Here is a 267,376-nt window from a genome sequence, read left to right as displayed (position 1 = left end):
AACACAACACTAGAATAAGATAAATAAAATAAAATAAGACATATATACAGTATATACAGAAATGGTAAGAAATAGTGCAGGTCAATGCAGGAGTAATGTGATGTTCATGGGTCCGACTGGCTGCTGTTCATGGTGCTTAAGTGATAAGTCACTTGGTGTTCAGCAGCCTGATGGCAGAGGGGAAGAAGCTGTTCATGTAGCGGGAGGTTTTGGTCCGAATGGACCGTAGTCTCCTGCCTGAGGGGAGGGGGGAAAACAGTCCGTGACCAGGGTGGGAAGGGTCGGCCGTGATCCGACCTGCACGCCTCCGGGTCCTGGAGATATACAGGTCCTGGATGGATGGAAGCCTGCAGCCGATCACCTTCTCGGCAGCGCGCACGACGCGCTGCAGCCTTAGTCTTAGTCTATAGCCTTAGCCTTGCTGTGATTCTTCCGTTGTAGGTGTAAGAGACACTGCACCATCAGATGGGGGTGACCCCCACCTACCACGCCTGCCCAGCCCACCTCCTCCGAGGCCGACACAGCTGTGAGTAGACCAAGGAAAGAAACACCACTGCGGACATCAAGATCCATAACCATGTTTTAGCACTCTCTAGCGGTTGTCTGACCGAACTGCAACCTTTGAAACCATCAACAATCCCCTCTGTCCCAGGACGGACCCCTCATTTAACGAGCGCTGTCAGGGAGGCTTTGACGCTGTAGCAAACATCAGGGGAGAGGTCTTCTTCTTTAAAGGTAAGCGGAAACTACCACTGACTGAGGAGAGCTCTCACAGCTCGGAAAAGGCACTTTATGACTGTCATTGCATATGTACACCGACAACATAGTGGTGCCCGTTTCTTTGATAAAGGTGCTCAGTTTTGGAGAACCAAGAGAGACGGTTCATTGGTGTCCAATAGGCCAGCTCAGATCCAAAACTTCTGGATGGGCCTTCCACCTCAAACAAATAAAATTGATGCAGTTTATGAGAGGAAAAGTGACAGCCACATCATCTTTTTTATTGGTAAGTGACAAAATTCCAAAGTCATGTTAGCATGAACAGGCATGAACTTAAAAAGCTCAAAAGTAAAAATTTTATATAAGAAATCTATCCCAGGTGCAGGTAACCTGGCAAAAAAAATGAGATGTCCTGAAGAGCTTTGGAGTCATAACAGTGCATAAACATAAAACTTAATGCAATTTCTTTTCAAATGGAAACACAACTGTTCAATGAGCGGTATGACAGCACACAGATACAGATACAATCCAAAAATATTATCACTCCTTCTTCTCCCAAGAGTCTCAGTATTGGGTCTTCAAAGACACTGAGGCCATGTCCGGTTACCCCCGGCCCCTCTCTGACTGGGGCATGACGAGGAGAAATGGGCAGCCGGTGGACAAGGTGGAAGCTGCCTTTATCTGGGCCCACAATGGCAAAACCTACCTGTTCAGCGGTGGCGAGTTCTGGAGGTTTGATGAGAGTCAAAAGAGGCAAGGGGTGCACATTCAGCCGGAATCAGGTTACCCTCGGGATAACAGCCTGTGGGCCGGAGTGCCGTCCCACATGGATGACATCATCAGCTGGGGCGAAGGTAACTTTCAGAAGCACAAGTGTGTCGTGATTTTTCTGACATTAGTGCAGGATCCTGCCTCGTATCAGACCTCAACTAACTGTAGCTGTGATTTTTAGGAGATGCCTACTTCTTCAAGGACAACTTTTACTGGGTGCTGAAAAATGGAGGACTGAACCAAGAGGTTGTGACTCCTCAATCCACCGCTGTGGACTGGTTAAGATGTCCCGCTCCGCCTGCAGAGCCAACTCCAGTAGATCCTCGTTTCCCAAAGCAGTGTAACTGCGAATTAAACAGGGCGTCTTCATTCATAAATCTGAGCTGGCTCGTCCTGGCCTTGGTTGTATTGATAATATAAGGGGCAGAGTGGAACACAGACACTGGAATATCTTGTTTTTCTTTTGGTACCTTCCTCCTCTCTCCACTGGAGGGCAAAAAGGCTAGTTTAGTCACCAAACCCCATTAGCTGGCTGTAAATAGCATATTGGAATTTGTTTTTTTAAACTCTCAGCTTTGTATTTAATGTGAGGTTTATTTATTTAGAAATCAGAACAGTTACTGAACAGTTAAAATTCGATTTTTTACACCTCATCTTGCTCCATCCAACCTGCACATTTTTAACCTACACCGTCCCACTTTGTAATCTATAAGTGAAAGGAATTCTCCACCGAAACCCCGCTACTGATACTGGGAGGGACTTCGACAGAAACCTGGGTCTAATCCAAAGTCGGGCCTCTGGGGACGGTAATGTTTCAGACATGTTTTACAGATGCAATAGTTTGGCTTCACAGTTGATGAAATCAGGATTCAGCATCATTAAATTGAGTGTACAGAACAAAAGAAATAAATGTGGAATGAGTTGGAGAAACCGTAGCATAATCCAGATGGATTTCCATGCTCTGGCAGCAGAAGTGAATGGAGCCTTGAGCTTTTTACCTGTTGAAACACCAAGTGGCAAAAGACAACCAGTAATTTAAGAGCAGAAATGTCAAAGAATAAATTGATATTTTTGTCATTTGATTTTGGGCGCGTAAACTGTGTTCCATGTTGTTCCCATCAGTAACTAATTATACAGGACATGCCTGTCATTCTTCTCTCTCAGGTAGCACCCGAGATTCTGGGTCACTTACTCAACCAAGAGTGTCAAACCGTGAATGAGTGTCGCCTGGAGGGGGGGAACTTTTGACATCAAAGGATGAACAGAATGAATAATGCATTAGTAAATCATCAAGGGTTTCAAAATTTGCACAAAGTGTTAATTATGTTCCTTATGTTTGAAATGTTTCGAGCAGGCCGTGACAGACCAACTACATAGGAAGAGTTAAACATAGGAAACAAAGTCTGAGTCAAATGGGTGATAAATTGGAATACAGCACGGATCTAGGTGCAGCTACAAGCGTTATGTCATTTAACTCTAACTTTTTCAAAAGGCGAGTCAACTGTGGGATTAAGATGTATGCAAGTGAACAATGGCAGAGATTAGCTTTAATTCAATCTCACGATCTCGATAATTTAGGCTTAAGCGCCACTTTAAAAAGCGTCACCCGAAAAACACAGAACGCCAAAACATTGACAATTTTATTTTAGAGATATTTTAACATTTCACAGCACAGTTGCATAAAAGTTTGCACCGAAGTCAGGAGTCACAGATAACAGATAATAAGATAGTTTAAAGCAACAAATAATCCTTCACCAAGCAACAGGAGTGCTACTTTATCAAAGTGGCCAAAAGTCGTGTACTTCAAGTGTCTGTGGTAATATTAGAGGTAAAAGAGGAACACAGAAATTAGGAGCTTCAACAAACCCCTTTTCTACATCATAGAACAAAATGTGCACGTTAACTGAATATTATTCCTTACTGCTTTTCACCCCGTGACTAACTGCTACATTGAGCCTTTGTTGACTTTAGTTAATTGTAAACGGATGAAAAACATTCAACAGTTAAAGATAGGTGTAGACTTTACCACTCCTGCTAAAATCGTAGACTAAGATGCACATTAAGAGTTAGAGTGCTGGTTTTACCACCGTTGCCTTAAATGTTTGCATTTCGCTCCAGTGTTGTACTGAGGGAATCATTCATGCTGCCTTTCTATTGGGTGGTTCGTAAACCTGGGTCAGAGCAGCAGTCATATGAAACGCTTGGTTTGGTCACAGACCATCTTTGGAGACAAGACCACAATGATTTTGGCAAACGGTGGGGTCAGCTTTGTGGAGACATTCACAATCAGCGTTCCAGCTCAGTTCTGACTGAATATGAGGGAGATGAATCTCTGCAGAACCTCAACTGCTGGGGCTCTAAAACTTTAGCAGGACAAGGCTGAGAGCCGTCAGAGCCAGTGAGAAGGAGGCTGGGATTGAGACGCCTGCGGACGTTGCCTGCGTTGTGACTCGGAGCTCATTTCCCTGGACGCTTCTGTAGACGTCCGTCATGAATTCTGAATTTTTGCTGGTGTTGAAGTACACAGACGTGCTGAAGAGGTCAATCTAGCAGAAAAACCAAAACGATCAATGTTTTCTGCTGTTCTCCCTGAAAATTCATTTAAAAAAATCAAAACTCACCAAATCTTTGCTGACTTTAATCGAGTCCTTGAACACCGTCCAAACCACAGCCTCGTTGCAAGTGGGCGTGGTCAAGGAGCCAAGGTAGCGGTAATACTTTGTACGATCGACCCCTTCCAGGAGAGCGTCCAATGTAAGGCCAGATGTCATGTCGACAGAGGTACCTGAGGAAGGAATATGTTCAGGCTTTTCCCCCCAAACAGCACATGAGACTCAATGCTCAACTTCTTACCAGCGTTTGTGATGTTTTGCAGGTAAGAGGTCAGTGTCTTCCAGCTCGCAGGGCTGCCCGTAGCGTTACCGTCCATGACCTTCAACGCAAGCATGACCAGTTTAATCTTGCTCTGTTTTCTCGAGCTCCGACAACAAGGGCAATAAAGTCTTTTACTCACCTCGATGAAGAAACCGAGAGCAGCAAGTCCCTCAGAGTCCGCAATACCTAAGGTCGTGTTCCCATTATAAGAGGACTTCAGGTTCACGATGTGCAGCTTGACATGAAGCAGAGAAGAATACGTTTGAATGTGTCCTACTCTAACCTCTTGAGCTCTTAGCTGAAAGGTTAAACCACGTTACCTCCATAGGATACTGTTTTCCATCCACAGTGTGCTCAGAGCCGGGCACAGAGGATCCATTCCCCCAGTGCAGGTGGAACTGCAGACTGTCGTAGGTCTCAGACAAGTCTCCCCCCGACACCTTGACACCACTGTCAAAACTGACTTTCACTGGGACAGGAGGACAAAGAAGAAATCCTGGGTCAAAAGTGGGCAGATTTTTGACTTGTTAAATATTCTTGTTATTTGTATTTGTTTTTGGCACCGCACCACCCAGCGCCCTCACCGGTGTTGCCCGTGTTAGAAAAGCTCTTGAACGCGGTCGTGCTGTTGTAGTTGTAAAAGGTGAACGCTGTCAAATTTTCGTTGGCCTCGGCGTTTGCTGAGGTGATGTCGATGGGAGACTGTCGACTCCCATTGCAGTATTTGGGAGCGATGGTGTGCCAGAGTGTGTCATCTATAAGATGGGGGAGACTTTAGGAGGTGGGAGGAGAAGGAATTAAAAAGCACAAAGTACTGTAAAACTAAAGGGAAGTACTTACTGCAAGATGCTTGATGATAACACCATTCTGAAAAAGGAAGATCATTTCATCATCAAGGGGAATTTCATTTTAGGAGAAATTTCATTTTTGACTCATTAAAAGGATATAAATTAGGAAGCATTTCTCTATGAGTCCATTATAGCTACCTATGTCCGTTGAAGCACAATAGACAGGTGAGAGAACACACCCAAGAACCACAGCCAGGAACCACATCATCTGGAAGAAAGAAAAGGGTTGATTAAACCAAACAAAAGCAATCAATAGAAATGTTTAGAGCTGTTTGGGCTGCGTGCCTCCGGCCACTTTCCAGAGACAGAAGTGTGTGCGCACACCATGGATTTCAACCTACTAAGTGTTGTTATACTGGTTTCTAGTATTGTCTTACAGTATGTTTGTTCCCACATCTACTGTGCTGACCACAACCACCGCACAGCATGCACATCCAGGTAAAGATGAGGCTGCTTTGCATTTTCAGGCATTTTTTTTCCTTTATAAATTCATAAATTGAAATGGAAGTCAGTGGAGAATCCAATATATTTGTGGCAGCAGTCGGTCCATTTAGCAGCCGTGTTCAGAGCCACGTCAGTCAAATGTAGTTTTATCTGTCTGGAGGAATTATGGAAATGTTGTATTTCCAGGATTCAGGGATTGTTTGTTGTTATTTGTTTTCTTTTCCAAGCCTCTGAGGGAGGCTCTTCCTTTTGAGGAAATTTCCCAAATTTATTTTCTGATGGAAAATCTCAAAATATCAAACGTTTCACATTAATGAAGTCACAGCACATATCCTATGTCCATGAAATGGTTCTGCACTACATGCAAAGGCAAAAAGGGATGAATTCTGATTTAACAGTTGGTAAAATAAATAAATAAATAAATTGCAAAAAAAACAATTTTTAAACATTCTTTTGAATTTATAACAAGAAGCATCAACATAACACAAACTAAAGGAATAAAACCTTTCAGAGAACAAAGAATGGCCTCTCATCTTACCTTTGACACCTGTAGAATCTCCTCTGACTGGAGGAGAGCTTCGGCCTGCCTCTATTTATCCGTTCCAGGTCGACACCGCCCTCGATTCCAAAGCTCAGCAACTTCCCTTCAGAAATATTCTGACGTTTGCTGAGGAATTTTCTGAGGAATGGAGACAAGAAAATCTCAGCTGACGACTACTGACATTAAAAGAAGACGTTCACATGCGTTTCGGGCCTAGACACACGTGCCCCCCCCCCCCCCCAAAAGAAAAAATGGTTTCAATGCTTCTCGGAGTAATGGCCACGTATAAGCCACTACGGCCTTCCTCAGGCAAAGCTGCATTTGGGAACATAATTTTTACCATTGTATGTTAACACATACATGTTTTTAGGATTAGATTGCTATAAAACATTTGACATGATGTGAATCTGAGGTACGTGTTGCTTGTTTGTGGGAAAGTCCCACTGTACTAAATATAGGCCAAATATTCATCTGTCATGATTATGGCACTAATATTCAGGAAGAGGCCCATGTTTGTACAAACTAGGACGCAGGTTTCCGTTAATGAATCAGTTTGACTGCTTGGATTGTCGGTGAAAGTTGCTTCAGTATCAGTCCTGCTCATAATTGTTTGACTCTAACTTTAAGTGGTTGATTCAGTCTTACTACTTGAAAGATGTTAATCATTTAAAATGACACATAAAGTGCATCATGGTACAGTAATCATATGCTAATGTGCATGTATTTGGACCATGAGGACCTGAGAACAATAAAATACATAGAAAAGCCAAAACACAATCTTGAAAAAACAACTTGGTGCAAATTACAGTGACATTCAAGCCAAACAAGATTAGAGATTAGATTCAGAGAAATTCTCTCTCTCTTCAGAGAATAATCTAAAACAAATTGGTCACGTCAGTCACATGAGCTTGGTTCCGAAAAGCAGTTTTATAGGACGTAGCTCCATGGAGCTCACTTAGAATTTGGTGCTTTTCCCTGCTAAGAAAATAAAGAGGATACAGCGATCTTAATTGTGGAAACAGTAGCGGTGGTTCAGACACAACTCTCGGGTGTTTAGGGCCTCTCTTTGACCAGGCGATGCCGGGAGACGTGCGTTAAACTAATCCAAACATTTGAACGCTGATTTTACCATTGCAAACAACTATCGCGGAGTTCAAAGTCATTGTTTACATGAAAGTGCAGCCAGGAGAGCTTTCAGACAGCCCGTTTGTCCGCCACAGATGCAGCAAGCAGTTTCTCTGGAGATGAAAATGCGTCGCCAGTGCGCACATTATGCACACAATTAGAGAAATCATTAGCTGAGACACTTAGTGTGTTCTTAGTGGAATTACACCCAAGTTAACTGCACCGAAGGGGGAAGGGGGGGTGGAGTTTCGTCTTGTTTGTTGTGCCCGCGATTCTCATTATACTACTAGAGCTTGACAACCTCTGACAACCCCATCTTTGTTGGATAAGTCCAGAGACTTTTAAATGAAATTTCTGAGCTGAAAGCAAACTTTACTTCACTTCACTCTTGTGCCACAGATGGATGTGGACCCGCTGTTGGTGGTAAATCACTTTGCGTCAGTAATCAAATGTCTATATGGGCAAATATAATAAAGACAGCAACTACATAACCAAAAGTAAAGTGATTGACCAAGCGATTATCAAACCATAACATATGAGAAATAGTAAATTTTACTGGACGTGAGAGTGTTTATGTTAGGATTCAGTGGAATTTTTTGTTTCTCCCGGTTCTTTCTCCTCTCCCTAGCAGGCAGGTCTGAAACACCTCCTCCCTCACCTGCGGCTCATCTGGGGTGATCTGCTTGGCAGCTTTAGGGAGCGGCTTGTTCCTCCTCTTGTCGCCAGATCGTTGTAGATCCTCTGTGGTAACGCTTGGCCCTCCTTCTTGAGAATTTTTCAGCTTGAACTTTTGCTAGTCTGCATTCCTTGTGAGTCGTACCTGCTCACCTCTATCTTCTTTTCCTATTTTTTAGCAGTTCCCAGTTCACTGCCGCTCAGATCAGCCTCGCTCACCTACACAGTGGCCGGCTGTCGCAGCTTTAGCCATATATATGTGTGTGTGGGTCTGTATGTATATACTGTATATACACACACACACACATGTATGTATGTATAAAGAAACTTTGGCGTGCTCCTTTTTGTCACGTTGACTTCTGCTGCTACTTCATTTTATTATTATTTTACATTTTCTACAGATTCATTTATTTATATTTGTTTGTTTGTTTTATTGTTTATGCAGTTTTAGGAAACCTGAAAACTGTCAAACCTGTCCTGGTCAACCATTCGCTTGATCTCTTGTGACACTTGTGAAAAGACAAATTTTATTTAAGAAACATTTACTGGGATACAGTAAAGTATATTGGGGGTGTGCAACAGGTTAAATATGTGTGATAAATAACGGCGTTCATATGACTCAGTCAATCCTTCATTACACCAAAGAAAAGAAGCAGTGCAAAAGTGTGGCTACATATTGCATATATTGCTGTGGCTCTAAAGCTTTAGCAGGATAAAGCTGAGGGCGGTCAGTGCGAGGGAGGCTGCTGTTGCACCATTTCCAGACTTTGTGACATGTAGCTCATTTGCCTGGGTTCTTCGGAAGACATTTGTCATAAGAGGTGAATTTGTACTGGTTTTGAAGTACACGGTCGTACTGAAGAGGTCAATCTAGAAGAAAAACCAAGACAATGAACCAGTTACAGTCCTGCTGTGTTCTCTGAAAATCTATTTTTTTTAAAAACAAAACTCACCAAATCTTTGCTGACTTTAATCGAGTCCTTGAACACCGTCCAAACCACAGCCTCGTTGCAAGCGGGCGTGGTCAAGGAGCCAAGGTAGCGGTAATACTTTGTACGATCGACCCCTTCCAGGAGAGCGTCCAATGTAAGGCCAGATGCCATGTCGACAGAGGTACCTAAGGAAGGAATATGTTCAGGCTTTTCCCCCCAAACAGCACATGAGACTCAATGCTCAACTTCTTACCAGCGTTTGTGATGTTTTGCAGGTAAGAGGTCAGTGTCTTCCAGCTCGCAGGGCTGCCCGTAGCGTTACCGTCCATGACCTTCAACGCAAGCATGACCAGTTTCATCTTGCTCCGTTTTCTCGAGCTCCGACAACAAGGGCAATAAAAGTCTTTTACTCACCTCGATGAAGAAACCGAGAGCAGCAAGTCCCTCAGAGTCCGCAACACCTACGGTCGTGTTCCCATTATAAGAGGACTTCAGGTTCACGATGTGCAGCTTGACATGAAGCAGAGAAGAATACGTTTGAATGTGTCCTACTCTAACCTCTTGAGCTCTTAGCTGAAAGGTTAAACCACGTTACCTCCATAGGATACTGTTTTCCATCCACAGTGTGCTCAGAGCCGGGCACAGAGGATCCATTCCCCCAGTGCAGGTGGAACTGCAGACTGTCGTAGGTCTCAGACAAGTCTCCCCCCGACACCTTGACACCACTGTCAAAACTGACTTTCACTGGGACAAAATGGAAAATGTAGATCATGGTTGGTTTGGGGAGCAAATCAGATTTGTGACGTGTTGAACTCTGCGTGGACACCCAGCGCCCTCACCGGTCTTGCCCGTGTTCTGAATGGACTTCAACGCGGTGGTGCTGCTGTAGTTGTAAAAGGTGAACTCTGTCAGTTTGTCGTTGGTCTCGGCGTTTGCTGAGACAATGTTGATGGGAGACTGTCGGCTCCCATTGCAGTATTTGGGTACAATGGTGGGCCAGCGTGTGTCATCTATTAAATGGGTTAGATACTTTAAGTGGACACAGATAAAGAAAAACACAATTCATTTTCAGAGGGAAACTACTCACTGCAGTCTGCTAGATGATAACACCATTCTGAAAGCGCAAGATAATTCAGGTAATCACCTCACTTAACAACTTGTGGACGTCAATCTACCCATGTACTCACCTATGTCTGTTGAGGCACAGTAGATCCTGGGTAGGAGGGCGCACGTGGCAATTGCAGCTAAAAACCACTTCATTTGAAATGCTGAGAAAAAGCAACAGAATGCAAATTAAAAAAAAAAAAAGAAATCCTCAAGAAGGGTCAGAGACAGTGTAGAGTCCTGTGGGGTATCTACCTCCTCACTGCTCCAGAACTTCCTCCTCAACCTTTTTATTGGCTCAGGCCATGGTCATGCAAATGTGACAGCACTGTCACAACAGTGCAACACTCTCCACCCACCAGCTGTATCAGATGAGATTTTTATGATTGTTTGTTCATGTTCACGTCACATTATAAAATGTAAATGATTCTAGCAGCTGATGCTTCACCGCCACTTACGACCAATTGTTCTGAGCCTACAGTCTGCAGGTGGACCACAGGAGGCTGAAGATAGAAAAGATGTGCATGAATGTGACTCAGATTGAGAGGTTGATGATGATGAAGTAATGCAGTGCAGCTGGTAACCCAACCCTTGCACTTTGTAAATAGAGGTATTTTTTCAGTGTCATTGTTGTGTCCATTCCTTTGGCTTGAAACACTAAACACAGATGAATATCTGTCCCTTTCTCCTGTCTATATATGTTTAAAGGTGTGTATAAAGTCGATTGCAGTGGTTCCCAACCTGGGGTCAGAGCCCCCCTCTGGGGGTGCACAAGAGCTTGATCTCTTGTGGGGTTATCAAAATTTTCATTTGTCCATAGCAAACTTTAAAAATTCCAAAAAGTAGACCTCCTCTGGCTGTTCAAGGAAGAAAGCTGAGTTCAGGTTTGAAGTTGAAATGATCTTCAAAATGAGGGGGGCAGGACCAGAAATAAGAGATGGGTGGCATTATTACTGGAGGCTGGCGCTAGGTTGTCAAATATCAGGTTAGACCAGGTAATAAACTGTAAATTATTAATGCTTTTATATCTATCTGCTGATCAAGGAAGACCTCACAGAACTTCCCGACAGTCATAGTTTCCTGTTTGAACAGAAGTTGACCTTTAAAACCCTCAAGAACCGGCGTTAAAATAGTATTGACTTTTTTTGGCTGATGTGATAAGGACAGATTTATTGACTTGATCTTGCCCATCAAGGTGGTTGGTTTATTTTCATCTAGTTAGTCTTACCACATAACTTCTTGAAGTTTTTCAATTGGTGTAATTAAATATACAGCACCATGAGCAATGTAGGCATCTCCTGGGGGGGTGGGGGGGGCTTCTTCAGCAATAGGGCGTGTTTAATAATAAGACTTGTTGACTTCTTTTAATTCTGAACTCTGAACTAAGTATGTTGTTGGGGGTATATATCTGTCTGACCTTGCATAAAAATGGCACCAAAAAGAGACCTGAATGAGACACAATTTCCAAAGTAGAGTAGTCTTTCTAAATTGTCTTTTATTTTTTGTAGGTATTTCTAAAACAAATATTGAAATGATCATCACAACAGAACAAATAATTAGTGCAACATGACCCCAGACAGCGTAGATGCACGGCCTGTTTGGAGCCGTCTCATTGAAACTCTGATCAGCTAGATCTTAAAGATTGCATTTTTCTAGGAATACATCCATAATCACTCGTTTTTTAGCGAATGTGCAAACTTACAAGTCTTAACAAGTATTGATCTCACGGATTGTATAAAAGGGCAACAAGGCATGGCGACAGCAGGAGGACTATAATGGAAGTGGTGGCACCGGGCGCTGAACTGGAGCTGTAGATTTTCCTGCTGTGAAGTGGCTGCGTGGGCCGAAACACCTTCTGATACCCTGCCTGAGCTGGGAACATCATCATCTGATGGAGGAAAGGACAAGTTACAGATGAATCTGGTCAAGTCCAAATGTAGCATCAGCTCGGCTGCTTTTTTGTGTTATACCCTGCAGGCGGGAGGTGTTCTTCTCACGTTACAGTCAGTGACTCCGAAGCATTTAGTTGGGAACAGTTGGAATGCAACGCTCGTAAAAAATGTAGACTCAAGACTTACTAGCACTACTTTAAAAAAAAAAACTGGAGCCTACATAGTTTAATGCACATTGTTTCTGCAGGTGGAATAATTCTTGCAGTATTATATCCTGATTAGAAGCAACAGAAACTACATTTGGAACAACTTATACAGTGATCCATTATCAGGATCATGGTCATAAATTGTCTTTTGATCTGTTTTGTTTCCTTTTTTAATTTAAATTGTGCTGCACAGCAACACTTTTACATAATGCAATACTGACGTCAGCGTGTCAGACAACCTGTCAAATAAATCTTCAGTGTACAGATGAGGAGATTAGCATGTACCAGATTTTTGTCCACCTTGACAGACTCTTTGAATACCGTCCAAACCACCGCTTCATTGCACTGGGGCGTGGTCAGCGACCCATTATAGCGATAGAACGCGTTTCGATTCACGCTGCCTAGCAGATCATCGATGGAGATCTCCTCGGTGACCTCAGCCTTTGAGCCTGCACGGAAGCAAAGTGCTGTAGTCATGTGAAACTCCATTTACAGAGCTGCTGCAACAAAGAAAGAAGGACCTCACTGATGTTTGTAATGGACGAGAGGTAGTGTGTCAGTTTCTTCCAAGTGTCCATTTCAGATGAGCTACTTCCTGTGGTGCCTGTCTGTGCAAAAACAAACAACAACCTTGGCGATTCCCTAACTAGACATGTCCGTTTACTAATGATGCCAAAAACGATCCTGTGTTAACCAGTAATATCAGCCGCTACCAGTCCCTCTGATATTTATTGTTATTGTGAAATCCAAATGGACGCACAGGAATGTGTATGGACGTGGAGCTCACTTTAACGTTCATATGTTATCATGGTTTCATTGAAACTGGTCTAACATTTGCTGATGGTGTGGGTGACTCAGCCATAAAAAAAAAAAAAAAAAAATCAGAACTAAACTGCATTTCTTGTATTGATGTGCATATTTTTTTTAATTAACTGTTGTGTCACAGTTTGCAGGCGGTGGCCAATCAAGACCTTATACTAGTTACACAGTTACCTCGTGATGTTCTGATCCTCCACTACTTTTTGTCTCATCTGTAGGCTGTAAAAGAGGGAGAGGCCTTTAAGTGATGCACACATGAAGCGCGCTAGATAATCTTAAACTCAGATGTATTTGATGGCTCTACAGTTTGGAGGTTGTATCTGAATCTGCGTGAGGGGAATGTGCTTTAAGTGAACTCCAATTAGGACAAACAGTCTCCACAGTTCAGACTGTCCATCAGACAAGCAGAAGAATGTTATTGTTCTCTTCCTTCCAGGTCTGTTTACACATGAGTTCCTTCTGACAGAGACACTCTTATCTGTGATGAAATGTGGCCAGGCTTCATTAACCCGATAATCAACCAGGATGTCGCCCTGAGAAACTGCGCACGTGTTCAGTACACTGTCATGTGCATCTTGTTGTTTACAGTAAACCAAATGTAACCCAAGAGGAGATGAATTACTCCCATAATTATGATTAAACCAAATAAATAGCTGCCATGATTATTATTAAGCCAATTCCTTGTCTTTATTTTAAAATAGAAAGAGATTTTATAAAGATGTGGGAGAGTTTGGGCCCTCAGCTTTGTTGGAAAAAGCAATGTTTTATTAACATAGTTCAGCGTTTTTCTACCTATTGTTTCACAAAAATGCTGCCTTTATTGGCACAATTGTTCTGGTTTTGAATTTCGTAATTGAAACTGATCCCCACATTCTTATGACTGTTACCTCAATGAAGAATCCCAGCACCGCCAGGCCGTCGTGAGTCTTCACTGCCTCGTCCAGGGTCAGATCCTTCCGCTTGCTGACTATGTGCATCTGCGTGAGAATGCAGTTTAAATCGTCACATGTGTACGACGTTACCAGGAAACAACAATATAACCGTTGACGTGTCAATCACCTCCATGGGATATCTGTGTGAATCCACTGTGTGCTCTGAACCATCGGAGTCACCGGAACCCCAGTGGAAATGAAACTGTAAGGTGGAGTAGACGTGTTTCAGACCTCCACCTGAGATCTCCACAGCCGCGTCCTGCTTCAGAGTACATTTCACTGGACATCATGAGGGAGAGACGGCAAACTGTAAAAGCCTCTGCTTGTTTAAAATGGATTTTCATTGCTCTTAATTATATTGCAATGAAAATAAACATGAAATCGAATGAAATGTTCAGATAATCTTGATGGTGTTTACCCAACAATGTAGCCAAGAAATAATCATTTGTTCATTTATACCACAAAAAAGGAAATTCACAGTGTAGTCTGGAGTAGTTTACATGTGAGTTATTTTAGAAAGCACGTTGAAAACCAGTCTGGGGATGACAAATAAATGTCGCACCAGCATGGCCAGTGTTAATGATGTATTCGATGGCGTGTTTGTCATCAAACTTTGTGAAGGTGAAGGACTTGAGACGCTCGTCCACCACCACGCTTTTTTTCTCAATGTTGACGGGTGACTGGCGCTCGCCGCCGCATTTGGAATGAGGGAGAAGGTGCCAGTGAGATGGGGTGAAGTCTGAAGGTAAATGAGAAGAACCGGGGTTTTATGGTATCTCTTTTAAAATAAACACTTGTAAAACAAGCATCCGACTCCTCTGCTTTCACCGTACGTACCACAGTGACCGTGGTAGCACCACTCAGGGCCTAGAAAACAAAGCACATTTACAGTGTAGCCTCAGTTGTGCTTCACCAACGTGATCTGATGATACTGTGAGATTGTCTTACTCACTGGGGGGTAAAGAAGTTGCAGGAGAAGCAAAGACTTGACGGTTATTAAGGTTTTGTGTGGGCCGATAAACATTGCTGAGCTTTGTCTTTGTGGGAAACTGCTGGATCTGAAAAAGAAGGAGACACAACAGGATCCAGCAAGGTCCTTTGTGACGCACCACCAAAATTAAATCATCTTCTTCAGCTCAGAGGAGCCAGAGCTGTTGAGAATGTGACCGAAGACGCCACAAACTTTTTTCTTTTGGCTGAAGCACAGGAGGAGTGTGAAGTGACAGCGAGGAGAAGGGTTTAAGAGTAAACTTTTCTCCCCAGTAGAAGAGGAACCCAGGCAGCATCAGCAGGCATCTTATTGAGGTATGCTACTTGCTCCAGGCTGAATTCTAGCTGTGACGCGATGAAAATATGCAGAAACTTGGGGTCAAATCAATGTCAAATACCATGTATCGGCTCTCTTCCTGCAGTCCCACAGACATGATCAGAATAGAGGGGGGGGGGGGGGGGGGGGGGGGGGGATCTAAAAGATGGCTGGGTTTGTGATGTCAGTCTGGGCTGAATATATAAAATAAAAAAACAGATCTGAAATTTTCTCAAAGATCTCTGCCGAGAAGTCTGAAAAGGCTGTTTCATAAGCAGCCCGAACAATCCGCCAATCAGCGTTAAAACGCACATCTGAAGGCAAAAGTAAATGGTTTGATCTCTTACAGCACCAGTTAATTGCAGCCTCACCTTTTCTGGATTTTCCTGCTTCTAATTATGCCTCAAGGCCATGATGTCTGGTCACAGACAAATGTGCAGAAGCTCGTTCTCATCTGACACACCCAGAATTCCAGCCAAAGTATCACATCCCCCGCAGGCCAGGCGAGTGTTACGGATGTCTTTGGTTGTTCCTGCAAGTATTTCAAGCGTTTCAAGCCCCCAGCAGTGCTGCACCAACAGGTGCGACATCTGTCCCGATAATGCTGGGGCTCATCTGCCTTTTGACCAGACTCAGGCAGTGTATCTCCTTCTCCCTTTGTTCAGCACGTTGACATGCTGGCGATTGGAGAGTTATGCACCCTGTTCAACCTGCTCATGCCTCTGACATGCAGGGACAGAGATGTGAGTTCCATTATGAGCAGCACTGATGGCTTTGAGATAAAGTGAAAAACATCATGTCATGTTGCAGGTATGTCGCTCTGCAACTGCACAAAACTTTGTGGTCACTTCTTTTTTCTTTTTGTGCAATCTTTTTTTAGATCCTCAATATGATTCTTTATAACAAAAGTAAATGTCAGATTATTTATCTGGCCAATGAGCAACATAAGCTTATTTTGTCAGACCATACATCTACTACTACTACTACTACTACTACTACTACTACTACTACTACTACTACTACTAATAATAATAATAATAATAATAATAATAATAATAATGCAATCAATAGCCATATTCATGCCACTTTTTCATATAGAATTGAATTTGCAGTTGCAGCATCTGTATTTCCATCTCTAGTTCTTTGCCCTTTCCGATGAAAATGAAGGACAAGTTCACCATAATTCGGTGTGATTCTGTAGGAAGCAAAAAATCACCTGATATGACATAAAACATTTTCAGACACCTGAATCGTTTTGCTTTTAAGGTTAATTTTTCCATTTTTTAATCCCCCGCCCCCCAAGGAATGCTGAACAAGCGCGTGGCAGCACAGTTTACCAGAGTTTTGTGGATGTTGATCGGCTCCTGGAAGACTGTCCACACCACTGCTTCGTTGCAGTCGGGGGTGGTCAGGGATCCCATGTACCTGTAGAACTTTGTCAGATTTACATCTCCAATCAGGTCACCTATAGAAAATGTGTTGTTCACGGCGACTTCGGCGCCTGCAGTTGAGCAAAATCACAACACAGACTGATGTGAAATAAGATACAGAAATAACACCTTTTCTGGTGCCCTGCATGTACAAATTAAACCTTTGATGTCTGCTTTTATACTTATACTTATTGGTGCAACTGGCAGAGAACACAGCTCTGTCGTGTCTACAAATATCCAGGAAACTCCACATTAATGACTTCACCCCGTTGAGCTGGCGGATGTTAGCAGTTGGGAAAAACCCAGAGCAACATAGCAGTTAAATTAAAAAAAAAAAATCTCTTTATGTTGTAGTAAGACATGACAAGCAGCATTCTGTTTGTTGCACAAGAGGGGTGGTATATGACAGACCTGGCTGCATGAAAGTCCTACATTTGAACTATGTGGGCCATTTCCTAGTGTGGAATTTCACAGAAAGCCCTGAACTCTTGATGAACTCAGAAGGCCAATAAAATATATGACATATTTCATTAGAATAGAGCTTCACATGCGGAAAAGGAGCATGCAAACAGTGGGATGAATAAAAAAATATTCTTCACTTTTATCATTCTAAAGCATGTGTTAAAAGAGTGGATAAAATGTTTTGTCTGACATTTCACTAGTATGCACCGTTGTTTGAGTGAGGCATAGCTTTAACATCATTCCATGTAACACTTGTCAAAACATTCATGCCGGTAGCTGCCTACATCCAACCTGCTCCTCTGGAACTCAAACAATGCCACAAAGAATGTACCTGTAACGTTTGTCAGGTAAGATGTCAGCGCGCTCCATGGTTCTGATGCTGGCCCATCTTCTGTGGCCTTTAAGAGATGAGACATGGTGAAGGATATTTCCAGATAAAGTCAGCACTAATGAGAATTATATAACGACTAAAATATGGGACACACATTGAGGAAAAACCCCAGGACAGCGATTCCCTCTGAATCTGCAGTGGCCTCCTGCACAGTCAGACCCTTCTTCAGACTCACTATATGCATCTGTCAAGTTCATCATGAACTGATTAGACAAGGTGAGGCAAAACATGGTATTCACGTGAGGTTTAGCACATAGTGTGAGGTTCTATACCTCCATTGGATATCTTTTCCCATCAACCTCGTGCTCTGACCCCTCCAGGTGTTCTGCGTTGCCCCAGTGAAAGTGAAACTGAATTGTAGAATAAGTGCCATTGAGCCCACCGCCACTCACTTCCACTTCATCTGGTGCCAGCATGAATTTTACTATGGAAGATAGGGAGGTGTGTAATGACAGTAGCAAAAAGAAGTGAGGTGGAGGTCTCGGCTTGCGTACCCGTGTGTCCGTTGTTAATGACTGACTTAACGGCCTGCTGAGATCCAAAGTTGAGGAAGGTGAAGCTGCCCAGGCTGTGGTTGGTCTTGACCAGGCTGGAGACTATGTCAATAGGAGATTGTCTCTTCTCGGAGCAGAACGCACCGGCGATGTCTCCCCAGTGGGACGGGGTGTGGGCTGTGGAAAGGACAGCAGCTGATGCAGCCTCAGGAGTATTTAGGCTAAAATGTCCCACTTCTGTTCTTACTTACCACATCCAGTGTAGCACCAGTCTTCTCCAGATGCTGAAACCGGGAGAAAACGCACATTGAATATGACCCAGAGGCCGTTCAACAAGCCAAAACAAACAAACAAAGACATGTTTGTTTATATCTCACTGTGTAAAAGCACGCTGAAAGAGAATGAGAAAAACTAGAAAATATATTTTTATAGTACTGTCGCCAAGCTTGAACCTAATGTGATCCATCTGAGATATCCTTTATTTTTTACATATCACAGATTCATTTTAATTTAAGTTTAAATTTACAGGTTAAAAGAAATAATGTTATTTCATTTGAAATAAAATGTATAAAAAGCACAATTCCTTGGGCTCTTTGAGTGTGTTCAGTCATTCACCAAATAGCTGTTGATAGTCCCTTCTACATTTGTTTTCTATGGAAAATTAAGAGGATAATGTGTGTCATCAAACTATATGTCACGTTTTTATTTGATTTATTATTTTAATCAGGCTTACAAATGTAACATTTCCCTATCATGCCCTTTACATCCATTATATTTGGCTATAACTGAGAAAAACTTTTCATTTTACATCCTCCACATACAGAAAAGCAGAACAATGATGCTCATTCTGACAAATACGTCCATTATGTGGAAAGTGACTCGATTTGCTCACCGTATTTTACCAAAGCTGCCAAATTCAGGTAAAACAGAAAGGAGGCGAGATGCATCTTCAGGAATAAAGAGCAGGCAGGTTATACGGTTGCACGTTCTTTATGCCTATTTTAAACCAACATAAAATTCAGTTTATGACTGCCTTAATAATCCTTATGTACAAGAGAAATTATGATCATTTTAGTATTTTTTTTTTTTCAAAACTGATGTCAGAATAAAAACTTGGTCCTACCTTGTGGTCCAGGTCTGAAGTATGTGGGCCTTTAAAGTGTGATGAGAGGTCAGTTTTCACCAGAGTTTATTAGAGAAGTGCCCCAGAATGGGTTACTGTAGGTGATATAGGGCAGGAGGGTGTGTGTCTGTGAGCATGTGTGTCTCTGTGTGTGTGTGTAGAGGGTCTCTGTATACACATCACTGAATCAATATGGAGACTTCTTTCTCTCGGACACTGCTGTCAAAATATAGGTGTGTGTGTGGGGGTGTGTGTGGGTGTGTGTGTGTGTGTGTGTGTGTGTGTGCGTGCGTGCGTGCGTGCGTGCGTGCGTGCGTGCGTGCGTGCGTGCGTGTAGAAGTGTTTAATAAGGTGTTCCTTGCATGATACAGTAGTGGTTCAATACACAGGTAGAATATTTATAATTGTACTAGCCATCAATCACTGGTTTCACCTTCTGCTTCCTTGTACTGGAAAAAAAATCACACACACATTCACACACACATTCACACACACACACACACACACAGCGTAAACTTTAAATGAGCCAAGTGAATTTTGACAAAAGGCCTTATTTCATTGTCATCCTTTAGTGATAAGCAAGCCTGCACTGAACACACAAAAGGACAACCCAGATTAAAGGTATTCAGTGCCACTGAAATCGGATCTCAAGGCGCATTACACCTGTTTTTTTTTTTTAAATTCTAAACACAGAACACAGAAAGACTAAGTCTTTAATGCAGGTGACTCTGCAACCTGAGGCCAGTCTGTCTTAAGCAACCAGATCTGCCTTGAAGCTACAGTAGGACAGGTAACCAGTAATATGAGACCATTTGGACTGTAATTAGATGATGATATGAGAAAAGATATGATAAAAAGAAAAGTCTGCTTAAGGAACATGCCACCTCATCATATAAGGACTTCAAACGTGATGGTTGAGTGTGTAAAACTTTATGGGATTGTAATTTTGAGTCTTTCCAGGCAACTCTCAGGAACTTCCAGGGGTCTCCTCCAGCTTTGTTTACCAGACAAACATCTAGCAATGTCTTTCCTTCCAGACGGACACGTCTCCCTGTACCTGCATCTCCCTACATGTTGATGGTGACTGATTCTGTTTGGGTCAATACAGGATTGAGCTACGCAACCGGTTTGCCACCCTTCACCGTTCCCTCTTAAATTGTCCCACCACACCTCGGACTCCAAGCACTTATGCATGCAAGAACGAGGACCAAACAAAAAAAAAAGCCACCGTGCCTTTTCCAAAACAATGGCAGAGTGCGTCAGTCAAGTTGGTGCCAACAGTACAGTAATTTTGTCTTTGGCGTCACATTCCTGTGCATGAGGTGTCATGAAAGCATCGTAATTACATCGTAATTGTCATGAAAGCATCGTAATTACTGTTTCCAGTACATCTCACCTCACCTGTGGGTGAGGTGAGATGTACTGGAAACACCTGAGAGTCTTTGACTGGAGGAGCGATCTAATTATTAAGCTGCCGTGCGGAGCTCTTATTAACGCTTGGAGCTCTACGGTAGTTGGCTAAGTTCACCCGCTTCACTGGGAGAAAGTGTTGCGGACGGCGATGACAGTGTTTGGCTTGACCTACCCTTCCGAATTTAAAAACTATCCTTCTCAGTAAAACACATAAATCATCGGCGCACAGCTTATACCTGTTATCAAAAAAATGAGCCATTTTCTGTTAACAGATGTGAAGTTTTATTGTAAAAAAGAATCCATTAAAACATGTATTTCTAGTTACATGAATGGAAGTTTCCATCCATCCTGCTACTAAGACCAGGCCTGTTTGCTCAACTACAGCAGCTTCTGCTCCAAAAAAATCTATTTTAAACAGTGAAAGAAGCTTCTTTTTTTTTCCCCACGCAGAAAATTCATTGAAACAAAAACCTGGCTCTCACACGCTAGAGGCAAACACAATGATCATAATGCAATTTGAGCAACCTTGAGATAGACCTAAACTTGTTTGGACACAAAGCAACAGTCGCTTGTGTTGTCTGAAACACCGACGGCCTCAGCTCCACTCCTGAGTGCAGGAACCTTCTCAGAGTAGAGAAGCGACGACCCTGCAGGGAGACAAAAGCAACCGGCGTTAGTTCTGCTCTGCTCTGCCTGGACTCCAAGTGGGTTACCCTGTTGTTACGCCACTAAAACACCGGAAGGGCGTCGGGAATACCAGGCAAGGGGAAAGAATGCTTACTGGAAGAGCGACCCGCTTAGCTCATCGACCACACCACCTGGGGAGAAATGAGCACAAAAGTCGGGGGGATGTGGGAGAAAAAGGGCGATGCGAAGGGGATATTTGTGCAGCGTGAGTGTTTACCTGCCGTGCAAACGGTGTCACACAGGATGGGGCAAAGGTAGCAGGAGGAACATTCCTGAAAGGGGCGGAGAGAAGGTGGCGGTCAGGAGGCTGAGCCTTCACAGAGAACTTACGCGGGGCTTTCAGCCAGGCTTACGTCGCAGCGCTCGCAGTGGTCCGACTGGTCTCCATCCTCACACGGGCACTGAGCACAGGTACTGGAGCAGTGCTAGGATGGGGGGAGGGGGGGGGGGGGGGGGGGGTTACATGTAAGGCGGATGCACTCTATAACAGGTAACCAGCATTATGTCAGGACATTTACCTCACAGATGGTGCAGATGCTGCACAAAGAGCCAGGGCGGAAGGCGTGCTTGTCAGAGGCAGATTCGTCTTCGCCTGGAAACACTTTACACTTCAGACAGTAGCACTGAATGGAACATGAACTGATGTCCTTTCGGTTAATATTACAGTGGTTTTCAGAGTTCAAAGAACAGTTTGGCTGCTGTCTTTCTCTGATCAGTTTCTTTTTAGTATCTAATACATACTTTTTTTTCCTAAATGAGCCTCCTAAAGCTGGAAAACTGCCAATGATTGGTAGAAACCACATTCTTCATATTCTAAACTCATCTTGTCCTTACAGTATTTAATAGCCTGGTTGCCACAGCAACAGTTGCCTCCTAAGTGCAGAAGCTTTTCTCAACAGTACCTCATGACACAGTCGTCAGTTCCACCTGAAGATCTGTTTTGGTCAGATTGAGCAGACCACAGTGTTCTATCGCTCATAACTTTGTGTTTAAAGATGATTCTAGGGTTTTTCCTGGCTCTCCAAATAGCTGCACTCCAATAAAAGGACTGAGTGTTTGGTTGGCCCTGGTGTCAGAGTGAACAGATAAGCCCGGCTATTTCAGGACTGATATGTGACACACTGCTCTGTTTCCACTGGTTAACACAGTCAGAAGGCAGGTTTGCAGTTAACAGACACTCAACAACTTAGGAACCACTCCACCAGTTAACAGACACTCCACCAGGTAACAGACACTCCCCCAGTTAGCAACCACTCCCCCAGTTAACAGACACCCCACCAGTTAACAACCACTCCACCAGTTAGCAACCACTCCACCAGTTAACAGACACTCCACCAGGTAACAGACACTCCCCCAGTTAGCAACCACTCCAACAGTTAACAGACACTCCAGCAGTTAGCAACCACTCCACCAGTTAACAGACACTCCACCAGTTAACAGACACTTCCCCAGTTAACAGACACCCCACCAGTTAATAACCACTCCACCAGTTAACAACCACTCCACCAGTTAGCAACCACTCCAGCAGTTAACAGACACTCCACCAGTTAACAGACACTTCCCCAGTTAACAGACACCCCACCAGTTAATAACCACTCCACCAGTTAACAACCACTCCACCAGTTAGCAACCACTCCAGCAGTTAACAGACACTCCACCAGTTAACAGACACTCCCCCAGTTAACAGACACCCCACCAGTTAACAACCACTCCACCAGTTAACAACCACTCCACCAGTTAACAGACAATCCAGCAGTTAGCAACCACTCCACCAGTTAACAGACACTCCAGCAGTTAACAGACACTCAACAAGTTAGGAACCGCTCCACCAGTTAACAGACACTCCAGCAGTTAGGAACCACTCCACCAGTTAACAGACACTCCAGCAGTTAGCAACCACTCCACCAGTTAACAGACACTCCCGCAGTTAGGAACCACTTCCCCAGTTAACAGACACTCCACCAGTTAGCAACCACTCCACCAGTTAACAGACAGTCCCGCAGTTAACAGACACTCCCCCAGTTAACAGACACTCCACCAGTTAACAGACACCCCCCCAGTTAACAGACACCCCACCAGTTAACAACCACTCCACCAGTTAACAACCACTCCACCAGTTAGCAACCACTCCACCAGTTAACAGACACTCCAGCAGTTAGCAACCACTCCACCAGTTAACAGACACTCCACCAGTTAACAGACACTCAACAAGTTAGGAACCACTCCCCCAGTTAACAGACACTCCAGCAGTTAGGAACCACTCCACCAGTTAACAGACACTCCAGCAGTTAGCAACCACTCCACCAGTTAACAGACACTCCAGCAGTTAGCAACCACTCCCCCAGTTAACAGACACTCCACCAGTTAGCAACCACTCCACCAGTTAACAGACACTCCAGCACTTAGGAACCACTCCACCAGTTAACAGACACTCCACCAGTTAACAACCACTCCACCAGTTAGCAACCACTCCACCAGTTAACAGACACTCCACCAGTTAGCAACCACTCCACCAGTTAACAGACACTCCCCCAGTTAACAGACACTCCACCAGTTAACAACCACTCCACCAGTTAGCAACCACTCCACCAGTTAACAGACACTCCACCAGTTAGCAACCACTCCACCAGTTAACAGACACTCCCCCAGTTAACAACCACTCCACCAGTTAACAACCACTCCACCAGTTAACAGACACTCCCCCAGTTAACAACCACTCCACCAGTTAGCAACCACTCCACCAGTTAACAGACACTCCCCCAGTTAACAACCACTCCACCAGTTAGCAACCACTCCACCAGTTAACAGACACTCCACCAGTTAGCAACCACTCCACCAGTTAACAGACACTCCCCCAGTTAACAACCACTCCACCAGTTAACAGACACTCCCCCAGTTAACAACCACTCCACCAGTTAACAACCACTCCACCAGTTAACAGACACTCCCCCAGTTAACAACCACTCCACCAGTTAGCAACCACTCCCCCAGTTAACAACCACTCCACCAGTTAACAGACACTCCACCAGTTAACAACCACTCCACCAGTTAGCAACCACTCCACCAGTTAACAGACACTCCCCCAGTTAACAGACACTCCACCAGTTAACAACCACTCCACCAGTTAGCAACCACTCCACCAGTTAACAGACACTCCACCAGTTAGGAACCACTCCACCAGTTAACAGACACTCCCCCAGTTAATAACCACTCCACCAGTTAACAACCACTCCACCAGTTAACAGACACTCCCCCAGTTAACAACCACTCCACCAGTTAGCAACCACTCCACCAGTTAACAGACACTCCCCCAGTTAACAACCACTCCACCAGTTAACAACCACTCCACCAGTTAGCAACCACTCCACCAGTTAACAGACACTCCAGCAGTTAACAGACACTCAACAAGTTAGGAACCGCTCCACCAGTTAACAGACACTCCAGCAGTTAGGAACCACTCCACCAGTTAACAGACACTCCCGCAGTTAGGAACCACTTCCCCAGTTAACAGACACTCCACCAGTTAGCAACCACTCCACCAGTTAACAGACAGTCCCGCAGTTAACAGACACTCCCCCAGTTAACAGACACTCCACCAGTTAACAGACACCCCCCCAGTTAACAGACACCCCACCAGTTAACAACCACTCCACCAGTTAACAACCACTCCACCAGTTAGCAACCACTCCACCAGTTAACAGACACTCCAGCAGTTAGCAACCACTCCACCAGTTAACAGACACTCCACCAGTTAACAGACACTCAACAAGTTAGGAACCACTCCCCCAGTTAACAGACACTCCAGCAGTTAGGAACCACTCCACCAGTTAGCAACCACTCCACCAGTTAACAGACACTCCCCCAGTTAACAACCACTCCACCAGTTAACAACCACTCCACCAGTTAACAGACACTCCCCCAGTTAACAACCACTCCACCAGTTAGCAACCACTCCACCAGTTAACAGACACTCCCCCAGTTAACAACCACTCCACCAGTTAGCAACCACTCCACCAGTTAACAGACACTCCACCAGTTAGCAACCACTCCACCAGTTAACAGACACTCCCCCAGTTAACAACCACTCCACCAGTTAACAGACACTCCCCCAGTTAACAACCACTCCACCAGTTAACAACCACTCCACCAGTTAACAGACACTCCCCAGTTAACAACCACTCCACCAGTTAGCAACCACTCCCCCAGTTAACAACCACTCCACCAGTTAACAGACACTCCACCAGTTAACAACCACTCCACCAGTTAGCAACCACTCCACCAGTTAACAGACACTCCCCCAGTTAACAGACACTCCACCAGTTAACAACCACTCCACCAGTTAGCAACCACTCCACCAGTTAACAGACACTCCACCAGTTAGGAACCACTCCACCAGTTAACAGACACTCCCCCAGTTAATAACCACTCCACCAGTTAACAACCACTCCACCAGTTAACAGACACTCCCCCAGTTAACAACCACTCCACCAGTTAGCAACCACTCCACCAGTTAACAGACACTCCCCCAGTTAACAACCACTCCACCAGTTAACAACCACTCCACCAGTTAGCAACCACTCCACCAGTTAACAGACACTCCAGCAGTTAACAGACACTCAACAAGTTAGGAACCGCTCCACCAGTTAACAGACACTCCAGCAGTTAGGAACCACTCCACCAGTTAACAGACACTCCCGCAGTTAGGAACCACTTCCCCAGTTAACAGACACTCCACCAGTTAGCAACCACTCCACCAGTTAACAGACAGTCCCGCAGTTAACAGACACTCCCCCAGTTAACAGACACTCCACCAGTTAACAGACACCCCCCCAGTTAACAGACACCCCACCAGTTAACAACCACTCCACCAGTTAACAACCACTCCACCAGTTAGCAACCACTCCACCAGTTAACAGACACTCCAGCAGTTAGCAACCACTCCACCAGTTAACAGACACTCCACCAGTTAACAGACACTCAACAAGTTAGGAACCACTCCCCCAGTTAACAGACACTCCAGCAGTTAGGAACCACTCCACCAGTTAACAGACACTCCAGCAGTTAGCAACCACTCCACCAGTTAACAGACACTCCAGCAGTTAGCAACCACTCCCCCAGTTAACAGACACTCCACCAGTTAGCAACCACTCCACCAGTTAACAGACACTCCAGCACTTAGGAACCACTCCACCAGTTAACAGACACTCCACCAGTTAACAACCACTCCACCAGTTAGCAACCACTCCACCAGTTAACAGACACTCCACCAGTTAGCAACCACTCCACCAGTTAACAGACACTCCCCCAGTTAACAGACACTCCACCAGTTAACAACCACTCCACCAGTTAGCAACCACTCCACCAGTTAACAGACACTCCACCAGTTAGCAACCACTCCACCAGTTAACAGACACTCCCCCAGTTAACAGACACTCCACCAGTTAACAACCACTCCACCAGTTAGCAACCACTCCACCAGTTAACAGACACTCCACCAGTTAGCAACCACTCCACCAGTTAACAGACACTCCCCCAGTTAACAACCACTCCACCAGTTAACAACCACTCCACCAGTTAACAGACACTCCCCCAGTTAACAACCACTCCACCAGTTAGCAACCACTCCACCAGTTAACAGACACTCCCCCAGTTAACAACCACTCCACCAGTTAGCAACCACTCCACCAGTTAACAGACACTCCACCAGTTAGCAACCACTCCACCAGTTAACAGACACTCCCCCAGTTAACAACCACTCCACCAGTTAACAGACACTCCCCCAGTTAACAACCACTCCACCAGTTAGCAACCACTCCCCCAGTTAACAACCACTCCACCAGTTAACAACCACTCCACCAGTTAACAGACACTCCACCAGTTAACAACCACTCCACCAGTTAGCAACCACTCCACCAGTTAACAGACACTCCCCCAGTTAACAGACACTCCACCAGTTAACAACCACTCCACCAGTTAGCAACCACTCCACCAGTTAACAGACACTCCACCAGTTAGCAACCACTCCACCAGTTAACAGACACTCCCCCAGTTAACAACCACTCCACCAGTTAATAACCACTCCACCAGTTAACAGACACTCCCCCAGTTAACAACCACTCCACCAGTTAGCAACCACTCCACCAGTTAACAGACACTCCCCCAGTTAACAACCACTCCACCAGTTAACAACCACTCCACCAGTTAACAGACACTCCACCAGTTAACAGACTCCCCTAGTTAGCAACAGCTAGCAACCACTTCCCCAAAACCCACTCTGTGCAGATCACGGAGATGAACTGTGGTCAAATATCTGTTTCTTTTTAAAAGCACATTAAATGTGTAAAAGTATCTTCATCTTCACCATCATCATCTTCTTTTTCATCATCATCATCGTCGTCATCCTCATCATCGTTGTCATCCTCATCATCATCTTCCTTTGCAGCCTTGTTGTTCTCATCATCCTCTTCTTCATCATCATCGTCATCATCATTATCTTCTGCTGCTTCTTCATCATCGTTGTCGTCATCATCATCATCATCATCGTCGTTGTCATCATCATCATCATCATGGTCGTCGTCGTCATCATCATCATCGTCGTCATCCTTATCATCATCATCATCGTCATCATCGTCCTCATCATCACCATCATCGTCCTCATCATCCTCATCATCCTCATCATTATCGTCATCCTCATGATCGTCGTCATCATCGTCGTCATCATCGTCGTCATCATCATCGTCCTCATCATCATCATCATCGTCATCATCCTCATCATTATCGTCATCGTCATCATCGTCGTTGTCATCATCATCATCGTCATCATCCTCATCATTATCGTCATCGTCATCATCGTCGTTGTCATCATCATCATCGTCATCATCCTCATCATTATCGTCATCGTCATCGTCGTTGTCATCATCATCATCGTCGTCATCATTGTCGTCATCATCATCGTCTTCATCATCATCGTCTTCATCATTGTCATCATCATCGTCATCATCATCATCATCGTTATCATCATCATTGTCGTCATCATCGTTGTCGTCATCATCATCATCATCGTCGTTGCCTTCATCATCACTATCATTGTCATCATCATCATCATCGTCGTCATCATCTCCCTCCTCCTCCTCCTCACCTGTGTCCTGCTCATCAGCCCCCTCACCTCCCTCGCCATCACCATCATCATCATCATCATCTCCAGCGGTCTCTGCATGGAGCTTTTCCGTGTGCCCCTCCTCCGCTCCCAGTGCCCCAGAGATGAGCGGCTGTGCTGGACACAGGAGAACCAGCAAGAGTCCCACCAGCCAACTTTTGACAGGTGCCATTTTGGGGAGAGTAAAGCAAATCCACAGTGGACGTCCTGATCCTGATCCCTGACTCCTGCGCCTGCACAGGCCAAACTTCAAACCAGTAAATCCACAGAAATATCCCACAGGTCTGTGCTCAGAGCTCCAGCAGAACTGGGACAGTTCAGTCTGAGCCTCGTGCTGGGAACCAGAGGACAGTCAGTCTGCCTGACTGACAGAAGCACATGTGGGGGGGTGGAGGGGGGAGGGGGGGGGGGGGTGCTGCTTGGGTTGCCCTTAACATAGGGTGTTGGTGAGGTCACGTATGAGAGCGGTTTTTGGACTGAAGGGTGGAGACAGCAGATTCAGGAGGGAGAGATTTCACGGCTAATTCAGCCATTACGGAGTTGGCCGTTGGTCGGGCAGCCCGTTGAGGACGCGCAACCACTTTGTCTTTGCGGAGCGATGAAGCCGAAATGTTTGAGATACAGGATCTGCCATCTTGTACTGGTGATATTTTCAGCCCCACTTTGGACAGTGGCGAATGCTCCTGCAGCCTCCCCACCCGCCAGGATCAGAGTTCAGCTCTCAGTCACGACGGCGGCAGTGAATATTTAATCAAACACCACGATAAACATGTTTTAATGCATCAGGAGTCCTTTTTTAAGGACGCGACGCTTATTCCCTTACTGGAACCTACCACCAAAGATCTAAAGCAGCTTTATTTTCATGTTTTATAATCCCGCAACATTCATCAAATTAGATAAGAGGAATCAATATACATTCTCTTTCCAACTTTAGATCTCCAACTATGAGAGCTAATTGCTGGCTTTGCTATGAGAACTAATTAATTTATCCAGTTTCAGCTTCTCATTGAACAACTTTATAAATAAAGGCTTCACTGTAGACTAAAAAAAATAAACAGATAATAAAATTTAAGTCTAAAATTACATCTAATCCCAAATTGAACACAGAAATGTCTTGAGAATGTGCTTCCTAATGCTAATACCAAGGCAGAGGACATGGCTGAATGAACAGAACGGACAGAAATAGAAGCAGGTGAAGATTACGGCTGCATTCCTGAGGCGACTCTTAAGATTTGACTTCTCGGATTAGCAATAAAAATGCAGATCCGTTCATGGCAATTAAATAAGTGGCAGCTTTTTATTATTTTGAACACACGCCACCGTGGTGCATTTAGGGAGCAGTGGGACAGGAAAGTGATGACACTGCCTCTCAGTGTAAGCCAGCGGTACGGCTGACAGGTGGTGGCCTGGGCTATTTCCAGTAAAGGCTCCTTCAATAGCACAGCTCCACTATGTGACCTTCAATGGTGCTGCGGCGCACTGAAATCCAGCACTGCTGATGCACCCTTCACGCTATCATTTTCTACACACAGTATATCCTGTGACAACACGCTGGTGCTTTACACTCTGCACGTTTAACTGCTGTTTAACCTTTGGTGTCTTCTTTGAACGGGGGAAGAAATGGCTCCATTGTGCAAGTGGGATTAAACACAAGTGCCTGCCTATAAAAAGTAATTGTTAAAGAACTAAGGGCTTAACATTTAAACCTAAGGTGCATTTTCTTGTCGAGAAATTAAAATGTAAACTTTCAGTGTACAAAACACACTTTTGTGTACCTTTTAATATAATTTATTATGGGGAGAAGAAGGATTTTTAAAAAAGGCATCTGGTTTACATTTAGAATTTTAAGCAAATACTGAGGAAAAGGAGTTTTACTATGTAGCGAGGAAGCCATGTAAACTACGGTTTAATAACCTTACGGTTTAGTAACCTTAAAAAATAAAAATATTCTTTAAAAAAAAGTATAAATGCACTTTATGGGAGAACATTGTGACTTGTTATAAATACACATATTCCTTTGGTATTTGAAGATAAATATATAGCTGGCACAGTAGATGCACTTGTAAGTAATAATGAAAGAATTGTCGTTTAGAAAAGACAATATTTTCTAACAGTCCAGTTGAGACCAGCAGGTTGATTGAAGGCTCGCACGTCCCTGAGCAAGTAAAGGCATCACTGACGCTTGTTCAAGCACAGGAGGAAGACGGGAAAGCATCTGTGTAGAAGAAGAGGCAAATAATTCAAGTAAAGGCAGCTTTGGTCAAATAAAGCTGTTAAAAACGCATGCGTTGGGTACTGAGACACACCTCTTAATGTGGGTGGAGGACGAGGAGGTTTGAACGTGCTGCCCTGTGCCAAAGTATCTACAATCCAGCTCAGAGCATTTGAGCAGTACTCCATCTGAGGAGAGACAAGGCTCTCAGTAACCACACTTTTCAGTCCTTAAAGCCGGACAATTATTATCCTTACAGACTATATTTTTTTGCATTAGCAACAACAGAAATGCTGCAACAGAGATTTTACCTCATTCTCCAGCGCTCTCAGCCTGTGTTCGAGGTCCCTGCTTTCTGACAGATGTTTTACTACACCATCCATTCTGAAAAAATAAAAGCATTTGCTTTCAAATGACTGGACGGTAAAAGAAGTAAAAATACTGCTTTTGTGTTGGCGCGGGAGCGATCGCTCACTTAACAGACATCCGCTTCAGCCTCTCTGAATCGCTGCTTTTCTGGATCTTGTTCTGCGTGGTCAGGAAGTCCTCCTTCTGAATGGTTTCCCATGTCATCAACCTGTTCGCTGCTTTCCCTCTCAACTCCAACACTAAGAGAGAAAAGCATCGACAAATCTGAAAAAGGAAAGCGTCTTAGGACAGTGATGGGATTCTACTGTTGGAAAAAACGCATGAACGGGTAAATGGAGTGTTCAGATACTGACCAAAATGGTGGATCTTGATGGAAGGAACCTTGCGGATGTTTCGCTTGATAAAAAGATTTATGTGAGAGAGGATGATAAAAGGAGGAGCCAGAGATGGACGGGAGTGGTACTGAACAATTAGGTTGTAGCGCTGGAACTTCCAGTAGATGTCGCTGTTTGCCTGCACTTCAGTGAAGGTGTGACTGGACAGACAGAATCAGAGCTGAGTGTCCACATGTCAATGACGGACGGACGAACTGACTGATGGGTCCCTTACCTGAACATGGCAATGAGCAGGTTGATGAGGAGGATGTTGGTGACCAGGAGATAAACCACCAGCAGAATGACCACCAGCCAGTTACTGTAATAGACCCTGCAGGGCTCCGAACCATTCTGAATCATTGTCACGTTTTCTGTGCACTCCATGTCCCACGCCTTCCCCACTGGGACACAAAAATGTTATTAAAATTAGACTGGGACAAACAGTTCTCCAGTATGATGAACATACCATCCATCTCCTCCACAGGAATCTGCCCAAAGATGTGCAGGTACGGCCGGTAGAAAACCCGCCGGAAGATGCGATCGAGGCGAGGGTCGTAGGAATAAAGCAGAGCCTGGTTGGCTACGCCATACGCCATGAGCCACACCCCAAGGAAGAAGAGGAAGAAGAAGACATCCTTCATCTGGACAGTAAAAAGGAATTGCTTGGTGTTAAAGTTCAAACGGGATCGAAAACATTCCGGACGTGTCATCCCGTGCCACCGTGGTTCTCACCATTTTCCCAACAATGATGATTTTTGGCCCCAGTTGTTTGTGAATGGCAAAGATGTGGATTAGACGGAGGGTGAACACCATGTAATCCACGCAGAGGATGTTGCGGCCAAATTCGTATGACCATGTAAACATCCTGAGCACAGAGTGACAAAACACACATGACGTAACAGCGCCACCCACTGGACAAACCCCAGCACAAGGAAACGGAATGGGAAAAAGAAACTCTCAGGAACTTCCATTACGTAATAACTGTCAGTCATGTTTACCTGCAGCTTAGTCCTATGATGAACAGTGCAATGGCAATGAGGTCACACTTGTTCCACACGTCCTGAATGTAAACTCTAAACCTCTGGCGCCAAGTCATCATCCCCACAAAGAGGGTCTTAGACAGGAAAAAGAAGAGACTCATATTGCCATTTTACTATAACTGGGTATTTGCTTTTCTGAGGCATTAAGAGGCCTGGCTGAACCCACCTCCCGGATCTCCTCGCACACGATGGTGAACACCCAGAAATACAGCACATACTCGGAGACGGCCGGACCGGAGGGTGGGGGAGGCTTGAAGTCCACCAGCAGCACGTAGGCAAACAGCAGGAGGAAGAGGAAATACATCAGGACGTTGCCCAAAAATGAGGTCACAGGTGCAAACCAAAACTGGCGCCATCGTGACACTATGAATGGACGCTTTGGCGGTCTCTGTGACATCCCTGCGGTGGAGAAGGAAGACATATCGTTACTATAACGACAGCTGCACCACCAGGTTTTCTCTCAACACTATTTTTCCCAGAGGAGTCACCTTTAATGGATCCCAGCTTGGGAGAGTGTGGATGTGCTTCAGCCTCACTGGTGAAACACAAAACACGCTATCAGTGCATCAACGCACCTTTGGAATTCACTCAACATTAGAGACTCTGGAGTTTTACATGTGCTTGATGTCTGAGAAGGAAAAGACAGTAGCGCCATAAAGGCTGTCCGTGTCCCGGCCCACTCCGTCTTCGTTGGACTTTTCCTGCTTCTGTTGTGCCTCTTCTTTCCTGTGCAACAATTGGAAATTCAAATGAACTTTATACGTATGAGGAAGAAATGATCTACCCTGAAAAGGGATTCACCTGAAAGAGATGAGGTTGGTGTAGCAGAGGACTGGGCAGAAGAAGGTGAGCAGGTGCTTCCACACCTCTGTGTTTCTTTTCATGTCCCCCCACCAGATCTGTGACAGCAGACCCTGGAGGAGGGAAGAAAACGTCCTCATCATCGCTGAGGTCATGAAATCTTTTCTTCAGTGCAAATTAACTACCAAAAGCAGAACTTGCATCCGATGAAATGAGCTAAACACTGGAGGACATTCAGAAATGCTGCTCTTTACACTGCGTGATAACGTACCTGCACCCCATCGTGGCTGAAGAAAAGCCGTGCATCGGCGCTCATGCCCATCTGGAGGCAGGTGGTGCCGCCCCAAACGGGAGACTTCCGGATCAGCAGGGTGAAGGAGCGGCTCTCGTCGCTCCGGTAACACGTACTGAAGACGTCTGATGGGGAGGACGGGCAGGTGCAGACACTTAAATGCGTGAGCACCTCATGCAGGGTAATCGGTTAATTCTCAAACAATGATCGCTTGACTGAAGGGAGCAATCGAACCCCTTTCTTTCTCCTGCTAAAGTAGCAACGTTTGTTTTAAACGATGGTTTATATAAAACTATAGGGAGAAATGATGTCAAATATCTACAGTATGTTAGTCGTCTCTGGACTTTTTACTGGCCCAGTATTAAGAGGGGATCCGGGTTTTATGGTCTCACCGTGTGCCAGGTTCTCAAACTTTTGGGCCAGTTCTTTCATGGACAATTTGGTTTCAGTCTCCAACTCCAGCTTTGAAATTTCCCTCAGCATTTTGCAGCCACACAGGGCGCTCAGCACCGGCTCTCCTGCCTGGCAGAGACAACAAGTCGCACAAACCAAACGCTGAATATTCAAAATACCATTTTTCATTACTTTTATTTTCCTTAACCACTAATTTCCTGATTTCCAGTAAGCCTGATTATCTAAAGCGGTCAGCACTGAGTTTTCTAGTGCAAAAAGAGGAAACAGGTTTTTACCATTTCCCAGAAAAATGAGGCCATCTCGCTCCTGTTCTGCAGGACAGCCCAAATGAAGAGTGAAGCCCAGGGAAATAAGCAGCGCGTTTCTCGATATAAGCAGTCACTGCGAAGCAGCTTACTGGCATTCTGAGGTGGACAAAAAGAAGAGAACAGAACAGAAATTATATTTGGGCAGTACCATCTAAAAGTTTGATGAAAGGCATGACAGGCACACAGATTTGTTGGTAGATCTTTAACTGATTCGGGTTACCACCAGTTTAAAAAGAACTTTGAAACTTCCTGAAAGGGAGGACACCTTATGCCTCATAAATCAACTACACATTTTTTTTCCAATTAAAAAGTTTTTAGGGCTTCAGTTTTGGAACAAAAAATGAGTGACCAATGAAGTTATTTTGTCGTTTCTGCAAAAGAAATCCAAAGTTCTGTGGCTATAATTTACATCCAACCACATATTGTAAGGCTGAAGAATACCCTGAGAGCTCTTCTCTTGGATGCTACCCGCTCTAAGCCCAAAGCATCGTAGTAGAATAGCTGACAAACATCACCCATCAACAGCTCCAGGACCCCTGCAACCTGAGGAGAAAGCACAGATATAATTAGAAACAAGCAAATGTGTCTTTGTTGCAGCAGCAATGATGCCTGTCAGAGAAAAAGCAAACCTCAAACAGGGTTATAGCTGCCCCTGGGCCACTCTGCATATCCTCTGCCGTCACTTTGGAGGCAGAGTCCTGCGCAGCTGAAGGTGTGCGCACGAAGGCGGTAGTTCCCATGCGCTCCACTAGGCGGCGCTGGAGTAGATGGTAGAGCAAAGTGCCATCAGGCACTGATTGGTAGAGGGTTTCCAACCTGCCATATGTCAGGTAGTCCAGGATGTTGAGGCCATTTTCGGCAAAAAGGCGCACGAACTGCGGCTTGTCGTTAATCAGGGCGTCTGTCATAGAATCTTCCAGGTCTTCGTACTGTTTGATAGGATGAAGGTGACAGATCTGATCAGACAAGGTTCACAGCAGCGGAGATTCACTAGATCAGGTGTAATGTGTGTTACCCTCCACTGGATGTCTCCATTGAATAGTTCACTCTTGGCAATGTCCACTCTGTTCCATGTGACCGCAAGCTTCAGCTCTTCGTTGTAAGGGCTGGCCTCAATGGAGACGCGCTGCTTACTGGCTGTAAGAATCAAAATATCTAAGTAAAGGTGCAGGCCCACCTCAGGTATGGCGCACTTTCAGCACATTTCCAGCTACTTTTACCTCCCACTAATGCTTTAAGCAGGACTGTATCAAAGTCATTGGGGCCTTCTTGCTCCGCATGGTAGATGGTAATAAAGTCCCTGTTTTGATAGATGCTCAAGGCCTGGAAAGGAGAGAAGATAAGACAATGGTGTTGATTTAGTAAAAATAAGGACCACTGACAATGTGACAAGATTAAAGAAATTTACAATGAGCTACCATCTAATCATGGCGTTGCTTATTAGAACATTGTCAACCTCTGCAATGACCTGATGACCTGCATGTTCAGAGTGCATAGACATAATTTACAATAGACATCCTGACTGGAGATGACAGAGGTGTTTTGCTGCTTGGTCTTTTTTTGCATCTTTGCAGCAGATCTGCTATGTTATTCGTGAAGACAATACCTCATTTATTTAGTAAAACCTCAATAAATCAGATTCTACGTTACATGTTATGTAGATATCAAAGAATTCACAATGATGAATTTGACATGACTGCAGCAAATTAAAATGGAACAGCATCAGCAAAACCTGAACATAACACAGTATTAACGCTGATGGATAAAAACTGCTATTCTTATCATAAAATACCAGGTGTGAGGTTCATCTGGAATCTTTAGAGTGTTGGTAAAGTGTTACTTATGCCCGTTGAGCTTCTCAAATCTTACTAACCTGTTCAACAAGTTTGTCCGTCTCTGATTCAGAGGGGAAGTGTTTTTTAACCCGCTCTGCCAGTCTGTCTTTTAGATCCACAATGGGACCCGCCTCACCGTCTCCTTCGCTAGAGGACTGGACCACTGGGGCGGAGGACATGTTCTCTAGAACGTCACAGAGGAAGTCCGCCAAGCCTCCTGAGCCAGCCAGCACCAGCCAGGGCATGGAGGTTTTCAGGGAAAGATCCACTCTCTGACAGCAAAGGGAGTGAAAGGTTTTTCTTTATGAATGAAAAGGGTTCAGCTGCCTTTTTAAAAAAATAAAAATAAATCAAGGCTTAATTGACAATCAGTCAACAACGGCTGTACCTCCAGCATGGTGGCGTCTCCTGATACCAGCATGCAAAGGACGGGGATGTTGATGCTGCCACTGCCTACACAGACGGATGGTAGATTTAGTGTTTGTGGAGTTCTAATGAGAGTTCTAATGCAGCGGTGACTTGCTCAGATCCCTGCTTGTCTCGACATGTTGGTGAGCCTCTCCTGAAATTCTTGCAGCTATATGCTGAACCACTAGATGCCACATGTTTCAGGAGGCCTTCCAAAGAGTTCTGACTGTGGGAGAACATGGCCGCCTTTTCCACTGTTGGAGTTCCTCCCACTTGCCCTCTCGATGGTTGTGTCACCACCGCGCAGCGGGACCCCCTCAAGTTTCGATCGCCACGTAATTGTTGGGTTTTAAGTGAGGTCACCCGGGCGAGCCGCCAAAAGCAAAAATCATAACAGAAAACAACAATGAGGAAGGAAGTAAAGATAAAGGGAGCAGAGGCAGCATAATGTTCCAAGAGAATGGGGTTTTCTACAGCGCTGAAGTGTGCAGTTTTCCCATGTGACTGTTCCGATCCACCGCTGCAAGCTATATCCGTGTGCACATCAGTGTGTTACTACATATTAAGTAAACAGAACATGCTGCGTTGCAATACAACTAAGTCAGGTGGTTGCCACCTTTCTGGTCTGTGTGTTTCTGTACGTGCTGGAGGATCTGTCTGCCCGTCTTATACGCCTCGCCTGCTGTTGGGCCTGGGTTCCTCATCACATTGTGCTCTAGGTTTAGTAAATAGGCAGAGAGTAAAGCACAAGCCCCACCCAGGAGTTTTTCAGAGCTGCTCTAAACACCTACTCTGGGGCAGGGACTCTGTTAAGCCCCGTAAAAGGGGAGGTTCCTGCAGCGGAGATGAGTATCAACGTCTCAGCCCTGTGAAATTATCCAAAGTTCCTGCAGTGGAAACGCAGCCGTTGATCGTGGCTGGAAGTTTCCCTGAGAAGCAGTGGACACATTTGCCCACTAGAGAACACAGGGCCTCCATTTCTGCTGACCAATGAAAGAAAATGAGGTCTCATGTCTCACCCCAGATGCCCGTGCGCTGATGGGAGATGTAGTCCTCCAGTTTGGCCCTGAAGCCCGTTTCTCCTCCTCTGCGGCCGACGCTCCCATCATCCACCAGCAGGAAGGCCTGGTAGTTGTTATCCAAGCAGCAGGAATCTCGCGACGTGTTCTGGACGTAGTATTTAGCAGGAAAGCTGCCCTGTACATTAAGTATTTTGATTGCAATGAGGTAAAACTATGCAACTGTACATTCATTCCAATACGGTGAATTGATCAGGCGAGCGCCGGTCTGACCTGAGGGTTGACCAGCTGCTGCCGGTTTGGGACCATCCCCCAAGGAGCGATGCCCAGCGCCACCACCTTGTTTAGAGAGACGGATGAGGCCGCGGTGGCGTGATCCCTCACCGCCTCTCCCACACACCTGCCAACGCCTTCACGCAAACCCGGTGTGATAATCCATGCTCCTGGAAGGGAGAGTTGCAGAATACATGTGTAAGGAGAAAGAGTCTCACTGATTTGTGTCAAACACAGCTGCTTGCACAACGCTAGCCTCCACTCATCAGTTTAACAAACAAGTTTGTTCCCTGAAAATGAAATTTTCCGTTTGGACCACCTACGTTGGCACCTGCCTCATGACTCTTTCTGTAATCACAGGCCTCCGACAAAATAGCTGGTTAGCGTGACCTTAGATCACGGAAGATCAGTATCACGATGTGCCACCTGCACTTGGCACCCAAGTCAGAAGGAAATGGCCATTGTGGCACCAAAATAGAATCAGACCCCAGAGAGACATGTGGCTGATTTAGAAACAGCTGCAGCTCCAAAAAAAAAAAAAAAACAACTCTCTGTTTCTGCAGTCACTTTTTACAAAATCTCCAACCGTATTGTCACGTTCTATCGACTTGGTCAATGTAGATTTATTGACAAATAAATACTATTTTAAACTCAGCTTTGTCGTTTGATGGAGAAACATTCTACCTTTGTGTCAGTAAGTTAAAAAAAAGCTGCTGTATGTTCACCTGTGCTCTGGGAGGCTTTCACTAGTCCCTGTCTGATGACCTCCCGTACCCACGTCTTCAGCTTCGTCCTGCCTTCTCCGCCCACCACTGAAACCACCAGGTTAGGAGCAGGAAGCCCCCAGTGGGCTGTCATCAAGATGTAAACCATAGATGGAGGCGTGTCCCAGGACAGCCGCAGGAACTGCAACGGATATTTTGTTGAGTAAAAGATGTTTCACAAGTTTTGGAAAGAAACGGCAAATAAATGATCCTAAATATTGCGTTAATGATTGGGGCTTCAGCAGGAGGTTAAAGGTTAGGAAATTAACATTTTCCAACCAACACTGATCAAGGATTCCAAGGCAACAAAGAGGACACCTACATAGCTGTGTCTCTTGCTGGAGCCAGCAAATTGCAGCTCTCCAAAAGCATCCGTCGGGGATTCCGAGGAGTGCTGGGCGCTGTCCCAGTGGTTAATGATGGCGGCGCCGAAATAGTCTCCCAGAGCCACCGAAGCGTGGGCATCTCTTGCACCCCCACACTGGCACAGGCCGCCATTGCTGTGAGAGGTGACACAGAGAAGAAGACCATGACGATCTTTTGTTGCATCAACAGTGAAAGCTGTGAAAGAGCGGAACATGTTCAGAGTACCTGAAAGAGTCTTCCACAAAAGTGGTGCAAATCCTTTTCTTGATGATTTTGGGGATCCAGCTCTGTAAATATTTCAACAGGTTGTGAGATCCAACGTAAATACTTGCAGGTTTAGCTGTATTTTTCAGCCTAATGTGAGGAGATCTTGCAGGTGCCGGGTGAAGGGAAGCAGGACCGTTGGCTCAGAACTACCTGCTAATGTGACATGTCTGAACACCCGACTGTGACTTCTGACAAGCGGCTGAAGTTTCAACTCAGGTTTGCAAGCGTGTAAGACAGAGAATGTGCACATAGGATGTGACCAGGGGAAGGTATATTTAGTGCATACCACACATTCTGCAGTACAACAAAACGACTTGACATTGAGAGGGGTCACCCCCTCCGTACAGTTGATACTACGCACAGTGCAGATGGAAGATCTTTAGAAACCCTTACTTTATTCCGTTTGGTCAAGTTCTGCTTTAATTAAATTATTAAGAATAAAAACACCCAATTATTTTTTTGCAAAGTGATCACAGATGCACCAATGAGCAGCAGGATATTTGCCTCCACTGTACGTGATACCTCGTATTGCATATCTATATTTAATAACTCACAGTGTAATTTAAGTACATTATTAAAGCACTTTAAAATATTCTGTGGCTTCTGTGGCCAGGCTTTTCTGCTGTGACCAACAAGGCCCCTAGACACCAAACTCCTTCATATCTGGAGAATCTGATAGAACCACATCATCCCAGTAGGCTGCTTTGCTCTCAGTGTTGGTTCACTGCCAAAATCTTTAGGAACCAGCTCATGTCTAAGCTGAAAAGTGGCTCATTTTTCTTTAGACTGTGTACAAAATTCGGGAAATAATAAAAGACCAATAAATATTTTAGATATTTTTAATAATAAAGGTGAAAAATATCTACAAATGTCATGACAATTGTCACTATAATAATAAATCATTAACATAAAAGCGTGACAAATAAAAATGTGTTAATCAGCGCTGCGAGTCTCAAATGATGACGAATAAGAGGTTTCTGCTTCACAAAAACTTAAAACTGTTAAAAGAAAAATCATTCACATTATGATTTTTAGGTTTTAAAAATAATGTATAACTAAAAGTTAAATGGTAAAATAGGATGCTTAGACTATATTTTATGGTCGCGTTCCATCCATTTTTACGCGCAAGCCCCCTTCCAGTCAACTACGGCTGAAACAAGAGCCAGCAGAAAGGTACATCGATATGGGACGCAGCCCTTCCTCCTCTCGTTACGCACCTTCTTGTGGAAGAGAAATATTTGCTGTGAGAAGAGAGACTTTTACCCTTTTTATATGTTGGCCATTAATTTTGCGCTATTAACCTTCGATTTCAGACCTCGCCTGGGCCAACATTAAAGAATAATACTGATAGCCAGAACGATGCTAAATGAGATGCTACATTTAGCCATCACGCAGGGAGTAGATGCTTCATCCAATAGTAGGCGTGTCTTCGTCTGTTTTAGAGTTATACAATTGTATATGGATTGAGGTTATTTCGGTAACAACTAATAGGAGATTGTGTTGTGTGATCACTGACGCATAGGGGTTCGAGTTTAGCACCGCTTAGATTTAAGGAAGTTTCGTTTCCCTCAACCGAGCTAGCTTAACTTCCACCGGGCTTGTAAACAACACCGAGGATCGGAACATAGCCTATGTTAGCTACAGATGGGGCTGATTTGCACACTTAATACAACGCAGACCCCAAAAATGATTCGTGGATTTGGCGCACGGTTGCCCGTGCACGCAACGAATCGTGACTCGGAGCCCCAGGGAATAACTTCCCGACGCAACTTTCCTTACGTCTTTTTCGTTAGTAATTAACGAACCCTTCGGTGATTGACGACTGCTGGACCTACACTAATGACATCAATAAAAAATCATTTTATTTGATTTCAGAAAGCCTACGCACCTGGTCCTTCTCAGATTTTTGGATCTGGTCCCCGCCGCCCCCTCCACTTTCTTGTCCCGTCTCTCTCATGTTTAGTTGGTTTTTTCCCCCCAGTTTTCTGTGTTGAGTGAGAGATAGGACAGGAAGGGCCAGTCCTTCAGTATCGCTGTCTACCCATTAGTTAAATTAAGTGGGCGTATTTAAGTCCAGAAATTAAGGATCTTTGCATGTGCACTCAGAGGAAAGTGCAGACATTCCACCCAGGTGAGGGTGCGGTTCCTGCAGGAGTCTGCAAGCAAACACCGTCCTCCAAGCCCAGAGCTCATAGGAGGAGCCAAGTTGCTCCAAACGTGACACACCTCTCCTGTGATCAATACTGATGAGAAGCTTGACCCTCAATCATCCTATCACATGTTGAGACTGAGGACAAACTCAGAATCGAAACCGCCGGTGTTCAGAAATCAGGATCACTGAGGGTCCGCCAGCGTGTGCACCCTCCCACAGTTGCCTTAAATATCACAGACCTTGATTAACACCCCAGCAGATGCATCATAATTTGTGAAAGCTAATTGGTAGTAGATACAGTCAGGAATGTGAAAATGAAAGTACTATTTAATGAAAGTAACACGTAATCCCACTTCAGTTGTTTTTTAATCTCCTAGCTGCACATGACGTAATCGACCTGTAAGAATTATTTTGGGCGTCTTGTCTCAAGACCCAAAGCAAAAACAATAACCCCCATACACTTTTTATGTTAAATATTTATTGTAAAATACATTTAAATATAAGTATTTCTATTTTATGAAGATAAAGGATTAAATATTTGATTTAGCATTGAAATATCCACATTCAGTGTGTATACAGAGCACAAGGCTGCAAAGTACCGGTCAGTCATACTCAGAATTAATACAGATACTTGGTTATAAATAGATAAGTGACTTTGCTGAGAACTGTCCACCTGTTAGTCTGTGATCATTTCCCCTTTTCCCCCCTATCTGCCATATCCTTGCGGGTCGTTGACCTTTGTGGACTCATCTTTACCCTGTCTCTGGCCTATTTGGTACAACTTGTTGGCCAGATTGTGGACCTGGCACGTCCCAACTTGACAACCGCGCTGAGGAGCACGCCGTGGACGGAGCCTGGCTGCCATTCTGTCAAGAGTGGAGAAATAAAGTTAAGTCAAGGCTTCCTTAATATCGCACACATTTTCCATTCAAAGCAAAAACTGCCAGTTGTTTAGATCAAAATGCCTTTCCTGAAATAAAAGTGCATGATTCATTCGATCCCCTTTGACCGGAGTCGCGGGGAACGCCTTTCGTACCTGTGTTTCAGGATTTCCAGGTTCAGATTTTTGATTTCTGAGATAAAAGGAACAATCCTCAGTGCCTGAGCATGTTGCGCCTGTGTCTCCGTTTTCAGCCCTGAACCCTGGACAGTGCCCGCAGGGAGGACAGCGTCTGGCCTGTGAGTGCATCAAAGAAACACTTTAAGATCTCACACCGTGTTTCTCTTCCCACCTGTACTCTTACTGGTGTCCTTTCTCCTACCTGGGAGTCGGTCTGAGCGGTGTGGCGACAGTCAAAGTCACAATCAGCAGCAGCACGATGCCAATCTCCATACCTCAGTGGCCTGCGTGAGACAATCGGCAGTGAGGGAGAGGACAGCAGTGTCCAGATTTAGTGTTTAAAATGTGGATAAATGGAAACAAAAGCCACAATAGAGACTCATCCGAATGCAGATACATGAATCCAAGATGACGCTTACCGCCAAGATAATCCCAAATTCCTGTTGCGTCTCTTGGAATAAACCAGTATTGACTTGCTCGCTGGCAAAGTTTGGAAACTCCTGTCCACTTGTGCTCCTTTATAGTGTTGTGGCGGGACGTAGGGGGAGTGTCTGGATTCTGGGACGTGGCGTTATTGACAGTCTTATTTCCCACGCTAATTTATCACCTATGCTGGCAGATTTCGTTTCTGTTTACAGATGTGTCGCTGGCATGAACTATTCTTTTTTTTCTTCGCAGAAGTGTCGTAGCACGGTATTGTACTTAAACTTTAAGTGACCCTGAGTCTGCAATGTTTACATCGTTTCTATGCTTACTTTATGCTCCGCGCACCCTCCCCCATCCATATCCTCCTCTAATCCCAGCCTTCCCTCGCGTCTGAGCAATTGTTCCAGAAATCATTCTTTCATCTGCATCACCTGCAGGAAGCCCGCAGAGCCCAAAATAACACCGATTCCCCTCCAGGCTTTTCTTTATCGCCCCATTTTTCCTGTGCCGTTTTCCCTTGAGTCAGTCTTGCCGTCACTGTTTATTCCTCCGCCGGCCTTCGCTCACATCCACCCCTCCACACGTATTTCAAAAACAAGTTCTCCATCTTTCCAGAGAGTAAATCCTGAGGGATAATGGGGGCAAAGAGGAGCTGTTGTCAGTGCAACAGATGGTTGAGGAAATATTTGGACACATGAAAAATTTATTTCTGGGTAAATGATGCCAGCATTTTTAATCTTTTAGCCCTTCAGTAAATCCATTAGGAGCGAGCGTGGGGGGTTGATGGTTTACACCACAGCGCTCTCATCTCTTGCTCTTTCTCAATCACAGCTTCCCCTCTCGAGTCCATTGTCTGACTTTCCTGTGACTAGCGTGTGAGCAGTGTGTGTCTGAAGAGGAGCTGACTGAGTCACTTCAGGTACACGTGCAGACGAGAGCATCAGCAGCCAGATTACAAATCTCTGTTGTTGTTTGGATTCATGAGCTGTTTCACTGGGCGCCAAAACCTGTCTCAGTCTGCACGACTGGATAGGTTTTATGTCCGACGGGGCCACCGGCTCGAATCTTTGGGCTGTGAGAGGAAGCCCGTGTGCCCAGAGAGAACTCACGCAGACACTGGGAGGCGTTGGAACCCGGGATCTTGTTGCTGTGAGGCAACAGTGCTAACCACAGCAGCACCATGCCCCCCGTAGGTGAAATAATGAGATAGTTCATTGGTTCAGTAATATACTGAATAATAGACCTCACATACAAAAAACCTAAATTATTCTCTCTCTTATTACAAATATTCATACAATTGATTCTTGACCGATATTCTTAACTAATTATGTCAAGCCTGTTGCTGGGCATCAAACCTATGACGGCACGTGGGGGATGACCCAGGAGTAGGCAGGTGGAGTGACCATATCAGCGCTCTCTGGGCATCGTTGGGATGCAGATGGTTGTTGGATCTGCCCCCGTATTGGCGTGTTGGTAACATCCAGCTCTCTCCTTCGATCCGCCTGAGGACCCTGATGTTGAAGCCATCCAGCCTGGCTGCCAGTTGTTCAGGGGCCGACACGACAGAGGCCGGACTGAAGACCTGAAGCTTAGTCCTTCTGGAGACACCACAGAGGTCTCCACAGGGCCTCATGAAGGCGCCTGCAGGGGCTCCGTGTCGGTCTGGTTTTACGCTCCTGCTTGGAAAACTGTGGAGTAAAGGTGTTGTAATGTAGGCAACATGAACCAGGATCTTGTTGAACAGAAAGATTGGTGGATCAGGACAGTCTCACCTGCAGGACTTCGGTCTTGGGCCAGTTTATGTTCAAGAGCTTATTGGCCCCAGAGGCGAGTGCGGTACAGGCTTCCCAGGAATGGTTGGGTGCCTCATAGTATGTCTGAAATATTTGATGTATCAGCATATTGGAAAATCCACCGTAATGTGTGTGTGAGTAGTAACAACAGTGGTGTCATAGACCACCTCGGGGCTCGTGTGTGAGGAGCGTTGCTGGGTGAACACACACTGAGACCTTGAATATGCTTGATTCTCATCATTGTCTTATCATATTACTATACAGAAGAGCTATAACTTTTACTCATTCATGTACTAACATTTATTGGATTGGATATTTAAAATGGAGCAAAAATAAAACTCTTTTTGGAATTCTTATTAATGCCGTAAAAAGCGCGTGAAACTCTCATGGGTTTCTTTACTCATCTAGAATAAAATGTGAACCTATTGTCATCTAAATCGAGAGCAACGACAAACAGAATCTGTCCAAAACAATATAATAATATTAAAAAGGGGCTTTAAAAGGGTCAAATTCAGAAATCCACAAGTCCAAATCCATGCAGTAGAGTAAGCTCCTGATGTTGCCGAGGTTTTGGTGAGGTTCGCCTACATGCCGAGTGTCACATCTGCACATGATGTCAGTCTGTGTCAGCATGAATCAAACAATCCTGTGTTGCAACTGGAAGTTTTCCCCCCATTGGGTTCATATAGTTGTTTTTTTAAATTTATTTATTTTCAGAGCCGCGATGACTTGCGTCCTGCTATCGCTGACGCATTGTGCTTCCTGTTGTTGCCCCAACGCACCCGATCCCAGGCCGCGTTTCCTTTACCCACTTGTCACAAGAGCCAGCATCCTGTCAGGAAGGCCTGTCCCTCACTCACATATCATCTTCTCGCGGATCAAGTCTTCGAGGACACGTGTAACAGCTAAGATGAGAAGGAAGATAACCATTGCTTCAAAAAGTTCTAATAGATCGTAATTTTCGATTTAGAAACTAGACGTTAGATTCACTTTTACGGGATACGAAGGATCGTTTGTAATTTCCTCATGCTAGTATTGTGTGACACTCCGCTTTATGGCTAAATTAGGTGAGCCACAAAATAGCTCCATGTTCTGGTACTGCCGACAGATTTATAATACTGTCTGGGCAAATTGCTGCAGCTTTTCAATTACATGATTGAAAGCTTTGATCACATTTGAAGGCTGTATGACCTGTCATTGATGTTATCTAATACCCAAGCCTTTTTGTCAGGCGTGTGGAGTTACGCAACAACCACAGAAGCATAACAGATTCCTGAATATTTCTGTGCCATTAAGAGATTTGGTGGAAGAGTGTGTTAAAGATGGACGCAGAGAGATGTGCGCTAGATGCCCCGAAGGTCAACGCAGAGATATAAGCTGAGAGTCCATTAGTGGATTATGACCATAACCACTCCACTGCTCCTGTGTCTCCTGGATTACAGGGAGAGGGAGAGACGGACAGAGAGAGGCTGATACACAGGTGTAACAGGACAACCCAGGAGTTTATTGGACATACGGCTGATATAGCCACATCGCTTTGGTTCGGCAGATTTTAGGTGATTTTGCGAGTTTGACGGAATAACTTAACTGTCAAAGGTAAGGGCCACGATAGGCGTTGCCAGCTACAGATTTAGCTGAGCAGATCATGTGTGTCTGGCTTCTATGTAACTAATAAATAACCTTTATGCTGTGAAACTGCCTGAAACGTTCTTGATGTCTCTCTGAGTTTGCAGGAAGTATGGACCTGGACTTGGATGGAATCATCCGGTGCATCAAGCAGGGAGACGAGAACGGTGTTGACGCGCAGCTGCAACAGTTCAACAAAGAGGTAACACACGCACACGTCTGACACGTTCCTGAAGACATGCCAGCGCTGCTGCTGCTGCTGCTGCCGCTGCTGCTGCCGAGAACACAAGTGAAGCGTCATGTCTGTCCTGCAGTTTGCACAGTGCTTCTTCTTTGACGCAGAGGAGAGAGACAGAAGGAAAGTAAGTAGTGTCTTATTGTTGCTGTCATGTCAAGTCCGTCCTTCCTGTGTTTCTACACACGTCACTATCCCTCCCAGGCTGTGTGTGATTAGTGATTGTGCTGCATCAGTTGCCCCTGATCCTCTCTCCCTGCACACTCAGGCAGATTGAGAGCTGCCAACTACCCATCTTAATCTACTCAAGTCTTCCACTTCATTTGTGGACATTAAATAATGGATAATTCAAATGACTGAAATAACAAATGAACAATGCTAAAAAAAAAAAAAGAATGCTACAGATTTTTTTAAAATAATTTTAAAAATCTGTAGCGTTCTTTTTTTTTTTGATTACTAAAGCTATTAAGCCAAAAAAGTCATCAAAACCCTGTGATGCATCATATATTAATACCAGCTATTTAGTTTTTCCCCTCTTTTGTGGCTCTTAACAAATACAAACTATCAGATTCTGCTAATTCATTCTGAATTGACAAAATCAAACAGCAGCATCCTGAGGCCAGAAACAAGCTCTTATTAGCTCCTTTTCTCACACCTGTAATCGCGTACAGTATTTGCACGTATAGTTAGCAATCTGTACCATCTTTGAAAGCATCTTTTTCAAGAAAAACAGAAGATTTCCTTCCTTTCAGCTTAGTTTAGCATGATCCTGAACAGCTCTGTAGTGCAGCCTCTTTGCATGACTCTTTGTCTAATAGCTAATCTCTTCTGCTGAACTGCTTTCTGTCAATGGAATACTTCATAAAGCAAAGAAAACTGGAAGAGGTACGGTGTAAACAACTAAAGCATGAATGTTTATTTTCTATAATGATTAAACTTGGTTCTTTGTCCTCCTGTGTCAGTTTAAGAAGAATAAAGTGAGAGACTACGCTGATTCTGACTCGGACTGTGATGAGTATGACCAGGAGAATCGAGGTCTCATCCTCAGACAGGTACCGGTAACTGACGGTTTTCACAGTTCTTCTTTAAAGGGACGGCACTAAAATATATCTGCGCTTGTCTCCAGAATTTAGCTGGTGTCCTGTTGAGGTTCATAGGAACTGGAGTCAAAGGTCATCTCTTGAGAGTGTGTCTTCGCACCTTGAGGATCCTCTCCAGGGACAAAAAGGTCCTGGGACCCTTTGTGACAGACACTGCCCTCCTGGCCTTGGCCAGACATGCCGGACTGACCACCTGTGACAGGAGTGAGGACGCGGGCGACTCCGACACTGAGTTCTATGACAGCATTATTGCGTCTCTTGCTGAGGCCAAAGTGTCACAGAGTCGCGTCGAAGATGAAGACGACCACAACGAAGAGTGCTCTGCTTTTGACGAGGACGCCAAGAGTGACGTCAGCAATGCCAACAGCGGGGACCTAGACAGCATCAGCTGGGCAGGCAGCCACAGGACCAGCATCAATGAGATGCACAGAGGCAGCATCCATCAGAAGTTGCTAGAGCGAGGAAGGAGGGACCGCAGGGAGAGCAAGATGGATGCGGAGGAAGAGGAGCAGGATTCTGGAGAGGAGGCACAGAGGAAGGAGGCAATGAAGGTGTTGTGCAATGTGGTCTACAACAGCATCTGGGCCCAGGAGAGGTTCAGCAGTCTCAGGTAGGCCCACACTGAGGCAACAGCCCTGCTGTGTAACCATCCGCCAGCGTTATTGGGTACATCTCAACAAATGATCATTGTTGTGGAAACGTGGGTACACTGATAGAAAAGTGGCTTTGGCTTATCTTGCTGACTCGTCATGAGCTTGACTTCCTTTTCCAAACAGTTGAACTCTGGTTATTATTTCCATCAGACTCATGTGTGGCCTCATCGAGCGCCTCTCCTCCAGTATCAGCTGCTCGCCTCCCTCCAGTGTCCAGTTCTACGAACTACGCCTCGTCTTCCTCATCACTGCACTCCGACCAGAGCTCAGGACTCAGCTTAAGCAGGTTCCTGGTCTCAGTTTCTACACTAATTACTGTGACGTTTACTGTTAATTTAACAGTGCTTACACTGGGCAGTTTCGACTGTGTGACACTTTTCATATTCTTTCCCTTTTTTCATGCACATCATGTGGCTCTGCTAGGAGGGAGGGGTGTCTATTCTTACTGCAGCACTGGAAAACTGCCTGGAGGTTCAGTGGAAGGACCAGTATGAGTGTGTGCTGAGCCCAGCTGCACCCCCCATCTCACTGGAAGCCTCACAGCGCATCATAGAGATCCTCAAAATCCTCTTCAACATCACCTACAGCACACACAGGCAGGAACCGAGCGAGGTCAGTGACACTGAATGCATATTTGACCTGTCAAGCTTCAGATGGCATCTGAAATCAGAGCCTTTCCTCCTCTGGAATTCTCTTCATTCTCCCTCCCCTCCAGGATGATGCGGCTCTTTACCGACACCTAGTGGCGCTTCTACGTGTTTGCCTGATGAAGCATTGTTTGCTTCCAGATGAAACTGATGAACTGCAGGGGTAAGAATGAACTCATGTCAGGCTGCATTCAGCAGGAAAATGTGCTCTCATTATTCAGTTTAAATGATCCTTCAGGGCTCTTATCGGCTCCCACTGTTGTTGTTGTCAGTCACACGGTGAACCTGCTGTCGGCGCTGCCTCTGCAGTGCCTCGACGTGCTGCTGATGGTGCCTGTGGGACCAGGCTCGGAGCAATGCCTCGGGGTCAACATGGACTGTGTCCACACCCTGGTGCTGTTCATGGAGAGACGTCTGGAGTCGGTAAAGCAGAGAGCAGAGGCTTAATGTTTAACAGAAAAGAAAACTGTAGAAGCTGCACGTAACACTCAACATACTCTATGTTTTCAGGGTGAAAAGATGAAGGAGAAGCTGACGCCAATCCTCAATCTGCTAACAGAGAGCTGCAGAGCCCACAGAGAAACACGCCGATACATTAAGAAACATGTAAGGCTCCTCCATACTAGTGAACCTTTTGAGGATATGATGCGCTGAAGTTCTAACCCTGGCTTTAGATTCTCCCTCCTCTGAGAGACGTAACCCACCGGCCAGAGGAGGGCACAACCGTGAAGAGTCGCCTCATCCGTCTCATGACACATTTGGATACGGATCTCAAACACTGCGCTGCTGACCTCATCTTTGTCCTCTGTAAAGAAAACGGTAAGGGCAAACAGGGTAAATCCTAGGAGTTTGTCTGGGAGGCCACCCCAGTCCCCTCTCTACATTTCCTCTAAAATAACAAATAACTGAGTGACACAATATAGATCATTTATCATTAAAAAAAAATTAAAGCAGCAGTTTTTCTTCCAGTGAGTCGTTTTGTCAAGCACACTGGTTATGGCAACGCAGCGGGCCTGCTGGCCTCCAGAGGGCTGCTGGGTGGTCACGGTCTCAGGACCTCGAGCCCAGAGGGCCAGTACTCCAGCGACTCTGACTCCGACACAGAGGAATACCGGAAGGTCAAAGATCGCATCAATCCGGTGACGGGACGGGTGGAGTCACCGCAGCCAGACCCCATGGAGGGTATGACAGAGGAGGAGAAGGAAGAGGAGGCCAGGAGGCTGCTCATGCTCTTCAACAAGGCTGCCAAGTCAGTGGAAAGGCTCGTCACATTATTTTCCTCGGCTTTATCCACTTGAAACTAGCCGACCTCGGTCATGTCAGAGTTTCACTTACATTTTACGTCTGTTTTGCAGAGACAATCTAATCCAGGCGATAGGAGTGGATGCAGAGGGAAAGCTGGTGTCAATGTCAGGACTGATGGAGAAATCCATCCCCGAGCAGAGGGAGTCCGGCTCCGACAATGACGAAGGAGAGAACTAAAATCCCTCGCCCTTCGCTGAAATTCTTTTTCTTTTGTAAATATTCTATCTAAAAATAGGTGTCAGCAAATCAGGATGCTTTTTTTCTCTGTGGTACGCAGCAGTGAGGTCACGCTAAATACAAATCTCAGCTGATAGGAGAACAAACTGAATCATGGTAATAACAGAACGCCATCCATGTAACATGTGCTCCAGTTTTATTTAGAGGCTTCAGACAGATTCAAGAATATTTTAAAATAGCAGAAGGATTTGCACAATAACATAAAGTTAATAATTAAATAAATTCACCTCTAAAGATCAGATGTATCCCCACAAACTCGTTGTAATAATCCCCACAGTCTTTGTTTTCCTGTGCTTGCACTCATGTTAAGGTAAATCTTAGTCATGTGTTTCCATGTCCGAGCGTGGCAACTGTTGTACCACGTGACCACAAAGCTGTTCTCCACAAAGCTCTATCTCCATGACAACAAACGTCAGTCTGAAGTTCTATGACTGGATCAGGGGGTTTTCTGCCCCTGGGTTCGCGATCACGACAGACAAACGCCGGGGAAAAAAGGAAACGTTTTGGGAAAGACTGGAAATCAGTAGTCATGATAGGCAGTGCGGCCTCCACGTGTGATGTTTGCTTTCTTCGGTCACGTCTCTGGAGTGTTGTGCTTGGTAACCATCTCAGATTAGGCTGTAGTGTGAACTGCCTTCAGGTGGTTTCGGGCTGCAGGTATTCTCATTTTTGGTGGAGGAATATTTAAATAAAGTTGTGCATCTGCTCCATGTGGTAACTGCTGTGGTTTCTTGTGTGTTTCTTCCTGCCTATTTCATACACTCACAGTCAGTTATAAGATTTTAATTCCAAAAAAATCCAAATGAAAAGGTGAATGTCGGCGTACATTAGTATTGTCACGTAAAAAGACACGTAAAAGATAAAGAGGGTAGAGTAAAAGCAGCAGCAGCTTGAGAAGGCCCAGCAACAGTTGTCAGCACATTTCCATCATCTCCTCGAGTGAAATCTGCAGCTCCACCGACTGCAGAGAGGAGGCGCCGCCTGCAATGGCCATGTTCTTCAGTAGCTCCATGGAGGTCAGGACCACCTGAGAGGAGAGGAGAACCTGTTTAAACCCGAGCGGAAGGTGTGACGCCTGGAATGAGACGGTGCTTTTCTATAAATACTGAAACCTTTCACACCTGCTGCACCATCTGGGTTTAGGGTTTCTTCCATTTAGTGAGGCAGATTTGCAGAAGTGGGCAGCCTTTGACAGGTTTGTGCAACAAACTATACTTCAGCTGCCAAACTAGAATTCAGCTAGGACGTCTCTGCATGCTGTCTGTGAGTTTTCGTCATTCACGAGGCTCTCTCACCTCCACGGTGATGAGTTTCTTCTCCCAAGGTCTGCTGTCTGGATCTGGCCATTTCTCCCCCAGGCACAGGAAGAGGGAATAGGGAGGGCTGTCTCTGCCATTAACAAAATCCAGAATTCCTAATGATAAAAAGACGCTACATTCCATGAGGGTGAAGATCGAATTTCATGTAATTATCTGTGATGTTTGTTTCATCCACCTTGTATAAAATCCTTGAACAGGTAAAGGGGTTGAGGCTCCAGTTTAGAAACCTCTTGAGGCGTTCTGCTCTGGTCGAACCTGGAGATGCTCCAAAACGCCTTGACTTCACCTCGACGCAGACCATAAACCACGTGGCCCAAAACTCCCACGTCCAAACCGTTGCCCAGATTGTCCAGGATGCGCTGAGTTAGTTCGGCTTGCTTCTGATCGAGGATGAAGCCAGGACTCGGCAAAGAGACCATGTGGAGGCCGGACTTGGGATCCAGGACCGGACCCAAGAGATCAGGCCTGAAGGGAAGAAAGGACAATCTCAGGCCATAGTCTGACATAAACATTAGCCAGGAAGCTGTAATAAAATGTGGCAAGTATGTCCCAGAGAATCACTTAGCTTACTACTGTAATGAGCCGTATGCTAATTTTATACATACATCACTATCAATCTCATAGATCTGAAATAAACAACAGGATATTTGTCAGACATGCTGGATGTCACGAGAGGCTCATTGCAATGTTACCTATAGACTAAGCGGACTCCAGCCTCATTCTCGACCAGCTGCTCCAACACCTTCACCCCTCTGTAGTACACCGACACCCTGAACTGAGTCTCTGAGGAGTCATGGAGACAGAAGGCGTGTAAGAGCTGCACATTCGAAACTCTGCTACAATAGCATGTTGGGGGAGGGGGGGCAGCGGTCTCCAACTCACTGAAATGATCTCCATCACTCGTCATGTTCATTGTATGTATGAACTGCTCAGCCAGCTGCCCACCACAGGCTCCTCCCTCAGCCTCCTCCTTTGGATGTGCTGGTTGCTCAGGCAACTGGTCTTCGCCGGCTGCACCCTCAAACGTTACTGGATACTGCTGTTGCCCAGGCAACACGCACCCACCAATCACAGCCTGCGGTTGGAGACGCTGTTGCTCAGGGGAAGGCTCAAAGCCTGCAGTGCCCTCTGTGGGAAAAGTTGGAAAAAGCGAAAAACTATTTTCCAGGGAGAAAAAAATAAAATAAATTCTACCTTCAGCGGCTGAACGTGTGAGGAGGAGAGGAGCTGAGCTGATAGGTGTACCTGTTTCTGGGCCAATATTCAGTCCTTGTAGACAATCCTGTAGAATATCATTGTTGGCGGTGGAGTCAACTAGTGAGAAACATGATAAGAACTGCTCTTTAAATCTGTCTATCGGTCTACTGAAGTACAAAAGGAAGTGAAGTCAATAAATAAACATCACTTCCATTCCTTACTTAAAAAGACAGATTCTTCTGGAAGATAGAGGCAATGTTGAAAGGGCTGCGCCTGGCTCTAAAATAGCACAGACACACATGAATAAAATCACCTGGAATCTGATTTTATCCATCATTTGCATTTGACTTTCTCACTTCTTGTGTAGGAAGGCCCAGATCCTCGTGCAGGTCGGGCTCACCTTGTCTCTGGTTTCTGCCAGAGGAATTTTCTTGGAGAGTAAAAGAAAAGAGCTCAGGCGGCTTTTCAGGATTGATTCTGCTCAAAAACAGCCCTTTCATCTTCTAATCTCCTCTACAAATGGCTTTGTACTCGCGTTCCCGAATTTGCATAGCAGCTTGACAAAATCTCAGCCACAAACCACAAACCCAATCATAAGTGAATGCGAGATGAATGGTAATTAGGAGGCCATTAAGGCGTACTGTAGGACGGCCCTCACACACTCGTGCGTGAGCATAAATGAGCAGCATGTGTTTACGGTATTAGCAGGTTCTTATGCTATTTCAAACTGCGGCGCATGTGCAAGACCAAAATTTCCCACAGTTTAGAGTCGAGTTGACTCTTAAGACCCCGCGTCCACATGTGTGGACATCACATTTTGGGCTAGATTACCACAGTAATTAATTCTGCTTAACTGGGGCCTATAGCAAAGAGAAATAAAAATTGCATATCAAACAAGAGCTCGGGTCTTAAGAGGATTTATATATATAACTTGCTGTTTCTAAAGCAGCCTGAACAGTACATGTAGGTCCAGTAGCAGGAAGTAGGTTTAATATTGGTCAGGTTCACTAATATACTTCACAGGATGCAGCGAAACAGGTCCTCACTTGCGGAAGGGGACTCCTCTGGCCAGCGAAAGACTTTGTGGGGGTTTGCGTTGTCGTTCTTGTTGTCGGAAACCAGCTTGAAGCCCTTCGCTCGGAGGGCGCTGCGGAAGTTCCTCTTCCAGACAGATGTGTCCCCATGCGGGCGTCCGTTTCCACTCACCTCTGCCCAGGCCTGCAGGGAGGATACATGCTTTAGCCTTTTTGTGTGGGCAACATCCGCGTTCCCCTTCATCAGAAACGTGCAGTCAGTCACCTTAAAGATGAGAATGTCGGCGTCAGAGGAGTCCTGCCTTAGAGCGTGTTTCCAGGGGATGGAGAACTCCGTTCTCTCCGGGTTGGTCCACTGGACTCCTGGATATTTGTTGCTGTTGACGTGTTCTCGCAGCCACGGGATGAGCAGCGGTTTACAGTGAGACATTTCTGCAGAAGAGGAAGAGGAAACAGCCTTGATGTCCCAGTTTTAGTATCAAGACAATGGAAATAAATTAATATTGTGCTCATTTAAAAACAAAACCGTTAATGTGACCTTTTCGAACAATAGGCTGATGTTGCTTTTATTATTGGATTATTTATCCAAAGCAAATTTCATTAAAAACCTGATCATCGGTAAAAAGCACGATCATGTCACCTAACATTGTTTAGTGTTTAATGCAATAATTTAGACATGAGAGGACTCTGCTCTAAGATCTAAAATCAAGATTTCGGCTAAAATAATCTTTCAACTGAGTTGTAAGAAGGAGGAGATAGAGTCGAACGAAACTACACTTTTACAGAACTCCCGAATTCTTTTGGGGGGGGGGGTAAACCGATTTTAGAGCTTGATCAAGAGGACAGAAAACCTAAAAAGCATAACTCATTTGCAGTCTGGGAGGAATCTACTAAATGAGGAAGTGGATGAAATGAAGCTGTGTCAACCTTCCAAAAACACTATAATAATAATAATAATTATAATAATTATAATAATAATATGGGCACATTAGTCCTGTCTACTGACACGTTACCATGTAGCACCAGCAGTCTTGATTTGGCCAAAAACAACGTCCCCTCTGAATAAACCACATACCTGACCGGTATCGATGGACGACACGATGCGAGACGGCGGCTTCGTTGTGAGTCTTTCACTCACCTTGTGAACCTTTGACAGGTCTCACTTGCAGATTCCCGAAGAATCGAATGTTTCTGGTTTTCTCGGGAAACTCCGACAGCAAAGTTTCGTTTTCCAACTGACGTCACAGAAACGTCACAGACCATACCTGCAGAGACCGCTAGGGGGAGTTAATACCCACCATTGCGCGCAGCACTGATAACCCCTATGTGTGAAGACATAATTACACTCTAATTACCGTATTAGCCTTTTAAATTAATTTCATGACCGACAGAATCACACCCTCACAACAAATAATAACAATCTAAATTCAATTTAGATTATATATTAGCAAACATGTATGTGCGGCGACCTGTACAGGAAGGTCTAATTCTGACCTCATATTTATTTTGATTTCTGGATGTAACCCGATGTACATAATCCCATATGGACCAGGCAGCTCAAACCCCCTCTCAAAAACGGTCTTAAGGAAAAGACGCAGGGAAAGACATGCTGCAGGGAAATAAAACGCCGTTTGTTCTTTGCAGGTTTTATTTGTTTCTCAAATACAGGAGAGTTAATGTACAGAAGGACAAAGAATTTCATCAAGAACTGTACAATATTTACAACACTTTTTTTTTCCTTTTTATGGAAAATTAGATTGTTTTCAAAATAAGTCATAGTATGCACAAACATCAAAATGATAAAAATGAAATGACTTTCTTTAAATATTACTTATTTATACTCCTTCCCATGTGGGAAACGGATAGTTTACTTTTTTCTTGCACCTGCATGAATGATGATGAACAGAAGCACAACAATGTTAAGTTTCAAATAGAATTTCCCATCTTTTTTTTTCTTCCTTTTCTTTCTTTTTTTGTTATTTTACACCCACCTTATTACACCCCATATATCTGTCTCAGCATCTGTTCTTTTCTGCAGAGGGGAAGACGGCTAGGATAAGTGGGTAACAACTGTATACTGAACCTGTGGCAAATTAAAAATAATAAGAACAATAAAATGCTAGGGCAGCCACCCAGTGCTTGTGAGAGTTTAAGTTAAAAACCTCCTCATATAAATAATAAAAATGTGTTTATATATTATCACACAGCAGGCTGGAGCTGCCCTTCACAGAATACTGGATGAGGGACAGAGAGGAGAAAGAGTGTGTTTATCATCACATTTCATGTCAATCTGAGGACGAGTCCATGTTCACACTCTGCACACAGTTTTAAAAAGCATTCTCACCTTCTTCCACTCTTTTCAAAAGCCAACAGCTGACGTTAGTCTTCAAAAAATAATTTATGTAAAAACTAAGTGGTAATAGTTTCTCTTTGAGCTATTGTCTTTATGACACACAGTTAACAAGATGTCAGTGACTCCTCCGGTGACTTGGCGTTTGAAGCTCCTCCTCTGTTGTCCATCCAATTCCTTTTTTTTTTTTCTTTTTAAACCAATGGGCCAGTTCCATCTTGACATGCCTGTGGCCCCTGGAGGGGTGGTGGTGGGGGGTCCATTCCTTCACACAAAGTAAGTAAGACATTTCTTTAGTCTTTTGATCATCAAGAAGAAAAAGAAGAGGCCAGTGTCTGAGGTCACATGAACAGACCCCCTTGTGTTCGGCACTGGCCTTGCAAATCAATCCTCAGATCTTAGAGATGTGAGGAGAGTCGATGGGGGGGGGCTGTACAGTAGGATCCATCTTTGTTTTTTTGTATTTCTTTTCGTAAATCTTCATTCTCTCCTTTTTGCAGTCACCTCAGGCTTTGGTGCTGAGCGTGAGCAGCTCAATGAAGGAGCTGAAGAGGGTGTCCAGCCAGCTCTGGTTGGCCATGCACTGCTGCACCACTTCCTCCTGACCGGGGTCTTCAGCTGCCTGTTCAATGGTGTGGGTCTGGGGGGGGGGGGGGGGGGGGGGGGGTAAACAGACTTTCAGAATCATGGTTGAATTGATGCAACAGAACTGGTGTATGCCGACGTTTGCTTACCTCCTTCTTGCACTGTAAGAAGGTGTGGTATTTATAGTGATGTAGAGAGTGGTAGAGACTGTAGATCCGGTATGAATCCGCTGACAGTTTAATGTCCTAAAATTGAGATTAGAATAAAAGGCAAAGCTTTAATAAAAAAGAAGCACTAATTCAATCTCACAAAAGTGAAGCAGCCTCACAAACCCAGAGGGTTTTATTCCACCTGTCACACACCCCACATGCTTTCACTCTCCAACTTCTTTTTACAGTGATTAGCAATTCCGTATCCATGACAACCAGGATCAATCAGCTGGTTAGACAGTACAATTTTGCCATGGTAACCAACAAACCCATGCAATACCTGACAGCTCAAGTTAAATTGAAAAGCACCAAATCCCCCTTCGTGAAGGATGTTTTAAACTTGAAATCGATGCAGCTCCCACTGACCCTCTGAACACCGCCCCCCCCCCCCCCCCACACACACACACACACACTCACCTGTGGTTTAGGCAGAGACTTCTTAACTCTGTTGAGAGTCTTGCGGTTGTAAGCATCCCCGCTGAGTCGCACCCTCACCACACCTGAATCCAGGGGGTCCACGATGATCTGGGGGTATGCATGCAGAACCTCCTACCAGGCAGAACACGGATGACGCAGGTCAAAAATGATACAGAAGAAAAATGAAATGATAAATATATACCCATTACCAATATCTTTGTATAATTTCTATTATTAATTTGATTTTAAATGGTCGTCAAATTATTTTACTTTAAATCCAAACCTATAGACCATCCTCACACCCTGGAGGCAGGAGATTTATCATTTTTAATCTTTGTCATTATTGCTGTGTATTTCCTGCTCAAAATAGGCCTCTACCAGTTTAAATCATGGGCGCAAGAAAAATGGAGGAGAAAATCCAGGATTATGAGAGAGGGGAAAGGCCAGCAGGACAGGCAGGACAGATTACCTGGTGCTGAGAGCTCATGCTGACTCTTCTCAACAACCTCCTCTTCTGTTCGCTGAGGATGCTGTCAATCTTCCTCATCGGGGGGAGGTAAAGCTCATCTGGGGGCCAATCAAGAAACAGCGAGTTATTATTCAGGCATCTGCCAATCATTCTAACACTAAAGGCAGACTCAAAGCTGATCTTTTCAGAACACCATGCCAAGCTTGATGTAAATGGATCCTCAAACTGATCAATTTAAAATTTTCAGCTGTCATTTTCGAGACTAATCCTGAAACGCTACTGTGCAAAACTGACTCACATGAGGGCTCACGGTGCTGCTGCTGCTGTACTTGTCAGTAGCATTTAAAAAGAGGCTTTAATTGTCAGTAAAGAGTCACCAAGTGGGCTTACTCACCGGCTGTATCTTCCAGGGCTTGGATCATGTCAGGGTCTAAAGCAGTGCTGACCAGCATCTCCACATAACTCCTGAACATCTCCCTCATTGCCCGATTGTTCACTCCACCTTTTACTGGCACTGTGAGGAAGAGAGCCAGAGCTTCAATCCAGAACCAACCTTCTGACAAATACCAGGAGACACTACCCAAACATCTCAACAGCATCTTACTTTCATTCTCGCTCTCGGAGGAGTCCGAGTCAGAGGATGAGGGTATTTCTTTCAGCCACTTCTTCCTCTTCTTGGGTGGTGGCTCTGCCTTCACTTTGGCTAGCTTGGACTTAGGCAGGCGCTCAGCCCTTTCCTTCTCCTTCCTCTCCAATGCTTTCTTCTCTTCCTTTCCTCTCCCTCGTTCTGCCGTGGCAGCACGTTTCTCGACTTTCTCCTGCTGGAGATGCACTCGCTTCTCCTTCTCCCTCTCCTTTGTTTTGAGTACAGAAGCTGACGCTTCCTTACTCTCCCGTGGTTCTTTTGTCATTATGGCTGCTGTAGATGATTTCTCCTTTTGGTCCCTCTGGACTGGCGGGGTCACTCTTTCCTCTTTCTCAACTTTTAGCGGCACCTGCGTGGCAGGAGGGGAAGCCATTTTGGGGAGGGGCTGGCGCCTGTGACACAGGAAGAAAGTGCAAAAGCACCCCAATTAAATTCCAATGGATGGCAATTTCACCACGTGCTACTTAGGTCTAGTACCAAACTGAGGAAGAGGAATTCTGATCTCAGTTCATCTTAATAAAGCAGAATTCCCTACCCACAGATTTTTATGCGTCAAATACCTGACAGCAGGTGTGGCTCTGCGCCAAGGTCTTCGAGAGCAGACTCTCACATAGTCCTTCTTGTTGACATTCTCCAGAAATTTGACATAGATTCGCTGGTATCGCTTCTTGGCATCTCCAAAATAGCCCAGATACTGATTCAGAAACAGGTCAAAAAATGTGTTAATATCGTATAAACACACACACACACACACACGCGCGCGCACACGCCTACGTTGCAGTATAAAATACAGGACTTATGAACCAGAATTTGAACCATGGTGCATCAATGTGAATGTTTGCAGGTTTGAATCCCAACTGCTTGGTGGGAACTCACATTGCTTGTGGCGCAGAACTGCCTCTGTCCGTCTTTGATCTCTGGGCTAAACTTCTGCAACAGCGCCTTCTGCACCCTCCAAATAGGTGGAGGCTCCCGGCCCGTCTGCAGGGCCACCTGTGACCAAATGTGCACATATGAGTCTTTAAATCCAGACCAGTCATTAGAATAGTCTAAACAAGGCTACAGGGCAGGCCTGCAGAAGTCCATTTTTCTTGAGCGGTTTTGAAGGTGTAACACAAACGTTTCACAACAAGAGTCACTACCTTTAGAGTACGGATGTCTTCCACTCGCACCACAAACTCGTCCCTTTCTCTGAAGATGCCCTCGCCGCCACTCTCACTCTCATCCTCCTCACTCTCTCCAGCAATGGCAGCATCCTCCTGCTTCTGTGCCAGATGCAGTGAGGTGATTTTTGGTGGTAGAGGTTCTTCGGGTGAGGCGGGGGACTCTGGTGATGGAGACGGCATGGGAGAGTCTTTCTGAGGTGGGGGAGGAGTGGAAACAGGGGGAGGTTGGGGTGAGGCTGGGGGAGGGATGGCAGCGGGTGATGCAGGGGGCGAAGAGGGTGATGTGGGAGCGGCGGGGCTCGGAGGCTGAGAAGCCCCCTGTTGTTCTTCTGGTGGAGGTAAGGGTGAGGGGATTGAGAGGGGAGGAAGGGGGGAATGAGAGGGGGAGGAGGATGAGGCAGGTGATGGAGGAACAGAAGGAGGTTGAGGAGTTGCTGGAGCAGAGGGAACCTCAAGGAGGGGAGCTAGAGAAGCAAAATCGAGAGAATAAAGTTAAGGGCAGTCCTAAATTTAGAATCTTCGTACATTTGCCTAAAAAATGACCTGGAGAAATAAGACATGGATGAAATCTTACCCTCGATATTAGGTGCACCCAAGGTTTCTAGCTGTGGTTCTCTTTCCTCCATCATATCACTTTCTCCATCCCCACCGGTGCTCCTCTCCTCTTCCTCCTCCTCTTCTTCCTCCTCCTCTTGCTCTTTACTGTCTTCCATGTGTCCATCTTCTGGCTGGAGCACATCCGGCTCGCTGGACTGGTTCATATCTTGAGGCGTGTGCATGGTAGGCTGAGGGCTAAGTGCAGGGGGCTGCAGTGGGGGGGTGAGTGGAGACTGAGAGGGCTGAGGCTGAGGCTGGGGGGGTGATGGAGAAAGTTGGGGCTGGATGTTAGCTGTTAGCTGAGGGGTATCATACAGAGCAGAGATGGCTGATGAGATGCTCTTCTGGAGGTCCTGGTTTTTCCCTACCGAGTCTTCCTCATCAGATGAGAAAGATGGCAATGTTTCCAGGTTTCTCTTCAGCTCATCTTCCAAGCGTTTAGGACTGGAACAGTTGCCCAAAGCTAAACCGCCATTCCCCTCACTGTCACCAAAGGGCGGTGGTGGGGGTGGAGGAGGTGGGGCGGGAGAGAGTGGGCGCAGGCCTCCTGACTTACAAGGTGAGGTTTCACCATTGTCATGGTCCATTCCTGGAGAAATGTCCAAGCCGGGTGGTCTCTTCCCTGACTTAAGAAAATCCAAAAACGAAGCAACAAACCCAGCTTTGGATTCAGAATCCTTTTCATCACCCTACAAGGAACAAAATAAAATAATCATACCATCATATCAAACACCACAATTACAGTCAAGTCAATGAAAATGTCCGGATCAGATATCAATGTTATAATGTCATAATTCTCACCCTGTCGTCCAGGCCCTCCTCATCAACACCTTCACTCATCATTTGGCTTTTCTGCTTGTTCTTCTCCTGACTTCTGGTGCTGTCAGTGCTGCAGGGTGGTCCCGGACTCAAACCCAGAGAGGGAGCAGAGCCCACAGAGCCATCTGACAGAGCAGGGTCTGTGCCAGATAAAGAATCTGTCCTCAGCAAGGCATCAGAGGAGGACAACGTACCGATGGGTAATTTGATCTGAAAGAAATTTTGGAAAACAAAAATTTCAAACTATTTTCACAGATAATGTGTATGTACAGTATGTATGTATATATATAAACTATCCTCACTATCAGTAATTATACACATTAGGAGATCCTTTCTTCTTCGACTATGAACCACCAATCACTCCTTTGCAACTGCCACCATTTTTTTTTTCCGTACTTACTTCCTTTGTTTAATTATAAAGTGTTTTTCCCTAGCCTGGATAACACTGACCTTCAGAGGTGGAATAGGCTCATGTAGCTGCTGTGGGGGCTGCGGAGGGGGATGAAGCTGCTGTGGCTGCTGCTGATGAAGGTGATGGTGGTGCATCTGATCCTGGTCCTTCCCGCTCATTTCTATGTACATGTCCTCCCTCCTTCCTCCTCGGCCTCGGCTTCCGCGACCTCTGCCTCTACCTCGTCCTTCTACAGTGAAGCCTCCACCTACTCCAGTGCCTCCCATTTCTCCCATCATCCCTCGTGGCGCGTAAGGCTCAGGCATTGGGCGGATGCGTGGCCTGCCTCTGGGCCTGGGAGGACCCTCTCTCTTGGGTCTTGTGGGCTTTCTGCCCCTCTTCTTGGGCCCATCCTGAGGCAAAATAGCATGTGAACCCATAGAGGAGTAGCCAGACGAGTGGTAGAAGTCAATATCACTCATTAGAGGGCTCAAAGAGCCACTTCCTCCCTTTCTACAGCTGGACACCAAGTCAGGCAACAGGTCCGGAAGCCTTCGGCTATTTAACCGGATGTCGGCTGGTTGGTCAGCTTTATCTTCATCATCTTCAAACTCATATTCCTGGGCATAACTTTTCTTCGGCAATGTGTTGGGGTCCCTGCGCTCCTTTAATAGATGGAAAGAACTGGACTTAAGAAGTTTCTTGGGACGAGACGAGCAAAAAATCGGAGACTGGAGACCTCCGGGACCAGCGCCTGTGCTAGTTCCTCCTGGCCCAGCAGACATCTTAGCTCCAGAGTTGTTAGGGCCAGCAGCATTGGAGCCCATACCCATAGCAGGAGCCTGAGACTGTATTAATCCAAGCTGTTCTGTGTTAACAGTAGAAGGGAGTTCGTGGGTTTTGAGGGAATCAAGATCTAAAGTCATGGTGTTGTTGCTGGGCTCTTCCAGACCATGACAGTAGGGTTCATAACCCTGATCTCCACCATGGTGACCCATGATGTCATAGCCAGCCCCGCCGCTACCACCTGAGCCGCCTCCACTCTGTCTAGCTTTCATGGAATCCATTCCCTCTTGTCCAGTGTGGCTTTCATTCATCTCGTCCTGCCCAGGTCCTGCACCTCCAGCACAGCTCGACTTGTAGTCCTCAGTGCAAAACATGTCTTCCATTCCTGGAAAAAAGGAGCGGTCCTCATCCTGAAGAAGGGAATCTGGGAAGCAGATAGACGTTAGGGGTACAAAGCGGTTATTTTGTTGATTCTGTTCTGCTTTCTCCACTGGGCTAACGGTATCAAACTGGTGCTGTTCTGAGCGTTGCTGGTCCAGGGTGCTCTGTTGAGGGGGTAGTTGAGATGACAGTGCCTGCTGTGGGTCGGGCTGAGGTTGGGAGTGGGCTGAGGCTGACGGCGGGGGTATATGGTGAGGGTGGCTGTGAGGGTGATGAGAGTGAACTTGTGGGTGTTGAGAGCCGGGGTGCTGTTGCTGCTGCTGCTGCTGCGAGTGATGCTGTGAAAGATGGTGCATGTGTGACGGGGTGGATAAGCCAATATCGGGCTCCGAGAGGAAAGAGTGGAGCTCGGAGGCTGGGTGTGGCTGCGAGTGGTGGTGGGATGGGTGCTGCCTCTGTTGGTCTTGCTGTCTGTGGCGGTCACCGCCCGCGCCGCTCCTTCCACCGCTGCCAGGTCCACCTCGTCTGTCTTCCACAACGGCTACATCCGTGCTGGAGGTCTGAGAGAGGGAGCGCTCCAACATATCTAACGAAGACACCACGGAGCTTTGCTTGACCTGGCCCGGCTCATGCTGATGTGGAGGGGGCCCGTGATTGTAGTGAGCTGCTGCAACCTCCAAAGCCTGGGACTGGAGCTGAAGCTGGAGCTGAGTGGTCTGGGACTGAGACTGATGCTTACTTGTGCCAAGTGCTCCACCAGCGCTCTCCATCACAGCTTGCTGTTGGCCCATTGAGTGCTGCTGTTGGGGATGAGAGTCCATTTTATGATGCTGTTGATGTTGTGGATGAGAATCGATCTTGTGGTGCTGTGGATGCTGAGCGTGGGCATCCATTTTTGGGTGTTGCTGATGCGCTTGGTGGGAGTCCATTTTGTGATGCTGTTGGTGTGGCCGATGGGAGTCCATCTTGTGGTGCTGCTGATGGGGCTCGAGCTTGTTCCGGGTGGTGTGGGACAACACGGACTGGAGTAGGTGAGGAGGCTGGCGAGACTGATCAGTCGGAGAGTCCATGAGGGACACGGCAGTTTGAGCCTGGGAATGCTGTTGCTGGACTTCTGGGGTTTTCCGAGGGAAAGGGATTTCAGCGCGATCTTGTGGTTTCTTCTGAAGCTCCATTTGAGTGTGGGGGGGTATCTGACTGTGTGAGGAAACATGCTGGTTGTGTGAGGAGTGTTGGGGAGCAAGAGAGTGTTGGCTGTATGGATCTCCCCTCCCATAGTGGACTACTGAGCCTAAGTTGTCATGGTGATGGAGATGGGAGTGTACTTGCTCGGCGCTGCCTCTCCCTCCACTGCTCCTGCTGCTTCCAACAGCTCTGTCGTTCCTCTGCTGCTGTGGCTGCTGTTGGTGATGGTGTTGATGCTGTTTCTTTAGCGACATCTCCAGCTGATTATCCAGTCCTGAGATGGATCCCCCTGCCCCTGCATTACCTACGCCAGCTGTGGCTGTAGCGCTGTGCGTGCGTATGACACTCTGGGGGTGGTAGCGCTCCTCAGACGTTTTACTCATGTCATAACTCAGCCCTTTGCCTGAATCAGTGGCCGGGGGCACTGACTGGGGCTGAGGCTGCGTTTGCTGTGACGTCTGCTGGGGTTGTTGCTGAGGGTGGTGATGCGAAGCCTGAGGAGCAGGACTTGCTTGTGCTTGCAGCAGGTGTTGGATCAAGAACTCATCGTCATCGTCTACTTCCTCTTGGGATCTCTGGGCGCCGACTCCTAACATGGAAGCGTCGGCTTTTGTTTTGGAGGAGGTGGAATGATAGGACTGAGGCTGCGAGCTTGGGCCTCTGGTATCAGGGTATCCCTGTGGAGAGGATAGGAAGGTGGGGGAAAGAACTGAAGAAATATATTTATTAGATCCTGCACCCCCTGGAGATTGTGTTGGACATGTTGGCACTGGAGAGTGCAACCCCGGACGAATGATGGCCGAATTGCCGGATGGAGAGGGACTAGAATCAGGAATGTGGTAGGACCCTCCACCACTACCGCTTCCACCTCTCTCATTGGTCATACTATTTCCTGCTCCTCCTGCTGACCCAGAGTTACCACTTCCAGTGCCACTATTATTCCCTCCAGCTGACGCTCCACTACCCTGAAGAGCCACTGGATCTCAACAGTGCCGGGGAATGACCTGGGGCTCCGTAACCCAGTGACGGGCTCCCAGCTCCAGCCAGAGATGAGGGAAGCGATCCGTATGCAGAGTCAGTCCCGTATATGTCAGTGGAGTATGACTGGCTGCGTCCTCCTAAACTCCCGTAGCCTTTTCCTGTCGTGCCTGAGCTCAGGTCTTGGGCCTGTGGTGAACTGAAGCCCCCGTAGGACTGAGCAAGGTGAGAAGTGGGGGGCTGATTGGGGGAATATGACTGTGTCTGTTGTTGGGGAGGGGTCTGGCCAGTAAGAGCGGAGGTTGGGGTCTTCACTGGAGGAACGGGAGAACCGTAGCCTGAGAGACAGGACTTAGGGAGTGACTGAGGGGCTGAGGTTGAGGTCACAGGGGGTTGCTGCTGCTGGGGGGCAGGGGGAGGAGGAGCCTGGGGTGGTGGCTGCTGTCTTGATGGCGCAGCACTGGAACTAGAGGTGGGAATTGAGTTAGAGGGATGAGCCCCAGAGGTGGCAGAGGAAGAAGAGGAGGAAGAGGACGTTGAGGATGCAGAAGGGGGTGTGAGGGGCGTTCTTGAGGATGACGCTGAGCTCGCAGAAGAGTAGCCACTACTGGAGCTGCTTTTGGTACCTTTGCCAGCTGAGGAAGAGGAGGAGGATGACGACGAAGAGGAATAGGGAGGCTGACTTATTGGTCGATATTGTTCAGTGCGAGTGGCAGGCTTGTGATCGGATGAGGGACTCTGGTCGCCCAGTGGACTGCACGAAAGCCCAGCATGCCTGTGGTGAGTGGCAATCTGCTGGTACCCAGCGCCTCCACAGCTGAGATAGTGCTGAAGGGAGTGGGCAGCAGAGGACGAGAGCTGCGACTGGGATGGCGTCGGTCGCTGGTAGTGCTTGATGACGCTGTCCTGTCGAGGTACGGCCCGTTCCTGGGCAGAGTTGGACTGGGACTGGCTCTGAGACTGCGGCTGGGCAGAGGAAAATACTGATGCATTGTACAGCTGGGACGACTGGTCCTGTAGCTGTGACGACAGCAGGTTGAACTGGTGCGACTGCAGGTGCCTAGCAGATGACGCCTGGGCTGATGTGGCACTCGTGGGATCCTGGCTGCCCCTATACGCAGCTGCGGCAGCACCCTGCGAGGACAGGAGTCTATCAAAACCCAGGCTAGACTGGGAGGGAGCCTTGATGTGTAGTAGTGGGTCATGAGGGGACAGGAGGCCATTAGACGTGGGACTAAATGTGGGCGTATCCTGGAGGGAAAGGGAGGCGGCAGGGAAAGAGCGGCTGGAGAAGGATGCTGGATGCTGATAGGCTGAGAGAGCTGAGGAGGAAGGGAAAGAGCCAGAGCCAGGAAGGGCTCCGGAGATGAAGAGTTCAGGAGGAGCAGGCGTGTGCATCGCTGTTAGGAAAAGGAAAACATTTTGGAAAAATTACTATCATCAAATTTTCATGTCACGGACTCAAAAGTGAAAACATAAATTTACGTTCAACTTGCATCTATTTAAAATACAGCTAAATGCTTAAATTGCGTAGGAAAATGTAAGCGGCACGAGAACAATTCTACTACATCTTTAACTACGATACCAGCTATGGGGACCGCTGACAATCAACACATGGATGAGATTTCACGTGGTCCCACCTGTCTGCCAGGATGGTGTGCGGAACTGGGAAAGTAAGGAGGAGGCAGAAGGTGGAGGTTGAGGACCCCGGGACTCCAGGGCTGAGATCAGATTCATGACGGAGGCGTCAGGGGCGGAGGGGCTGGCATGGTGGAGACCAGTGTCGAACAGCCCGGACAGACCTGTCGGAAGGAAATTTAAAAATATATATAGAAATGAATAATCTGATTGCGATTGTTAATCTCTCCTCTGTCAGATAAAGATTGAATATGAACACAAACCTGAATAAGAATGATTATTAATACAGTCTAGACCTGAACTGTGAAATGCCAAGCGTACGTTCAACTAAAACAATTAACTATATTGCTGAAATCCCCAAAAACCAAGTTCAAAAGCAGAATACAGGCACTCCTAAGAACAATGTGGAGTCTTGGACGCACTGTGCGGGAATGAGCACATTATTCATTATCCCTAATTTAAGACAGCACATAAAAGGAGTGAAGCAATAATTCACTGCAAGGGCCCCTTACGGTCGTGACAGAGAAGGTATGACATTTATCTCACCCAAACTCCGTCCAGCTGCTCCCCAAGCCCCGCCTTGGCCAGAGCTCCCTGGGTGGTGATTGGTGGCATAGCCCTGCAGAGGGTGTGGGGTGGCGTAGGCTTGCCGGTGAAGGAGCTCAGACTCCGGGTGGGATGATCTGGAACTCCCATATACAAGGCTATGAAGGAGTGGAGGGTTATTAAGCATCATTAAATCTCACAATATATTTACATGAGCAGGAATTAGAGTTGTGGCCAGGCATGGATCTTTTCTCCTTTTTTTTTTAACATTATACCAAAGTATGACATGCAAATAAATTGATTTCTAAATTTAAGAAAAATAAAATCTGCCCCTTACCTGTCACGTCAAAGATATAAATATTTCTCCTCTAACTCTAACTTCGCAGCAGTATTCTTCCAAGTAAAAACCCAGAATGGGTCATTTTCTTGTTGTAGTAGAAATGTGTGAAATCAGTGTTAAAATACAATTAATGCAGGAATGGCTCCCACACCGTCAATGTGGAGTTACAGAAAATGCAAACCAGTTACACTAGTAATTTAAGGTAGATGCAAAAATAAAGCAGCACTTCATTTGCAATTATAATGACAAGCCCACATGATCAAACCAGGACGCAGTTTGGAAATCTATCCAGCTAAGCTCTTGATTCACCACTGGGAATTTGCCATTTCCAGAACTCGGCTTCATAAGGGATGGATGAAATGCGTGGCTGGTTGTGCTGGCCAGAAAACAAGCTAGCTTTTTTTTCTTTCTTTCTTTCTTTTTGCTGTTAGTAGCACCACCTATCAGCGATGCACAGCAGCTTTGGTACCAATGAAGAGACAAGGCCCAGACTACGAGGCCAGTGTGCAACGTTTAAATAAAAACCATTGGTAGCCGCAATTCAGACTCGGCTTAAATGAAAAATAGCTCCAGTCCCTCCGTAGCAAAGAACGATACTTGATTTGTATGCAAATATTTAATGTGTTGATGTGCTCAACAGCTGGATGGTGCAAGTCGACGCTTATGAATGCTAAGATGCATGCAAACATTAGCAACTAGCCAGGTTTATTTATCCAAATACCGCTTCGTACGGAAAGGGAGGAAGGCGTGTTCCTCTAATTTAGGTCAGCAAATACTACCGTACCGAACAGCCCTAAATATGTGTGATGAACGATCAGAAAGATGTAATGATGCTTTCATGCACAGGCCTCAAATTGTGTGCAACCTAGCGCTAGCTTGCAGGCTAACGGGCAGCTAATAGGGCTACTGTACCCTCCTCAGTCCAGATCGTTTTTGACATCTTGCACAATTTACGATCGCGGCTTCGCTTTGAATTTTAGATAACACTTGATGGAACGCTTAATGCCAACAGAATAGTGTGCTCGCAAGTGAATTATGCAATTTAAAAATCAACCACAAATTATATTGATCACGCGTAAGCAAAAGGTCTCAGAAACCAGAACATGGAGCAGCCTGCAGTAATAGAATTGTAATTAGGATTTTTTTTTTTTTTTTTTTACATTTTTTTATTTTATACAACGCTTGCAAAATAGCTTAATTGAATGCATCTTTCTGGCTAAGATTCAGCAGCTCATTTTGTGGCTGTCTGTCAGGGGGGGCTGCAGCGTCTGCACCCGGGCAGCTTCATCAATTCGCCGAATCTGTCTCCCAGCGTCTGTGTCCAGGCCTGCACGCAGGGAACAATAATTCCTATGGATGCTCCAGACATACCCCCACCTCCAACCCGCCAGGTCCACCTAAAACCCCCGTCTGTCAATCACACAATTCGAGTCCCCAACCTTTCCTTTCTCCACCCCGCCCACCCCCACGACACGCACACGGCTGCGATCGTGTTTAAATAATATCACTATGCAACTGTTTGGATGACAATGCACAACACATAATGGAAAGGCATGGCTCCATAAATGAAGCCAGCGGCGACAATTCTGTTTACACGGGTCACGCCGTGCCCCGCAAAGTACCAGTGATGCGTGCACATTGTCTGAATCCGATGCATACCTTGCTTTTGCCGATCGCTCGTAACTCCATCCTGCTCCTGCGCCCAAATCGCCAAATCCAGTTCCCGGGTAATTTCTATCCATTTAGGTGGTTCTAATGTGTGCGATGAGGACGAAAGCGACAAGATCGTCGCAGAGCAGATTACGGGAGGAAAATCCAGTCTTTCTCGTTCTCGGTTTCAGGCTATTTTCCCCGGTTTCATAAGCAAGTCCTCAGGAGTGGAAAACAGCATATTGAAAGAGAAATGGTGGGGAGGAGGAGAAAGCTGGATGAAAAAAGAGGGGGGTCTACGGGGTTATAATCCAACCACCTCAAAAAAAGCCAGCCTTTCTCCTTTTCCTGCGTCTTTCGCGTTTCTCATTTCTTCCACGATCGCCGATGAAGTCCGAAATCAGCGTGGCTCATGATGAAGATGCCGCGGTTTCGGCCGCCGATGAGCCAAATGCTGCTAAACATTTGATTTGAATGCGTCCCTTTTCACCGTCTCTCCTCCCCTTTCTTTAGGCTAGGCTGAGGCTCTGCTACGCTGCTAGCAACAGGGGGAAAAAAAGATCGCGTTCGACGGGCCACGTTGGTACCAATCATTCCTCGCAGACGAGCAAAGAAATGTCCCCTTTTTCACAATCTCTTCTTTTTTTTTTTTTTTTCCGTCGCATGCAAAAATCGTTCCCACCCCCTCCGGAGCCGAGCTAGCAGCAGATGCTAGCTGTCATTAACGACGCATCAAAATAAAACGGGGCTGCTTTTATTGAACAAAATGCCCGCTCCCCGCGCTTCTGCCTCCTTCGGGAGCTCCAAAAAAAGCGACCCGACGACGCGTTCGGTCGGCGGCACACGGGCAGCCGGGGTGCGGGGGGGTCGAAACGAGCGCAAGCGGAGGAGGACGCGTAAAGAAAGCAGGCCGCGTTTTAATATTTTTCACTCATTTTCCTCTGGAGACGCCATTTTTGAAGGCGGCTGTCCGTCCTCGCTCTCTCCGCCTCTCTCCCCGTCTCACCGCGGAGCCTCGCTCACTTCCACACTGTTGGCGATGACCTCCAGTCACCGACCCACAGCCCCGCGAATGCCTTCATATAATTCGCTATTTCGGACTACATTTTTTTTCCACGGGCACGGTTTTAAAAAAAAATAAAAAATAAAATAAAAAGCAGCTGTTCTCGGCGCGTCTGTCTGAGACACATCGGAGAGAAAAGCAGATTCATGCAGACATCCTGCAGTTACACGTCTTCGGATGGAGACGGGGTGCACGGCGTTGTCTGACGCCTCGTTACATCGACAAAGATTGTCCATATTATATGCACATATGCGAGGATGCCCCCCCCCCCCCCACCCCCCTCAAATATTAGAGTCTGCATATTGTTCTGTCTGCTCGCCCATATGGATCTGATATGCGTTCATTTGCTTGCCAGCAGATGGCACGGTGGTTTTAATAGTGGTTGCCACAGAGAAGCTGATAACTGAGGCTCACGTTTCGATTTTATTGCCATTAAACAAGGTGTGTTATGGGTATGACTGGCACATGAAGCTCGGTGTGTGTGTGTGTGTGCCAGGCCGCTGAATAAATGTTGCAAGATTCGACTTTAGTTCATGTCTTTGGGATCCCTTTGTTGATAGGTGATATCGACGCAGACACTCGGTGTACCTGTTCACGCCATTAACTGAGCACAGCGCACATTTACGCACAAATTCATCATAGCGCCTGTTCATCGCGTCGCCCCCTGGTGGTGGAACTCAATTATGCGACTACAGCCTCTTAGATATTTAGTAACCATCAGTTTCTTCGGGAATTATGGGTTTTTTTTAAAAATCATATTACCTACAGGTAATACAATTAATATTCTTATTCTTATTATTTTCAAACTGTTTGGACCACAAACCCTATGAATGAAATCCCACATCACGTATGTTATTCTGTCATTTACAGTGAATTGTGCATTCCGTCGTCTTTTTATTCTACAATTTGAATTTACCTGGAATTCGCCCTTCCCTCCTTGGAAGGGCGAATTCCATGACTGTCCTGTCCGTGGCTGAAAGGGCAGCATGAAGACATGGAGTGAGAAAAGGAAGTGCAGAGAATATTAAAAGCAGAGCAAATATTTATGAACATGGATGTGGAAGTTTAAGATTTTAGTATTATGAAACGTAGTCAGTTCTATTTATAGTTCAGTGATAAACGCCAGTTTGCCCCTCAGATATTATTTTAAATTAAACCCTGTGAGTTTAAATTGTTGGAAATAGGAAACAAAGTTGTTGTTTTTTAAAATAATCAATTAAGAAGGGTCCTACAATTAAATATTGATGGATTACTTCCCAGCTAGTTAGTGGCATAGTTTTGAACAGCATGGTCAATGCTAATTTGACATTTTATCTGTTAAAGAAATGCTACAGCTCTCAGCTCATCCTGATCATCAGTCAATTCTCTTTTCAGGAAAAAAGGCCTCCCCCCGTGAGGGTTTTAGATGCATTATGAGGTCTTTGTGATGCAAAATGCTTGACTCAAAAGGGCACTTCTATGCATATTCATTGAGAGGACTGTAAAACAAAAAGAGGAATGAAGGAATCTGAAAGGACCGGGGGAATGAAGTGAAGAGGAGCGGTGAAATAAAACAAACATAACAGGTGGGGAGAGAAGTTTGGCGTTTTAGGAGCTTCCATCGCCACTCAGGCTCACCGTGCTCCGTCGGTGTGGTTCCTCCTTCCTTCCTCCCTCCCTCCGTCCATCTCTGTGACTAATCTGTAACCACTGTTGACAGCAGCACCACACCTTCACCAACTCCAGCTCCCTTCTGTCAAAATGCCAGACTCTAATGAAGCTGTGCCAGCATCCTGCCAGGTCATCAAAGGGGACATCGACAAATGGTGAGTCTTGACCCCGCCACACCTTTTGTACAGCTCGATACGGGGCTGTTTTATACACAGCTTCTCCAGTAATTCACTTGTTTTGGTGCCGAGCTGCATCCTTAACTCCTTCAGGGTGTCACATCTGGGGTCTCCTTGCTGCTGGAGTGCATCATCTGATGAACCAGCCATAATAGCAAACACAGAATATTTGCTCACTATTCTGAGGGAATAACGCCAGGTGCAGATGACCGTCACATGTACCATGCCTTGAGATGCATAAATAGACCCAAGGGTTAAAATGGTCCGTCCGCGTGTACCGTATGACCTACAGCTCAGAGAGGGCCCTCACATTCCTGCTGCTTCATGTTACATGTTATAAGTATCAGACATTTGGCGCCTGTCCACGTGGGGCCGTGATGAGTGGAGCCTGCTGTGCAGATTGTTGTCATATCGCAGATAAGGACGAACAACTACGACATTGCTGCATAATCCATTTGATGCAGCGTGCAGTTTGAAATGCTTGTTGGAGAATAATCCCGCTGCGCGTGCACTTTCACTGACTCTGTCTTTGTGTTCCAGCGTTCAGAAGGGAGCAGAAGACTGTAACGATCTGCTAGACGCTTTCCAGGCTTGTGTAAAAACACTGTCGGAGGGATCATAATTCATTCAATGTAACTGTAAGTTCACGCAAATCCCTATTAGTCCACGTTATAATGCCAAAATAACCCTCAAATATATATTTTTTTATGTTTTTATGCCATCTTTGACAATGGGGCATTAGTGGGTTCAATAGACAGTGAAAGATAAAGAATTTCATGCACTATTTTACAAAAATGAAAAGAAAATCAAGTTCTTTTTGAATTATATAATGATTTTTTTTTATGTCATATTCGAATAAACCATTCAGTCCCTCAATCAATTCTTCAACCTTTTTTCATTGCAGCTTTGAAATGTGAAAATCCTTGACTTGTCCAGCATTTGGTTTACTTCACTGAACCATGTGAAAGGCTGAAGAGCGCCGCTGCACACCTCAATCTGATGTTTCTCTCAAGGTTACATTTCTTTCATTAAAACAGAAATCCTGTTAATATAACACCATGATGCAATTCTATTTATTAAAAGTCCCATAACACATATTTTGTAGTTGTCGTATTTAATGTGGCTGTAGTCACCTTCGCAAGGGGTGTAAAGTTTTAAAATAACGAGATGGTTGTTGAAACCTCTTTAGCAGCCAACAGTACAGTTGTTCTTAATGGAATTAGGAGGATCCTGTTAATCTCTGCTTAATCCTTGGTGGTTGCTGCAGCGAACAGTGTAATGTCACTTCCAGAGTCTCAGCTGTGTCAGTGGGGGGGCCAGTCTGGAAGAAAACCCACAAAGACGAGTTATTTCAGCATTACTCTGCAGATGTGGTGGTTTCAGGTTAGAGAAACCCCTGTATCTCTAGTAGGCAGGTCATCTAAGGGGAATGTTCACACTCATGGTTTGCACAGTGGCAAAGAATCTCCATATTGTTCCAGGTTTTAGTGCAACGAGATTTAGATTTTTTAATCTGATAAAAAAAACAAAAAAAAAACAACAGTGCGAGTCCCATCGGTACGAGCAAGAAAACGACGGGGGCAAATGTCTTTTCTGTCCTATTTCTGCCCGAGGTTTGGAAGCAGCCCTTTCTGGCTGCATACAAATCGAGCAGCAAGTCACAGATAAAGACGGGCTTTGGGGAATTATCCGCCTACATGCCACATTTCAAATTGAGATTTTAGAGATTTTTCAAGGCACTTTTTAGATGATATGTACAAATGTCCCACTTCCAACCTCGTCACCCCCCCACCACCCCCAAACCCACCACTCTGCTGCATTTAAATCAGCCCCCAACATTTGTTTTTTGGGGAAAAGTTCAATAGTTTAGTGAGGGAGGGGTTACTCTTGTGTTGGTTTTCCATCTTGTCTGACATAACTTTTTCATTACGCAATCAAAAAGCTATGTTTGAAGGCTAACGGGCAGCTGTGTGAAAACACACACACACACACACACACACACGCAGAACAGATCTAGATCACAGAGCGCTGTGTGAAAAATGTATTTTGAATGAAACGTGGTGGATGTGGGTCTGATCCAAGGATGGGGGGTGGTTGAATTTTGTCCAAATCTGATTTATTTCCAAATCCAAACAAGAGTTTGCTTTGCTGTATCTAGAGAAAAGGGGGCAGAAACCACCGTCAGCAGAGCATCAGTGACATGGAAGCATCTTTTTGTGGACGATGATGGGGAGGAGAAGCAGGAGGGGAGGGGAGGGGAGGAGAAGCAGGAGGGGAGGAGGGGAGGACGGCAGAGAGGATGGAGAGGCAGAGAGACCCGGATGCTGATGCGAGTGAGGCGAAGGAAGGAAGAGGGGAGAGAAAATATCGATTTACGGCAAGAAAAGCGAAGGGAGTGTGATACAGAAGGCCCTCGGACTGCACGAACTCTAATCAGAAGTGTGGAGGGGAATAAGACCGTGGTTGACGGTTCCGGCTGCCCGGCGGATATCTGCGGTTTTTCTACCTGTGTGTCCGCCGGTGAGGGAGGAGGAGGACACGCCAAAGGAGAGAGGAAAGATGCTGTGAGCCGCCACTTCCAGGGATGTAGAGGAGGGACGGACGGGAAGGGGGGCCGCTGCATCGAAGATGGTTTTTCTGGGAGGAGATATTCTGGGAATGCGGTGGCCGTCGGATAAATCTTAACGCCAGGGGACGAGTGTAAACTTCCGGGGCTTTCTGTGTGTTTGACAGGCGGCCGTGAAATCCAGGCGTTGAAGCTAAAGCTAGCCTCGGCTCCAGTAGCATGTTGTTCCGCCTGTAAATCAGGCCTGGCTCGCCACTAAACGGCGTCTATTTCCAGCACGAAAGGCCGCTTTTTGGCGTTTTTTCGGCGATGTCATGTCACCAATATGTGCTGCACACATGATTGTAGACAGTTATGTGCTAAATTCGTCATTCGTCGTCATATATACCTAGTGAATACCGTGCAAATTCAAGATAGACGCTAGTATACTCAAGTTGAATAATAATTTTCTATTATTTGTTATAAAGCTACTGGGGGCTGTTTTGTTAAATATCAACCTTGTACGTGTTGATTGTAGCAAAACACTGCTTGTTTGCATCCACCAGGCTTAGGTGAAGGATGCTTTCCATCCAGATGTAGTAGCTGACCTTTCCATTACCTTACAGTCACATCTGTATACGTTAATATTTGATTTTAATTGCAATAAACACAGTGCAGCCGTTGTAATAGTGTATTATAATTGCCTCTATCATAGCAGTATGAGTAAGGAACTGTCTCTAAGTCAGTCAGCTCAGTATGTTGGGCCCTACCGACTGGAGAAAACTCTGGGGAAGGGACAGACTGGTGAGTACACCTGTCCCCTTTTTGTATTATGACACCTATCCATTGCTGTTTTGGGGGGTATTTTCTGCCTGTAGAGCTTCCCAGTCTCATTTTTGCATGCCTTTGTTCTTTAGGACTGGTCAAGCTTGGGGTGCATTGCATTACAGGTCAGAAGGTAGCGATCAAAATAGTCAACAGAGAGAAGCTGTCGGAGTCGGTCCTGATGAAGGTACAGCATGATCTGGCTCTCTATAGCTACAGAAACATATCTAGATGTCTTCTGTCATACGCTAGCGCTACATTTTATACTGTTTCCACAAGTGTTTGCACTGTTCTAACTCCCTCGTCTGCTGAGGTATCTTTACGCCTTTCTATCCCTTTTTGCTTCCTTCCTTTCTTGTCTCGAACCAGGTTGAGAGGGAGATTGCCATTCTGAAACTGATCGAGCATCCGCATGTATTGAAGCTGCATGACGTTTACGAGAATAATAAATACCTGTGAGTTCCCCTTGAACTGGAAAGAGCCACAGTGGGGCTCTGCAAACATTTGTCTACTGAACTTGCTAAAAATGAAAACTAACCCTTGATGTAGGAGGGATCTGAATATATTTCTGTTGTCTAGCATGTTCCTATGGCCTTAATCCTCACTTTTTCTTGATTCCCATTGTTAATTCTCATTTTCTTTATAGTTGTTTTGAGGAAATTCATAGCTGAGCTCTCTAGGCTTTTTGTCATTGTTTTAAAGCCAAAATCATATATTGGTGATATGTAAAAGTTTTTAGTTGGATGAAAGTTTTAAATCGGACTGTTGCACCTGTATGCTGACAGGTACCTGGTGTTGGAGCATGTGTCAGGAGGAGAGCTGTTTGACTACCTGGTTAAGAAGGGCCGGCTGACTCCCAAAGAGGCCAGGAAGTTCTTTAGGCAGATCATCTCCGCTCTGGACTTCTGCCACAGTCATTCCATCTGGTTGGTTCTGGCATGGAGCTGCTAAACTTGTGGTTCATGGCTCATGTGGGGGGAAAAATGTAACTTGTAAGCTCTTTGGAAGCCAACGTTCTTAAATTTCTGCCAACGTGTCTTGAAGAATGTAGTGATGAAATTCTAATTTAAAACATCTCAGTTTAAAGAAAACTATTTTTCACCTTTTCGTATCAAACTACGCAGATGACCAGCCTTTTTAATCAGGAGAATAATTGCACTCCTTATTGCATTTCTGCAGCCACAGAGACCTGAAGCCAGAGAACCTGCTCCTGGATGAGAAGAACAACATTCGTATCGCTGACTTTGGTATGGCCTCTCTACAGGTGGGAGACAGTCTCCTAGAGACCAGCTGTGGGTGAGTATCTTCGCCGGGAGGTTCTGGAACTTGCCGTCTAAATCTTTGTATAGCCAACAAAGTGCAATTCATCACAGTAAATAGCACAGACTTGCTAGGAAAACTTGAAATATTACAGTTACAGATGTATCTATATGCAAAGTACATGTCGTTTTTACAGGATTCTGCACTTATATGACATTTTCTGTTTCTTTTTAGATCGCCACATTATGCTTGCCCTGAAGTTATACGAGTAAGTGTTCTGTCTTTGCACAGCGATTTCCTTTAATGCTAGCATGGGTGCCGTAATATAAATGAGCAAATGCTGTTCAGAAAGAAGTCACTTTGAATTGCATTGAGAGTGAGACGGACCTGTATAGGAATGGTTTAGATGCACAGGTGCATTTTAAAATAGGTTGGATATTCTTTAATCTCTTTTTGTGCATATTTGTGTAATTAGAGGAGAATTTATCAGATTTGTTTGGGTTTCTTTCTTTCATAAGGGAGAGAAATATGATGGCCGGAGAGCAGACGTGTGGAGTTGTGGAGTCATCCTCTTTGCTCTCCTGGTGGTGAGTCTTTTAGTCCCGTGCCTTCAATATAGTTTGATCATTTTAAATAAAACCTCAGGTGTCGCAGTTCTTCCATCCTCTTGTCTTTTTCTCAAGTTTTTGTCATCAGGGTCTGTCTTTCTCCCCCGATTTGTTGCTCCCGCAGGGCGCTCTTCCTTTTGACCATGACAATTTGCGTCAGCTCCTGGAGAAGGTGAAGAGCGGGGTGTTTCACATGCCCCATTTTATCCCTCCGGACTGCCAGTCTCTGCTCAAGGGCATGATCGAGGTCAACCCCGAAAAGAGGCTCACGGTAAGCGCCTGTGATCACAGCAGACTTAAACCACCAGTGCTCTCTTAACTCCATTCAAAACCATTCATTTACATGAGGCAGACACTGTCCAACAATAGTTTTCTGAGGGTTTCTTCACTGTGTGTGTTTGTGCTTCCTAGCATTTCATTCATAATAGTTCCTTGGGTTGCTGTATGATCATTCTTAAAGTCTGGGCAGAAAGTCTCTGCTCACTACATCAAGCAGTCTTCTGTATATTAAATGCACAATATTGTAGCCACCAGGCTTTTAATACATCCGGATCTCCTCTTACAGCTAGAGGCCATCCAGAAACACGCCTGGTATCAGTAAGTAAATGTTTTCCTCTTCACACGAGGGATCCATTGATGGGCTCAGTAACATTGATGATAGTTCAAATGTTTATCACTCTTGTGATTTCTTGCATGTGTGTGTCCCAGGGGTGGTCGTAATGAGCCGTGTCCTGAGCAGCCCCCTCCCAGGAGAGTGTGTGTGAGACGAATCTTGTCTCTGACTGAACTGGATCCAGATGTGTTGGACAGCATGTACTCACTGGGTTGTTTCAGAGACAGAGTCAAGCTCACGCGTGACTTGCAATGCGAAGAGTAAGTCTTTTTCAGCCGCGAACACACTGTCCTTCTGAGCATAATACAATAAATCCACCATTCCCACATTTAACTGGACCACTGTGCAATTATAGAGTAGCATAAGTTAAAAAAGTGTGGCTATACTGTATAAAGATGTTTCATTTACTCTGAATCAGGGTTAAAATACACACATATCTTCATTATGAGATCTGCATTTAAACACAGGCACTAGATCACCCAAATAATTTAATGCTTTCTTGTCTTTCCCCAAAATATGACCTAGCTTCACAGATATCAAGACATTACTTTTCTCCTTCAAAATTATTTCAAAGTCAGTCATGGACAAAGTTTCATTTAAGGATTGATTCTGGTTTGTGGTGAAAAGTACAAGAAAACTGTAGAAGCTTCATCTCCTGATCACAATCACAGAGCAGTATTTTGGAAAAACTATAAGACACAAAGCAGGAAAACAAACAACTGTTTGGTGGTTTTAGCATTTTAACATCTTGACAGTTCTTTTTATTACTTTCTTGTCATTTGTCTCAGAGAAAATCAGGAGAAAATGATTTATTACCTACTGCTGGACAGGAAGGAGCGATACCCCAGCTATGAGGATGAGGACTTGCCTCCACGCAATGACGTAGGTCAGTCATTAGGGGGCAGGAGGAACCCACTGATGGAAGGTGATGATGCGGCTTTACAAATTTTGCGTCTCATGCTACACTCAGACACTCCTCAACCTGAATAAATAGGTTCATATCAGTCACTGTTGTGGTAATTAAGCAGTATCAAGGACAAAACAAACTTAATATTGTATTAAAAGGTAGAACATTGATCATTACATCTAACCCTAACCCTAACCCCATTCAAGGTTTCTCTAGACTCTGAGTTTCCTGGCACAGGAGGAAATTATAGTTTTGTAACCACAAAGAAATACAGAAGGACAGGAACAAAAGAGAGACAGGAACATATCAGCAACAAACATTGTTGTGTTAATATGTTCTGTGAAGCTCCTGTGATGACTTTGTAATGATGTTCCTCAGCAGACCCTCCCCGAAAGCGTGTCGACTCTCCTATGCTGACACGCCACGGTCGCTGTCGTCCGGAGAGAAAAAGCCTCGAAGTTCTGAGTGTTACTGAACAGGGGTCTCCTACTCCACCCCGCAGGGCCCTGGACACGGCTGCACACAGCCAGAGGTACAGAAGACCCACTTTTCCCTAATATAGAATAGAATAGAACATGGTTGCTGTCACTGCACAAATCCAAAAAAGTCCCTTGTTCAGTACAGTGGCGCGCTCCGAACAAATACATCCATGTTGGACATACTTATAACCCTCTACTGAAGATATTTCCACCCCTTTATTGTGTGTCAGGTCTCGCTCAGTCAGTGGAGCATCAACTGGCCTCTCCTCCAGCCCCCTCAGCAGTCCCAGGGTAAGTGTGGTAAAACTGCTTCACCTGTAACACGTCATGCAGGAACACAAGTCATTCTTCTGTTTTTACATGAGGTAATTAGCTTCAAGGTGGGGGGGGGGGGGGGGGGGGGGGGGTACAGGTGAGGGTTAAGGAAGGGACAGCATAAGTCTAGTATGAACACGAGCTGGGATAAATTGAGCACTGAACCTTTTTTTCCTCATTAGTAAGATCACTCAACTGACTGGACAATAAAAAAGAAAACACACTAAAACCTTTTTTTTCTTAATCTGAGGAGGTCAAACAGAAGGAGAACATGCTTCCTCCCTGTCTGATCTCTTTTACACATTGTATGTGCTGACATCTTTCCAAACTGGCAACTTCTGTCCTCATCACTTGTCTTCACCAAGCATGACCTAATTTTCTGCTTAACTGGAAAATATTAAAAATCGATTTGCTGTGGATGGATGGCTGTTCTCAGATGATGGATAATCCTACTCGCTAGAACCGGTCTTCACTCCTGCTATGTTGCGTCACTGCTTTCTTAACCCCTCACTGCCACAACTGTCTCAAACGCTCATGAGGTAGAAAAGTGCTTTAACAGTCGGCACTGCGCTCGCATTGGTCACACTTCACGAGATGCATTCTTTCCAGTCACAAAAGCATGGTATTCATTTCCATCCTTTCTCCATGTTCCATCCCCTCTCTTTCTTGTTGTCCATCCCTCCTGTCCCACAAACCCACCCTCCAGTCCTATCAGAGCCCCGTGTTCACCTTCAGCCAATCAGATGTCACCTCTACCACCGCCACCACACTCACCAAGGAGCCCAAACAAGGGAGCACCACCACACCGCGCTCAACGCGGGCTCACGAGAAGCCCAAAGCTGCCCCCAACCCAAAGACCCAGACCCTTCCCACCAAAGGACCTGTTGAACGGCCCCATCTGCAGCCCATTAAATCCCTGCCTCTGCACAACCCATCCTCACGCTCACCCTCCCCTTCTCCGCTCCTCTCACCCATTCCCCGTTTCTTCTTCCCTTCGTCTTCTGTCCTAAAGTCCGTGACTAAGAGCTTGTACCCAAACTCTGCCCACTCTGTGCTGCAGGTCACTCCCCAAGGCTCTCCATTGCCCACTCCCCTGGGCACCCCTGTCCACCACCCTCACCACCTCTCCTCCACCCCTCCCTCCTCCTCCTCGTCCTCGTCCTCCTCGCGGGCAGAGGGAGGAGGAGGTGTAGGCTCTTTGTCACTGACCCCACCCTCCAGCCCAGGAGGGGGAAGCGGCATGGCGGCCAGCAGCTCTGCCCACTGGAGGACTCGGCTCAATTCTTTTAAGAATAATTTGCTAGGGTCGCCCCGGTTCCATCGCCGTAAACTGCAGGGTAAGTTTGGTTTTTTGATCGTGTATCACGTGCGTGAGTGTTCAGAGTTCCAGAAATGGGTAATGGTGTAATATTTCTGATTGAGCATAGTAGAAATTTGATTTCTAATGATGCCAGTATGAACCTCAGTGTCCTATCAGGTATCAGGTGTTGATATTGTCCATATTAAAGAGTTAAAACTCTCTTTCAGTTCCTACATCAGAAGATATGTCCAGTCTAACACCTGAGTCAAGTCCTGAGTATGTCCTGCCTCTTCAGTGAAATTAAAGTTGCTTGTTTCCACAATCTAAAGTTCTTTCTCCAGCCGTTCCTCACACCTGGTAATTTTCCTGTCTGGCTCCCAGATTGGCTAAAAAATCGTGGTTTGGGAACTTTATCAGCTTGGAGAAGGAGGAGCAGATCTTCATGGTCATCAGAGACAAACCTCTGAGTTCTGTCAAGGCCGACATTGTCCATGCCTTTCTGTCCGTGAGTATCCAATGTGGCGTTTCACACCTCTTTGACAAAGCATGGCTCTCACTCCGGAGGCTGTCGGGACTTCACACTCTCTTAATGTACACACTTCTTCCATTTTTTTTTCAGTTTCCTCTTTATGTTGATCTAGCTCACTCGTGTCCTGTTGACGTGTCACTGTTCACCAACAGCTCGCTCTTTCTCTCTTCTCACCCTCACCCTTTGTCTCCCTATACTCACGTCGTTGGTCCCCGTACCTCTCCCGCCTCGTAAGTCTGTCGGTCTTTCTGCTTCTTCTCTGTCTCCCCACCACACAGATCCCGTCGCTCAGTCACAGCGTCCTCTCGCAGACCAGCTTCCGGGCCGAGTACAAATCTTCCGGCGGTCCTTCCGTCTTCCAGAAGCCCGTCAAGTTCCAGGTGGACATTGCCTTCTCCGAGGGCGAGAGAGACAGGGAGAGGACCGAGAGGGAGGGCAGGATGGAGACAGGGATCTACAGCGTGACTTTCACCCTCATATCAGGCAAGTGAAGTGGCCACCAAGCCACCAATGTAGTCACACTTATACAGCTTTGGCCTGTGTTTGGAACAGTTGCACTGGCATCATGGCATTGTGCATTTTCAGGTCCGAGTCGCAGGTTCAGACGAGTGGTGGAAACGATTCAAGCTCAACTTCTCAGCTCTCATGATCAACCCATGGTGCAAACCTTATGTGGTGAGAACGCTCTTGCTCAGTTGTTACAATATGAAATATGAAGGTCTGCATTTTGTCAAGACGCATCTCCACTTTTTTCGCTTGTGCTTAAACTGTCAGTTATTTCAATAAAAGATGGATTTACTTAATGTCAGTACAATAGAGGAAGCAGTTGTATTCCCTTCTAGGGATGTCAGAATGTAATTACCATTTCAGTCCTGCCTGATTTCAGACCTGTAGAAACAGCTGACGTATATAATGTGGCTTTAAGAGTGGCTTTACCTTCTTGCTCTCCTGATCCCTTCCCAGATGAGACGAATGGACGGCCCCACGGCACCCCCACCCGCCAAAACTCGAGGCGGTCCGAGGGTGGGGGTGACAGGTGTGATTGGGGAGACCGAGCAGATGGCGGAGGCATCGGCGGCAGCGGGGTCCTTCAGCGCAGAGGCTCAGCAAAAGAGAGAACCCGACTGCTTTCCACCAACGGAACCCAATCGCAACCATAAAGTAGAAAATGAGGCTATGGCAGAAGGCCTGAAATACACCTAAAAGAAGATAATATAACTTCATCTCCAAGTATCCCTGCAAGCCATGAGCTTCTCCTTTTCTTCCTTGGCCATGTTCCTGAAGATGCTTGCAAGGATTGAGCAAGGATTTTCCCCATTTTTTTCTTTTTTGGTCATTTAGATTATCAGGATTCTTACCCTGAATTGACAAAGAAGTGTTACAGAATCACCCTCCAATTCACGAGAATGAGCAGTCTTTAGAGTTTGAAGTGCTATTGTGCATGCCAGTTAGCAAGTCAGCGTGTTAAAGGATGCTAACAGGACAGGCTGGACTACCAAAACCATTGTCTTATGATATTTGACACCAAACCAAAATAACATTCTTGAGATGCTTTTTCAAGTTACAATTGACAGTGACATCAAGCAACATGCAATTACCAGTTCGTACTTAGAGAAATATAGGTGTAATATCAGCAGAAAATCCCTAAGAGTTAGCAACTTGCTACCATTTCAGTGAGTGACAGAATGCTATCGACATAATCCTGATGGTCTCAGGAGAAACAACAGCCTGGAATTCATTCCAGCAGTCTCATGTGAGATAAACAAAACCCACAAGTAAGCTAAGTAATTGAATGTGAAAATGTATTTTTTAATTTTGCTGTTATTTCTGTTTATATATTTCATTTAAGGATGTGTCAGTAGCACAGTGTTAGCAACAGACCTAAGGGGAAGCTGACCAGTTGCTTTTTTTTTTTTAAGCAAATATGAGTTTAAACTTGTTTGGATTCTTTTATATTTTCTTTTTACTCAGAGACATTGTGAAACAATGCAGCAATTTTGCATTGGACCCCTGTTGCTCTGAAGAGAAGTATTTTTGATTTAAACAGATATATGAATATATGAAGAAAAAAAAAAACTATGCGCAAATAGTTCCATGAACTTCATCAGAGCTGTTTGTGTGGATTGAATGAGAAGAGCATTCCTGGCCTGTGGATCAAACAGAACTTTCTTGTCGAGCTTGTCTCCTATTGCCATAGTATTTACCTTGTGACTCCAACAAAACAAAACATACTCATACATGTGACATTTCCATTAGCATCCCAATGCCAGTTGTTGATTGACTTCAACATGCAAACCTAGAGTAAGCTAAACTCCATGGTCCTCACTCCAGTGTTCACCAACAAGCCAAGTAGTCCATCACTGCACCCACACTCCTCACTGAGTCGCACCCTCCTGTAAGCAGACGTAGCAACATGGATAGTTGTGTATTACTTCAACACTGCATAGCAGCGTCAGACTAGTCAACGTTCATCACCAGTCTTCCATACGGCACAATATGCAACAAATGTGCAGACGTTTTTTTTTTAAAAAAATGCCACAGTTCTTTTTGTTTTCATTTTGAAGCATTTGTCAACTTATCTGTTCTCTTGTGTATTCATCGCTTTGTGTTTCGATTCAATATTTATTTGCTCCTGAATTTGCGTTCTTGTGTATTTAAGGATTTCTCAACCCTATTCTTTTTTCTTTTTAAATGCAGGGGCTTTGAGATCAGCACTGCTGTCATCATAGTTGTCATGTTCTTTTGGTCTGAAATTCCGATTATCTCGCGTAAATCGGAATGTTTGAGTGAAACCAGTGGACGTTGGGTGGGTGAGAGTGAGCGGATGCTTTCTGAGCTGGCTGCTTATGGACATTTCCACTGACATGTAGGAATATTAACCTCTAACAGGCACACCATTTCTATCATGCACATTAAAGCTAAATTGCTTTAATGCTTTGTCCCTCTGACCTGTCTGTGTGCCTCTTCACCTGTCGTTTAGCCATCACAAGTGAACCTGTACAAAGTCATTCACTTTCCTCACACACTTTGTTTGCTCACAGTTTCATCTTTCTCCTCACCTTCATTTTCATTGACCCAACTCTGGCTAAGATTGTAAACTATTCTCCATTCATAAGGGTCAGTAGAATAAGGTGTTTAAAAAAAAGAAATGTCTGTATCATAATTTAAATATAAAAAGTGCACTATTATAATTATTGCCTGTGATTTAAAAGAACAATTATGGTTGAAGTGATGGTAAAATAAAGAGAGATCCACCATTGTTATGGTTAAAGAAACAAATCTTAAATGAATGTGTGTGTTTTCAGTGTGGGGGTTAGAATTGCGTCTTAATGTTACACATCTTGTGTAATTGAGTTTCCCTCAGTATTGCTCTGAGATGCACAAGACTAAATCTGCGGGTGTCCAAGTACAGTGACAACATCCAGACATCATCCAACATCCAGAGAGCATCCAGCATTTATCCAAAGTTTTAGAGGAGATTAAATGTGGTTTTAACAGCACATACTTGGAGAAAAAGTCTAGCTTTACTTCAGCTCATTTCCTCACTGATAGTGAAGTGATCTGAGGCAGAATGCTAAATAGGAATGATAATATTAATTTCCAATAAAGTTAAGGGGGTAAATTATGACTAGATGTAATAATCCAATAGCAATTGATTGAATATGCACTGTGGGGTAAAGCAACACTTGTACCACACTGTTGGCGATATATTAAATTATGCTAAAGCACTTGAATTAATGTTGCACTGGGCGAAAATGGGAAGCTTTGTCCGTGAGACGGTGACGCTCACAAATATCAACACATCCATTTTCTCAAATGAGACATCAGAGAAATCAGCGTCTATCGCCCGATTGCGATGTTTCCGAGCAGACCGTGAAGGCAGCACCGGCTCCATCCCTCCAGCAGCATCTCTGTAGTTGTTCCCAGTCGAGAGGAGCGGAGAAGTTGTCCGCACGCTTGTGCTGCACTGGAGGGTCACAAGTTCGACTTTTACCGACAGCAGGTAGGACGACAGAGCACGGACAGTATTTCGATGCGTTGCAAAGACAACTGAATTCACTAGCATCTTTTCAGAAGCCTTTCCATCAGCAGTGCAGCGGTACCGTAGTACATAATGGGCAGGGCGCTCTGTTAGCCAGCATTAGCAGCAGCGGCTAATGTTACATTTCTCTCCCAGTGTCCTGGTTCGAATTTTATAACCTTCTTATATGAATATTTATTTTGTGATGCCATTAGCAATAGCCAATACAATATGCCCGAGATGCAACCTTAATTTTCTGATTTTTTTTTTTTTTGACGCTGCTCAATTAGATTTTACTTTGCGTTTCCGGCGGTTTGGCGTTTGTTTTGTTGTTGTTCTTTAATGCGATTTGTTGCTTTTAATTAAGCCTGCGGCTAATTATCAGGACTTGTCTGCTAAATGATGCTGACCTGGCTAAAGTGGCTTAACTGTCATCGCTTTGTTGCTGGGCCCTCTCAGGGAGGCATCACACGCATTTACTGATCTAAATATTCCATATGATATTCCAACTACTACTACTTGTAAAGTTTACACTTTATTAGTAGCCTGCTGCCAGGGCGGCAGTGTAAAGTAAAAATGTCTTCTCTGAAGAAGACATCTATTTACAGTGTTTTGAATTTTGGTATGTGCACCGTTTTTTAGCTTCTCGTAGATTGGATTCGGGTTTAAAGGGCTTAATTGCTTAAAATATAAATGAATTCAATATACTTCAATAATCTTATAATCTGCTGGTGTACCCCAGTAAATTCTTGCACTGCCAACGGTCTCAGTCAAACCAGGGAAATTAAGACTAAGATTACATTGTTAAAGTGTGTCAGCATTGTAGACCATTTTGAAAAGGAGTTATTAAGCTTAAAAGAAATTAAAACTGGAGAAATATCTCCCTGGTTAATTACAGCCTGCGCTGTTTACAGCTGCTGATCAGATTTGGTCCGAGTGTTTGCTGAGCAGGAATGATTCTAGCCTCTCGTGCAGGCATCAGATCTGCCCAAAAGGGCAGAAACTCAGCAGCGCTCCATGATGATGATAATGATGATGATGATGATGATGATGCATGTGGGTTTGCGTTTGCAGACAGAGTAGACACGGCTCTCCACAGGGGTGTCACCCAGTGTCAAACAGACCAAACCTGAGGGCATTATCTATAGCCCATTTGTGGAGAAAAATCAATTCTCTTTGTGAAGAGATGCCAATCCAAAACAGTAATAGTCAGTATTGTGCTCATCAACTCTCCATTGAAATCTCCATTACTGAAATAGTTATGATGTGTTTAATATGACCACATAATGGATCTAAGGTTGTTTTCCTGCCCTCTTTTTCTGCCTGGTCTTTCTGTACTCAGTAATTATGGCAGAAGCTCACCAAGCAGTGGGCTTTGAGTTCACTGTCATCCCAGAAGGCGCAGATGCACAACTGTCACATCAGGCCCTCACTGAAATCTACCTCTCAGCTGTAAACTCCTGGAAGAAGTGTATCATCAGAATCAAGGTAACTTCAGGAGGGTTTGTATGTTCACGTTTCCACCATGTTAATATCAGAATAATCCCGTTCGTGACCTGGATCGGCTTTTTCTCGCTGTTTTCTAGTGAACATCAACAATTAATAATGGATGCTACAGGCAGGGCTTTGAGCTTTACCGCCATTACATTATCCAGCAAAGTGGAAAGAAAAGGCTCTAAAATAATTGGAATTGTTGGCATCAAGCTTAACTTGATCCCTATTCAAATGATTTTAGTTAGTTATTTCATTTAAATTCAAACTATTATCAGGTGCCCTGTTTTTTCTTCCATTAATAGAACAGTGTGATAAGGGGAGTGTATCCTGCTAGCCCGTTCTCCTGGCTATTTGTGGTCATAGCAATCCTGGCTACCATGTACACACGCTCAGACCCTTCCATGGGACTGATTGCCAAGATACAGGAGAACCTGCCCGTCAGGTAAAGCCTTTCATCCCTGTTGAAGTTGAATACAAGATTAGCGTTTAGGATGCAGAAATATTCACGATGTGTGTTAAACTAGCTTTTTGTACTGTAGACACAGTTTTTTTTTTACTGTTTCTCTCTTAACTCTGAGTCCATCTAACTGTCCTCACCCATCATTTCCAGCCAGTCCTTGAGTACCCAGTGCAAGGTGTTGTTGTCAGCAGTGATCTTCAGCACCATGCTGTGGCTTTTGCTCATCTTCACCATGCGCCTGTGCCTCAAGCAACTCCTCTCATACCACCGCTGGATGTTTGAGCCACATGGGAAAATGTCCACCACCACGAAAGTCTGGGTGGTCAGTGCGATTTTAAACTTTTTTCTTCCATAATATCACAATATTGTTTTGGTTTTTTTTAAATATGTAGCTTAATGTGTCAGAAAAGCCTGATACTTTGATTGTGAAGCAAAATATACAATGTATGTCCATCATTGGAATGTTTTTCCTCACTATTTTTAAATTTTATGCTACTGTGGTGAAAACTCTCTTCTCTGTATCTGGAATTTGTCTCTGCCAGGCTCTGGTGCGTATTTTTTCTGGCAGAAAGCCTCGTCTCTACAGCTACCAGGCTTCACTGCCAAATCTGCCTGTGCCCGCTGTCAAGGACACAGTCAAGAGGGTGAGCCGTCACATTAAACACAGGAAATGATGCCACACTGATCGCTGCCTGTAGAAGCCACAGATCATTTTGCCACTCTCCATTTTCTACCTTTGGTGCTCCAAACTTTCTTCTTATTTATATTTCTTACCATGCTACATGCTGTTGGAGGAAAACTTAGATTTATTGTATTTGTTAGTGGCAGGCTTATCAAAGACGATGCCCGTTTATGCTAATTTCCTGTCATCTTATTTTGTCAGTATTTGGAGTCAGTGCGCCCGCTGATGGATGATGCTCAGTATGAACACGTGACTAAGCTGGCAGCAGAGTTTGAGAGCAGTCTTGGTAACCGACTGCAGTGGTACCTTAAACTCAAAGCTCTCTGGGTCACCAACTATGTAAGTGCTCCGCCCCAGTATTTACATTTGTGATTAAAAAAATCCAATAACCATGTAAGTCATTGTCAGGGTCCGTGAGCCATGTTAGGAATCTGTCTGAATATGGAAACGATGTGCGTTGGCTGCAGTAATAACTGTGCTGTGATTCCTCAGGTCAGTGACTGGTGGGAGGAATATGTCTATCTCCGTGGACGCAACCCAATAATGGTCAACAGTAACTATTACGTCATGGTACAGAACTGTCAGCAATTCTTTGATGAGAAAATACTTATGAATGTAATGTTTGGATTTGTGATGAACTAAATTCCTTAGTTAGAAACATATTTGATCAACTATTTATGATAGATATGTAAAAAATAATATTGTTATAATCTCCCACAATGGTAACAGGAGGGCCTGGATTCTTCACTCCTTATTTGCCTCCACTATGTCTGTTCCTCTCCAGGATTTCCTATATGTTACACCCACGCCAATCCAGGCAGCCAGAGCGGGTAACACCATCTATGCAATGCTCCTTTACCGATGCAAGCTGAACAAAGAGGAGATTAAACCGGTAGGTTCAGCGCTCGGTACCTGTTCCACAGGTTCACTCGTGTCCCATAGATGGACCCAGGTTTTAGACATTTAGATGTGTAGAGATGGAAGAATTATGACATCTACCCCTGTAAACTAACACAATAGAAGCACTACATCACCACTAGATGTTTGCATTGTGCTTTGACATCCATTCATCAGTGATTTATTTCTTATGTTAATGTGAAACCTCATGTTCTTGTGTCATGCTCATCCCTCCCAATTTCTTCTCAACCTTCCCTTTGCTTGCTTGCTTGATTTGCTTTGATTTACCAAATTCCTTTTTTACTCGACTCTTTATCTCCCCATTACGTTGTTCAGCACTTCTCCCTTTGGCCTTCAGCTTCTCCTCTCTTCTTCCCAGTCATAAAAAGACACTGTCTTTCCTCCATGTGCTTCTCAGTGTAGGAGGATGTTCACCATTGTGCATCCCCCTGGAGGGGAGACCAGTAAAGAGATGGACAGACCTGTATATTCAAATGGGAACATACCATGGTGACAATCTCACAGAGTGTATATGATAGATGATGCTTCACAGCAACAGTAGTGGTGAAGCATCGTGAAAATCATCTGTAGTTGGATGGATAGGTGTGTGCACGTGTGTGGATTCTCCAAACACCACGATTCACGAGTCAGAATGTGCTTGTCGCACAGCTCACCTGCGCTTCACTCATTTGTGTTGTCTGGCTTCATCTTGAGTGTTTCTGGGGTTTCAGTGGAAGGATGTGTGCTACGCTAACCTCTGTATTCTTTTGCATACTCATTTAGTTTCTCCCCCCCCCCCCCAACTGTGCTTCTTTATCTTCTTTATCCTGCTCAGTGGTTGTTGAGATCTGCAGTTCCTTGCTGTTCTTATCAGTTTGAGAGGATGTTTAACACTTGCCGAATCCCTGGAACATTAACAGGTATTTTTCGTGTTTTTTTTTTTTTTTACCCAGCAGACCTAGTTTCAATAACCTAACTATTATTTTTAAAATTGTTAGTATCATTACTAGCCTGTCAGTAGTGCATTCACATTTTTGGGCATTTCCAAGTACAACTCAGATTCAAAAGACCAACATACAGAACACATCATTCTGGTAAATTTGTGTTTTTAATGGATCTCTCCCTCTTTTCCAAAGACACCATTCAACATTGGAAAGACAGTGACTTTATTGTAGTGTACCACAAGGGTCGCTACTTTCAGCTTTATGTGTACCAAGATGGCAGACTCCTCTGTCCCAGGGAAATAGAATTCCAGATTCAGAGAATCCTGGATGATCCATCTCCTGCTTCCAAAGGAGAGGCCAGACTGGGTGCCCTGACTGCAGGAGACAGGTCAGTTTGGAGTTTAGTTTTATGCTAATCATATTTAGAGTTTAATTTGGAACGCAAATACGGTATTACGATTTGCCGCCACTACATTTCCCAGAATTCCTTGGGCTAAGGCCAGAGCAAAGCATTTCAATAGTGGAATCAATAAAAAGTCTCTGGACTGCATCGAGAAAGCCGCCTTTTTTGTGACCCTTGATGATGAGGAACAGAGCATCGTGGGAGATAACCTGGGAGAGAGTTTAGATTGCTACATTAAGTCCTTGTTGCATGGAAAATGCTACAACAGGTAATTCAGCACCCCAGTGACTGTTTTTTGTAATGTAATGTGGGCAGTCATGTCTAATCAAGTATCTTTGATAACTGTTTGTGGAACAGGTGGTTTGACAAGTCTTTCTCAGTTGTTTTCTACAAAAATGGAAAGAGTGGACTAAATGGAGAGCACTCATGGGGCGATGCACCAGTGCTGACACACTTATGGGAGGTCAGGAATCATGAGAAGGACAAATCGTTCTTATCTGAGCTGAGAGCCTCATGTGTATGTGTTTCTTGTTTCTGTTCAGTATACTTTGGCCACTGAATGTTTCCAGCTTGGTTACAATGCAGAGGGTCACTGCAAAGGAGAGGTGGACGCATCACTAGCAGAACCACAGAAATTAAACTGGGAAATCTCTTCAGAGGTTTGTTTTCATTCCCTCCTGTACGTAAATAATCAGAAAGTTCATCATCAAGAATATCACACTTCTGGAATTACGGTCACGTTTTGCAGATCTCTTAATAAGTTGAACTTTTATTCCCTCGTGCACAATACGTCTTTCCAGCATCGTTCCTTGTTTTAGAGTGAACAGCCCTGCTCAGTTATATCGCACATTCACAGTAGTGTTTTTCCCTCAGTGTGAGGAGCAGATCTCTCAGTCCTTGGAGGTGGCTCAGGCCCTCGCTAATGATGTGGACATGCACGTTGTTGTCTTCAGAGACTTTGGCAAAGCAAAGGTCAAGAAGTGTCGAGTCAACCCGGATGCCTTCATCCAGATTGCGCTGCAGTTGGCCTACTACAGGGTAATCTCTCCCCTGGAGCAGGGCAAACTGGGACTTTATATCGTTTGTGCCTGCGTGTTCAGAAAGGCATCCTGTTCTGAAGCTAAATCTTTTTTTTGGAATGTTGATCTCCTTCATATGCAGTTTTTTTTTTAATCTTTTGATTGCAGGACCAAAAAAGATTCAGTTTGACGTATGAATCCTCTATGACGCGGCTGTTCAGAGAGGGCAGGACTGAGACTGTTCGCTCCTGCACTAATGAGAGTTGTGCCTTCATTCGGGCTTTGGAGGGTGGAGAGGTGAGACGGTGAAAACTCTCCAGCGATGTTTCCGAATTTCTGTGCATATAAATAGTAACTTAAGAGAGAATGATTGATGTTGCCCTGATTAAAATAAACCCACTTTGCAGGTGATTACGTCTGCATTACATTTCTTTGCATAAATCATACAGTAGCTATTTTAATCAGTGCTCCTCCAACGAGTCATGCGGTGTATTTATTTATCTCCCCCAGACGACAGATGTGTGCAGGCGTTTGTTCCGCACGGCGTCCGAAAAGCACCAACGCCTGTGCCGCATGGCTAGCACTGGCGCCGGCATTGACAGACACCTCTTTTGCCTCTATGTGGTATCAAAATGTCTCGGAGTGGAGTCTCCTTTCCTGAAAGAGGTTTCTTTTTTTCTCTGTGATCTCTTCACTATTTACCTTTCAGTTACTTTCATAGTGGCGTCTCCTGCTGTTGTAGCTGGAGTCTGAAGCATGGCGGTTATCCAGCAGTCACATTCCATACCAGATGATAGATCTCTTTGACACCGTCAACCACCCAGAGTATCTCTGCTATGGAGGGGGCTTTGGACCTGTAAGTGCTTCACTCATCTAAAGATGATTATCATAAGGATCTGTGGAATGAAGACTATACTCTGACATGGACCTTGTTAAGTAGGCCTTTGCCTCAGCATTGTCTGTGTGTCTTTCAGGTGACTGATGATGGTTATGGTGTTTGTTATTTAATGTTGGGAGGGGACGTGCTTACCCTCCACATCTCCTGCAAGAACTCATGTCCAGACACTGTGAGTTCAGTCAAAGTTATAACCTGGAATAGTAATGAGATTCAACTGTTTCACAGACAAGAACACATTACATTCTTCAAGTTGAGAAGATCATTATTTATAAGCCTTTTCCCACAGAAACACTTCTACCTTAATGATTTATTCTCATTCCCAACCAGGATGCTCGCAAATTTGGCGCTCGGATCAGAGCCGCCCTCCACGACTTGATGCAGCTCTTGAGTCCAAACCCGAAAGAGCCCAGCAAGACAGAAGCCAACCGAGCGGAGGTGAAGAAAGACCGATAGGTGTTTTTCTCAGGGGAAGAGATATTCGTGCTGGTTTACTTAGATGTCTTAAATGACATTATCCATGACATTGGAGTATTTAACAGCAGGTCAGAGGAAACAGGAGTGATGATACTGGTTTACATCAGTATTTGTGTATGTATTAGCTTTGTGAGTTGGTTTGACTATCAAATCAAGAATTGTAAATGGAGTTCTCTAGTGTCAACATGTTTACCATCTGACTAACTGAAGTTATTATTGTCACATGCAGATTCTTATATAAAGGTCAGTATAGAATGCACAGTTGCACATTTGACACTGCTTTTGTGTTTTTGAATATATTTATTGTGTTATACATTCTGGGTGAATTGACAGAATATATGGTTGGAGGAATAAAAAGTAGTTTTCTATCACCTAAAAGCAGCATTTTATGACCTTGGAAGCCTGAGACTACCGTCTTTACCAATGTTTCTATAAAAAAGTGTGTTTTTCTCTGCTGGGAGTGCTTGGCTCTTTAAATACAATATATTATTACTCTGTTGAAACAAATAGATTCCAACTAACTTGAATTAATAGCTGTTATGTTAAGACATTTTAACCGTACACACTAAATCAGTTTTGGTTTCTGTTGTGTGCAGGAATTTAACAGTTTGAAGCTGCACTGTAATTGTCTGATCACTGCCCTGTACAAATTCTTTTTTTTTAATTGATCGCAGACACAGAGTGATATTTTAACAGACATCAGAGGTTAGTGTGGCACCAGATTTCTTCTGTTATTCTCAATGGATGATTGCCTGCTTCTGTTTTAACGCAAGATTAGTTGAACTGGTTGAATTGTATTGCCCTTTTAAATCCAGTGCCACAAAGGAACTATAAAGTCATACTGGAAAGATAGAGTTTGTTTTTTGCCTATAATGACAACTCAAGCAATAAATGGCTTAAATTTCCACACAAGTGTAACTTTACTGTATGCTAATGTCACCAATGCGTACACCTCCACTGCACTCCCTCCACGAGGCAAGTCTGACCATAATCTCGTGCTGCTCTCCCCATCATACACACCTGTGGTTCAGCAGCAATCGGTCACTGTGAGGACTGTTAGGAAATGGTCAGATGGTCACCACCAACTGGTCTGCTCTCTGTGAACCACATGGTGAGGACCTGGATGGACTGACAGACTGTGTTTCTGACTACATCAAGTTCTGCACTGAGAACTCCGTCCCCACCAAGAAGGTACGCTGTTACCCAAACATAAACCATGTGTGACAAGTGACCTAAAGGCCCTTTTGAACAAGAAGAAGAGGGCCTTCACTGCTGGAGACCCGGCTGAGCTCAGGAGTGTACAGAAGGAACTGAAACGCAGTCTGAAGGAGAGCAAGGAAGAAGAATATAGGAAGAAGCTATAGGAAGAAGCTGGAGGAGAGACTGGAGAGGAACCAGACCAGGGACGTTTGGAGTGGGATGAGAACAATCACTGGCTTCCTGAAGAAAGGAATACGCTCAGCTGATGGGAATGTGGACCAAGCTAATGAGTTGAACCAGTTTTTCAACAGGTTTGATTCTAGCTCCCCCTCCCCCAGCTGTCCCAATATTCCTCTGGATAACAATGGGTCCCCTTCACACCTCCCAGAGCCCCTAACACCTAGCTCAACGTGACCAAGATGAAGGAGATGGTGGTGGATTTCAGTAAAAGCAAGTCCCCACCCTCCCCAGTCTGCATCAGTGGGAAAGAAGTGGAACTAGTCCCATCTTACAGGTTCCTGGGTGTCCAGCTGAACAATAAACTGGAGTGGTCCACAAACACCGATGCTGTCTACAGGAAGGCCATGAGCAGACTCTACTTCCTCAGGAGACTCAGGTCCTTCAGTGATTGCAGCAGGATGCTCCACATGTTCTACCAGTCTGTCATGGCTAGCACCATCTTCTTTGCTGCAGTGTGCTGGGGTGCAGGCATTAAAGCAAAGGATGCCAACAGACTCAACAAACTCATCAAAAAGGCAGGGTCTGTTGTTGGCTGTAGACTTGATAACTTGGACGAGGTGGTGAGGGACAGGATGGTGTTGAAACTGCGGACAATCATGGACAATCCCTCCCACCCCCTCCATAACACAGTGGACAAACTGAGGAGCAGCTTCAGCAACAGACTCCTGCAGCCTCGCTGCTCTAAGGAACGGTACAGGAAGTCATTCCTGCCGTCCGCCATCAGACTATATAACTCATCCAAACCCAGTCAATAACAATAATTGTCTAATGTAATTTTATTTCTATTTTATTCTATATTTATGTATGTATGCTTCTAATGCTTATAATTGACTTTTCCAAGATTTAGTGCTGCTCTAGCTTGGTTTGGAAACGCTTTATAAATTCCCAGTGGTCCCGAGGCTAGACCTAATGTGCATGATTGTGGACAAAAATAGGAAACGGAAGACCTGCAGAAAACCCCCTATAACCACTAGGAGAACAAGCAACCGCCACACTGAAAACCCCTGAGCCTGAATCCAACAGAACCTTCTTGTCAGGCATCCTAAACCTGTTTTAAAAAATGATTCATCATTGCTCCCTGGTGTAGCAGAACCCATCTGAACTAAAGCGACAGATGGGAAGTGTTAAATATTACAGCTCTAAGGGAAACTCATTGAGTCGAACACGTTTAGGGACAAATTTGTATTGTAGGAGACAGAAATCTGGCAACCAACATTAAGAACATGCAGGTCCGGTAGCGTTGGCCTTCTGATATTGCTCTTTATGGAAAATCTTTCCATCGGGATGAACTCTCCATTGAAGTTTGACCCCCGTGCACTTACTCTGGATCTATGGGAGAAGCAGGACAGAAGACTGGCTTTAGAAAAACCTCCTGGTGCAGCAGAAGCTTGCAGCAGATTCAACACTTGCTTGGCTCAAAAGGGCATCGCTCATTTTGGAATCACTGAAGTTGAGGGAGGAGCTGGACTTTATTTTCACCGCCATCCGCCTGACGACCGTAATCGCTGTGGAATCCAAGCAAAGTAATTCCCATTTAAAAATCCCTTAAGTAGTGCATTTGATGTTGTTCTTAATTCAGACTGCCAAGCAGCTCACCGTTGTAGCAGAAAAAGTAATAATGGTCTTTACATGATCTGTCCCACCAGGTCATTTCGACGGCGTTGAACAGTGTGCAATGCCCATCATTGTTTGGCTGAGTAGATGCCCAGTATCTGAAAGACGCGTCACTCTGGTCGGACCATGTCCAGCCATCTCTGAACAAACCGATCCAAAAATACGACCCGTGTCCACTGAGGACTTCCTGGACAGCCTGGTTCTCGGTCCGGCTCCTCGCCCTGGCCAAGTCCTTACCACGCTTGTGACAGTAATTGTTGGCCTCCTTCCAGCTCAGTTTGGTAAGAATGACCTCGTAGGAGCCGTTATCTGTAGTGATATTTACGCATGACATTGATCTGGCTTTTTAACTTTTTTCACGGCAGTTTTGAGAATCAAAGAAATATGGTCACTCACCAGTCTGACAAACAAAGGGGAGAGTTTCAGTACACAATACACCGAGCCATTTGCCGTCACCGCTCAGGGCTCCACAGTTATTTGAAGAAGTGGGCAAAGTGGCCCAGTTAGTGTAACCGGTTAACCCGGGAGTGTCTCCTGAAGACCACATCCAGGACTTCAACTCATATTTCTTCAAACCAATCCAGATGAGGCCTGTGATGCTCCTGGCTGCAGCAATGCTTGCAAGCATCTTCATGTCCTTCAGGCTCTCAATGGTGGCGAGGTCAGTGTGGTTCTCTCTGCAGTACGCCCTGGCTGCGCCCCACATCATGTTCTTGGATACCAGGACGTACTCTTGATGAACGTGTGTGCACAAAGTGATGCTACCTGCAGAGGGGACCCGATCTGAACATTAGACAGAGCACGTTTGATCACGATTGCATTCATTTTGTGCGAAGATACCAACCTGCCAACAGCAGCAAGCCTGCCAAGTGGAGCATAATGTATATTCTATGATATTAAAAGATAAACAGATGAGTTACAACCTGTGATGTGATCTTATTATATTCCTAAATGACCCTTTTAAGCTGAACGGGACAGAGACCCCGGATAATTTCCTCAAAGATATTTAATAAATGTAGGAAACCCCCCACCCTTATTTAAGCTGAAATGCTATAACATCCAGTTAATCTGTTATTTAATTTTTAAAAATACAGTAAACATACTGCACCTTCCTTACAGACGGCTTCTCTTCAAGTTGTTACTCATATTTTCTGTCACTCTTCAGCCTTATGGAAATGTGCGGATATTTGCATATGACATTCACATGGACTGACTTGCATATTGTTGAGGGATCCTCATTCAACCCGTGACTCAGAACTACAGCAGTACTGCTTCCCATAATGAATTGTCAGGACAACCACACTGTTCTAAACCATTCATTTTTTAAAGCCAGAGACCATAAAGTGATGTTTCCACTGTCTGCCTCCAGTCTAGGTCCCTCTTTCCAGCTGTCTGACTTTCCCCTTTGTGTTTCGACTGAAGAGTCTTGGATTTGTCTTGTTATCCTCTGTCTTGGGTCACTTTTTATCCTCCACCACCTGTCTTTGTGTCCCGTTTCAGCTGTGAGGTCAGCGTCAGACACTTTGTTCATTATCCTGCCAGCCAGACTTTAGCTTATGTTTCCAAAGGCTGCCAGTGATCCTGTCCCTCTAAATCACCCCCTCCTCCCCTCTAGAGTCACTTCCCTGTCACCCCAGTGGACCCCATATAAAGCTCCATCGCTGGTTGCTCCTGTTGTTCTCATTACAGGTGAAGGTCCTTTTCTTGTCTTTGACTGTTGGGTATGTATGATTTTTATCTCTTTATCCCTTTTTTCAGTTTTGCTTCTAATATTTTACTCAGATTTACATTTCAAAACCACCAGTTGGGTTTTAATGATATTGACTATAAACATTTAACAAGTTATTTAAACAGTATTATTGAATAGGTAGCCACTGTGAAATCAAGCGTTTGACTAATGGTCTGTGCTTGTTATAGATTAATCTGTGTTAAACTTGTTCTTCTAAAACAAATGGCTGACGTTTAGATTGCCACACTGCCCTCTAGCTGTGAGACGTTTAACGGCGTCACAAATACCTCACATTGAATATTAATAACGCAGTCGAAAACAGAATTCTGCCACCCTCAATCGCATCAGCGACTGAGCTTTATTGTAAGAAAATGTTAACTATTTTTACAACATCTTTCCTTTACTACAGATACAAGAGGCACCCACAACTCCAAAGTTTTGCAACATTTATTTGCTGCAGCAAATGATAAAATAAGGACTGATAAACATCTTTTCAAAACAACCCCCTCCTCTTACTGCATTTAGGTTCAACCCCTGCATCCATGATCCATCAGCAAATATAAGTGCACATTTCATTTCTGAAATTAGGAACACCACCTCATCAGTTATTTTTGGCACCCTTTGTCACTGGAGACAGTGTTGTTGGGTTTATCCAGAAAACAGCGAAGCGATGCGATGAATTCACCCCACAATCCCTCGTCTGGCATTTGTCCGCGTGCCCGTGTTTGTTCAGATTCACGTGCTCATACTTGGAGATCTTGGCTAAAACGAGATGAGATGACTGCATCAGCACTTCATCTGTCAGCCTAACGCAGTCAAAGATGTGACATCCGGATAAATCTCCACTTGTTCTACTGAAAATACTGTTTTGAAATGGTTCTGCCATGACTACAATTGTAGTGTCACCTGTGAGAAGCCATACAGAAACACACAGACTGCTGCACTTTTGGTCGGGAATGCTAAACTATTTAGTCTACGCACGTTCAGACGGCCGTTCAGAGCAGCGAGACTAAATCAAATGATAATAGAAGGCTGGGCTGGTGTTAATAGCAGCTGGCTGACTGGCATAATCTCTTCATCCCACACTCTCCCATAAATCAAATTAATGAAGAAGGATTGGCCGGCTCATAGTGCACTTTTATCCAGGGTAAAAGGACACTTTAGTCCCTTTAGCCAAGCTATTCCTAGATCATTAGAATCAAATGGCTTTTCTTGTGCTCTGTGCTATTATTGGAATGAAAGCAGCATCCTGCAGTGAACAAAAATAGAAAACAATCAGGGAAGCTGAAGAGTAGCATGTTACATGCTAAAATGGTATGTTTTTGGAACTCTAGAGATAAAAAAAGAAGGATACCAAATTGACCCTGAGCTTTTGTACACTGGTTATAACTGGTTTGTCTCCACAGACGTTCCCTGTAGTGTGATCATGGCAGACTGTGATGATCATGGGTGAGTTAGTAAATCTTTGTTTGACTCATCAGCTTTTTCCGGTACATTCATTATTGCATTTGTATTCTTTTCTTTAATACAGGCGTCACCAGGAAGGTAATTTATTTGATAAAGTTTGCTGTTATCGCTCATTCCAACCACACTGATGCTGTTTTTCTGCTCCAGAGGAGGAAGAGGAGCAGGGGGAAGGAGGTGAGGCTGCGTCACTAAACTAAGATCCTAGCGATGGCAGCAGTCAGTGAACGCATCTCAAGATTACCTCAAAAACAAATATTGATTGATGTTGATTAGTAGCAGCGCCCTAAATGTCACATTTTAAAACCTAATCAGTTTCATCAGCTTTTACTGCATGTAACCATATTTCTGATTTTACATTTTAATACCGATACTGACATGATGAAGAAGAACGCCCCAAATACAGGTACGCCCATAAGAAACGACCACACTGACATACAGATTATATGATTAAAATAGCATGAGCGAACCTAATGAGACTAATAACTTGATGAGTGGGAACACAAGGTAACGATGCTGACTGGTTATTTTACAGGCCGATGGTCTCACAGCTCTCTGCTCCAAAGATCCCCGAGGGGGAGAGAGTTGACTTTGACGCAAGTCTCTTTTAAATAATTATTAACGTACATTTGCTGGTTTATAGCTGCAAAATGAGCATGCCTGCCAGTTTTCTGTTCCTTCTGATTAGGACATCCACCGGAAGAGGATGGAGAAAGACCTGCTGGAGCTGCAGACCCTGATTGATGTCCACTTTGAGCAGAGAAAGAAAGAGGAAGAGGAGCTGATTGGACTCAAAGACAGGATTGTAAAATGACTCATCAATCCTAATTATGTTATTAATTTGATTAAATGATATGACTCTTCAGATTAATGAATAAAGTGTTTCATGCCAGCTGGTGTGTGTGTGTGTGTGTGTGTGTGTGTGTGTGTGTGTGTGTGTGTGTTTGTTACAGGAGAGACGTCGGTCAGAGAGAGCAGAGCAGCAGCGTGTTAGAGCTGAAAAAGAGCGTGACAGACAGACACGTATTGCGGTGATTAATGTTGATAACATGCAGCACATATGTTGTTTAATCCGAGCATGTCCATAATCTCCTCAGATTACAACGTTGCTTTCTGCCGTCCGGGAAAAGCAAAATTAAAAGGAGCACGCTTGACTTTAACAGGAGGAGAGACAGAGAAAGGAGGACGAGGAGGCCAAAAAGAGGGCCGATGATGAGGCCAAGAAGAAGAAAGTGCTGTCCAACATGGGGGCTCACTTTGGAGGCTTCCTGGCCAAGGTCAGAACGTGGAGCACATGTTTTCTTACAGCAGGGGTCTTACAGCAGGTCCTCTTGTGCCTCGTGCAGGTGGAGCAGAGACGAGGCAAAAGACAAACTGCAAGAGAAATCAAGAAGACGACTCTGACAGAGAGACGCAAACCACTGGCTATTGAGAACCTGAGGGAGGACGGCCTGAGGTCAGTAGGGTCTGCAGGATTCCATCTGCAGCAGTGACTCATACCTTAGAAACTCAATCATGTTCTTGAGATTGAGGCTTGGATATAATACTGAAGATGACAATCTGCTCTGCCTCCCATATGCATCTGGAGCTTTACCTCCTTTGTAGGGTCACATATTAGTATTACAGCAGACTAAACAGAACAACCTGTGAATAGATGCATCACAATGGTCACTTTTCCTTCCAGCATGAAGCCTCCGGCCTCTTAGTAGCCAGATTTGGTTTCTAGGGTAACAGGATGTGGTCCCCCCCACCACTCCATTTTGCGTGGGAGATTGGTGGATTAAAGAAAAAAAGGCAGCAATCCTCAGCCACAACACAGCATATTTCAATCATATAAAGGCCGCATAGACACGCTTAGGAATTATGTATTGATTCAGTTTAAGTGTGCCCAGAAAATAACATTTTAATTGAGGTTTTTGGTAAAACATTACGTTTCTATGGTTTTAACTCAGACGTCGAGCCAATGAGCTGTGGGAAAATATCTATGATTTGGAGTCAGAGAAATTTGACCTGACTGAGAAGATGAAGAGACAGAAGTATGAGGTGAGACATTCAGCTGACAGAAATCAACAAACTGACATGAGTATTTCACTATTTATGTATTTAATTGTAGATTAAAGTCCTCCTCAACAGAATCCAGCACGCTCAGAAATTGTGAGTCAATCAGCACCAACACAAATGTGCACATAAAGAGATGGGAGAGAATGAGAAGATCCCTCTTTTGTCATGCCTCTGCCACTGTTTAGTGAATTAACAATTTGAATTGCTACTTGTGTTATTGCAGCAAAAAAGTCCACGGCAAGGGGAAAGTTGGAGGACGCTGGAAGTGAAGAATGGTGCAGAAGGTTCAGGGCTGATTGCAGCAACTTTTTACAGTGTTCATCCTTTAACTGATATACAGTACTTTGGGATGAAAAAGTTGCCCACTGGCTCTGTAATTGTTATAACATAACAATTTAAGCCTCTCTTTAGTCTGCAAGTCTGCCTTTTTGATGGTACAGCTTAATTTCCTTCTATTTGAGTCTCAAGTCTGGAGGAAATGTCCGTTTTGTGCGCTTTCTCACCTTATTTAATAAAGACTAAGGATCTTAAAGCACTACCGGTACTTGAAGATGATCTTTTATTCATGAAAATGTTAAACACAAAAATCTTCACCAAAAGATGCTAAAAAGGCTTAAAGAGTGAATACATATATTAGAATGTTGCTTAGTTTAATCCACATCTAGGTGAGAGACGAAAATGCCTTAAGAAAATAATCATTTTGACTCGTGACTGGGGAGGAGATCAAAGTGTCGATGGTGGAACTCGGACTTGCTGCTGGATTTTAGCAGCTTAACTTCTTTTGCTTTCTGAAAACAGCATGAGCAGTACTGGTCCTTCCCTCGAGCCACGGCTCAAACCCAGCCTCCAGAGCAATGCTTGCTACTTGCCTTTCAAAGCCTGCTTCCTGCTCTCTGTTCAGGTCCAAAATGTACCTGGGACACACAAAGACACACACACACGCACACACACACGCACACACACACACGCACACACACGCACACACATGCACACACACACACACACACACACACACACACACACACACACACACACACGCACACACACATCAGAAATGCCACAGCATCTACTATCAAGTTTGACACAAATACAGGGACCAAATATTCCGCAATTGCACTGTAGGCTGACTGTCCTGTTGCCATGGCAACAAGGCATGCACCTATAAAACCTTACTTGGCCAACTCCACAACAAGCACGGCGTCTGGTGCTGCAATCTGTCTCAGCATCGGGCCCAACTGGTGCGCACAGCTTTACAGCATCGATGGAGAGGGAAACAAATGTACAGGCGAGCTTCATTTAGCCAAAACTGCAGTCAGTTTTTTTTTTTTTTTAAAAGATGCTTAAAGAGACCTGGCAGAAAAGTAAATGGCTTTGAAGAAGTTGGAGTGTTTCTGTTTTTCTGGCAGTTTTCTCAGCGCATCCGTGGACAGGAATGTCACCGCAGCACCATTTAGTTGCATCAGATCTGTAAAATCAAGGTTATTTCTAGATTTCAGCCTCTGACTGAACCAGGTACCCAGCCCTCGCAGATCATCTTGTGACACATTTACCACGTATGCCGACAGATTTCCGGTCGGTAGGCTCTGCTGCTGCGGTGTCTGAGCAGCAGGACTGTTGACTGGACAGAGCCTGGAACAGCATCTGCACATTTGCAAAGGAGACATCCTGGGCTGTCTGCAGACGGGAGGAAAAGATGGCCAGAGCTTCAGGAGAAAAAACCTTGTTTGTTTTTAGTCTTAGAGTTTAAAAAGGAAAATTGTTGACTGTTTGTTAGAGGTGCCATTAGAAATCCATAGTTGACCTTGATGTGTTGCCCATTCTGTTTCTTCAGCAAACTCTGGTCATTGGTTTCGATGCCGAATGCGAGGAAGGGACTGGAAACAATGTCTCCCCAGTAACCTCTCAGAGCCACTTTGTTCCCTTGCTGTCCAGACAAAACCAAAAAAAATGATATCAAATTAATGATGTCGGAAGGATCAGCAGATATAGAATTACCTGATTGAACACTCTCGATGAGATCAAGGTGGGATTGGTTATTTGGTAGGTACCCTCCCGCATTTCGAATGCCAAACCCCGCTCCCTCCATCGCACATACTCATGCTTGCTGATAACACCACACTGCAGATAACAAGTATCATTCTGGCAAAAAAGAAAAACCACAGACAACAAAAATGCTCTAAAATTGATACGCACGCCCTTTTCGTGCAGTTTCATAATAAGATCCCAGTCGAAGGATCCGCTCTTGCAGTTGTAGCGTCTTCCCAGGTGCTCTCTGACCCGATAATCCCAGGCTTTGGGCATCAGGACCGATGATGAAGGCTGAGGCTGGAGCCATGCCTTGAAAATCCTGGCCAGCTCATCTCGCTCCCTGAACTATAGAAACATACGTTCACTAAACTCATAGAACTCAAATGTTCGTTCAACAGGCCTCAAAATATGATTCCCGAAAGTTATGGCAGAAAAAGTCTAATAACAGGCTTATTTTCCACTTAATGGGACCTTGAGTTGTGTTGTGTTGAGACAGGAGTGTGTGGGTGTTTCCTGCAATTCAGTAACAGACAGGAGGAGTTGCGACGCAGCACATTTCAAAGTCTCTGCTGTCTGGCTGCGGATCTCGCTGTTCCCAAACAGCTCCAGGAAAACCTCCGTTTTCTCTGAAAATGGGGAATATTGAAACTTTTTATTAAATATGTACACGTTAATATTCCCCAACTCCCAGCGCACCTTTATTTCCCATGCTTTCCTGGGGCATCAGTGCCAGGTAGAGCAAAAGAAGCTGCCTGGCTATCACCTCCATGCTGCTTTCTACCACCCACACCTGCAGTAACACAACACAAGCATGTTTGCTCTCAGCTGAGAGCAATAATAATAATAATAATCCCAATGACACACAACTGTTTTGGGGACTTACATGAAGCCTTTCACTGTCCTGCAAACCAGCCATTGTCTTCAAAATGTGTCGCAGATCTGCACTGCCGACCAGCAAGACATTAACCTCGCCTTTACATCTCTCCTCACCTGAGATTAGACAGTTTGGAGATGAAATAAATGTAAGATCAGATCAATCGGAACTGATCTCATAGTGTGGAGAACATACACACTTGAGAAAACATTAACAGATAAATGTGTGGTTGCAAAAACATGTAAATGCTAATACATAAAGTATATAACATGTTTCTGTTTTGGGGAACACACAGAGAATGATCAGAACAGTCTTCCTGGTTTGTAATTTGAACTTTGACATTTTCCATGTGTACTGGTGCTAGGCCAGATAGGCTAATGTCTTAATAATTCATTCTTATGATATAGATTTTTAAGCAAGTCTTTATATGTGGCATATTTGTGTTTATTTTTAGTTCTATAATTGTAGGCTCCTTCCCATGGCTGACTCACCCATGTCCATCAGGTCACATGCTGGACTGAAGCCCCACCAGGTGATGCACCCCGGACCCTCACTTATCTGCCCAGCACTCATCCTGCAAAGCAGCTGAGACAGAGGCCCAAAAAGTTGAAGTATTGCAGAAACGCCCTAGTTTAGTATTAATTAATGTGATTTCTTTATCCGACAAATTATCTCAAAATGGTGTTTCAAAACTTCCCAAACTGGAAAAACCTATGAAACCAAAATGAAGACAAACAAAATGTCAGATAAAGTCGCCCCACAGCCTGTTAGGCGATTAACAAAGTCCCTATTCTGCTACACGGCGTTTAGTTTCTGTTGCTAGGCAACTGTTTCTAAACAGAGAGGATGTGCGCCATCTACCGGTCGGAATTGACAGTAGAAATAAAGGGGTTGGGAATTACGTCATGCTAGTCCTAAACATACAGTATTTCCCTTAAATAAATATTTAAACAATCCTCAAAACTGGTAAACGCATGTCATAAAGATATAACGTCGCTCTACTTAACGCGATGATACATTACTTATCAACTAGAGCAGGAACTCAAATATCAGATTCGCAGAACACACGTAAAAAGAATTCAATCGGCTTTAAACTGGTAAACGTGACATTTCCCCCGCGACACTCCAAGAGTGAACAGCAGTCTCGCCCCTTGATGATACAAATGTATAGATGGGTCTTGTATGTTGCTGTAACTTAAAGCTCCTTTATCCTATTAAATCAAGTTTTAAAGACACCTTTCTCCTTTAATCGCGGACCTGTCCTTTGATTTTCTCCCCGCGTGATATGGTCGAGATGAATAAACATGCCTCATATACTTTAATGTTCAGAATAATCAGGATTTCTACTGTAATTTCTAACACGTGACGTCATGGCTCCCTAATCTAAACTAAATCTAAAACAAAAGTATCAATTCTCATGGCAGGACAAATAATAATGGGATTTGGGAATTACACAAGTACATTTTTAGTGTTCCTATTATTTAAGATAATAGAAAAGAAATCTTAACTGGGGGACTGTTTCTCTGTTTTAGTTACAAGACTACAAAACAAAGCAGACATCAGAACGCTTTACATGAAATTTCCTTGGCGTTTTAAATATTTTTATTTCAACCTTGGCCAAAGACCAAAGGATTAAAAATTGTAGTTTTATGATTCCCAAAATTTTAATATTGAGTACCCGTATTAGAATCTTTCAATATAATTACTTGAAATCACACCGCAGCAAACATCCGGTGTGGATTATGTTACCTTGAAATGGAGTATTTCATTACATTTGACATCTAAAGTATAGTTTCAAAGGGTATTTGTAGGCCTCCGACGTGGGTTCCACATTGAGCACAGTGACATGCTGGGACTCAGAGCAGTTCTTAAAATCTATTTTACTATTTCTTTGAGCACAAACTGAAACACACAAAAAAGTCTACATTTACAGTTTTTCAAATATATAAGAACATGTTGATAAATAAGGAGAGCAAACTCTTAATGAAAGCTATCAAAAATACCCCCCCCCCCCCCCCCCCCCCCCACCCAGACACACACACACACACACACACACACACACAGATGTCCACTAATGCATATGATAAAACATCACAAACCAAACACTGAGGCTGAGAAACACCGGGATCAACACTATGTAACATCCAGCATCATCTGTATTTGCTCAACAAACAAGGTGCAAATCTAGCGAGGCTTTGCTTTGAGCGCCGCGTCCACCTCCTCCTCCGGCAGCAGGGTGTGCCACTGGGCTACCGGGCGCCTGGGGTTAGCCAGCATATCCGACCAGTGGCGCAGCCCAACTCCTGTGGCTCCATAACCCATGAAGGTCTTTCCTATGGGGTCGTTGCTGCCCAGCTTGTCGTAGTCGAACACCGTGATGACAACCTGCACTTTCTGTGTGTAAATAAAAAGAGGCATCAGGGTCACATCAACTCTTCCGTTATTTCAGATTGAGAGTCCACGTGAATGTGCCAACGCTACCTGTATCTGCGCAAAGGGAACCTCAAAGCTGAAACTCTCATTAAAGTAAGGATTGAGGGTGTTTTTCTTGACGGTCGTCTTCTTCTTTTTAATCCGTTTCCCATTTTGCTGTAGAACGATCTTCACGTAGGGATCTTATGGAGGAAAAAGAGGAGTTAAGATTCAAGGATTAAAGGCAGTATCTTCAGAAAGTGGTGGATTCATTACCTGATAAGCCTCCAACGTCCATTTTCTTCAGGTTCTTTGCCTCCATGATGTTCACAGTCAGTTTTCCGGCAGTGGGTACGTATCGCAGTGAAATGCAAATGTCCCCCAGTTTTTCCTGCTAAAATTAAAGAAAAGCATTAAAAGGGGATTAACACTTTGCTTCCTGTTGCACTGTTTCTATAAACGAGAACAACATGCTTGATCTTCCCTTTGACCCGGACTTGCAGTAAGTTGAATCAAATCAAGTACGATGAAGTACCTCTTCCTTCTCTCCGCTCTCCAGGTCCCTCCACTGCTGCATCGGTTGGCCCAGGTCCACGCTGTTCATGGGGATCTTTATCTCGCCGATCATGTCGTGTTTGGAGAAACGGTCAAAGTCAAAAACCTGCAGCACCAACGTCTTTCCACCCAGCTCTGCATACGGGATCTGGAGAGACACGTTAGATCTGCGTTTCAGGCTGGAAAGGTGGCGCGGCAACAACCGTGGTACCAGCTCGTGGTACCTTGAAGATGAAAGTCTCGTTGAACACGGGACATAGATTCTTGCGTTGTACTTTCGTCTCATACTTCTTCTTTTTGTCTGGCAACAGAAAGACCTTGACGTAGGGGTCAGAGGTCCCCCCCATGTCCATAGCAGCCAGGTCCTGAGCCTGGAGGATCCCCACGATGAGCTTCAGGAGACAGAACCTTTCATTATTTTCATGGCTGTGGATGTGTTGTTGTTAAAATGATCTGCGCCCTCACCTGAGCTTCTGTGAAGTTATAGTCCAGCGAGTACTCCAGTTTACCCAGCTTCTCCTGTTCTTTCTCCTCTTCAGCACCTTCCTTCTTCACCTCCCCATCCTGGAACATGAAACACCATGATGCCATAAAGAGGACCCGGACTAAATGAGGACCACCGCTTAAACGGGTCAAAAATGGAGTCACACACCTTCTCTCCGCTCTCTCCCTCGCCTTCCTTTTCCTTCCTGCGACGGCCGACCTTCCGCTCCCTCACTGTCTTGGGCTTCTTCTTCTTCCCAAAGCATTTTTTGAAAGCGCAGAAAATCAAGCACGCCACCAGAACCAGAACGACCACAACGATGGCCCCGACCGCCCACATGGGGACTGCAGAATAAAAGCAGGTGAATCGAGCCGTCCGTCTTAGCGTTCAGCATCTTTATGCATCCACGGGAGCTTTTCAACATCTTCTCTCTTGTTGATCCTTCAGCTCAAGTTCAACTTTCACATTTTGAGATAACAAAGAAAACTGAGTTCCCGCGATATTCAAAAACTTCAGCTGCTGTTTTGTGTTGCTACAGAAACTGATGCTGATAATGCGCCTCACATGACACGACACTTCTGCTTTGCTGTTGTTTGGATCATGTCTTTAGGGAGGGTTTTGTTGAGCACTTACGCACCGTGATCTGATAACACCCTCCCAGAAGGGAGTGCCTCGTGTAAACATGCTTCATTATAGCATTTCTCACTCAAAGCACCCCAGCAGTTCTTAGCTGATGATTCTCCACCGTCCTTCACCAGAAACTGAGCTTGTATTCCACTAAAATCCAACTTTTACCTGAGAAACATATCTGAAAAGCACAAAGAACAGCAGTGATGGTGTCCGAAAGGTCTTACTGTGCAGATGATCGAGTTCATTCATGAATTTCTCCTTCATGTTGTTGTAGTCGTGGTGGCTGGGGTGATGTTCTGAATGGGAGTGCTCGTTGAGCTCCGTGTGGGGGTGCTCATGATGCACGGGCTCTGTGTCCTCCTCTGGTTCAGGTTTGGACGGCTCTGCGGCCCTCCGGCCCCGGACCCCAGCGCTGGGCAGCCTCATGTCAGCTGTTGAAAGACGAGGAGCGCCGTGGTTATGCGCCGTCTCCAGCAGCGACGCTGGTAATCTCTGTTTCTGCAGCACAATTGGCGAGCACAGGACATCCCTAAGCCAGATGCTCAACATGGCTGACCCTAATCCCTCTGTTACTCTTGTTCTCTCTGTCATCTCCCCGCCCCGCTACCAACGCCGTCTATCTATTCCGCCCATCCTTTCTCCCCTCCTGTCACTGCCTGTGTGTAACTGGATTAAACTCTTGTGCTTCAATATTAATCCAAAATCCCAGACAGGCGAAGCTTTAAAACGTTGAGTTCATCTCCGCCGTCATATTTTACACCCAGAGGGTCAGCAAAGGCTGGAATGGTGACTGTTTAAGGTATTTTTCTGCCACAATATTTTTTACCAGGGCTGAATAAATGTGATGGGCATTAAAAATCACATTTGTACAAATACACGTTTTTCACGCGAGGAGCAGAGGATAAATTCACTTTTAAACTGTGACAGTTGAGCGTTCCTCTTATGTTAGTGGCACATCGCTGCTTGACTGAAATCCATGCAAAGCTAAAATTGATGATTAGAATTTAAGTAATACGACCTACCTTTGGAGACCTTCCTCTAAATGCCAGGTGCTTTGGCAGAAACCTGCTGTTCCTGCAGTGGTCCCTCTGGTGTCCTCTTGGGTCTCGTGGAGCCCTCACAAACCCATCCTTCCCCGTGTGCACTGATGCCTCCGACTGGCATCCTCCCCACAACCCTCTCCACCAAATGTGAAGTGCTGGCAAATCACTAGAGCAGTGTTGTCATTTAATCCCCCCCGACACACACACACACACACACACACACACACAACTGTCACTAGAGTGCAGAAAACACATCTGTTGCGTCACATCTTTGACTTAAGATGCATAAAAAGCAGCACCCGCCTGTTGTTAGCGTACCGGTACATGTCAAGCTGTCAAATGGGGGTTTTCAGCTAATGAACCCTGTCGGGGTGGGTAAACAGGTTCATTAGTGCGATGACCGTGGTGGCGGTTGTTTATCCATGATAGAGATTGTGGTGCTCCCTCCCCTCAGTAATCTCCATCATTACAGTCAATCTGCCAACTTTCACTGAGTACCGTAGATATCCTGCGGCTTTGCTTTTGACCAAACCAAACACAGCCGTATTTAGCCCTGCATTGCGTAATCCTCGGGCATCTACTACATGTCGGCACGGCTGCATCTGGAGAGCTCGGAGGCTCCAAGCTTACTTCAGTCTAGGCTAATTGTGAGCAAATGGCGACAAAGGATCACGCCTCTAGTTCTAACCGCAACATCTGGCTGGACTGTGAGGGACTGTCACATGCACCTTCACCTCAAAGAGTAGCCTGCATTGTCACAAAGGTTTCAAGATCGGATGTCACTAAGAGCAAAGCATGCAAGTCCACATGACAGGTGTCTGGCAAAAATAAATACACACACACAAAAAAATAAAATTCTTAACATCCTTTATTCATAGATAATTGAAATTGTGATCTCTTGACACAAATCATTTTGTCCAAAAATATTAAGCAAAGTGTCAAATCCTCAGACGACTGGAATGCGTGTCATCATGTCAAAGTGGTTTATTGTAACATGGTAGGAAATGAGTATTCAGCACCATTGTTTTGACCATTTGTCTCTTATATAAACTGAGGTGTTTTGTCATTCTGCCTGCTAGAAAAATAGCAATTTCTTAACGGAATAAATGCACTGTGAGGGACCTTTGCCCTCAGGAGTTTACGTTTCTTTTGAGATTTGGAGCTTATGAACTGCTGTGACCTTTTACAAAGTGTGTTTATCAAAGAGGTACTCTCCCATAGCACCGTGTGGCTCCGATGCAATCATGCGGGTTAAGCTTCCCTGATAATCTCCCAGCTTTTTGATGGTGTCATGGCTGTCGGCGATAAAGTGCTGCTCGAGGAAGTCACAGAACTAGAAGAGAAATGAAGACAGCTTTGTTAATCCCGGAGAGAAATGGACCTGTATACAGGCTGGGGGGGAGGGGGGCAGAGGTCAAGTGCAGACTTACATGTGGATCGGTGTGGCCGTTAGCCCTGCGGTGCACATCAAGGATGCACGTGTTTAGGGTCTTCTGGTAGTCCAGAGAAAAGGTCATTGCATCCAGACCACCTCTCCAATCCTCTCGACTTGGTTTCTAGTAAAGTGTATGTACATGGGTGGAAATTTCACCTTTAATTGCATAGAGATGCTTCCACGCCTGCTTCTCAAATAAATTTAAGACAAACTGCACATTTACCGCGATAGTCTGGAGCAAAACTCTCCCTCCTCTCATGTTCTGATATTCCAGCAGCTTCTCGGCCTGGTCTCTCTCTTTAACTGATCGCTCCAAGAAAAACCTGGAGAAGTTTGGCAAGGCGACGTCGTCCCTGTCAAAATACATCCCCTGGAGAAACCAAAGAAATGCAAAATTATTCAGTTCGTTTTAGGAAAATCGAGGAAGCTGGCCAGTCTTACCAGAGCAAGGTAGGTGTAAGAGGCATTGAGAAAGATGTTGGAGAGTTTGTTGATGTCAGCCTCTGTCTCTGCATGGAGGTTTTGTTTTACGCCGCCCTGCATTTCTACAGTGCAGATATATGTTGTTAGTTTCATACAAATTAAAAAAAAGCATTCAGTCACTCAAAACATTCCACCACGCAAGCTAACAAGGCCAACAAACGCGTCTGTCCCTTTAAAGTTACTCAATCACCAGCTCACACTCGTTTGCAAGTCATTTTTTGTGTGTTAAACGACCTCAGTGAGATTAGCCAATAGCTGTTGTCACCAAAAGTTCCGAAATAAACCGAGATAAAAGTGGATTGGAGCCTTTTGACGTTACAGGCGTACAGTGATCCACAGTTGGCAGCTTTTTTCTGCGGTTACAGTCTAAATAAGACATGCTTTCGATTTAGGTTGGTAGAATTTACAAATGAACCATGTTGTGGTCAGTTTGCTAAAGTATGACAAACCAGACGTGGCCGACTATCTCACCACAACAACAGATGCTTCCCAATTTGAATCTTCGTATCATCTAATACAAGCGTGCGCGCAGGAAACAAGCATTTTTACATTAAACCATTTTCGTTTGTTACTTACTTGGTCTGTGAATGCAACGTCGCACCACTTTATCAGCGCTGCAGAAAGCTTTATCTTTGTTAGCAGACCAAACAAACTCCTCCTCCAGCTAATGTTAGCCAGCTAGCTGCCGAGTGCTCTCTGAATGGGAGACTGCCACCTAGTGTGTGGAGGGCGGGGGGCACTTCAGTAAATGTCGGCGTACAACCCACCGAATATCACCTGAGTATACTATGCAAACTTTAGGGCAACTGTCTCATGATGCATGTTGTCTTATCTGTTTCATATATATATATATATAACATATATATCAGAAATGGCCCATTTCCTTAAGGCTTTATACACAGATGTACACAGGTGTACCCCTCAGTATATCAGTATTCACTAATAAAGGTTTTTGCCTGCAGGGTGAGGTTTTCTGTAATTGTACAGGTGTGTTACGGCAAATGGGATTGTGAATCAATTTTTCTTATGCATGCATCTATGCACACTTACTACGCTAAAGTTTTCTGGCTCAAAAAGATAAAGTTATGTTCAGTATTGGGAGGGTTTTGATAACATGTCATAAAAGTTAATGATATGGGGAAAAGGAAAGTCGAGCAATGTCACTTCTCTTTCATATTTCTTATCTGATTCTCGGCAAGACCGCATAATGTTTTCTTTTAAAGCAGCATCTTTACTGGATAGCTGGGGAGAGGGAAGTCTGGGCTTCTCTCCTTAGGCTGCTGCCCCCGCGACCCGACCCCGGATAAGCGGTAGAGGATGGATGGATGGATGGATCTTTACTGGATGTTGCCATGTATTTAAAAAGTGTGCCTCCATTTGAGGAATCTGGAGGAACCTCTGCAGGCAATATCATTTCAATAAATGCATTTTGAACAAAGCCAATGTGCCGACTATAAACCAACTAGTAACTCATGTTGTATTTGCTCTCACATACATGTAATTACCAGTGACAGACAATGGTGATAAGTGTCCAGATCACCAATACAACGCAGTGCAAAAGAGCCACAGTGACGATAATAAGGAAGTAACAGGCGGAGCATAGGTCACTGTGGTTGTATAAACCTTTGTAGGAGAAGCAGCTGTTCACTTACCGATATTAGAGGGCACCAGAGGTTAGAGGAGGAGGACACAGTTAAGGATTAAAAGTCAACAACTTGGGTATAGCGAGGATATTGAATATTGGGCTGTTTCAGCCTTTGCAAGACTCTTTTTTTGCCAGATTAAGTGAAGTTGGTAACTGTAGCACCTTCATGTTGGTAAATGTTTGGACTTGAGCAAATTCAAATGAAGCTACTCTGTTTCGAAACCCGATCAAATTGCTTGATGCTGCTCGTCTTGATTATGCTGAAGTGGGTAAGTTTTGCTTTTCTACTTTTACCAAAAATGTTTAGTATTAACCTAAAGCCACAGTTATGACTGAAAGCCTGTCGGTGTTTCACTAACAGGTATGTTCTGAAACCATAAGAACTTGTGCAACCCCCTGCACCAAAGAAAATGGAGTTTTGAAAAGGATAGACATTTACTTTTGACAGAATCTGTCTCTTCTCACTTCCTCTTTTTCTCTCTAAAGGGAAAATTAAGTAACAACGAAAACCACCAAGAGAGCTGTACCTTGAGCATTTGTTACACGTTGCATTCTTTGTACATTGCACATTAACATCAAGGGACACAAGCAAAAATAACTTAGGATTCTGACTTGTAAATTGTTGATAAGAGATAAATTACATCTTAGATGTCCCGCACAGATGACAGCGTGCGCGCCGTGTTGCTTTCTGCTACATTACAGTCGTAGCTTTTGCAGTTATTTTAAATGGCTTAGAATTTTGCACTGTCAGATGGAACTTTACAGGATGAGATAATCTCTTTGGCAATCATTTTTATATGGTTTTAGGATTTCAGTGATTGTAGCAGTGAAACATCACCAACCGCAGTGTCGCCAACCACGCAGCTGACAACCTATTTGACCACGAAATTAAGTGAGTATGGATGCCTAATGCTACCACAGTTCACATACTTTACATTTAATTTAGGCGTATCTATTCTGACTATTTCTTGCTCATCAAAGTGTACTTTGAATTTTCATTGGTCGAGTCTTCCTCTCAGAACTGGGTGGCAACCCCGTCATTTTGTCTACTCAGGTCTTGAAAATGTTAAGAACGTGCAGATTTCGGCTCAAACGGATGTCAGCATAACTCTGATGTGGGAAAAGGTTCAGAACATCTCCACATACATCGTGCGCTACTTCCACAACAGTAGTAAAGAAGTCAATGTCAACTGCACTGAGGGGGCATCGATCACTCATGAGATATCTGGCCTTACTCCTGGCACAAAATACAATTTCACCATCATCACCGTGCGTGAAGAGTCCAAAAGCACTGGATACACAGTTAAAGCTGTCACAAGTAAGCAGGACTGGATCACTTTCAAGATTTCCTCTTTGTCACCACAAAGCTCTGATCTGTTGGTTATTGTTTTGAATTGTAGGGCCCCTTAATCCAGAGGAGCTGAAGGCAGTTACACAGAATGAGACCAGCATCACTCTGCAGTGGAGGAAAGTGAGCAACATCTGCAGCTACATCCTCGTCTACAATGAAACAAACGTCACTGTTTCTGCGTCAGACGAGGAGAAAGTGATAAAAGAAATCGATGGTCTGACCAGTGCGACCAGATACAGCTTCAGACTCTTTGCTGTGTTTGAAAATGTCACGAGCAGTGGGATCAGCTTCTCTGCAGCCACGGGTGAGATGTGTTGTTCCTGCTATAAATGTACAAGAAAAAAAAAGCTGTGCGATAACCAGAGAAACCAAAGTGTTCAACCCAATGTTCGAACACAAAAGTGCAACACTCCTGAAATAGATGGATCACACTCTGTTAAGATGGTGAAACGCATCTTTCCTATGTTTTTACTGCTCCCATGCGTGTGTATGCACACACCTGAGAGAGTGTGGGTTTAGTTGAAGTGTGTGTGTGTGTATTGTTGGTGAGCCAAACCAATGCTGACATTATAATTGTGTTTTCTTTTTTGAAACGGTTGTCCCAGAAGTTCATTAGGAAAACAACTTTTAGATTTTCTTGCAATTGTTTTATACCGATTTCTTCGCTCTTAGTGACATCTGATCTTAAATCAAAACGGTCTTTTCTCACAACTGTCCAACCTGCTGCAGCTCCGCCAAATGTTGAAGACGTCCAGCACATCAACCAGAATGAGACCAGCATCACTCTGCAGTGGAGGAAAGTGAACGACCTCTGCAGCTACATCCTCGTCTACAATGAAACAAACGTCACTGTTTCTGCGTCAGATGAGGAGAAAGTGATAACAGACATCAATGGTCTGACCAGTGCGACCAGATACAGCTTCAGACTCTTCACTGTGTTTGAAAATGTCAGGAGCAGTGGGATCAGCTTCTCCGCAGCCACAGGTAATTTCATAATTGTCTTTTAAAGAGCACCAGGGTGCAGCTCTTTCGCAACATCGGCCAAAATAAACAGATTTTCATGTTGTTTTAGCGCCCCGTAACTCCAACTGGTTCAAATCAATTTCCCAAAATGAGAGTAGTATAACTCTGCAGTGGGAAAAGGTGGATGGCGTCCTGGACTACAGACTGGTGTTCAGCAGAGAGCAGATCAATGTTTCTGCTTCTGTGAGCCAGGAACAAGTGACACACGTGGTCTCCAGACTCACAAACGGAACCAAATACAGTTTCAGCGTCTTTGCTGTGTTCGAAAATATCCAGAGCAGTGGAACTGAGCTCACTGCAGCCACAGGTGAGTTATCGTCCACCTTATGTTGACCTATCAGACAAAGAGCTTAAGCAGTTACAGATAAAGAGATTCTCTTCCTTCATCAGTTCCTTTAACGTTGGCTGCAGTCAGGGTGACTGAGCGCACAGTGAGCAGTGTCACCCTGGAGTGGAACGTGGATGTGGGGAAAAAATGGATCTACATCCTCCACTTTAATGGGAAAAATATCATATTAAAACCTACTACGAACAATGTTTTGAGTTGCACGCTGTCATCTCTCCAGCCTGGAACAGAATACACGTTCAGTGTGGTCACAAAGTTCTTTGAGCTCCACAGCAAAGCCTACGAAGACTTCACTGTAACAGGTAAGGAAGCACTCCTCCCTGTTTAAATCTGCTCTGGTAACACACCCAGACCAGTAAAATAAAACCTTGGCTGCTGTTATTTCCTCACTTTCTGCAGCCATCGACTGTTCCGTGGTGAACTGGCATGTTACCGACTCCTCCATCCAGGGAGAGGTTGGAGGCTTGTTTTCAAATGCAACAGCGGCTAATAAATCAGAAACTCATGTCAGCCCTGGAGGAAGTAACGTGTCATTTACTGGCCTTTACCCTGGTGCCACCTACAGAATCACTCTGATGTATGAGAAAAACTCTTACTTCTTTCACCAGTGTACCCATAACCTGACAATCAGTGAGTAAAAATCTTTCCCCATTTTCACATTTAAAAAATAAATGATTGATGATGATTACTGTCTGTGACTGGGCTGTAAATGGTCTCGTGGTTTGAAGTTCCTCCAGTTTTAAGCGGGCACTGTGAACACTGGGGAGGTGGCTACTCTGTCCAGATTGTGTGGAATAAGCCTCCCGGCGTGTGGACCGCCGTGGAGGTGAACGTGTCGGGGCGGACCCTCTGGACGGGTGAACAGGGGGAGCAGCATGTCACGGTATCTGGCTTCCAACCTGCCACAGCATACCAGGTGTCTTTAGCTGCTCTTTCTGGCGCCGTGAGACGTCCGGAACCATTCGTGTTCCTATGTCACACCGATCCACGAGGCGAGTCACGCTATAGCTTAGTCTGCTTCACGCAGTCAGACAGTGTTCGTCTGGACTGACTGAAAGGCAGGTGTGATGTGAAGACTGACGCTTGTTGTGTATTTGATTCCATCTGGCAGGGGTCATCGCAGGCTCGGTGATCGCTGTGCTCATCGTTGGTGTCCTGCTCTGCATCGCTGCCTTTGTGTATTACAAGAGACCCGATATTATCAGGTTGGTTCTGCCTCTGTGGCTGACGTACCCTCCACAAGTGTGCTCATGTGGTTTGTTCTTTTCCACAGCAGGAGAAGGTTCTACAGCGGTGCCGCCGAACAGTTGAATAAAAAGCCGAAGTGAGTCCATTCTTATGTATCTTGTTAACAACGCAGTGTCACATCCTCTCTGATGCATCACGAGTTGAGCCCTTTTGTGTGTTTCAGGGCTATTTCTGCTGTGAAGTTCGCCACCCACTTCCACAGACTGAGTGAGAACGAGTACATGGGTTTCAGCGAGGAATATGAGGTGCAGAGGAACAAAGTTGCTGTTTGTTTTCCCTCTCTAACTGCCCTAAAAGTCCTGTTTTCATCACCTTGTTCTTCAACCTGTCCTGCAGAATCTCAGCCCAGTCGGCAGAGATCAGACGCAAAAGGTCGCTCTTTTACCTGAGAACAAATCCAAGAACCGTTTCGTCAATATACTGCCATGTAAGCCCCCGGCCTCTGCCAGGAGTTCCACAGACCCAGACAATGATGCACAGATCGAGTGATGGTTCCAGCCTACGGCTGCCCTGGTCCACTTCTTTTCATCCCGTGTTTTTTCCCCCCTCCTCTTAGACGATTGGTGTCGGGTAAAGCTGTCAAAATCAAGTCCCACTGCCTCAGACTACATCAATGCAAGTTACATGCCAGTAGGTATTAATAATCAAGAAACTTGAATGTAAAACCATAAAAAAGGAAGGCTGGAATCCCTCACTATCTGAGGTGCTGAGCCCTAAGTGCTTTGTACATAGACGTCAATCTGCCTTCGAAATGTCAAATTCCTGTGTAAATTCCATTCCAAATAACCATTTTGTGACATACTTTAGGTGATTTACTCACCAAATTAATACCTATCCATTCTTTCACCTGCTTCCAGGGCTACAACAGCAAAAGAGAGTACATTGCTACTCAGGGTCCTCTGTCATCTACTCTCAATGATTTCTGGCAAATGGTGTGGGAACAAAGAGTGAATGGCATCGTCATGGTAACCAACTGCACTGAAAAAGGGCGGGTGAGTCCACCTGCAATATTCACGATTGCACAATGCAGTTTCCTCATCAGCTATCATTAATCTATATTGCAGCCACAGTTGTTAAGTTGTTAAAATGCCAATAAAGCCAGGGCAGGAACAGGAGTGCCGGGCCATCTAATCTATCATGTTCTCTTTTTCTAGGCTAAATGTGAAGAATACTGGCCTCCGTTCAGTAAGCCATGCCTGTATGGAGAGCTGCTGGTCACCACAACATCTGAGCAGGAGGAGTCCAACTGGACTCTGAGAGAATTCACAGTGAAACATGTAGGACGGCTCGTTTTAATGCCCTAAGACACAGACAAAACATGATAGCAAAACAAGTTTAATGACTGTGTGTTCACAGAGAGACACCTGTGAGGAGTGCAGAGTCAAGCATTTTCACTTCACAGTCTGGCCTGACCACGGAGTCCCCCTGAACACAGAGATTCTGATCCAGTTCAGAGGACTGGTGAGACAGCACATAGAGAGACAAGCGTCATCAGCGCCAACTGTGGTTCACTGCAGGTAGACCATCAGCTGGATCCAGACTCCACGCTTACCTTTAGACACAGCTGATGATGACCTGCACACTAACCAGACTTTTGCCTTGTCCTGCATCCCAGCGCCGGAGTAGGGAGGACCGGCACTATCATCGCCCTGGATGTGCTTCTTCAACAGCTCCAGAACCAAAAAGCAGTAGGAATTAATGACTTTGTGCACAGGATGAGACTGCATCGATCAAACATGGTTCAGACGGAGGTAAACCTAATTACCTAGAGTTTTCACTTTCACACATCTGCCTAAATAGCACAAAGCCCAAGGTGTAAATACTAACAGTTAATCCTTAAAAGCTCATTTTTGAAGCATGGTTTCGTGTCACTTACAAATTTATTTAAGTTCATAATACTAACACTTAATTTGCATTATACCTCAGACCTGTGGACATTTAAATGGTGTAATTTAATGTTTCGTAAACTTTAACCTGGCGGCCCCACTTAGAGAGAGGAAACCTCACTAAACTTTCTTTTTCTTTTTAGTCCCAGTATATTTTTCTGCACCAGTGCATCATGGACTGTCTGCCGAGCGATAAGAAGACTGAAGAAAGCATGTATGCTAATGCAGATATTATATATGTCAATGCCACTGCTCTGAAAGAGCTTCATTCAAATGCATAATGCCAAGAATTTCAGTCCTGTAATGACTTGCACCTGATGGAAAATGAACTCTAAAATTGATGTAAATGCACTGTTATTTTGTATTGTATAGAATATATGAACAGCTGATTATTTGCGTGCATTTTGTGTTTTAATGTCTGCTATCATCTTTTTGGTAATAGGAAAATAAGATCTCCATGTACAAGAAATAAAATGTTATTTATTTTTAAAAAGAATGGGTAAACAAAAACGTAAAAGCCGACAGGTCAGCAACGTCCTAATTTAATCAGTGTGCATGTGTCACAAGTCTTTAGGCGTGTCTTTAGTCTGTGCGTCCTCCACACTGGAGACAGGGATGTCTTTAGTCTGTGGGTCCTCCATGCTGGAGACAGGGATGTCTTTAGTCTGTGCGTCCTCCATCCTGGAGACAGGGACGTCTTTAGTCTGTGCGTCCTCCATCCTGGAGACAGGGATGTCTTTATTCTGTGGGTCCTCCATGCTGGAGACAGGGATGTCTTTATTCTGTGGGTCCTCCATGCTGGAGACAGGGATGTCTTTTGTCTGTGCGTCCTCCATGCTGGAGACAGGGATGTCTTTATTCTGTGCGTCCTCCATCCTGGAGACAGGGATGTCTTTATTCTGTGGGTCCTCCATGCTGGAGACAGGGATGTCTTTTGTCTGTGCGTCCTCCATGCTGGAGACAGGGATGTCTTTAGTCTGTGCGTCCTCCACACTGGAGACAGGGATGTCTTTAGTCTGTGTGTCCTCCACACTGGAGACAGGGATGTCTTTAGTCTGTGTGTCCTCCACACTGGAGACAGGGATGTCTTTAGTCTGTGTGTCCTCCACACTGGAGACAGGGATGTCTTTAGTCTGTGCGTCATCCAAGCTGGACACTGGACTGTTTCTACTCTGTGGGTGCTCGATGCCAAACCCAACAGAAAATTTCCTGTTAATCAGTTCCTCTCTGGCTTTTAATGCCTCAGGGTTGATCTTCGTGGGCACTGTATACTCCATGTCTGGCTGCCCGTGCTCAGTTTTCACAACTGAAGGAGGCAGAGGGACCGAGAACTTCTTAGCAATGTTGTGGAGGACACAGCAAGCCTTGATAATGTTAGACTTTTTGTCCAAAGACCCTTTTTGTGCAAAACCAAGGTTGACCAGACACCTAAAACGTGTCTTTATATGGCCGAGTGTTGTTTGCATGACACTGTAGAGTTTCGCATGAGCCTCATTGTAACGTATGTCCTTTTCATTTGAAGGGTCTTGTACGGGAGTCAAAACATGTTTGCTCAAGTGGTACCCATTTCCACCTACAAGGAAGACAAAAATCACAAAAATACATAGCATCTTAGTATATATTTAATTTAATCTATTTATTCATTGTGAACTGCCACCTAATCCGAGTCACAGAGCCTGATTCAATCCATCCCAGCACTCAGGGCGAGACAGACTTACCAATAACCCAGTATGGTCCGTGCAGCTCCTTCTCCAGTTCTCGTCCTTTGAAAGATGACTCCCACATCTCCTGCTCCGATGTGCTCCCAACACAACATTTTTCCACACTCAGTAGGTTGCCATCCAAGTCACATATGAGCTGACTCACGACCGATGGGAACCCCGAAGCGCTGACGAACGACTTGAACGCATCCTTTTCCTTTAGAGAGACCTGGACCTCAAAGTGGGCTGGGGCGAGAACGCCCAACACGTTAGGGATCCCGCAGATTTTCTCTGTCTTTGAGGCCACGCTGGCTCTGGCGCCTTGTAATAACGGGAACGAGATGAACTGATCCGACATCCCGGCGATGACTCCGGACACGGCGCTTATGATTGCAGGGCAGTCGGTCTCGAATCGCCTTGTTCTCTGCAGGGTGTCTCCGGAGATGCTGCCGTGCGCGTAATAGTTCAGCGCCAGCGGGAGCATAACGTCCAACGACAGCGCGAATTTCTTGAGGGTGCATTTCTTCATGCGGACGAGGACGGCGTCTCTGATGAAATGCAGACATGGTTTGGTCAGGTGGAAAGTCTCCTGCAAAGCTTCATCGTCAAACTCGTCAAAACAACTCAGAGCTCCGCCGCCCTCTTCATCGGATTCGAGCAGCTCTTCCTGGACTGCGAGCCACACCGGCAGAGCGAACGCCATTATTTTATAACTGCGATACGGCTGAATTATAATAAAAAGCAATCCAAATCACTCATCTCACAAACTATGCATTATTTTTGAGTCGTCTTCTTCTTACGGTTTCTCAGGTGGGCAGAGGGCTCGTTATCGCCACCCAGCGGTCAAAGTCAGAGATTACAACTGGATTAAGTCTTGATGCTAGAAGTAAAATGCCAGTTTGTGTAGAACTTTTGTGAATTTATATACTTTTTGACATCCATTTAACTGCATCTGAAACAGATATCTATATTCACATATGGTAAAATGTAATAGCATTGTCTTTTTCAAATGCATCATGATTTTATTAAATAGTTTTATTTAAAATTTTAAGGATTAGAAAACCATAATAATCTAGTGCATCTTCAACCTCATAGTCCTTTGTCCATGAAAAAATAAAACATTACTCTATTTGGTAGGCCAAATGTAAAAAAAAATGACCCCACAATTATTATTTGTTTTTCCACTTTGGCTGCAGCTACAGTCACTTTGTCATTGTTTGGGAGACATAAAGAACAATTTGTTGGTCTCACTGATGGAGACGTCTTTCAGTCTTGGTATTCCCCCTGTTTCACAAGTACTTGTCCTTTGACCTCGAGCATATGTATCTGTAAGAAAGAGGAGCCATTTAATACCTTGTAAAATCTGGAAATCTCCTTTATATTTGACTTATAAGCTGTTATGACAAAGGCAGATCAATCAAGGCAGATTTCTTAGCAACAGACCCACCCGTGATGTTGTCCACAGAGTCAAGTGGGGCTGTATTGCTCATGTTCACTCCAAATAGCATCAAAAGAGAAATAGTGAGACCAACCAGCAGATAGACTGGCACTGCTAGTGCCCAATATCTACACAAAGAGATCAAACAACTTTATATGCAGTACCTGTTCATTTCCTGAGATGCACTGTTTCATGAACAATTCACAAAAACAACTTATTTAGCAATTTTAATAACAATGTGTACTGACTTTTGCGGCCAATAAGTGAGTCCAACTGAATAAAGCCACTCCTCTGGTGTGAATGCCCATAGACAATATAAAACTGCAAAAAAAAAAAAAAGGGAAAATCTTACATCAGTGTAAACATGCAAGAATAAATCAAAAAGATTTCATTCATGTTTTTTCATACCGACGCACGATTCTATGCATAATTTGTTTTAAACCTATATGACGGTCTATGTAGCTTCAAAATGTAACAGCTGATAAACAATATTATACTTACAGAAGCCAAACTGTGATCCAAGATAAAGAACAAAGCCATAAATCGCCCTTTCGGGCAGAGGAGAGGGGCTAGTTTCCACCATGATCTGACAACCCAAACTACAATATTTGAACCTATGTTAGAGCAGTTAGCAACAGGATAGTTAACGTTCAGATCGTCCCCTTTTATATATGGATATGTGATTAGATTACTTTATTTCTCAAGAACGGACATATTTGTCCAGTATATAACTCCTAAAAATGTACAATACCCCCTGCTTTAAACCACAGCTGCTTGTAGTTGTCGCACTACTAAACATCGTAATGGATTAGCTGCGCAACATTGTGTCCGGTATGATAATAGCTCCGATGTTAAACTAGCTGTAGTCCCTTGTTTGGAATTACGGGAGAGAAAAGTGACATTGAAAATGTCTATTCACCATGGTTATACCAACTTATTTTGTTGGACTAAATCGCGTAAATTAATTTAATTATGTTTGTACAATGATACAAGAGAAGTGTACACTTATTTTTTATGTTGCTTCCGGAAATATTTAACGGGTGCACACGCCGGAAATACATTATCCAGCGTGGTCTCGAACCCCCCTGAAGTGTATTAGAGTTTCTGAGACTTTATTATGTCAAATTCTTTTTGTCGCTTTGTTACATGCTTGGAGTCTGGAGGAATATCTTTTTCCCTTGGCGAAATCCACATTTGACCTACGTAAGCTTATCCAAATTGATCCAACCAATGACGAAGTCCTGAGTGACCAGCGTGGCTTAAGACAGGGGTAACAGATGCACATATTCAAATAATCATTAGTGTTCATAATGTCGAAGATAAATACCAAGAGCAATTACGCCGTGAATGCACAACAACCGAACTCTCCGAAGAAGGTCAGCACCGCGAAGATGAAAAAGAAAGAGTGGATGACAAATAAGTATAGGAAGAAAAAAATCCTTCCCAAGGAAAAAGAAAAGCCCAAACCATTAAAAACTCTACTACCAACAGATTCTCAACAGTTTTCTGCCAATTGGAAGGCATTGCAAGAGGTATGTCAGTACAATACCAATGAAGTATCTTGCTTTGAGCTGCAATAGTACTGTGCTACAAATGTAATGTGCGACATTAATATGTTCTTTCCCAAATTTCCCCAGATGTTAAAGGTCCATCAGGTCGAGAAGAAGCAAACTGTTTTACCAAAGCATCATAATGGCTCTGTTCCAGTTGTAAAGGTTAAAGAAGATGCGTCTAAAAGTCTTTCAAAGAAAATAAAGACAGGTCTTACGCAGAAAGGTGCTGGGACTCAAGTGAAGGGTAAAACGGTGTCCCCCACTGGTGGTCCTCGGGACTCTCACTCGAAGGTTCCTAATGCATCAGATAAAAGACATTCTACTGTCCCAAAAAAGAGATGGCACAGTGGAGAGTCGAACTATGAGCCAAAATTCAAGATGAAAAAGACGGTGGTTGAAAAAGAAAAACTTACAGAGTAAGTGAATGGTCATAATGACAACCTGTGCTAAGGTTTAGGTTAACAGCAGATGTTTGCTGAATGTATCCTTCACCCTAGATATCCTTAATCCTGTGCTTTTTCCAGAGATGACCTTTGGTTTGATGATGTCGACCCTGATGACATTGAGGCAGCAATTGGTGCAGAGGCAGCAGAGATGATGAGGAAGAAGCAGGGTATTAAGAAGGACGACAAGAACCCAGAGACTGCCTTGGTCAAGGAGAAAGCATTTGATGGGTGAGTGACTGCGATGACACTGCATCCAGTCGGTGCTCCTTAGTCCTGCATCAGGAGAGTACCTGAAATGAAAGGCGCATTGTTTCAAAACCCCCCCAATTATTAATAATTAATATGAACCCTATCTTTGACCAGTTTGATGCAGATTCACTTTGACATTTGGACTTTCTGTCTTCACGGGCAGTAGATAATCATCCTGACATTCTAGTATAGCAGGGAGAGTTGTTTGCCCTTATATTTCTTCCACTTGTCATGGCAGGCTGTTCTGTCAGTGCATATTTATAGATTGAAGCTTAGAAGAAAAAACTGTCATTTTTCAACACCTCCATAGCCTCACCAGAGTGGTGGCCATAGACTGTGAGATGGTGGGAGTGGGACCCGATGGAGAGGACAGCATTTTGGCTCGAGTGTCTCTTGTGAACCAGTTTGGCAAATGCATCTATGATAAACATGTGAAACCCACTGAGAAGGTGACAGACTACAGAACTGCCGTCAGTGGCATTCGACCAAAGGACATAAAAAATGGTGAGTTATGATGACCATATAAAGGAGAAACCAAAACAATGTTGTAATTATTTCCATTTAATAGATGAGACACACTGTTAAAAACTTCTCATTCACAGGAGAGGAGGTGAAGATTGTGCAGAGGGAGGTCGCTGAGATACTCAAAGGCCGAATAGTGGTTGGACACGCCATACACAACGACTTAAAGGTAATGTGAATGAAGCAAAGAGAGACATTTTTGAAAATAAGTATGAACACATCATGTCCTCTTTCAGATTTTACTGCTGGATCATCCTAAAAAGAAAATCAGGGACACTCAGAAGTATAAACCCTTTAGGAAAACAGTAAAGGTACTTTATAAGCATGTTTAATATGAAAAATGACAGACATTATATAATGGTTTTTCTTTGCTTTATTCTCATTTAGTCTAGTCGTCCCTCGCTGAAACTCCTCTGTAGAGAAATACTCAACGTAAAAGTCCAACAGGGCGAACATTCGTCTGTGAGTCTTCTATGCACCAGATCATCTATCACGCCATCACTGCTTGTTCTGTGATGGTGGTAAACAAATCTCCCCTCTGTCTCTGTCAGGTCCAAGATGCGCAGGCTACCATGAGGCTGTACACGATGGTGAAAAAACAGTGGGAAGCAGAGATTAAAGCAAAAAAGAGCAAAGGCTCAGAAGAGACTAATGAAAGAAGACCCCGGTGTCCTGTGAGCAAGGGCAGGAAGTCCACGGGAAAATGAAATGAAAGCTTCTGGAGTGAAAAGGTCGTTATGGATCAGAGCAGCACCAATTGAAACAAAGATTGCGGTGTTTGATTTTGCACGACAACATTTTTTTAAAAAGAAGGGGCCATTAGACGAACCTGTCGATGCTCACAGGTGCAGCCAGGTTTGATCTGCACAAATACTTTTGGTGATATCGCTAAAGTTGGCCTACAAAGACGGGTATCTTAAAATGTAAAAAAATAATCTGTTTATATCGAACCCTTTAACCATTTTCTCTCTCAGCAGTTATCAGTGTGTCAGCACGCTGCTCTTAACTATTGTGAACATGAGATGCCTGATTTCTTTTATATGGAGTGTTTAATGTGACCCCAGGTTGTGTTGCTCAGAATCGGATTTCAGTAAATGATGCGTTCATGTCTTTGTTCTCTTTAAACTTGTAATCTTTTCATTCGAATTTAATTTTTTGAAAATTAAATATATATATATTCCTATTTTGTTAATCTAATGGCCATGTCACGTTTTTGTGACCTAAATAACAGGGGTGTCCTCCAGCAGTTGATTGTCCCCACTCAGGTTTTCCTCACACATTTGGGTTGTAGTGGCTCATTTTCTTAAGAGTACCCCAGTGTGCTGTATCGCCCCGCCTGATGGATGGGCTGTGGCAATGATGAAACCTTGCTCAGGAGAATACGGAGGTCTAAGCGGATGTCTTAAGTTATGGAGTACATCCAAACTGGAGCTACTGAATCCCTACCTGTTTCGCAGAAAGGACAAAAAAGACATTGGCACTTCATTGTACAATACTTCAGGCCTGTTTTTGGTAACTCGTGTAGGTAAAGAAATGCATTTTTCACCCGACGTACCAACTATTTGCCATTATGACGCCTAGAAGCTGTTGCACAGTTTGTCTTGTCTTTCTAAAATGACACTGGCCTCATTTAAGACTCACAGTATGTGAAGGCCTCCATCGCTATAAATGTAAATGCAGGAGTAGCTTCATTTACTGAATGGTTACAACAGCTTTATGAAGGTTTGGACACTCATTTGATTATGTAATAGAGCACCATGTCTCCCTGCATTCATGTAAAATATATAAAGGATTTTTATCTTCTCTGTTAAGAGTAAAAAAGCTCCTGAAAATTTAAAAAGGTCCATCCATCCCTCCTCTTATATTTAAATGTATGTACCTGCCTTTAACTGGATCTCATACAGGAAGAATCTTGTTGGCGCCTCTAACATAAATGAATAATAGATGCTAAAGAAACCATTTAAGGGTTGACTCATGCAGCTAAAGCGTGGTTTATGAGGAGGAAGTCTAGTTTCAAACATGCTGAATTTGCAGCTATTTAGGACTGCTTAATTCATTCAATTGTTACAGGACGTGAACACCACTGGGCACAGATTAGCCTCAGACAATTTGGAATTTTTTTTCTTTAGAAATGCATGAACCCTAAGCAGAAGTGTTGCATATGTAAGCTGTACATCAGTCTTCTCTAGTTTTTCTTTATTTCACTGGAGACAGTCCCGCCTCCTGTTGCCTGTATGATTTTTTTTAAAAAGTTCTGAAGAGATTTTATCTAGGTTTTCAGAAAATGTTCATAATCTGAATGACAGAAAAGATAGTTACATTTTGGTGATGTTCTGGATGCTGGAGGGACCTTTGATCAAAGATCAAAGCCAAAAGGTTTTCATTGTAATAAAGGAACCTATTATGTTTGTATGTAACCTACTCTGTGTGCTTTTTTCTAGTATGTTGATGCAACAAAACATCCTTCAGTGTCTTTCTAAATGATTTTGAGGTCTGCATTATTATTTGTGTAAATAAATTTTTGATTACAGAAATTAATTTTTAACAACACAAATGATGAAACACAGCTGAAACACAAAGCTGGTAACGTTCCAGCAGGACTGCACCAACAATCACATCTCAGGATGGCTTTGGAAGCATTAGCGTTGTTGCCAGCGTGGCACTTTCATAATTCAATAAGTTGGAGCTTGCAGTCCTCTATACTCTGCTTTGAAAGTGATTAGAGTCAATGTTGACGTTTGTTGTCTTAAAGCTACACTGTCACGACACTGTGCCTCTCTGCACCCTCTGTGGTGTTTAGGTTGCAAAGCAAAGGCAATTTTCTGTCCTGGGCCAGCTGTCTTCCTGAATGTACAGTTCAGTACATGCAACAAATCTGAAGTTTCATCATCGGTTTAGCGTTTTTCATCCCAGTCTGCAGACACTGTTTTCAATTAGAGACAGATTCCATCAATACAGATTATTGATCAACCAGCTTCTCATTGTCAGTCTTGCTCAAGGCCAGTAGATCAAGCTTTGTGTTCAGTCAGTCAAGCTCCAACACAGGGAAAACGGATATATTTGTGGTGTATGCATTATTAAAATTCTAACCCTAAACTGCCCCCAAGTAATAACATTCACTGGAGAGGTCAAGTCAATAAAATAAAGACATTGTTGTTGTGCATTTTCCTGTGTCAAGCGTTTGAGAACGCCCTTGTTACCGGGTGGTGTGTGTTCGGGTCTTGCTGCTTCCTTCTGCTTGAGCTACCGTGGGCTGCAGCCTGTGCAGGCTGATGCTCACCCTCAGAATGAACCACGTTTGATTGGGAAGACACCCAATCCACTTGTTTTTGATGACTCATCTGTGCTGTTGAAGCCGACTGTGAGTCACCTGAAGTTAATGAATCCTAACCTCGACGAGAGCTCAACGACGAGCTTTTTGGGTGTTGTTAGACTAATATATAGTTTGTCTCTCAAGGGAAGCTCTGATACACCAGACAGATGTTCAGTGAAGTCATCAGATCCTCTGGTTACTCGTTACCTCGGTTCCATCCAAGCACAAGGATCTAGAGGGGAATGTTTCAGGATAGTAAAAATTATCATATCTTTTCTATTGAAGTGAGATATTTAGATCTGGCCCTGTCCGGATAGATTCATTACACATTTCTTTTTAGGTTTTATACATGCTTGCATGGAGCCATGTCAATCACTCTTGATTGCAGACCATAACATTTTAACAGCAATGGGATGAATGAACAGGGAAATTTGGACAGACATGAAGATTCTCAGGGGATGAATCATCACTTTGGTGATTCACTGACTTCCAATGACAAAAGCTGCAACAAAGCTGTTAAATGTCCTGACAATTATTGAAAGAACTTCAGTATCTTGCTGGTAATCCAGGGAGAGGGGCCCATGGTTGTAGTGGAACATTAAAAGAAATAACAACATTTAGTGATAAAGTGAAGTTGTTTTTTTTCCATCAACAAGGTACAAGTGGGGGGGGGGCACATGATTAAAGAGTTAGAAATCTTGACATGTGTTTTCAGCCTCAATTCTAACAGGATATCATCGGGATATCAAGACTTTTAGACACCCGATGGACATACAGATAATACCGTAATATACTTGATTATTGCTCAGAGTCACCCTGAATAATAACTGTGGTGTCATTTTTAAGAAAAGCTTTTTTAGTCATCTTTTTGCATTTAACTTGGCTACACCTTGCTTATATTTTCCGAGTCTTATTTATCAATATCTGCTGGCACTTTGCTGTACAAGATGCAGGAGAACATCTTGTGGTCAAAGAAAAATGCTGAAGGCATGCATATGATGTAAGCAACGGCCTTTTGCCCTTTTACCACTGTTGTAATTTTTATGAGGTGTCTTTTATTGAGTCTCCTGTCCATAAGTGCATCAGCAGAATTACACATTAATGTGGAAGTAACAAATAAGAGGTCACTCTTTAGCTTTAAGATGCATGGGTGTGTCTGTGTGTGTGTGTGTGTGTGTGTGTGTGTGTGGGGGGGGGGGGGGGGGGGGGGGGGGGTAATAATGAACGCCATCACCATTATTTTAAGCACTTATAAACTCGTTCCAACATCAGTTATTAAAATTATAACAATGGCATTCTTCATTCTTATTTGCTCACGCCATATAACCCACCTGCTCGGCCATGTGACTGATGCTAGCCAATGGAGTCTAGGATGGGAACCTGTAGACAAAATGGTGTTTGTGCGTCTACCCAGCACCAGCACCGCGGTCTTGTGTTGGCAGCCTGGACTGTAAGTGGGAAAGAGAGAAGGAAATAACCAGACAAAAAAAATCTCCATTGAACGTATACTTGTATTTATTTATTTTACTATTTACCAAGTTCAGCAGCTGCAGAAGCAATAAATTAGCCTGTGTATTCACAGGGGTCCTCCCACTCCTCTGTCTTGTTCTCTAATCCGCCCACATGTATCGTCTGAGGGAAAAAAATAGTGCAGAAGGTGACGCTCCTCCAAAGGAACAGAGAGGCTCAGAGAGGGAAAAGGTGTCTCCGTCAGGCTGCATCTTCATTGAAACATTTGGAGGGGGGAGGCAGAGGAGCTGAATGGTAGCTGCACCCTGGAAACGTAGAGACACTGTTACAAGACTGGCAATTCTTTTTTGGCAATAACAAAGAGGTGGGAGAGGGGCTCTGAAATCGAGGGGAAATAGAAAAAAAAAAAAGCCAGTTTTCAGAAGGACTTCTCTTCATTTCATCCGAAAGACTCATTCCTCCTCATCATCAGCATGACCATAAAGCTTTAAGTAACACTCGGCAATAACGGTGCCAAAACGTGATTTTCGCCAACAGTCGCGCGCAATCCTGTTTTCATTTATTAGAGTCGGTGGGAGAAATTAAAGATCAACCGATGCCTCCGAGAAACTGGATATTATTTGAGATCATAAGAAAGAGCGATCTAGCAGAGAAAACTACATTTTGATTGATCTTTTAAGCTTGATGTGCGTGTTTCTGCGCGCACACGAAACGAACCCGAACCAAAAGCAAGTGAGTATTAACCGTGTCTGTGTACATGTCTGTATATTGGTGGCTTTATTCTGCGTTTATCCGTCTCTTAAGAGAGCATTTGCTGGCAAAACAATACCGAAAAGGGAAGAGCTGACAGCGTCTAGCGACCTACATTCAACAAGTATCGTTTTATCATCATTTACTACCACTATTGTCCTCTAGTCAGGTATTTGATCAATATCTGGACGAACAGAAATGTCTGAAAATTGAAATCGTGAATCTCTATAATACATTCTTATGTATATTTAACTGCTACAACGCAGGAAACTGTACTTTGTTAGAATCAGAAATTATTTATCCTTAGAGGTGACGCCTTAAAGAAATGTATTTTGTATTATTACTAACATCTCCCATCACACAAATGGAGGGTGTTTCCCCATCTACACCTAGATCACAGCAGTTTCATGCCTCAGAGGGGAATGTGCGTGTGTATTCATTCCTCTTGGCATCATTTTCTGTCTGTCTGCATGTGGAACTGGCTCATGGATGTCGTGCATTTATCTGCATGCATTTGTTTTACTGGCATGTGCGTCCAGTGTGTGTGTGTGTCTCTGTGTGTGTACGTGTATGTGTGTGTTTCTACGGCAGTGTGGCGACATCGGGTAAGTGTCAAGGCCTGAAATGGAGGTTTGATAAAGGGACGGGGACAGGGACATGGCAGGAGGGTGAGAGGGCTTGCACACAAACGTAGGGAAGAAGGAGGAGGTGTGCGCTCGAAGGTGTAGAGGACGCAGAGCGGGCGGCATGTGGACGCACCGCCAGCCGATCCACAAAGTCTATTGGGGCAGTTTAATGTCTAGACACAGTCTTCCCCCCTCCAGCCCCCTCACCACCCCAACACCAAGTTGCTCCATCTGCATTCCGCTGCATTACACACAAAGTCTCTAGTTTTCTAACGCCCCTTCCTTCACTCTCAGGCTCATGCCTCGCTTTCTCTGCCAACTGGCTCCAACGTGTTCTTCTCCCAGTGGGAACTCTGTCTCTCTCTACCTCCATTTGCTCTCTCTCTCCCCCCCCCCCCCCCCAGTCCTGCATTATAAATCTACAGCCGATGCTATTTATAGAGTGAGGGTAACCCAGAAAAGACCCCTTTGATTTTGAACACCACCCCCTCCCACACACACTCACACAAAAGGGGAAAACGCACCAAAGACGGTGGAAGCTGTCGGCTAATGTGACTGCTTGTGAAGGTGCTCCAGAAACGAGGGTGCTGCTCTTAAAGCCACAACATGGGGGAATAAATCTATTTTGAGGCTGTGATTGAATCACACATCTGTCGCGTCGCTTTGTGTGTGTTCTTGCCTCTGACCCTCTCTTCCTGTCTCCCTTTGGCCCCGATGCTGTCCCTCTCTCGTCCCATCGTCGCACCAGATTCTGTCAGGTTACAGTTGCTGCTTTCCATCGAGCTGATCTTCTCTTTCTTTTTGCGTCCTCGTGTGCTGTGAATGCTTGACCTTGAGACTCACTCCCACCTCCTTTCATTTTAATCACCTCTTTTCTTCTATTCTCACAACTCATCATACTTTTCCCACACTGAAATCCGATCATCCTTCCTTCCCAGCTCTTTAGGGTCTAATCTGTAAATCTGTACGCTCTCTTTTTTCCGTCTAATCTTTTGCTAGTTCACAGGTCATGAATCAGTGCCTTCATCACTCCTTTGCTGGATCATAGGTCCTAATCCATACCGGAAGGGCAGCATTATTAATTAGGGAAAGAAGATTTAAAAGACCTGAGGGATCATCTGTAACAGCCAGATATTAAAGTGGAATACTGTGGAATATTAGCTCAGATTTATCCAAGTCCAAAAATCCCCTAACCTCTTCTTCCACCGCTCCCTTCACCATATAATATCAACCAAAAACATGGATCCTCTGAGAGCAGAGAGGAATTTAAGGTGAAACCTGAATTCTCGAAACTCTGTAACTTCTTTCTGCTCTTCTGCTATGCTGAAAATGGCCTTATGTTTTAATCATCCCCACTCAGCTGAAAGGAGAAAACCTGGAGTATATGCATATTTTATCCCTCCACCTCTCCTCTAAAAAAAAACTAACCAAAAACGAATGTAGGCTGAAAGTGTCATGTTAAGAGAGCAGCAGTAGCAGCAGTAGCTTCTAGCATCATGCTGGTGTGGTCGTAGGGGGTGTGATTGACCAATATGCACAAAGGCTCAAGAGCCCCGTGGGGGTGTTGCTGCTGCAGTATGTGTGGATTGGTCAGGCCCCGAGGATCTCTGCGCTGGTGTTGCTGAGTAGAGGAGCTGCCTTTTACACTTATTCTCTGTTTTCTTAATTGATTGGCTGCTGAATTCATATTTTGGATATGACCTGCTGTTGAGGTTTGTGGTGAAAAGATCCCCCACCCCCCCCCCCACCCCTCCCCTCCTTGAGCAGGTTTGGCACCGCGGATAATTTGGGGCAATTGTGTATCCTCATTATGCTTCCTTGCATAAGCGTCTTGGTTTTTTCCCTTCTCCATCCATTCATGGTATTTATATCATGTTCATTCACATTCATACGTCACCTGCTTCGAATGCTTCATCTCCCACACAGCTGATCAGGGATCTTCTGCCCCGGCAGGGTTGCATTTTAAGGCACAATGACATTTTGTGACAGGAGGGGACACTGTGTGCTGTGACACCGCACTAAAAGGGGAGGCGACCGCAGTGCTGCCACCGTGCTGCAGTACCTCACTTTCTCCTGCTGGTGTCTCCTCAGCACTGGGGAGTGTGCGATGGAGGATAAGAGAGAGATTAGGGAGAAGAGGAGGGAGGGAGGCGATATGGGTGGAACAGCATGAAGCCTTGTGGTTATATCCTTTGATGAGGTGCAGGGTGGGGAAAAAAATGACTGCATACCAATTACACATACGTAATTCGTACTGTCTCCCTCCTTCTATCTCTCTCACACGTGTGCAAACACGCATCGTGCACGTTCCTGCAAAACCCACCTTCTCCCCAAAGGTACAAATTCCACTCAGCTCAACCATATGTTTGCTTTACATCACCATATTTGTTTTTTTCCCGACACTCTCTCCTCCATCCTGACTGATTCGATCAACACACTTGCACACGCAGCTGTCCAGATGGTCTCTTTCTTCTTCCCCATCTTTCAATTTTCCTCTTTCCCCCCCAACTACCTTCCTCCTCTCACCCCCTTTTTTTTCGTTCTCCCCTGCGATTGGTAAAGGTTTTTGCTTTTTAAAAAAAAAATTTTTTTTTTTTAGCCAACAGCTCAGTCTGTTCCGCATAGTCAGCAGTCCAAATTCCTCCTTCGTTTTTTCCCTTCTCTAGTGTTCGTGCTCCTCCCCTCCCCCTGGTTACCGCTGCTGGTACCTCACATTCAATGCATCCCATAATCCCGCGTTCCCTCCCCCTCTTGCTGCAGTGTTTCTGCTAATATATATTAGCGTCAGTGCAGCCTTCGTGCACTAGCTGTGTGCACGCCATCTCTCTCTTGTCAGCCCACTGCAGAAATGAATAAACCCCATTTCTGCTCATTTCTTTGTTTGTTTGTTGCAGCCAGGTGTGTGTGCGTGTGTCTCGCATCACACTCCTCTTCTTGTTTTTTTCCCCTCCACTTGTGTGCAGTGTTGAGGCAGTGGTAGCAGGGTGGCGCAGGACATGGTGGCCATGGCAGGAAATGCTAGAGCAGAGAGACCGATGGGTGGTGACGCTGTAAGGGACATTTGTTCCCCCTATTGCCTGCCCTGCTCCTGTTCAGCACTATTTTTCAGACTCCACTCCATGAACACCCCCATTTTCCACTACCACTGAATCTTCCTCCATTTTACACCTGATCCTCACCGGCTGGAGCCTCTATTTCTCTTGTGGTGACTACAATTGTGCGCCTTTTGGTTGCTTTAGATTTGTTCAAACTTCTGTTTATATGGAAAAAAAAGAAACTACCCAACACAACCTGAGTCATTTAGATTCCATATCTGGTCTTTTCTTTAGTGTGTTTGTCTTAACACTTTGGTGTGGTGGACTTAATCTTAATGATTAAAACTTTGAATACTTCTTAAGTTTGTTTTTTGAATCAATATCCTCGCCACACGAGAAAGGGAACAAAAAGGCATTTAACCGCTGTTACAGACATGTGGCTGTCTGCACATGAAATATTCAGCACATTGCCAGTGAGACACAGCTAGTAGAGAAGTATAGAAAGAGGAAATGCTGGGTTAGAAAGTGAGGATGTATCCTAAGTTTGGAGAATGACAGAGCGTCATAGAGAGTCACAGAGAGAGAGAGCGAGAGAGAGAGAGAGAGAGAGAGAGAGAGCTGTCCATGGTGCTGAAGCACGCTCAACAAAAGTCAAGCAGACTGGCTTATCACGCTTCTGTTACATGTTGGATGGTGCAGAGCAATCTTACTTTATTTTTAGTTTTTATTTGCAGAGATTCAGTCTTTTCTGGAATTCACTGCTATAAAGCACACAAATGTTTCCTCTTCATGCTATAGTTAGGTGTAATGTGTTTTAAACTCTGGCAGCATACCCATGCATTTGGTCTAAATTGATCTTACCTGAGTGGTGTGTTTTTCCAGCATCAGCATCGTGGAAAACAAATGGAAAGATCTGTTTGGGAAAAGTGAGAATACGTTTCACTATACAATGGCTTTCTTTATAAAAAGTGCATATGGCAAAACAAAGATGTGTGGAAAAAGCAAGAATACAGTGTCCTACATGACTGTAAACTAAAGTATGAGGAGGAGGAGGCAAGAGAGTTCACCTAAAGAGAGATGGAAAGAGAGGGAAGATGAGTAAACGAGTGGAGAAACTCGTTGATGTAAAATGCAGTGGGGAGGAAGAGGGGAGGTGCTGGGGGGGGGGGGGGGGGGGGGGGGGGCAGGGGGGGGGGGTGATGAGTTACTGGATAGGAATAAGACCAGTTTGGGAAAAGAGGAAGAAGAGGAAGAAATAAAACCCCGATTCTACCTTTTCAATGAAATCTGACTCCTTTATGCGCAGTGTGAGAGAAAGTGAGTAAAAGAGAACGGGAGAGAGAGAGAGAGAAAGAGAAAGAGAGAGAGAGAGAAAGAGAGGGAGCTGACGGGAGAGGAGGGGGAGGATAGTGGTGCATTTCTTTGAATAGGGGAGAAGGTTAACAACATAGATACGGCGCCTCTATAGGATCGGCTGTGGGCGCGTGCCTCAACGCAGCTCGCGGGCGAATTATTTGACCTCGCATGGGGGGGGGGGTTTCTTGATTCTTACTGCAGCAGAATCCATTCACATTTGTAGTGCACGCTTGTTTCCGACCCCCTGTTTCTCCGTATCGCGCGAGCCGCTGCATCCGCTTCCCTCTGCTCCCCCCCCCCCCCCCCACACACCCCTCCCCCCCCCTTTCGCCCCATTTGGTTTTCTCATTGTTCTGTCCTTTTTGATCTCGGAGGGAAAAAAAGCGATTTACGACAGCCCCTCGCCATTGGCAGATGATGCACTGACATACAACTGTGCATGTCGCACAGCGAGAGTTTGATGTTCGTGTGTGTGTGTGCGTGTGTGTTTGTGTGTGTGAGTGATAGGGGTTGGGTGGGGGGCACCTAGCCTGATTGAAGAGATCTAGTACGGGCGCTGCATTCTCGAGAGACAATTAACACACTCGGGGCTGCGACACCTTACGTCAGAAAGAAAGGTGTGTGCGTGTGCGCGCGGGCGTGTGCGTCCGTAAGCAGAGAAATGGAACCCCGGGTTCGCCCCGTCTTACAGGCATTTCATCCGCCCGTTGGAGAGACGCGCGCACGCGCGTGGTTGGGGTGGGGAGACACTCAAGTGTCAGTGTGGTCTAATTAGGGAGAGGATTTGACTGATCACTGGCTTGAGCGTCATCCGGATCAATTTGGAGGTTGTCAACCTGAACGGTAGTTGGAACAGTAGTTCCGCAGAGGGAATAAAGAGATCCGGGACCTCCAGAGACTGTGGCTATTTCCTCATCACCGACTCCTACATGTGACCGCTGTTTCTGTGTATGTGGCAGCCAAGTTAAACACAACTTTGCCATCGCTCATGTTCACGCCAGACCCTCCTCCTCCTCCTTCTCCCTCTCCCCACTCACTCACCCATGCAGCGCAAGGTCATTTTACCGTCCTCCCATTAACCGAGTCTCCAATAAATAATTGCAATGGCAACTGCCATCAGCGTGTGTTTCTTATTGTGTAATGCAACGTTGATATTCTCTGTCTAGTTCTCCCTTCTGCTAAATTTTCTGCCCTTTTTTCTCTCCCCGCAGACTCCTCAGACTCCTCCCTCCTCCTCCCTTCGGTTTTCTCTCATCCTCTCCCTCCCCCCGGTCCTCTATGCTCAGTTCGGTGTGTGTATCCTCTTTTAAAGGGCGCAAGGGTGGGAACAAGTCGTCCACCAAAGCATGTTACAGCGCAGACATGACTTGTCCGTCGGAAAGCGACAAAATTGTTATAAACTGCGGGGGGGTGCGGCATGAGACCTACCGGAGCACCCTGAAAACGTTGCCTGGTACCCGTTTATCGTGGCTCACCGAGCCGGATGCGTTCAGCAACTTCGACTACGACCCCAAATTAGACGAGTTCTTCTTCGACCGTCACCCGTCAGTGTTTTCCTTCATCCTCAACTATTACCGCACCGGGAAGTTGCATTGTCCCAACGATGTGTGCGGCCCCCTATTCGAAGAGGAGCTGGCCTTCTGGGGCATCGATGAGACGGACGTGGAGGCGTGTTGCTGGATGAATTACCGGCAGCACCGAGATGCGGAGGAGGCGCTGGACAGCTTTGAGACTCCAGAACCGGACGCACCGGACGACGACCCGGCGCTCGGCGGTGCGGATGGGGACTTGAAAAGACTGTGCATGCAGGAGGACGCCAGGAAAGCAGGCTGGTGGAAAACCTGGCAGCCGAGAATATGGGCACTCTTTGAAGACCCTTATTCCTCCAAATATGCCCGGGTGAGTCTCTCGTCTCTCCTCGAGGGACCAACCTATTTTTGTACTGTTGCATGGGTCTGAATAGACTGCCGGAGTTATAATAAGTTGTCAAAACTTTGTTTTAATGTCGTGTTCATATTCCTGATCACGGTCCGTGCCGATGCACCTGTCCCGCATAATATACCTGCAGGCCGGTGAGTGTCGGTATGTCACTGACGGCGGGATATATTGACTTGATGACATTGAGTTTTTAATGCTGGTAGCACAAGTAAGCAGAAAAATGCAATGGATCCAAGCGCCTCTATTAGGTCGCATTTGTCCGTTTACGATGCCTGTCCTGCGCCGTATTTCACGTTAGCGTAGCGCGGTCCCGAGGACGCTCATATGTCCCCGAATCTTAGTTAGAGGACGCGCATGTCTTTTCCCACATTTGCTTTTCGTGGTGCCCAGCTGTGTTGTTTCAGGGCTACATGGATTTTACGCACGGATTGCTGCTGTTACGCGCATCTTGCTCCATTGGAAGACCCGTTACTGTTTTCATGTAAATAGTTAATGACAGATCTCTTTGAAGTTAACAATGAATGGCATTTGATGGCACAGACATGGTGTAGCAACTAACCACGACTGTTTCAGATGCGCAGGCATGAAAACATTTACAGTAGGATTGTTGTCCTGTGTTTTCGTCAGACTGGTGCATCTATCTACTTGATCACACATTTCTGTTGTTTTAGAAAGTCATTGATCCAGTCTGCTGATCAGTGCTCTCTACCAATTGGTGTATCAGTACTACTTTTCTGTGTGAGCATCCAGATATGCTGTAGATAAATAGATATCATTGGTGCACTTGTTATTCAAAACAATCATCAGATAGCTTCGGTAACCAGTTCATTCCTTCATGTGAGAATCTGCTGTAACCCCCCCCCCCCCCCCCCCCCCCCCACACACACACACACGAACACACACACACGAACACAAAGAGTCTTCTCTGGCACCAGAAATCAGGTTTTGATGGACAGGGGACATGATCCACCTCTCTGGATTTTTAAAAAAAAGACAGAAAGGATTTTTCTTCCTATTCCTCCATTTGAAATGATTAACCCCTAAACACACACGCACATGCACACACAAGCCTTTCTACGTGCAACAAAGCAGCTCATAGCACGGTACAGTAACCCCTCGGGGGAATGTCCAAAACGAGAGGTGAACAGCTCCAACATTTCTCACAAAGCTGAAGGAGACAACATTTGGAGCATTCCTTTAGCCACACTCAGGCTACTGCAGCTGCTGCATCGCTGCTCCAATGCTGTGCATTATGTAATTTACAGTTACACACCACAGTGAAAATCTCACGAATTCTACAACATCCAGAATTCATCAGGTTTAATGACCGCTTTTTGCGGGTTTTGGGATAGCAGGGTGAGATTACAGATGGTTAGACGGCGGCATTCATTTCAGTGGCTCGTTGTGCACGAATGCGGTCCCATTTAGATCTAACACATGCAAGCGCTGAACGTCAAACAGGGATGTGACCCAAATCACTGTTTCTCATCCCACCCTTGCTCTTCCTGAAAGTGTCCTGTCTGATGGGGAAGAACGTCTTGGTCATCGGTCCAAAGAGATGCAAATTATATGAGGAGAGGAAAGACAGAGAGAATGGAGAGAAGCTAGGATGGAAAAATGAGATGCTGATGTGGAAATACAAAGAGATGAGAGGGAGACGAGAGGAAATAAAGGGAGACGTGAAGAGAGGCATTACGCTAATGTTTTAAGGGGGTATATTTGCATGGCTGTAATGTAACCTTCAGCAATCAGTGTTGATCAGAGCGTTTGACCACCATTCAGGGTTTTTTTTTTTTTTATTCTTTATTTGCTCAAGACCATATGAGCTTTGCCTGCAGATCCGTCTTATACGCACAAACACACATGCTGGTGTCTGTGCTGGATTTTCTGCTGCAGTAGACATGGGAGAGAGGAGGGGGAGCAATGGTAGAAGAGAAAAGAGGTGGGGGAGGCGAGAGACAGAGAGAGGGAAATAGAGAAGGGGCAAGATGGAACGAAAATGCACCGAAAGGGAGCAGGAGTGGGACAAAAAGAATGAGAGGCAGAACAGGTTTGAGGTAAACAGAGATAAGTGACAACCATATAGAAAGGTGCTGCACAATGGAGGGGCGGGGAACCCATTCTTTTCATCTTCGATTATGCGAGGAGGCTTGAGCCATTCCAACCCAGCTCTCCTGCTTGCCTATTGATTGATGATCAATTGATTATCTTCTCCTTTTTGTTTATTTTATGGGCATTCTGTATTCGTCCATCACATTAAAACTGACACGTCTCCCTGAGAGTTGGAGTAAAACATGACTGTCAACCCACTGCCAAAATTTATACGTGTATTTGCTTGTATATGATGGGGTGTCATACAAACCACTTTGCATTTGATTTCTTTATTGATCCACTCGTGGTTGACTTATAATGCAGCAGTGATGTCACTGAGATCCTGTGGAGGGTTTAATCTTGACCGATCCAGTTCCTATATTTTTAACTTTAACTGTTATAAGTTCTAATGTGTAAAACATTCTGATATGGAAGAAGAAGGAGCCCCCAGTACTGAACAGGGGCTAATGTAATACAGTGTCACGAGGTGTCACTCATTTATGTGATTATCTGGCTGATTATCTCTCCTCCAGCACGAAGGAGTTACTGTGATCCTGTTGAAATAATACTTAGGATAATAATTGTATTCAGTCACTTACCTTTTTAATAAACAGGTACAATCACACATGAGTATGGGCAGACCAGTGAGCAGAGTTGGAATCTAATCAGCCACATTTGGCATTGCCACCACATGGGCTGCGTGAATATGACCATGCACTATACCAATTTATGGACGTGTTTATTACTTACTTGACTTAAATAAAAATGAATCGCATGGCAGTGGTGCAATACAGTGAAATATAATTTGATTTTGTGTCTCTCACTGTGGGCTACCTGAAAATAGCAAAGATGTAAAGGACCTGCAAAATATGTGCCTTTGTCAATGTCAAGAGCCCATTCAGTATTAAGTGTCTCATGACGAAATTTGAATATTTTGGAGAAAACAGGAACCTTTTGCCAAGGCAATCTTTGTCGAACACAGCAGCCAAAAATGAGACATGACCTTCTTTGGAAAAGATAGGTTCCGGATATAACGGAACTTACTGGCTATAAAGGGTAATTGTGAAAAACACAAGGGGCATCTCATACAGTCAATACTGTCTATACTCTGCTACTGTTGGAAAATTGTGATGCACAACTTCTCAGTGTCTAACTGACTTGAGATGAGGCTCAAGATGGTGGTGGAGGTGGGGTAAGTGTGTGTGTGGTAGGTGCTGTTCAAGAAAGGTGCTTATAAGGTGCCCGTTCCCTGTGGGTGAAACGTCCATACGACAAAAGACTTTGACATGTACCCCTAATCCTGGCTCCACGGGGACAGGGCCTCAGTCTGGTTTCAAAGGTCGCACCAAGATTTTTCACAGATGAACAGAAGTTTGAGGTTAGATGGCCAAGAACATCTGTCATGTGAAAGATTTTTTAAGTAAAAGTAGATCTGGACACCGTCAGCATAGCAGTGGAAAGAAAGATTTTATTTTTTAAGTACATAACCAAGTGGCAGCATATAAAGCAGAAATAAAACTGGACCTAAAATGGAGCTTTGTGAGACTTTGGAGGTAGGAGGGGCTGAGGTGGAGCTATATTCTCCAAGCTGTACAGAGAAATGCCAGTTTTAAAGATAGGACATATTCATCTGAACTATGAGGCAGAGATTTGCGTTGTAAAGAGACCCAGATTATATTGGCTAATGCTGTCTAATTATGGTTAATATGGGTCTTAAAAACTTCATGAATCCGTATCAGAAAAGCTGAGGTCAGGCCCAGAGAAGCTGGGCACGATGCTGAGTCCTGGTCAGCTGCCAGTTGTCCTCCGGAAGTTTCCAGCTATTATTTTCAACAATCTCCAGACAATGTGGCATCGAAATAGATCTCCTTACACTCTTTTGATTCATTTAGTAGAAAGTGGTTCAATGTTCAGAGACCCTCTTTCCACTAGAGGTCATGTCTCACTTGTTTGTTGCTGTTTTCATCAAAAATGTGCCTTCTGTAGAATTTCAGCAACACTTTTTGCCCCTGTTTTTGTGGAGACAAGTGTATCTTATTTGCCCCAGAGCCACATACCTCAAAACTCATAACCTCTGACCTCATGTCTGTGAAGGAACCATTGTAAAAGGCCTAGTCTCTAATCTGATTTCCTCTTCTGCCTCCTCTTCTTCTTACAATTCTAATTAATTTAGGGGGACGGTACTGACAGAAAAAGCAGAATGTAAGTTGTATTGTATTTACAATGTAAATCTAGTGAAGCAGTGAAACAATCAGAAAAAGGAGATTTTACATATATCTAGTATATGTAACTCTCCAAACAGATGTTTAACATATTATTAAATTAAGCCAATTTAATAGGAGTGCTGTTATGTTGAATTCCAGCTCAGCTCTGTGATTATTGTCACACGGCTGCAATATAAATCATTTATTTGTTTATTTGCAACGTTATATAAGTAATCTTTAGGCATTATCAGCAGCTCATTGACACCAACAGTCCTGCAGGACGCACATGAAATCTTAACCTATTATTTTGAAAAGCAGCACAAACAGCTTCCTGTCAGAGAACTAGCTGTTAACAATTGCACATAACTCAGATCATGAACATAAATTCACATGAATGAGCACCCTCAAGTCAAAGGTTGGCAATGGCGTGAAATCAACATGTTATGGCATTTTTTAAAGGCACTTAGTGAATTGATATACTTTCCTCTGTGCTTCTGGTCCTTCTGTTGGAACCCCTGACCCTGCTACATTATGAGCCCCCCCCCCCCCGACTCCCCGGGCTCTAACTGAAAATAGCAAAGATGAGAAGGAGGTCTTTGTATCATTGACTGGCAGCACATACAGCACATTGCTCTGTTAATGACAAAACAGGAACATTGAATATTTACGAGAAACTACAGGAGTTGCCAAAAACAGACATGACCTTCAGTAATGAGGGGCTTTGGATACAATGGCACTTCCAACATACTGAATCAAAGGAGTGTACAAAGGCCAGTTTGGAAGAAGACAAGGAGGAACTCAGTCCTTACTGTGCTACAAATGCTGCTTTGTGTAGAGATTGGTAAATAACAGTTGGAAACATCCGGTGCACAACTTGTAAGTGACTAACGGACGAGATGAGGCTCAAGATCGTAAACCATCACGTGTGAAGGTCTGGATCACATCAGAGGGAGAGTTTCTCTACAGTAATTTAAACCTCTTTAAATTTCTAGCAATAGAAGTACCGTTTATGATTGAAAATGATAATATCACATAAGCTCAGCTCTTACAAGACCAGTCACACTCACTATAACCTTCAATGCCATTTTAGCTGGAAAATGTAGCGGTATGTTCCTTTACTCAGTGAATGTTAGTTGAATTGTAGCTCCATACAAATAAAATAAAATAATAAAAAATCAGCAGCAGCTTAATAATTAGACAAATTCTTAAAGATCCTTTTGAAGAGAGGAATTGGTGTGTGGTGATGGACTTTGCTTTATTATAGCATTCCTCTGGTTGTCTTGCAGTTTCCAAGAGGCAAGAACTAGTTCAGCACGCAACTCTTCATCATAATATATATATATATATTAGATTTTTGGGGGGATGCTGATGGTTATTCACAATCCATTGTATAGATTTAAAGCAATAGCCTTAAAGTGGGGATTCTGCTGAAAATGCGACATCCCCACACTCATGCAGGGGGCTTGTGGGGGTCCATTGATGGCATACTCTTACACTCAGGGATCACAGTGATTCTGGGTCCTGGCATGGTTTTTAAGCCCGGATGGTGCCAGAGCCGATTACAATGGTGGGAGTCTGAATTCTCTAAATGGGGAAAGTCTTGTCAAATCAGTGTATTGTCTCCAACCGCGCTCATCAACCATGTGGATACACCCTGTGTGCTCACTTGTTTACATGTAATACTGTACTTTATGAAAATTCCTTTGCCAAGATAGTCAATTATTCATGTGCAATATCTGGCATGCATATATATGGTATAGAAACACATTTACCCCCTTCCATCACAACATGCATCTTACGGTTGACCCCTCAAACCCTGAGATGACCATCAATCACCCTCAGTACATTCACCTTTGCACAGTGGCCCATATTCTGTAAGTGTAGCTGCCCATAAACCATTCTGCTGAGCATCGACTCTCACATCTCATTGATAAATCACTTCATGTGTCACGCCTCTGCGCATAACCCGGCAGGGATCTCTTTAGCACACGTGAATGTCCCAAATAAAGGGGTTAAAGACCTGATGTGGTTTTGGGTTAACATGTTGTCAGGTGGCGTTGCGAACACATTTTTTTTCCAGTCAGATCATTAAAGATTGCCTGTAAATCTTAGATTTAAATCACCATTTTTTGTGCTTATGTTAAATTTCTTACAAATAGGTTGCAAAATACGTGTTTCCTCTTGTTGACCAGTCTCTGTTTATGTTATTTTTGCTAAAAGACCTGTTTTAACAGTTTCTGTGCACGGCCGACCAGGTGTTTTTAGCTCGTGGCACTTAAACAGTCATCTGTATCCCTGCTCATTCCTCTGGAAAATGACATTGGAAGGTGTCGTTACTGTGTGGCCATCTGTTTCCTTGTGATTGTCCCTCCTGTCCAAGTGGCAGCAGCGTGGAAGCAGAGCAAAACAAGACCTGTATAAAATTAGAAGGAGTTAAAGGACTCAAAAAGGGGATATTCTCTTTAAAAAAAAATCTGCCAATAATTGTGGCACAATTGTGGCTCTGGGAAAACGTCTTCTAGTGATTGATTTGGGAATTTTAATAACATTTAACTTTCTCTTTTATGTTATGAGATTGATTATGGGACCCCTACAGACGAAGAGAGGATGAAAAAGAGGCAGGTGGGGCAGAAGGCAGTCAGCCATCAGCGCAATTACCAAACTTGCTTTTATGCGTCCTTAGCCGCAGGATGGGAGAGGATGGTTGTGGGAAGGGGTGAGTAAGGGAGGAAAATAAGAGGATCGGCAGAAAGGAAAAAGGGGGCGTGGGCTGCGTCACAAGGACATGGCATGCTGCAGTAATCTGGAGCGAATACAAAACAGAGGAGAGGGAACGAACACGTTTAGTTCAGTTCAGTCACCTCCACACGGCGTCGTCTGCAGAAATGTTTGACCGTGTGAATTAGACTGGGAACCTGAGCACTGCAGTGCCAATACAACACCATGACGTGTCCGCCAGAGTTAGCCCGCGCGTGTATGTGTGTGGTTCTGTGTGCGTGGGTGGGTGGGGGAGCTAAAGGATTCCACTGTAGCATGTGAAGGTGTTGAGTCAAAGAGGGAATGTCTAAAGCAGATGTCTTTTTTGTGATTGAAATTTGGCCGGGATCACTTGTTTTTCAGAAAGTAAAGTATCACCAAGGATTACACAGAGCAACGGCTAATTATAGCCTTCAGTTCAGCCCTTTTCTGTCATCAGTGTCCCTTAGTGGGTTTGCACCCTTAAAGTCATCACAATATTCCATTCAGAAGGTCTTCCACCTGCGTCAACCAGATTTCCTCTTGGTCTGTCATGGCTGCAGTGCTTTCGATTATCAAGATCAGAATCTGAACTTTTTCTGTTTTTTTTTTGTGCGTGATGTTATGGATGTGTTGCTATCAATTATTGTTGGGGGATTGATCACTTGTCATTAAAGCTAGTTCAATCTCCCGGTGGTCAGGAACAGTTTTAGCAGACCATCTTTTAATGAGATGAGCTGCTCCTGCGTCCGTCTGAAATGCTGAGCTATTATAATATGAGAGAAAAGACAATGAAATGGTTCTTAACCGCCAGACCCCTCCCCAGGAACAGGACCATGTGATCCCGATAACAATGTGGAGATAACAATAACAAAAGAGTGTATTTCTGAAGTTCTGATGAATATGATGGAACAGGTAAAACCACTGTGATTGAGGTTTTTTTTATCTTTAATGAAAACATCTTGCACATCTTTGTCTGGAAGAGTGAGCCACTTTGTACTGTGTTTTGAATGATTTATAATAGAATACCGAATCACATTAAAAGCCACTGCTTTTATGGGCCAGTCAAACCAATTTATGCATAACTGGGTTAAATTTAAAATCAGTTCTCTGATGTGATGTTAAAAAAAACCACACATATCCTCTTCTGTCATTTTACAGGTTCTCTTTGTTTTCCTTGCGAGTGTTTGTCATTTTTGTAGTCCAAAGGAGCAAAATCTTCATTTGCCCTGCAGTGTTTATTTCAGAACAGTGATGACAACAGTGATGATGATGAAGATGCTGATGGCGATGGTACAAGTGCAGGTTATTCCTGTAAGCCACCCAAGGTTAGACACAGACTGCACACTAAGTGGCTACTTTGGAAGACTTTGAGTGATGGCCTCAGTCGTTTCACCCAACATAATAGGCTGCTGAAGTTGTCCTTCAGGAGAACATTCTGTACATCACGTAGTTTAAATGTTCATTTTTTTCATGTCTCATTCATGTATAGATTTCAGATCATCCTTCAATGTCTTCTTATCAGTGCTGACTCTGCAGCAGTGTTCACCCATTTGCTTTGCCCTCTGGAAAAGACTCCACACCCTTCCATCTTTGTGCGCTGCCGTTTGTCATACTAATGCTGATCAAATATCGCCATCAGTACGCATGGCAGGAAAAAAAGGAAGCTGTGCAGCACAGAAGCAAAACCTTTTATTTGTCTTCCTATATCTGTCAAGGTCGCTTGGCGTAGCTTTCATTCAGCCATCAAACCAACATTCAGATCATCAGCTGTATAGGAGCAGTATTTGGCTTAGTCCTGTCCTTGGTGCCTGAAAGCAGAGGCTAACGCAGTGGTTGTCATGGTGACAGAGAGTCAGTCAGGGCTGTGGTAATACTGTAATGATAAAGCTCTTGTGGATGGTGCAGCAGTCAACACAGCGCCACTCGGGCCCCGTTAAGGAAGAGCGCGGCGCACTGCTGTGCATGCAAAACCGCCTGTAGGGCTAATATCAGCGCCGACCATCTCTCCTTGGTTTTATATCACTTACGTTCGTGCTCTCCCAGCACCTCCTCCTTTGTTCTGAACCGTCTCTGCACTGCACTGTCGGTTGCACTGCTCCCTCCCCGAGCTCGACTCTCCTCTCACGTTTTTCACCTCCGTTCCTTCACGCTCTCATCGCCATTCGTCCATTAAAACACAATCAACGTTCTCTATTGTTAACCTCATTTCTCTCTTCCCTTTCCTCTCTGCACTGTTAAATTTATGTTGATGATCTTTTTTTAAATCGAATTTCGGAGTCCATAGACTGAGGGAGACTTTATTGGGTCCTGAAGGTCATTGGGCTGCAGGTGTCACACACACACACTCACACACACACACACACACACACACACACACACACGCAGTAGTTTTACTCGAGGGGACTCAGCCCCCCACCAATATTACAGTGAGCCTCTGGTTCATTTATTCAAGCCATTAACACGCTGGTGCACAGATGTAGCTCCGTGCTGCAGCGGTGAGAAGGAAGGAGCACAAGAATGCCCGATGAGATAAATCAGTATGAAGTGACAAATTACCATTCCTCCTTTTATCCTCTCCCTCCGACTCTTCCTTTCTCATCTTCCCTCTGCTCATCCCTCTCCATCACATTGGGGCCTGTGTAGCTGCAATTCACTCTCACATCTCTGTGCTGGGCGAGCGTGCGCGCACGGTGTGCAGAGACATGCACTCTTACGCGCGCACACAAGCCCTCTACATGAGTGAGCTGCATTGATAAATAGCTTCAAATTAACGTTCACACAGATTGACTGCTGTCCTTTCACTTCTCTCAAAAGGACTGGCCGTTATGATGGGCTGATCAATATTGATTTGATGGTCAGATCCACAGTCTAATCTACTGTGTGAAATAGTGTGTAATTCAATTACTGAAACCATGAAGCAGTTTGTGTCATCACCATCAATAAGGTATTGGGGCTTTTGACTGCAACATTATTAATTGAATTACAGCAGAGTGGAAGAGGGTAAATCTACTTCTGCATGCTAATAATAATGGAAGCTCAATGTCATGACGCCTTTTCACACCTACTTGAGAGCCAATTACATTTTTGTGTTGTTGGTTCCAGTACTGGTTCCCAGCACAAGGGCAGGATGTATGTAGAAGCAAAGGGGTTTCCGTGTAGAAGTCGTTGGTCCTGAGCTCAACACTAAAAAGTGTTGCTGGGTTTTAATGTTTAATGATGTCACCTGGGAACCTGCTGTCACACAGAAAAGTGCTGAAGCACTTTTTGTTTTCGCTCCAAACTTCCTGGCAGCTTGAAGGTAGGAAAGTGTGTAAATTTTCCAAAATACTCATTCACACCTTTCTGAGAAGAGGTTGCACACACAAAACCATTTTTCCTCTGTGTGTAATGCCAGTGTTGATGGAGAGAATGCAAATCGGCCAAATCAGTGGAGGTTTTGCAGTTGAATCACAAACCTCTGCTGTATTCAAACTGTACCAGAGAGACCTGACAGATATATAGAAATGTGGGAGTGTGTTAATTTAAGAATGTCTGAGTGAAAGGAAGAGATATTGTCTGGATGAAACAATGCTGCCAGCTGATCTGTGCTCCTGTTTTAAATTTTAACCACTTTTCTTTGCCACCTAGAGCTTTCCCTCTAAAACAGTCTGAGATATGTCTTTCACTTGCTGATAAACCACTTTTTAAATCCAGATTTAGACATACTGTTCTCTGCTCAGAGCTTAATTCTCCGTGAACGATGCTTATAAACGCAAGATATCATACTTGATTTGGGTCACACTTCAGAAAGATATTTTGACTTATTTTAACTTTCAACTTTTTTATATATTTGGAACACAATTTATTATTTTAAATAATAGTCATTATGCTTCATTTTGCTGGTTTTCCCTTGGGGGTCAAAGGGAGGGTGGTTGCATCTTGCTGAAGGGTACCTTGGCAGTGCTCTGAAGGGGTTCCGCCACCTCCCTTTGCTACCAGCACACCATCCAATATTTTCCGCCCCTGGGTCTTGAACTGAGAAGCCTCTCAGCCCTACAGTTACCTCCGTCTCTAATAACATTAATATTCCTTATATGATACTCATATTTTTCTGTTGTTTATTTTTCGCTTGTCTTGTATCTTGTCCTGCCTCTCCGTTTTAGCCTCCTGCCTATTCATGCCCCGCGTTCTCTCTTTTGTCGTCTTAAATGTGCAGCTTGACATAGACATCATTCTAGTCTGGTTTCAGAACGAGCCACCTCAGCATAGCCTTGCAATGCTCAGGTTACGCTGCTCGGTCAGCATTTGAATGTTCCTCCCTTTTTCTGTCCTTTGTTTCTCTTACTTTTTCATTCTTTGACCTCTCTTCGACTTTACCTCCTGTGTTAGCACAAATCCTCATTGTCTAGTCTCAATTTTTTTGTTTGAGAGTGTATCAAAATTCTCACCAGTCTTTATTATTACTTTCTCCACTATCTTAATGATATAGATGAATGTATACCACTACTTCCTGGTACTCCGAGGGAGCTCCTAAATCAGGTCCCAATGGTGATTCTTTTCCTCCCTGTGGTGTTGACAGAAACAGTGGTGGGATAGTGGCGATGGCGGGCTGGTATGGCGGTAGAGGTATAAAACTGATTGAGAAGCTCAGCATGAGCGAGTGTGTGTTTTCACGATACAGGAAGGAAGGGAGAGCACTGCAGCAATCTGAGAAAGTAGGTCAGACATCGACTAGCGTGAACCATAGCAGAAAAGAGAAAAGAGGTAGGGAGAAGAGATAGAATGGAGGAGGAGGCGGGAAAAGGGTGAAGACATCGTGCTGAGGGGTTGGTTTCAATCGGTCCAGGGTGGCGGGATTGGAGAAAACAAACCCTCTTCGAACTAACACAACTGCTTTGTTTTTTCTAATTCAACTTTACATTTTCAGGTAAAAACCGTCATTGGTTTTCCTGGAAGGTCACATCTGTAGATTAACGCTTGTCCGCCAGTCTCCCCCATAAATACACCCGGGGACGCTGGGTCTTAAATCTTCTGCTCAGTGTGCTTCTGTCATGAAGGCACTTAAGAGAAAATATCTGTAGCTCCTCCTCCAATATCCAGTTCAAAGAAAAGCTGGCAGAGAGGAGAGAGACCTTTCAAGAAAAATAAGCCAAAGCTGCTGCCTCTTTGGCTTATTAGTAAGTATGTTGCTGCTGCTGTTACATAAGTGTACATGTCTGAAAATGCATGGTGACACACACACACACACACACACACACACACACACTCACACACACATACATGTGGGCATGCACACACACAATAGATGCACGGTACTCAGGCTCCTTATATATATGGACCCCACTCAAGTATGAATTACCTCTTCCTTTTGCTCTTCAGGCCATGTCTGTGTTTTATTATTTATTTGATAGGGCACAAAGTATACAGCATCTATAAATACACTGCAGGGCTCATAGGAATGGATGGGAAAGTGGTGCAGTAGCCACACACGCACACTCACACATTCACACACGCACGCTGGTGCTGTCACGCCACTGGCTTTTGGAGGTTGCAGTTAAATACGACTTGTGGACGTAAGCATGCACAGATAGCCAGTGTCAGGAATATTGCATTGAGTGGGGAGGAAGCAAAAACAAACACACTGAGATCTCTGTGGCGCTCTGTGAATCACGCTTAACACTTGGCTTATTGTTTGCTCCCTGTTCAGGGTGTTATCTCCAAGGAAATAAGGCATGCACAAACAAACGTGGAGACACTGCAGTAAAGATGAGGCGACACATCGAGAAGCAACGATCTTTGACCGCTGCATTTTTCATGACGTCTCAGCATCTTGTCCACTGCAGCACATTTAGCCACTAAAACTTTAGGCCAAGAATTTGTTGCATGGTTTTTGTTTTCTTCAGCTGCTAACGCTAACACATGACAGGGCTTCAATTTTCATCACAATCATTCACGACTGTCACGTACAATTGTGTCCAATTTGACAGTAGTACAGACTGTGCCATGGTCTGCTGGACAGCTGCACATAAAAGAGCTAGATCATAAAGTGTCTCTAAAGCATTCAGTGTCATTGGTTTCTACAGCACTGAATTTTAATTTTCCTTTCACTTTGCTGTTACAGTGCTGTGAAATTAATGTTTTCTTTCTTTGTTTTTTCTTTTCTTCCAGTACGTGGCATTTGCTTCCCTATTCTTCATCCTCCTCTCCATCTCCACCTTCTGCATGGAGACGCATGAGGCTTTCAACACCATCCTCAACAAGACGGAGAACGTCACACAAGGCAACACTACCCATGAAGAGATTGTGTACGAAGTGGTGACAGACAGCTGGTTGACGTACGTGGAGGGCGTGTGTGTGATCTGGTTCACCATTGAGGTCCTGCTTCGGGTCACCTTCTGTCCAGACAAGTTAGAATTCTTCAAAAGCGCCCTCAACATCATCGATTTTGTTGCCATTCTGCCCTTCTATCTGGAGGTAGGCCTCAGCGGTCTCTCCTCCAAAGCTGCCAAGGATGTCCTGGGGTTCCTACGTGTCGTCCGCTTTGTCCGTATCCTCCGAATCTTCAAGCTGACCCGTCACTTTGTGGGTCTCCGCGTCCTCGGTCACACCCTGCGTGCCAGCACCAATGAATTCCTCCTGCTCATCATCTTCCTGGCCCTTGGCGTCCTCATCTTTGCCACTATGATCTACTATGCCGAACGAATTGGAGCCGATCCGGACGACCCAACAGCCAGTGCTCACACCAACTTCAAGAACATTCCGATTGGATTTTGGTGGGCCGTTGTGACCATGACAACTCTGGGCTATGGAGACATGTACCCAGAGACGTGGTCCGGGATGCTGGTGGGTGCGCTGTGTGCCTTGGCCGGTGTGCTGACCATTGCCATGCCTGTACCTGTAATTGTCAACAACTTCGGCATGTATTATTCGCTAGCCATGGCCAAGCAGAAGCTACCCAAAAAGAAGAACAAACATATCCCCCGAGCACCCCAACCAGGATCCCCTAACTACTGCAAGCCCGATGCCCTGGCTATGGCCACTGCATCACCGCAAAGGCTCTTGGGAAATGTCTTGGGAGGAGTGATGGGTTCTGGTGGGATAGGAGGCGACTGTCCTCTCGCCCAAGAAGAAATTATTGAGATTAACAGAGGTGAGAGATTTAATGGTAAGGCATTTTTGGTCTCATATCCATTTGGTATTATTCATAATGTTGTAATTGACAGTTTGATTAATGATTAATGATTTTAATGGTCAGCGGTGGATTAGGAGTTGTTCTTAACCCACACTGGAGAACTTACTAGGACAGCAGAACCCACATGTACTTTATCTGTTAACTCCATAGTTGTCTTCAAGTTTCCATCTGTTAGTATGCAAGAGCATGGAAGAAAAGTCAATTACCTGTTAAAACTGCTAATGTATCTCAAATAGGGCTGACTGCACAATAATTTGTCTCTGACATTAGTGGCAGAGCAGACGTGATTTGGCTCTTTGTCTGCTTTTTACATGCTGTAGCATCAGGGCATCTGTAGCGTGTAACAATAATGCACCTTTAATGCCTTCCTTAACTGCCCGAGTCATCAGTGAGCCAGAGATTATTCCTCACGTCTGCCTGGCTTTCCTCCAGTCTGAAGAGGTTTCTTGCAGGTTTTGCATTGTGTAACAGGAAGTTGTAGGCCTGTTCTCACTAATTGGCCTGTAACCCTTCAGACAGTCGGCTCCATGAATTCTCTGCAGTATTATCACTACATACTCCGCACAGAGCGCTACATAATCAGTGTGGGTGGGCACGGCTCTCCATTGACTAAATATTGATGCCGCTTGAAATGTTTGACAGTTTTTATGGTGCAGATTTCATGTTGCCGTTAGTCAGCCTGTCTGTATAGTAAGTAAATAGGTATCACTGTAGCGTCCTTGTTCGATCCAAGGATATGACCTAAGCACAACATATTAATTTTGTTCTAAAGGTATTTTTAATAAGAAAAAATTAAATGAATCTTGGAAATTGTAATGCTCCTGCATACGTTTTCCCTCCTCACTTTCTCTGCAGATTCCAAGCAGAATGGTGACGCAGCCTCAGCCGCCTTGGCTAACGAGGACTGCCCCACCATAGACCAGGTGCTCAGCCCCGATGAACGGAGCCCCATTGGGCGGGGATCCACCCGAGAACGCTATCAGCAGGACCACGCCTGCTTCCTGCTCAACACCAGGGAATTTCGTGCCACAGATGGGAATGTGCGGAAAGGTACGTTTCACACCAGGAGACGGATGCATAAATATTCCTGTTTATGTACACAGAAACACACAGTAAGATGCTGGGGGTAACATGCTGTGAACACATAATAAATATGTATAGCTTGCAGCAGAAGGTACTCATATATGTCCTGTATGTAGGATCCGATCCAATCACCGAGCAAAGCTGGGTTGAATGATACACACATTTAGCTGAGGTCTGAGCCTGTGACTGAAGACTCCTATCACAGCTAGAAGCAAAACACACACACACACACACGCACACACACACACACACACACACACACACACACACACACACACACACACACACACACTTCTTCTCTGTCTTCACCTATTCATAATCAAGTTTTCTGTGTGTCTGTATCATATTTTTATTTTATCTGTCAGACAGTGTTTTTTGTCCCTCTGTCAGGTCTCCCCATCTTCTTTCTCTTCATCCGTCAGCATTATCTCTGTAGTTTTGTTCTGTGTCCCTTGATGTGTCTTTCATGCTCATAAATGATCTTTCTTTGTCTTCAGGTCTCAGACAGTTGACCACGTATTAATTTGCTTCTCGTCACTTCTGCTCTCTCCCCCCTCTCTCTCCCCCCCACCTCCCATTTCTAAACTGACTTTTTATTTTGGTGTATCCTCCCTCCCTCCCTAACCTGCCTCACATGTTCCTCCTAACTCCCTCTCTCCTTTGATTCATCTTTGCCCTTATCCCTCCTTTGTTGACCCTTTTCTATACCACCAAACCCCCCCAACAACCCTCCCGCCCCATTTCTTTCCTCACCCTGTGCATTATTTTTGTGCTCATGACCGACCTGGCACCTTAATTCATTTACTACTGCAATCTAACCACCACCACTGCCACCAACCTGCACCAAACACTCCCCCACACTCCCTCCAAACTTTTAATACCCCCCTGTTGACAACAAACTAGAGGCCGCAGCCCTGGCACCCAGCCCAGCCTCCCCTCTGACTGAGGATTGGTATAAGATGGAAGGGTCTCTGTTACAGCAGGACCTCAATGCAAACTCCACCTCCTCCTGGATCAAACCCTAGGCCAGAGGTAATACTGATCTAATGTAACAGAGCCCATGTCCAATTCTTAACTGAATACACACAGAAAAGAGATCTGATCTCATTCTCCATGACACACAAATGACACATGTATTTTTTCTAGGTGCACAACCCACACAGCGCACACTCCAGCAGCTGAGCACACACGATGCATGACTTTAGCCAGCTATTCCCACAGTGTTGTGTCTATAGTGTGAGGGGTCTTCTCTGTGAAAGTCTGCTGTCAGTTCTCAAAATCATGTCAAGGGATTTGTGCAAACAGAAGAGTTAGTCATTTACTCCAGTTATCAAGGTTTGGGTGGAGCCAAGACATTTTGGTTATCAATCTGTTCTATTGTGAGGTATTTTATTGCATTAAACCTATTCTCAGCCAGGCATTCTTCACCTTAAAAGTGTGAATCCTTGACAACGTGGATCATAAAACCAAATATTTGCAATATATGTTTAGTGTGTAATCTTCATGAGTGCAAGAGTGCATGTTTGTGGGCGTGCTCGTGTAGCTACCTTCATGGGCTCCGCTGAGAACAGCCCAGTTGTTGTGTCCACAGTCAACAGCTAATAAACAGTAGACTGTAGAAGACTGAACAGGAACAGTGAGTCATGTTGTTGTCTGATGTGCCTCTGTGTTGTTGTTGTCTCTCCCTTCAGGTTGTGTCATATCACGCGTGTGTATGTGGGCTTTTCATTCTTATCTGTTATATACACTGTGTCTCTGTCCTCTCAAAGCCGTCTGAGTGTTGTGTTTGTGCCGTTTTGTAGGCTTATTATTATTATTTTCTTACCCTTCTACAGTGTTTTTTTAAAATTTCTCCACCCCCTGCAGACCTCTGCCTTGGCAAACAACAGCACGCGCTGCAAAGATTATGTCTCGAGAAACAAACCTTTTCTGCAGATGTGCAATGAGCTTGCACTCAGACACAGGGTAAAGACCTGCTCGTCAAGCCTTAATCAAACCAAAATGACTTATCGAGACAGATCGCGGTGTGAAATGTTGATCTTTCCAAGGCCCAAGGTCTCCGGGGTCAGTGGAGCCATCTGGGTCAAGGGATAGTACCCCTGGAAACATGCCACGCTGAAACAAGCCAATATTTGGACCAGTTAACGTGTCACATCTCGCAGTTTCCAGCTGAAAAAAAGTGGGCTTCAAACAATGTTGTTGGCGTGTGATGGATCTGAAATACTACTCCCTGGCCTAGAACACAACTCAGTGTATTCAGTGCCCAGTGTAGTCCAAAGTTCAGGGCTTTTTGTCATTTCACTGTGGAGACCAGCAATCCAAAGCTGCACTCGGTAACTGAAACACACACAGTATCAAACAGAGAAATCACTGACAATCTTTAATTAAACAGTGGATTCGCACAATTGAAGGTAAGCGAGCTTTAGCTGCCAGAGCCATAGAGGTCACTGACATTGCTTCAGTTCTAATGGTTCTCATGTATAAATGGCAAATTTACTGCACCAAAAATCCCTCTTTAAAGCAGATCAGGAGTCCATGAATGATAATGATAATGTGGATGATTTTCTTCTCATCTTAAAGTGAAATTAGAAGCTGTTTTTATACAGTTCACCTAAATCTGTCATTTAAAAAAAAATCAATTCAACATGAGCTTTGCTCCACAGAGGAAGAAACTGTATTTGGTGCTTTAATATGTAATATCCTTGATTCATCAATTGATTGATGAAAGATGAACAATTAGTTAAAAAGGTGTCAGTGTTTAATGAGGGCACCGACCAAAGGATCGATGTTTCTTCAATGCTGGTGAAACATCTCCTCCTCGTATTTAAAGAGGGATTTTCATGCTGTGTAAAACTCATTCCTGTGTGCTTACGTTTTGTTGTGTGTTGTAGAAAAAAAAACTGTCTTGGCCAACTTTTAAAGAGCTTTTATAAGTTCCTAGTTTTGACTGTTGGCCATTTAATATCTTACAATTCCTGCGATATGCATGTCTCCTCAAGGTCAAATGGTCAAATGCCCCTGTGATTACAGCCTCAATCACTTCTCTGGACCTTCAAGGGTCTTGTTACCCTCTCTTCCTGCCCCCCCTCTCTCACTCTCTTTTTCCCTCTCTCTGTCTCTCACCCTCTCTCTCTCACCTTCTTGCTCTCTGTCTTTTTCTCCTCACTTTTTTTTAAGTGTTTTGGTGACTATTTATGTTTATTCTGCAAATATCTTTCATTGGTGTTTTTGTGCAGTATTACACATTGATTTTATGTATTGATTATTGTTTTTCAGTATCTTTAAGTTGTGTATTTGTGGTATCTTTGTGACTGTTCATTTAATCCTATTTGTTTATCTTTTGTTCCTTTGGATTTTTAATACTTTCTCACCTTCTGCTGTACATGTATCCTCTACTAACACAAATTAGGTCTAAATTTGCAGCCCAACAGAGATAATTATAAGCTTTAAAATGGCAAAAAATCTCACAGGATCAGGAAATTCCCCATGACAGATTTGGCATTATCTAATTTTTCTTCACTAAATAAAATAAAAAAAGACTATGATTGCATTTATATTGAATTCACTGCAGAACTCCAGTATGCCAAAGCCAAAAGTGCATTACAGCTCATTACAGTTTAATAAGTAAGACAGATTAGATTGTCTTTAAATTCATTTATGTAGGAATTTCTACAATAGAAAGCTCCATTAGGTTATGATAATAAGAATAAAGTTGCATTTTCTGCAATGTTATTAAAATCTTTGACTAACCGGGCCAATAGGTGGATAAAACCCTTGTATAGTGTTTATGTAGTGACACGTCCTGTTTTTCATTGTTTTTTTGTGTTCCCAAATTGTTCCACATGCCTGCTTCAATGTGGGATTCTGGGATTATTGTCCACCGCAGTTCTGCAAATATTCTTTCATGTGAGCCAAATTTGTAGCTGTCTGAAGGGCAAAAACAGCACCTACAATAAAATGTCATGCACATACATGAGAAGCATGTACGTGCTGAGTGAATATTTATGAAAATGCAGCAATTAATGACAGCGGTGAGTGAACCCAGGCGTGTGTGACATACATCCGGACCAGAGGAGCAGGATACAGTTTCATACCGGGCTGGTTTTCCCAAAAGGCATCTCAGTTACTGTATGCATTGTATAGATCCACAGTGACTTCAGTAATGGTCACAAGTCTATCAATACATCTAATCATCATAGTAACGTGAGATCACAGCATCTTTAACAAGCGATTGATATCATATAGGTTAGAAACTGTATGCGGCCTCACCGAAAATAGGACTTGAACCGTCAGCAAAATCTCGTCCCAACAGCTGGCATCATGAAATGATGACGTATTTATGAATTACATCATCCAGGCCGTGACTGAGACTGTACACATATTTATTTTTTACAGTCTGGTAAGAATATTTGCAGGTTGTTTTTCCCCGTTCTTCTGTGTCTTCCATCTTCTTCACCTTCTCCTCCTCCTCCTGTGATTAACACTCATTCTTCATCCCATCCCCAGGCCGCCACTGCAGTGCAAGTGTAACTAAAGTCTGATTGTAGGTAGGTACTTACTCCCTCCCTGCTGTAAATTAAGTGTGACTTTGGATAGAAAATTATGTCATCAGTGAATATAGAGACAGCCAGACACAGCTTTTCCCCTGATGGACAATCCCAGAGCACAAAGCCCCCCTGTTGCTGTTGTAAATACTGTACTTAGCACGGTGAGGTAGCCAGTCGACCGTGCCAGACTGCAGTGGCTGACACATGATCATTTGAATACTAATTTCTGAAGCCATTCTTTGTCTTCCTCTGGACCTTTTATGCAAACTAACATGTCCCATTTGTTGTTTGCACAACAGACCGTCAAACGGATCGCTCATACATCTTTAAAATCCACCGCAAACACATCATCGCTTATCAGTTCCACCTTCATCGATTCAATTACTGCAGTTTATTTTTGTCCTCATGTCGTTACTCTACTCATATTACACTCGACAAGTGTTTAAAATCCGGATTTGAGCCGATGGCGATGCATTCAGACTGACACAGCTATGAAACGCTGCAAACTTCATCGCCTACGTGCGTCAGATGAAGCACTCACGGGCGCTTTCTATTGTGAGAAAGTCTTTTGTGACTTTTTCTTCCTCTCTTCTCTGTCCTGTCTGCATGATGCATGCTGAGCTTTGCTCAGGAGTCCAAAAGAATTCCTCTGAAGAACCTTCTGTCGTTGTGTCGCACGCCAGCTTAGCTCCTGTGAGCTCTCGTGATGCGTACGTCAGATCTGCAGCTCATCAAAAATAGCCCTCAAATAAAGCAGACAATTGAAGTAACATGCGGCCTCAAGAACAGAATTCAGAATTCTGCAGTTTAGCTCGGCCCGCTCACCAATGTGGCTGCTGCTGTTGCAACCAGACAGTATTTAAGTGTAAAGGTTCTCTGGGAGAAAGTCGTTTCTCAGAAGAATCTGTGTGTGAGATGTAGCCTACAATAGATCCATCATCATCAATATTTTACTGAGTCGCCATTCTAAAAATGGGCCTGTGTGAGTTAGTATTAAAAAATGACTTTTATTTACAGCCTGCTCAAACGGTGTGTCAGTCAGAGTGCTGGAGTGTCTTAGCAGGAAGACACGAAAGCCACCACATGATACCAGCGGCTGTTGTTTCCTGTGACCCGGTGAGGGTTGGAGTTTCGCGAAGATGCACATTTTCTTCCTATTGATAACTTTAAACAAATTTCCCACGGCGTCGTGCACAAAAACGGGGAAACTCCAGCAGTCATAGGTCAAGTGGCCATTGTTAGGGCAGATCAGCTCCCTACCAATGGTGTACCTCACCTTCGCCCGATGCAGCAGCACAGCAGGGAATTCAACGTCTGCATGCTGTGTGACACCACATCTGCAGAGGGAAAGGACACAAAAGCCTCTCAGAAATCTGCACTTGTGCTTCAGGTCCCACTGTAAACACACTGTGAACTGAGCTCTGTTACAGGAAACCTGAAACAGTTGAGAAAGTTGCAGGAAGGACATTTTTGGGTTGGCCATTAGAAGTTTACAGCAACTGAAAGCCAACCCTGTTTTTGGGGTTTTAATCTAAGTGAACTCAGGGAAACACGTGATTCTAATTTATGGCAAGTCGAAAACTTCTCGAGGTCAACTCCTGTCACATCTGAATATTGATATATTTGTGTAAACCTGTGGGCCTAATTGTTGTCTAAAGCACCTGGTCATTATTTCATGACGGGTGCTTTATTCATCGGGCCAAAATTTGAATAATACTGAACATGTTTGCTTTTTTTGTTTAAAAAAAACAACACATCATAACTGGCATTTTCTTGTCTTGTCTGTCCTGTCTGTGTCTGTCTGTGTTTGTCCTTTTAAATGTCTTTATTTAACAACTTTGTTTCTCTTTTTTTCCCTGTTTTCATCTCGATTTCCTCTCATTCTCATGTTTGGATCCTTACGATATTCACCTGCATATGGAAAATATTGCCATGACCTGCTGGAACTCTTTTTTTTGTTTGCTTTTGTTATTTGCTTACAAAATCAAATAAAAATATGATGCAGCAACGAGCAGCGAGAAATCTCGCAGTCTCAGTAACATATCAGGAATGGCAGGGTCATCTCTGCGGCTTGCTCCTATTAGCAGCCCACCGTATGAAAGCTATGAGGCCCCAGGACCACTGCACCGCTGTCGCTCCCCCATCCCCTCCATTCTGTAGCGGAAACAATGAACGTTTAATGTCTGCAGAGACGTGGATTCACGATGGACTCACGTTCACCTGTGTAAACAACAGCAATAACATACGGAAGGCTTGCATAGAGAAGAAAGACGTCCCGTTTCATGACTCTCGCGGGCGGAGGTGCATGCGTCAGCGCGGCTGATGGGCTCAAATTTAAGTTTTAGCTTGAAAGACTCACTCTTATTTCAAACTTTTCAGAAGAAGCGTGTGCTCAGAGTGGTCGTTAATAAAACTGCAAGGTTGAATTTTTTTGTTTTTTTACAAAATGTAGATCCACGTAGAGATCCCATTTTTAAGTGTTGGTAAGATCGAACAGAAAAGGAATTTCAGAGCAATCCGTTTAAACAAAACATCTTTTAAAAACCTAAATAGGTTTCTATTCCTTGTCTTTTTGTCAGTGTACGTGGTTAAATTTAGACCTCAGCTTGCTGATGTCATCAGAAATGAGGCTCGGTTAGTGTTGCCAGTTTATTATCCAATCATAGTGATGTCATTAGAAACCCTACGGTCAGGCTAATGTGTCTTAGAAACAGTTTAGAATCTTAGCACAGGCTTGGTGCAATATTAAATAAATGAAACGCAATAACGTGTCGTAATGTGGTCACAAAAAAATGAAAAACACTTTGTTGTTACCACCCTGGTTAACCCATTTTTACACGACGCTGTACATCGAAAGGTCTTTTCAACCACTTCTTCTGATGGTACAAGCACGCCCTTCGATGCCTTTATATGCAGTTAAAGCACCCGTAATGGGAACAACGAGGTTAGTCGGAGGCCGTGTAATGGAGGGGCCATTACATACATCTTCTGTGTAAGGTCAGAAGATGTATAGATGCCCGAGATTGTGCAAGCTCATTGCGTAATACCAGCCTTTGCGAGCACTCAGACCAGGGTGTGGGTCCAGCTGGGGTTCTAGAAAACATCCATATCTTCAACCTCAACTCTGAATATTGATCATAATGGCCACTGAATCATAATAATTGATCTGAATGTACCTATAAAAGGCAAACAAAAGCTGTATCATGATGATAAAATAAGCCAAAATTAATATACAGTAGATCTGCAAGGAAAAGGTAAAAATAGAAAATATCACATCAGTTATGCATCAATAAATGTACCTAAAAATCAACATAACAAATAAATGCACTTTAGTAACAGATGTTGATTTACTAAGGTATAATAATTGGCCATATAAAGAGTATTTAAACACAATCAAAAAGATGGATTTGCTTTATTTAAATGTCTTTTCTAACCTTTTTCTTCTTGTGACGTTATCAGGTTGTCATCTTCACATTAAAATTTCACCTCAAGAGCTCTGCTAAAAAAAAAGGACCCCCAAAAATTGAAAGTAATGCAATAAACATGCAATATTCATTTGATGCTGGAAACCACGCACTGTGCACGTGCACAGGCAGAAATATGCAGAGCTATTTTTAACCTTTAAAGCGCACAGGCCTGGAGCCATTCTGCCTGTGTTCCACAAGCATATGTTGTAGTAATGATTAGAAGGACATCAGCCATTTGTCTCCTTTTAGTTGAAATAATTAACCTTATTTTCATGTGGTTGCTGCCAGATTGGATTTTCATATTTTATTTTCATTTTAGTTTCACCGTTTATATTTTTATCACTTGTAAGCTGTCTTCCATTGTAAAGTTTATGTACCACAAAAAAAACACACAAAAAAATACTATGTGCTATTGAAATATCCTGAATTTATTGGAGCGACAGAACTTTAGTGTGGGGGGAAAAAAGTCTTTGTTGTGCATTTGGTTTCAAACTTGTTACTGTTCTGAATGTTATATGATGTTTTGAGATGATTCTCCTGTTTGTTGTTGTCTCACATGATGTGCTTCCAGAAATTTGCTCAATTGGAATTTTGATATGCAATATTATGACAAAGAAAAGAAGCTGTGACTTCTCCTGAATGTTCTGCAAACTGGAGACTCAGAAGGCGGGTTTAGACACGAAGTGTCCAAATTACTGTCCTCGAATTCACCATGTAAAAATCATCATAATGCAATAATTTAATGTTGTCTGAAAATATGGGAAACAGCATGCGGAGCCTTGTTTCTCCAGTGACGTCAAGCATTTTTCATAACATAATGAAGCTCTGAAAGTAGGAATTTGTGTACGTCAGGAATCAGCTTCCTGTTAATCATGTGAATGAACGCGGAGACGGAATCTAAAGAATTCTGGGGAGAATGAATGTGTGGACGTCTTCACTCATATTGCAGTTGGGTTTATCCATCCATCCATCCATCCATCCATCCATCCATCCATCCATCCATCCATCCATCCATCCATCCATCCATCCATCCATCCATCCATCCATCCATCCATCCATCCATCCATCCATCCATCCATCCATCCATCCATCCATCCATCCATCCATCCAATGCTGTGATTAATCCGAAGGATGTCATAATTAGTGCCACGCTGGTGGCCAGTAACACTGACTAACACTGATGCAAATATTGTATAAGCAAATAAAAGAGACAGATGTTGTAAATGCCTCTATGAGGCCCCTGTAGTAGTAGTTCATGCATCCTAGCATGATTCTGCAACTGTAGCTAAACCTTTGAAGCATTGGTCACTGGTTGTTGTTGCATATGTACATATATGTATCTAGCTATGTGAATACATTGAAGTTACAATACAACATTAAAGAATGATCCCAGCTATGTATAAGTCAGGGGCACAACTTTCAAAAGGTCTCATTTCAAGAGAGTCGGAGGTGTTAACTAACTGTATCACGCTGACTGAATTTCCCATTATATCCATCCACATATGTTGTTTTGATTCATTTTCTGTAACACTTTCACCCAATTTGGGTCTAATAGCAAAGGAGAAACCCTGACAAGTTCTCTTTCTACATGAGGTAACTGTGTTCTGCTTTTCACTGTAAATTCAATGTAGAAAATAAATGCTGCTAATGTATCACAGAAGCTCTTCCACTGTACATCTAGTAATCGTATTTGATTCCATTTGATCGTTTGACACCAGTCATATGCTAACGCAGATATACGCTACATCGTTGTCAGCAGTGCTGTCCTCTTCCATGTTTCATGTTGAACATACCTACATACATACATATGTAGGTAGATTTAGCTGTGTATGTATCTCACGGTGATGTGGGGCTGAAGTCGGATCCTTATCATCATGGGAGGTTTTTTAACCTTGCAGCGTCACTCTGACGTGTTGATCATCTTAAGACTTACCAAGAGTTCCACAGCTGAAGCATCAGGCGTCGTTCATCTGTCACGATGGATCCTTTTCAGCACCTTCTGCTGGGTTTTTCATTTGTTTGTGATAAACTTGAGGTTTGAGTCTATCCTGTACAAGTATCACACACACACACACACACACACACACACACACACACACACACGAGAATAATAAGAATAACGTCAGGCCTTCCTACAGTATCACCCACTCTTTTCGAACCGTTCTCTGTTGATCTTTTCTGCTTTTCTGCAGATTTGGCAGACTGGGGTGGTGAGGGTGGTTGTCTCGCAGTATTGTTTCTAATTTCTACTTTTGTCGATTGCCGGCTGTTTTTTTTCTTTGTTTGTTTGTTTGTTTACACAAGAAGTGCTGTACCAACCGTGTGTGTTATGCGTAGACTGTGTTTGCAGAACAACTGTCAGTTTAAATGTTTGCGCTTCATTCTGACATGCACAGTTAAGCTGCAATTTAAAGGTAACAGTCGTTCCTGTTTACTTCTTTACATTTATTGGGAGGAAAAAACATGATTTAAGAAACCAAAAAAACCCCCAAACCTGTCTTATATCCTTTCAGCAGTTGTTAGTTCATACATGCTTTAGTAGTTTGGTCATTCTCTGTTAACTTAATGGCTTTCTGTTCTTGTCTTCACAGTGTTAAGTTTCTAGCATTCGCCTTCTCTCTAAATGGGGAATCAGTAAGCGGTAAACACAAATTTGCAACAGGAGCCACTTAAGCAACAGGTGTGACCCGGATGGACAGTTTAATGGAGATCTGTGGGGTGACAAGAGGGAGACCAGAGGTCAATCATGAATTCAGAAAATATTAGGGTCTGCTCCTCACGTTGTTACCAAAGCAGCCTCTCGGAACTCCAGCACATTTATGGCAACTCACCTTTTCCCCTCACCCACCATTTTTCTCAGACTGAGCATTGCACTGGGAGAGAAAAGGACTCCTGATTACACATTCCAAATGACATATCTCATCGTAGGATTACAGACTCAGTACCCTCTACAGTGCTGAAGAGCTGAGCAGCTTCACAAGTTTCCAGAAGGAAAACAAGAACGCTTTGTCTCTGCAAAGGACCGGATGAACAATGTAGCATCTCTGCTAACATATCGTAGCATTTGTTAGCTGGGGAATAACTTGACTTACTCCATGAAAATTCTGAAAAGAGAAGAATTTATGCATTCAAAGGATCTTCTAGATGTCATTTTTCTCTTGGGTACCCTTCAAATGAAGAAGAGACAGTACATGAGAGGAAAAGCACAGGCGTTTTTTTTCCACAAGCTGTCGCTATTGATCGTATATGTACAGGATTCTGTAACATCCATACTGTCGTCACCCATTTAAGTATAGCACTTGCGTAACTTGTTGGCCACTGAACTTATGTCTTCCATTCAATCGTATCAGACTGAAACACTGCCCTTGGACCGCATCACTCAAAAACGGCGCCAATTATTGAATCAAAGAGATGAAGCACACCAGTTACAGGAATTCCTTGTCAGAAAGTGATGGGAAAAGTGCATTGAATTTATCTCTCATGTACTGTCGGAGAAGCCTGTCCCAGAGTTCCAGAAGGGGTACCAAAGGTCCTGTAGCATGCACGTGCTGAACGACCTTCTGTAATGTTAAGTAAGTCAGGAAAGGGTCATGAATGGGGGGGATGCTTGCCTCTTTATGGTACATTTCACTTAAAGTACTCCTTTAACTGCCACAATGCCATCCTTATGTGCACATTTGAATATTTCAAGTATTTTTTATCATGCCTGATTGATAAAGCACTCAAAAGCGAGGAACAAAATGACTGAAGGAGGCAAACAAAGACTAAGAGATTATTCTGCAGTATTAGATGATTTGGGCCTGAATATGATCTGTAACATATGCTTACAAAAAAAAAACAGAAGAAAACATTCCTGCCACAAGAACACTATTGGGTGGAAAGTCTGAGGTTTTTATTTTGAAAGGGACCACTCAGATTAATGTTTGCCCCTCTATACAAAGGCCAACACTGCCAATTAGGCACAAGAAATCCCAGAAAAATACTGCCTTGTCTCTCTATTGTCCCTCTTGCCGCCAACGAGCGCTTCGCTGGCAAGTCGACGACAAGACAACGACGGCCCGTCAGGGGAGCCCCGGGCGAAGGGGAGAACGAGAGGAAAACGGACCAAGCAGGTGGAGCAACGGAGGAAGTGTACAAAGAGAACAAATCTATATTTTGATAAACAAAACAACTATCTGCATGACTTTGGAGGAGGTTTCTGCACAAAGAGGATCCAGAATGGACACATCGGGGTGGGGGTGGGGGTGGGGGGGCTTTAATCCAATGTGAATGGCAGAAAAGTAACAATGGCGTCGTGAGACCAGTTCAAAGACACAAGTGGGTGTTTTGTCATCGTGTCGGGGGGGAGTCCCTCTGAAGCACCGGGAAGACGTTTTATTTTTTTTGTTTTTTTTCCTGAGAGACGAACGTAAAGACGCAGGGAGGACCAAGGATGGACGCTGAGATGAGAAAAAAAAAAAGATAATGCATTTTTGTACCTTTGTTTACCAGCATGACTACTTTGCATGACTGTCTTTTCTGCAAGCCCTTAGTTAAAGACAAGGGCGCTAGAGATACAAAAAAAAGTATATATAAAATTAATTAAAAAATGTTATATGCAATTCATGTTTTAAAAAAAGATTCTAATGGAAGAGAAGAGCTATATTTTGTTTTGACAAGTTAAAAAAAATGTGAATATTGAAACATGTATGTTTGCAAGGTACACTGAACCATGTTTTGTTTGATGAAATCTCTCTGCTACTACTGCCCTGGATTTTCCTCATAACCGGAGTTTTCGGCCATAGTTTTACTTTGTTCGGCTTCCAACAGTTCGTTTTACTGCCATCCGGTCAACTGCTGCAGCTGGAAGCTTCGCAACAGCGTAACAGGGTGTTTGTTCAAGTCTGCGTTTTCTTTCTGGAATCATTTGCACAATGACCGTAGCAGCGGCGGCGGCAGCAGCAGCAGCAGCTCTAAGACAACAGCTCACAAAAACACAACTCTGATTGCTTGATAAATGCTCATAGTGTGCTTTTTTTTGGCAATAATACAAGAGTTGTCCCGCGATTGTAGCAGGGGACGAGGAGAACCTCCACAGTATCTTCAATGCCTCAGCGTTAAAGATCCACGAGGGCGTTGGAGGCCCCGTGGCAGGATTGTATTGGGATGATCCCATACACTCCAGGGATAATAATGGGTGAAGAAATATTCTATATCGGTGAACAATCAAGAGAGATTTCAGGTTTGCATGGAACCAACTGCCATTCCAAAGTTTGTGTGTGGTCTGAAGGACTCAGGTGTGTCGCCAGTGTGTGGATGTAGGTGTCTCATTTTGTTGCTAACATAATAAATCCTAGTATATAGATGATGATGATGTGAACACCTCGCAGTGATGTGTTAAAATGATAAATAAACGCATGCATTATGACTTGATAATCTCCGTAGGAGCAGCAGAGTCTTGGCGTATCCCCTAATCCCCCCTGACATTGTTGGTCATAAATCCAGTCTTTGAACCTCTGAACACTGTGCCATGTTGTAGAGCAGAAACGTCTTCCTCGGAGAGGCCACCTAAATCTTTTCACACTCGCAGCATCAGTACGAGTGTGCAGAGGTAGCTTGTCGCCATCCCTCCCCCCTCCCCCCGCGCCCCCCTTCAGTTTCTTTTCAGAATGGTCAGGTACTTGCATTGCCCTCATCACCTCCGTGCAGCTGGTTAGTTGGCAACTCATTCCGACACGGGAGCAGCAGCGAGAGAGACCCAGAGCTTCCCAAATGATGTCAGCAATGTGCATTAAGTTGTTGGAAAGACAGGATGAGGGATATCGGTGTCCGCCGAGGGGTAATCGATGCTGAGTGCTCTCCAGGCTTCACAGCCCCTGTGTTGGTTATGGGCCCTGCTGGTTCAGGGCTCCGCTCAGGCAGCTGGACGCTCCTGTGTCCGTTCCTCTGTAGTGCAGTTGGACTTCCTACAACTCAGCTTTTGGTGTGTTGCAAACTGTTCACGGTGTAACAGGTTCTATTAGTCGTATTTGTTGAAAATAAAAAGGAAGGTCTCTCGGTTTTATTTCGGTCCCTTTTTGAAAACTCCCGAGTCCCACTTTGGAAAGTATTAAGCAGTCCTCTGGTTGTCACGAAGGTCCGTATGAATATTTCAGAGGTAAACTAGCAAAAACTTTGCGCTCCACCCGGCCGTAGTCACGGCCAAAGTAGTGTCTGTTTCAGTCCCTCCGTTTCTCTCTAATTAGGTTTGTCTTCATTCTCTCCCAGCTCTGCCCAGCACAGCCTGAGGGAAAAAAAGAAAACTTTCCTTATTCTATTGCATAAAACTGCCATTTGATTTAGTCCCGCCGAGGAGAGTGAGCTACAATGTCGAGAGCGCTAAGTCTGTTTTATTTTCTTAAGTTGGAAGTCTCTGAGAAGACGTTTCCTGTGGAGGGAAGGGGGGTGGGGGGGCAACCACACACCAAAACAACCAATGTGAATCAATGCTAGAGCGGAGCTTAACTATCAGCTACTATGGTGACACTGACTGGCTACCTTAAAGGTACATCCATGGTGATATATATGTTAGGAGTATTCCATTTATTCCTTGTATGTTTTTAATCAACCTCATTTTTTCCCTAACTTTTGAAGACATTGTATGCAATCTGCACCACGTATGCCACTGTTGACACTAACTGTATGCTCCCTGATGATTCAGACGGTTGCAGCCACGTGCGTGGTGGCTTTATGGTTTTCCATAGAGTGACTTAGCAATCACACTAATCTAAGAATATTTTGTTTAACAAAGTGATGATACCAGAGTCGTTTTAAGAGAAATCATACTTATCATACTAATTAGATTTTTATAATATATTTAATATCTTATTTTGATTAGAAATAATATGACTAACATCTCAAAGAGTCATATACATAGTTGTAATAACACAGACTAATGCCATGCATTCATGGAAACATTCCAAAGATACAGTAAATGATGTTCATGCCATTAAGTTGTGTAAAACAGACTTAGGTACTAGTCCATTGTACTTTGGTCTTAGTAGGAGAGTGAATGGTGGGGGGAGGTGGTCACTGATTTTATTTTTGAAATGTCAGAAGACAAAGAGCAACTCATCAACTGTATAAAGTATATTTCAATGGAATGTTCATGAACTTTTTATATTTTGAAGGGGGAAAAAATAGAAACATATCAATAAAGTGTCACAATTGAACATATTTCTACTAATGAGACTTAAAAGGTATGAATGTCAATGCGACCTAATGTGAACTAATCTCCATAGCAGCTTGAATGAACAACTGATTAACAGTCATGAGATGCTTTTTTTTTTCCAGTCATTGAAATTGCTTATCATCATTGAACTGAACTTAAAATAAATGGAAAAGTGACACTGAGGCTCTGTCCATTTGTCTGTAGACTTGCACCACTGTGCACGTCACTCTGCACAAGCCGACACATTCTGAAGCACGGCCACAGTTAGCACGTGCATTGCTCTGTCAGAAACCAGGAAGTGATTGATATAATGTGCTCTGAAGCGAAGACACTTTTGCCTGAGGAATGACAAAGTCGATTTATCATTGAAAGTTTAAGGGTCGGGTCTATTTTGATTTCCAGGAACGCCGACTGTCAGGAATCATTTTTAGCAAGCTGAATGTTACATGAGGCCGTCCAAGCTGTCATATAATTGTACCCTATAAGTTTGCGGTCATCTGCTGCATGACATCTGAGAAAGGCGAGGTAGAGGCTGTTTCCCTTTATGCTGCATGTTGCCATCAGGTAGCAGTGACTCTGCATGTGAGACTGGACATCGACATGAGGATCGTTCTGAGCTTCTCCCCTGTGAACCGAGAGCTGATTGTAGTTTATGGGCCTGTGTGGGCTAATGAGCCTACGGGATGGGGTGGGGAGGTAAAGGGGGGTTGTAGGGTCTCCTGAGGCACATTTCTAAACTGAGGTACATGATAAATTATGTGTCAAAAAGACCCCAAATGAAGGTCTAGTATGAGTCCAAAATATAGACCTGGTACCAAATCATGAAATCAGCAGGGAAGCCATGTCTTTTTGGCCATGTCGGCCACATATGAGTAACTAGACAGACGGGGAAAAACCAAAACGTTTCGTTAAGATATATTAAATCTGTGAATATATCTGCAAATGCTAAATAATCCAAGTCTTCTTCCGAATGGTGCTGAAGAGCTAACTGTTGTATTGGTTTAAGCTCACACAACGTATCATGGACAACCGACATCGGAGTATCATCTAAATTTGATGTTTCTACAAGTCTCTTCATTCTGCCTTTCAAAACCCAACATTAAAACTCAATAGTATAATATCTTCTACCTTTTGTTGCTGAAAAAAATCATGTGGGAACGTAACAAAGAGCCGAGAGTGCAGTATGTGTGCAGCAAAAGAACAGCGAGGCCAAGCCTGCAGAGACCGCAGCGTGTCCTCCTTTGTGCTAGAGTTGCCCTCTAGTGGTGAACTGCAGTACTCGCTGTATTTATGGATGATGCTTTTGTGACTCCTAAACGCAAATTAATGTATCCAAGTCGCAGTTGCATCTTTCTGGATTTTTATTTTAAACAAACAGTAAAAGGCTGGATTATCTCAAGAGCTGTAGATAATTTGATAATGAAAGGATCATTGTTTTAAGACTGATAGGTTAAAAGCTGTTTGTTTGCCTATAGATAAATAATAGTAATACTAACAAAATAATAAGAACATTATTATTGTTGTTGTTATTATTATTGTAGTGAAATATATAGCCTAATAATAATAAGTAAAGCTTCTTGGTCTTCAATCATGGCTCCAGCCAGAACACACATGGCATGATTTATTTATTTTTTATAGTTTTAATAGTCTGATGAGAAACTGAGTGAGTCAGTTTACACACATATTGGAATAATAATTAACGGAGGGTCGAGGTTTGCCATCTGTTAGGGAGGGTTTGGCAGTTTGCTTTAACATCATTGTCTCCCTCAGTCGCTTGACCATGTATTTGCTGCAGATTTGTTGCAGCTACCTCACATGTCCTTGATTTCACTCTATCCCTGGCGAGCAGAGTGTGTCAAATGCTTGCCCGTAACTGTCTGCCTCCCCTGTGTGCAGTGCAAGCTCTGCCAGGAAAAGTTTTTGGAGCATAATACATTTTAATACCTTTGAATTGCACCCAATTCTGAAAAGTAAGACCCCTCATGGAACGCCCGATATCCCCATGTGACCAATGGAGTTTCATCTCTGTTTAGTACAGGCCTGCTGCTCGGGGTCATACAGGCAGGAGTTGCTCGTGGTTGTGAGGGAGCCAACTGATCTGCGTGTTGATTGGTTCGGAGTGAGTCTGAGACTGGCACTTTTAGGTTACCATGAGTGGCGACACCCTCACGTCGGTAGAGTAATTAACCATTGCAGTGCTGAGGAGCATGAACACAAAGCTTACAGCGTAGTTCTGGAGTTTTTCTGCTATTTTTGCTGAAGTAACTATGAAGCCCAATAGCTGTTTTTGGTCCCTTTACCAAGGCAACCACACTGGTCAGTTTGGGGATCTTAATGAGCCCGATGCTGGTGGAACAAGTTGCACCAGCCCTGTAGATGCATTTGCATTCATCTGATTTTCTGGTTGACTGAAATATCTCTCCACTTCCTGCATTTACATTTGAAAAATGAATCAGTGAAAGTCTGTCTGTGAACTACAAAATTTCATTAAATGTAACAACAAATCAGAACTTCACAATTGAGTATTTGAAAAAAGTAGTTGACAAAACAGGTCTTGTTGCTACAGTCATACATACAGTCCTGCTTTTTAAAAAAAATTATTATTATTTATTTAAAATACAACACTCTGGAGATGTTAAAAGATCTCTTCTGGTCAGAGAGCAATGCTCATTAGAGAGGGTAACACCGAGCAGTGCCAGGCAGAGGTGATATTTGATAGGAGGTGGAAGGTTGTGTTGCTCCATAGCTGAAATGGAGGGAATGGACTGGGAGGGGTTATAGAGGTCCAGCAGAGATTGAATTTCAACAGGACAGCATTCGCCCCAAAAAATGTTAGGGCAGACAGTGTGAGGCAGCAAAGGACAGGACAACTGGAAGAGTCCACAACAGGACAGTCCATGCACTGACGGCGCTAAGGTGGAGGAGCTGGAAGGACACCGCGTGAGCTCCAGGACATCCTGTAAAAAATGTAAGGTGATTTATCATTTGGCCTTCGGTTGCTGTTAGCAGCTACTTTACACTTGTGAGTCAACAATTTTCCTTTTCATCAGGGTGAAACTATAACTTGGGATCGGCCATCTTGTCCCTTCAAAGCGGATGCATGTGAATGTTTACCAGTGATGAAGAACTACAAGTGCAGACACTGGTGCAGTGTCTCCCCTTAAATCCTTCTAAAGCACCTCACCTCAACCCCTCAGTGACTGAGATATCGCTCTGGTTCCAGAAGAGTTCGCTTTAAGTGCGTTGGTCATACAGTGTGCTGTGTTCTCCCACCTGGCATGGACTGCAGTGACCCCCATGAGGAAGAAACAAGCAACAGAAGGAAAGATGGAGAGGATCACAAACAGATGAAGAACCAACTCAACATTGAAGAGAAAGGAGAAAAGGAGCTCGAAGGAAATGAGAAAGAGAAGAGAAGGGAGAGTCGGCGGTCTGGGATGATCTGGAGGAGTGGATGGGCACTGAGCGAGAGGTTGGCCATCAATGTTTCAGGGATGCGTTACGAAACTCAGCTGCGCACTTTAGCACAGTTCCCCAACTCCCTGCTTGGCGACCCCAGACGAAGGTCCCGCTACTTTGACCCAATCAGAAACGAATTGTTCCTGGATCGCAACCGGGCCTGCTTTGATGCCATTCTGTATTTTTACCAGTCAGGTGGGAGGCTTCGGCGGCCCACCAACATACCTCTGGACATCTTCATGGATGAGCTCATCTTCTACGAGCTGGGAGAGGAGATCATGAACCGTTTCAAAGAGGACGAAGGCTTTCCCAAAGAGGAGGTGACCCCACTGCCCACCAATGAAATCCAGAGGAAACTGTGGATGCTGTTTGAACACCCCGAGTCCTCGTCAGGCGCCCGGATTATAGCGATCATCAGCGTCATGGTCATTGTGGTGTCCATCCTTATCTTCTGCTTGGAGACTCTGCCCGACTTCCAGGGTGAGAAAGGCACAAAAGAGGTGGGACGAGTTCCAAATTCTTTTAAAGGATCCATATATTGCTCCTTAAAAGTTACTTCATTCTGTCATAGCCTTGTGCTCATTAATGGAAGTGTGTGACTGAAACATGATATGGCAGGAAGCAGGTAAACACACACTTGTAGTGGTTACAGTGTGTGAAGAGGAAAACTACTGCCATGTGTAAAACTATTTGCCAGTATGTCTGGAAGCAGACCAGCGAGAGGGAGGGATACTACTGAAACCTGATGGTGCGATTATTTTTGTCAGCTGTTAAATTTGATACACTTAAATTCAGGAAGTGCTAAAGGGTAAAAAGAGTAACCTGTGGAGCTTCAAATACTGATATAAGCAGAGAAGAAGGGAAGTTTAACGTGGTAATGAAAGGTCAAACAAGTGACCCACCACACAGGCAAAGGTGAAACGAAACCTTCCAGCGGCTTAGATCTTGAGAGCGAATGGTCTGTATGGATGAGCAGCGTACGCTGGGTCGTGTTAACACGTTCTTCCCAGACAGCAGGACTGGGCCAGGTCAGCAGCAGACACAGCAAACAATTACTGGCCTGCAGCAGCCCGAGGAGACAGTGATAAAGGTGGAGATGGATGAGAGGCTCTCCTCTTTCTCCCTAGAGATCTCACAGGTTTATATTTAGACTCTGTATCAGACCGTGGAGCAGATCAACATGTAGATGTGCACCATTGGCAAATAAACACTCGGACCAACGTGCCACTCAAAGAAATGCAGATCTGTTCGATTTGCCGCGCAGATCTTTTTGTTGCACGACAAATATCCTTCCACATATACTCGTGTGCACTTTTATAAGGCCCATTTGAACAGCCGCCATCCTGAAGGTTTCAGTTCAAAGTGACAGGGAAGACGGGAAGACAGGTGTGCTGAAAACCCGATCAGTGCGGCCGGGATTGAAATTTAATGCTGTAGATGTCAGTCATTTTTATGATGTTGTCATGGGGGCTATCATAGAAAAGGTTTATGGTTTCTTCATATCAAAGTGAAAGCAAGTTGCATTAATATAGGAAATCGTGCATCTTTAAAGGGCAGTATGTGCATCAAATTTATAGGTTTCATTTTTTTTTAAGTCTTTTATTTATACTTGTAACATAGCAGGTTATATTTTAATTTAAGCAGGGGGCAAGCTTGTAAAGTACACAGTGAAGCTCAACTAAAATAGATGGAGTCACACCAAAAACTACTTTTAATGAAGGAATAGTTTGATCATGTAGCAGGTTTGTTACATGTAAAGAGCCATTATATTTTATTAACATGTAATATTTATGTCTGTCTTCGACAGGGGCAAATTTACAGACACCCCTCACAGCCAAAGAATGTGTCTGAGAACCTTCCTCCTCCACCAAGTGTTTTCCATGACCCCTTCTTCGTTGTGGAGACCATATGCATATGCTGGTTCTCTTTTGAGCTCATCATGCGCTTCAGTTGCTCACCAAGTAAGATGTCCTTCTTCAAGGACATCATGAACATCATTGATTTCAGCGCCATCTTGCCTTATTTTGTCACTCTGGGAACAGAACTAGCCAAGGACAATGATACCTCTCCAACCGCCTCTCTGGCCATCATCAGGGTCATCAGGTTGGTGAGGGTTTTCAGGATCTTCAAGCTGTCCCGTCACTCCAAGGGCCTCCAAATCCTCGGCCAGACGCTGAGGGCCAGCATGCGCGAGCTGGGCCTGCTTATATTTTTCCTTTTCATTGGCGTCATTCTCTTCTCCAGCGCCATCTATTTTGCCGAGGCTGACCACACCAACACAGCCTTTGTCAGTATCCCGCACGCCTTCTGGTGGGCGGTTGTGACCATGACCACGGTGGGCTATGGTGATATGCACCCAGAGACTGTGTGGGGTAAGCTGGTGGGCTCGATGTGCGCCATTGCTGGTGTGCTTACCATCTCCCTTCCAGTGCCCGTCATTGTGTCCAACTTCAGCTACTTTTACCATCGGGAGACGGAATGTGAGGATCGAACCGAGTACACCCACGTCAAAACCAGCCTATGGGACAATGAGGACTCTGAGAGAGAGGAACTCGAGCAAGAGAATAGGTGTCCAGAAGATTATTACCCCACTGATGGCATCTGCAGCCCTTTGAATGGCACCCTATTAGGTGGCCTCTGCACAGGGCAGAACAAGGAAGGAAACATGTACCTGAGGGAACCCCTGGTTACTCAAGTTTAGGTTGGATTAGACCAGTTGAGCAACATGAACACTGTTTTACACAACTGTAAGTGCCAAGGAATGAAATGGAGTAGAATTAACATCCATTTATGTAACTTTTTTTTTTCTTACAGCACTTGCAGCCAAATGTCTTCATAAGCTAGTGTTTTGTATCAATGTGCCGAAAATACTGCAGCTTTTATACTCTCAGGGTCATGAGACATTTATTTATTAACGCTTTTACCTGATGTTGAAAATATGAAGCGGTTCTCTCTATTGCTGTCTCAGCATTGTCACTTTAATGGCGCTTTAGCAGGAGCTGAGAGACCATTGCCAAAAAAGGCGTCATGCACCATCAAAATGCAACTGTGACCGTCTGCGAGACCTCATGGAAACCGAGACCGCATTCTCAACATTTTCCTGCTCATCGTTCACGTGTGTAGTTTTCCCTTATGTAACCTGAAGCAACGTACTTGTGCTTTCTTGTGTCTTAACAGTGTATCTAATAAAATGGAGAGTGTTTGCGTCGGCCAAATGTCTGTGATTGGCGATTAAAATACGCACGCTTTGTTTTTAATAAAGATTATATTTTATTAAGTTTGCTAAAATCAGCTGTGCTATCATTTTACCTATACGGTAAATCAAAGCTCAATTGTTGATACAGAGGAGAGACCTGTTGATAATAACAGTGTTATTTTAGGATCCGAACAATAGCAGGAATGTTCAAACCACTACATGGTCGACCGTACATTTAATCTCAGGCATCGGCCTGGCTGACTCTGAGATACTCTTGTGTTTGGCATTTGACCTTTCTCACTGCTACTAAGCTGTTAGAAGCAACAGCTTCCAACATCATTCATATAGCTCTCAATTTCACTGAAATACTTTCCACTGTGATGACCTATGGAAGGTATGCATTGCAGTGTAACACAGCAAGTGCAAAATGTTCCTGTTGAAATTTACCATTGCTGTCCTTTTCATGCTCAGACAAACAGAATATGTCTGAGGACTACAAGCACAGTGTTTTCCTGTAATTTTGCCTTAACCGCAATGCAAATATATGGTCTATCTATATATAGACTGGAACTGTGAACTAATTTAATGGCAGGATTACGTCTTCCCTTTGCTATGGTATCTATAACTGATGACATCATCACACTGCGGCTCAGATGTTTTATAGAGCCTGGCCTATTTCTATCATTAGTCGCTTGTCCACTAGAGGGAGATCTAGTTCTCTCAGCAAGGCTGACCCGAGACCATTCCCTGCCAATTAAAATAATCGGAGTCCTCCTACGTTTCCCACGGAAATAGTTGTTTTCCAACAGAAAAGACAAACATCATTAGAATTTACACTGTGTTTATTCTCCTTCTCTCTCTTTACACCCACATAATACAAACATGGACTTTAAATACATGAGAACCGCCCTGCAGCACGAGCCAATTTCTGCCGCTGAACAAGCATGACTTCAAATGATCAGCTTTAGGAAGCCAAATGAATCCATAGTTAAATAACAATTATTTACGCAATAAATAAATAACTTACAATACAATTTTTGGTCAATCTCAGCATAAAATCAAGTCTGCAGGTTCAACCTGGTCTTCTTCAAAACCAAAATACAAATATAGCACTCCTTGCTTCTTATTTTTGTCACTTGTCCCCTGAAAACTGAGGACTGACCATCGCATTTAAATCCATTCCAAGAAGATCATCAGAGTCAATGTTAAAATATCTCTGTTGGTTTGATGGTGGTTCAGACATGCTCTCCTCTGCCAGTGTATTCCTGAGCGGCAGGAAACGAGTGAAGGGGACTGTGTGCTGGTCTGGAGATTGTTTAGGTGCCAGAGACACAGGAGTTCCGTTGTGCAGGGACAGGAAGCGAGTGTATCCATCTGCCAGCAACACTTCCCTGAAAGTGCAGTCGGCCTCAGTGGGGTGCCTCTGAAATAGACAACGTATGAATACAGGGAAGGACATGAAAATCTACTAATATAAATGTGCGTGCATTGTGTAGTGCGTGTTTATCATGTACCTGCCCCCATAAACGGCCTCTGCTGTCCATACAGAGAAACAGAGAAGACGATTTTCCTCGGATGACGACATGGCCGTTTCTGACTGACTTCAGTTCCAGCACACCTGGAAGCACGCAGTGGTCAACAAGCTTTTTTCATTTTTGTGCACCGTTTGGCCCGAGCATAGTCACACCAGTTCCGAAATACTCACTGTTCGCCGTCTGGACATCACTCCCGGAAACGCTTCCATCTGTGCTCATCTGCAGATACATCCCTCGCCTTTGATTATCTGTACCAAAGAGGAAGAAACCATCATTACAGTGGACTCAGGTGAGTGCAGGACGGCTCAGCAAACCAGGCGTACCTGTGTAGAGGTGGATGCCTCTGCCATGACTGTCAAAGGATAAGAGCGGGTTGGAGTCAGGGAGATAAAACAATAGAGAGGAGGGAAGTGAGATGATGAAGAGGAGAGCAGAGAGGCCCAGGAAAGAGTCACGTTGAACCATTTGGAAGGGGAAAAAAGTGCAGTTTGAATAAATAAATAAATAAATTAATAAATAAATAAATAACAAAAGCTTAATACAAAAAAGTACAACAAACAGAAAAAAGGTATGGTCCTCCAGAAGTGATCTCTTCAATAAATTTCCAAACAGGAGAAACTTTTGAGCCCTTTTAAAGGGGTTTGGGGAAGGAGGTCCTCCTCTGGGTGAGAGCAATGCATGAGTCAGATCTTTCTACATAATTAAGGAATGATTTAAGCTGAGAGGAAGACCTGTGTTCAAACACTATGTATGGACTTCTTCCGCCTCCTTTACAGTCAGAGCATCTTCTTCCCTCAAGTCAAGTGGGGTAGAATTTTCCGATTCTGCTCCTCCTTTCTCCTTTTTTGTGCATATCAGTCATTTACTGCATTCTATCAAATTACCGTCAACTGCTTGGAATTTTAATTTTATTGTGTTTTAGTTTGACATTCAGTGTTATTTTCTTGTTTTTGACGGTATGAATGATGACTGGATTTCCACTTCAGAAATACACACATTTCACAACTGGACCAAATCACACAAATGCCTGCGTCATTTTGCAAAAGAAATTGTGATGAGACCTTTGCAAGAGCCTTTTTATAGTGTTTATGTTATTGTGAAAGGTGTGTGCTGGTGAGAGAGAAGCAGATTTCCAAGAAGACGGCGGGTGTTTATGCGTCTGCAGCTGTGCAGTTGTCTGAGGGGCTGCACGTCACGCCTGTGAAGTCAAGGGTTCTGTGGCAAACATGTAAAGTTCTTCAAAAGTGCCTCGACGCCTCGTTTCCTTTCATTGTGGCCTTTCACGTTTCACGTTTGACAAAATGATACTTACAAAAGGTGGAGGTTTCAACACATTCATGACATTCATTTTAGTTTTAAAAATATTTCCTTTAAACAGTCAATATGTAAACTCTTAAAAAAGAGAAAGCATGTATTAACATGCATTTTTAGTGTATAATGAGCCATTCCCCCTCATGATGATGCCAACTCGCCACACATTGAGGTGGTGCTCGTATTGCTATAAAAAGCTATAATATTAACCTCTTTTTTTTGCGTTTTGCTGACTTTTATAGTCATAAAAAAGGTCATATTCCTATGCTATTTATTTAAAGCAACAAGTATTATTTTACAGAGAATCTTTGCAGGCTTCCTTGTTGGTGACTTCCTGATTTCCTGTTCTGAATCCCATCAGGAGCATCCCTGTACCTACAATGTCCAGGTTGTCGAAAAAACATTTGACATTTTATTTATTTATTGACATTTACTCATCCATTTCCCAGTCCTGGAGCTCCAGGCCTCACATCAGCCACTGGCCGCCCTTTGGAACCCTCTCAAATTTGAATAGTGACATTTTCCAGGTCCAGGTCCCAATGACAACATTTAGGACTTGTTTGGGTATCTTGTCACCACTCTCTTCTCTTTTGGATTTGTGCCCTGACAATGACATAAACTGTCTGTAAAACTTTTTCAAATCAAGTTCCATGAAAGATTTCTCCTTTGAACATGAAAGTGAACGTTTGGTGTAAAATTTATTGAAACCCTTCACATAATCATGATGCCTGAAAGGAGGACAGCTGATAGCTGTCTTAGACGAGACCCTCACGCTGATGTTTGTGTTAAGCACAACGTACCTTCAGTAAAACCAGCTTTCACACACATGGAAAACGATGTTTACTGTGTGCATTCTATACTCGTGACTACCAGTTGTGCTTTACCTCATGCTCGCATTCCCAAAGACTCATCCAACTAGGACAAAAATGGCAGCCAGAGTAAAAGATGCAACCAGCACTCAGTCAGAGGAGGTTGCCAAAGGTCAAGGTCAAAGGTTTTTTCTTTTTATTTCATTGTTTTTAGACCTTTTGTGAGTAAACCCCTTTTGTATTGCTGAAACTCTTATGTCTACCCATGAATGCATTATTATTCAATAACAAAAATATGTCGATAAAGACATGAAAGTCGAGCTTGTACCTGCAAACGTTACTTATCTTACCTGTGAAGTCCTCTGCAATCTTCTGTGTCGCAGACAGAAACCTCAAATAACTTACAGAAACACTTTGCAGGTATGTTTTTTAATTACAGCTTTTACAATCATGATAGTTATCATCATATTATCTTTATTTGTCATCACTACTCTCCAATAGTATGAATTTAAATCATAAGACAACTTTTTCCCCAAAGAAATGTACACATACAAGTAGCATATCTTAAATGTCCATTATTTAAAACGTATCATTTTTCAACCTGAAATGATATTACAGTCAGTCTTAAAACTAAGTATGAAATGAACATACTGTTTAATACACACACATACATACTGTATATACATACAACAGCAGTTATCATAAAAAAATGATAAAAATAAAAAACACACGTTTTACAAAGTCCTGACTCGAGCTTCCACATCGGTGGATGGCTGATATCATGATGTTCACTCTAAACTGGCTGATTTCGGCATGCATATTAACACAAATGCTCTTTTTTGCCCTCCCCCCACCCGCCACCCCTTCAGTTTGAACAGGATTCTGTCTCTCCTTGTCTGTCCTTTTCATGTTTGTGCATCTCGCGTCTGTTATGGCTTAAGAACATACTGCCCCCCCCCCCCCCATCCTGTGTACATTTACCCTCCCCCGTTAAATCTCTGCAGCACTGTGTTTGTTATAGTATGTTCTGCTGTCATAACCTCATCACCCACCAGGATGTGTCAGTCACTGGGATTCTGTTTTGAATTTAAAAATCTATAAATCTGACATGTCAACATCGCCATCTCACACTCACAAACAGAAGATGGATTCACGACAGGCGGTGGCCACTTTCTACAAACAGCATCATGCCACAAATATGGAGTAAGATGGCTAGAGAGGAAAAGAGAGCAACAGATGGATAAACAAACACTCACTCACTATTCTTTTCATTCACTCATTGATGCTTCTTTAAGACAGCTCAAATGTTATTAGTCAGCTTCTGGAGTTCTTTTCCTTCCCCCCCATTTTGGATGATGTTTTTATGCTTGTTTTTCTTCAGAAACATGTCTTTTTTTTGTTTTGTTTTGTCTTCTCCCTCTCCCAGGTGAGGTTGGACGCAGGAATCTACAATATGTGACGGAACACAAACACATTTAAAAATCTGTGGCTCGGCGAAGCTCTCTGATTCTATGTTCAGACAAGTTATTTTTATCAGCGGTCACAAACATTAGAGCGGGGCACTTCTCTCACCCGGTGTGCTTTTTCTTTTAGCAGGAGTATGTTCTTACAGAGGCCGACTCTCCCCTCACACTGGAGTTTACTGTCAGAAAAAGAGGAATTTGTAAATGTAACACTGTTCAGGTTTGCAGATTCGATTCGTTAAAGAAGAATTACTAAAGCATCGTTTGTGGTAAACATAAAAGACACATGGAGATGTACAAATTAGGAAGTTTACATTGAAATGATATCACCCACACTGAGCGAACCAGCCTCGTCTTTAAAATGAACCTATGAAATCATAAATGAACTATTTCAAATCTTGTTTCCCATACTTGTCTGGCTGTGAACGTCAAGCTGGAAAAACTTTCCATAAAGTCACACTTTTTCAGGGTTACTAGAAAACATGGCTGAACAGATATGTCACCTAAATTCCACCAGAGTGTTGAGGCTGGAAAAAATGTGATCTTAAAACAAGCTGCCAGTGTGACAGTTCACTGAACCGTCTGCTAGCCCTCATGTAAAAAAAGAAAGCAGGGCGTTTAAATTTAACACGTAAGTTAGCAGACAGAAATAACGACCATATACTCTGATGAGCCATTTCCCCAGCAGTTATCTGAATACTGTAGGTTCAGTAGTGCAGCGATGTAACTAATAAATAGATGTGCAAATAGAATATAACAAAACTTATAGATGACGTCATTTTCTTTCTTAACGACGGCAAATCTGATGCTTTTTGGTGTTAATTCGTTTAAAGTAGCTATTATAACTCCATGTTTGAATGAAACTAATTAGTTATTGATGTGTGGAGAAACTGCTACAAATGTTACCACTTTAAATGTTTGACCTCTTTTAGGGTTAAGGGGACGATGCTGGAGCTTGTCCCAGCTGCCTACAGGTGAAGGTAGGTAGGCTAAAAGCCACCTGCTCATCTAGGGCTCTGTTTGAGCATTTGGGTGCTCAGTACCTTGCTCAAGGGTATCTTGGTGGTACTTCTGAGGGTGTCCTGGCACCTCCCCCTGCTACTAGAACAACTCACAAGTTTAGTCTTCACCAGGAGTTGAACCAGTCACCTACAGACTGAACTACCACCACCCATATTTCCCATATTATAAATAATTACAACAAAAACCTGAAACTGTATATTTTATCAAACCATGCTGAACCTTGACTATTTCAGGTCACTATTTGTGAGCACATGTATTTATTAAGATCACGGCGACGCTAATGAAGCAGCACAGAAATGTGCTTCCGCACCTTCACTTTGGACTTTTCTCAGCGTCACGGAGGGGGTCGCGATGGCTGAGGCACGGAAGTTGGCAGGTAACGTTTCTGCGGAGTCAGAGGTCACGCCGCGGAGGTCTTTCTCCCTGAACATCTTCCTCCAGGATGGGGAACGTGTAAATGTTTTTGTGCCATCCTGCAGCGAGGAGGCAAGAACACCAGTGATTAAACTCGGGGTCATATTCATTATGCATTAACACAGTCGTATCAGTCCAAGATGCTGTAACTAAACAATTACTGTGTGTAAACACAGCTGAACCACTTTGGCATGCTAACAATTAGCCTGAAGTGGTACAAGCTTTCTAAGATAAACACCCTTTCTAAGAAAAACACAGATATTACAAGATTTTTTTTAAAAAAAAGTCCCATTATAAATGTCCTTTCAAGTGTTTAAGTGATGTGATTTTAATCACAGACCATCTAAAAAGTGATAATCATGACAGATGTTTACAGTACCTCATCTGGCCTTCGCTCTGTTCCCATGGAGATGAGAGCATTGTACTCCTTCTCTAGAAGTTGCCTTGCCTGCAAACCGAAAGCAATTTTTTGGATATAATGAAGAAAATTTGCAAGCAATAATTGATCTTGTCATGAGAAATGAGCTGAATGGTTGAGAGATAAAAAAGGAAAGGTGGAGTACCTGCGTGTTCTGGTTAGGTATCTGAAGGAGGAGGGCCAGATCAGTGTAGTCAAAGGTGTCATCTAATGCCAAGAGTGCCCCGTGCACGCCGCTTTCTAACAGGTTGTCAGCAAACTCTTTCAAGCCGATAGACTGCACCCAACACATGACTCGCTCATTGGACCACACCATTACATCTGGAAGCCAAACAAACCCAGTTACCACCACTTTAAGCTAAGCAAACAGTGTGTGTGAAGGCGTGTTTATGTGACTCACCTTGGTTCTGGTGTTGACTTTCATCCCTCTTCCTCTCCAGCTCTTTCCTGTCATAGTTCAAGCGCTTCAAACACATGATACCATAGTGTAGACTCACTCTGTTTGCAAGAAAAAGACGCATTTGTAAATTTATCCCGATAACATTGGGTGTGCAGTGGGTAGAGACAGATGAGGGACCTGTGGAAACTGTCCACCATCTTCAGCTGGCCCCTCAGTTCTTTCTTGGTCAGGTGGTCAAGCATGCGAGCATCCACCAGTGACTCCATGAAATAAGAGCGGTACTGGGGCAGACCCAGGCTGGGCAGCCATTCATTTCCCACCCACTCGTGGTTCATGTCTCCATAGGCAAGGATCTGAGGACGCAGAAGCCACAGAACAATTTACAATCATGAAACCTGAAAATCTCCTTTAAGACATCTACTAATGGAATGGAATTTTGAGCAGTCTGATTCTTAAAACAAACAGTTTGGACCTCAGATAAGAAGGATCATTTTATGGCTACGGAGGAAGCAATCCTCAGACATGTGCTCATGTCACATGGTGTCAGGTCCCTTCGAGTACGTGTGTGTTTAAAGCATTAATGTCAATTTTACTAACAAAAATACAAAAATATTTGATTAGGTTATTTTATTATGAAGCATTATGTGATCGGCAGCAGCTCACCTGATCCCAGCTGAACTCCTTTTGTTCCTTTTTTGGTTGTTGCAGAAAAGAAGGAGAGAGAGTTGCAAGGAGAAGGAGAAATCACCAGGGGGTGTATGTTTGCGTGAGCGTGTGTGAGAATTGGATTTCAGGACAGAATGGAGAGAACGCAGGGGGGGTACAGCAGAGAGACAGAAGAGTTCTGTTAGTAAGAATTAGTTGGAAAAAAATCACATCAAACCAGACTTTGAGGGAATATTAAGGGAAAGGAGGAGAACGCTTGCCTAATTAGAGACAAAGAAAAAGAAATAACACTAAAATGAGAGCCAAAACATCAAAGAAATAATAATAAAAAATACAGAAAATACTGTCAAGAATATCAGACTATTATTCATAAAGAAAGTAAATTTAAAAAAAAAAAATCATCTGGATTCTGATCTTACTGGCTTGGTGGCAGCAGTGAGGGACTCCATCTCTGCGTGTGTCATCCATATGTTACTAGTGGACTGTAACAGAAAACAGGTACAACATTTGTGCCAGCTGTGACCAATGTTGACGATGTTAGGTGGATGTTATTCTTTATTTATCTTTCATTTTTAAAAACTGAGCCTTACTGAGCGAGTGCTGGCGGGCGCCGAGGGGCTCGTGAGGGACACCATTTCCTGGATGGCCAAGCGGAGCTTGAGCCTGTGCAGAGGGTTGCTGATGCCAATCTCCCTCTGAATCTCCGTGTCTGACAGATTGGCCATGATTGCGCCGCTCTTTACGTTGGCACGGCATGCGGCCACGTACCACGCCGGCATCCCGACCCACAGCTGTGGACAGAGAAATTGGTGAATTATAGATCTGCGCCACTGGCAATGCTCAGATTTGACAGCAAAACACACCTCGAGCCATGTCACAACAGTTGGGCCATCCCATGATGCAAAAGGAAGGCCCTGGCGACACGCCTCCTCTAGCAAGTCGTGTCTGGCAAGAAAAAAACGTTTAACGGAGGAAATTAAAGTTTCATTTTTTTCTTTGGACAGAAAAAAAATTCAAAGCCATTAAGAACTATGGAAGTGTATGATCCGGTGCATGGTAGTTGTTGTTATAGACGGATTGAAGTGATAAAAAGTCAAAACTTAATGTAAAATGTAAAAATTTTGTGAGATGTACTTTGTAGTAAAAATTCTCACTTCTTTTTGCTACGGCGATCTTTCTCCACTGTTCCAGTTCCAAGTTTAGTCAGTCCTAAGGGGTCGGCTGAACCCAGATCATCTGAGGGTGTTGAGGCTGGAGAGGTTGCAGATAGTTTATCACAAATAAATACATAAATATAACCATCTAAATGGTTAGTCTTCAATTAAAACATGTTCAGAAAAATGAAAAAATATCATTTTGCATATTTTGACTGAGTGATGACTCCCATGTTGATGAGATGTTCTTTGTGACCCTTTACTGACCCAGTGAGGCAGATTCCCGGCCAGGAGCACCGACTCTCCCCTTTTCCTTTTTGCCAAACAGCCGACCGATAGACGACTTGATGCTTTTCTTTTTGCTGGCTTTGTGAAGAGAATCTTGACTGGCTGTGGTGACACCATCAGCAGAGAGACTACAGAGGAAGCAAACGTTTAGTTTATTAGGATCCCCATCAGCTGTGGTACTGCTACAAAAGAATGAAACAAACAAAAACTAAAGAATCCTATGAATTGATGCAAATCAAACTAAAATTCTGTTCTTCGGCTCAGCCTTTTGCTTGTCTTGTACCCTGAATCTCCATCCTTTGTGTGTGGGCCTCTTGAAACCTTAGTTTAATCCTTCTGTACCTTCGAAATTCACGGTGGTCATCAAGCCCCGCCCCTGGGTGAGTGTGTGTCATTCTGTCCAATCGTAGAGCTCGAGGAACAGGCGGAGGGGTGGAGTCTATCAGGGCAAGTGCCCTGCATTCTTCTCCTTCTTTACTATTCTACAAGGCAGAAGGATTTGAGAGAATTCACAAAGAGCTCACCTTTAAATTAGCTTCAGTTAGCCTCATCAGAGTACCTGTCTGTCAGTCTCCCTGGCAGGAGAGTGTGGCAGGCGAGGGGTGGAATGTCCAGAACTGGGGGGTGAGGGGGAGGCCAGCGTGGAGGAGGTGATAGAGGGCGTCATGTACCCTCTCCCTAGGCTGTCCCGCCCCAGTGAAGTGGGAGGAAGTGATGAGGCATCGAGGGCGACGCTGCTAACCCGACTCTCTATCTCTCCCGCCCTCAGCTCGGTGCTTTCCTTCTCCTCCTGGATCAGCCTGAAAGACAATCGGACATCTTATTTTATCTCTGCTTTTGACTTGTTGTCCCTGGACTTGCACAATCTGTTTCATGGTAAAATGTTTTCCTACAAATGGCTCCCAGAAAGCACTTAACAAAGGTGACTCACTTAATCTCCTTGTTAATGGCCTCCAGTTGTTCCTGTAGCATGATGGCCAAAGTCTGTACATCTGTCTGACCGCTGGGAGACAGGAGTTCTGATCCAAACAATGTCTCCCTGTCATCCTCGTCGTCAGAGCAGCCGCCCTCTCCACCCTCAAACCCGGGTCCCAGCATGCCTCCACTGTCCCACTCGCCATACTGAAACAAGGAGAAATAAGTTATAAATTAAAGGATAAATAAGAGAAGGATCCTAGACATGAACATAGCTGCGTGATCTGAAGGCTTGGTGAACCATGCACACCTTGTTGCCATCAGTGGGTCCCCAGCGGCCGTGGTGTGTGCGCCTGACCACCACGCCACCTGTAGCATTGCTGTAGCTGGATGGGAGCGAGCCTCCCTGAGGGTACCGCAGCTCTGAGGCGCTTCCTGGAAGTGATCTTCGGAAAAGTGTGGAGGGAAGAGAGCTCACGCTGCCCGCCCTATGGTGAGATCAGAGCATCGTGTTACGTAATAACCAGCACCACTACGGAGTTACAAGGTCACGGCTCCAGACAGACAGATCGGGGTTCTCTCAATCAATAAATGGCACAACTACAAGATCGCCATAGGATTTAGGATTAGAATTTATATGCAAATTGTCAAACTAAATAAAAAAAAAAAAAGTGGTTAAAAAGATTTGATGCACCTCACCTGGAATAAGAGGAGCTGGGTCTCCCTCTCAGTTGGTCTACCTCCAGTTGGAGGCGCTCCAGCTCAGCAAGCAGTTGCTCCTGAAGCACAGAAGAAGAACTATTGCTTCCCTTCGCCCAAATGTGTAACTGTCCATTTGAAATGTTTTTGGGAAAGGTGAATACCTTATTAGCGAGAAGATCGTCCTGTATTTTTTTCATGTTGGACAGTTCTTCCGAGAGAGCATTCTGACAGATCAGACAAATGTTTTAAAGGTAGGTATTTTCAAGGCTGTAGCGAAATATTCCTGTGAAAGTTTTCATTGTTACCTTCTCCTCCAGCGCTGCCATCCTCTCTTTGAGGTGGAGCTGCAGCCTCTCGTTGGATTCTGACAGAAGTTTGTCGACCGTGTCTGAGAGGCGTTTGTTGTGCTCGTCATTCATCTTCTCCCTCTGTCGTGCCTGCAACAAAAAGAGGCGCTCAAGCTGGTGCGTAAGCTGGCAACTGGTTCAGTGCTCCAGTCAAGAAGAGGGAAGCAGATGTTACCCTCTGGAGTTCCTGGTTCTTCTCCTCAAGCTGAGCTTCCATTTGCCGCAGTCGCTCCTCAAAGTTTCCATGTCGCTCCTCTGCCTAGGGGAGATGGAAAATCCGATTTACAAAGGGATCATAAAAATATCCTGAACACCTCTCAAACATCACTTACGTCTGATTATTTTAGTAACAATAGTTATAAAACATGTGAGACCACAGATACACCGAGCGTGGGATCAGGTACCTTATTGAGAGCGGCAACCCTTTGGGCAAGCTGGGCCTCAATCTCAGGCAGGGTCTCAGCCCTCTGCAGGGTTTGCTGGAGCTTCTGCTTGGCTTCATCCAGACGTTCTTGCAGCTGTCTGTTCTTCTCTTCACTCTGGACGAATGAAGATAACATTTGGAAAATGTGAAATGAAGTTCAGATGCCAAACGTGAAAGACGTGTGTCCTCACCTGTCGGTGCAGCGACTCCTTGCTTGCGAGTTCATTCTCTAGCTTGTCTTTGATGTCGTGCAGAGATGTTGCCTCCCTCTGAGCACTGAGATACCTGCAGCCAACAAAACGCCAACCAGCGTAATAAGATAAGGGTCGTCTTTGATGATTAGGATTCTAAAAGATAGCATGGCAACATATTTCTACTCTATTTAAAGCTCTTTAGCTTTGTAAGCATTCACATATCATTTGTGAAGTAATGTGTGCTCCTAACTTATAGTCTCACAAGGAAACAGCTTAACACGTTAAACTGCCTCTGCATTTGTGTAAAATTTTCACCTACAATGATGCATAAACATTAAAAATTCATATGGTTTTTAACTATTTAAAAAGTGCACCAGTAACTTTCGTGTCTGAATCATCTCCTAAAGAGTGAGCCGAAATACATAACATTGTACCTGCGTTCCAGTGTTGTAATTCTCTCCTCCATGTCCTCCCTTTGACAGAGAGCCTAGAGGAAGCATGCAAATTAAATGTGCTGTACATTATCCTTTGTAGAGTATAGCTCAGATATACTGAATTTACAGTACAGTTAGGATATACATTCATGTAGGTTGGCCTCACAAACCTCTTTGACCTCCCTCTGGAGTTTCTGATTGGCTTCCTCCGACTTTGTCACCTCCCTCCTGGCTGCCGCAAGCTGTTCCTCTATTTCTCCAACCTGATGCAACACCACAAGGAGGAGCAGGATCACACAGTCTGAACCAACGTGAATCAGTATTAGGTAATACGGTGCCATATGTAAACAGTGATTCACTAAGAACGAACAAAAGAATAAGAGAATCAGAAAAGTGTAAGAGGATGACAGACTGATGCATCAAACTCTGATATAAGGACCCAGAATGTGTCTCTTCTTGGTTTTTCATTTGGAATCTTCAAGCATTTCATCATTTGAACAGAGAAAAGCTTTTTGTCTGATAATTATCTTTGAGAACTGCTTAGTTAACTATGCCTACAAGCCATCGTTGACCAGATACGGCATTAGACTGTAATAGTCTAAGTGGCCACAAGAGGGAAGTGGGAGAGTAAGAGATGCAGTGTGCATCCCCTCCCACTTGTGAGACAAAAGTGCACTCAGACTTCTAAGTTCCTCCTATAATGGTGTTAAAATACTCCATAGTTATGATGACTGACCGGTAATTAACTCTCTACAGTCACTGTCCTCCATATGCTACTGATGAGACATACCTGGACATTTGTTCATGCGGTCACACTGATCCAACGCTCGTCATGACAGGTAAACAGAAATACGCGTACCTGCCGACACATGAGGGCCAGCCTCTCCCGCAGCTGGGAGAGCTCCGCTCTCTGACGCTCTATCTCTCCTTCCCGCTGTCTTTCTAGCTCACTATCTTCCAGACCAGAGGAAGGACCATTGGGTAACCGCTGGAAAGACAAGATGGGGAAAAACATATGAGGGTGGTGAAGAGAGAAGATCAGAGTCTCCTAAAGGAGCCATAACCACAACAGAACTGTACCCACACATCTACTTCACTACAGACTTTCTGGATGCTAACACATACACAAAAATGACTGGAACCAACATGTGTAAAACCCTCCCTTACATCTTTCCCGCCGTCCACCCCTTGTTGACGTCTTTTAATTTGGTCTCTTAAAGAGATTACCTGGGAAACAGAAGACAGAATGGGTAATCACAATGGGTAAGGCAATATAAACGTGCTGCCTTCACGCCAAACATCACTGAGATGTAAAAATGGGTGCTGAATTTTACCTCTTGTGAAGAAGCTGCAAGCTGATCCTCTAGCATCGACACGCGCTCAAGGGCCACCCGGAGACGTTCTCGGACCTGTGTGGTAAACATCGATTTTCCCAATCATCAACTATTTCTATTTGTCTAGAGCTCCATTCCAGCCATTCTTTGGAAGGTGGGTTAGTTAATCACACTTTGGTTCCAACGAGTAATGCTTAAAAAAGGGGAACGTCCACATGAATGCACCCCTAATCTTTATGCGAAGGCATTCATAGACAGTTTTTGGTTTATTTAGGTCAAGTAGTGTAAGTGATGAGAGGCTTTTGACAAGCTGGCAAATGGTCGTCACGGCAGCCGAAATATAGGCTCAGCATAATGATCACACTATCTGTTGAAGGACATGGAAGCGAAGTAAAGGAGTGAATACTTTTGTTTCACATTTGTTGATATTTTTGTGAGATGTACTTTGTAGAATGCCTCAGTAGCTCATGTTTGGGTGTTTAGCTTAGAGGTGTGTAAGACTTTTATTTTGGAAGGGGTTTGGATTGAAATGGTCCCGTTCAGTTTTTTCTTTTTGCTTCTGTTCACGTCTGTAATCCACTTTCATTAGACATGTACTCCAACATTTCCACCTACCTTCTCATCCAGAGCCTTGTGATGCTCAAATAGAGATTTGAGGGCCTTGAGGACTTCCACCTCACTGGAGACCCCCGCTGGGGACTGGGCTTGTCGCTTCACCACTGTCATCCTCAGACTGCGCTCATGCCGAGACACCAGACACTCCAGGTGTTCCAGCAGCAACTACAGGAGCAACATGAGGAGGGATGGGAGAGAAGAAGGGAGATTTTAAAAAAGGGATATAGGAGGGCCGGGAAGGGAGGAAAAGAACCATAGTGAAAGGATAATGAAGGTAGGAAGAGAAAGACAAAAGACAGAAAAAATAAAACAGAAACATGTACTCAAATTAAATGCACTCTCTCCCACACAACCACATTGGGTGAGGAAGATAACACCAAGCCTGTTAGAGTGCTAATAGGCAAAATGGCCGCTAAACATCTTACACGTGTGTTGTTCCTCTCTGCCTTGAGCTCGGCAATCTCCTCCTCCCTCTCCAGGAGCTGCTCCCGGCAAACGTTCAGCTCTTTAGTCAACACAGCAAACTCCTGTGAATCACACAAAGCTGCGTTCAGGGGTGCACAAAACAAACTTCCCAGACGTGTGGTTTTTACTGCCTTCTGCATTTCATGTGCCTCTTCAGCTTCTAGAGCCAGAGTGGAGGTTAAAAAAGGCACACGTGAGGGAAACAGCTGATCTCAGTACACCTGGGACCACGAGTATGAGAAACGTGATGTAAATCATCATGTTAATCACTGACACAGTTTCAGTCACTACTCGCTTGTGCTCTTGTGTGAGCTCTCATTCATGGACAGATTACATCACACTGTTACACAATGGCTCTGCACTGGAACGCACAGGAGAGATCCCCCAAAACACAACATCTCATTTACAACACAAGTCGGAATAGGTTTGTAACCCCTGCAAAGCAGAAAATCTAAACACCATATATTAAAAGAATAAAATAACAAAAACAGTGGCTTGACACAGTGCTGTTTTTCAATGTCTGTTTAGGCTTTGAGGTTTGAAGCAATGATAGACAGACATCAGCAGTAAGGACTTGCTCTTATGGAGGCATACAATTAAAATAGTGTGTGTTGAGCATGAAAAAGATAGAGCCAGAGACAGATCTGTGCAGATGGTGACACAGTGGGTCCTTTGGCTTTTGGCCTTATGGGACTGTTTCTTATTTGGAGAAGGGTCAGGGGCTCAGATGGCTTCTTATGCAGCTCTATGATTTCTTTTTAATTTTTTTTATCTCATTCTTGCTTATAGAGCGCTCAGGTCTTTGTTGAATTAAATAAAAAGCTCCAATCTCTGACGTGGATATAATTAAGATATTCAAATATGAATCAACTATTGACGGCGTGATTCAACATCCTGTACATTTAGGAGCAATTCGACAAATACAAACACTGTAGTCGCCAACATCTGGAATGATTAATTGCAATTGATAGTAACTATTGATTTGATTAACTTTGTGCTGGATGGAACACTGACAGAAGAGCCCATCAAACATCACGTTCATCTGGCTGAGAAGAGAGAAGCTGCCTGCTGGATTCTAATCATCAGGTAAAACACAAAATTCCTACAAAGGGATGACCAAGTAAAAAAAAAAACCTGATTAAGAGAAAATATGCAGATGCAACTTAAGAACGAAAAGATGAAACTTAGCTTGCTGCACTGGTGAAAAAAACTTGGAGCACTGGCCCCTTCTCGTGGCAGCATCTCAACGCATGAACTGACACTACAAAGGCTTTCTGTCTGGTTGGCTTTTGCAATTAGGAACACACTCGCAAAGAGGAGCATTTTTCTCCATCAACCAAAGGTTTTGCAGACAAGCTGCTCCATGAACGTAGGTGAGTGATGCATACCTGTGGCAGGGCAATAGACAGCTGCCTCTGAAGTGACTCCTTCTCATGTCCCAGCTCACGGAGACGGAGCTGAGCCGTTCCCAGGCTCTCCTGTGTCTCCCTTAGGTTCTCCAGGAGCCTCTCTCTCTCTGTCAGCATGTTGACCATCAAAGATTCCAGGTTCCCCGTGCTGCCTCCTTCGTCTCCTCCGCCTCGGGACTCCCTTCCGCCAAAGCCTCCCCCTCCCATTGCACCCCCGGGCCCTCCAACTCCTGCGCTGGCAGGCGATGAGGGGCCCCCACCGGTTCCACTTCGCCCATCCTCAGAAATGGTGGGCATCACCTCGCACATCATCATGAGATTGCTGTGTGTGAAACACGTTTATGGAGTAAACTAAACCACAGATTGTGCGTGCAAAGTGTTTATCGTCGGGCTTCCGGGATTTGATCCACAAAATATAAATATTTACATCTTCAGGTTTCAAAAAAATATCATTCTTTGGTCTGCATATCTTCCACAGGGTATTGCCTTTATGTGTTTCCTGCCACCCTCACTGGTTTATATCTTTGCTCACTTGTCTTCCTTCATAAAATCTTGGCTTGAATGGTGGGTGATCAGAATGCTTATGTGTCCCTGTTTTATGCAAGAAGGGATGCTGTTCTGTGGGTGGCATGGACTGGCAGAGGGTAAATAAGGTACGAGGTTCAGGAGAAAGCAGGGAGAAAATGTAGAGCGATGCACCCAAAACTGTGTCCTGGAGGCAGAGATCCTCAGAGCACCAGGGCCGAGAGCTGGAAAAGAGAGCGGGCTCTGTGTTAGACCCCATCGGGAAAAACCTGGTGAGACTGATTCACAGATTCAGTCAGCGTAAAAAGGTTTCAGTTCAAAAATTAAGAAGCTTTAAATATGAAAAACATTTTATCCCGCTAATGATTGCACATTTCCAAGTCTTTCCAGTAAAATGTGACGCGAAAGCGAGCTACCTTTAGCCTCACTACGGATTTAGTAGTCAAATATTAGTGGCTTATTTTTTTATTCTTCTCGCAGGTGAAAATATTATAGAAGTATTTCCCCAAATCACGATCTGTTGCTTTAAGCAACCTAATGTTAATAAAAAGTATAGTAGCTAATGTTAATTAAGAGCTTTTTGACTGACTACTGTATCTAGGTGCTAAAGAGGTGAAAGGTAAACCATCCAATAGGAGTAAATCCTCTACAAGAGGTAAAAACCAAGTGTTTATGTGATGACTTAGAGACGTGACTGAAGATGCTATACAGAAAACACTTAAAATCTCTCTGAGCTTTGGACAGCTACACACATTTCTGATAGGGCTGCACTTTGGTTAAATATCTTAAGAGGAAAGTAGAGGTAAAGAACTATCAACCTTAATTTTCTTCAACATAACCAAAATAACCAAACCTAGATTTTGGATGTATTTGTGGGTTTTGGACTCCTGATTGCCTCATGCGGGCCTCTTTACGTCACGTTTCTGTTTAGCACACAAAAATAGTATTCCATCTAACCAAAATGATCAAATAATAAATACAACAAATTCACCTTTTAGAAAAATCAATAGAATACTGTACACTATAGGATTAATACATTAATAGTTCCAAAATACCCCCAAACCCTATTTGTCTGTGCCAGGCAGGGATCAATTGTGTTTGATGAGGCTAAGTGGGGGTTCTGCTATGGAGATATTCACCCTTGAAAGACGGTAGAGAGGCCACGGGAACATCTGAAATGGGATTTGAGAATTGACTGGTTTTCATATACAGCTGCTGTGTGTTAACTGATTGAGTGAGGGTATACCCCAGCTCAGGGTATAGGGTATAGAGTGAGGGTATACCCCAGCTCAGGGTATAGGGTATAGAGTGAGGGTATACCCCAGCTCAGGGACCTGCCACCTGGGGCAACACCAGAAAGAGACTGACACTCAAGCAAGACCAGAACCCGCCGATAGTTACTGGTGGGAAATTGGTGCTAAGAAGACACCCCCCCCTAAATGTCATATGTGGTTTAGTTGCATCATTCAGAACACAAATTTTGCAGACTTCTCCTGTAAGCTGGAGGTCATTTAACAGAACCATTGATGTTATTGATGCTGGATGGATTTTGTTGACAGACTCAGTTCTTGTTGACCTAAATTGGCTCTTAGGCTCTGTGTTGACCTCCAGAGTCCAGCACTGATGACCCTACATTAGACTGGGAGTGGCAGATAATGGACTGATGGGTGTACCTATTCTGATAATGAGACTTACACACTGTTAGCTTAGATAGTAATGTGTGGGTTTTTTACCAACACCATATCTGACTAGTATATGTCCATGTATGTATACAGGTATGTATACAGGTATGTATACATACATGGTATGTATCCATACAAGGTGTTCCCACCTATCTTAGAGCGGAGCTATAAATCCAGTTAATTAAAATGACCTTTTTGGGACACTGACAATAAATTGTTTATATTCTTAGATTAATATAATGCTTTTTTCCCCTAAAATCTTTTTATATTCCACATTATCAAATATAGTGAAAGGAATTGTGAAGCTCAGGCCTCCATGTCACTGCATGTGTGCCCATGTGGGAGTTTTCATACCATCACCATCATCATCCTCATCATCACCACCCTCCTGGCTTTACTGATTGTTCCTTGGCCAATTAAAAGAAGCCCCGTTAGCCTGCACATCACATCCCATCTACGGAAATGTCCAAAACCCTCAATCGCATGTCTGTCTGCTTCATACATGTATACACACACACACACACACACACATACACACACACACACACACACACACCGCTCTCAGCTCGCATTGGGGTGGGGAGAGGGGTCTTCATGCCTTCCTGCATGTAATAACCCAGCATGTCGATGTAGGGACCAATAATGACTAATAATGAAGCCGAACCCGGCGTGATCGGCGTGAGACTGGAACGATCGGGATCCGGACTAACGCTGCAAGAGGGGAAAGGACTGCGCTTGCAGATGACAGTTGGACTCGTCCGTACCTCCATTTCTGGACGTATGGAGGAAAAAACCGTTCGATGAAGGCGCGGGCAGGCGCGGATCTACATTCTTATAGTAAAATGCTCGAGGATGGGGGGTCCACTGGTGGGCAGTTCAAACGACAGTTTAGGCAGCAAACGGAGATAGAAAATCGCCGCTTTATTCCTGCCCAGAAATGAACAGTGCACGTTTTCCGTAACAGATCTACCTCCTTCAGCAGACATCCTGGAATCCGAGTCAAGTCACACAGGCCCGTGACAGCAGTGTGACGAGCCTGGGGGGGGGGGGGGGGGGGGGGTTGACTATGAAGCTCTCAGTGGAAAATGACTTTCTCGCAGCCATGATAAATTACAAGCAGCAAATAGACAGGTACTATATATTGCCATCTTATGTGAGGTCTCGCTCTCTGTATCTCCTAAGTGATGCGAGCGGGAGCGAGCGAGCGTGCGCGCCCTAAATAAATCGCGTTGTGCGCTGCCAACACACCTGTCAACGCCTGACACCGACATGGGCATCGAACGTTTCACAGTCTAAGATTATCTGCTTATTTGAAATCCCCCCCCCCCCCGCACACACACACACACACTTCCCTTTCACATATACTCATGCAAATTAACACACAGACGACCCCCTCCGCTTCCCTCTCATCCTTGACAACACAGTGCTACTTGTTTCTACACACATGCACGCACGCACACGCAGCCTTTTCATTCCGCGCATTAGTGCTCAAACATCCGCGGATGGCTGTCCATCTCAGCCGTTTGCGTCGGGGTGGTGTGAAGTTGCATCCTTACCACAGTCATCGCGGGGAGCCTGTAGTGTCCATGTTTGATGGGAAATATCCCCGAAGCCCGATCCCCGCGGAGCGCCCCTCGCCGTGCCCGCATCCGACACCGGCGTCAAAACCTCAACATATGCGCGTCGATTCCCCTTTTTTCCCCGTCTCGTCTCTTTCTCCACATGTAAACGACGATGAGGGGGACGCGGAGAGAGACGATACGCCACTTTACCACTGACTCCCCCTCTGTCGGATTGGAAGGTAATGGGTCTTAAAGAAACATTCTCTCAGCATTCTCCGCATCTGTGATTCTACGTGCGCGCCACGCACTCACGCGCACTCGCTGGCCAATCACACACCTGATTAATTATCCAGTGTGTATTTATATCAGAGACAAGTGCAAACTAACGGGGCTTTTTTTGCACATAGGCTGTCTTGCAGGCCTGAAATCGCACATGCAGATTATTTAGCAGATCTGATCACGGCACTCTCTATCGGCACCTGTGAGAGGAGGAGGAGTGTGTGGGATGGAGCTCTGCAGCTCACATTTAGACCAGGTGAAGACCCGTTTCTCTGCAATACTTGTTTGAAATAATTGCAAAGTTATTTCCAACCCCCCCAAAAAGTTACGTCTAATATATTCTGCAGATTTTAATATTCATGTTTCGGTTTTTTTGTGCTGGAAAAAGGATGTGTTTGAAATCCAAACCTTGTCAGAGGCTCTTAATTATTATGTTCCGGATAGTGCAATGATGAAATGCTGATCCATGGAATTACTGCACGTATCGACTATTTCCCTGCATTTGTGACTTGATGTGTTCTTGTTGCCCTGATTGATTCGATTCGTCGCATTAAAATTTCATATACACGGGTATAACATTTACAAACGCGCATGCGGTTTGTGCGCGTTTGCATGTGTGCACGTGTGTGCATATATCTCAGTAAACACCAGGTAGTGCTGTCTTTAAGAGAGAGAGCCTGGGAAGGGGTGATGTAATGTGTTCTCAGACAATGATGTCATCGGCTGAGACGCTGCAAGGATTTAAAGTGACAAAGGCATTTTCAGGGTTTCCGTGTGAGAGAGCAGCACCCCAACACACAGCAGAGCTTCACCGAGGACACAGCCTGATGGACCAAACGAGAGACAGAAGCAATTCTCTGCATAGAAATTGGGAGCCGAGCTGCTTATGTCAGACACGCAGCACATTTATTAATGATCATATTCGAGATACAAAACACACCTGGATACAGTGACAGTAACTGTTATACTTGCCCTTCACAGAGATTCAAAGCTTAATGAAGGTGTATTTAATTGTGTTATTTGTTTGTTATCTGCATTTGATGTTATGAGAGACACTTAAGACTATTGTTTAATATTTCAGACATTTTCAAGTATTCCAAACATATTGTTCCCACACGATTGCTCAACATTAGTTCCATGTAATTCCTTCAGTCTTTTTTGCATCCTTCATCACAAGTCACTTCACTTTGTGCTTGTCCTACCTGAACTGATCAGTTCAAGCTACTAAAAGCTGCTCTTGCCTCTAAAAACTTGTCCTTAGCACTGTAACTCGCGCCTTCCCCAAAGAGGCGCTGCGAGTCACACTCCTCGCCTCGCACGCAGAGCTGGGTCTGGTGATGGAGAACTCTCTCTCCTGGACTTTGTCTTTGTGCTCTTCACTTAAACTGCTGCTGCTCTTCAACTCTTTCACTTTGTCGTCTTCTCCTTCCAACTTTGCTTTTCCGTCCAGGGTGGGATCACTGCTGGTAACCCGAACTGAAGGTCTGAGAACACTTTCTCTAAATTTGGGGCCTTCTTGACAGACGATGTCTTCATTTCCATTTTGAGGGATCCCGTCAGGAACACCGGCTTCCTTTTCTGGGCTCCTTGAGGTACCTGATGTTGATTTGTCCTGCGTTTCTTTCAGTAGGTTCTTGTCATCGCGGTTTGATTCTTGGGTTGTTTCTTCTGCTGCTTCAGTGATAATTAGCTGCTCTTTCTCCTCTGACCCCGGTGATGCTTGTCCATCATTCTCTGCATTCTTGGTTATATCCGTGTCTGAAATGCTGATGTCACATGCGATTTTGTAAAAAAGTGAATAATTGTCCTTCATTTTTTCAAGGCTTTCACTGACTGCTGGCGACATTTCTTCGGAATCCATCACATTTTCACTGAAATTCCTGATGTCTGGTGATGAGTCCACGACCGGCAAAGGTATGAAACCCTGCCAGTGGTTAGTAGATAGGAACCACTTGGCTCTCACATCACAGGATGACAAATCCTTTTCAGTGTCATTGTCGGCGACTGGTTCTTGAAGCATCGGTTCATCTTCATTCTTGCATACAGTAAATCCCTTGCCTCCATCTTTCTGGTAAACCTTCATAGATGAGACGTGATAGGGCGAATCTGGACGTTTGATATTACCCTTTCTGCCACTGTGGTCCTTTTGCTGTGTTTTGATTCCAAACCTGATTGGATTTTTTATTTTTTTCTTACTCCTGTCTATTTCATCCATTTCTGGAGGTCTTTTACTAAAAAGGTGAGGTGCTGTCAGACCACTGATGCTATCCTCGCCGCTTCTGTCTTGAGATTCAAGCTCTGAAAACAGGTAAGGAAGAGCATATGTATATACCCACTCAATATGTGCAACAAATACTCAGATATCTAGGAATGTTTGAAAAATTCTAATGTATCAGTATAAAGAAGATGAGTTGATCAACTTCTTGTGTATGTCTATAACTACAATCTGGTGAAAATATAGATTAAATGCTCCTCTTGGCACTCATATACCTGCTTTAGGCCATTCTTTTCTGTTTGAGTCAGAGGCCACCCGAGCGTCTTTCGTCTCCCCAATGGTGGGATGCTGATGGTTTGTAGATACACTCTCTCTGGCTGCACTGATGGATGGTTAAGAAAACCAATTAGCGAAGACCTTTAAATGACGTCTGTAGCAGGAAAAATAATCTTACCTTCTCAAGACTCTCTCTCGTATTCGTTCCACACGTCTCAATTTGGCCTGTCGCTGCTCAGCTGTCAGACAGTGATCAGCATCCACATCTGGGGTCAAGGTGGCAGGGGGCTGTTCCTCTGCCTATTCAGATTTTAGCAGAGTAATTATGCAGCAATAGCGGTCTTAGAATTCAACCTCTGTGCATCTGCACAGGATACTGAAATGTAACAAAGAGATGGATGTTTAGCTAGCAACATAAAATGCATTGTTTGTGTCTGTTTATTTTTAGCTCTGAGCTTACATGTTCCCTGGCCACAGCTGCCTGAGTCCTGGAGGTCTCTGTAGGCTCTGCTCGTCTTCCCTCTGGCCATGACTCTTTGACCGCCTGGGCGCTCTGCTGTCTGTTGGCCTTCGTAACAGTCTGATCTGGGTGCATCTCTGCAGAAGACTGGATTTGATCAGGGATTTCCAGAAACAGACGTGGCTTGTTGTATGTCCTTTTGCTCTGCTCTGTTGGTCGCTGCTGGAGCTCTGACTGGATTCTCTCAGGTAGAGGGTTTCTGAGCTCGGGTGGAGGGTCTTCAACAGAAACCCTTCTGGCCACGAGAGACGATGGCAGCACAGCTGTTACAACTCGTGTCACCCTTAGAGGGAAGGGGGGCTGAGAAAATTCAAATGAATGTATTTTTGTATCTGATTTTATGTGGTGATTCGGCTTTGTGGAGCAGTTATCTGACAGACCTCCTCTGTCGTCTCTGAACCTTGACTCAGCCTCTGCGCACCAGGAGAGGATAGGGAAGATTTCTTCCTATTAGCTAGCCTTTCCTGATTTCTCTTCATCCGCTCCATCTGCTCTTCTTCACTCATCTTTATTTTCTAGGAAAGATGAGGCAAATACATGTACTGATGAATGGCAGGGCACCTTTGTGTCAAGAAGATGTAGCAGGAATAAATAAAGCATTTTTTACAGCTACATGATTCGGTCCATTTTCTGCCTGCAGCTGTGCCTTTACTGTATATGTGTGAGTATGTATGAACATGTGATAAGGGGGGTTGGGTGGGAGAAGTGAGATGTCTGAACCCCTGTAAAGGCTCTTGCGCTTCCTTTTGGCAGTGAGCGGTACTGCAACCTGCCCTAATTGCAAGGAAAATGAGAGAATCAAAGAAGTGAAATTTGGCTGTGATAGCAAAGAGAAAATAAAATCAGGTCTGGCCGTTTGATGCATTTTGCAATCTGATGCACACATCCACCAACCAGCACGCAGGAAATTATAAAAAACCAAACCTTGTTTGACTGACTTCTGGTTTCTGGTGGGGTCCACTTTAAACCAGGCTGGGATTCTAAAAACCAAGGGAGTATGGGTGGAAGAAGACATCGATGGGAAAAACGGGAATAGTGGGCTTTAAAGAATATCAACAAACAGACAGCCATAATAATTAGATTCGCTCCACTTATGTGCATTTGGCCAACCGAATTTGTCTTTCTGTGCTTTCATGTTAGGAAGGCCAGGCTGGATGTTTGCTCTTCTGTGATCATGGCTGTAGATTCCCTGAAACATTACAAAATGGTGATAAGTTAAGACAGAAGATGACAACCATTTTAATTATCCACAGCTCTCACCTCATACGGTGACTCTGTCCAGGCATCATCCAGGTTGTTTTCATGTAACTCCAGTGGTAACGGTGGACGGACGGGGGGCTCCTGTTCCTCATCCTTCAGAAATTATTTGCAAAAGTTTGATTTCCACCCTGTTTGTGACACTGGTTATTCTAGTCCTGGATATTTGTACGTATACAGAGATCTACTCAGCGGAAGCGTTTGCGCAACAGTCTTGTGCATTAAAGAGCAAGGGTCACAGGGGTCACAGAGAAGGAACAGCATGTAAGAGGTGTACCATTGGCAGTCCTGTTGGCAGCCTCTCTGTGGGAGATGCAGGGGATCCAGGGTATGAAGCTGTCTGATAGAACCCTGAGGGGGAATCACAAAAGGTCAGTGTTTGTCTATTGTCAGTTTTCATGTGTGCTTAAAACAAGATGTTAAATATAATGGTAGCATTTTATTGACACAAATGTGTTGTACAACCAGACCACAGTTTAATCTTCAAATGGGTCTAAATGTAATCAAAATGATCTGAAATGAAGCTTCTGCATTCACGTGAACTACAAAGCTCTTATCTCCGTATGAGCTGAAGCCTCATCAAGTCTTACTGTGGTGCCTCTGAAGTCCCAGCAGGAAGCAGAAATGGTCCCTGTTGATCTTCAGTCCAGCCATGATGTCCTCCATCATCCACAGTTCTCTCTGAGCCTGACACTGTTCCTGATAAAATATCTGTTATTGATTCGTGACAACTCAAATGTGGCTCCAGAAGCATTATCATTGTAGTTTTGTACATATTACTTGTGGTATTCCGAAGTTACAGATGTGTTGAAGATGTGAACGGATAACCATCAGTTCACTCTCCATCCGCTCATACTGACTCCACACCCTCTCCATTTCCTGAACAAAAAACATTATTAGTGTCTAATATATTTCTATAAAACACCCTTAATCTCCTGTTTACTTAATTTTATGTTGCTTACTACACACCAGTGACACGTCGCACATTCTGGCCCGGATTGTGACCAGTTCTTCCTGGAGCAAAGCCTTCTGGGCCAGTGCTTCTTCCTGGGCTCTGGGCTCCGGGTTTTTCCACTTCTCCAGCTGCAGTCTGGATACCTCTAAAGCACACTGGACCCCATCCTGCAACAGGGAAATATGCAGAGAGATTTTTAACCGTCAAGCTCTTAAATTCCAAATATCATTCTAATCCACTCACATCTAAAATTTTTGATGAAACTCAAGTTTTCAAGCTCTCTGATTAATTTCTACACCTAATGAATCATGATTACGGGTGAATTGCTGACCTTATCCATCTGCAGCTGGGCCAGCTCCACAGAAAGGGACTGCAGCAGTTTATCACATCCACACAACCTGGTCAGGACAGTCTGAAGTGGCAAAATCAAAATGAACTATCAAGAAAACTCTCCTAAGGCGATGTTCAGCCACAGCGACGACTGAAGCAACACTCACATCTGCATCACTCTCAAGAGGCCTCATCGGGGGGATTTCCCTCGGGTCGAGTTTGGGGCTCTGGAAGGAAGGACGACTATACATTTTGGCACTTTCCCAGTATGTTTTGAACTTATTTAACAAAGATTGTTTACACAGCTCGATAAATGTTGCATAATCCACAGTTTGAGAGATTTTAGCTATCATTTTGAACACTAAGTAGGATGCATTTATATCAGGAAAACGGTAAGTAGGCTTTTCATGTAAAAGACATTTGACGTGATTGATCAACACCTGCATGATCATCGCAGAACTTACACAGTGGCATATAAAATTAGCGCAATGCATTATAATAAGACATCCTGGTCAACAGGTGTTTGTGACATAAAACGATCTCATAACTATAGAAACACAAGCAAAGTTATGGACAGCACCACCTGACAGACACCATTGTTAAATATCCAAACAGCACTTTTTTACCACACAGGACACCAAAGGCACAGAGAGCGCAGCAGGGTAGGCTGTACCATAGCTGGCGGTAGCACACAAACAGACAAATTGCTGCGGTGGTGATGATGGTGGTGGTGGTGGTGTGTGGGGCTGGGAGCATGTGCGGCTCTCGATGAGGGGGGCAAAGGGGGCAATAAGTCTGCATGTGCCCCCGTAGAAAAGCTCTGAAGAAAGAGATTGCACATTTACTCAAATCCACGTGCGTGACACAGACTTACATCAACATCCATCTCATCATCAATATAGGTGTTTTTTTTGGAGGGGGGGGGGTATAGGTGTTTCTGGTGGTGTTTCTATAGGTGTTCAACAGTGGTGAGTAATAGATGTGTTATTCACATGTTCATCACCTTTGCTAACGGTCTCCTGCCGCTTGAGCTGCGATGGACAGCTCCATATGTGGCTGACGGCTGGGAAGAAGGTAAAAAAATGTGTCAAAATGTAGCAAGAGTGCCAGTGTGTGTGTGTGTGTGTGTGTGTGTGTGTGTCTGTCTGTCTGTCTGTCTGTCTGTCTGTCTGTCTGTCTGTCTGTCTTTTTTCAGCTAGTGACACTGACCTTGTTCAGGTTCTGCCATCTTTCTGTCACCGGTGGGCTGGGTGTAACATTGTACTCCAGCTTTGGTGAGGCAGGTGTGTAGTACAGTGTCTGTGGTCCCATGACAGCATCATCATGGGGTCGAATGTCAACCCTCCCCACGGGAGTGTGGGGTCTTGACCCCAGTTGACCTCTGGGTGATAAAGAAGCTTGTCCCATCATTTCCGCATGTGCTGGAGGTGTGTTTCGTCCAGGGAGAATATCGTCTAGCTCTGGTCCACAGGCTCTTCTCCTGTTAAAATCAGCTGGGCTTGGTGTTCTGACACAGGAGAAAACAGAACAGTATTCTTTCTTCGTCTTTACATCAACCGCAGCACTTTAACGTGTGCTGTTCACACACGCGAGTCTTGACAACCTGCTGTTTCTGTGACGTGCAGTCCGCCTCCCTCTGTGCTCCGAGTGCGTCGTCCCCATCCTCCCACCAGTGAGGTGAGTGGGCTCACTCAGAGTCCTGCTGATGTGTCTGTGCTTCAGGGCGGGACCCTCTCCATCAGAGGTGGGCTTTGTTAAATCCACTGATTCACTGCTGCCACCTATCTTTGTGAAATCCTGATAACTTGAACAACGCCTGTAAGGACACAAAGGTCAGCGGCTGCAGTGGTTGCAGCTGTTATTGCTCCAGAGGAGTCCTGCGTACCTGTTCAAGGAGCCGTCTGTTTCCATTGAAGCCGACTGACTGAGGGCGCGAACCCAACCCAGCATATCCTCCTGAGTGTCAGCGCTGAAGAAATATGAGCGCATTCCCTGGTGCACCACCTGCATCACCAAACATTAATTAGTGTTTAATTATACAATTATTGTTCCATTAAGAATTCATTTTCTTAATTTCAAATGTGTGTTACTGAAGATTTTAACATTTTTCACCATATCAAGCAAACAAATGTACCTTGAAGGTGAACTTCCTGTTCTTGCATTCCCTAGGTGTGCAGAACAGGATTTTATAGCTTGGAAGGGGGATGCTGCCCATAACCGTTTCTTCTCTACTGTCTGGTGTTGGACGATACAGACGTAAACGTCACATGAACAACAGATTCTCCGATATGCAATCATGAAATGCTGCGTACCTTTGTAGTAAAACAGACAGTAGTTGGAGAGGACAAACCACCTCCTTTTCCACAGCTTCAAACCAGAACTATCCTGCATGAGGAGAGAAAATTAAGAGGATTCTATTTCATCAAGGCAGGCAGACACCTTTTAGTGGAATAATGAATTCATAAAATGTTAACTAGGCCATGTGTGGAAACAGACTTTTTTGTTGAGCCATCCTCTGATCACCACGGGACAGTTGGGGTCTCTCTTGGAAGCCTGACATCTTTTCCCAAAGGTTTGCACTTTTCCACTGCCTTCCTGCAAAAAGCAAATTCCATTTTTTATTATTTATAGTCTGATGTTGTGAGCAGTGGGTGTTCTAAAAATCCATGCAAATCCTGACAACAAACCAACCTTGATTACAGGAAAGTATGAAATGGTGGCCACGCTGGAGGCTTGGCTGATTCTGTCGTGGTCGTCCATTCTGTGACACAAACAGATTGATTTCTTTTACTGATTGCAGTTTAAAATGGAAGCTTTTAAATGTCTCCATGCAGTTTTCAGGCCTGTTATTTCACAGCAGTTTATTTTAATGCAAGTCTATAGCCTGAAAAATATGCATTATCCATGTGTGTGTCACTATTGCATGATCATTTTGTCATCTATCACAAAAACAATATTAACACTTTCATCAAATCCAGAGCCGCACCTGCACAATGAGGACGGGCTACAAGCCCTGAATGACCTTACCAATATAATGTGACCCTGCGTTTCTGCTGGAGACACTCCCCAAGACGGTGAATCCGGGCACACAAATCCCGCAATTGCTGAGATATTTTCCTGCTCAACTGTTCATTCTCTCAGAGACAAGCTATGGACTCTCCCACTCCTGCTAAAACTCTCCCACTGTTCTATTCTGAGCCATATATACAAGTCAGTGTGTATTCCCACCATGAAACAGACAGGTGACAGCTGCATCGCCACGGTACCAGGGAGGGGCCGAGAACAGCGTGAAAAGCAATCTGGCAGCAGGAACGGGCCGGTATGAGCGACTGCGAGGGATTTGGAATGGGTCCCAAACTGCAGAGCTGCGTCGGGAAAAGGCCACAATCAAGAAAACAAGAGTGTGCAGTAGAGGGGGAAGTGGGTGAGCTGCAGGAAGCTCCAGAGTTAACGGAGGACGTCACACACTGAGGGTTGGTGTTGTCTCTTTATGAATGTGAGGCTGGAATGTATATTGGCTTCAGTGCAACATGTCACGTGATGGTTGCGTGCACCTGCTCTACACTGCTCAATACAAGTAATTCCCTCTGAAATGCCATTAATCACCTGGACACTAATGACAAATCTTTGACCCTAAACTTGCACTTTAACAGTGAAGTAGGAGATCATATAGACTTTACGCAGTGTGGTTACATTATTACTACGGGTGGATTCGTAGATGGATGTTTTCAGGCTGTAAATAGAAGATGTGCTGAACTTAATGAAAGAGTACAGCACGCAGGATAAACTTGAAGATAAGAGTTCGTGGGAAAGAACTCACACTCGATCTTCACAAGCCCTCGTGGGTGACCTGAAGTGGTTTTGCTACAGAAATCACTGAGAGCATCAACCAAAGTCATCTACCAGTCAGATTATTGAGGGAAAAGAAACAATCAAGGCTTTGTGAGAGACCAGAGCAGAAAGCAACAGCCTCTTAGCTGCTGGAGGTTTGGTGGGTGTTATAAAATATTTGGAAAATCTCTTTAAACAGCGGGGGTCACTTGCTCGGGAAGGAGAAGGCTTAAAATGCTAAAGAGGGATGCGGAGGACAAATGATGTGTCTGTGTGCGACACAGTGGGCTCTTTGTTGTGCATAAGGAGTCTGGAGCATCATGTGAAGATGGATGGAGCGTGTTGAATGCACTTACGTGGAAAATATTCTCCACATGCATCGACCAAAAATATTTGCACATCATTTACATCCGTGGCTCTGTGAATGTCAACACGACCGTCACTATATGTTTGACCTTGATAAATTATGTAGTGACACAGTTGGAGGCTGGAAAAGACATCGTGTCATTGTTTACAATGATTATTAAACACGGATTTATGAGATAAGGTGTTTTACAAAGAGACCAAAGCCTGTCTGAAAGGTCAGCCACAGATAATGAATAAAGGCATTTTCCTCTTATAAGTATTTTAAATAGGAATGAAATAAGTTATTGAATTTATGGCAAAACAAATGAGCTTCAAGAAGTTCTGAAACACATTTCATTATTCATTTTACTGTCACCAGCTCTTTATAAAATCAAAACAAAACAGAAATTACAATAACATTTTTCTGTACCTGAGTAAATGTGCAAGCCTGCTAGCTTCTCCGCGCTCCATCACTTGGCTCGTTTCCTCATCGCATCTCCTCAGGTTTGGCTGCCTTCTTCCTGGCCACAGTAACAAACTCCTGTTGTCCTAACACTCTCCAGCAAGTGTCCTCTCCTCTCCTCATACGTGCCAGCGCCTGGTTCTCTGGACTGTAGGTTGTTCTGGGATCTACCTCCACTGGTCTTTAACACCCGTCCTTTGACAGTGCGTCCTCTGTAAGCCTCTCTCTTCTTCCTTCTCTTCTTCAACGTCCCTCCCTCTCACCCTGCCCTTGGCAGCCTCTCTGTCATTTGCCAAGTTTGTGACTTCACAATTTACCCCCAAAACAGCTGTGTCGTGCATGCGTCGGTTGCATTTGACATGATCTGAATTTCCAAGATATTTGGATCTGCAGCTCCAGGATTAAAAAGTTGGAGGCCAGTCTTATGATTTAAAGACTCCACCACCTGCGCCTGCCTCTGCTTCAGAAAAGCTTTAGGCTTAGATCCACCAAAAACGTTTTGATAAAACATAAAGGAAAATGTTGCTCTTTAATTCCCTGGTGAGTAACTATGTTAAATGGTCGTAGTTCAACCAGGAGGCCACAGCGGGTGGTTATGTGACGATGAGGAGCATAAATACATGAATAGGTTACAGTGGAAGCAGGAGAATAAAGTGATTGCCTCTGTGATCAGTGGAGAGGCCAGCTGTAGTGGCCATACTGTGGCAGAGAGGTCGACAGAGAGCCTGCATTTAAACCTCTGAGAGCAGCATTGGAGAATTTGCCAAAATGAACAAAGGCACAGTTATATTTTAGTTCTAATTACTCACTTCCTATCCAATCAGCAGTTAGTTAAAAAGAGATTCAATTATTCAAATCATTGTATAATCACTGAGCCTAGACTTCTGCATAAATAATGACAGGATCTGGTTTTCTCGTGCACTGACTCAGCGTCTTGTGGAGTTCTCCAGATATTTTCAGAAACCAAAGTACCTGTAACGTGCACAACTCTGCACCAGTCCATGCGGAAGAGAGCAAGTGGGCTTTAAGGTGAGAGGAGCACCAGCATTTCTGGCCATGGATGAAAATCGTGTGGACAAAAAAGGAGCAACAGGAAAAGTGAAAGCTGATACTCAGCAGTCGGCCACGACAGACGTCTCAGGAGAGCCGCTACTATTGGACAAAAGGAAGATATCAAAAGCATTTTAAGAGCTGTGATAAGAACAAGGAGGAAGGACAGATACCAGGGCTAAATTTACTCTTGCAGAAAAGCAGACCCAATGTTCGCCGGCACCATGTTGAAATTCTACACTCAGCTAAAGAATAAAACCAAACACTCGCTCAAGAAATGGTGTTGACCACCAGTAAAGAACTTCAAAAACTTTGGACAATACACACACACCAGTGCTTCCCACACATGCTAACCATGCCACTTTATAATTAGTATCTCACATGTGCAGACTTGTTTTTAACCCAGGAAGGTCACGACTTCAGATGCCCCGGATGTTCAGTTCATGCCCTGCCTGTATTTACAGCCCCCTCCCATCATGCATTCTGTCCCATCAGCCCGGCTGACTGACAGCTGCACGGGTACATCCCAGCTACTCTTGCACAATCGACTACTTGTGGGGCACAATCAACGTGTGCGGTGAACTTTAGGATCATGGGAAATGTCTTAAATGACATTAATGATATTAATTATGATTTAACGATCAGAGGAATGTGAAAACATAAACATTAAAAAGAACGTAAAGGTTTTACACACAGTTACTGTGAAAAGATGATGGAAATCTTTTATGTTGCCAAATGTTTTACATTTGAATTTTGTCTGATTTGAAGTGATTATTTGTTCATGTATAATCATGCAGAAGTTTGTTTCGTCAATAAAACCTATGTTGGGCTTTAAAAAAAAGGTGAGGGTGAGTCTACTGTATCACTGTGTCCTAACACTGGCCAGAGAGTTCTGTTACGGGACGGGTGTCTCGTGGACCCAAAAGCAGGCCAGAACACAGTGATAAAAGGTCCAAATGAGTTTTATTGATGGGAACACACAAGGAAGACAGAAGCCGTCCTCCTGGATTGCAGGAAACTCGGGAGTCTTGTTCTGCACGTTCACCGGTCCAGCGGACGGCATGGAGACCTCGAACAAGCAGGGAAGACGCAAGGGGAACAGGCAGAACAAAGCATCAAAGCCACAACACACGGGAGTTCTGTCCTTAAATGGCACGGTAGATTGAAGAGAGCCCGCAGGTAGCTGCGGCGCCAGCCGTGGCTGATGAGTGGCTCCTCCAAGCAACTGCAGGAAGAAACCAACAACACAACCCTGGACCCCAACGTCTTTGCATGCTCTATATTTTGAAAAAGTGAATCTAATTGTTTGCAACTAATCACAATGGCTGTTCAATAAATGTCCTAAAAGTGATATTCTCTTGTCTTTTATCATGATGTATTTTTGCATTTTTTTGGTGTAGTTCTAATCATTTTAAACTGATTATTAAAACATACAACTACAGCATATAATGAGTAGCTTGTATGTATAATATACAGAACAGCTCCATTTAACATGCAAAGTTTTACTGTTGTTCTACCAGTTTAAATCGTTTTTTGACTGTTTTTCCCACGTTAATTTTACAATTTATTGACGCACAATAAGTAGTTACATGTAAAAAGTACAGGAAATGATCTATTTATATACAACAATGATCCATGAAATTGATAGATTTTTTTTGTAGAATTAACAGTTCAGCCTGTAAAACCATTTACATATTTTCTTTGTAAATTTATCTACTGTCTTGTTGGGTTTTTTTACAGGAATTCTCTGGTAACTCCAGCTGCCAGCTTTTTTCTGTAAAAACGACGGTCTTTTTCTAACAGTGTAACCAAAAATGTTCAACTACTGAGCCAACAGCTCTCAACAAGCGATCTCTCTGTCTGATATCCATTTTTAACATTTCTGAAAAGGGGTTGTGCTGCACCAGACCTTAACCCAGCACAACCCTGAACCCTGGATTCAACAACATGATACAACACTCAGTAACATGATAAAAGAATGTCTCAACCATCATCCTGACCACTGGAGCCCTCCATGGCTGTGCTGATCCCTCTGCTGTTCCCTGTTTGACTTGTTGTGTTAAGTACTACTTCAAAAGTTTCTTATCATAAACAATGATCACAGCTTAGCTTACAAAGAGCCTTTCATGGGCTAAAGACACCAGCACCTTTGTCGAGATCAGACCGCAGCAACATCACTTCCCACGCTTTTACAAAGAATCTACAGACCATAGTAATAACATCGTCTCTTTGAGGCAGTTGAGGGGCTTGAGGCCTCACTCCCATTTATACATCATTTACATTTCACATCATGCTGCCTGAACAGACCCTTCCAACAAGCTCAGAGATCCATTCACCAACAGTGATTGCATTACAAGTCTACACTTAATATTAGTGTACTATTATACTAAGTTGAACAGAACAGTCAGTTATAATTGGACTCCAATATGCAACATAATCTAATTTAATTAATTCAAACAGTCCAACAGATGGCGCTGTTATTTAATTGATGCATTAAATAGACATATGTATCCCATACCCCCTTTCTTTCACCCACTTCTTATTCCTCTAATGTTCGAAAGCGTGTAATTTCCAATTACATATTTTGTAAAGCATATAATAAATAAAGAGAATAGATTCAGAATATTACAGCAACACAGACGGAACACTGCGAAGCGACGAATGTTGCGTGTAATGTATTTAAACTGACAGCAGAGGGCGCTGTTGTATTCAATAACTTAAAACACCCCTGAATAGAGGTCACAACCAAAAAAAAAAGTCATTTACAAAGACATTACCTCCAAGGGAAAAGAATTAAATTCTTCAAATTAAAGAGGGATAAAATAAAGAAAGTACAGTTAATACTCTTCGTGTTGGTCTTGGATTGTTGTTGGTCTAGTTGTGGTGTTTTGTGTCGGGTGGTTTGTGGGGTTTCCCTTTTCTGTGAGATCCAGCACACGTTTTATAAAACAATTAATAATATTTATTAATATACAAGATGTGTGCCCCATGCGCAGTCATTTTCAATCAGTGTTTCAGTCTCTGTGTTTGTGAGCAAGTGTTTCTAAAATTTAAATCAAATTAATCGAGTTTGTTGGAACACATTCCAGTGATGTAAACAGGATTGAAAAGAATTTTAAACTTAATGACTTTTTTTAAACTCAATTTCCAACTTTTCACTTTCACGAATCTATTATTATTATTATTATTATTATTATTATTATTATTATTATTATTATTATTATTGTTGTTGTTGTTGTTGTTATTATTATCATCATCATCATCATCATCATCATTATTGTTGTTGTTGTTGTTGTCATCCATTTTAGGAGCAGCTGTAGTTTGGGTATAATCTTAAAGTTGTGCCACATATCTGGTGATGCAGAGTTCATGTTTAGATCCCAGTGTGAACAAGTGAATACAGATAATGAAAAACACTTTGAGATGTTCTATATTTCTCTAATAATCCCCATCAGCTCCCCACAGTGACTGAAGCCCCTTTGGCACTAGCGGTGTCAATAGTGGCTGGTGTTGCTCCAGATGGGAATAAACCTATGTTAATGGGTTTAATTAGGCACAAATGTAATATAAGCAGCTGGTTTGAAGAGGAGACCTTAAAAAGAGTAATATCTTTATGTCAAACCTGGTTTCTGCATATTTGCTGCCTGGCTTTCAGCTTTAGTTTTAAGGATAATGCTTGGAACCCTAAAGGACATGCTCCCCTCCAGGAATATGTCAGGCTATATGTGTCACTTACATAACTAATGCTGACACAAGCTTAGAATTACCGCTCACTCACATTCCTCACATAAGCACCCCATCTGATTATTCTTAGATCATCGTCTGCAGTTGTTTTTGCTTTCGGCCTCCACAGATTTTTGCCCTGGAGGTTTAACTGGGGGTGCTTATAGACTTCGCACTCAAACTAATTACGCTCCAAACATCCTATTACATCTTCAAAAGTATTTATGCCTTCGTGCTTGATTCTCAGCTGGAAAATGAGACAAGAAGACAAAACATGCTGAAAAATCTGATCAGATTTAATGATCTAATCTAATCTAATCTAATTTATTTATTTGTTTGCAAGTTTTATATTTTGATATCAGATTTGACCAAGTTTCTTTATTTTAAAATAAAACAATATTTTCACAATCAAATCAATGACTTGATTAAATCCACAATCATATTTGCAGCTTTGACCTTTGAGGAGACCAGAAACTGTTTTATAACATGTTTAGAGACATTTTAGAGACATTTTAGAGACATTTTGCAGCAGAGCCTCCACCAATGTTTGCATGGAGGTTGCTGCAGCGCCACCTTTGGCTCCTGAGTGCGACAGTTTACAGCAGCGTTTCCACGTCTCCACTTCACTTTTGCTTCCTCTTTGCAATCAATTTAAGATTTTTAGCGTAAAAGAAGCAGTCGGAGTGCAATTACTTTAACCGAATGTGTGGAGCGTCAATATTTTAAAAAAATGTGATTATTCAATAAAGGTTTAGCATTACAACTGATACATTCCACTTTTTAATTTAAAACCTATGGAGCATTAAAGTTATGATTATAATTTGAGCTTAAATATTTTTACAGCAGTGGTTTAAGGAGCCCATTTCTTCATATTCTTTCACATTAGTTGCTTTGGAAACACGACCTTTGTTCAGAAAAAGACAGCACATAAATGCATGAGTTATGGTCCGGTGCTGAACCCTGCGTGTCGTCTCTGGGGCTGTGAGTCCACTTGGCATTTGTTAAATGAGGATGCGTGAGTGTGACATCTATGGGTTTGTCTGGCTGTCCTGCTTTTAGCTCCTGTAAAGCTCACGCTTCTAGGTGTGAAGGTGACAGGAGCGGACGTCCCACCTGTCACGGCTGGGAACGGGCTCTTTGAATTGGAGCTTCGTACAAACCAAAGTGAGTCCGTTTAACTACAAAGCAAACACATGACGGTGTAAACGGCATCCAGAGGATGCCCAAAAAACACGAAATCACTCAGGATTAAACAAAAGTTCCATTTATAGCAATGATTTATTTCTTTGCGCAACAATAAAAGAGTATCAGTAAACTATAATGCATAAAACAATGCAAAAATATTTCTCAAGCAAACATTTAGAAAGTTTATCATCCAGACTAGAACTGAAGTGATGCATGTGATCACAAACAATTCCAGACATTTGCTGATTAAAGAGGTAAAAGGTGACATTTCACTCCGGTATCTTGAGGATTGTGCAGGAAGATTGAATCCCAATCCAGAAACCGGGAAGAATCCTTTGATCCATGGACGTCTCAACTTTGTGCAACAGTTGAGCCTCTCGTTCTGCTCCCTCCCCGGTCACGGCATAAAAAGTTATAATCCCTGCGGGCTGGTCGAGATAAACTCCAATCGTAGAGCAAAAAGGGACATCGGTTATGTCTTTCTTGATTCCATTGAACCAGATCTCGTACTGCGTTCCCGACCAGCAGAGACCCCAGGACTCCTCATTTTCTCCAAGGCCACTGGGCCCAGAACTGGCCCTCCTCCCTGCTCCTTCATATGTGGCTCCAATTACCACCCAACCTGAGAACTCCACCTCCCAGTAAGCCCTCATGTTCCAAATGACCTCTTTGCACACCACCTTTGAGGGAACGGAAAACAAACAAGCAAAGAAAAGTGATGTGTTTCCTTCAGTAGTTGTCAGGTAAATAAATAGCTGTATGTGTGACGTACCTGTGGAGAGTACTCGTATCTCTCCGGCCTGTCCAGGACGGGACAAACCTCCTTTGTTCTTCGACAAACTTTGGAGCCGCCGTCGGAAATCCACAACATTTTGTTGGCGGTCTTGTCATCCAAACACAACTTTTTCCAGTCTAAAAGAAAGAATGTTGTTTTCGGTTGATTAAAAGAACAAATAGATGAATAAAACCTGTGTTGATATATAAGTTGGGATAAGGAAATCTGCTCGTACGGGTCAGGAGATCAGCTCTGTTTGTTGGCTCTGGGATGTTCGGGACATAACTGGAAACATTCTCTGTAGGTAAGAAAAGCAGAACTGCCGCTAGGGTGAGCTGGTCTGAGCTAATCCGCCATTCATCCATTCATTCCGCACTTTATTAACCAGTGAACATAGAGAAATAACACGACTAATTCCTGCACACCTTGTTTGCAATTAGTCTCCGATAAAATCAACCTGGAATTGGGTTTGGTCGTCGGCATCTCGACGCTCTGCGTTGATCATCCACGTCCTGAAGCTTCCAGAAACACTGACATTCAGCCGGAGCAAAGATGCAAACTCTCCTCCTTCCACCTGACTTTTATACCCCCGGTGGAAGCCCTGGGGGGGAGCCGCGTCAAAGACATTTCGTAAGTGAAGGTTGACGTATGGAGGCTGGTGAGGCCCAGACGGGTATCTGACACCCCTGAAACATTAGGAGTGTGTTCTGGCTGCAAACATCACAGAATGTGCGAGTTGGAGGCCGTTTGTCAGAGTTGTCAGCAGGTGATATGCAGGAGGATGCAGAAACACGTGGCAAAGACGTCTCATTCGAGCCAGATAAATGAGCTTAAACTATGTCGGGGGTGTCATAGCACACCAAGCCTTCTATTTTTAATAAATGCACTTGAATAAATATGAAATCTTCCAACAAAATCTATCAAATGTGTTGTATGCTGCAAATTATTGGTGTAAAAGGAATCAAAGCTATAACCACTTTCTTAACTATAAAGCAACAGTGCATAAACCAGGGTGAATGTTTTTGAAGGGATTTATTTATACTTGACATTCTGTATACATTCATTTCATATCGAGGTAACCCTGTAACAACAATAACAATGGAGGAATACTTTGGCATGAACACATTTAAATATATGAGGTGCACCTTGAGTGGTCCGCAGGTTCAGGAAAGTCTAACAGAGTAGTAACTACGCTGCACATCGGCCATACACATACAGCACATGAGGAATTACTCTTGGAGGTCATCTTTGATTATCCTAAGCTAAGTGCTTTATTACAACTATTCTAAAGCTTTTTAAGAGCCTAAATACCATATATATTAACAGCAACAATATAAACAATGTTATGAAATATATGGCAGCTTTCCATCATTCCTCTTTCTTTTTGATCAAACAATGCGACTGCGTTCCCAACCAGAAGCCTGGCATCATTTTCTCTGAGAAGCAACTCTTAAACTGTTGCAGAAGCTTCACCTCTTTTCCTCCTGCTCCTTCCTCTCCTTCCTTCACCTCTTCCACAGCGTAGAAGTTGAGAAGACCAGCAGGCTGGTCGAGGTAAACCCCCAGGGTGGAGCAGAGCGGCGCCTCCGAGATCTCCACGGTCTGGCTCTTGTGCCAGGCATTGTAGCTTGAGCCGCTCCAGCCGAGACCCCAGGACTCCTCGTTCTCCCCGAAGCCGCAGGGCCCGTCGCTGTTCCTCCTTGCCGCGCGTTCGTACGCCACTCCGAGCACCACCCATCCGGCAAACTCCACCTCCCAGTACCCTCGGAAGTCCAGAATTCCTTCTTTGCACAGAACCTTTGGGAAGGAAAGTAGGATGAGGCTGTGTTTCCACTGAGAAGGAGACTTCAGTGTCTAACAGGACACAGTTATTGACTGTGTCTCCAAGGATCAGTCAGCAGCCACAACAGTCCAATAACCAGGCTGCTGACTGATCCTTGGAGACACAGACAGCGATGTGGTTACAACTACAGTGTCACCACCTTCTTGGAAGTTATAGCTCAGCTAAAATGAGCCGCACTGCTTTGATGCAGGTGTGTGTGTGGTAGTGTGTGTTTAGACTGTACCTGTGGCACATATTCATATCTCTCTGGTCTATCCAAAACAGGACAAGTGACGCTGTCAGTCATGCGAGCAACTTTAGCGCCGCCCTCTGTGATCCACAGCATTTTATTGGCTGTCTTGTCATCCATAGTGAGGTTAAACCAGTCTGAAACAGGCAGAGATAACATGGCCTTAGGAACAGTTGTGTTGTATATATTTATTCATTCTTCCTTCCTTCTGAATGGACTTTAAATTGTCTCACGTTTGATGAGGTCAGCCCTGCACTTTGGCTCTGGGATGTTGGGCTCATATGCTGGGATCTTCTCTGAAATGTGGACACGGAACATCAAAGGTCAGATACAGAAGCCAGAAATTCCCAGGATGCTGAAGGTAGCTGAGATGAGAAGAGCAGACGGTGCCTTACCTGAGGGTCCAGCTTTGGCTTTTTTAGCTAAAAACGAAGAAGAAAATCTGTTGTCACTGTCACTGGAAGATCTGATACTGCTGGGCTGCTGTAAATACTATAAATATGTGTCAGATGTTTCTAAACACAGATCAAGTGAGCCACCGCAGAGAGGTGTATACTTAGAAAAGCATCTGCCTCAGTCAGATCATCACCACTGCATGCTTTCTGGAGCAGCAGGTGATTCATGGTAAAAGGTGACAGAAATGGCCTGAACACTTCACACGTACTAGGGCGATGTCAGCCTGAGAGCAGTTTATCAGGTAATGAGACGTCTGCACCCTCTCGTGTTTTCTTTTAAAAAGAAATTGTTGCAATCTGAGGGAGTGCGTTAAAAAGTTGCATTCAACAATGAATAAAACTGGCCTTTCTTTTCTCTAGCCCAGGGGGATTCCTGCAAGGATTTAGACTGTTAGTCAGCGGCATTCAATGGTGTCTCCAGTTTAGGCTTTTGAAATATTAATATGTTGAATATTTGGAGGTCTTGATACTACAGCAAACATTCTAAGAATTACCAATTACTTTTTTAAAAAGGTAAAGAATTATTAGGGGCTGTTTGGAGCTGTGCACCCACAGCCATGCTGGGTTCAAAGTGACGCCATTTAAACCCACTTGTCATCTTTATTCATTTTTCAAACATTATGGTTATTTTTGTGCCCTGCAACATGAGTGTCAGGTGTGGATGAGCTGATATTTATCTCCATGTTGACGGTAGGCTGACAGACCATGCGTGAGAACTTCAAACCACCTGTCCGGTCCACAACACCAGTTAATGAAACGGCCGCTTTGTCTGCTCGCATCACCATCTGACAGTGAATGACTCTACACTAACTTCCCCTTTGATTTGAATGTTACAGGGTTATTTCTGATTACACTCATTTATGCTGCGGCATCAACAACTTGTGCCTAAATTACAGGATCACCATTACACAGAAAATCAAAGTTTGTCTCCAAGATAGTCAGGAAAAAATAACTCTGCTTTCTGGAGTGTCGCAGTGAGAGACTGACTGCAATACATTCATGCTGAATTATGCAAATGATGCAGGACACCAGCCTTAAAATCCCACTAAATGCCTCCCGGTTCAAAGACAGGCTTTTTATTGTCCTGCCTATTAAATTCAAGTTGCAAATGAAATCCCTTTTAATGCAGATGATGTTGACACTTGCGGACCCTTACTTGCAGGCAGTAAAATCAATATGAGCCCTGCATTTCGACAGGCATGAAATCAGACAGTAAATGATCGTGCTTCGTCACACATGCAGGCGAGCCCTTCGCTCAGGATCAGCTGTGCTGCCGAGGGGTTGCGGTTAATAACTGAGTGCTTTCACAGACACACACAAAAGTTAGACTCATCTCTAAACTCAGGATGCTGTTATGTGTTGAGTTTCCAAGGACAAGCACCTCAGCAGTGTTGTAAAAGCGTATGAAGTGATCACCTCTGTCAGACTTCCGCGAGTCAGAGATGATTCTTGTGGTGGTGGGCATCTTGATCTCAGCCGGGTCTCAGTTCCTCTCTGCGGGTTCCTTTGGTTCCAGTTCGATACGGCCCTTATATATGTTTGATGCGGGATAGAGGTGTTGGAATCGGAACCAGTGGGATGGCACATTAAGGTTCACGTGATAAAGGAGGGGGGCGAGAAGCCTGTAACTGGAGCCACCTCTATATGTTTTTCCTTAAAATGGTTAGACCACTGGTTTGGGGAGGTGTCCTGGACACCTCCTAATACTAAGTAAACCCTGCCCACCGCTCTGACAACAACATTGACCTCTCTGCATTGCAGACATTGACAGAATTGATGCACAGGGACATGCGCGCGCACACACGAGCACATGCTTGAGACTTATGATGCTGCAAAAACTGGGAAGGGCTTCTTTCTCAGTTTACTGAAGAGGCAAAACAAAGTTAACACAGTGATTTGATTGCCAAAAGTCAACCACCATCAAACCAAAGACCCTGGCCAGATCTTTGGTTTAATTACTGCTGAGAAATCACTGCTTCCTGCCAGTGAGCCTGTGGTCATGCTGCAGTGTAGTGATTGTGGTTTCCAGCCCTGATGTAAACTACTCAAAAACTTCTACTGTCAGGCTTCCACAGGTTGACCGACAGATCGTATTCAAATATACTTATAAAATGCCATACCATGAGATACGCCATTTAAAAATAAACCTTTGCAACCTACAAACCCAGATACTCAGATCTGATGGTCCTTTAATGCAGCGCACGCTCTTGACCTACATCACCACATCTAACCAAATCCCCACAATGCACTCAGAGGGAGATAAAAGAAAAGGCATGTCGCTCCTCGTAAACTCTTGTCTTGCGGCGTGGTCTCCCCGGTAAGCCACCAACAGTCTTGTCCTTGTGTTCTAGCCAACCTAAAGATGAGGAATGACCAGAGCGAGTGATTACGGTGCAGCTGACATACTAAACACATACACGTATGTAACATATTATATTAGTAGTGCCCCTGACTTGCCAGTAGGACTCAAAAGTAACACCACTGTGGGCTTTATAAATAGTTTTTACGTGCATCTGGGTATATTTGACTGCACGCAAGTCTTGACTACTTGAGTTTTGAACTATTTCCTTATTCATTTTACTGAGAAATTGCACCAGCTTTGGTAAACATACAGGTAAATATAAGAAAGAAATATGCATCATTTTTCCTTTGAGAATAATTTACCTCAAAACCCAGTTTAATCTGAAGTTTCTGTTTGAAATGCAAGTTGATTTCTTCTGAAAGAAATCTAAACGTCTTTGTCTTTACATTAAGGGAAAACATAGAACACAACAAATGTGCCCGTATGCTCCTGAAGGACAAGTAAAGGAATTAACAGTACATGAAATCAACTTACATGACCTCTGTTGAAGCAGGCCTCAGGACACCCTTCATATATTCCACTACTTAACCTTACCATCTAGGCTGACAACAGGTCTGTGGTGATATCAGTTTCTGACATGCATGATTGATTAAAAGTAATATATCAGCTACTTAGATGAATATAGGTCAGCGCTGCCAGGACTATCCAGGCTTAAATGCTTTGTGGCATGTCCATTAGCGCGTTCATTACCTTTACATACCTCAGCAAAATGCCTCTGAGCCTTAGGGGCCCCAAAACCCTTTAATACCCCCTGTTCTGGGGGGGTATAAAGAAAAGGTTTACATCATTGCAGCATTATGCCACTGACAGCTATCAACATTCAACAAACCTCAACATGGCAGGAAGGGATCAAGATACCAGCAAGTGCAACCAATCACAGAATGATGCTGAGAGCTGGCGAGAGAAATGTCATCAGTTAACACATAATAATAATAGAGGACGCAGACAGGCGTCCAGAAGTGGGTCGGCATCAAGGAAGCTGTAATGGAGCCAGTCAGGGTCTCACTTTCTGCAAAGTAGTGTCAATTAAAATCTCTGGCCTCACCAGATGGTGCGAGTAGTTTAAACTTAGCTAAAGAGAACATCAAAAGAACATCAGCAACTCTGAGAATGGGTCTTTAAAAAGTAGATGTCAGAGGGAGAGGGAAGGAGAGGAGAAAAGGAGATCTCTGAGCAGCTCCTGCCAATAAAGGGAGGTCACCAAGGCACCTACGACTGCTGTGTGACTGAGCAAATCAGCACAAACATCCCATCTCCACCATCGATCGCTGTGGTGGCATCATCATGCTGTGTGGATGGTTCTCCTCAGCAGGTCCTGGAAGGCTTGTAAAGGTCCAGGAAGAAAAGAAAGCCACCACATCCAGAGAAACCCTGGAGGAGCTCCTGTTCAGGCTCAGTCTGCAGGAGAACTGCGACTGTGGACAACATTTATTTCTCCACAGAGGTGACCTGAATCAGCCAGAAAATACTCCACAGAAATGCTTCACTATCAGCAAGGTGGACAAGGTGGAGAGGTTAAATCAAAGATCAGTTCAATGTGCAGTTTGTAGCTGGACTAGAAAACTATAGTTTTCACCTGGTCATTTGCAAAACTCAAGCAAGCTTGTTTTCATCAGTGCTGACAGTATTGTGCATTTTGACTTTAAACAGATCTAAATACGGCAAAACAAAATGACTCTTCCTGGAACCTGGAACACCTGCAGCTCTGTGCTGTCCTTAGGTGATAAGCCATGAGACACAAATCCATGCTGCACCAAAGAAAACAGCAATCCATCAACATCAAATGAAGCAATATTCCTCCAGCTGCTGCGGATCTTTCATTCTTCACCTCCCCCAGTTAACACTGAATTGCTGACATGAAAGTAGATCCCAGACGGCAATAAACAACATCACATGTTAGTGTGGCTGCTCAGACAGAACTTGTGAATGTAAATGGGTGGCATGAAGATATGGAGTTGACATGTGATGCCAAGCTATACTTGATTACATATACAGTACTTATTAATTGACTAAATACAGTACATTGATAGAATAAAGATCAATAGTAGAGCTGATGTGGTTAGCTGTGAACACTATCTGAAACAGGTGCTTGAAACACTAGTGGTATCAGTCTCAGAACAAAAATGAAGAGGCTTTTGATGGATAGAATCATTTTCATGTCATTAATCGAATAAATGCCTTTGTATTCTCACAGTTTCAGCCAAATGTCTCAACTGATTCTCTTCTCTGTCTCCTGGGAATTTTCATACTGGATGGTCTATATTACCTGCTCCGGTGTCTTTAGTCCTATAGTCTCGAGTCACTTCCACTCTTTTTTTATGCTTGCGTCTGAGTCGGTCACTTCTTCCAGTCCTTCGCTTCCGCAGACCCAGAGTTGAACGAGTGTAAGGCAGTCTCTGTCTCCCTCTGGTGATAGATTGGTGCTATTACAACTCATCAAAAGACTCCGTAGAGTCACAACATGCAGTTGAACGTTCCCTCACATGCAAAACCATGGCCTTATTTTCCAGTACAAAAGCACCCCTTTTCGCCCCCAAAAAACAATGTTCATTACATTTGTTATTAAATTGTTGGAGCCACATAAACCTATTTACCTCAACGAAACAGCGCTCCTGCAGGCTGATATGGGTTAATTACTGAACAAAAATACTTTAGTCATCAAAGTTTAGGTCGGCCTATATTCCGAATCATTCTGGATAGATAGATAGATAGATAGATAGATAGATAGATAGATAGATAGATAGATAGATAGATAGATAGATAGATAGATAGATAGATAGATAGATAGATAGATAGATAGATAGATAGATAGATAGATAGATAGATAGATAGATAGATAGATAGATAGATAGATAGATAGATAGATAGATAGATAGATAGATAGATAGATAGATAGATAGATAGATAGATAGATAGATAGATAGAAAGATAGATAGATAGATAGATAGATAGATAGATAGATAGATAGATAGATAGATAGATAGATAGATAGATAGATAGATAGAGCTCGCAGCAGAAACACTTTCAGGAGCGTTAAATTTAAGAAGATCAAGCACTATAGGAAAGTATAGTATAGTTAGTTAAGGGTAACACCAGACTGCTTATCAATGGCTCCTTACCCTCGGATGTAGTAGCAGTACTTAGCAATAATACTAATATCCCCTGATTGAAAATTAACGTGTTGTTTTTGTAAAGGGTTTCGTCAAGCGTTGTGAAGTTCTCATTTTGTCCACAAGGTGGCAGTTTTATATTAAAAATATTTTGTTGCATTTATATGAAACACGAGATGTAAATCTGGAACAGTTTTACACTTTATTCAAATTGTCCAACAACATTGTTCATTTTGTTTCACAGGTGAATTCCCGGAAAAAAAAAAAAGAATCAATCATTTGACCATTTCAGCCACGGTTTCTACACTGGTCAGCAGAGTGCAGTCAATGATCATGCAGAACAAATTTCAAAGTGGCTGCAATATCCCAACAAACAAAATTCAATACATTTGATTACGGAAGTTTAGGATTTCCACAGAGTGACGTCAGAGTTCCCCAGTAAGTGAAGAGGAAGATTTCGGCCCCTCACAACCGAAGGCTGGAAGTTAATGTCAAGGTCATAATGTTAACAAATTTTAAAATACCATATTTTCTGTCAAAAATAAAGTGCCACACTTGTCTGCAGACGATCTCAGTGACAGCCGCTGAAGTTTGCTATCAGTTAAGGTCTCCAGATATTTATAGTCGCCCTCCAATTCAATTCCCTTATCAGATTATAGAGAGGGCCTGAATGCAGGCAGCACACTACTGAAATATATTGCACCATGGCACCAAGCACATTGTCAATTCTGCAAACACAGGAGGGGTCTGCCAGGTTTTCCACCAAAACAGCACACAAGTCACAGCAGAAAGGCCATTAAGTCCATGTAGAAACTCGTGATTACTAATATATCCACAGTAAAGCAGAGGGGGGGAACACATTGTACAGGTGGCCTCATGAGGAACGATCGTGCCAGGTCCAAATGCAGAATACACACTACATATACATACTATCTATATACACACACCTCTGACATCTTCTCTCATCTTCTTCATTTTGCCGCAGGCCTCAACGACGTATTCAGAGGTTTACTTAATTGAAAAATAGAAATGAAATGCTTTTTTCCCAGACATTAAACTGATGATGTTTGTGTGCACGAGCACACAAACATGTTCCTATTTACACGTGAGACGGGTGGTGACATGTTACAAACATCAGCACCTGCTTGTGTTCTTCTCCAGGAAATACTTTGGCCACAGAACAGGAACAAGCGTCCATTTGTCTTCGCTACAGTGGAGCTTAGACTGGCGACGGGGAGTTTGGGGTGTGTTTTGTTTAAAAGCACTGCATGTTAGAGGTTAAATGGAAGTTTGCCTTGGCCGGATAACTGTCGGAGCACCGAAGCCTGTTGCAGTGTTGACTTCATGGATTATAAAAGTGCTGCTGCTGCTGCTGGTGAAGCCATTCGTCAACTTCTGTGATTAATAAACCTCTGCTGGCGATTTCCTCAGCTTTATTTAAACGAGTACAACAGGTCGGCCTGCGGTGGTCCGTGCATGCAGACAGACCGGCAGGCAGATGAGCAGACAGACAGAAACACCATCTGTCGTCCCGATTCACCTCTTGACCCCTGCAGCAGGGGTCTCCACGGCCACTCAGCTGATGCAAGCACATTTCTGTCAGAGTAAAGGAGGAAGGGGTTGTCAACAGGTGATGAAGACAGCACGGAGACTTGGACGGTGAATGCATTTCCAGCAACCTGAGGGGGCAGACCCGACCGTGCAGGGTGTCGCAGTAAACGTGCACTCTCAGCTGATGAGAGCCTTTCACTGCAGATCAGACCACCCGACATGACAGTGAGCAGACCATCAGAAACTGCCTCAGTCGCCTCGTTGTGGATTGTTTCATTTTACACATGAAACCCTCCAGTTCGTCTGACTTCCAGTCAATGATTTTGCAATTGTCTGTTTCCAGTCTTCCTGCATGTGAGGTTATACTGGTTTGCAGCATTCGTGGCACCAGTGATAAAACTGGTAGGGTACTTAAGGCCATGCACATATTGATAATAAAGCATTAATACACCCTAAAGGAATCCTTCCCCTTCAGAGCAGAGAAAATAAATACATGTTTTCTGTTAAACTGCATCAAAAGTGTGGTTATCAAATGTTCCAGAACTTATCACGTCCATCAAGTTTGATGTCCTGACCCCCCTCACAAAATATTCCTGTGTCCGTGCTGATCCTGGCACACAAAGAGGCGACCACAAAAAAAAGAGGTTCACTTGTTGCTGCTTTCTCTCATGTCGCTTTTGATTAGCGCGCAACAAGTTCAGCCCGTCCATCAATCACATCATAACTATGTCGGAGCCCTTTTACCGGCAGCACCCTTCCCTCCTGTCTCTCCCAGTTGTCACACTCTCGCTCTGAGTGGATCTCTGCTTTAAACTCCTTAAGGGTGTCGTCAGTGTCTCGCTCACTCGAGGGTGTGGGGGACTTGAGTGCCAGGAGAGCTTTGAATAACAGAGAGGGGAGAAATAAAAGGAATAAGAAGCATCAGCCCTCAGTCTTCCAGCAGCAAAGCGAAGACACTGGGATAACCATGCCTGAGCCGGTCCCTAAAGGTATGCAAATACTTTCTATCAAAGCATAATTCACTATAATCAGTCTGGAGACTTGCTGATATACTGCTAATATACCTTATGCACTACAAATATAATGATGAGGATGCATAAAACAAACCCCCCAAAACAGCGACGTATTGTCGAATGACTCATTTCAAACACTCTGGAGATGCTGTGGTGTTTGCATGCAACTTTTAGTTGAGCAGAAGGAAGAGGAGAAAAGATTAAAAAGAGATTAAATGACTGCTGGTATCGAGCACACCTGGCTCAGCAGGATGACCGATCGACTCAAAACAACAAAACCGACCAAATCCTTAAAAACGTCGACCAAAAACTGTTAAAGGAAATCTTTAAATGGCAGATTGGCCTCTTGCTGCTGTTGATATCTATCTGAGTAAAGCCATAAATAGTCACTGGGGTCAGCAGAGAGCCCGTGCGGGTCCCTGCTGCTGCAGTCAACACGACCACATCCTTCAGCCGTGAGCCTCGTGGTGCGACCCCCCGCTGGGATGGAGGACGCAGCGGCATCATCTGCTGAGGAGTTTTACTGGAAATCTTTTTGCCTAATTTCTCATCAGCAGACGCCTTGGACATTACTTGTTCCTCCGCTTCTGTTCATTAGCGGGTTATTATTTTCCACTTTGCCGTAAAAGTGACGGCTGCAACCAGAAATGCAGATGCTTCCTCCTGCTTTGTTTTTGGACTAGAGTCCTGTGACAACCACAAAGGCCGTATCTGACCCTGCTAACAGGGGGACGGCTTCTCTTCTCACACTCGTTAGCAGAAACTATCGTCCCCACAACTAGGAGCCAAAAATATCCCTCCCCCCAATTCAGTTCCTCTTAAGTCCACAGAGAAGATTCCCCCGAGCATATCAGATTTTCACCCCGCCAGCTGAGAGGCATCATTCAACAGGTTATCTTTGCTTTTCATCTGCAAAGTTTCCTGACGGTCAACCAGCCCCGCGCTTCTTCCTGAATTTAGCGTGGCGGCAGACACGGTGACCTGACGTTCTGACACAAAGATGCAGATAATAATTGCACGATCACTCTTCTATTCCTCCTATAAAAGCAGCACGGCTGCTGCGTTCGGTTGAGGAGAGCCTGCATAAAGTCCCGTGTTTCCATTCAGCAACAGAGGTCAGACAAACTCTGCATGTCTGGTTCGTCTCGTATTTTGGAGATCAACCTGAGGAGCATGGAGGTGTGGTTGAGGTGACCACCGGAAGGGCTCAAGAATCAGGATTTTACTGTCACAATAATGACTGCAGCAAGGAAACTGTCGGGCCTCCAGCATAAAGCGAAACACGACGAGAACGATTGTAAAAAGAGGTGAAAAGTAATGTGAAAGCAGAAAAACTTATCTGACAGGGAAAAGATATTCTTTACACGGTCACAACGCCGACTAAGACATGTCGCTCTCACACACACCTGCCTATGTTTGTAGTTCTATCTCTGTGAGAACATTCCGCTCACCCCAACCATCACAAAACCCAGGGTGCTTCAAACGGACCCTTCACATTTGAAGACCAGCCACAATGTCCTCACATGGCCATGTAAAAGAACACACACACACACACACACACACACACACACACACACACAAGAAAACACTTGCTTGGAACTGATCACTGAGTTGTTACCAAATCTAAAAGCAAAACTATTTTCCCAACAAGAGCAAAAAAGGGAGAAACTCAAAAGAAGTGCTCTTTTTTACCAGCTGATTGAACGAAACACAGACAAGTATCTGTATTAATAGTTGGAGGGTTTTTGCAGATGTTTATTTTTGTGCTGACTGGTGCACTTCTCACTTCAGCCATGTGTGCGGGGGCATTACGTAACACCACCTGCATAGGCCCGTCTGTCCGCACTGCCGAATGTGACACTAATTTGACAAGGGAGAAAAAATAATCCAATGTAATTCCACCTATTCCACCGAGAAGTTAATGGCAGAGCCGTGTGTAAAGCAGCCAGGGGTCAAGCTAGAGCAACTATTCAAGGGAACAGTCTTCAACTGAAGAGAATGTGGCACGCCTTCAGAAAGGTCATAAGACACCGACCCTGGCCTTTTCTAAAGTACCCTGGAGAGACACTTGAGGAGGAAGGGTATATTTTCTCCCCCTATTTGAGTGGAGAATTTCATTTAAGCAGATTTTGACCTCAACAATCGCACCCACAGCTCTTCTCACCAAAAGTAAATTGGCTGTCTGGCATCTGCTGGCGCTTTAGCAGTATCAGATTTGTACCCAAGGCTGCATGGCTTAAGATAAAAGTGGCTCTTTCCTAAACTGTATCCTCTTACACAGTAGTATTTTAGATTTATGGTCCAGATTACTTGCGTCACCATGAAATCCGACCCTCTGACGGTCTCAGACAAACATCCTGTTAATTATCCTGAAGCAGGTGTGATTAAACAGGAGGAAACATGCAGGTCAAAACTCATCCTTATCATTAAAAATCATTTCTGACTTCAGGATTAAAAGACTGAACTGCTGTCTGAATTGTAAACGTCCGTATAAACGCAGTGCAGGAAGTTTCTAATGCTTTTCTCATTGTTTCTAATTCGCAGCTAAACCAGAGGGGGGAGGTAAGTCAGCTGCTTATGGCCTTTTATCACCTTTTGTTTGTGTTGCATTATCACAGTGGTGTGATTATAGCTCTCACATTTTCACTTTTGCTCACATATCATGTCGACAGCCGGTGTCAGGAAAACCCGCTCTCGCTCCCCCGCCGCCTGGGCCCACCCTGTATCTAGGACCTTAGAGTTTTCGCCACCGTGGCCTCTCCCACTACATGAAACTCAATCAGATTACCGGTGTCCTCAAATATGTCACAAAGGGGCAGAAAAGAGAATCGTTTTGATTTCAGTTCACCGTGCTCGTGCAGGCCCGGATGGGTTGTGAGACTAATGAAGTCTGTTAGCTCAGCTGTTGGTGTGTGTCAATAAATGTTTTCCAGTGGGGCTACCACGGTGTTATTTTTCATTGCCATATCTAACGCAAATCTGCTAATTTTAGCTCCAGAGGAGCCAGCTGATGCCGGTGAGGGACCGTTTCCTTTTTTTGTTTATGCCCCGGTCTCTTGACTTGAACCCCTCTGTTGCTATGGGACGTGTTTGAGTGTGTTTGAGTTTAGCTTAATTAAAAATGCATCCGAACAGTTTTGTTACTTGAAAAGCTACGCTAGCAATTTTCTTGTACACGTCCAGCTGATGAAACTTTGCAGGCCTGTGGCTCATCAGTCATCACATGTTAAACATGTGATTGAATGGTAACAATACAAATGTCCTTCTCGTTGTTTTGGGCTTTTTTGTACTAGCATGTGTCACATATTTTATCTGAAATATGGAGAACATTCTCGTCTGTATTTGTTTTTTTTTGACGTGTGTTGATGACCGGTGCCATTAGTGTTAGTTAGCATGTTGGTCTTCTGCATTGTGGAAAAATAATCCACATGTATGAAGCGGTTGTTTGGATTTCGATGTCCACCGTCTGACTCCGCCTAGATTCTTGATGCACACCTTCACTGCAGGCATGGGAAGCAAATCTCTGCAACCTTTTTCTGGTTTTGTGTGTCCTGGTTTATCTTTGTGGGTCGTTGAAAAGCTTAGACAGACAAAGCACAAGCAATCATTATTTTCCACGCAAACTCTGAACACAACCACACGGTGAAAGACACAGCAGGAGGGTTTAATGTATAGACTCTACCCAGAGACAGGCAAGCAGTTATCCTGAAACATTTGCCTGATAATAGATGGTGGCTGCTGTGTAATTATCTGGTCCATTCAAATAACAAAAACACACACCCTGTTCCAAATTCAATCCTTATTTCACCTTTTTCACGACCATTGATTTGCAAACGCATGTGTCCCCTTCTCCTGTCCCCACAAACATGTGCATGTACCTTCATGCACAGTATGGATATTTGGTTGTGTTTTGAGGGATTGTTGACAGATAGAGTTGTTTTGATGCCCTCTGGTCTATTTACCCATCGTGTCACCCACTGGAGCTCAGCCTTTGTCAGTGTCCCGGGGACTTTCTGAATAGATGCTTCATATTCCCTCACCGATCTGCAGCCAGCAGAATGTGGAAGGTGGTTCAGGGTCTCTGTGGGCTCATTCCTCAGCTCCCTCAGTTATGGCTTCATGCTGTGTTAAAGGACTTAAGGTGATTCTTGTCCGTTTCCTTTAGATGAGTTCCCAGCAGACGGAGGTAAGGTGGAACCCTCAGCGCTGAAATGTCTCTCTGGTTAATACATTGGATGTATTCACATGCGTGTGTATACATGCACCATAATGTGTGGCAGTGCCAGTATCTGCATGACTAAATGTTCCTGGGTGGTCTGAGGTGACCTGCATAACATTTTATGATGTATTTTTGTTTAGTCCAAAAATACATGGATTGATAGCTCATATTGTCCGTTGAGTTGAGAAGCAGCGTAAATGTGCTTATGGTCCCACCGGTGAGTGCTGGCGTAATGTTTAAAATAACGTAATGTTTAAAACGAATGATTGTGATGAACACGGTCAACTCGGCAGTATTTGTGCAGCATCGCCAACAAATTCACACACACCTGAATGTAAATTAATTTTTTAAAAACGTATTTATTCATATAGAAAATACAGAGTAACTATTAACTCCACGGTATTTCTTATCTCCTTACCTCACCTGATGCTAATGTGGACTGGGGTTGGTGTACTTTTTCCAGGAACCTAATGTTGCATCTGTGTGCTTTTGCGTCTTTGTGTTGTGTCTTCCTCCGTCCTGCACCTTTTTCTGTTTCCCATGCCATCATTTGCTTCTGAGCTGCTTTTTTCCAGCTGAGTTTGCTTCCTTATCTGCAACAGGTGCAACAGAAAGTGATGGGGATGGTAAGAAAAGAGCTATGCATACATACATGGATGTCTCTGACAGCGATTTACCTCTGCCCATTCCAAAGCGTGACCTGAGTGTTTTTACTGTTGTCGAGTTTTCACTTAATAAAATCAGTTTCAAGTTGACCCAGATGTATTTTAATACATGTCGTTATATAGATTACTTCACTTTGGACTGATATTCCTCCATTTGGGCTAGTTATGTAAATTTTGCTGCAGTGCGTAAATGTGAAACAGCTCTTAAACTAATTTGTCAGACTGAAACCAAAATCTTAGTTTGGCGGCAAGAAACAAAAGTTGCACCTTTTAATAGCCTCTAAGCTCAGAATAAGTGACACACTAGCTTATAAAGCGCAGGGGAGCAAATCCGACTTAAATGGAGCCCCGTGTACTTTACACTTGATGCTATTGTTGTCTCCTTCACCTGCCACGTCCCTCGCCGCAACCATCCACTGTTAATGCCAGGCGCTCAACTGACGCGCTGCCCTTGCTTTTCCAGCAATCCAGAATTCGTTATCTTAATGTGGAGATTGCTGCTCAGTCATCCGTGACCTTTGCCTTCATGGCTGCGAACACGGCGGCAGCATGGCAGCAGAACAATGGCAGCTGCTACTGCCCTCATGTGATGACACTTTTATATCAAGTTCAAGTGTTTTACAAGTGAAACTCAAGAGGTGCCAGCCACAGGCACTATATCAGACATCCGCGCTGTCTGCGCCATAAAACATACGTAAAATTATACGTCTCCATGTACCGCTACAAAAACCCAGCCGAGCTCTCTGGGACAGGAGCGCTGTCGTCTGATGGTGGCACAGTTCAGAGTTAATAATGCGATGACCAGGACTTGTAGCCTTGCCAGTGAGTTATACACTTGTCAATTGCTCAACCTGAGCTGCCAGAAGCAGAGATTAGATTATTTTTATCCACATCTTTATAAGACCCGGAGATAAATGTATAAATTAAAATCCACAATGGACCAGAATGTTAAACACTTGAGCAAATAATTACAGGAATTCCCGGTTTAAAGAGCCCCATTATTAGCTCAGTTTAGCAGAGTCTCTCAAATGGCCTTTAGTTTCTATTTCACCCATATTAAGGACAACAATGACCTTACAAGCATATATGACCTTTACTTTAGCCGATATAAAAATGATTTTTTTATGCTGACATTATGACAAACTAAATCCGAATGCCCAAGAGGCAACTTCCTTTTTGGGTTATTTGGCCAGTGGGGTAAGACTTGGAATGGCTGACTTGTGCCACCATCATCGGGTTGCTATCTTGAGGTAGTTGGCAGCAGAGCTGAAACCACCATGAACACCGTGTAGATCCGGTGAGATCATCATGTCCAGGTTAGTCCAGGAAGTTGTTTCCATAACTTCTACCAGGAATGGGCCCCGTGATGCTATCCGTTCATATCAGAGGGTGCATCTCATCTCACTGTTGCTGCAGAATCATGATCACATGATCCAACAGAGGCACAGTGGGAAAAATGGACTCGCCTGACCTTTTGATCAGTACGATCTCACACCCACCCTGAACACTAGATACAGCTGGAAAACCCAAGTGCAAAGTCACACATGCTTTTCATTTAAGAACAAATCAATATTACAATGATCTGGAGCCAGCTGAAACATCAGTCATTTTCATAAATCAAAGCTTTTAGCGCCATTAGAACAATTAGAGAGGTTTAAGATGTCGAACGCTTTATGAAGGGACTTGCAACAAATGTACCAAATAAAACAAAGCTGTTGGATTTAATGATCCATACATTTTTCACAGATCCTTGCTAAAAATAAAAATACAAAAGGCAAAAAAAGCACATGGCACATGCAGTGTGAAGGGAGTCCCGCCGAGTCCCGTCTGGCATCAGGGAGACTGTTAGGTGGGATCTCTTTGTTCTGATCCTGCGGCAGCTGTTGAGGGCCGTGCCCACCAGGGAACGGTGCGCTTCTGTGGGTTGGGTTGTCTTCTAGGCAAACTGCGAACTGTTGAGGAAAACTCGCAGCAGCACTCGTGATGCCTGTTTTGGAGCAGCCAGCACGCACGTTTTCAGAACAGGACGAGAAAGAAGGGGGAAGAAAAATCCAAATTTGTAAATAAGCGCCAAAGATTTCATAGGTGACAAACGACCCATTCAGGGAGGAATCTTATCAAATGGGTCACACTGCACTGCAAAGGAAGTATCAGTCGAAAGGAAGTAATGAGGTTAATGTGTCAAATGGAAAGTGGATTAATAACCAACTTCCTGTTTGGATTAATAACAATCATGGTCTCCTTCCATGTGTACACTCCTGATTGTGTGTGCTGTGGTCCTGTAGTAATCCTGCGGGTTTAGTCTGGTCTGCTGCCTCGTTTGACTCTACACTGATACAGTAAAACATCAAATATTGATTAGTGATTGACTGAAGTGTAATATTTGATGGGAATTTCCTGTTAGTGCTGGGATTGAATTCAATTGTATTTTGTTCCTTAAAAAAAAAAGCATGTTGAGATGTATTTGAGTGATGTAAAGTCTGTTTAAAGGGAGTTACCTTTTAGCTTATACTGCTAGTTCAATGTGTTTTGATGTGTTAGTTGTAGTGAATCTTGTAGCATTACTATTAACAACAAACAAAATGTATCTGTAGAAGAGAATTTGAGAAGCATATTTGTGATAAGACGGAAAAAATAATATAAATCGGCGTGGAAAAGAGAACACAGCTTGTTAAAATCACATGTGACTCACTCACGATATGAATGATTTAATTGCAACCCAAAAGGCATGAATACTTTTACATTTTAAATGTTCTTTGAAGATATTTGTCAGATATTGTATTTTGCATTTTTCCCCCACATTATGGGTCGTTTTATTAATTTTGTGTCATGATTCTTATCATTTGGGAATAATTTCGGGCTTTTTCAGGTCATTATTTCAGTCCTTAACTGACTGCCATCACCTTTTTTTGTTTTGGTGTTTATCCACCAGAAAATATTCTTAATTTAAGGAAACGGGTGAAATGTGCCTCTCTCCTTATTTCACTTCAGAGCCGACTGAGCTCACTGGGCTCTTTGTGGAGAAGCCTCCAGAAAATGTAGTAGCTGTTTCAGGTATGTCACAGCACAGTCAAAGAAAAATCTGTCTTTATAAAGCTGTTGTCACAGTGTTACAAGAGCTGAATGTTTGTTTGGGGATGGCAGGAACCGATGTCTGCTTCATAGCCAAGGTGGACTCAACCACCCTGACCAGAAAACCCACCATGAAGTGGCTGAAGGGGAAGTGGATGGACCTTGGCAGCAAGGCTGGGAAGCACATGCAGTTTAAAGAAACATATGACAGAAACACAAAGGTGTGTTTGGGACACATTGTTCCTACCCTGTCAATCAGAACCCCCCCTCCTTAAAAATACCACATCCCTCCCCAGATCTACACATACGAAATGAAGATCATCAAAGTGGTCCCTGGGGATGCTGGTGGATACAGGTGCGAGGTGACATCCAAGGACAAGTGTGACAGCTCCACCTTTGAGATCACTGTTGAGGGTGAGTGAAAACAAACTCTGGTCCGCTGCACCCTCCGGGTATCAGGTTCAAACTTCACACGAGTCTCCGCGACTTCTCTCACTACAGCTGCACAGCAGGACACAAAGGCCGATATTCTGTCTGCGTTCAAGAGAGCGTAAGTAAGCCGAGGTTTGCGTTTGACAAGCTCCCGTGCAAACACGAGGTAGAAGATAAATACTAATGTACAGACTATTCATAGTGTGAGGGTGAGTGTGCACCTGTCTTCAGCAAAGCTGGTATGTATGAATGTTAGACGTGAGACGTGATACACCTAGAGAGGGCTACGTATGCTTTTATCATATATGTCTGTTTCCATGTGCACAGTGATGCTGGGGAGGATGAAGGAGATCTGGATTTCAGTGCTCTGCTGAAGGCAACAAAGAAGTAAGACACTGAATTACACTTGTTTTCACAAATTTGAAAAACAGACCCCCCAGCAGAAGGTTTGCTTTTCCCACTTCTAAGTGTTTTGGATCCCGTCCTCATCTTTCTTTGACTGGCAGGAACAAGAAGCCTCAGAAGGAAGAACCCGAGATAGATGTGTGGGAACTGCTTAAGAGTGCCCACCCAAGCGAGTATGAGAAAATCGCCTTTCAGTATGGCATCACCGACCTGAGGGGCATGCTGAAGCGTCTGAAAAAGATGAAGGTCGTCGAGCCCAAGCACAGCGAGGGTGAGATGGTTTGAGCCCAAAGTGAAATGAAAGACAAAGATTACAGAAGAAGTGTGATTGAAACCTCAGGGGAGAGATGTAGGGGGAGGATACACTGTTTTCTGTGGGGTGATGTGTTTCTACGTTTGTCCTGCCTGCCTGCCATCGCAGCTTTCCTGAAGAGGCTGGAATCCTGCTACTCAGTGGACAAGGGCAAAAAAATTGTCCTGAAGTGTGAAGTAGTCGATCCTAACATCCAGGTTAAATGGCTGAAGAATGGACAGGAGATCAAACCCTCTGCTAAGTACATGATCACACTATCATTTCTCTTGGTTTGTGTTGTGAGGGCATAGAACACTGCAGCAGTGTCGTAGACGGCATCATGATAAGATGAACTCTGTGGCACATCTTCTATAAATATCATGTTCAAAATGATCTGTGTGTCAGAGTCATACTCTGAAATGATTATATTTAGCCAGTCATGTGGAATCCTCTCGGAGAAATAGGGGTTCCTGGGGAGACACCTTATACCCCCTGTAAACCAATGCAGAGAGATCCCAGAGGATGAACACCTCAGTGCTAAATTTGAGCGTGAGGGGAACAAATCCGATAAGGGATTCGGGTAAAACCTGAAACTGATCTTTTAAAAAGAAGTAGTGTTAAAAACAAAACAATCGAAATAAAGTGTTTTGAACCTGAAAGACTCTTGAATCCGCGGAAAAGGAGCCGCTCTAATGAACCTTCCACCTGTCATTTTTAAAGGTACGTCATGGAGGCAAATGGAAATGTCAGAACACTCACCATCAACAGGACCAGCCTGGCTGATGACGCTGCCTATGAGTGTGTGGTTGAAGATGACAAGTGTTTCACTGAGGTCTTTGTCAAAGGTGCGCCGCCCTTCCTCAAGTGACGCGTCACGCCAGTCTCGCTAACCATAAAGATGATGAAATTCTTTGCACGTGCAGAGCCCCCTGTGACCATCACCAAGCTAATGGATGACTACCACGTGGTGGTTGGAGAGAGAGTGGAGTTTGAGGTGGAGGTGTCTGAGGAGGGTGCCCATGTCATGTGGTCAGTATGCTCATCATAAATACTGTTCAGGTCTGACCTCTGACAGAGACTTTCAAATTTCATTAAATAAATTTAAATAAAACCCGTCATACGTGCAAAAATGAAAATACTTTGATATGAGAGTCTAGACACCCCCGCAGCAGCGTCTGAGAGTCCACCGTTGTGTAGGCTTTTCTCAGTGTTTTGCAAGCCAAAAATACTCACATTTCTACAAGCATAAAAATTATGCAAAAAGAGCAATATTGAAGCTGAAAAGTTATGACATAATTGATCTGTTGATGTTTTGTCCACAGTTGTTTTCAGCATCACATTAGCTTCTTTGGGTCAGTTGAATGGTAAAATCTGCATCTTCAATGAACACTATGCCCTAAAATGTAATAACTTTTTGATTTTTACAATGCTCAGTGGCCTCTATTTGATTCGTTTAGGTGATTTCATGGTGATACCCTGATATTTCTCCTGCTACTCTGCTGTCTTGACACTCAGTAAATGATCAGATTCCAGCTCCTGCTAACTCTCTTGTGTTCATGTAGCGCTGATGTGTTTCAAGCGAGCTCAGTTTATCTCTGTTAACAGGTTCTTTGAGGATGAAGAGCTTCAGAAAGATAAAGACTCAAAGTACCGCTTCAAGAAAGATGGGAAGAAACACACACTGATCATCCAGGAAGCCACACTGAATGACATTGGAATGTACCATGCTTGGACAAATGGAGGGCACACCAAAGGAGAGCTGGAAGTAGAGGGTACCTTAAGAATTTGGTTCTATATTTTCTTTTGTCATCAGGTTTCACCTCATTAAATGCTGTTTTTCTTGTGGCTTCCAAATGTTGTGTTCAGAGAAACAGCTGGAGGTGCTACAGGACATTGCTGATCTGACAGTCAAGGCAACAGAACAAGCGATGTTCAAATGCGAGGTGTCTGATGACAAGGTCACAGGAAAGTGGTTAAAAGATGGAGTGGAGGTCCTGCCCAGCAATCGCATCAAAATGACTCACATTGGAAGGTGCAGTCTCTGGCAGTGAGCATAACTGCTCACAAGGTCTGCATACGTCATTCCTTCTCTGTGATTTATTTCAGATTCCATCGGCTGATTATTGATGATGTGACGCCAGAGGATGCTGGAGACTACACCTTTATTCCTGATGGATATGCTCTGTCACTTTCTGCCAAACTCAACTTCCTTGGTGAGGATGGCAAAATCATAGAAAAAGGCAGAATCATGTGAGGAATCTTTATTGACTTGTTCCTTCTGTTTATCCCGCAACAGAAATAAAGATAGACTATGTGCCTAGACAAGGTGAGTACTGTTGAATAATAATAATTATTATAATAATAACAACAACAACAACAACAACAACAACAATAATAATAATAATAAAAATATTTTTGAAATGCTGATTGTAATATTTCATTGTATCATTTGGTCACTACGTATAATTGTCTTATACTTTCACCAGATCCCCCAAAAATCCATCTGGACACCACTGGAAACATGGTGTCACAGAACACCATCATTGTGGTGGCAGGCAACAAACTCCGTCTGGATGTGGAGATCACAGGAGAGCCGGCGCCCACTGTTGTCTGGTCCAAAGGGGATAAAGTAAGAATGTAACAGCTTGTATTTCCAAATGTGTCTTACCCTCTGTTAACACCAGATCACAACAGTATAGCCCCTCTCCCCAAACACCCCCTTCCTTCCAGTTGACCAGAATACTAACTAGGGTACAGACAGATTGTAATCTGCCACTGCTGCAATTCCCTATTTTCAGCCTATTACCAACAACGAAGGTCGTGTAAGAGTGGAGACAAAGAAAGACCTGAGCTGCTTCATCATCGAAGGTGCAGAAAGGGAAGACGAGGGCAATTACACCATTATTGTCACCAACCCTGCTGGGGAGGACAAGGCTGTGCTCTTTGTGAAGATCGTGGGTGAGTGAGAATGTTTACACGTTAACATCAGGGCTTAAAATTTAACCTCTTTTTAATTTTTTTCCACACTTTTCAGATGTGCCTGATCCGCCCGAGCACGTCAAATGCACATCTGTGGGAGAGGACACTGCCACCATTGTGTGGGATGCTCCCAAGTTTGATGGCGGGGCACCACTCAAAGGTGGTGACTTTCATTTGTTTTCCCATCTCCTAAATGCATATGCTGATATCCTTCTGCTCACACGTCTGTGTGTTTACTCTATCAGGCTATCTCATGGAGAGAAAGAAGAAAGGCTCCTCCAGATGGACTAAGCTCAACTTTGATGTTTTTGAATCAACGACGTATGAGGCCAAGAGGATGATTGAAGGAGTCCTGTATGAGATGAGGGTGTTTGCTGTCAACAGCATTGGCATGTCTCCGCCCAGTCTCACCTCCAAACCCTTCATGCCTATTGGTGGGAATCCTAGCGGCTTCGAAGCGCTGCATCACTTTAGTCGTGTGTTTCTTTAAACCGTTTCTCTGTCGCCTTCAGCCCCGACGAGTGAACCAATGCGCCTGACAGTGCATGATGTGACAGACAGCACATGCACCCTGAAGTGGCTGACTCCAGAGAAGATCGGAGCTGGAGGCCTGGATGGTTACGTCATTGAATACTGCAAGGAAGGAGGTGAGAGGGACGACTCTATTGGTGACATCATTTTGGTTCCTCAGCAAGCTCCTTGTATTTACATGTCAAGGAACAACTTTGTCAGGTTTCATGAATTGTAAATCCAGGAAGTGCAACACAATCTCAGAAAATGTGCATCAGAAGAACCAACTGTAAAACATACAATGCACAACTTTAAAATAAGGCTCAAATCATAGTGATTCGATGCATATAATATATGATTCCAGACACTGAGTGGGTGGTGGCAAACAATGAGCTTTGCGAGAGGCAGGGATATGTGGTGCGTGGCCTGCCCGTGGGAGAGAAGGTCAACTTCAGGGTAGTGGCAGTAAACATTGCTGGACGCAGCCCTCCTGCCGTGATGTCACAGCCTGTCACCATCCGTGAGATCATGGGTGAGTCTGACTCAGACACAAGTCAAAGAATATATTCATCTTGCACGGTCTGCCTTTGGCAGATGTGCTTTTACGGTTGATAAAGAAGTGTCAAGAAATGTGACAGTGTATTTAAGCAATTTGCTCCCCCACTGCATTAGAACACCCAAAGATCCGCCTCCCACGTGAGCTCCGGACAAAGTACATCAAGAGAGTAGGAGAGAAGATCAACCTGACCATCCCCTTCCAGGTCAGAACACCAAAGATATCTAATCAGCCAATCACAGGGCATCTCAATGAACGAAGGCCTGTGGCCCTGATGGTCAAACTGAGTCTCAGAGTGATGAACAGATGATTATGAAGGAAGTAGAGAGCAGGCAGAGTCTCCAAGGCTGCTGCAACATTCCAGTGGTGGAGTCAGAGTTTAACATAAATAGGGATGTGCACCACTTAGTGTTCCCTTAATAACCCTTGATAATAGAGTAACGAGCAACCCGCCACGTCATCAAGCTAGAGTGACAGATTGAGAGTGAGTAGCTGAAGGTGCAAACGACTGCATGATGCCAGTACGGTTCAAAATCTCTGAGGAATGTGGAAAAACAATGTGATATAGTGGGAATTGTTATTGTTATTCGAGTTTTTGGATATAATTCATAAAAGGATGGATCATTTTGTTATTAACAGGGTAAGCCACGCCCTGTTGCAACCTGGTACAAGGATGGTCAACCCATTGACCCCAAGACGATCAACGTGCGCAACTCCAACGTGGACAGCATCCTCTTCATCCGCTCAGCAGAGAGAGAGCACTCCGGCAAGTATGAGCTGGTGCTACAGATCGAGAACATGGAGGACAGAGCCACCATTGAAATCAGGGTTATCGGTAAGATACAAGCGCGTATACCTGAGGCTGTTCTGTTGACCGATAGTGAGAAAGATTAAGAACACGTCAACTCCATCCAGAAAAACCGGGACCTCCTCGAAAAGTGAGGGTGACAGACGTGTGGGGCTTCAACGCAGCACTGGAGTGGGAACCCCCCACCGATGATGGCAACTCTGAGATTACAGGATACACCATTCAGAAAGCAGACATGAAGACTAAGGTGAGGGATGAAGGTGTGGAGACCTCCAATGGAGATCATCCCACCAGTGACATGTCCACACGCATAACTTGGATGACTTTATTTGAGCTACAGTTGATCACACTTTTATCTAAATAGTATGCATTTACTTAGGCTTTCAATAACCAGTTATTGAGGCTAATTTGGGCTAATTTGCAGATTACGTATGTTTTCAGGAGTGGTTCACTGTTTACGAGCACAACAGACGACCAAACTGCACAGCATCTGATCTGATCATCGGCAACGAGTATGTGTTCCGGGTTTACAGTGAAAACCTGTGTGGCCTGAGCGACGATGCAACTCAAAGCAAGAACACAGCTGTTATTGCCAAAATAGGTGCGTGCACATGGGTACACTATAGTATGTGCAGACGACATCGGCGTGACAGTCGGAATTTATCCCCGGGAAGTTCGGTCTTGTATGGAACCTTTAATAACACTGGTCCGCTGTCTCACACTGCTCCACAGACAAGGTGGGGAAGCAAATTCCTTACAAGGAGATGGACATGGCCTGTATGCCTAAGTTTACTCAACCCCTGGTGGACAGAACGGTGGTAGCGGGTTACAGCACTGCCATCAGCTGTGCCGTCAAAGGCTTTCCCAGGGTAAACACGCAGTTCTTCTGATGCATTTTTCATTAAATATGGAGTTTAAACGAGGCCAATCACAACAGGATCTAGCTAATGAAAGCTCATGATTAGTAGCTATTAGCACATTTGTAAAGCAAATCAAACTCGATATTTCATCGGATTTAAATCAATTCTTTTGTCTTGTTTTTCCAGCCCAAGATTGTCTGGATGAAAAACAAAATGATCATTGGAGAGGATCCAAAGTACTTGATGCAGAACAACCAGGGCGTGCTGACCCTAAACATTCGCAAGCCAAGCCCCTTTGACGGAGGGAAATACTCCTGCATGGCTGTCAACGACCTGGGCAAAGATGTGGTCGAGTGCAAGCTGGATGTCCGAGGTGAGCTCAGAGGAGGTTCTTCTGATGCATTTATTTTTTTTTTTTTTTTAGAGCTCCATTATTGACTTTAACACTTTGACTGTCTTGATATTCCCGTAGTTGCAATTGCAGAAGGAGACAAGAAGTAAGAGACTGAAGAGGTATTTCATGGTGTAAACCAAACGGTGAACAGTGAATGTTGGTGCATCTACGCAGTGAAGGAGTGAAGAATGTCAAGAACGAATCAAATAAAGTGTATTCAAGCCTGATGTGACTTCTTGATTCTTTTAGTGACAAAGCCCTCCACATTCAGCCACTGACTTGAAATATTAAAACTTATATTAAAACTAAAGCATTTTACAATTTATTGAGAACTTTTGTCAAGTTGAGTAGCACCTTCTGTGACGGCTGCCTGTCCTATACTTCCCTGGAGGAGTGCGCGCTCCTGCTGTGAACTGCAACTCCTATGCTGAGCAACAGCGCCACTGTCAGGACACCTACAGCCACTGCAAGAGCTGCTATAACACCTGTGAAAGAGATTTCTATCTTTTAGAGCTGAAAACCCTCAAAATGCCACGATTGCATGGAAACTGTGTCGATACATGCCAGAATGTGATGCATAGGATCAGTTTCTTTACCTGTGCTTGACCATTTGGCCTTAAACCCACACTCAGCATTCCAATCCTCAGTCAAAACATCTTGCATCAGATCCGTGAACACAGTGAGAGGGCATGGGTTCAAGCCAGTGCATCCCGGTACAGGGTTTGGATAGGGGTCGCGATGTGAGTCATTGCGGTAATAGAGCTCCAAAGAATAAGACCTAGCGATTTGTTGGGATTAATGACACACAGTTGTCACCCATTAGATATGACAATATGGCCAAAAGGATTGTAGACAGTCAACAGCTGAAAATATACACCAGAGGCTGAAACTCTGGGTGTTCATATGTGCGTGCTTTTGTGCCATCTGACCTAGATAATGTAATTAAATATGCAAAGACAAAGGATGCATGAGGCAACGGTGACAGGACGTCATTACCCATCAGACTCCTGGTAGAACTCAAAGAGTTGACAGGCAGCGTATGGAGGGAGAATGCCGTTGTACATGTCCAGAGCAGCCTGGAGCGTGATGAGTGTGGAGTCATGCTGGAACGAGACAATAAACACTGCGGCTCAAACAGCGGTTTGGATAATACAAATATGTGTGGGCACCCGAGTGTGGACTTACTGCTGAGTACATGATGAGTTTGTGCGGGTTCCTTTTCTCCATAGTCCTGGAGAAATTCCTAAGGATGGCGTTCACAAGGACCCCTGGTAATTAACAGATCGTGGCCAACATTGTAAATGGCGTTATTCTGTACACCAACACCACCTGTTTGCCCTGAGAGAACATGTTGTCTCAGCAATATAATCATTTTGCCCCATTAGCTCATAGGCGCCACTGTGTTTTTGGAAAACCCGGCCCAGCGTGTTTACACTTAAAAAAATTGCCTTGACCCACAGTCACCACAGGAGACACTCTGAAAGCTTTTATTTAACATTTTTCTTCACACACTGCTTGAAATGAATTGCCTCCTTTGTTAGTCCTCACCTCCCGAGAGCCTGGCCTTCTCTTTCCGCTTGTGACTGAGGATGCTGTATGTGACCTCAAATGATGCCACTCTCTTTAGGGTTGCCAGAACATCTTGGGTGGCCCAGTGTGGGAGAGTCATGTTATGGATCCTCTGTACCAGAAAATTACTTGGCATCATGCTACTAATCACATTACGCAGCGCATAAATGGCGACAAAAGAGGCTTAAATGGCTGGATTTCATCGTTTCTATTATCCCGGCTATTTTTAGTGCCAGTCCAAAGATAACAGATGCTCATTTTGCAAGTGTGAATGAGCATATTCAAGATGGCCTAGAATACTTCTATTTCACAATGCTTTAATTATCATTTTAATGTGTTGTCTATTCATGTCTTACTCTGTGTATAAAACCGATCTTCCCATAAATCCCCCCATCTCATCTCTTTAGGCGTGTAGGAGAAAACAGCCCTTGTTATTTTCCCTCACTGCTGTGCTGCTGCTGTTTGTATCAGTAACAGTAACAATATGATGGAGACAAAGCTGCTGGTGTGTTTACCTGACAAGTGAGAGTGTCATAGACCCGCCAGAGTTTTTTACCAACCAGTTTGGAGGTGGAGTATCCAGTGTAGTTGGAAAGTCTTTCCAGAAAATACTGCAGGAAACATTGAAGGAGACAGAGAATGCAATTATATAACAATGGCATTACGATCGAGAGCTTTGTGTTTGCAAAAAATATGAAACAATATATGCCTTGTTCTAAATGTTTAAATGTACCTCCATTATATTTGTCTGTCACCTTCAGTGGTTAATTTCAGGCTTGTCGCTTTAACTTTTAGTTGTTTGTTTTGGTTCACTCCTACCTGGAGTCTTTAATCATCTCATTTGAGGCAATAAAAATGTTTTCTATGGTGAATATTAAATATTTTTCTGTTTTTCAGGCAGAAAAGTGGAAAAAATGACACAAAGGTAGTTATTGCACATCCAGCAGAGGGTGTTAAAATTTAATGCTGGAGGTGCTGCCCTCATCTCCAATCTCCTAATAGGCAGCACATGGGACTCAGTTTAATTAAAACATTATTATTGTAGTTCTTAATCGAATTCAATCAAACTGTTAATTAGGATCACTGAGAATGTGAGAGAAATTGCACCAAGCAGCTTCTTCTAGGTGATGATGTCACTGTGCCTGAGAAAATCACTGAGAGGACACGATGTCTGCAGCATAACTAACACGTCCCAGAGAGGTGCTGACAACATTAGCGCCGGCAAACTGCCAAGTGTATATTTTACTCAACACAGAAATGTGCATTTCATGATTTTCTATGATTATTTTTTTCCTTTCTTGACCGATATTTTCCCCGCTGCCTGGGATAGGCTCATTTTGAGAGTGCTGGAGTTTATTACAGCTGCGTTCAGGTGAGCACGGGTAAATCTCTGGAAGAGTGGCCAGCTGATCGCAGGGCCCTGTGTGAGCATTTGGGGGTGATATTTACTCATTAAAAAAAAAAGAATAAAAATTAAGGTTTAGCAAACCAAATGCTAATGTTTTCCCGTTAACAGTGTGACTTTCAAGGAAATAATATTGCAGCAGTTAACAGACGCACGACGCGCTGTAAAACAAACTGTCTTCTTTTGCGACTCTTACCTGGTGAGTCCGGAGGAAGCTTTGGTAGGGCCCACTGTTAAAGGTCTCCGTCATTAGAGCCTTGAATCTTGGACAGTCTTTGCCTGGAGATCTCAACAGCTTGAGAAAATAATAACAAAATAAAGTCACTTAAAAGACTTTAGATCAGTGGGAATGATGCACATGCACTGAAAGGTTTCTGGGCCCAATCAAATGTTCGCAGTGGGGGATTTTGGCAAGTTTACAGCTGAGACTCAAACAAACGGAAACATGCAGCAAAAATGAGGAGAAAAAAAATCAAAGTTTCTGTTTAAGGCTGCTGCATGAAAGGCAATATTTATGTGTCTCTGTAGCCCACCTTGTCCTGGTCCCTGGGGGTGGTGTGCACGGGAATAGGCCTCCACTCTAAGTGGGCCATGACGGGCGCTGGGCGCCTGACTGGAGGGAACATCCCAGCGAGGCAGGCCTGGGCGCTCATCAGAGTCCGGTCATAGTCGGTGCTCTGCACGTACAGCTGTTGGGAGAGCGATATTAAAATGCATGCATATGGCAACGATACGGTTCCAAAACTTGGAAAGTGGAATACATTTGGAAACTCAGAAGACTTCCATTTGCATTAGCAAAGCGCAAATGCACACCCTCCGCTTTCTATTTTCATTTGATAAATATGCAAACTAAATGCAGCCAGAAAGGAGGCGGTGTATCATGAGTGAGCTGTATTTATCCCAAATCAACCGAGGTATTCCCTTAACATGAAGAGGAGGAGAGTCAGTGGAGATCCAAGCAGAGAGGAGCGAGAGTGGGGGAAAGATCCCTCTTACTGTGATCTCCTGTGACATCAGTCTTCGCTCGTCTATATCTTTCTGTCACCCCGTGTCGGCTTTTTGCACACAGTAAATCACACTGATAAGGTTGGATGTTCCTGTGATGCCGAGAACGTTTCTTGGCTTTAGCCTCTCTCCTTTTGTTAGATTAAATCGGACGTGGCGGCGCAGGCAAAGGTAAGGTGCAAGTTGACTGAGACTTGGGCAACAAATCACTAATGACAGCTGGTGAGGAGAGTTGTTATTTTTGTGGTAATTGCATTTCATTTAGGAGGCCTGAATGCAGAGATATCCATGGCAGAGGCGTGAGCAGAGACAGGCAAGGGAGAACGGCAAACACAAGGAGCGGGAGAACAACAAAGGGGTTAGGAGAGAGACAGAATGCTGAGTAGGCAACCCATACGCACACTGAAGCAACATGCATGCTGCCGACTGCTGCACATGAAGATGTTGGGGGGGAATACCACACATGAAAGGGAGGCACATTACAATGCAATGGCTGTGATATCACCAGTGAGTCATGCTCATTATCTGTGTTGTTACAGTCATTACAGATGGTGTTGGGCCACACACAGGCCTGATTTCACATGTGTGGCAACATTATCGCCCGCTGCTGTTCCCCAAAGCGGACAGGCAATAACAAACCTCTCTGCTGTCATAGTCCTCGCTGAGGAAGTCCCTGTAGCGTGTCCTCAGGAACCTGCCCAGCTCAAATTGTTGTCTCATTCCCAGCTGAAAGGAAAATTGCCGTTATTTTCATTTTGGTTCACGTTGACCCAAACAGATTCTGCAGATTTAGGGTCAAATTCAGTCTACCAGTATTTACATAAAAGATGCATCACGCCCGCTCCTTTGGGGCTCGCAAGGCCAAAAAGAATATGTTTATTCACTGTAAGCTAGTCATTTCCAGACAGCGGCACAGGAAGTTAACGTTGATGTTTACAACGTTCATTCCTTTTATCTCAAGTTTGTTTCTTCATGGGGAAACTTTAAACTTGCAGAGTATTTTTCTTTTGGTACTTGAAAAAGCCTTCTTGCATATCTATTTTAGACTCTCATGACAATAATGACAGATAATTCTTAGATTCTTTAATTAAATGCATGTTTGTAAAGGTTTTTATATTTACCTACAGTATACAGCCCCGAGTTCATGCTGATATTGTTGCCCCTGAGGTGCAAAACACATCAACTTCTCCTGAGTCCCAGAAACCAAAATGATGTTTTAAAATGTTGCTGCTGCTCTTTTGTTTTCGGCAGCATTGTCGTGTTTTGTAAAATGATTGATCTTTTTGTAATGTGGTTTCTTTTGGCCCCTCAGGGCTGCCATACTTCATCCCTCTGTCGAAAATGGATGTACAGTAAGAACCGTTGCCAAGTGGCAACACACTACATGTGACCAAACTAAAGTAAGAAAGCATTCTGAGAAAAATGATGCAGCTGTAGACACTGAAGGCTACAATATAAGGTGAGACGAAAACAAGATGTTCCTTCCGAAAAAATGAGCAAAAATAATACACATTTAACGATCTGTTATTTAGCCTTCATTTAAAACCATGGATTTGAAAAAAAAATGCTCTTCAAAACTTTATATCAACCTCATAGCAAAAAGGTTCTCTGTCAAAAGTCTCCAGTTACAAGTCCTACAAGGCTCAAGGAAGGGATGGATGGATGGATGGATGGATGGATGGATGGATGGATGGATGGATGGATGGATGGATGGATGGATGGATGGATGCACGGATGGATGGATGGATGGATGGATGGATGGATGGATGGATGGATGGATGCACGGATGGATGGATGGACGGACGGATGGATGGATGGATGCACGGATGGATGGATGGATGGATGGATGCACGGATTGATGGATGGACGGATGGATGCACGGATGGATGGATGGATGGATGGATGGATGGATGGATGGATGGATGGATGGATGGATGGATGCACGGATGGATGGATGGATGGATGGATGGAAGCTAAAAAGGCTTCCTCGCTCCATGTTTCTGTGCTCGCCTCTTGTTTTGGCGAGCGCTCGTCATGGCTCGTGTTGTTGACGTCACATGTTCCTAATTGCTGTTTGGACTATAGCTGCTCGCTCTGCGTGGCTCTCTGAGCCCTCTGAGCCACTGCATCACCAACACCTCGTACCTCCGTCAGCTGTCCAAATCCATGGGCCCACACGTCTTCCCCATGAGGATCCCTGGGGTATGACTCAATTGGAGATCGATCGCCGTGTCTGAAAACCTTAAAAGTCAGAGAACAATTTGAAAAAACACTTTTAATCAAGATGTCAAAAGTGTCTGGAGCTTTCAGAAATAGAAACCTGTCATCTTAAACAAGGTTGTGGTGGATTTAAGATGCAGCAGGCAGGAACATAGACCAAACTACTCTTTCTAACCTGAGGACTCACTCTGTGAGCAGTGACATCACACACTAGCTGATTAAACTGGATTACAGGATTATTTGTGAATCACTGAAGTAAAACCTCAAAAAAACACCAAATATCATCTTTCCTTTATTCCTGCAGGTTAGCGGGAAGTGAAATAACCAAATAACAGGAAACCAAATGCAAATCTTTATCTGTACATGAAAGCAAATGTAGACTAAACCGCACATTAACAGTGTTGCTAATAGCCGTAGCAAGCTTTTCAAACTACAGTCGAGGCTGAATTGGAAATTCCCGTAACGACATAATGACTAGTCATTTGTGTAATATGTGCTAGACTTAAGCAACCTGAATGGAAACTGACCTCTATAGAAGGAAGCATTTGTTGCTTGAGTCTTAAATCCTCAAATCGCATTTTACTGTATTTCCATTGTTGAAATAGTGTAACAGGGAGATATGGAAAGAGGTTTATGAACAAAGTGTCTGTCAGAGATATGGCTGGCGGTGTTGGAGGCTCAAAGTAATCCTTTGTGGCGTAAATGTGTAAATGTAACAATGCTCAGTGAGCAGAAAAATCGAGTGTAATCAGCAACAATACACAGTACGACCACTGTCATCTGATGCGAAGGGGCTCGGATGACGGCTCCACGAATGAGTCGCGTTGATACAAAAGGCGGGAGACTTACGGCCACGACAAACTTCAGCACTCGACATTCAGTCAGAAACAGGCAGCAGAGAAGAACCAACGTGCCAAACGTATTCCGGGAGTTGCACATCTTGCCTCGGATTGGAGATTTCGGCCTCACGGAGAGAAACACCAGCCGGAAAGTTTTAAAACACAAAGTGATGAAAAAGTTGTTCTGCAGGATGCAACAAGGAGCCATTTGCTCTTACCTCAGCACGCTTGTTCTGTCATTTCTCTAATAAGTTACAGACAGCAGCATCCCAAAACTTAAGTCAAGTCCAGTAGAGATGGAAATGCTTTTATATCCATCCTTCCTAACCTCTCTCTCTCTCTCTCTCTCTCTCTCTCTCTCTCTCTCTCTCTCTCTCTCTCTCTCTCTCTGCAGGGACTTCTGGTCTTATTCGCCTTCATCCCCAACTGGAGCCCAAATCAATGTCTCGGCCAATTTCCCTCTAGTGCAGTCAGGAGACCACGACTTGCAGACAGATTTGAGTCGGCTTTTGAACTTAAGAACATGTTTGGTCGCTCAGTGTCGACAGCAGTTGTGCAGTATTGTGGAGCACCGTCTGCCTTGTGAATAACAATGCGACCAAGAAAAGGGGATCATTTAAGATGCTGCCATGTAGGTTTCCTAAATTGCACTCCTACATTTAAAAATACGCATGTACTCTCTGGACAGGGGCTGCAAACATTCATTATAACTGGCTCTGTCACCCGTCGTGGGTTTGTCCTCAAAATGATAGGGCTTGGAGTGTTTTCCCTGAATGTACACACATGTAATTATCTGTTAGTATCAAAGCTTAGTGGGCTACAATAGGATTAGTGAGTGTGAAGATGGGGAGCTACACAATGTTGACATCATGTTTGATCAGTATTGCAAGATCTAATCTGCTATACGTAGGCTCAAGTTATGTTATTGCACCGACACACGCTGGCAGCCAGGCAGATGCTGCAGCATTGATCAAGTCAAAAATGGAGTTTGGTGGTTAATAAAGTCCAAATTCTTTGTTAAAGCAAGGCTGAAAGGCTGTTCACCACTAAGGCGTGACATTTTGGTGACGGGTAACAATGTGGCTTTGAATCACATGTTAAATAGCCATTCTTTTAATTTATATAGTAAAGGTTCTTAAGAGGTTGTTCAGAACAAGTATAGCAGCATACCACTGTTGAATTAGCCACATAATAATCCCAAAAATTCCAATACTGCCGATCAAACTATATATTTGATTTCAACATATTAGTTTTATCGCTTGTGTCTGTAGCCTATTTTGTGTATCATATGTATTTTGATGTTTATTGGGTCTGTTGTTCAGCTTTGTGGTTGTTTATTCCTGCTCCCACAGAGCTTAGAAGTTAGCTCTGAGCTAACAATCAGGCTAATTATACCCTGTCCCAAAACAATTACCGGTAACATTAGAGACATTTTATCTGTCTGTTTCACCGAGGCAGCATGTCACCACATGAATGACTATTTTTGACAATAGTCACGCCAGCACTTAATTTAAATATGTAAGTTAAAGTAACAAAACAATCCATACTGATATGTCAGCATATTTCATCCTATTCTGCTTTCAACACTAAACCCCATCTGTGCAAAAAAATATCATAGTCTCACATTGGTATTGTTTAAAAAGATTAAACAAAATTATCTTTCTAATTGCCAAGATTTTAATTTTTTTTTTTAAATCTTTGGACATGAATTATTTATACAGTAATGCTGAATTAGGCCATTTGAACTGCAGAACATGGAATGAAAGAACAAGCAGTAACACTGCTTACAACACAAAACATGTGTTTTATTATTTCCAAGCACACAGCAGTTAGCTCACTGTCCAACATACACTCGTGCACACGCACGCACGCACACTCCGTTAGTGCAGTGGTACTGTAGCAGGTGCCGGAGCTAAACCACATATGCGCTCACCATGGTCCGAGAGAGGAAACCAAAGGAGTTTTTAATCACATGAGGCCAAGCGACACACATGATCCACATCTCATGGCCTCATGTGTCGGATACTGTACATACACCAACAAAAGCACCTGTGCTGAGGAAAACAGTCGATAAACACTAGTTCATCAGAGGGTCACAAACACAACATGCAGATACAGTTTCCTCTCTCTCTCTCTCTCTCTCCCTCACTCCCCCTCTCTCTGTCTATCAGACAAGTGGTTGTAGTGTTTTTGTCTTTGTCGGAATAATTGCAGTGATTTTCAAGAACGTTGTCATGGCAACGCAGAGGCTGATACACATTGACAGAATCTGTTGCAAGGCGACCAAACAGACTGAAAATGGGAGATAAGAGGTGGGAGAAGTTGAGGGCAAGTGTTTGTCTGTTTCTGTGTTTATGTGCATGTGTGGGTGTGTGGGGATGTGCGCGTGCATGTGCATGTGTGCGTGTGGGGGAACATGTGTGTTTACACATATGTGCTTGCGTGGATGGGAAGCTTTTTCAATCCATATGATGAATGGAGATGATGAGCAGTATGGGACATCTCAGCCTGATAAAACGAAGGCCAAGGAATGAACAGTGTATATTGTCAGCAGAGAGAGAGACAGACAGACAGAGAGGAAGAGAGAGGGCAAGAAAGCGGGGGTGCTATTTTCGTCCAGGCGTTGTCATGGAAACTGCAGCCTCACTACAAATGGAGACATCCAGAAAACACATGGATCGTCAAACAAATGGCATGCGTAAGGCCCAGCATGATGCTACGCCACGGCTGTGCGACAGTGTGCACCACCCACACTGGCACCCACGTCTCCAGTCGGATGACAGTGGTGTCCTCTTCATCACACAGAATGAATATCAATGGGAGAGAGTGGGTTTTTTTTCTTTAGGGAGCAACGAGGAGGAGGGAGAGAAATACTCAGAGTCAAGGGCTGCGTGACAGGGAATGGCGTCCATTCAGAGAGTGAGTCATCGCCATTCTCACTGTCCTTCAATTGACAGCCTTTTTTACACTTCCTCTTGTCTCTTCCACTGTCCACTGCTTCACCCTCAGTCTGTTTCCCATCCTAGACCCCCCTCCCACCCCACCACCCCGCCTTTTCCTGCATTCTGAAGGACGGAGGTATTCCCACATTTCTCCGTTGCTATAGTAACACTGCAGCGAGACCAGGAGAGAGAGTCAGAAGGCGGAGGAAAGAAGTGAAGATGGAGACATGGTGTTTGGGGTGGGGAAATGGGGAGGGGGTGGGGGGGTTGCCGGAGAGGCGGGATGTGTGAGCATTGCTAACGCTAATGCTAATGGTAGCATCATTGGCTGAGCGTCCCAGTGTCGAGTGGATCGCACTGGCTGCAAACTTACAAGTCATGTCCCCACTTGCACAATTGCCAGCACAAAACACATGTCCCCTCTGCGTTTCTGTGGCCATCTTCCTTTCCAAAAAAGTGCTAGAAAAGACGTGTCTCCACTCAGCATCGCTTCTCTTTTGTTTTATTTTTTCTCCCTCCATGACATTGACGACACTGCGGAGCTCGGATCTGATTCCAGTCATTTCCTCAGCATCATCCGAAGATTAAAGGAAAGAGCGCAGACATGGTGGGCTGAACTGTGGTGTGCTTTGGATGGATTGAATCATATCCTCCATGATCCTCCAATGAGCATATATATATATATATATAGGTCAAATGACCCACTAGACAAGACAAACCGTCTGTTAAATGCACGGAGAAGCCACGGAAAGACCAAAGCTATTTCATATTGATGTCATCATCCCGTTCAATCAGGGTGGAACTCACTCTCATTATCTCTGTATATATAGCGCAAGGCCGTGCAACAAAGCAGTGTTGCATCAATTTTCCGCCATGTGCAGATTTGCAGTGGCCTGCAGAGGCGATGATCGTCCATCCTTCTCTTTCCTCTGGCTGGTCTGGATAACGTGGTAAAACAAAAAAAGAAACTTTCACAGGACTATTCGGACAGGCTGGGAAGAGTTTTCTCTAGTTTAGGTTTCGCTGCTCACATGGTTTGGTCTGACAGGCTGCATGTAAACTGTCTCACTTGTCCTCTCCACTCAATCAATAACTCATCTCTTGACATCAATAATGTCATTCCCCAAGGGACCAAAATGTCCTTCTTTGGGACAAAAGGGGAATGCACATGATGAGAGGACGGAGACATGAGGAAAGGAAGATTAGTGCGCCCGCTGTCATACGCTGTTTGCATGTTGACCGTGCTTTCCCTTTTCCTGGTCACCGTCCGGTGAACAGTTCTAGGAGGAGCATGAGGGGAAGCTGTGATAGCACATGTTTTTCTGGAGGGGTTTCCCCCCCACAGGGAACGACTCCCGCGTGACTAAAAATGTGTTGCTGTTATTGGCTGAATTCACTTGTGAAATATAAAACAATTGTAAAGAGGCTTGATTTTTTTTTCACCCCCTTTAATTTAAAATGGATTTGTGATGTAAAGAGGTCACTGCTTCACACGGTGAGGATTTTGCTGAGGTGTTGAAAAGCATAATGAATTCAAAATGAGAGCAGAGGGTTCTGCAGACTCGGATCGAGCGAAAACGCTGCACAGGAGGGAGTGTGCAGGGACCTCTGCTTTAACTTTGGCTTTTGTTTAATGATTTAGGAAACATGCCTATTTGCTTTCTCACCAAGAGGCGGTGGAGATCAATTGCAATTAGGGCTGGACAGAAAATGAAGACGCATCCAGGATCCAGTTGGTATTCAGTGTAGCTTAGCAATAAAACTTTAAAATGGGGCAAAAAAAGCTTTAGCATCCTTCAATTTAATAATAATGTTATCCAAGGTAATCGGTGTAATTCTTCATTGGTACGTTTCACTTCAAAGACTCCAAGTTAATGACAAAAGTACACAAACAGTGACGTCTCTGTAACTACATATTCGCATAAAGTCTACAAAATCATGCCAGATTAGTTGAGTTGCACGTGATTATGACCCGACAATCGAAGGAGTCACCACATAATTCAGAGAACCATAGAGAGCATCAGCCATGCTAAGTAAACGCATCGCTCTCATCTGCAGTTATGGTAAATCAATACTCAGGTTAGTGTAATAATCTAACATAAACACAGTGGCTAAAGTGTGTTTGTTGTGTGGGAGTGTGTTCACTCGGGAGCCGTTTGCAACACGCAATGTTGTGGTAATTGCATGTGACGTGCGTATTCATAGTGTTCTAGTACCGGAAACGATTCAGAGGAAAATGGATTGGGTTAAGTCTTATCTTTCATTGCTGGTCTATATGGTAACGGGCGTCGGTGAGATGCATTCATGACAAGAGCCTGCAGGCGTTTAATATAATTGAAGAGCATATTAAAGTATCCATTGTGGGCTGACATTTTCTTTTAACAGTAATTCTGAGTAAACATCAAGAGAAAGAGGGTTTTTTTTGGCTGTGACCCATTACAACAAATTACAGGCAGTGATAAAATCGCGATAATTCCACTTCAAATTTGTCGCCTTTGTGACAACATTGTGACTTAACTTTACCTGTAGGCTAATCCTTCCTGTCGGGGAAGCAAGACCGCGAGTCACTTTCAAAAAGGTCAAACACATGGCCTCACACCATCACCCACATCCATAAATGAGAGAATTCATCACACTCTCCCAGTTCAGCACCATTTAGCAGAAGTAGAAACAGTTGGAGTGTGAACCGTCTTGGGTTTGGCGTGTGGCTCCAAACACAAACAGCCAGCCTACGAACATGGTCTCCCTATAGTCTCTTTGTGTATCCCTTTTTTTCTTTTGCTGGATTATTAATTAGCTGAGGAAAAAAGTAATATTCCCAAGCCAACTGATCCACCGCATGTCTTTTAATGAAATTGGGAGAAGGGAGAGAGGGGCTAAATATAGACTGAAACAAAAGCAAAGTGTGCTCATACAGTATAAAAAAGACCTTTGAGAGCAGCAGCTCCTCATTTAGCTTCATGTACCAGCAATCAAAATTGGAAATCTTTGAACAAATCAAAGGGACTCGACTTTCCTTCGAACTGTCATACAACAGAAGCTTCTGTAACAGATCCCTGCCCATGTTTGGTGACCCTTCTAACCCTAAATGGGTCACAGGATCTACACTTTCACCACATCTACGTGAGCTGCAGAGTCTGATTTCATTTTATTTTTTGCATTCCCCAGATTCCCACCGATTCTCTTCAGCGAAGTGACCACAGACTGCACATGAGAACTGGACAGAGCCCGAGTGACACATTAGATTTCTCCGCCTTGATTTGAAGACAGCCTCGGGCCATCACCATCTTGTTGCTGCTCAAAATAAATTACAGCATTTGCGAATACAGTCCGTGGTAAAACCGTCGAAGTGAGTTAGAAGAAAAAACTCACATAATAAACAGTATCGTGTTTTGTATCATGTTGTAAATGTTTTACATTTTCCCTAAAGTTGACCATTTCTAAATGTAGGTCAGTCTAAATGCTCATTCAGTTCACCACCATGGCTCCTTCCAGTTGCCATCCCTCCTCCGTGGAGGTCAGCTGTGCGAGCTAAAGGAGCTACCACCAAAAGGCCCCCGCAGGTCAGCAGCTCAACTGGTAAAGCCGTCATCATACTAAAAGAGTAAATATTGATATATTCGTGTGTCAAACTCCAGAAACGCTACCAAAGGCCCTACTAATATCACTGTACAATATCTTTTAGTGGGAGGAAACTTGCTTCTACAGTGTAACACACAGCATTTACTCAGTATTTATGGTGCAACTTTAAAGCTCCCAGCTTTTGTGCAGGTTTTCTTAGATGTAGACAAAGTTGGCACATTCCTCCATAGTTTGTTGTCTGCTCCCTATTTCCAAAGCAGCTTTACAGTGATGGAGTCTCCGCTGGCTGGAACCAGGTGAGAGGCAAGAATGCTCCTGTGCAGGTCACTACTCCATCACAGGACTCTCTCTCTCTCACACACACACACACACACACGCGAGCGCGCGCAGCTCAGATTCCCCAAATCGACTTAATGTGCTAAAAAGATGCCCTTCAGAATGTGCCTGCAGAGCGTCGCTTCACTGCTGCCTTCGCTTCACGGGAGAGTTTATGTTGTGTCAGATCCCTGCAGACTCTGCAGTCTGTCTGTGGGACAGGGGGGGACTGAGGAATCCCTGGAGGAACACACACACACACACCTGGGAGGTTATTGAATCTGAAGAGATGGCACAGGGGGAAAAGGGGGGCCCAAGCAGCAGGAACGAGAATCCTGTACATGTGAAAAAGAAGGTTCTATGATCTAGACCCTGGAATTACTCTATGCTGATAAATGTGCTTCGTATGTATATTTGCTCTTTATGCTGCGAGGACTGTAAGTGGCATTTGGAACTCTCGTCCTCATTCAAAAGAACCCTGATCTATCACATTATACTCACGCCTCAGTGACAGAAACATATTTGCATTTGAGCACTTCTCTTTCATCTTTGGTGCATATTAATGTATTTTTCTGCACATTTTCACCCTCCCCTCCCCCGTACACATATGTGCGCACACATTACCCTTTTCCATAAGATGAAGTCCCCCATATGCACCCATTATACAACATGTTTGCTGCTGCTGAATGCAGAAAAGGTTTCAAACAGAATCATTTGTTTTAAAAGTCGTCCCCTTTGTGCCAGTAATGCACGTTTGTTTATCTAATGTGTGACGAAAACACTCATTGTACAGCTTGTAAAACTATGTCGTTCAGGCTGGCAGTAGTTTCAAAAAACTACGTTTCTACCCCTGGAGAAATGTAGTTGATTCCCTGTAGACATGTTGGGTAATACAGAGAGAATATGGAAACCCTTTATAAACAGCCACTTCTAACTCTGAAATGTGAATCAGTCAGCAAAAAATGTGATGAACATCCAAAACAGTGGACGGGTTCTGGATCAGTGTGTCTGGAACAACAATGTTTAAACCATGACAGGAACTTGAGAGGCTCTAAGACCGACACTGGCACTAGAAGCGCTTGTCGACAGCAGTCACTCAAAGGTTTCATCAGACATCCGGCTCTTTTTTTTTTTTACACATCTTTGCCAACACTAAAAATATGCTGTACTGAGGCCCATAAATGTTATTTTAATATTATTGTATGGGTCTTTTTTTTTAAATAGCAAAACATATTTCATATTATTGGCCAAAATTGTTTGTAAATTGTGCAAACTACAAGACTGTGACCGAAAAAGGCTTTGGAATACTTGGCACAGCACAAAATACGAGCGTAGTTTAACTACCAGCGAGTTACAGAAAATAGACATGTAGTCCACGTCTGGCCCACACTAGATGGACGGGATTTGAACATGCGAGACGTCTCAGTGAAGCCGAGAGCTACCGGAAAAAGCCGATCAAATTCATGAATGTTACTTAACACGGTGCCGCGCAAGACAGCTGCAGCTCACCCGCTTTATCCAAACACATAATTCCAGTTCACTGGGATGGTTCATGGCTGATGTTACATGAGTCCTCTGAGGCTGCCGTTTCATAACGTGGGGCGGACTTGACTTGGCAACTTCCATTTGTGATAGATAGTTTCACCTGAGCTCGGGGGGGTTCAAGGGAAGTTTAAAAATATCCAATGTGGGTGCAAGGAAAACAACGGAGGAGCGGAAGACAAAAGAAGCTTGATGAATTTCTTCAAGAGAAGAGCTGGTAATAAGTCCGCGCATTCAGACCCGAGCTGGTTTATTTCATCTGGAGATGTAAACAACACAGTCAGCGCATAAACGTCGAATTATTCAATAAAGGAAAGAACATATTTGTTTTCATTGATATTAGATTTGCAAATTCATAAAATATGCGTCTAATAAAAATCAGTGTGGGTTAATGCACAATTAAGCTAATGTAATGTGACGGACTATTTGATTTATTGAGGCAGTCAGCAAGCTCTAGTAACTGCAAAACATTATACTGTTGAATTTGTTTGATTAATAGAACTACGCTTAGGGCCGACTCTCTTAATCAGTTAGTCAATTAATCTGCTGTGATGGTTTAAATGAGGAAAGACTCATAGATGGTTAAATTTATTCCAGGAAATTTATGAGCCTTTCACCAGAACATTATGGTATTATTTTGAGAGACTCTGTTCTTTTTTTAACACTATATGTTTGCTGTGATACCAGAACATCTGCAAACACGACTGTAGGTTGAAGCAGCAAGAAGAAAAAAAAAAAAAAAAAAATCCAGAACACAACCACTGGTCAGACGGTTTTCCATTTTGCTTTATAAAATTTCACGTAGCTTATGTGAAACATTATCATGTTAAAGTTAAATGTGATCTCTTCAGTTAGTTAGCTGTGGTGCTCAGCAAGATGACATCACAACAAAGGATGAACGTGGGAAAGGATTCTAAAAGCAGCAGAGCTCCTTACAGCCGGCACAGAAGTAGCAGTGAAATAACACACCTCTCATTTACTGTATGTCACTGAAGCACAGCACACGTGGATGCTAGAACTCTTGTTTACCTGGATAAATATGCAATTAAAAAAAAACAAAAAGTACATTTAATGACAACACATAAAGGCCCAAACTCATATCATACCGATACAACAAACAACAGTAAGAAACAAAAAAAAAAACCCCACACAAAATGACCCTTTTTCTTACATTTTAGTATAAAAGAGATGGTTTTCTATAGTTTAACATCATTCGATCTGTTTGTCTGTGTTGAAAACCTGGCCAGAGACCCTGACTGCTGAGAGCCGCTTGCCTTTGAACAACCAAAAGGTCAACTAATTTCCTAAAATGTTGCAGATACCCACTTTCTTTAAGTCAGGACTTTTGTTTTTGATGGCCCTGACAAGCCATCTGGGCTTTACATGCAGCTACGGTACGCCAATGCTAACACTCAAGTCGTGCTCGTCGGTGTTGCATCTTCGCTAACATGACTGTTGATGAGCAAGCCTCCTTTTAAATCACAATAAGCTGTATATGTTGGACAGCAGCTACTATACTAAGACGTGACAAAAGCCTCTCTGCATTTCCTTCAAACGTTGATGGTATAACTGTGCGTGTATAACGGATGCCCAGAGGTGCCAAAGGAACACGTAGGTACTGATGAGTCACGATCCCAATAAGATTTGGCCACAACGGCATGAGATGAAACATTTCTTGGTTAACACACAGGAGTACAATGTGGCTCACAACATATGAGTGCCCCCCCCCCCAAAAAAAAAACAACAACCAAATGTAATGCATCAAGGGAGGGGGTAATATGTTGTCTCCTTAGCCTTCATTTATAGTCTGCTTGTGTCTCTGTGGGGCTTCACTTGAACCTTCTTAACTACATTTAGGTCTTCTGTGGAGCTGCATACGGTTCACCGTCCTAAACCCTTTCACCAGGTTGATAAATGGCTGTAAACAACCTGAGATCTCTGATCACTCAGCCACACGGCTGTGCCAAAATGACTAGACTCATTTTCAAAGATGGCTAACTTGGTTTGTGTTATAGATGTGGTGGATGCACCGGGGTATAAAACATTATTTTTTCCTTAGATTGACCTCTTTGATGGTAGAGGTGGCTTTAGCCAGATATCATAACTCATATCCTTGTCACAATTGTCATCTCTGTTCACCTTTTTCCCCCCCGATTATATACAACAAAAACAACACAAAATAACATACAGTGCTGCAGAACCTTAATATTATTTGTTCAGAAACTATTTCAGGTCCATCTGAGGCGCCAGGACTGGTTTAATATCCAGTTTGTGCTCAATTGCAACAAACATTTTAAATTCTGATAAATACTGATTTTTACTCTGTAGAGAATTTGTTCCTCCCTGAAAATTTTCCACTTAAAACAATTTCCAAACGACTGTAAAATGCTTATGAGAAATGCCTATAAGTGCTTTTGTTAAAAAAGAAATTCTGTTAAAAATCAATGTACCACCCCCTGCAGAACTCTATAGGAAAGTGACTATAGATGAGTCTGTACATGTTAATAGAGCAGTCTATAATTAACAGGATGACTAATGGCTAACCACGGCCCATACATTCAGTGGGCAGAGGCACACATACGTCTCACTCGTTACTTTTGTGGTTGCCATATTGACCAGCCACAGCCCAATATATGATTGATTTATTTCACACGTAATGATACATGGCTAGACAACTGTACACATTATATCAAACTAACAAAAATAAAGATACATAGTTGAAACGTAAGGAGCGTAATTGGCATTTAACATATGAAAGTTACACTGTAAAAATGTGGATCTTACAATTGTCATACAACCAAACATATTATTATCATTAATATACTGTACATTTTCATTCATTCCAATCATCCTTCCACGGATGTTTATTTCTCTCTTCAACGCTGCTGCTGCTTATGGCATCAGCTTATGGCACAAATATGGTAACCATGAGCATGGAGGTCATATCAAATTCCAATCTAAAAACAAATATCTGGCTACTTATCTGATTCACTTAACAAGCCATAACCAGCAGATTTTTTTAACCCCTAATACAGCTCTTATTTGAATCACCTCTCTGTATTTTTTTTATATCTCTTAGTATTTGATGCTGGCATAGAATTGTCAATTCAGATACCAAAGCACTGGCTTTTACAAAATACATAATACACTCTCAGAACACAAAATACTGTAGTGATTATTACTGAAGCAACAAAAAATAGTCTGTCAAACACAGATCTGCATTTACTGTTCTACAACCGAAGTGAACCTCGTGTCACAAAGCCAATTCAAAGATTCACAATGAGTGTTGCAATTGAGCCCTTATGTTTCTGAGAAGTAGCCAAACTTAAAACATGTATATAACCAACCTTCAATAACACCGCCCCTGATTATTCACAAGAAACAAAGCCAACTACACCAGCTTAGAAGCCTGAAAATATCTTTGCATCGGAGTATGCAATGATACATACTTAAATGAAAATATATTTATATAATTTGTGGATTTTTCACAGTCGTTTGTACTGCACTGTACCGCATTGTCCATCTATTTATGCCTACATAATTGTCACCTTGAGGGAGTCTATTGAGTCACTTGAGAGAGAGTGTGGCTTGTTTTCTTCTCTGTGGTAGAGAAACGTCTCTTGGATTTTGTTCAGTCCGATCTTCAGCACCGTTAATGCTATGTGTGTCTTTCATTCCGACTTGCCGGCACGTTCAGGGACCGATAACGCTGAAAGGCTATTTTTTTTTATTTTATTTTTTTTCAAATGTGAACACAGCTTGTAGAAACTGCAAAAAACATTTGCTTTGGCACAGATTTACATTGTAGCAATGTCCATTCCTTGATCTCCATGGCCAAGACCATCACTACAAACACAAGTGGACCATTGTGGTATTCCTTGGCTCAGTACACTCTCAGAGACAGGTCTATGTGTTTGTGTATTGCCATGTCAGTCTAGGCTCTCTCCTGGTGTAACGTCAATGACCTCTATTGTCTAATCGTTCAGCTCAAAATCTCAACATCAATCCCCTCTCTGTCTCGCTCTCTCTCTCTCTCTCTCCGTCTTTCCATCCCTCTCTCTACACTCACTTTTTTTCTTCTTTTTTTTTTTTTTTAAATCTGGGTCTCTTGGACATTTTCCTTTGAGTTTCCTTTGAAGAGAAGGGGCTCCAATTGTGGATTCTGGTTCTGGCCCATGAAACCCTTGATGGATCCATGTAGTCCCATGGTAGGCATGGGGAGAGACATTGGAAGAGGTGGGGACAAAGAACTGTTGATGCTGACGCCGTTGCCTGATGAGGAAAGCAAATTAGAGGTGGAGATTGGGACCGAGGTGCAAGAGATGGGGATTTCCTGGACTTGCTGGTTTTTGTTACTCAGGATCCCTCCTGGTCCCATCCCTTCGGGGCCGATACTGAGACCCATTACGTTGTTGTTGAAATGATGGGTCTTGTAATAATGGTTCAGAGTATCTGTGCGACCAATATTGGGAAGGCAGGACATTTCTGGATGATGTATTCTTAGGGTTCCTTCTCCAACGGTGCCGGACTTCATCGTAGAACCCCCTGAGATCCCGCTCCCAGCCCCAGCTCCGATCTCATCTTCCACATTGACAATTTCGATGGCTCTGGCCGGCCCATGGTGTTTGTGTAGCTGGTGCTGCTTCCGGAGTTTATAGAAAACCACCAACATGACAGCCGCCATAAAGGTTATAGCCACAAAACAACCGATGATGATCTTTGTGGTTTTCATAACGTCGTCGAGGCCTGGAATGTTGGTCACATCTATGTTGGACACGGTCACTGCATTGTCATTGATGCGGTTGGATCCTGGGGACAGTGATGAAAGGGAGGATAGGGACGGTGATATAGTGATGCCAGGTTGTCCATCTATCACCCCTCTCTGGACAGTAGGATTCGGAAAATCTATGAAGGTCTCGTTCACGTACTGTCTTGCTGAATTTTCCTCATCACCCCTGACTGTCTCCACTGTCTCCACGGTGACCGTAGTGAAATAGCTGTAGCTGTTGCTGGGATCTGAAGCCGACACATTGAGCACAGCAGATGCGGTTGTGTTTCCGGCAGAGTTGGTTACCATGCAAGTGTACTGGCCTGTGTCTTGCATGGTCACATTTGTGAAGTTAAGCGTTCCATCATGAAGTACTGAGATCCTGACTCGGTACGATCCGTGGGTCATCAGAGTGCCATTCGGAGTGAACCAATTCACAGAGGTCATTGAGGTTCCAGTGCGACATTTGAGCTCAGCAGCCATGCCCTCGGTGACATTAAGGTCAGTGGGTGGCTCAACGATCACAGGGGCGTAGCAGACAAAATGGCTCTGGTCCAGCTCCCCTATGTATTTTCCCTTGAGCCCAGGGGGCGCGTGGCAGCGAGCACAACACGTGGTGTTGCTGGGAACCGTTTCTTTTAGCCACCAGCTGAGCCACAGAACATCACAGTTGCATACCCAGGGATTGTGATTGAGATGAACCCTCTCCAGCTGGTGCAAAGGAGTGAAGAGATCATGGGGCAAAGAATGGAGAGAGTTGTGGGAGAGGTTGAGCTCCTCCAGGTTTTTGAGGTCATCAAAAGCATTGCGTTCAATAACTGAGACTCTGGAGTGCATTAGCCACAGTTTACGGAGAGAAACTAAGCCCTGGAAAGACCCAGGCCTGACTATCCCCAGTTGGTTCCCGGACAGCTCCAACTCCTCTAGTCGCACAAGTGGTGTGAGGTTCGGGATGTCCTTCAAGCCGCACATGCCAAGATTCAAGAAGCGTAAGTTGATCAGACCTTCAAAGGCAGCCTCTGAGATGAAATCCAGCTTCCTGAGCTCCCCTAGATCGAGACGACGTAAAGAGGGAACGCGATGAAAGGCAAAAGCCGGCAGAGTCTCGATGGGGTTGTTTCGTAACCATAGTTCCCTTAGCTTGCTGAGGTACTCGAAGGCTTGAGACGGCACCACCGTGAGACGGTTGTCAAAAAGCTCCAACGTGTTGAGGTTAGGAAGGCCGGTGAATGCTCCCACCTCAATTTGCCGGATTTGGTTTTTGGAAAGCTGGAGGATTTCCAAATGCCGCAGGTGCTTGAACGAGTCCGACTTGATCACCTGTTGTGGAAACAAAAGGTCGGAGGCATGTTGTAGCAACAACCGAATTACACTTGTCAACATGAATTTTTAAAAAAAAATAGAATCCTGTAGCGTCACTGGAAAAAATTCTATGACTTGCTCTTTCAATAGAAATACATTTAGTTAAAATCACAGGAAAAAAACAAAAAACAGGTAATGTTTTATGCTGTTATGGACACATTAAATCTTAGAAAAGCTGTAAATTTGTCGAGCAGTTTACTGCAAAAAAAAAGAAAGAAAACAAAGCAGTGATTTAGGGTATTAGAAAGTGATAACAAAAAAACTGTCTTGTTTATTTTAATTTAAAAACATGACTTGATTTATTTTTTACTTTTTTTTTTTTTTTTTTCTTAAATTTTGCTCCAATCACATAATTACCTGAATTGTGTTCTCCTGTAGGTTGAGGTATCTGGTGTTCTCTGATATACTGTCCGGGACCTGATCGAGGCTCTTCCTTGTACAGATGACCCGGCTTGCCTGGTTGGAGCATGTACAGAGGGAGGGGCACGGGGGCGCTGCCTCTGTCAGATGAGGCCCATGGCTGTGGAACCACAACAAAACCTGGACCAACCAAAGGAGGGGGGAAGGGGTGCAGGGGCCGGTCACCATGACAAGACGCATGGCAACTGAGTCATGACCCACCCCTACGACTGTGATGTGGATAAGTCACCTCCGAGCAGGGGAAATTTATGTGCTGATATCGACGTTCATCTTGAAAATTCTTTTTCTAATCTGTTCACGTTAGAAATAGAAAACTTGATTGATTTTTTTTTTCCTATTCTTGTTTATTTGAGGGCCCTCTTTAGCATAAACGGCTTCCTTTTCTCGCGCTGCTCATGTTTTCTTCACCATTACACACCTTGTCCTCTTCACTGTGTAATTTTAGGTGCCCCCTGTGTTTTTTGCTCCCATGTCAAATGTCGGAATAGAAAATTATTTTGGGGGGTGGGTTGCTCCTGGAAGTGTTGAGTGCGAAGAGGCTGTTGCTTCTCACTGCGATAGGGGGGGGGGGGGGGGGGGGGGGGGGAGGGTAGGAGACAGAAAAGAGAAAGCAGGTCAAGCAAGCCCAGAAGCTATCAGATACACACGCATCTATATCAAAACCAAATTTAAATCTCAGAATGTTACCAATAGCCCATCACCCGATTACATGACGACTAGAATTCAGGATTTCTCCAATGCTGACTCTCAAAGGTCGCTTTGTAGATTTAACTTGTGAGTCAGCTGCCATTTTCTTTGAACTTGGCATCTGGGTAAAGGTCTGAAATGGCCACAAAACTCTGGAAGCTCAGACGGGCAGGCACACTCCACATCCTGGTAACCCACAGTTTGACGAGACATTAGACGGCAGCTTGATTTTGCAAGTGCACAGTGAAGAATGAACAAATGACCTCCACACAGTAATGTGAGTCACTCAAAGATGAGATGACCAGAGGGGAGGGAAAAAAAACACAAACCAAAAATGCAATACCAGAGTTTGTCATACAGTACATGCGTTTGTGTTTCCTCAAAGTGTAACAATCCACACACAGAAGTGGCTGCGAGCATCAACAGAGTCACTAAATTTAGAGAAGTTTGGACTCCATGTCCAACAATGATTTCACTTAAAAAGAAAGTGTTCATTGTTTCTTCAGGCACCTGATGCTCAACACTATGACCAGGCAGTCACGAGTTGTTTTGTCTATTCAAAACATATAAAAATGATACTGTGATGTATATAGTACCGCCATTGTTCCACCGGCCGTATTGGCTCTTTATAGCAGAGGCACTTGTATTTTACAAATTTATTTCCTCTCAAATAATCATGTTTTCGTTTCAGTCCTCAGCATCTCCTCTTCAATGCAGCGACGATGCATGCGCTCCTAGAAACACAGTTGCTGTGGCAACCTGCTCACTCACCATCTTGTGTTTTTTTTTTACTGTCCACTGCTCCAACCCATATTAGAGTTTAGATGAGCTTGATCAACATTCGCGGATCACAATTAAGAGAAAACGTGGCTGTGAGTTCTTTCTCTGTTCTTTGTTCAGTCAACAGAAACACACCTTTATGCAAACTTGCAACCAATGAAGCTCCACGTAGGTGTATGAAAATATGTTTGCCTCGTGTAGAGAAGACTGAGGACAGCGCCCAGACAAATCTTGGCTTTCAATATTTGACGACGAGGTCAAAGCTGTCTTAAACACCTACAGCAGCTATTAAGAAAGCTCATAAGGGAGTGCATGCTAAAAATAGACTTTTTCTGATTCTTTGCACATCCCACAGAATCTAAAAGACACACAGGCAGAGAGAGAAAGGGCGATGGAGAGATTCACACATCTGACTGTCCCAACAGTGACTGCAACAAGGAAATAACAACACATCGATCTGCATTTGATAGCAAAAATGCTAACGTATCACTGCTAATGCTGAAGCTAAATGTTCTCGCATGAGGGTCGACAGCTGCAGCAGCGTTTTTTTGTTTCTTACACTGTCTCTCCTTCAAAGAGTCTCGTTCTCATCCAGGAATTAATTACGCCTTCCAATAATTAGCCCGAGTTAACTAAACCTGTCCCAGAATTGCAGATGATGCACAAAGGTGGCCCTGCAGTTAAAGTCCACGCTAACGCTCACTTGGTTATGCTACAGATCACAGCAGCATTTTGAGAACAATTTGCTTGTCAGGGATTAATAAAATGTTTCTGGAAGAATTCTAGACCGTCATTGCGTAGTTTATTCTACTTCTATTCTTCAGACAGTCTATTTGATCTCCGCAGACATGAAATCAGAATCCAAGTATTCATTTATTTTTATACTACAATCGAGTGTGATATTGGTCCAATTATAAAACGTATTAGCATTTCTGGAAACACTAACCACTTTGGTGCATTTCCTTATTAAACCACCTTTTAATGCAGGCGTCACTAAATGAATCTATGTGACACACAGGCTGAGATTATAATAAGGATGAGACCTTAAAACTGCGAGCGAGATGTTTCTCGCTTTGACCTCTCCTCTCAACATCTTCAGTGACCGCATTCTCCTCTAATTTGCTCATCTGACACTCTTGATCCTCAATTAAGATGTTTTTTTCATGACGGTATTTAATTTATTTTTCTCCCTCAACAGTTGAACCAAGGTATTTTTCCGTCTTGATCTTAACCGTTTTTCCATGTCAAGAGCAGATTGGAGCCATGTAGATATCGATTATTCGATCAAGCTGGAGAAAGCGGCTCAGTTGTGAAAAGACAAATTAGCTGCAAACTGCTTACCAATTGCTACAAACCAATCACATCATGGTAAGCGCCTGATTGTATCCAAGCAACCCTCCCCACAACAGAGCCATTTAGGTTGGTGAAGCAACAGAAACTGGCTTTTCTAACAAACACTGGGCCCGGTTGCTTCTCATGTAGGCTGATGGTCTGGGAGGAACACAAAGCAACACAGGTGCAGCAGGGCCAGCATAATCTCCTGTAGCTATGACAACACTTGATTGATTCAGGACGTGGGAATAGGGGTAGGATGGGACACATTTCAGCACTGTCGTAACCAGCAGATCTTAACCAGTGAGATAATTGCGGTTCCATACAAACTCTTTTCACAACCTTTAATTGACACCACTTATATATGGCCATTAAATTAACTGTTTATGAGGGGTGCCATGAACAGACCAGTTGTCCTACACCCCTAGTCATCATATAGCCTCGAGGATAATATCTCCTACAATCGAACAGAATGGCCTTATTCATCTATGCAGCTGCGCTCACTACGGCGCACCTTCTCGGGAACGCAATTGAAATTCTGAATAGGCCTAATTCTGCACATGCTGCATTACAAAATGGCTTGCATCCATTCTCTCGTCTGGCTAATGACAACACCACTGCACCCACAAATAACCCATAAGCCCGACGTTATTGTATTTGGTCCTTTCGGGAGACAGGCGAAACGCACAGGCTGACATGGATCGAGGTGTTTTAGTCTGTCACAGCTCTGTTCTATCCCACTTTTGAATATTTTGCGTAAATCAACGGATATGCGTTTAACCTTTGCTCGATTCCCAGCCCAATCCTCCCGATCCGGTGGCTGATCTCAGCCTTCATGAGATGAGAGAACATATGCAATAATTACGCCGGCCATTTCAGCCTCTTCTACCTGATATCCACGTACCTTAATGCCTCGGTCGGCGGCTGTGGCGTAAGGTCGATGTTTTCTCTCCCGTCGTCTTTTCTGCCTGTCCTCAGTTCTCCAACCCAAGCGTCTACCTCTCCTATCCTCTCTTCTCTAAATTGATTCGCTTGTTTCCGCGGCTGTGAGCTGGCTCTTGTTCTTGTCGGCTATTCCGCAGCGCCAACGCAACGCGGGGTGCTGCCGTGATGGCAGGTTAAAAGATGAACACAATCCACTCACACTCTGGGGGGCGAAGAAACTGAGATCAGATTAGGGGGTCGTCGGAGAGAACGACGTTGGTTTTATCACATTTAGGATCGAGGTCTGGGACGAGTACATCCATGCGCCGTATCATTCTGGGAGAGAGACGCAGCAGGCAAACGCGACGGCGCCCGGTGGGCAGAGCATTTTGCGTCCAGCATAGGCGGCTCTTTACGCACAATTCGTATGTGCAAGTGTGAATCCCACTAAGACAGGCGAGGTGGAGGACCAATTATGCACGTACCTGCGCTCTTCTGGGTTTAATCTCTGCAGCTACGCGTGATCGTCGCGGGTTGTATTCCCACATATTTGTTTAGCTCAGGCTGCAGGCTGCAGGCTGCGCGTCATGGGAATATTTGCGTTATGCGTGCACACAAATCTGCCACCGAGTTGCATTTATTAAATATGACTCATTTAACGTAACACTGACTAAGAGGAGCGCGGATAAGACTTGACCTGCCGTGCACGCGCGCTTTCTGTTTTTTCCTGTTTCTTTTGGGGGGTTTTTTGTAAAGAAGGAAAGAACACGGTGGAAAGTCTCTGCGCGCTTCCCTGTTCTCCCCAGGAAACGTTGCAAAAGTGGAAATGTGTTTTTAGAAGTGCTGTAACCAGAGCTACTGGTGCCAAAGTTTAAGCACAGATCAATAACCACTAAAGCTTGTTGAACAACACCAATGTCAAGTTTAAAGATTTTTACTTGTTACTCAAATATATACCTTGAGTCTTTACATGCATCCATTCAACATCACACGTGTTCTACGATTTTACACATTTTATTCAGCAATTCTCATCACCAGTAGACACCATCTACGTGTCCACTACATCAACAATAAGAAACGTTTCTGCGTCACAGAGTTTCGTAGGCCTACTAATGTCTGTATAATAAATGTGCGGCGGTAGCGCGGCCATTTTAGTAATGGTCACGCTAAGATTAAATCTAGCAAACTAATGAGGTCTGTTTTCTGCAGGCTTTGCATGTATTTTTTTCTTCTTCTCTCCTTAAAGCAGAAGTGGTGATTTATAGCTCCATAAGGAATCCGCCACTGCTCAGTTGCATTGCAGCATCAGACAATGCACTCGCTGCAGCACAATTATAAACTCCAGATCTGTGAAGCGGTTTAATCCCGTAAATGCGCTTCAGTCTCTGCACTTGAATTTTGACTTGTAGCTGAGTGCTGCATTTTCTCATCCGGGAAGCAAAGAGAAGGCCAGCGAGTTATTAGCTCATAAAGGAGCCAGTTCAGACGTGGCCACTTTAACTGTGGGTAAGTAACCTCCCCTGTATTGATCTTTGTCAGGTGTACATTCACATGTGTAAGATGCCTCAATCCCCATCATCATTATCACCATCATCACCGTCGTCACCGTCGTCACCACCCCCCCACAGGGCAGCGAGCACTTCTTTGCATCCACAACTAAAGATGGAGGAAAGATAAATGAGAGTGCATCTTTGCTCTGTCTCCGTCCACACTAAAGGTCAAAGGACAGAGAAGGCCAGTTATGCTTCAGAAAGACCCCCCGAGATACATTCACTTGGCCTCTTCCTCTCCTCCCCTTCCTCCCCATCCCGTGAATGCCGTAGTGAGCATTGTTCACTGGCTTTTGCTGGAAGCTGCACAGCAATGAGGTCTCTGTGCCTTTTGCCTCTTTCTCATCCTCTCCCCTCCCCCTCCTCTCCGTTGCCTCTCTCACTCTCCCCCCTTCTACCTCTCGCTCCTTCCCTCTCTTCCTCCCTCTATCTCGACCCCTCCATTAAATTTCCAGTCACACAGCAGTGCAGAGGATATTCCTCCCTTTCCCTCCTTTCCCCCTCTTCCCTCATTCCCCATCATTCATGCTGAAATCTTAGCCCACATCCTGCCCCCTACTCATCGTCGCCTCCATCCGCGCATCTTCCTTTTTTGGGCCATCCAACCCCCACACCATTTAAAATGATTCCACGTTACCCATGCCAAGCCCACCCTGTGGTTCTGCTCTCGTTCCTTCCCCCTCTATCCGTGTCCTCACAGTGTCATTGCACATTGAATCTGATATCCCCCCTCCTCCCCCTTATGTGACTATGATGTGTGTGGGTGAAGGGTCTGCAGGGAGAGAGACGGACATGCATTGGTGCACAGTAAATGAACAAACACTCATCGTTGTATTGCTTGTGTCATCAGTAAAGAGGGGAGAAGAAATACGGCAGCAAGGACTAATCCTGCGATGCAGGAGACGAGTGCATGGTATTTCCAATATAAACTCTTAATGCTGTGTTAGCAGCCACAGGGGAGGAGAAGGGGAGGGCGATGAGGATTTGGCAGCAACATGCTATTGCCAAGACATATGTGGCATGCTGATAGCACCAGTGTCGCTCACACTGCAAAGAAGCTTTGGAAGGGGGTGCTGATACACATCCATCACTCGCATCACTTGCATTTTTTTCCTTTCGTTTTTTTTTTTGCCAGTGTGGAAGTGGGTGGTTGGGTAATTGAGTTCAAAGCAAAGATTAAAGATGCGGATGGGTTTTGTAACAGTAGCACTGAAGTTGGATCTTGGCTGAGAAGCACCAGTCATCTTTTAATGGCCCCCAGCATCCAATCAGGTCTGTGCATTAAGTGTTTGTGGTTTTAACTTTGGACGCAGAACTTTCAAAACTGAAAAAGGAGAAAGTTGGACTGGTGTTCGCTGCCATCTGTGCACCAGAATAAGAGAGATACAGGGGATAGTTGCAAGTTATTCATGGTGACATCCGTATGCGTGAGCCCGTGTGTGTGTGCATGTGTGTGTGTGTGTGTGCACGCACGGCTGTGCATGTGTGTGTTACAGAGGCAGAAAGGGAGAGAAAAAAAAGAGGGAAAAATCCTAGTGTCACAGTATCTTAGCAACTGCCTCCATCTCCTTGGAGACAAGAACTGACATCATTTCCTGTCTATGAGAACTCACTTTTGGTTTGTACATGCTGTGTTATGTGTGAGGGCATGTCTGAGTGTGTATTTGTTAGTCTGCTGGTGTGTGTTCTTTGTATGCAGATATAGGCACCAGTGCAAGAAGAAGGATGTATTGCAGTTTTTGAGTCAGAGAGAGCTGGAGAAAATAAAATGATTTTCTAAACGTGTCATGTTCTGTAATAGGGAAATACACGTTACATTTAGATGTAAATTCAATAAACTTACATTTAATTATTATAAAAGTCAGGATTTAACCTCAGCCTTTACATTGACTACCATGTGGTTACTTCATATAAAAAAAATCACATGAGGTGAGCTCAATTTAAAAAATAAGAATGCCTTTTTCTTTACCATCACTGTGTATTCCTGTATTTTATTTCTTTATTTGACCAGTTTGTCAGTAATGCCAGTGATAGGAGACTGTCTTCAATGTTATGTTTTACCCCCATCTAGTGGAATAAAAAGTCTTGGCTTCTTTAGGACTGAAGAATGAAGAAGCCTCTTGGAAAAAAGGTGAAATGTCTTTGAAAAACTAAAGAAAGTCCAGTTAACAGTGTTGTTCTGTAAAAGCTACGCGACAAATGAATTTTACAGCTTTTATGAAGTCCTTTTTAACCCATTTATCCCTTTCAGGGTCACGGCGAGGGTGTCAGAACCTATCCCAGCTGTATATATGTGAAGGCAGGGATGAGTCCCAGGGGGCATGTGTGAGCATTTAGGGTTGTTTCCTTGCTCAAGGGTTCCTCAGCAGTACTCTGAAGGTGTTCTGGCACCTCCCATTGCTACCAGAGCATCTCCCCAGTACAGCCCAGTCCCCTAAAGCTACCACCGCCCCAAAATCACTTAATACGCTATTCATTTTAAATGCTTGTGATGTTTTACTTCTGTTATTTAAATATCAGATAAGAGCAGTGCAAAGGCTTGTCACAAGTCACCAGAGCAACCCTGCTCCATATTCCTAAAGGGAAATGTGGGAACTGTGCTGTGCCAGCAGAGCACAGGATAATATTTGTGATATCTAATATTTAATATCTGTTAAATTTGGGAGATGTGAGCAGTTGTTTTCAATAAAACCCAATGATGGAAAGAACTATAAAACTCAAAATGGGCTTTAGGGGAACATGTTGGGTTATCTCCCTTTAGAGAGGCTTCATGTACAAACTGCCACTAAGCTCCACCAGGATATGCAACAAAAACATGTTTAATAATTTACTAAATTTCACTTTTGAATAGGGAATGTTTTACAGATGACATTTTTATTGGCAGATTTAAGAAGCCAAAAACAGAAGTCAACGTGAACATGTCTAGATGCACAGGTGTTATCAAACCATTATTCCGGGCCCATTAGGCTAAAAGAGTCAATTAGAGAGAACGTGTCACTCATTTCAGTAAACAACTCACAATACGAGGACAAGAGCCAAACAGCGAGCCCATCTGATGAATCAGCAACTATTTCTCCACACATAGCTGCATCATTAGAGCACCCCCAGCCGCACAGTAGCAGCAGGTACTACAGCAGCTGCAGCACGAGCCGAAGGCGGCCCAGCGCCACCGCAGACACCCGAGCGCTGCAAGCACTTTAGCGTGCTGAC

At 44.1% G+C, this 267,376-nt stretch overlaps 30 protein-coding genes and 4 long non-coding RNA genes across 91 annotated transcripts in view; 12 read left to right on the top strand and 22 right to left on the bottom strand.

Moving 5' to 3' along the window:
• LOC101080029 (matrix metalloproteinase-25) overlaps positions 1 to 2,570 on the top strand; it is a 5,338-nt gene extending 2,768 nt beyond the window's left edge. The window contains exons 7-11 of the mRNA XM_003961403.3: positions 442 to 526; positions 653 to 735; positions 851 to 1,003; positions 1,278 to 1,571; positions 1,670 to 2,570. Coding sequence (XP_003961452.2) covers positions 442 to 526; positions 653 to 735; positions 851 to 1,003; positions 1,278 to 1,571; positions 1,670 to 1,908 — 854 coding nt within the window. The 3' untranslated portion in view covers positions 1,909 to 2,570. The remainder of the gene's footprint in view (positions 1 to 441; positions 527 to 652; positions 736 to 850; positions 1,004 to 1,277; positions 1,572 to 1,669) is intronic.
• A 543-nt stretch (positions 2,571 to 3,113) lies between these two features.
• Positions 3,114 to 10,314, bottom strand: LOC101075055 (carbonic anhydrase 4-like). Of its 3 annotated transcripts, XM_029836631.1 has the most exons (9): positions 6,193 to 6,317; positions 5,349 to 5,418; positions 5,203 to 5,229; positions 4,947 to 5,117; positions 4,683 to 4,831; positions 4,502 to 4,597; positions 4,342 to 4,420; positions 4,110 to 4,273; positions 3,114 to 4,034 (listed from the first exon to the last, which is right to left on the bottom strand). In XM_029836631.1, the coding sequence occupies exons 2-9, from the start codon at positions 5,416 to 5,418 to the stop codon at positions 3,846 to 3,848; spliced, it is 945 nt and encodes a 314-aa protein (XP_029692491.1). In that variant the 5' UTR covers positions 6,193 to 6,317; the 3' UTR covers positions 3,114 to 3,845. The 3 variants fall into 3 exon arrangements, with proteins under 3 accessions (XP_029692491.1, XP_029692489.1, XP_011618384.1); XM_029836629.1 differs by lacking the exons at positions 5,349 to 5,418; positions 6,193 to 6,317 and adding an exon at positions 10,115 to 10,314; XM_011620082.2 differs by lacking the exons at positions 3,114 to 4,034; positions 4,110 to 4,273; positions 4,342 to 4,420; ... (4 more) ...; positions 5,349 to 5,418; positions 6,193 to 6,317 and adding exons at positions 8,500 to 8,865; positions 8,949 to 9,112; positions 9,181 to 9,259; ... (3 more) ...; positions 10,015 to 10,041; positions 10,115 to 10,311.
• A 1,186-nt stretch (positions 10,315 to 11,500) lies between these two features.
• On the bottom strand, positions 11,501 to 19,231 carry LOC101061471 (carbonic anhydrase 4-like). Of its 2 annotated transcripts, none has more exons than XM_029836611.1 (17): positions 19,087 to 19,231; positions 18,856 to 18,959; positions 18,215 to 18,247; positions 17,964 to 18,140; positions 17,742 to 17,893; positions 17,564 to 17,653; positions 17,410 to 17,476; positions 16,524 to 16,687; positions 14,833 to 14,938; positions 14,718 to 14,747; positions 14,443 to 14,619; positions 14,008 to 14,159; positions 13,836 to 13,925; positions 13,123 to 13,167; positions 12,656 to 12,737; positions 12,415 to 12,578; positions 11,501 to 11,919 (listed from the first exon to the last, which is right to left on the bottom strand). In XM_029836611.1, the coding sequence occupies exons 2-17, from the start codon at positions 18,908 to 18,910 to the stop codon at positions 11,755 to 11,757; spliced, it is 1,749 nt and encodes a 582-aa protein (XP_029692471.1). In that variant the 5' UTR covers positions 18,911 to 18,959; positions 19,087 to 19,231; the 3' UTR covers positions 11,501 to 11,754. The 2 variants fall into 2 exon arrangements, with proteins under 2 accessions (XP_029692471.1, XP_029692464.1); XM_029836604.1 differs by having other exon boundaries at positions 18,856 to 18,910.
• Positions 19,232 to 20,757: 1,526 nt separating this feature from the next.
• On the bottom strand, positions 20,758 to 28,718 carry LOC101061700 (serine-aspartate repeat-containing protein F). The gene is made up of 7 exons (XM_029850992.1): positions 28,431 to 28,718; positions 27,548 to 28,334; positions 21,705 to 21,778; positions 21,540 to 21,611; positions 21,404 to 21,458; positions 21,281 to 21,317; positions 20,758 to 21,146 (listed from the first exon to the last, which is right to left on the bottom strand). The coding sequence occupies exons 1-7, from the start codon at positions 28,512 to 28,514 to the stop codon at positions 21,125 to 21,127; spliced, it is 1,131 nt and encodes a 376-aa protein (XP_029706852.1). The 5' UTR covers positions 28,515 to 28,718; the 3' UTR covers positions 20,758 to 21,124.
• Positions 28,719 to 30,114: 1,396 nt separating this feature from the next.
• On the bottom strand, positions 30,115 to 41,558 carry LOC101061927 (transient receptor potential cation channel subfamily M member 4-like). The gene is made up of 28 exons (XM_011603220.2): positions 40,973 to 41,558; positions 39,043 to 39,104; positions 38,774 to 38,951; positions 38,413 to 38,593; positions 37,688 to 37,857; positions 37,415 to 37,592; positions 36,376 to 36,440; positions 36,026 to 36,259; positions 35,373 to 35,475; positions 35,168 to 35,289; positions 34,782 to 35,081; positions 34,594 to 34,695; positions 34,120 to 34,248; positions 33,823 to 33,952; positions 33,410 to 33,555; positions 33,139 to 33,251; positions 32,953 to 33,063; positions 32,826 to 32,872; positions 32,504 to 32,736; positions 32,296 to 32,411; positions 32,030 to 32,162; positions 31,764 to 31,938; positions 31,533 to 31,698; positions 31,277 to 31,458; positions 31,030 to 31,162; positions 30,866 to 30,938; positions 30,649 to 30,742; positions 30,115 to 30,557 (listed from the first exon to the last, which is right to left on the bottom strand). Exons 1-28 carry the CDS (start codon positions 41,039 to 41,041, stop codon positions 30,529 to 30,531), a joined length of 3,774 nt encoding a protein of 1,257 aa, XP_011601522.1. The 5' UTR covers positions 41,042 to 41,558; the 3' UTR covers positions 30,115 to 30,528.
• LOC101062154 (synembryn-A) lies at positions 40,234 to 51,028 on the top strand. Of its 13 annotated transcripts, none has more exons than XM_029834421.1 (18): positions 40,234 to 40,327; positions 42,030 to 42,124; positions 42,371 to 42,415; positions 43,554 to 43,641; positions 45,958 to 46,071; positions 46,249 to 46,343; positions 46,456 to 46,503; positions 47,244 to 47,261; positions 47,339 to 47,428; positions 47,503 to 48,086; positions 48,280 to 48,415; positions 48,553 to 48,741; positions 48,845 to 48,939; positions 49,049 to 49,199; positions 49,287 to 49,382; positions 49,451 to 49,595; positions 49,746 to 50,025; positions 50,132 to 51,028. In XM_029834421.1, exons 6-18 carry the CDS (start codon positions 46,254 to 46,256, stop codon positions 50,256 to 50,258), a joined length of 2,049 nt encoding a protein of 682 aa, XP_029690281.1. In that variant the 5' UTR covers positions 40,234 to 40,327; positions 42,030 to 42,124; positions 42,371 to 42,415; positions 43,554 to 43,641; positions 45,958 to 46,071; positions 46,249 to 46,253; the 3' UTR covers positions 50,259 to 51,028. The 13 variants fall into 13 exon arrangements, with proteins under 13 accessions (XP_029690281.1, XP_029690244.1, XP_029690275.1 ...); XM_029834384.1 differs by having other exon boundaries at positions 45,958 to 46,111; XM_029834415.1 differs by having other exon boundaries at positions 45,958 to 46,111; positions 46,242 to 46,343.
• adm5 (adrenomedullin-5) lies at positions 41,906 to 43,114 on the bottom strand. Its single transcript, NM_001032741.1, is given in 4 exon segments — positions 41,906 to 42,102; positions 42,273 to 42,413; positions 42,499 to 42,580; positions 42,716 to 43,114. Coding segments are annotated over 3 exon segments (372 nt in total). The 5' UTR covers positions 42,570 to 42,580; positions 42,716 to 43,114; the 3' UTR covers positions 41,906 to 41,942.
• irf3 (interferon regulatory factor 3) lies at positions 50,438 to 55,102 on the bottom strand. 3 transcript variants are annotated; one of them, XM_003961282.3, is made up of 11 exons: positions 54,944 to 55,102; positions 54,134 to 54,300; positions 53,881 to 54,052; positions 53,191 to 53,264; positions 53,056 to 53,113; positions 52,883 to 52,951; positions 52,520 to 52,765; positions 52,330 to 52,420; positions 51,813 to 52,102; positions 51,614 to 51,732; positions 50,438 to 51,345 (listed from the first exon to the last, which is right to left on the bottom strand). In XM_003961282.3, the coding sequence occupies exons 2-11, from the start codon at positions 54,296 to 54,298 to the stop codon at positions 51,232 to 51,234; spliced, it is 1,398 nt and encodes a 465-aa protein (XP_003961331.1). In that variant the 5' UTR covers positions 54,299 to 54,300; positions 54,944 to 55,102; the 3' UTR covers positions 50,438 to 51,231. The 3 variants fall into 3 exon arrangements, with proteins under 3 accessions (XP_003961331.1, XP_011601455.1, XP_011601457.1); XM_011603153.2 differs by having other exon boundaries at positions 55,007 to 55,102; XM_011603155.2 differs by lacking the exons at positions 53,056 to 53,113; positions 53,191 to 53,264.
• A 396-nt stretch (positions 55,103 to 55,498) lies between these two features.
• prr12a (proline rich 12a) lies at positions 55,499 to 70,052 on the bottom strand. Its single transcript, XM_029833971.1, has 16 exons — positions 69,031 to 70,052; positions 67,032 to 67,189; positions 66,488 to 66,649; positions 64,834 to 66,247; positions 61,577 to 64,739; positions 61,109 to 61,336; positions 60,285 to 60,996; positions 59,687 to 60,174; positions 59,421 to 59,537; positions 59,105 to 59,238; positions 58,503 to 58,936; positions 58,293 to 58,412; positions 57,899 to 57,996; positions 57,430 to 57,561; positions 56,953 to 57,048; positions 55,499 to 56,858 (listed from the first exon to the last, which is right to left on the bottom strand). The coding sequence occupies exons 1-16, from the start codon at positions 69,111 to 69,113 to the stop codon at positions 56,724 to 56,726; spliced, it is 7,674 nt and encodes a 2,557-aa protein (XP_029689831.1). The 5' UTR covers positions 69,114 to 70,052; the 3' UTR covers positions 55,499 to 56,723.
• A 1,641-nt stretch (positions 70,053 to 71,693) lies between these two features.
• On the top strand, positions 71,694 to 73,007 carry LOC115251233 (uncharacterized). Its single transcript, XR_003889806.1, has 3 exons — positions 71,694 to 71,889; positions 72,451 to 72,548; positions 72,815 to 73,007. It is a non-coding gene; the product is annotated as an uncharacterized lncRNA (long non-coding RNA).
• Positions 73,008 to 74,207: 1,200 nt separating this feature from the next.
• On the top strand, positions 74,208 to 84,570 carry brsk1a (BR serine/threonine kinase 1a). Of its 7 annotated transcripts, none has more exons than XM_029848046.1 (19): positions 74,208 to 75,259; positions 75,373 to 75,467; positions 75,650 to 75,735; positions 76,066 to 76,206; positions 76,460 to 76,576; positions 76,775 to 76,808; positions 77,059 to 77,127; positions 77,273 to 77,419; positions 77,714 to 77,745; positions 77,857 to 78,021; positions 78,550 to 78,686; positions 79,047 to 79,200; positions 79,378 to 79,438; positions 80,523 to 80,799; positions 80,990 to 81,038; positions 81,144 to 81,267; positions 81,527 to 81,774; positions 81,877 to 81,966; positions 82,255 to 82,391. In XM_029848046.1, the coding sequence occupies exons 1-18, from the start codon at positions 75,175 to 75,177 to the stop codon at positions 81,938 to 81,940; spliced, it is 2,085 nt and encodes a 694-aa protein (XP_029703906.1). In that variant the 5' UTR covers positions 74,208 to 75,174; the 3' UTR covers positions 81,941 to 81,966; positions 82,255 to 82,391. The 7 variants fall into 7 exon arrangements, with proteins under 7 accessions (XP_029703906.1, XP_029703904.1, XP_029703890.1 ...); XM_029848044.1 differs by having other exon boundaries at positions 82,243 to 82,376; XM_029848030.1 differs by having other exon boundaries at positions 74,209 to 75,259; positions 81,570 to 81,774; positions 82,255 to 84,570.
• A 569-nt stretch (positions 84,571 to 85,139) lies between these two features.
• On the top strand, positions 85,140 to 93,490 carry LOC101062601 (carnitine O-palmitoyltransferase 1, liver isoform-like). The gene is made up of 19 exons (XM_003961410.3): positions 85,140 to 85,294; positions 86,655 to 86,800; positions 87,109 to 87,248; positions 87,417 to 87,588; positions 87,809 to 87,910; positions 88,150 to 88,287; positions 88,441 to 88,518; positions 88,733 to 88,840; positions 89,681 to 89,765; positions 89,982 to 90,177; positions 90,272 to 90,460; positions 90,550 to 90,655; positions 90,735 to 90,851; positions 91,066 to 91,230; positions 91,380 to 91,508; positions 91,722 to 91,877; positions 91,954 to 92,067; positions 92,186 to 92,278; positions 92,437 to 93,490. Exons 2-19 carry the CDS (start codon positions 86,660 to 86,662, stop codon positions 92,560 to 92,562), a joined length of 2,355 nt encoding a protein of 784 aa, XP_003961459.1. The 5' UTR covers positions 85,140 to 85,294; positions 86,655 to 86,659; the 3' UTR covers positions 92,563 to 93,490.
• Positions 93,491 to 94,764: 1,274 nt separating this feature from the next.
• On the bottom strand, positions 94,765 to 96,858 carry LOC105416675 (C-type mannose receptor 2-like). The gene is made up of 5 exons (XM_029850519.1): positions 96,746 to 96,858; positions 96,482 to 96,525; positions 96,034 to 96,402; positions 95,620 to 95,946; positions 94,765 to 95,528 (listed from the first exon to the last, which is right to left on the bottom strand). The coding sequence occupies exons 2-5, from the start codon at positions 96,513 to 96,515 to the stop codon at positions 95,383 to 95,385; spliced, it is 876 nt and encodes a 291-aa protein (XP_029706379.1). The 5' UTR covers positions 96,516 to 96,525; positions 96,746 to 96,858; the 3' UTR covers positions 94,765 to 95,382.
• Positions 96,859 to 97,272: 414 nt separating this feature from the next.
• On the top strand, positions 97,273 to 101,427 carry LOC101062822 (troponin T, slow skeletal muscle). 3 transcript variants are annotated; one of them, XM_003961411.3, is made up of 13 exons: positions 97,273 to 97,358; positions 98,773 to 98,815; positions 98,898 to 98,911; positions 98,981 to 99,007; positions 99,218 to 99,236; positions 99,366 to 99,426; positions 99,519 to 99,635; positions 99,784 to 99,861; positions 99,994 to 100,107; positions 100,177 to 100,286; positions 100,783 to 100,873; positions 100,944 to 100,984; positions 101,115 to 101,427. In XM_003961411.3, exons 2-13 carry the CDS (start codon positions 98,793 to 98,795, stop codon positions 101,158 to 101,160), a joined length of 741 nt encoding a protein of 246 aa, XP_003961460.1. In that variant the 5' UTR covers positions 97,273 to 97,358; positions 98,773 to 98,792; the 3' UTR covers positions 101,161 to 101,427. The 3 variants fall into 3 exon arrangements, with proteins under 3 accessions (XP_003961460.1, XP_029706397.1, XP_029706390.1); XM_029850537.1 differs by having other exon boundaries at positions 99,221 to 99,236; positions 99,994 to 100,286; XM_029850530.1 differs by having other exon boundaries at positions 99,994 to 100,286.
• Positions 101,428 to 101,436: 9 nt separating this feature from the next.
• Positions 101,437 to 105,067, bottom strand: LOC101063043 (dynein assembly factor 3, axonemal). 3 transcript variants are annotated; one of them, XM_029850505.1, is made up of 12 exons: positions 105,030 to 105,067; positions 104,285 to 104,378; positions 103,803 to 103,909; positions 103,616 to 103,709; positions 103,391 to 103,545; positions 103,085 to 103,264; positions 102,887 to 103,009; positions 102,693 to 102,815; positions 102,442 to 102,565; positions 102,242 to 102,356; positions 102,065 to 102,139; positions 101,437 to 101,805 (listed from the first exon to the last, which is right to left on the bottom strand). In XM_029850505.1, the coding sequence occupies exons 2-12, from the start codon at positions 104,364 to 104,366 to the stop codon at positions 101,655 to 101,657; spliced, it is 1,329 nt and encodes a 442-aa protein (XP_029706365.1). In that variant the 5' UTR covers positions 104,367 to 104,378; positions 105,030 to 105,067; the 3' UTR covers positions 101,437 to 101,654. The 3 variants fall into 3 exon arrangements, with proteins under 3 accessions (XP_029706365.1, XP_029706359.1, XP_011603871.2); XM_029850499.1 differs by lacking the exon at positions 105,030 to 105,067 and adding an exon at positions 104,816 to 104,937; XM_011605569.2 differs by lacking the exon at positions 105,030 to 105,067 and adding an exon at positions 104,862 to 104,886 and having other exon boundaries at positions 104,285 to 104,367.
• A 910-nt stretch (positions 105,068 to 105,977) lies between these two features.
• LOC101072091 (synaptotagmin-1-like) lies at positions 105,978 to 109,091 on the bottom strand. 2 transcript variants are annotated; one of them, XM_029841878.1, is made up of 9 exons: positions 108,897 to 109,091; positions 108,099 to 108,372; positions 107,413 to 107,588; positions 107,226 to 107,324; positions 106,985 to 107,152; positions 106,741 to 106,908; positions 106,482 to 106,599; positions 106,275 to 106,408; positions 105,978 to 106,187 (listed from the first exon to the last, which is right to left on the bottom strand). In XM_029841878.1, exons 2-9 carry the CDS (start codon positions 108,298 to 108,300, stop codon positions 105,978 to 105,980), a joined length of 1,275 nt encoding a protein of 424 aa, XP_029697738.1. In that variant the 5' UTR covers positions 108,301 to 108,372; positions 108,897 to 109,091. The 2 variants fall into 2 exon arrangements, with proteins under 2 accessions (XP_029697738.1, XP_003961333.2); XM_003961284.2 differs by having other exon boundaries at positions 108,099 to 108,305.
• A 676-nt stretch (positions 109,092 to 109,767) lies between these two features.
• On the bottom strand, positions 109,768 to 111,562 carry zgc:56095 (Ferritin, lower subunit-like). 2 transcript variants are annotated; one of them, XM_003961285.3, is made up of 5 exons: positions 111,412 to 111,562; positions 110,794 to 110,897; positions 110,576 to 110,722; positions 110,348 to 110,473; positions 109,768 to 110,250 (listed from the first exon to the last, which is right to left on the bottom strand). In XM_003961285.3, exons 2-5 carry the CDS (start codon positions 110,893 to 110,895, stop codon positions 110,101 to 110,103), a joined length of 525 nt encoding a protein of 174 aa, XP_003961334.2. In that variant the 5' UTR covers positions 110,896 to 110,897; positions 111,412 to 111,562; the 3' UTR covers positions 109,768 to 110,100. The 2 variants fall into 2 exon arrangements, with proteins under 2 accessions (XP_003961334.2, XP_029705021.1); XM_029849161.1 differs by lacking the exon at positions 111,412 to 111,562 and adding an exon at positions 111,307 to 111,361.
• Positions 111,563 to 112,465: 903 nt separating this feature from the next.
• On the top strand, positions 112,466 to 118,734 carry LOC101063267 (protein tyrosine phosphatase receptor type H). Of its 4 annotated transcripts, none has more exons than XM_029832935.1 (19): positions 112,466 to 112,749; positions 113,288 to 113,372; positions 113,535 to 113,798; positions 113,881 to 114,135; positions 114,561 to 114,815; positions 114,904 to 115,161; positions 115,245 to 115,502; positions 115,600 to 115,830; positions 115,968 to 116,192; positions 116,312 to 116,405; positions 116,474 to 116,524; positions 116,612 to 116,693; positions 116,785 to 116,875; positions 117,005 to 117,078; positions 117,306 to 117,440; positions 117,603 to 117,725; positions 117,805 to 117,965; positions 118,064 to 118,199; positions 118,478 to 118,734. In XM_029832935.1, the coding sequence occupies exons 1-19, from the start codon at positions 112,657 to 112,659 to the stop codon at positions 118,613 to 118,615; spliced, it is 3,009 nt and encodes a 1,002-aa protein (XP_029688795.1). In that variant the 5' UTR covers positions 112,466 to 112,656; the 3' UTR covers positions 118,616 to 118,734. The 4 variants fall into 4 exon arrangements, with proteins under 4 accessions (XP_029688795.1, XP_011601573.2, XP_011601579.2 ...); XM_011603271.2 differs by having other exon boundaries at positions 112,467 to 112,749; positions 115,929 to 116,192; XM_011603277.2 differs by having other exon boundaries at positions 112,467 to 112,749; positions 113,500 to 113,798; positions 115,929 to 116,192.
• Positions 118,735 to 118,794: 60 nt separating this feature from the next.
• LOC101063491 (putative nuclease HARBI1) lies at positions 118,795 to 120,882 on the bottom strand. Of its 2 annotated transcripts, XM_029833002.1 has the most exons (3): positions 120,053 to 120,882; positions 118,991 to 119,907; positions 118,795 to 118,951 (listed from the first exon to the last, which is right to left on the bottom strand). In XM_029833002.1, exons 1-3 carry the CDS (start codon positions 120,735 to 120,737, stop codon positions 118,895 to 118,897), a joined length of 1,659 nt encoding a protein of 552 aa, XP_029688862.1. In that variant the 5' UTR covers positions 120,738 to 120,882; the 3' UTR covers positions 118,795 to 118,894. The 2 variants fall into 2 exon arrangements, with proteins under 2 accessions (XP_029688862.1, XP_003961463.2); XM_003961414.3 differs by having other exon boundaries at positions 118,795 to 119,907.
• Positions 120,883 to 121,035: 153 nt separating this feature from the next.
• On the bottom strand, positions 121,036 to 122,319 carry pigp (phosphatidylinositol glycan anchor biosynthesis, class P). Its single transcript, XM_003961286.3, has 4 exons — positions 121,974 to 122,319; positions 121,721 to 121,793; positions 121,482 to 121,600; positions 121,036 to 121,360 (listed from the first exon to the last, which is right to left on the bottom strand). The coding sequence occupies exons 1-4, from the start codon at positions 122,053 to 122,055 to the stop codon at positions 121,245 to 121,247; spliced, it is 390 nt and encodes a 129-aa protein (XP_003961335.1). The 5' UTR covers positions 122,056 to 122,319; the 3' UTR covers positions 121,036 to 121,244.
• Positions 122,320 to 122,495: 176 nt separating this feature from the next.
• rexo4 (REX4 homolog, 3'-5' exonuclease) lies at positions 122,496 to 126,603 on the top strand. Its single transcript, XM_003961415.3, has 8 exons — positions 122,496 to 123,004; positions 123,110 to 123,441; positions 123,550 to 123,699; positions 124,031 to 124,224; positions 124,323 to 124,411; positions 124,479 to 124,553; positions 124,630 to 124,704; positions 124,794 to 126,603. The coding sequence occupies exons 1-8, from the start codon at positions 122,783 to 122,785 to the stop codon at positions 124,947 to 124,949; spliced, it is 1,293 nt and encodes a 430-aa protein (XP_003961464.2). The 5' UTR covers positions 122,496 to 122,782; the 3' UTR covers positions 124,950 to 126,603.
• A 71-nt stretch (positions 126,604 to 126,674) lies between these two features.
• LOC115248912 (uncharacterized) lies at positions 126,675 to 129,229 on the bottom strand. Its single transcript, XR_003887639.1, has 3 exons — positions 129,091 to 129,229; positions 128,887 to 129,003; positions 126,675 to 127,787 (listed from the first exon to the last, which is right to left on the bottom strand). It is a non-coding gene; the product is annotated as an uncharacterized lncRNA (long non-coding RNA).
• An 82-nt stretch (positions 129,230 to 129,311) lies between these two features.
• On the top strand, positions 129,312 to 166,448 carry LOC101072757 (potassium voltage-gated channel subfamily C member 1-like). Of its 9 annotated transcripts, XM_029832984.1 has the most exons (7): positions 129,314 to 129,757; positions 136,004 to 136,691; positions 149,912 to 150,908; positions 151,791 to 151,985; positions 153,710 to 153,730; positions 156,525 to 156,565; positions 162,624 to 166,448. In XM_029832984.1, the coding sequence occupies exons 2-6, from the start codon at positions 136,071 to 136,073 to the stop codon at positions 156,557 to 156,559; spliced, it is 1,869 nt and encodes a 622-aa protein (XP_029688844.1). In that variant the 5' UTR covers positions 129,314 to 129,757; positions 136,004 to 136,070; the 3' UTR covers positions 156,560 to 156,565; positions 162,624 to 166,448. The 9 variants fall into 9 exon arrangements, with proteins under 9 accessions (XP_029688808.1, XP_029688844.1, XP_003961337.1 ...); XM_029832948.1 differs by lacking the exons at positions 156,525 to 156,565; positions 162,624 to 166,448 and adding an exon at positions 158,571 to 161,706 and having other exon boundaries at positions 129,312 to 129,757; XM_003961288.3 differs by lacking the exons at positions 153,710 to 153,730; positions 156,525 to 156,565 and adding an exon at positions 152,922 to 153,050 and having other exon boundaries at positions 149,912 to 150,893.
• A 3,551-nt stretch (positions 166,449 to 169,999) lies between these two features.
• Positions 170,000 to 173,895, top strand: LOC101073116 (potassium voltage-gated channel subfamily A member 1). Of its 2 annotated transcripts, none has more exons than XM_029851105.1 (3): positions 170,000 to 170,189; positions 170,272 to 171,180; positions 172,488 to 173,895. In XM_029851105.1, the coding sequence occupies exons 2-3, from the start codon at positions 170,500 to 170,502 to the stop codon at positions 173,379 to 173,381; spliced, it is 1,575 nt and encodes a 524-aa protein (XP_029706965.1). In that variant the 5' UTR covers positions 170,000 to 170,189; positions 170,272 to 170,499; the 3' UTR covers positions 173,382 to 173,895. The 2 variants fall into 2 exon arrangements, with proteins under 2 accessions (XP_029706965.1, XP_029706967.1); XM_029851107.1 differs by lacking the exon at positions 170,000 to 170,189 and having other exon boundaries at positions 170,529 to 170,786; positions 170,872 to 171,180.
• A 1,113-nt stretch (positions 173,896 to 175,008) lies between these two features.
• Positions 175,009 to 175,651, bottom strand: fgf21 (fibroblast growth factor 21). The gene is made up of 3 exons (XM_003961290.2): positions 175,582 to 175,651; positions 175,391 to 175,494; positions 175,009 to 175,299 (listed from the first exon to the last, which is right to left on the bottom strand). The coding sequence occupies exons 1-3, from the start codon at positions 175,640 to 175,642 to the stop codon at positions 175,009 to 175,011; spliced, it is 456 nt and encodes a 151-aa protein (XP_003961339.1). The 5' UTR covers positions 175,643 to 175,651.
• Positions 175,652 to 178,898: 3,247 nt separating this feature from the next.
• On the bottom strand, positions 178,899 to 194,175 carry LOC101073574 (liprin-alpha-3-like). Of its 3 annotated transcripts, XM_029847359.1 has the most exons (32): positions 193,960 to 194,174; positions 190,176 to 190,945; positions 188,748 to 188,849; positions 188,323 to 188,487; positions 187,708 to 187,782; positions 187,541 to 187,600; positions 187,233 to 187,361; positions 186,544 to 186,636; positions 186,374 to 186,426; positions 185,937 to 186,030; positions 185,726 to 185,860; positions 185,497 to 185,580; positions 185,280 to 185,411; positions 185,136 to 185,198; positions 184,972 to 185,051; positions 184,583 to 184,760; positions 184,289 to 184,479; positions 183,917 to 184,157; positions 183,700 to 183,839; positions 183,337 to 183,485; positions 183,070 to 183,166; positions 182,779 to 182,860; positions 182,506 to 182,706; positions 182,335 to 182,397; positions 181,913 to 181,939; positions 181,427 to 181,602; positions 181,250 to 181,347; positions 180,995 to 181,170; positions 180,811 to 180,879; positions 180,328 to 180,490; positions 179,104 to 179,173; positions 178,899 to 178,977 (listed from the first exon to the last, which is right to left on the bottom strand). In XM_029847359.1, the coding sequence occupies exons 2-31, from the start codon at positions 190,509 to 190,511 to the stop codon at positions 179,121 to 179,123; spliced, it is 3,705 nt and encodes a 1,234-aa protein (XP_029703219.1). In that variant the 5' UTR covers positions 190,512 to 190,945; positions 193,960 to 194,174; the 3' UTR covers positions 178,899 to 178,977; positions 179,104 to 179,120. The 3 variants fall into 3 exon arrangements, with proteins under 3 accessions (XP_029703219.1, XP_029703223.1, XP_029703226.1); XM_029847363.1 differs by lacking the exon at positions 187,541 to 187,600; XM_029847366.1 differs by lacking the exons at positions 178,899 to 178,977; positions 179,104 to 179,173; positions 180,328 to 180,490; ... (3 more) ...; positions 181,427 to 181,602; positions 181,913 to 181,939 and adding an exon at positions 181,969 to 182,175 and having other exon boundaries at positions 193,960 to 194,175.
• Positions 194,066 to 197,314, top strand: LOC115252382 (uncharacterized). The gene is made up of 6 exons (XR_003890823.1): positions 194,066 to 194,204; positions 194,373 to 194,500; positions 195,695 to 195,836; positions 196,067 to 196,158; positions 196,468 to 196,552; positions 197,184 to 197,314. It is a non-coding gene; the product is annotated as an uncharacterized lncRNA (long non-coding RNA).
• On the bottom strand, positions 195,129 to 204,644 carry plekha4 (pleckstrin homology domain containing A4). 6 transcript variants are annotated; one of them, XM_029847344.1, is made up of 25 exons: positions 204,404 to 204,644; positions 203,026 to 203,162; positions 202,489 to 202,558; positions 202,294 to 202,392; positions 202,110 to 202,182; positions 201,932 to 202,032; positions 201,683 to 201,801; positions 201,401 to 201,613; positions 201,007 to 201,304; positions 200,801 to 200,860; positions 200,471 to 200,617; positions 199,965 to 200,024; positions 199,799 to 199,879; positions 199,482 to 199,634; positions 199,293 to 199,391; positions 199,103 to 199,211; positions 198,790 to 198,863; positions 198,516 to 198,608; positions 198,366 to 198,444; positions 198,180 to 198,235; positions 197,636 to 197,770; positions 197,196 to 197,555; positions 196,914 to 197,035; positions 196,735 to 196,841; positions 195,129 to 196,542 (listed from the first exon to the last, which is right to left on the bottom strand). In XM_029847344.1, the coding sequence occupies exons 3-25, from the start codon at positions 202,555 to 202,557 to the stop codon at positions 195,488 to 195,490; spliced, it is 3,762 nt and encodes a 1,253-aa protein (XP_029703204.1). In that variant the 5' UTR covers position 202,558; positions 203,026 to 203,162; positions 204,404 to 204,644; the 3' UTR covers positions 195,129 to 195,487. The 6 variants fall into 6 exon arrangements, with proteins under 6 accessions (XP_029703204.1, XP_029703180.1, XP_029703187.1 ...); XM_029847320.1 differs by lacking the exon at positions 203,026 to 203,162; XM_029847327.1 differs by lacking the exon at positions 203,026 to 203,162 and having other exon boundaries at positions 199,103 to 199,205.
• A 5,813-nt stretch (positions 204,645 to 210,457) lies between these two features.
• On the bottom strand, positions 210,458 to 211,727 carry LOC101063936 (stonustoxin subunit beta-like). The gene is made up of 4 exons (XM_003961416.2): positions 211,595 to 211,727; positions 211,405 to 211,467; positions 211,167 to 211,306; positions 210,458 to 211,074 (listed from the first exon to the last, which is right to left on the bottom strand). The coding sequence occupies exons 1-4, from the start codon at positions 211,650 to 211,652 to the stop codon at positions 210,664 to 210,666; spliced, it is 672 nt and encodes a 223-aa protein (XP_003961465.2). The 5' UTR covers positions 211,653 to 211,727; the 3' UTR covers positions 210,458 to 210,663.
• Positions 211,728 to 212,188: 461 nt separating this feature from the next.
• On the bottom strand, positions 212,189 to 215,419 carry LOC101064160 (stonustoxin subunit beta). The gene is made up of 5 exons (XM_003961417.2): positions 215,113 to 215,419; positions 213,637 to 213,663; positions 213,475 to 213,537; positions 213,236 to 213,378; positions 212,189 to 212,966 (listed from the first exon to the last, which is right to left on the bottom strand). The coding sequence occupies exons 1-5, from the start codon at positions 215,159 to 215,161 to the stop codon at positions 212,538 to 212,540; spliced, it is 711 nt and encodes a 236-aa protein (XP_003961466.1). The 5' UTR covers positions 215,162 to 215,419; the 3' UTR covers positions 212,189 to 212,537.
• Positions 215,420 to 215,873: 454 nt separating this feature from the next.
• On the bottom strand, positions 215,874 to 218,452 carry LOC115251557 (uncharacterized). Its single transcript, XR_003890100.1, has 3 exons — positions 218,325 to 218,452; positions 216,888 to 216,952; positions 215,874 to 216,052 (listed from the first exon to the last, which is right to left on the bottom strand). It is a non-coding gene; the product is annotated as an uncharacterized lncRNA (long non-coding RNA).
• A 3,068-nt stretch (positions 218,453 to 221,520) lies between these two features.
• Positions 221,521 to 237,151, top strand: mybpc2b (myosin binding protein Cb). 8 transcript variants are annotated; one of them, XM_029843249.1, is made up of 31 exons: positions 221,521 to 221,708; positions 224,277 to 224,294; positions 224,725 to 224,748; positions 225,898 to 225,918; positions 226,554 to 226,577; positions 229,608 to 229,670; positions 229,761 to 229,909; positions 229,985 to 230,102; positions 230,190 to 230,238; positions 230,448 to 230,507; positions 230,627 to 230,796; positions 230,947 to 231,079; positions 231,538 to 231,662; positions 231,741 to 231,846; positions 232,423 to 232,589; positions 232,684 to 232,849; positions 232,924 to 233,030; positions 233,114 to 233,143; positions 233,304 to 233,446; positions 233,616 to 233,775; positions 233,852 to 233,956; positions 234,042 to 234,230; positions 234,309 to 234,443; positions 234,671 to 234,838; positions 234,979 to 235,067; positions 235,502 to 235,697; positions 235,778 to 235,917; positions 236,112 to 236,271; positions 236,403 to 236,539; positions 236,717 to 236,903; positions 237,003 to 237,151. In XM_029843249.1, the coding sequence occupies exons 1-31, from the start codon at positions 221,687 to 221,689 to the stop codon at positions 237,029 to 237,031; spliced, it is 3,390 nt and encodes a 1,129-aa protein (XP_029699109.1). In that variant the 5' UTR covers positions 221,521 to 221,686; the 3' UTR covers positions 237,032 to 237,151. The 8 variants fall into 8 exon arrangements, with proteins under 8 accessions (XP_029699109.1, XP_029699120.1, XP_029699115.1 ...); XM_029843260.1 differs by lacking the exon at positions 224,725 to 224,748 and having other exon boundaries at positions 237,003 to 237,149; XM_029843255.1 differs by lacking the exon at positions 226,554 to 226,577 and having other exon boundaries at positions 237,003 to 237,149.
• Positions 237,152 to 237,164: 13 nt separating this feature from the next.
• LOC101064383 (testicular acid phosphatase homolog) lies at positions 237,165 to 244,181 on the bottom strand. Its single transcript, XM_029843295.1, has 11 exons — positions 243,973 to 244,181; positions 243,049 to 243,144; positions 241,543 to 241,629; positions 240,432 to 240,587; positions 240,095 to 240,193; positions 239,009 to 239,104; positions 238,473 to 238,605; positions 238,110 to 238,192; positions 237,921 to 238,027; positions 237,521 to 237,702; positions 237,165 to 237,409 (listed from the first exon to the last, which is right to left on the bottom strand). Exons 1-11 carry the CDS (start codon positions 244,168 to 244,170, stop codon positions 237,300 to 237,302), a joined length of 1,347 nt encoding a protein of 448 aa, XP_029699155.1. The 5' UTR covers positions 244,171 to 244,181; the 3' UTR covers positions 237,165 to 237,299.
• A 10,788-nt stretch (positions 244,182 to 254,969) lies between these two features.
• On the bottom strand, positions 254,970 to 263,185 carry lrrc4bb (leucine rich repeat containing 4Bb). Of its 2 annotated transcripts, none has more exons than XM_029844916.1 (3): positions 262,597 to 263,185; positions 258,831 to 259,445; positions 254,970 to 258,431 (listed from the first exon to the last, which is right to left on the bottom strand). In XM_029844916.1, exons 2-3 carry the CDS (start codon positions 259,071 to 259,073, stop codon positions 256,437 to 256,439), a joined length of 2,238 nt encoding a protein of 745 aa, XP_029700776.1. In that variant the 5' UTR covers positions 259,074 to 259,445; positions 262,597 to 263,185; the 3' UTR covers positions 254,970 to 256,436. The 2 variants fall into 2 exon arrangements, with proteins under 2 accessions (XP_029700776.1, XP_029700780.1); XM_029844920.1 differs by lacking the exon at positions 262,597 to 263,185 and adding an exon at positions 261,702 to 261,869.
• Positions 263,186 to 267,376: the final 4,191 nt, after the last annotated feature.

Source organism: Takifugu rubripes, chromosome 1, assembly GCF_901000725.2.
Source record: "Takifugu rubripes chromosome 1, fTakRub1.2, whole genome shotgun sequence".
Lineage (NCBI taxonomy): Eukaryota > Metazoa > Chordata > Actinopteri > Tetraodontiformes > Tetraodontidae > Takifugu > Takifugu rubripes.
The sequence above is the reverse complement of the archived record's forward strand: the minus strand, read 5'-3'. Positions and strand labels throughout refer to the sequence as shown.

What these genes read in the sequence shown, in the direction of transcription:
- LOC101075055 (XM_029836629.1), bottom strand. Translation starts at nt 10,187, where the DNA reads ATGAAGTGGTTTTTAGCTGCAATTGCCACGTGCGCCCTCCTACCCAGG. An exon ending in CTGTGCCTCAACAGACATAG is followed by an intron (nt 5,230 to 10,114) that starts GTGAGTACATGG and finishes TTCCTTTTTCAG; the next exon opens with AATGGTGTTATCATCAAGCA. An exon ending in GCAAAACATCACAAACGCTG is followed by an intron (nt 4,274 to 4,341) that starts GTAAGAAGTTGA and finishes TTCCTTCCTCAG; the next exon opens with GTACCTCTGTCGACATGACA.
- LOC101061471 (XM_029836611.1), bottom strand. Translation starts at nt 18,910, where the DNA reads ATGCATCTCGCCTCCTTTCTGTTTTACCTGAATTTGGCAGCTTTGGTA. An exon ending in TGCAACTTCTTTACCCCCCA is followed by an intron (nt 14,748 to 14,832) that starts GTGAGTAAGACA and finishes TTTGTTTTCTAG; the next exon opens with GCCCTGAGTGGTGCTACCAC. An exon ending in GAGGATCAGAACATCACGAG is followed by an intron (nt 12,738 to 13,122) that starts GTAACTGTGTAA and finishes GTTTTTGCACAG; the next exon opens with ACAGGCACCACAGGAAGTAG.
- LOC101061700 (XM_029850992.1), bottom strand. Translation starts at nt 28,514, where the DNA reads ATGGCACCTGTCAAAAGTTGGCTGGTGGGACTCTTGCTGGTTCTCCTG. An exon ending in TCATCTCTGGGGCACTGGGA is followed by an intron (nt 28,335 to 28,430) that starts GCGGAGGAGGGG and finishes GGGGCTGATGAG; the next exon opens with CAGGACACAGGTGAGGAGGA. An exon ending in GCATCTGCACCATCTGTGAG is followed by an intron (nt 21,612 to 21,704) that starts GTAAATGTCCTG and finishes CCCCCATCCTAG; the next exon opens with CACTGCTCCAGTACCTGTGC.
- LOC101061927 (XM_011603220.2), bottom strand. Translation starts at nt 41,041, where the DNA reads ATGAGAGAGACGGGACAAGAAAGTGGAGGGGGCGGCGGGGACCAGATC. An exon ending in GAAAGCCTCCCAGAGCACAG is followed by an intron (nt 37,858 to 38,412) that starts GTGAACATACAG and finishes TCTCCCTTCCAG; the next exon opens with GAGCATGGATTATCACACCG. An exon ending in CTGCTCATTGCCATGTTCAG is followed by an intron (nt 31,459 to 31,532) that starts GTAAGGGACCCA and finishes CTGTCTGTCCAG; the next exon opens with TCACACCTTCACTGAAGTGC.
- LOC101062154 (XM_029834408.1), top strand. Translation starts at nt 46,254, where the DNA reads ATGGACCTGGACTTGGATGGAATCATCCGGTGCATCAAGCAGGGAGAC. An exon ending in TGCAACAGTTCAACAAAGAG is followed by an intron (nt 46,344 to 46,455) that starts GTAACACACGCA and finishes TCTGTCCTGCAG; the next exon opens with TTTGCACAGTGCTTCTTCTT. An exon ending in TGGAGAGACGTCTGGAGTCG is followed by an intron (nt 49,200 to 49,286) that starts GTAAAGCAGAGA and finishes CTATGTTTTCAG; the next exon opens with GGTGAAAAGATGAAGGAGAA.
- irf3 (XM_003961282.3), bottom strand. Translation starts at nt 54,298, where the DNA reads ATGTCTCACTGTAAACCGCTGCTCATCCCGTGGCTGCGAGAACACGTC. An exon ending in AGAGGAGTCCCCTTCCGCAA is followed by an intron (nt 53,265 to 53,880) that starts GTGAGGACCTGT and finishes TTACTCTCCAAG; the next exon opens with AAAATTCCTCTGGCAGAAAC. An exon ending in GAGTGATGGAGATCATTTCA is followed by an intron (nt 52,421 to 52,519) that starts GTGAGTTGGAGA and finishes ATGACTCCTCAG; the next exon opens with AGACTCAGTTCAGGGTGTCG.
- prr12a (XM_029833971.1), bottom strand. Translation starts at nt 69,113, where the DNA reads ATGGATAGAAATTACCCGGGAACTGGATTTGGCGATTTGGGCGCAGGA. An exon ending in GGGTGCACCTAATATCGAGG is followed by an intron (nt 60,175 to 60,284) that starts GTAAGATTTCAT and finishes TTGCTTCTCTAG; the next exon opens with CTCCCCTCCTTGAGGTTCCC. An exon ending in AAGACATCCGTACTCTAAAG is followed by an intron (nt 59,538 to 59,686) that starts GTAGTGACTCTT and finishes ATTTGGTCACAG; the next exon opens with GTGGCCCTGCAGACGGGCCG.
- brsk1a (XM_029848022.1), top strand. Translation starts at nt 75,175, where the DNA reads ATGAGTAAGGAACTGTCTCTAAGTCAGTCAGCTCAGTATGTTGGGCCC. An exon ending in GAGGAACCCACTGATGGAAG is followed by an intron (nt 78,687 to 79,046) that starts GTGATGATGCGG and finishes GATGTTCCTCAG; the next exon opens with CAGACCCTCCCCGAAAGCGT. An exon ending in ACGGCTGCACACAGCCAGAG is followed by an intron (nt 79,201 to 79,377) that starts GTACAGAAGACC and finishes ATTGTGTGTCAG; the next exon opens with GTCTCGCTCAGTCAGTGGAG.
- LOC101062601 (XM_003961410.3), top strand. Translation starts at nt 86,660, where the DNA reads ATGGCAGAAGCTCACCAAGCAGTGGGCTTTGAGTTCACTGTCATCCCA. An exon ending in TCAAGGACACAGTCAAGAGG is followed by an intron (nt 87,911 to 88,149) that starts GTGAGCCGTCAC and finishes TTATTTTGTCAG; the next exon opens with TATTTGGAGTCAGTGCGCCC. An exon ending in ACAAAGAGGAGATTAAACCG is followed by an intron (nt 88,841 to 89,680) that starts GTAGGTTCAGCG and finishes TATCCTGCTCAG; the next exon opens with TGGTTGTTGAGATCTGCAGT.
- LOC105416675 (XM_029850519.1), bottom strand. Translation starts at nt 96,515, where the DNA reads ATGCTCCACTTGGCAGGCTTGCTGCTGTTGGCAG. An exon ending in AGGCTTGCTGCTGTTGGCAG is followed by an intron (nt 96,403 to 96,481) that starts GTTGGTATCTTC and finishes TCCCCTCTGCAG; the next exon opens with GTAGCATCACTTTGTGCACA. An exon ending in CCCCTTTGTTTGTCAGACTG is followed by an intron (nt 95,947 to 96,033) that starts GTGAGTGACCAT and finishes ATATCACTACAG; the next exon opens with ATAACGGCTCCTACGAGGTC.
- LOC101062822 (XM_029850530.1), top strand. Translation starts at nt 98,793, where the DNA reads ATGGCAGACTGTGATGATCATGG. An exon ending in TGAAGAGACAGAAGTATGAG is followed by an intron (nt 100,874 to 100,943) that starts GTGAGACATTCA and finishes ATTTAATTGTAG; the next exon opens with ATTAAAGTCCTCCTCAACAG. An exon ending in ATCCAGCACGCTCAGAAATT is followed by an intron (nt 100,985 to 101,114) that starts GTGAGTCAATCA and finishes GTGTTATTGCAG; the next exon opens with CAAAAAAGTCCACGGCAAGG.
- LOC101063043 (XM_029850505.1), bottom strand. Translation starts at nt 104,366, where the DNA reads ATGAGTGCTGGGCAGATAAGTGAGGGTCCGGGGTGCATCACCTGGTGG. An exon ending in TGAAACTGCACGAAAAGGGC is followed by an intron (nt 103,010 to 103,084) that starts GTGCGTATCAAT and finishes TGTTATCTGCAG; the next exon opens with TGTGGTGTTATCAGCAAGCA. An exon ending in GCCATTTACTTTTCTGCCAG is followed by an intron (nt 102,140 to 102,241) that starts GTCTCTTTAAGC and finishes GATGCTGTAAAG; the next exon opens with CTGTGCGCACCAGTTGGGCC.
- LOC101072091 (XM_029841878.1), bottom strand. Translation starts at nt 108,300, where the DNA reads ATGAGGCTGCCCAGCGCTGGGGTCCGGGGCCGGAGGGCCGCAGAGCCG. An exon ending in AGGGAGAGAGCGGAGAGAAG is followed by an intron (nt 107,325 to 107,412) that starts GTGTGTGACTCC and finishes TTCATGTTCCAG; the next exon opens with GATGGGGAGGTGAAGAAGGA. An exon ending in AGAGCGGAGAGAAGGAAGAG is followed by an intron (nt 106,600 to 106,740) that starts GTACTTCATCGT and finishes CTTTAATTTTAG; the next exon opens with CAGGAAAAACTGGGGGACAT.
- zgc:56095 (XM_029849161.1), bottom strand. Translation starts at nt 111,346, where the DNA reads ATGATACGAAGATTCAAATTGGGAAGCATCTGTTGTTGTG. An exon ending in TTTTGCTCCAGACTATCGCG is followed by an intron (nt 110,474 to 110,575) that starts GTAAATGTGCAG and finishes ACACTTTACTAG; the next exon opens with AAACCAAGTCGAGAGGATTG. An exon ending in ACGGCCACACCGATCCACAT is followed by an intron (nt 110,251 to 110,347) that starts GTAAGTCTGCAC and finishes TTTCTCTTCTAG; the next exon opens with TTCTGTGACTTCCTCGAGCA.
- LOC101063267 (XM_011603271.2), top strand. Translation starts at nt 112,657, where the DNA reads ATGTTTGGACTTGAGCAAATTCAAATGAAGCTACTCTGTTTCGAAACC. An exon ending in CAGCTTCTCCGCAGCCACAG is followed by an intron (nt 114,816 to 114,903) that starts GTAATTTCATAA and finishes ATGTTGTTTTAG; the next exon opens with CGCCCCGTAACTCCAACTGG. An exon ending in ATGTCACACCGATCCACGAG is followed by an intron (nt 116,193 to 116,311) that starts GCGAGTCACGCT and finishes TCCATCTGGCAG; the next exon opens with GGGTCATCGCAGGCTCGGTG.
- LOC101063491 (XM_003961414.3), bottom strand. Translation starts at nt 120,737, where the DNA reads ATGGCGTTCGCTCTGCCGGTGTGGCTCGCAGTCCAGGAAGAGCTGCTC. An exon ending in CGGACCATACTGGGTTATTG is followed by an intron (nt 119,908 to 120,052) that starts GTAAGTCTGTCT and finishes TCTTCCTTGTAG; the next exon opens with GTGGAAATGGGTACCACTTG.
- pigp (XM_003961286.3), bottom strand. Translation starts at nt 122,055, where the DNA reads ATGGTGGAAACTAGCCCCTCTCCTCTGCCCGAAAGGGCGATTTATGGC. An exon ending in TGGATCACAGTTTGGCTTCT is followed by an intron (nt 121,794 to 121,973) that starts GTAAGTATAATA and finishes TTTTTTTTGCAG; the next exon opens with TTTTATATTGTCTATGGGCA. An exon ending in CTCACTTATTGGCCGCAAAA is followed by an intron (nt 121,601 to 121,720) that starts GTCAGTACACAT and finishes CTCTTTGTGTAG; the next exon opens with ATATTGGGCACTAGCAGTGC.
- rexo4 (XM_003961415.3), top strand. Translation starts at nt 122,783, where the DNA reads ATGTCGAAGATAAATACCAAGAGCAATTACGCCGTGAATGCACAACAA. An exon ending in AAGGAGAAAGCATTTGATGG is followed by an intron (nt 123,700 to 124,030) that starts GTGAGTGACTGC and finishes ACACCTCCATAG; the next exon opens with CCTCACCAGAGTGGTGGCCA. An exon ending in AACAGGGCGAACATTCGTCT is followed by an intron (nt 124,705 to 124,793) that starts GTGAGTCTTCTA and finishes TGTCTCTGTCAG; the next exon opens with GTCCAAGATGCGCAGGCTAC.
- LOC101072757 (XM_029832948.1), top strand. Translation starts at nt 136,071, where the DNA reads ATGCTCAGTTCGGTGTGTGTATCCTCTTTTAAAGGGCGCAAGGGTGGG. An exon ending in ATTCCTCCAAATATGCCCGG is followed by an intron (nt 136,692 to 149,911) that starts GTGAGTCTCTCG and finishes CTTTTCTTCCAG; the next exon opens with TACGTGGCATTTGCTTCCCT. An exon ending in CAGAGGTGAGAGATTTAATG is followed by an intron (nt 150,909 to 151,790) that starts GTAAGGCATTTT and finishes CTTTCTCTGCAG; the next exon opens with ATTCCAAGCAGAATGGTGAC.
- LOC101073116 (XM_029851105.1), top strand. Translation starts at nt 170,500, where the DNA reads ATGGACTGCAGTGACCCCCATGAGGAAGAAACAAGCAACAGAAGGAAA. An exon ending in GTGAGAAAGGCACAAAAGAG is followed by an intron (nt 171,181 to 172,487) that starts GTGGGACGAGTT and finishes TGTCTTCGACAG; the next exon opens with GGGCAAATTTACAGACACCC.
- fgf21 (XM_003961290.2), bottom strand. Translation starts at nt 175,642, where the DNA reads ATGTATCTGCAGATGAGCACAGATGGAAGCGTTTCCGGGAGTGATGTC. An exon ending in TGATGTCCAGACGGCGAACA is followed by an intron (nt 175,495 to 175,581) that starts GTGAGTATTTCG and finishes GCGTGCTTCCAG; the next exon opens with GTGTGCTGGAACTGAAGTCA. An exon ending in GAGGCCGTTTATGGGGGCAG is followed by an intron (nt 175,300 to 175,390) that starts GTACATGATAAA and finishes TGTCTATTTCAG; the next exon opens with AGGCACCCCACTGAGGCCGA.
- LOC101073574 (XM_029847359.1), bottom strand. Translation starts at nt 190,511, where the DNA reads ATGATGATGTGCGAGGTGATGCCCACCATTTCTGAGGATGGGCGAAGT. An exon ending in ATTACAACACTGGAACGCAG is followed by an intron (nt 186,031 to 186,373) that starts GTACAATGTTAT and finishes TGTTGGCTGCAG; the next exon opens with GTATCTCAGTGCTCAGAGGG. An exon ending in AGAACCAGGAACTCCAGAGG is followed by an intron (nt 185,412 to 185,496) that starts GTAACATCTGCT and finishes TTTTTGTTGCAG; the next exon opens with GCACGACAGAGGGAGAAGAT.
- plekha4 (XM_029847320.1), bottom strand. Translation starts at nt 204,444, where the DNA reads ATGGAGCGCGGAGAAGCTAGCAGGCTTGCACATTTACTCAG. An exon ending in CCCAGCTGCAGATGGATAAG is followed by an intron (nt 199,635 to 199,798) that starts GTCAGCAATTCA and finishes TCCCTGTTGCAG; the next exon opens with GATGGGGTCCAGTGTGCTTT. An exon ending in CCAGAAGTCAGTCAAACAAG is followed by an intron (nt 197,771 to 198,179) that starts GTTTGGTTTTTT and finishes CATCTTTCCTAG; the next exon opens with AAAATAAAGATGAGTGAAGA.
- LOC101063936 (XM_003961416.2), bottom strand. Translation starts at nt 211,652, where the DNA reads ATGCCGACGACCAAACCCAATTCCAGGTTGATTTTATCGGAGACTAAT. An exon ending in CAGAGCTGATCTCCTGACCC is followed by an intron (nt 211,307 to 211,404) that starts GTACGAGCAGAT and finishes TCTTTCTTTTAG; the next exon opens with ACTGGAAAAAGTTGTGTTTG. An exon ending in GATACGAGTACTCTCCACAG is followed by an intron (nt 211,075 to 211,166) that starts GTACGTCACACA and finishes GTTCCCTCAAAG; the next exon opens with GTGGTGTGCAAAGAGGTCAT.
- LOC101064160 (XM_003961417.2), bottom strand. Translation starts at nt 215,161, where the DNA reads ATGCCCACCACCACAAGAATCATCTCTGACTCGCGGAAGTCTGACAGA. An exon ending in CAGGGCTGACCTCATCAAAC is followed by an intron (nt 213,379 to 213,474) that starts GTGAGACAATTT and finishes TGCCTGTTTCAG; the next exon opens with ACTGGTTTAACCTCACTATG. An exon ending in GATATGAATATGTGCCACAG is followed by an intron (nt 212,967 to 213,235) that starts GTACAGTCTAAA and finishes TCCTTCCCAAAG; the next exon opens with GTTCTGTGCAAAGAAGGAAT.
- mybpc2b (XM_029843249.1), top strand. Translation starts at nt 221,687, where the DNA reads ATGCCTGAGCCGGTCCCTAAAG. An exon ending in CTGCTGAAGGCAACAAAGAA is followed by an intron (nt 230,508 to 230,626) that starts GTAAGACACTGA and finishes TTTGACTGGCAG; the next exon opens with GAACAAGAAGCCTCAGAAGG. An exon ending in AGGAGAGCTGGAAGTAGAGG is followed by an intron (nt 232,590 to 232,683) that starts GTACCTTAAGAA and finishes TGTTGTGTTCAG; the next exon opens with AGAAACAGCTGGAGGTGCTA.
- LOC101064383 (XM_029843295.1), bottom strand. Translation starts at nt 244,170, where the DNA reads ATGGCTCCTTGTTGCATCCTGCAGAACAACTTTTTCATCACTTTGTGT. An exon ending in ATGACACTCTCACTTGTCAG is followed by an intron (nt 238,606 to 239,008) that starts GTAAACACACCA and finishes TTTCTGGTACAG; the next exon opens with AGGATCCATAACATGACTCT. An exon ending in AACTCATCATGTACTCAGCA is followed by an intron (nt 238,028 to 238,109) that starts GTAAGTCCACAC and finishes GTCTCGTTCCAG; the next exon opens with CATGACTCCACACTCATCAC.
- lrrc4bb (XM_029844916.1), bottom strand. Translation starts at nt 259,073, where the DNA reads ATGCGTCTTGTCATGGTGACCGGCCCCTGCACCCCTTCCCCCCTCCTT. An exon ending in TACAGGAGAACACAATTCAG is followed by an intron (nt 258,432 to 258,830) that starts GTAATTATGTGA and finishes TTTCCACAACAG; the next exon opens with GTGATCAAGTCGGACTCGTT.